The sequence below is a fragment of the Filicampus tigris genome, chromosome 12 (genome assembly GCF_054856515.1).
Source record: "Filicampus tigris isolate MCC_2025a chromosome 12, RoL_Ftig_1.0, whole genome shotgun sequence".
In the NCBI taxonomy this organism is placed as follows: domain Eukaryota; kingdom Metazoa; phylum Chordata; class Actinopteri; order Syngnathiformes; family Syngnathidae; genus Filicampus; species Filicampus tigris.
The window spans coordinates 12,965,583-13,253,940 of record NC_141228.1 but is presented as its reverse complement, the minus strand read 5'-3'; the positions used below and the strand labels follow the sequence as shown (position 1 = coordinate 13,253,940).

Here is a 288,358-nt window from a genome sequence, read left to right as displayed (position 1 = left end):
AAAGGACGGTCTATTTCCTGGCCGGTCGAACCGTGTGACAAAAATCGCCGATTAACTTTCGTGGTGTGACTTCCGCCATATGTACACCGCTCCCCCCGTCGTCTATTACATTTAGGCGGGTGAAGGCTGATGTTCTAGAAAATGCTGAGTGGCTCAAATGCGCATTACTGTGTGCCAATTCGTACCGGATCAACTTTAACTCATTCAGTACCAGGCATTTTCAGACCCACTTTTCCCCTAACGTTTGAAAAAAAATGGAAAAATTATAAATAAGGGATTGAATGGCTGGACTGTGAAAAGACACATAAATAAATATGTCTTTGGGATTGAATGAGTTAATAGATAAAAAAAAAACGAATATGTAGTAGTAGTATGTTCTTGTTCAATGGTTAATAATGAGTTTGTTTTTGTTTTTTTTGAGCATAATATATAATACAACGTTGCTCACATAGTAGATTTCTGAATATTCTGGAGGAAAACGCAAGCATTGTTTATGTAATTTAATAATCCTTCAGCGCCTGTTTGACAACAACATGGCTATTTCTTTTGATTTGCTCAAATCAAGCTCTCCTGAGCCATGCCGGGTATCTTGTTGACTGTGCCCTTGCTCTTTTCATCACTGTAAACACTGGCGGTGGACACATGATCGGCACTAAATTGAAACTCTTGTTTTCCTCCAATTCTCTGTTTGCCTTGATCATACTCCGTGTCTTTCTCCATGACTGTTTGCACCCATCCACCCAGCCATCCATCCACACCCTTAGGCCAAGATGTCTAGGGAGCCGGCTGTTTATGAGTATCCCCACTGGAAAGCCACTGACAAATGTCACTGTCTGCTGCGGAATTAAACATTTAGTGGTAGTCCTTGAAAAGGGCTTGGAGACACCAGCACATCATTGTGTTGCTTCTTTTTATTTCTGTTTTGTAAATTGGGAGAAAATGAGTGTCCTTACTGCGCTCTTCATGTGGAAATATGTCGATCCTCGCTCGGTCTTGGGTTGCGAAGAATACAAGCCATACTGTCATGGCTGTGTTTCTCGGCTCCGGGCTGCAGATGCATCCCAGCACCCAGAGGAGTCGTTTAATGGCTCAGTCAGCGCCAAGCTTTTATGGGCTCACATCTTTAAAAGAGACAGGTTTTTTTTCCCAGAATTACAGCACATTGAGGTGTGGCGGAGAGGCAGGTTGAGAGCTCTCTGGCGTTTTGGAGGGGGACAGGTGTTTTATGGGCTGATCCGCTGAGGCGCGTGTGTGCGTGTGTGTGGGGGGGTTGCGCGTGTGTGTGTGTGTCCTGTGAAGGCCTGACAGGGGTAATCGCTCAGTGCGACGGCAGGACGAAGCAACTTTAAACGCCAACTCTACGTTCAACTTCACTGCATATCCAAATAACACTTCTTGTGTGTGGAGCCGAAGCTAATAAGCTGTATTCATTCTCTGAGCACTTCACGAGAGAAAATAGCCTTGAACTTTTACTATGTACAGACTTTATTTGCCGCTACCTCTTCCGAGCTGACAAATACTTTTCTTCTTTTTCTGTGCAGTCGAGAGTAGAAAAGCCTCATTTTACTGCCCCCACAATGTCTCCATAGATGGCTATTTGTCAGCCCCACTGATTTAATAATCCCACGGGACTGATGTAATGCCTACTTTATCCCAGGTCTCCTCCCTTTCTAGCCTTAAATCCACAGATTATTACGCGAAATACATTATCTTCTATACTTGTTCTGCCAAATGAGCTCATTTAGTATCATGGCCTTTTGGAGGAATTACAGACTTTCTTTTTTTTTTTTTTACAGATTTCCAGTAAAGCACATGTTGTAGACTTAAAATTTTTAGATCAGTCTATTTCATCCTGGTGATTTTATTCCTGCTCTGAGACACCAAACTCGAAGCTGGAGGTGAAAAACCATCATAAATATTGGTTTTTAACTTGGAATTTTATGGTGAACGTTAATACCAACCTTGAAGCCGATGCATGAAAATGACCTACCAGCTACCACTATCATTTTAAAAAACAGAAGTGACTTTTTTTTTTTTTTTTTCACAAACAGAGATTATATACATTCAGCTGTTTGTTGTTGTTTTATCATTATCAATAAGTAGATATTAATGATATTTTCCACCTTCTACACAATGTGTTTTCCAACTAAAAAGGCATGTCATTGTTCTAATGATTCATCGGTCAGCCAGTCTACCGGTATGTGTTTTGTGTCAGGTTCGCATCAACGTGTTTGTTCAGGCATTTCTCCCCTATCAGTCTGTGAATGCTTTTATCTGCCTTTTTGATGACTTGCATGCAGCAGCAAAAAAAAAAAAAAAAAAAAAAAAAAAAAGCAACGCCTCGTTCCAGGAGGCGAGGTGGATGCATGATGGAGTGCTCTGTTCAGCAACCTGGCACCAATGTGAACATATTGATTTTTGTGACAGATTAAAAAACATCAAATCGACCATAAAAACAAGAGGGAAAGTGCTAAATGGACCATATGTGCTCAAGAACCTTTTATATGTATTCTTTCCCCACCATCCATCTTGTTCATACCTATAGATCAATGGCCACACCCTTCACTTGGTTTTGTAAAGGATCCCCAGCAGCTCACGATAGTCAAATAGTCATGAATATTATTCACTGGAATTAGTCATGTGTGATTCCTTTTAATTCTCTAGTATATGACATATTCTGTAAAACAATCAAATGAAAAAAAAATGATAAGAGTGCCACATTTCCTCCAGCGGTTGGCTTGCACGCGGGAAGGTGCACAAAAAGTTAATTGCGTTCATAACCACAAAGCGTGAACCATCGTACTTTGTGTCGTCACTTGAGCAGAATTTCTGACAACTCGGTTTGAATTGGGAACAGTTAATGAGGGTGTTAGTGAGTTTTTAAAGACCAATGTTTAGTTTGGGCATTTCAAAGTTCAAAGGATATTTTCCACACGTGACAAGCAAATATCATTTCAGTTTCTGACCCTCTGTGCGCTCCTTACAATGTGTGGGATAAACTCAAGCAAAGTAGCTAAAGTCTTAAGTTTGCTGTCCATCCGCTTGGTCTATGACTATGACCTTTTGTCTGAAGATGTAATTAACCAGTAAGTCCTTGATAAGGCACTGAGAGTTTAGTTTGACGAAGGGTTCCCGAGTTCAGTAGATGACAAATGAAAGAATCTGTGTACTTTCAAACCCATTACTTGTAAGTCCCCACTTTATCCATCCGTCAGACTCAAAAACAGCACATGAAAGCACCTTCCGTCCCTCAGTTGGAGATTTATGCGTCGCATTCTCTGATCTTTGCAACCTCTTGTCTGTCGTTGGGTTAAGAAGAAGGAATGCAAATGGAAACAATTTCTTCACGATTGTGTGTCAGTATTTTCTCACAGGATTTAGTGAAGGAACACACTGGACAAACAGCTATCTTGGCTATTTTGCTGTAATTGGACCATCAAACATCAGTACTGCGGCCACAGAGACACACACACACACATAACTGACGAGAGCTTTTGCGCCAAGGCAAACTGGGAGTACAATGTGTGACTTTGTGCCTTGAAGCTTTCGAGGCAATTTGCGAGAAAACTTCTGCTACCGAAGTCGTTGAGTAGTTTTTAACCAGCAGAACTTCAAAATAATGTCTGAGAAGTCCATATTAACAAAGTCTGGGACAGGAGGGCATACAAATGTGTATGTGTGTGCGTATATGTGTGTGTGTTCATGCTACCGAATGTATGCTTTGGTGAACAGATGGCGCTTGAGGATTTTTTTGTCTTTTTTTTTTTTTTTTTTTTTTGGTCTTGTCCAGGGCAGCAGCATCAGGGGTTGTAGTTGAGAGAAAGCTCCGGAGGTGGGGCTGAGAATTCTGACAGTGGATTTCTGGGCATACAGTACTAGAGTTTTGCTATAGGCACACACGCCGTAATTTGGAAATGTTTATTAGGTCAAAGAAGGCTGACTTGCTCATAGATTTGATGTGGGACCTGAATGATAGGTTGGAGTTCGGAATAATCCCCAGGTGAATGACCATCAATGTGCAAGGGATATTTAATATATTTAGCCATTTAAGCTATAATTAACTTGACAACTTCATTGTTTTTCATGTACATTTATAATAACTTTAAAAACAATTTTACAAAATAATATGCCATGTTCACTGAGCATGTTTCAGGCGTAACATTGACAACCTAAATCAGCTCCTATCTCTTTAAAAATACTCAGCACGACGTTGGTTTTTAATGTCACCTGTCTCCCCTCTCAAACTGTAACGACTTCTCTTCGCTGAAATGTTCACTGCGCATGCGCGCCTTTCTGCTTGTCCTAGTCAAGCGCACAGCGTCCCCAGGTCTGACAAAACATGCCCTGTACACTTTTTGTAAAAAATCTGAAATAACATGCCAGTGTGCAAATTTTTGCAAGGCATTATGGCATTGTTTTTCTGAGTCCTCCTCGTTGTCTAATGCGTGTCTATTGCAGTGTTATGCACGCCTTACGCCTGGGTGGACAATTAATGGACCACCTGTGCGTTGAAAATGTTGCCATAAAAGTGAAATATATCAATATAGAGGTGCATTTTGCAGCTGTTTTGCGTTTTTTTTTCCAAGCTAACTAACTACGACCAATCAAGCCACATTTTAAAAGCCAACATTTTAAAAAGGTCTTCCTTTAATGGGGATTCAGCCAAACTTTCTAAATAGCATGTCAGGGACCACGACGATGATTGCAGTAAATTCTGTAAAATTTTGTATCGAGTATACATTTTCATATGATGTAAAATCACAGGCTGTTTTTTACATGAGGGGGCCATGTACACCTAATTTTTCAATCCAGAACAGGAAGTGGATTACATGCCATTCTCCATACATCCTGTAATATGTTGCACAAAGGAGAGAAGCAGCGCTGAACAAATAGGAGGCAAATCACATTCGAAAGCCGATCAACAGTCTGGCCAACGTCTGGGCCTGCAGCCACAGGACCATCTCATGGTTCTCGCAGAAAATGTGCATTTCAAACGCACTGTAGATTTTCATCGTTCTCTCAAGCCAGCAGACTTGCCCGACTCGCTGGGCCGTTCAGCAGCATCGCCGCAGATGTCCTGGAAAGTACCACACAGCTATTGCGCGAAAGCCGAGTGACTTATGGACAAAACCTCTCTACAGCAAAGTGCCAAACCAGAGACAAAGCGGGACACGTTGTGTATTTTAGGCACTGACAGCATGAGAATGTCATCATTTAATCCTTCCCCAGCTCCCATTTTCCCCCTTTATTTCTTTCTCTTCCACTTTTCGGTTTGATCAATCCTCCCATACACGCTTTCCATTCACTTTCAAGAGATGAAGAGAGTCTGGCTTCCCAACAGACACCAAATCTGTGTTTGTTTCTTCAGCTTCTGTGTTTCTCCGCATCTCCCTCCAATTTGCCATCAGCTCTGGGCAAACACAACAAAAGTGTGGCGGGGAGCAAAATATTAGTGACGAGAAAAGCACATTTTGACAGTCGGAAGAGGCCGTTTGTGAAAATGCATAAAAAAAAATAAAATAAAAAAAATTGCGGTCACCTCGGCTGCTAAGTGGTTGTTTTGTACGCAGACACAAAGGGTCCCGCTGTGTCGCTGATCCCGCGGCATCTCTTGCATGGCGCGAGTGCCATTGCAGTGTGCGAGCGCCACACTCTGTCACCCTGCTTCCTTGGCAAGCCGCCTATCAAAATGCAGCAGCCCACGCTTCCCGGTGTGATGGAATCATGCCTGTATCTCCCTTTTTTGTGGTTTATTTTCATATTTCCTCCCCAAAAACAGCAACACCGTGGTCAAGATAAGTTGCGTTGTGTGTTTTTCTGACAGAAGATGCTAACGCTCCTAAACACCTTGGTGGTTATTGGCTCCAGTGGATTAAGAGTCATTAGAACATGTGGGCTTTTGTGTGTTGAGCTCATTTCTGGCTCACACACATCAAAACCTAATAGGATTTGCGGACAAACAAATGCAAATTATAAATTGTTTGTCTGTGAAGTGTTGATTAGCACAAGACGCGTAAATAGAATTTACGAACATGGAATCTGTAACTAGTTTAAATTCAAATTTGCCTTGCATGCATGAGTATGTCAACGAAAGCTGCTCCAAGTTATGAATTTGAAGTCCATTTTCAAAAATATATAATCAGTCTAGTGCAAATTGCTTCCAACCTGTAAAATGTTACGCTGGCGTCAGGCAAAATCCTCTTGTCTCCAAAATCATCTGTTTTCAGGAGACACCAAACACATCACATTTGTTCAACAATTAAAATTACGTCATCAAAGAGAGCACGACACTCTAGATTGGTCAATCGTTTGTAAAAAATAAAATAAAATACATAAATAAATAAATCACACCCACACGTGTACTCACTAATATCTGTGGAAAAAAATTTCAATTTACCAAACGGTGAAAATTTCAGGTTTCGACCCGAGGCCAGCAATATAAGGCAGTACTATGTATTTGAAAGGGATGAGTATTATATTATAATGGCAGCATATACTGTGCATAGGTTCTGGGTTAGAATCTCAGCCCAGGCTCTCCTGTGTGGAGTTTGCATGCCCTCCCCATGCTTGCATGGGTTTCTCCAGGTACCTGGGGTTCTACCCACATTCCAAAAACATTGAAACATGAAGACTCTAAATTGTGTCAATGTGAATGGCAGTTTGATTTTACGTGGTTTATGATTGGCTGGCAACCAGCCCAGGGCGCCCACTGTTTGAAACTTTCTTCTTGTTTCCAAATTTTCAGTGAGAAGAAAAGAGAGGCCAATGTGATGAATTATCATTTTGCTACAGCACTGTTTTGGTACAGCTGGCTAGCTCTCTGTTTACTACTAAAATCAGTCAAATGTGATCGGCCTATAAAACAACCAGGAGCGCGTAGCCTATCTGCCTCAGCTTGCTAGCTCACTCACACACACCCTAGTTAAAACAAATAAACAAACAAAAAACGGCTTAGACCAGCATGTTTATTTGTGTTTTCGTGCTGGTCTTCCTGGTGTCACCAGCTACTAGCGGGAACACCAACAAGACCAGCACGAAAACACAACCACACCATGCTGGTCTATTCTGTTTCTTGTTTTTTTTTTCTTCTTCTTCTTCTTTTTAGTAGGCTAGGCCTCACATTTGTAGCACGTTGAGCTAACAACAAAAAGGTAATTTCATATACAACACAAGTACATTACTTAACTTTGAGCAAACATACCTGAGTGTGGCTTTTAATTTCTGAAAGATTACTGGACACCTCAGTGCATGAAAACATTAAATGAAGTAACCCTACATTTGGCGTACGAATATTCACCAGATCCAAAGGTGACATTCAATTGCATGCAAGGTAAGATGGGCAAAAGCTACCAATAATGTAAAACAGCCCTCCATTTACACTGTGAGGTTTTTTTTTTTTTTGCTTCGTCATGAATCTGAAGCAGAAAACTCAGCTGGAAATATTCATACTACATCCCCACACACATATTCTATCACAAACCGGGATCTTTTATTAGCATATTGATAACCTATATTAAATGTAATCACAAAGTTAGGTAGAACATTGACTTCTACCTTCATATTCATGAATATATTCTCTAATTTGCAGTTTGCTAATTGGTTGTTTCAAAACCGGAAATGTCTGAACCATATTTCAGCAAGTCCGTATACATTCCGTTCACGTATCCCTGTGTGTGTGGGGGGGGAACATTTTGTTTTCAGTACTTTATTACTAGTTAAATGTTTGTTACTTGTTATGACTTGTGTTGATGAACTTTATTTTAACTTTATCTGAAACAAGGATCTAAGGACAGTAGCTGAAATGCAGTGCTGTTCATAGCGTTAAAGCTTTAAAGTAAATTGACTTGAAGTCAGCCATTGTCCAACGTCTAAAGTCTCCTTGAACATGGCCGTTACTCAGGCACTCCAGATAACAGCATCAGCTGCAATGCCTAAAATATAAAAGACAATTTGTCTCTGATGATTCCATTAATTTCTAAGTGCATGGGATTAAATTGAATCACGTTCCTGGACTTCAAGACAGGTGCTGGTTTTACTGTAAATGGACCCTGAAGGCAATAATGCCATTACTGGCTGATTCTGCGGGGACAAAATAGTGTTTGCCTTCCCCCTGCTTCAGCCCACAGGACCTCAAAAAAGGACACGCTCATGTTGCTGTCCTTGACCCATCATATGTTTTATTCCTGGATGCTCCATCAAAGACAATAAACAGGCACATTGAGGACACCCAGGGATCCATTTCCTGTCAGTGCACCAGTGACACTGACTGGAAGACTATCTCTCTTTATAGTGAATCTATAACTTTATTTTCATCTCACTGGTATTTTCGGTTTGTGTGGAATGACTCTAGGATCTAAATGTCAGAACCGTGTATATATATATATATATATATATATATATATATATATATATATATATATATATATATATATATATATATATATATATATATATACACACATATATATATACACATATACACACATATATATATACACATATATATATATATATGTGTGTATATATGTGTATGTATATGTATATATGTATATGTATATATATGTGTGTGTGTGTGTGTATACGTATATATGTGTGTGTGTATATGTATATATATATGTGTGTGTGTATATGTATATATATGTGTGCGTGTGTATATGTATATATATGTGTGTGTGTATATGTATATATATGTGTGTGTGTGTGTATATGTATGTATGTATATGTATTTATATGTATGTATGTATATGTATGTATATGTGTATATATATATATGATTAATAAAACTTTGACACAGCAGGGATTTCCACAATAGAAAAGTTGATAAGTTTCACAAAAAAAATGAATTTGTAAGGTACCGGTAAGTAGGTATGTGAACCACAATATTGCAGGAGAATACTGTATAATCCTAAGGGACGCTGCGTAAGACTCAAGCTCATTTGTGACTGGAAATTAAAGCATGCACAACTAACATTTAAAAAAAAAAATGAATGAGCACATGCATTATATTATAGATGATCATTATGCTTTCCATTTTCCCATTTCCACAACCTTGGACTTTTGTTTATGCTGAAGTGTGTTCCAAGAAAACTGCAATGCTTTTCTTTTCCAATGCATGCTCTTCTATGGCAACACACACCTGAAGGCAGCCCCAGGCACTGCTTGCATAATTAGCTGTTGCCTCAAGGACAGAGCCATCTTACAACTGATAACATTTGGCCTGCTTCTGAAGTGTTCTGCGCCACATGCTGTTTCCAGTTTATATTTGGAAGATAAATTCAAATAGTATATAAAACCAGGGGACTTTTACTTTGTCTGCCTTAAACGGAATACGCATACTGATAAGCAGGCTGAACTTGATTATTTCCCCACCATCAAATTTTGCGTAGTAAGATCAGAAACATGAACACCACTCTCACGTTTATCTATTATTTCCTTCTTTTTTTTTACCAGTAATAAGTAAGTTTCAGTTTCTTTAGAGCCGCACCGAGGATGAATTAACAACAAAAACAAAGACATTTGTGACGCACAGCAGTGAATGAACAAGTGATCGTTCCACATGCATGTTGTGACTGTTCACGAACTGAAGCCATTGTTTGGAAATCTTGAACCGATTTGTTCGTGAACAGAGTCATTCATTAACCGAGGTTCTACTGTTTAGGCGTTGAAGGCCATTTTTTGCCTTCAGTTGTTGATTGTCCCATCCTGCCAGTGGCTTTGACACTTTCTAATCTTCTGTCCTGATGCTCGCGATGTATTGATTTCCAAGGAACCCGGTCTTCCTATTTTCCTATGCTAGACTATTTTCTGGAGGTATATAGCTTGAACAAATCTTCTTCTGGCTTCCTGAGGGATAGCTAACCAGTTAGAAATAGACTGCCTGTTATCCTACCATCTGGCAAGCCAACTTCATACATACTGTAGGTATGAATTTATTTACACACTCGGGCACTGGCAGACATTCCAACACAAACCGAGCCACAAAAATGCCCATAGAGAGTCACACAAACATCGCACTCGCCTTCAGCAGTCACGCCTTTCTGTAGGAATCTCCTCTGGGTTCTGCGTCCAAGGTGAGCGCTGGCTGGCAGCTCCTGAGGAGTTGCTAGGAACAGATAGCTGAGCGAAGCTATTAAAATACGGGCAGGAATTTCCCTTATCTCGCCCACGGAGGCAGCTTGCGCCGCTTTGTGCTATTATGGAGATAAAATGCGCAGGGCTCGGAATAAGTGGGAGGCAGTGGGGAGGGAGAGGTTGGGTAGGGAAGGCGTTAGAACGTCAGATTTATGGAGCTAGGGAAGCTTAAGGTTATTAAAATTGGAAGATTACTGGACTGCGAAATTGTTGAAGTTTTTACGAGAAGTTGGGGGATTTAACCCGTATTAAACAGCATAGCATTAGGAAACCCGTGATATACATTATTCCTAATACAGTTTTACCCCTTCAACTCACTTGAAATACTCTTTATTCCTTTTCTCTCCGACAAAATCAAGCTTCTCCGAGAGCTTCGTTTAGAGTTGCACGGCCACCTCCCACTCATCCCCTCTTACCTGCATCCAAGCTAACAGGCATGCTAATATTCGATGAAGCTACTGCTTATTTTATCCACCATGCTCAGAAGACTAATTCTATTATTTAGGCCCGTTCTGAATCTTAACAAGGATTTAATACAAACACAAAGTAAAATGTAATGCCTTACTTGAGTTCTGCATGGTAATTATCTTGAATATAGCAATGGCCTTTCAAAAGACAACAATACTAAATGGAAAAAAAATTATAAAAATCATGATGGACCTACTTTGGTTTGAGCTAACATTAGTGCATTACTTCAAAAGAAAAAAATCTCAACGTCTGGCAGGTCTTTTAAAAGAAATCTACAATACACTTTTACATAATTCATAAACAGGTATAGTTGCTACACAATTGTTTTGTTCCTACAAATTGATGCACAGATACCCTGAAAATATCAGTGAATTTGACATTTGTATTCCTGAGAGATGCTTCCTTCCCCTTTTCTTATCACCGCGCACATCAAACAAATGAGAATTTGTCTCCCCTCCGCCTGTACACACAAACACACATTACACAGCGCTACCAACGTACACTTTTCATCCCACTGCAAAGGACTTAAAAGGGATGTATCACTTCAGATCCACAACAGCAGTTGTATGTGCACATCTTCAATGTGATCTACTTGAATACTTTATATTTCAGATGTTTACCATTTTCCCCCACTTTCTGCTGCACTAGACAGCACTTTACACACAGTATCTCGTTTTTTTACAGTACATTACATGTGTTGCATAAGTCAAAGTTCTTTACAATGCTGCTTTTGATATTCCCCAACACTGGAGGCTATAACCATCCACTACACTTCTTTTTCCACACTATATCAGCACGTAAGCACGGCATGGTGTGTGTGGATTCTTAAAAAGTCTGCCATTGAACTTTCCAAGACTTCCAGACTTAATCCTTTTGAATCAGCAATTCAAATGTACAGTAGATCTTAAAAATAAAGAAGTTCTTGTATTCCCTTTAGTAATCTTTGTTACGTAATGGGATATATCGTATTTGTTTCACGTTTTATCCTGACGGAGAGTGGAATGAGCAGGTTTTTTGTGTTAAGCTTAATAAGTTAATATATACACAGTTATCTACCATAATGCAATTGCCAAACCTAGCTGAAAAAAAACATAAGGAAAGTCAGCGTTTCATTTTGTTAGATAAGTAAGTAAGACAAAGTTGATTTAAGTCGTTTGAATAGACTAGAATAGCTATTATTAGCTATTGGCCTCTTAATGAGGAGATTCCACTTTCACATCAGCAAAGTGGGGACTAACAGCACACGAGAACAATAATCAAAGAATCAAAAATTTAAATTAAAAAAAAATCTACGTAAGCACCATTAAAACACCATGCACTGGGACTGAGCAGAATCCATGTATATAGCAACTTTACATAAGCAGCAGCAAGAATGGTCAACCAACATTGCATGTAGCAAATATTTGCGCTGTAATTACAAAATGTTGCTTCTTGCACGCTAAATGTTGTATAGCAAAGATGTTGACACCTTTTGTGAAGTGATGCATTCGCCTGACCTGCAGTGTGGGTGAAGCTCCAACTTGGTGACGGTGAGAATGTGAGCGTGAATGCATCCAAGGTAAGGCTCACAGCACTTCCCTTTTCCCACACTTTGCTACAACCTTTTAACAAAATAAAATAAATAAGTAAAAAGAGAATAACAACATGCTACAAAGAGGAATGGGAGAAACTGCCCAAAGATACAGTAGGAGTGCCAACGCTTGGCATCATGTACAAAAAGACTTGACGCTTCAACAAAAGGCGTAAATTATGTACATGTGATGTCGTAGTTTTCTTTCATTTATGATAAACTTAAAAACGAACGTCTTTCATTTTGTCATTATAGCACCCTGTGTGTATAATTTTGGCAAAAACAAAATTAGAAAAACTAAAGGAAAAAAAAATGTACACATTTGGAATAGGGCCATACATAACAAAATGTGGAGAAAGCAAAGCTCTGTGACTACTTTCTGGATGTTTGTGCTCTTTGATTGAATAGTGACCAGTGCAGGGCATCTGCGTTTGCCCGAAGTTGACTCTAAAGAGGATTCCGCAGTAAAGAAAATGGATAGCTGGCTTGAGCTCACATCACCCACTCGTAGTGGATGATAAATTTGATGGATGGGGCTTTTAAAAAGGTCTTTTAAAAAGTCTTCAATCTGGCTTCCTTGAAGCTGTAGATACCTTGCAGAAAGTTGTGGGAATTTATGAATGGCTAACTTCCTTTGCATTCACTAAAGGAAGACACTGTTCATATTTCCTTTAACATTAACCTCTGTTTAGGAACGTTCATAAGCTGGTTTGTGCTTGAACTCTAAATTCTAAAAGATGCTGACTTTAGCTCACACAGGCTTGATTAGCCTTTTCAAGTTTAAACATCAAATAACCATACACCACCCTCTCAAAAAGTGAAATCTGCAGTATAGAAATACCCCATTTAATTACTCTATTTGAATGTTTTCATAACATTTACGGCACCTCATTTTTTACTAAGATATTTAAACACATTTTTAAAATGTTACAAACACGTATAATATATTGAAAGAGCACAAAAGCAATGGATGAACAAAACTATTGGACAAACGGTCCAACAATTAACAGTGTACAGATCCCTCTGTATTTACGGTAAACAAATGCCATTTTCCCAAACTGACAAACTTATCATCTCACGATATAAATGAATCATCATGCCCAAAGATGAGCATTATAAAATGAAACTACAGCCGTCGCTTTCTGTAGGCTTAAAAAACAGGATTACAGTGGATAACATTAAAAACATTTCTGCAAAAACTAGGCTGCGCTGAAATACAGTAGTTGAAGTTTCGTTCTTCTTTTGAAATGACACCGTCCCAAACTAAGTAAGTGTACCGTCATCTAATGGTCTAAAATAGAACACCCAATGAAAAAAAAAAAGTTATTTACTGTACAAAGCAATTCTGCAAAATAGCGGCACCGCGAACCTGGAACCCACAATTTATTCCCGCATTACTTTTGATGTAGATTGTCTTTCCATCTGCAGCAATTTTCAAAGTTCGTGTGCGTCGTGTGTGCGCAAGCCAAGTCAACCCACAGCTGGCCACCCTCTTTGAAAGATCAGGAGACATTGAGCATGTTTCACGCTTACTTTGTACTTGTATTCTGCTCATCCTCTCCTTCTCTTCACCTAATTTGCACAATTTCCCTCCATCCATCGTGGAGTGCGGTGAGAAGCAAAACGCACCCCCAGCTGTGATCTGAGGCTTGTGGAACTTTTTCTCCGCCGGCCAGCAAACTTATTTGTCTGAATATATTTGTATGTTTATGCCTCTTCATTGATGTGCTTTGCACTGGTGAAAATATTTCACAAATGTTAATGACTGAATGTGTGGTTGCATTTTACAGAGTGGCAATAATAAATTGGTTGACTATGGTCATCTACACTATCTCATGTTGCTCATGGAAGCACTTGAATGGAATCCTTTTAGTGGCTGTAATTGCCAAGAGTCAAGAGCTGGTTGACCAGCTAGTTGTATGGATTGGATAATTACCCTGGTCAACAGCAAAAGTTATTTTTGATGCTGGTTTTATAAAAATGTCTTTACTTTTTTCTAGCACATCAGGTTTTTGCGATATTTTCATTCTTTTTTTTTTGATAGTTTGACCTATGAAACCTTGCGCAATACGGATTTTAACATGAATTGCATTTTTCGCTCTGACATTTCAGAAATGAAAGCCACCTGTTGTTGAACCTAGCAATTATTTCATAAATTTACTATTACTAAATATGTTACTATTGCATATTATTGTTATCGTTATTATTATTAGGATTATTAAAACCTAATGTGGTTTCGTAAAAAAAAGGGTAATTTCAGAATCAATGCAAAAAAATATCTGAAAAAGTTTATTTACATCGCTGATTTGAAAAAATCTAGTAAAAATGTGTTGAACTCAATTGAACTTTTTTCACAATAAGCAGCAGTTTGGGTAAACAGAACGTTTCAACAAAAAACTGATTTCAAGCTGTTTAATGCCACTCCTACTCGAAGATTACTGTCAAACTAAACATAAAACTAGGAGAATTACTTGTTTTTAAAACTACCAAACGCTGTTGCCTTAAGTTGTCCAACGGCAAACTTTGGGTGTGCAGAACTTCAGTCCTCCCACTCTTTGAGATCCACTGAGGATGCCCCCTCCTGGGACACTACACCCACTCTGCCTGTGGGGGGGTGAGGTCTGTCGTATTCTCTATATGTGGGAACATATGGAAGCATCCCGAGAGCGGAGTAGAAATGAACTCACGGCGTCTTCATAACAAATTGTTGATGATAATTAACTGAAGCAGAATACAATCATTATGGCTAACTAATGACTTTGGTAGGACACACAGGCAGGGATGGCGCCCAGCGTACGCTCTGTGCTGGGAAGCTGCCTGCATGTCATTTATTTCCTGCAGTATCTGCTTCCAGCACACTCATGCGTAGCAGCCAACGGGCTCCTTCTGTTCCTTTATCATGCGCGCTGATATTCACGCATTGGAGTGCAAAGGGAGTAAACACACACACGCGCACACAGACGCGTGAAGAAGATGAGAGGTAAAAACAAAAACACAACACAAAGAAGAGTGGGCTCAGAAATAAGAGTGTGGAGATTGCAGTTTAACCTCTTGGCTCCTCTGTAGAGCAAGAGTGACTCCCCGGAGCTTCGCTGATATTGCTGAACGATAGCCACCTTCATGTGTCTGCTTGCAGCTTCATTCAACGCAAAACACACATCGGCAAACATCGACCTCACAAACACACTCACCGCTGATAAGGAGGAGATACGGAGCTAACATTGCTACTAGTACAACAACTCATTTACAGTCATTCTGGGGTTTTTTTCTCCAATGCATTTCAGTGGGCGTTAAATCTATGCAAATTCTCACTATTCGCAGGCTGGCCAAGTCCTATCCCCAGAATAGCTGGGATCTACTGTATATATGAAGAATACAGAGTGGTCTGTTCACTAGTGCTGCCATCAGAGAAGGCGCCATCAAATTCAGATTTGTTGAACAGAACCTAAAATCACGTTTCACGAAACAAGGAAATGCTCAAGTGCAAAACTCAAGTTTTCTATAATTCTGGCGGTTAGCTCAATAGCTCCCTCTTGAGGTGGCAGTTTAGCGGCGCCTACCTCCTGTCACAACAGTGTCATCATTCAAGCCCACTTTTACAACATCAATTCTTTGAAATCCTCTCACTCCTGCACCTCTGCCCCCACCCACGGCCCTCTCCAGCCCTCAATCCATCACTGTCCCGCTGATCAATAATCAATCTGCAGGGGCCGAGGCCAGTGGCCCGGTGCCATCCGTCTCCATCGGCGGACACGGGGGCGAGAGGCGGCGAGTGCGGGAGAAAGAGATGGGAGAGGAGGAGACAGAGTTCAATCCATCCCCAATAAGCGGTCAAGTCTGCTCTGCTGGTATGGATCATCATTTGGAGAGGTGTAATTGCTGGTCAAAAGGGTGAGGGGGGAAGTGGATTCTACAGGGGGTACGAGGGGCTGCATCAATAATGTTTCTACAGGCCGCACCGTCCCTTCATCCTAACCCCCACCTAAGCTCTGCCTGACCCACTTTACCTCCTTTGCTTTCTTGTCACCGTATTGGCTTTCCCCCCCATTCAATTTCACCCAGAAAAAAAAGAGCAAAATTGAACGCTCCTCCTGTAAAGTTGGATCTGTGAGTCAATTATGCACCAGAAAAAGGATCACTGCTAAAATAAAATGCGCCTCAAGTCCATTCACCCATTTTCCATTATTGATTGTCCTTAAGACTCAAATTTTGTTTTATTAGCTGGTTCACTTTTTATCTTTGTGACTTACCTTTACCGTCATTTCTCAAGTTTAAGCCTCTTTTTTGGGGGGGCTGAAGCTGAAAATTTCACTGAAAATCAATGGTGCCTACTTGTACATAGGTACAAGGAAGATGGGAAAGAAAAAAAAAAGAAAAATTGTGCAGATGTACATTATACTGGTACAAAGGGGTTGTGAAAAAAGTAATTCCAGTAATGTCGAAGGAATTGTTTGACCTTCCAAAGAAATGGTTCGCTTCCAGGTCGGGGACGAACGGGTTACGTCGAAGCTAAATGCTGTTTTCCAGTTTATCTGAAATATTCCGCCGACATTCCATCACAACACGGTCTCCTCTCCGTTTGGCTCCCTTTAAATATTTTGCTCGGGGAAACTTCCCGCTTGTTGCATCGCTACTCCACCTCACTCCGGAAACCAGCTCCTGCTGCTAGCTCTCCAACAAAACCAGTGGGTGAAATAACAACGCCTAGTGTACGTCAACGTCTAGATTACAATGTGTATAATGCCAGCAATTTTGGGAGGCGTATTATACGTAGGTCCAAGGAAAAACCTGCTACGAAAATGTGATTTTGGGGGTGCCACCTGTCTTCTGAAGCTGAGCCGTAACTGGCTCTTACCTGAACCCTGAGCAACTCTGGTGTCATTTTCCGTCGACAGCAAGTGATAAAATGGCTGCCACCTCAGATGGCTAAAACGGGGTGGATTTTGCCGCTTAATTTGTATTCCACAAACACAATATTCATCCGAATATCACGCTTAGACTAGTGAGGCTGCATAGAACATATTGTAAAGCAAATTTTGGCCTTGACTTCCTCTTTAAGAACACGCATTGAGTGGGTGTTGCAGGTGAAAAGTAATGCTCACGCTAAAGTGTTGGTCCCCTCGGAGCTGAGCAACATTCATCGTTTGACCTGCTGCGGGGTGAACGTTCTCTCCCTCTTCCTGCTCCGTCAAACTGCGCTAACTATGCTGTTAACCTATCCCATGCAGCATCTTCAATTAAAACAGCCCTTGGAAAGGAGGTGCTAATTTTAGACTCTGACTCATTCCGCACCCTGTAAGTGTGTGTGGATGCAACACACACACACACTTACAGTATCTTTCCATCACACTGATAAGTCCAACAACAAACAAAGAAATGATTTTTTTTAATTTTTTTTATCGTCCCACTTTGATCCCTAAAGATGGACCACTACTTGTGCGACACACGACATTGCGCAAGTATACAGAGTTGAAAAGAAACCAATTGTCAGGAGTGGAGTAATTACATACATACATTTCTGGGAATAGTGGGAACGTCTGTAAATCCCCTCAGGGCGAGACTTTCATCACACACAAGACGTTTGCGGAGCTGCTTATTGGAGTTTTCGTGTTTTATGGCGAGTCATCAAACGTCGCCGCCATGATGAAAGCTCACATGTTTCACATTTAATGTCGCCCATCAGCCTTGTATAAATGGTTCAAATTTGGTAGCAATCAGACAAAGGACAGCTGAGAATGGCCAAACTGAACTGATGAACAGTCGTTAATCGTGGAGGATACGTTCCACGCCACCGCACAGTAGGTGATATAGGGAGACTATAGTTTGTTGTTTTGTAGTGGAGCACATACATCCCGATGGAGAATATCCTGTGTCTTTTTGAGCATGGCTTCTTGAGACTTTTTCATGGGTCTGTTCAGGGTAGACGCGCCAAACAATTTTCATGTTGTTTGGTGGTGGCTGAATTTTTAATACAAATGTCACAGAGCCATTTTTTCCCATCAAGCATAAAAACAGCAACATTTGTCGAGCTTGGAAAAGACCTAAAAAATGCAATTAGAATAATAAAGAAGCAATTTCATAAGTGTGTTCAAACTACCAAGACACAGTTAAAGCACAGAGCGCCGCCAAGATGGAAAGATGGTGGTGTGCCTATCAACTCAAACCATTACTGGAAAATATGTTATTTTTATTCACAGTGTTACATGTACTTTATATGCCAAGTCTCATTGGAGCTTGTAATAAATGCATGAAATGCCATAGCAACCGACTAACAGGTGGAAACCACATATCTCGGCTTTTGCACTTAATAGAAGTAAACGCTGTTGATTGTTAAATTGATAGATGAAGCTGTCAATCAAAAGTGAGCTTTATTATATTTGTAGAAATATACTGTACATATTTTCAGTGCACAAATATAGTGCAGGATAGTAATATTGCTAAATTACCCAAGCTTGACATTGTGTGTGATTTGACTAGCAAACTAGTAGCCGCTTGTTGCCACCGACTGCATAAAACATATTGTGCGCGTGTGCGCCTGTGTGTGTGTCTATCATTATTTTTTGCCGCAATGCCAAGTGCAAATAAAAAAAAAAGTTAGCAAACATTTGACCTGTAGGTCACTGTATGGTAATATGCACCTTAATCAACCCCCCCCCCCCACCTTGCAAGTACACTGAATATCCATACGCTGTATATGTAAAATGCAAATGAAGAGGTAGTACGCATTAGAATCATTCTGGCCTCCCCCGAAGCTCCCCGTTGCCAGTGTTCCTCATCAGTGCGTTCTGCTGAAACATACAATTTGCAATATGCAGTTAATGAGTTGTTGAAGGCTGAGAATGAATCCCATTCTAGACATAATTGTGTGAAGCTTTCCTGAGGGAGCGTGTGTGTGTGTGTGTGTGTGCATGTACACGTGCGTATAAGCGTACGTGTGTGTGTGGGTGTGTGTGTGTGTGTGTGTATGAGTGAGTGAAGGCTCTTTAATCTTCATTTGATGACTCTCGAAGAGGAAGAAAGAGGCTAGAAGCGCTGAGAGATGAGGAAAAATGGCAGCAGGAGAAGATGAAGGAAGCGATGGCGGTGGCGTGAAAAGAGTGAGAACAACAGACAACCGTGTGGGAGGGAAGACCGAAGATAGATCCAAGGACGGAGTGGAGGGTGCGAAAAGGCTTGTGACCAGGAACAGTCATGTTGACACCGTGTCACTGTTTAAGAGCACTTTTCCGTTTGGAGTCAACTGTTCCTCGACAAATGAACCAAAATATGCTTTCCTCATGGGCAACACAGAAGAGGAATGGTTAGCATGTCACGGGGTTAGAATAGTTTTGGATTTGTCATTCTAGTTTGTTTTTATTACGTTTTGACTTTGAAACTCTGAGTTTTCTTTTTTCTACTATTATTTTTATTTTATTTTTTTTGTTTTTTGTTACTTTTTATCCATTTTCATTTTGTCAATAATGCTTTATTTAGGTTTCGTTTTTATTAGTTTTAGTATTAGTTTTATATATATATATATATATATATATATATATATATATATATATATATATATATATATATATATATATATATATATATATATATATATAGTCGCTGTCATGTGAAAAACACTTATATCAAACCCAAAAGCTCATATATGAAATGAATTGACGATGAAAGCAAAATTCATTGCAGTTACAAAGTAGTTTTACTTATAGTTAGTGATTGTTCTTATTAAAAGCACTCCTTTTTTATTTTTACTCCATTTCAAAAATGTTTTTTTTACTTCTAGTTTTAATCATACCTTCTATTTTCATGAACCATAATAACCTTGGCAACCTTTTCCAAACAGTGTGGGGGACATGAACCCCCCCAATGCCCCACTGGCTCCACCGCTTCTAGTTGTATTATGCCCACCGGTGGCCGACTTTTTAGTCACTGTCAATACATCATTGTACATGTTGCAAGTAACTGTGAACATTTGTGAACACGACGTGGCTCGACGTGACCTCAGCTGTCGTGTCACCTTGTGTGCGTTTGCGCTGTACTACTTCTCCTCTCTCGCAAGAAATAAACCGGACAACTCTTGGTGTTCCCCATTGCTCGTGACATGAATACAGAAAGCATTGCCACAGTAGTGTGAAGTAAACAGCACGTCATTACTTACATGCAGCAGCATGATTAGGAGCAGAATAAGTAGCACATCGCCTGGCAAGTTAATGTTATTCAATGCTTGTCGGCTTATTTTTAGTTTTTACTTAGTGGAAATAGTTGAATAGAAAGGGAAATAAAATAATTTAGCAACAAAGCATAATCTGGAAGTGCATTTGAGGAGAACGGGAAGTGACTTCTCTCAATGCTTGACTTTGTTCAAGCTTAGTGGTGATCATTGTATTTGTAATGTGTTATTTGGGCATTGTTGTCTTGTTAAAGGCCATCAGTATATTTTGGATGAATGGCATACTTGACAATTCTGCGCTTGTGTTTGGTGCATCGCAAAAGTTTTGCAGAAGTAATGTAACACATTTCGATCGATGGTTATGTTGTCATAAAACTTATTCAAAATGCCTAATAATGAGCAGCAAGGTGAGCCTAGCGGGTCCCATGTCCGCCTCTCAGTTTTGAGGTTCTTGGTTTGAATCTCCACACCTGTGTGGAGTTTACATGTCATCGCTGTCCTGTGAAAAACACGCATATGTCCATTTTTTTTTCAATGTTCTTATTTTTACATGAACGGTGTTTCCGCATTACAGACATCGCATTAACGTGAAAATTAAAGAAATTTCAGAAATTCGAAAGTGTTTTTCACAGGACAGCGACGTTATGTGCATTATTATGTTGTGCTGCTGCAACATCCTGGAAGCAACCAGCAAGTAATTCAGACCCAGATAGTTTTCTGCCAAAACAGGCAGCTGTTATTTGAAGGGTTAGAATAACCATATATATGGTCATTTCTTTTAGCCCATCTATGGCGTTTCACATCATATGTTAGTGTTAAGCTAGCAGGCTTTGTTTAGATGGAATTACTCATGTGTACAATCTTTAGGTTCCTTTTGTTTGGCAGCAAACTTCAAATGGGAGTGACAAGCAGCTTGAAGCATTTGGCGAATGGTCTGTGTGAGAGAATGAGACCAGGCGGAAAGGAATCATTTAAAAAGTGTGTTTAATTGTGTTTAAAGTTTGTGGAAGGGGTAAAACGATACAAAAACATCCATGGCCTCTCACTATCGCAGATTTTCGGTGTGGGTAGGTGTGTACCCCACTTTAGAGCATCAGGTTGTGCTTCCTTTCCTTCATTTCTTTTATTTGAAGCCCCGAATGTTCCTGTTTAATTATAAAACAACTAATGTAATATGATCTTCTTGAATAATGATAAATGTCTTTTTTTTTTTTCCTAAATGCATTAATGTTTTAAAATCAATTCTTCATTTTTAAACAAATAAGTCATCAGTGTAACTTAATTTTCCTAGTCAGTGATCTGGAACATTGTGACTTTGAATTCTCATTCTTGTTTTGTAGTTCCAGTAAGTTGTTTATGCTTCTAAATGCTGCACGCACGTGACTCTATAAATGAACAGAAGTATTCATATTTAAATCTTAATCAATCAATAGATGCCCCTGAATTTTAAGTATTCATTTCATCAAAACAAGTTTGTGTTGTTAAGACAATGAGTTTCTATTATTTACCGCTTACAGTTTTGACATGTTTGGCCGTTAGTGGGGACATTTTAGAGGAGACCCTTTTCTGTACTAGCATGAAAAAGGAAGGTCCATCGAGTTATACTTGGAGGAGTTTGGTGTGGAAGAACCCAGTGGGGAGCTGTCAGGGCTATCAATATACATTAGTAGAAGCACTGACCTAACAACAGGCTATTTTCTTAGTTTTGTAGCTTTTCTCTTGGCGGCACTGTGTTTTCAGTACATGTTTGTAGATGTCCGGGGTCCAGTCAGATTTCACATTCTATATGCTGCACTGACAATTTAATCAGGCCTTCAGAATCAGAAATGCTGGTCGATATCACTTCATCTATAGTCGCAATAGGCCGCTTTCTTTAGCCAAACTAGCTGGCCCAAAATACCATCAGCATTTTTCCATCCTCTGAAGCCATCTGCACACGTTAAAACAGCAATGCCTTGACTTACGTTAATTTGCTATGTGACCAAGCTCATAACTCAAATATTATTATATTATTATTCTCAAATCTACCTTATTTTTAGTCAAACTGAAAAATGGGTCATCCAATTTATTTTAATAACCTTACTTTCATGTTATAAGTATATAACAACAGATGTATTAAACATGGTCGTGGCAAAATTTCGCAAATTATTTTTGTCTTAATTGAGATATTGTTTAAAATGTTACTTATCAATGGGGGTGTACTCGTTTACCCTGAGCACTGTATGTGCAGTGCCAACCGACACTTGAGGAAATGAAGTGTGCTCACGCTGCGTGGGCACAGCGTGACGCGTATTATTCCATAAGACTCATGTGAGGCATCTATTGTCACAGTGTTAACAAAAACAACTGTTAGTTAAATGTGGATGCATGGGAAAAAAAATGGAAGTGCCTTTTTGTTGACCTTGGCCAACTTTGCCTGAACTAAACAGAGCTTGGCAATCACTGTGGCGATGATTCACATTGATGACTAGGAACCGAATTACCGTACGATGACGAGGGGCTGACAGCGAGGGGGCGATGATGGGTGGCGGTTAAAGAGAGGGCTGCTGAGGGGGGGGGGGGGGCCGGGGGAGGAAGCGCTTGGGTGAAGGGCGCTCTTGGACCAGAATGATGAAGGGAGCCTTCGAAGGACAGATGGGAATGAGATTGGTGAATCAATACTATCCAAGGGTGTTTTGTTATTAACGCATACAGCGAGGAGCCCCCATTTAACACTCCTCACCTGACTGCTCACACACACAAGTGCGCGCACACACTGAGTATTAATCAAAGGCACACTAAAGTAACTAATGCACGTGCAGGTGACCTTTACGGTGCGTGTGACTTGTCTACGCCTAACCTTACTCTAACCTTTGCTCTTAACCCTCGAACGTCTTTATTTACCGGAGCCCTTGAGAAGGCCTAACCATCAACTTTGGTGTTTGGGGACTTTAGCAGGGGCTAAAGTATTTTATGTTTAACTTTACAATCCGGAGAAAAAGCGGCCTAATTTTGCTGATTTCTCCAAAAATGACAATGAAACCGGCTCAAAAGAATCGAACACTGCTGAACAAGGAACTTGGACAGAGGGGTCAAATGTGGCGTTCGAAACAAGAGCCCTAGCTGTAGCAACCTTGTCAATGAAAAACTGCATGAATCAATCGCACATTTCAGGGGACGATTCCGTGCAAGTCGGTTGACGGGGCATGAGTGCAGAGTCAATTGTTTTAAAGGGAGTTTTAGATTTTTAAATGATGACAAGGAGGAAGATGATTGGGGGGAACGCCATCGAGGGGTGTCACTCAAGGCACCATTCAAGCTATCATCGCAACTGTCTCCACAAAAAATCCTAAGTCTCCTTCCCCAAACCAGATCTCTGTTGTAGTACCAAGACTGACCTGTGGGAGGCAGCATGGTGCCACAGGGCATCCATACTGGCATGTATATGGAAAGCTCAGGGTTGTCATTAAAAAGACTGAAAACAATTATTTGGAAATGGACTGATGTAGTACTTCCTGTAATTGAGTAAATAAACACCCCCGGTCACTATTTGAGGAAATACAGGATCTATCATGATGAATCGATGTTTTGATTTGTGAAGATTACCATTCATTTATCAGTGTTTGCTCGCAATATGTGTCCTGGAGTGGAATTTATGAAGCAAATGAATTCATCTCCTGGTAATTAGTCCGTTCGAGACTTTCGGGCCCCTGAAGCATTCTTACTTCAACAGGCGCGTTATCACGTGATGACGACGACCTGTTTCATTTCTATTCAGTGCCTGCCTGCCTGCCTGCCTGCCTGCCTGCCTGCCTGCCTGCCTGCCTGCCTGCTTTTCTCTGTGGCTTTAAGTGAGACGCCGGAGCCAAGACTCTAAATTCAGTCATTGTTTTCTTTTGACCTGCTATCTATTTGTTATTCCGACCATAAACCAAACTGCGGCTGTGAAAATGAAAATGGGTTTTATGTATGGAGTCATAATCCAAATGGATTTCTCTCGCTCTGCCTGCACTGCTCTGACAGCCTGTGGCTATTTATCTGTCCCCGCTCTAATTCTTCATCAGCGGACGTGTGCTTGTGCATTCATGCTGCTATATGTGCCAGTTTTCTGTCTTTCGATGCTCTTACTTTCTGCTAAAGTGGCCAATCAGAGGTCAGCGAGTATTGTGACGGTTGCTGCTTGACATTAGGGATAGTTTACCTTTCGGGCTCAATTGGCCAGCAGCGAGCGCTTGCGAGTATACTTTTTCAATTACATTGTAAAAGATACAACTTGTATATTTGAAGGGCTAAAAAAGTCATTTACTGCCATTGACGAATGTACTTGTCTTTTCACAATTAAGCCATTCAATCCTAGGAATTTACTTATATATTTTTTTTTTTTTTCCTTTTCCTTTTTTTGGAAACGCATGCGCAGTTTCCATTAACATTACAGTATGACCGAGAAATTACAGTAAGGGCCACTGAGTATTAGAGTGAGCTAGTGATGGGTCCAGCAACACCGACGCGCCGACGCACGCGCCAAGCTGTCGGAGCAATGTCCGCGTCGGTGCACGTACCGCTTTAAGACATTCGCGTGAACGACACGTGAATTGTGTCGACGCGCCAAACTGCATTTATAAGGAAGCGCGTCGGTCAACGCGATGCACTTGCCAAAACATTCCAGGACATTACAGATTTTTGTGGACAACTGGACAACGTACTTCCAATATGGAGCAGCCCCGCGGGAAAAAGGGGTTTTCTTCTTTATGGGATCATTTTGATCTCATTTCGTAGAATAAGGTACAGTTATCATTTCAATCTCCTTATTTCACGCACTTCCTCTCAGATTTTCGATTTCTCTTGTTCCATTCTAATTCAAATTAATTCCAAGGTAACTCTTATTTCACCATTCACATTTTTTTATGCAGGTGAAATGTCGCATTTGTGACTCCGAGCTGTCATGCGCCAACAAGAGCGCCTCCACAATGCTGAGGCACTATCGGGCCAAGCACGAGATTGAAGTTCCCGATGCACCCAGGATAAGCTCGGGTATACAAGCCATTCTCTTATTTTCTCACAGTTGTTTTGTTGATAATTACTTGGGAATCAGTAATTATGATTGATTTAATCTCCACTTCATGTTTAACACTTAAGCTTCCGGGAAGCAGTTGCTTGATGAAGCACTGTTGAACTTCATTCTCAAGGACTGCCAACCCCTCGACATTGTGGAGAGTGAAGGGTTCAAGGAACTGAATCACTTCCTGGAAACCCTCATACGTGTTGCCAACAAGAAAGGTTTGTGTGCAAGATACACAAAGTAGTAGTTGATATAGGCTATTTATTCAATCTGAGATTACAATGTATTGATGTGCTTTTGGTTTATTTTACAGACCATCAAAACGTTCATTCATTACCCATACCGTTTATCCTCACAAGGGTCGCGGGCATGCTGGAGCCCATCCCAGCTGCCTTCGGGCAGTAGTCGGGGGACACCCTGAATTGGTTGGCAGCCAATCGCAGGGCACACAGAGACAAACAAACATCCACACTCACACTCACACCTAGGGGCAATTTAGAGTGTCCAATCAACTTACCACGCATGTTTTTGGAATGTGGGAGGAAACTGGAGTACCCGGCGAAAAGAACATGCAAACTCCACACAGGGAGGCCGGGGCCGGGATTTCTGAACCTTGAGGCGGACGTGCTCACCAATCGACCACCGTGCCGCCCACCATCAAAACAATGGTTGCTAAACATGATCGCATCCACTCGACACCTCCAAATTCGCCGCTCGATTTGCATTGCACATAGTCTCAATTTATTAGTAAGAAAATCATGTGATCAGGTCCCTGCACTTACAGACATCGGAAATAAAGCTAAGCACATTGTCACGTATTTCCGGTCAAGCACTACAGCCAAGGAGAAGCTTGCTCAGGTGCAGCAACAGATGGGACGGTCTACCCTGAAACTCATCAGTGAGGTGCCAACACGTTGGAACAGCACATATGATTATGCTGTCAAGGCTGCATGATGAGTGGGAACCAGTGTGGGTATCTCTGGCCTCTCTAAAGACTGATTTGACTCCACTGACAGCTGATGAGGTCGCCATCATAAGCGAAGCACTTCTAGTGCTCGGTCCGTTCCATCAAGCTACAGTGGAGTTGTCTGAAGAGAGGCGAGTTTCAGGTTCAAAGGTCATCCCGATGATGAAAATGCTATATTATGCTTTTACCTTGCACACACAGGCAGCCATACAAGAACACGAACACCTGAAGCGCCGAGTCACAGACGCTACTTCCAGTCTGGAGTCTATGAGTGTGTTAACCTTAGCAAGAATTCTAGACCCCAGATTCAAATCACTTGGGTCTGAATGTGTGCGCGCCAACGAGGACCAGCCTGGACAATCATCACAGCCCACTGCAACCACATCTGGCATGTTATTCACCATTATGTGTTTGTTTGTTTTAATGTACTAAAATGCATTTATTTATTTTTCTTTAGATAACCTGTGGCATCACTTGGATGACGAAGCGGGGAGACACTATCTCAGAGGTGCAACGATACATTTCAGAGTGGAATATTGGACGGCATCAGGATCCACTAGAATACTGGCGAAATCAACATACCTCCTACCCCAACCTCTTTTTATTGGCTAAAGAGTTCCTGTGTACACCGGCGTCATCTGTACCATGTGAGCGTGCGTTCTCCACCGCAGGAGAAATAGCATGCAAGAAACGTAACAGACTGAATTTTAAGACATTGGAGAAACTAAGAAATTAAGACATTTTTTTTTTCAATAAAAATTTGTAAGGACACAAAATCCACAAGCATCCTCATTTTCACATTGATACATATTCACATTATTTCAAGATATGGAATAATATAATATGTATGCAAAGCCTTGAATGATATTGTATACACTCGACTCGGTCATCAAATCACTGTCAGTTCAGTCTGTCAACTGGGTTACCTGAAGGGATGATTAAAGTCCAGCAGGTGTCAGTATTAAGTGACACAGTATCAACACAGTTCAACACGGTGTGTCATTGTGTCAACACACTTCAAGATGCCTCATCTACCCATCACTAGAGTGAGCTAACTCCATTTTTAATGTATTCACGTGTATTTCATTTAAATTTAAATGAGTTCATTCAATTTTGAAAATGATGGTTGTCTTGTAACATTGAAATAAAATTGAGGTTTCTCTTTTAATCGCTTAAAAAATGTATTTATTGAGCTATTCAATTCCCAGTGGGTAAACTTGCTAAAACCAAGAAAAGATACGTTTGTGAAGAAAACAGAACTTAAATGAAATACAATATTGGTAGATTCAACGGATTTTTGGAATAAACTAAAAATCTGAATAAAACCATAACTTCTGTTTAAAAGGAAAGTACTGTAATCGAAGTAATCCTTGCCATTTAAATCAAGAGGATAGAAATCCCCCACATTTTATTGCACCCATAAAACCTTTAAGTCACTGTCCTGCAAAATGACCAAAATGGAGTGAGCGCACTTCACTTCTCAATGGCTGATTTAACTGCTTCCTTTTCGTACTTTTGCAGAAAACCTACATTAAGCACAAATTTAACAGTAAATAAGTGTTGATTGGAGGTTGCAGTTCAACACCTCATAAACATGCTGCAGTAGATACAGTATGTAGGTAAATAATTAAAGAATGGGATGAATAACAAAATAGTTGTTGACATTTCCTATTTTGGCTTGTAACAGTATGGACGTTATTTGTTAGACAAGAGTTCCCTCTACTGGTTCTTATGTGCAACTTCTTGAAGATACTCCATGAAATAATTCTATTCACCTTTCGAGTGTAGCGATTGGATGGGACTGGACAGTTCAAGCGTTTTACCATGTTGGGTGGGGAGGGAAAGTAGTTTTGAATACTTAAGTTGATAATAAACACATTTTATTTTTTATGATGTGTTCTATGTGAGTTCTGGGGGTCAGGGCTAGAATTCCGACTCCATTGCAGATTTTGAATTGTCAATAAGTGTGACTGTAAGTGTGAATGGTTGTTTGTCTATATGTGTTTTGCGAATGACTGGTGACCAGACCAGGGTGACCCTCGCCTCAAATTCAGATGGGATTGGCTTCATCACCATTACCTAAAGAGGTCAAGCGCTCATGTAAATGCATGACACAAATCGAAATACGGCTTGTATATCTGTTTTAGATTCCTGGAAGTTGTCACCGAATGCATTTCTCCTAGTGACCAGTAGATGGCCACGGCGTGGCGCCTAAAGACGATATCGTGAGCTGTAAAGCGTTTTTTGGGGGAAAAAAAAGATCTGGTATAAGTAAGGCATTTTTGGGGGAAAAACGACCATGTATAGTGTATTGAATATTGAATAAATTTTTGGGGAACACAGTCTCTGTCTCATTTTTTATCATATGATCTACACCCGACAGTGGAATAAATCTTTGTAATGCCCTGCCTTAAAAGCATCTATTTAAGCGTGCCCTTTTTGAAAAGTGGAATGAAATGCTATTTTCTTTCTTTTATTTTCTCACATGATGTGGAATGTAGCCTCACTTTTCGATTATGACCTGTATCACGCCATTTCTTGTACTACACGCTCCAGCGGGAGACTTTTTAAAGGAATTGAACGGTGTGAGTCCCAAACGGCCAAAAGATGGCGCTATTGTTCTTTGTAAAACTTCTACTTCTGTTAGAAGCGGTGAAAATGAGACAGAGTATCCATCTTCATGCTAGAGAATGACTGCAAATCACATGTATTTTGATATATAGTCATTTTGTTTTATAATATCAGTACAAGTCTTGTTTTTGTTTGTTTGTCACCACAATGCTGTTTTTTCCTCTTACCATACTGCATTAGTTCAGTTTTATTTCATAGTCTGAATTAAATTTCATATTTGTTAAATTAACCGAGTTGCAGAACTAAGAGTTTGACCTTAATATTGCATCTTTTTTAAGCCTCTATGGATTCTTAATTCTGATAAATGATCTTTTAATATTTTTTATTGAAAGTCCATGTGGACGTGCAGAAACCAATTAGCAAGTAACAAAATGTATATCCTATTGGTTAATAATTAAATTAAATAATTAATAGTTACACGTGATTATTATATTAAACGTCCATTGTAAGAAATGCGTTATACACTGTGAAAGTGTATAAATTAAATTCCAAATGAAATATTCTCTGAATAACCCGAAATGCCATTGAAAAATATATAGCATTTTAAAAATTATATTTAAGTGTTATTTTTCTCATTCGTTCGAGTTTTTTCAGATTGTTGCGTGTGTAATTTGTCTATTTTTATTTACGTTGCTATTTATTAGAAATATATTTCTGTTTTTAGTGTTGGCTCTTTATAAATGACTGTCGACTATCAATTATAAGGTGTATTGTGTAATGTGTGTATTGTTTATAGATTGTATTCTTTTTAGTCATAGTTTATTTAATTCTGATCTTGTGTAATGAGTACAATCGAAATCAATTCGTCATCATCATCATCATCATCATCATCATCATCAACATCATCAGTGGACAGCATTCTTTAAAATAACATTTATTCTTTCCAGCATATTCATACAATGTGACAGCACGAATTTTAATAGCAACAGACTTGATTTAGCACTTTACTTTAAAGTCACAAAAGATTAAATGAAAAGTCAAGTGTAGCATCGCATGTCCTCATACTAAATGCAATATATGACACAGGCAGTTGAAAAGAAAGGAGATACAAAAACAAAAGTCAAACAATGATAATTACATATAAGACGGGATGTCGTTTTTTTAATTTTTTTTTTTTTTTTACATGACATCAATTAGTTCAACTTTTATATCAGGAACATCTTAAAAAGGGTTAATATGCGTCAGTTATTGAATAATTTAATGTTGCTGATTTGGAAAAAGGTTTGTTGCTTTACCAACCGCTGTTAAAAACGATTATTTAAATGTATGATTAAAAATTGATTTGCTGTTTTTCTTTTCATTTGATATCCTACGGAATTCTCGTGAAAATTAGGGAATAAAAATAAAATCTATGTGGCCTTTGCCTCTCTTTTTCATGCCCAAACACCCTTTATAATCCAATATAAAGTCAAGATTTTCCATCTTTTGACTACAAGCCAGATTTGTGTATTTACAGTCGCACGCAGCCAAAACACGACACTTTTTTTGCCAACATTCAAACACTTGTGGCCACAAATACAATGGGTTGTGTGTGTTTGGTGTTTGGTGTGTGTGTGTGTGTGTGTGCGTGTGTTTGTGCGTGTGGGGGTGTATGTGTGTGGGTGTATGTGTGTGTGTGTGTGTAGGGGGGGTTGTGTTTGTGTGGATTGGCAAGACGTTTGAGCGTTTATTCGCTATCCTTGACACCTATAGTAACGGTTTTTTTCCACCCATAGTTCCACTTTTAGCCTACTAGTAAGCAATTACGCCTTAGTAGTAAACTACTGTGCTTAGTACTATTATTATAATGTCATCCTTATACAGGAGACATTTCATTCGATGTCCTTGACATGTATAGCGAAAGGTCCATGAAGTATGTTTATGGCACGTTGTCCTCACTTGTAGGAAAACAAGCATACTAGTGAGGACAACTATACATGTGACTGAAGTCAAATTAGTTGACAACCGCATGCAACGTGTACATAAAATTCTACTAATTAACACTTCACTAGTTGTACTAGCAGTGCGTAGATTTCAACTAGTGTTCAGTTTTGCCTCCCAAGTAGTCGTGCAGAAATGTCATAAAGTAGTAGAGGGGAGTAGTGGAAAAATGTTACTTGTAAGACACTGTCGTTCTACTAGTTGGACTGGACTGGCTTACTAGTGGGGTCAACAAGAATACTAATAAACTTTAAACTGTATATCAATGGATAAATAATTTGGTGATTCTTATGTGGTACGAGGGCTCCTTCTAGTGGTACACCAAAAATCACTGAAGTAAATCATCAAACTGTGCATAATGTTAATAGCAGATTAAAAAAAAGGTCAACTACATTTGACAAAACCAGTTCGGTTGTATTTAACTTTTAAGTACATTGTGTTTTCATTTCATCTTTGTTTTTAAACATTGTTTATACTGTAAAAACTCGGCCTAACACAGTAATTTAAGTTGGAAATCTGATATAAATTATTAGTATTTCTGGCAACAATAATAGTTAGCACAATAAAGCAAGCAAGTTGTTTTAATGGTATCTTTAAGTGGGGTTCTACAAAAGGGACAACCGTTTTTCGTTGTGAAGTGCAGGAAAGCCCATTTTCAGACAGCACAAACATTTGGTTGAATTGCGCAACTTAAAGTGTTATCAGTTTGTCGCCTTGACATTTTGAGCTCATCTAACATTTTTTTACAGTGATGGATACAATTTGTGTTTAATTTTTATGTGTAATACAACTGAATTGAGTCATTAAGTAGTTTTAATTCTATATGTATTTAAGTGTACTGTAAAACAAAATAACAAAAAAGTGGGTGAACTCAAAATATCAAGACAACAAACAAAGATAACATTTTAAATTGGACAATTCAACAAAAATATTTTATGTTTTGTTAATGTGAAAATTGGCTTTCCCACATTTTAACAAAGAAATAAGAGTTTACAGAACTAATTGTTCTCTGAATTGCCCCCAAAGATATAGGTAAAACAACTCATCTTTGTTGTGCTATAATCTACTAACATTTTTGCCATAAATTCAATTTATATTCTAAAGTTGTTCCAATTTAAATGACTGTTTTAGCCCCCCTAAAAGCGTCATTGTTTTTTACAGTGGCATGGTGTTTGTGCTTGGTGTAAAATAACATGAGAACTACTGGAATAATCGCTCAAACGACTTTGGCGTGCGTGCGTGCGTGCGTGCGTTCAGTCCGCCTGCGGTCACTGTTTGTCCGGCGTGTTGTTGACCAGAGGCCCGTAGAGGCCTCCGGCGTAGCCCTGCTCCTTGTGCAACATGGTCCTGTCCCGGATGAGGTCGCTGAAGGCATAGTCCATCGGGGGTCTGAAGCCCAGGGTGGGCATGAGGCCGGTGGTGGAGTAGGGCGTCATGAAAGCCAGCCCGCGGCTGTGCGCCGAGTAGGCCAACCGCAGCGGGTTGAGTCCCAGGTGGGTCCCCAGCGGATAGGCGCCTGGCTCGGCTCCGAAGTGGGGGCCGTTGGGCTGCAGGGGCGAGAAGGCCGAGCGGTTGCTGAGCGTCATGGCGCCGGGCAGCAAGGGTCGAGCCGGGGCTGGAGCCGAGGAAGACGACGAGGACGACGAGGAGGTGGAAGTAGGGGGCTGCGAGCTTTGCAGCACCCTCTCGCCGCTCCAAGTCTCGTCGGAGCCGGACTTGTGCTGGGCGCCCTGGGCCGGGTTGTTGAGGATCTGCTCGATGGCCTGCACCACGTCCTTGCCGCAGCCCTGTAGGACCAGCTCCAGCACGCTGCGCTTGTGGCTGGGGAACACCCGGGTGAGGATGTCGAGGGCGTGCATGTGCCTGGAGGGCGCGGAGGACGGGGACGGCGACGGCTCCCGCTCGTCCTTGTCGGTCTCGGAACCGGAGTCCGAGCCCAGGGAGCTGACCGACCTGCAGGGAGTCTCGTCGCCGTCTTTCGGAGGCTTGGCCACCGGCGAGTGGATGAAGGACTCGCTGTCTCCGTTCTCCGAGCCGGAAGCTCCGCCTCCGGCGTGTCGGCCGTCCGGAGACGAAAGGCCCGGGGCGGAGTCGCTCTCCGCGGGCGTCTGCTTGCCGCCGGCATGCTGCGGGGTGGAGGGGCCGGATGCTTGGCCCTTTGGGAACAAGTCAAACTTCTGCACGCTCGAATCTGTTGGCAAAAAACACAAAAAAGGGAAAATGGCGTCGGTGGTCACTTTTTAGGTACACCTGCAATACAAGACCTGTGTGAAAAAAAAAATTATAGATATAACCAAATTTCCTGTAATTAGAGAACAAAAATAATTTCAATTAGTGAAGCCATGCAGGAACATTTCTGGTTGTAATTTTATGCCATTAAAATAAAAAATAAAAATCAAATTAATATATAGGCCTACAGTATATTAACCCAGTATAATCTAAGTTAACTTTTAAAAGGCTGTTTTCAAAGTTCACCTTTAACACTGAGTGATCGTTTTTCATTCAGTCTGTCTGAGAGGCCTTAATTGAACAATTATTGTGCTTTGGAGGTACTGCATCAGAGACAGCTGTGCTTATGGGGACAAAATATTAGAAACAGCAGTATAATATGTAACTGTGTGTTTATTATTGTGCTTGCGGCTTTTTTGCATCACATTGAGAGAATATTTCCTCATAAGGTCTTCAAAATATTAGAAACCGTTTTCAGTATGGTGACAACACACTAAAAAAACTTAAGTAATAATAATGACATTTAAAATCAAAAGTGACCAATGTTATTTCTGTAAAGGCAGATTTATCTTCTTTTTTTTTGCTAGAGAGAGCGGGAGAGATATTGAATTAAAGATTTCATTAATGATTAATAATTTAAAAAATGTTTCCATTGTGATGGAAACATATTTTTATACTTTACATTGCAAATACATAATTTTACACTTGCGTTTCTGAGATTCTCCATTTTCAATTTGCTCAGCGAACTTGAGAGACTCTGTTGAGTGTTTTTTCCCATTTTAATGCATTTTATTTACAGGGAATAATTATGATACAAGTCTCTATAGCTTCGCTTAAGGAAATGAAAACGAGAAGTCACATACATGCACTGCAGTAATTTTGCTCCAGCACTCTATGAAAATAGAACCCAGGCTAATCATTAACAATACAGACAAAATGTTTGAGAAATATGCTACACACGAGGGTACACGGGGAGCCGGTTGGTGGGGGGGTGGGGTAAATGTACAGCATATCGGGAACCTAATATCATAATTGCATAGGTCATTATTAATTTACTGTCTCAATATCAAAAAAGATGAATGTGCTTTTTTTTAATGTTCGCAGTCAGTCAGCCAGCTCACAGTTCAATCGATCCATAAACGTTCAAATATGACATAGGCAGTGTTGGACCAACAACGTTTACATTTATGTATATGGAATAACAATTGGGGTCTATGGGAGTGTATATCTCGGTATGTGGAAATTATGCATAGTGCCTCCTTAAAACTGCTGGGTTGAAAACAAACCACATTGTGTTATTTCTAACCAATATTAGTTGTTTTTTTAACCTCGTGAGTTATATATATTTCACTTCTTGATGGCTCGTTTATCCTATGACGAAGGGTTCGTCCTTCTCCTTTTCGGAGCGGTAGCACATGTTTTTTTTTTCCCCCGGTAGAGGTAAAGTAAAGTTGAATCACCGGGGGGAAACACACACAGCAAAAGTGCATGAAGGAAACAATGAGCGAGTATCGTGAAGCCTCACCGGAGTTGCTGGTCTCGCTGCCCACCGAGGCGAAGACCTCGTAGCCGGGCCTGGGCGGGATGATGCCGTTGGCAGCGGCCAGGGCGAGCCCCTCGGCGGTGCCGTAGAGCAGCTGCAGCTCCCGGGCTTCGTTCTCCTCCTGCGCCTGCTGCCTTCGCAGGGCCACCTGCGCCGCCATGACGCGCTGCCTCTCGGCGATCAGCGTGCACTTGGCGCACATGCAGTCCTTCCAGCGGCAGTAGCGCTTGTGGCCCTTGAGGGCCGACACCACGCCGTGGTTGCGGCACCGCGCGCACTTGGGCGTGCGCGGGTACTTGTCGGCGGCGCGCAGCAGCAGCGGCGGCCCGCGCAGCAGATTGCCCGCCATGGACACCGGGATGGAGGCCACCGCGGCCACCGCTCCCGGGTGCACCTGAGCGGCCGAGGCCGAGGCCGACGAGGAGACGGCGGGCTGCATCTCCGCTCTGAGATCCATGCTGGCTGAACGAATGAACGAGCGCTTCTGCAGACCGCTTCTACCGCATGGACCGAGTGGTAATCGTTCAAATCCCCCCGAAAAGAGGAGCTCCGTGACGAGCGTGTGCGTGCGTGCGTGCGTGCGTGAGGGCGTGCGCGTGTGAGACACTAACTTCCTCCAGAGAGCGTCAGTGGCTACACAGCGCTCTCTCCCCTCACTATTGTTGCGCTCAAGTTTTCATTAGAGCAATTTGACAACAATGTGGCGCCTGTCATTGGCCAAAAGGGGAGGCGGCGTTCTGATTGGCTGCCTTCCTTTTTCAACTGTGTCCACCTGAGTTCTTCTTCTTTTTCCTTTTCTTTTTTTTTTTTTTTATCCCCCCCCATCACCAACTCCAAGATATCAAGTGTTAAGAATGTGATGGGAGTTCCCGCAAAGCTCAAGTTGGATGCAGCGTGTTTCCCAAAAAGACATCGTTATGTAGTCTCATAATATCACTCCAGTGACTTTTATTGATACTTATCACAAGTGCTTATGTTTATAGTTCGCCTAATTAAAGATAATGACGCTTCCGTCATCCGCCAGGAGGTAAGTCACATTTTTTTTGTAACCGTTTTTTTGTAACAGTTAATCGACTAAAATGTGACTTTATTAAATAGTGTCATCAACTTGAAAATATTTCGTCCAATAGGCTATTAAAGATTGGTTCGGATTTAAAAAAACGCCCGTAGAGCGTTCCACAGTTGTGAATAAGACTCCATTAACGCATTCAGTGCAAAAAGTAATTTAAACGATTTCCTTCGAATTAATTGTGCCCGTCTTTTTTTGTCCTTTATTGGGTTTTCTTGTGTATGGATTTTTATTTAAATTGAGTAATTCCTTACAGTATGTTACCTTTATTTTTTGTTACGTTCTTATTTATATTAATTTGAACAGTACACTGGATATTCCGCTTTTATTCCAGTTTGGAAATCACGTCCCATATACTGTTACAGTAATGTATGAATAAAAATGCATTTATGAATATATGAGCAATATGTTATTGTTCATAATTCTTTTTACAATAATCTATATAGTCTATAGGTATTATAGGCATTTCTTCTTAGAATTCATGAGAATTTACTATTGATCATTGATATTGTTCTTATAATAATAATGATTATGATGATTTTTCTTATATTATCATGATTATAGGTTGTTAACGCTGTCTTTTAATTACAATGAATTACACTCATATGAATAAATTAACATTTTAATCGTATATTGAAATGTTTCTTGGAGTGTTCCAGGTCAAATAGAATAAATATTAATCTCAATATATCGGAAAAAATGGGAAATATAATTCCTTGGAGATTTTTTAAAATTTAAATAAAGACATCTACCCATCAATCCAATAAAACAAATTGTAATAAACTTTATATTACAGTGAGTGCAGCAATGAGGTGGGGATGTCGTTGCCTCCTCATCAAGTGTCTAACAAGAACAGTTTATGATCAAGTGTGTGTGGTGACACACACACACACGCGCGCACACAACCACACACACACAAAGCGCTGCAAAAGGGTAGCACACAAACACCTGCTCCCTCACCTGTTCACTCCCTCATGCATGCACGTCGTCATAAGAAGAAGCCTGTGTTGAGGACTACAAGTGAACAACAGCGAGGAGGTGCAGAAGAAAAAGAAAACGGCCTCCTTCCCTTCCTTCCTTCCTTCCTCCCTCCCTCCCTCCATCCATCCCTCCATCCCTGCCTCTCCTCTTTGTTTACTCGGTGAATCACTGTAAGCAAATGCCATCTGTTTCCTCATCTGCACCTTAATTACCCAGCCAACAGGCTAATGGAGACGATATTAAAACGACATCTTTTTGACATTCAAAGTAATTATGTGCCCGGACTGCCGCTGCTTGACGGGAGGGAGACGACTTGATGCGAAATCCTTTGAAAACAAAAACAACCTGCATGCACTTTTTTTTCCTATACTGCAGGCTCCACGGTGCCATTGCAACTCGACGAGTGGAACTGTCTCCATGCGTGGCAATTAGCCTGGCAGCAAGTGTTTGGGTAAATATATTCGCACGCAGGTCACAATATTAGGTACACATGCACATTTTATTTATGGAGCCAGCCAGTGTATCCACTGTCCAATCAACTGCAGTGCAGAAACATTTTTATTCGTCCTTTTGATTTATTCCAGCGTTCAGTCGTTCATTTTACAGCATTTTAGCAGTGTATTTGTTCACCTTATAAGTGCAATTGGATGTCTAGACTTAGGCTACGCCAAGAAGAAGTAAAAATGTCCAAATAGCTTGTGCATGCTTACTATAAACAAACACGTCACATCAGCACAAATGAGAGCCAAATGATACTCATGCAGTTTTGTCATTTTTATAGGATTGGGCCACTGACCAATCGGAGACAATTACGCCTATCATTGGTTTTGGTTGTAATACTTTTGAAGTTTTCTCATCTTAAAAAAAGTAACATTAAAAATCTACACTATAGAACAAGAGAACAGGTCGCGCTGTCGCTAATGACAATTCAGTTTTGAATGACGCTTTCCACCTGCAGCCCATTATTTCGGCTATCCCTGCTTTTGATTCATTTTGGTTCAAAACCTCATAAAGATATATGCACAGTGGCGCAGTTGACGCACGTATATTCACGGTTCGGCATTCGCGGATTCACTTGACAGCTCTTCAACTCATTTCAACATCGTTCCTCAGCATCAAGATGTTGATGAAGCAATATTACTGTTTTGACCTGAGCACAACAACAGCAAACGGGTGAGTTTTCAGACAGTAGCAGAGGAGTGCCCCCCCCCCTAAAAAAAAAAAGAAAATTGATTGATCAGTAATTCTGCAAGTTGGAAATAAGCGGAGGAACATCTCCACTTTTTGTGACATTTTTCAAAACAAATAATACAGGTTATGAAACACGCAATTAAGCTTGAAAACGTTACCTGTGAGTGTATCACTCCACGCGATGGGCGAAACTCATCACTCAGCGGTTTAAGATGTCCAAGCTTTTGATGAGTAGTTTAAAAAAAAAGCATTATGATAGGGATTATGTCGTCCATTCTTCCAGCAGGCCAATTAAAAATGCCCCCCGCGCATTAAAAGTGACCGTGCACCACCAATCGTCTTTGAAGCGCTTCATTAGGCCCATGCAGCCGCCAAAGCGCGCGCGGGCTTTCATTGCATTGAGCAAGGCTCCAGATGAGTAGTTTTTAACACCCTTTTAAGGGGACAACAAAAGGCCCATGCTTGACCCGACATATGTAGCAGCATGTTTCCGCTGCCCCGCACCCCCGATGAGCGGCCGCGGCCTCTCCCGCTGACGCCAGCCCGGCCTGTCTGCACCCCGACCGGGCTGGCGGGCTTCCCCCCGCCACGCTGTTGCGGTAGGCCTGCCGGCAGCACATTAGAGTAACACACGTAGAGGAAAGAAGTTTACTTTTGTTTTGTAAGCGCCAGCGGAAGTGGCAAAAGTATAACATTTCTTATGCGCTCCGTACTGACGTAAACGTTCCGATACTTGTGTATAAAATATAAACAACGACTATAGGCCGATTGAGTCGACTCTTTTTCTAAACTTTGGTTTCATTAAAAAAAAAAGGAAACGTACTTTTGCACTACAGTCAAAATGCATTTTTTTCTGTCAATTATACACAAAACTAATTTTTGTAAATTGGCACAAGGTGATTTTTCAAAGATTTTTTAAGCAGCTCAAGCGCTATAAAACATACTTTGCTCACGTTGTGAAGTCACTAACAAAACATGCTACAATTGCTAACGACAATGCCTGAAAAAAATACACTGTGTGTTTGTGTTTTCAGATTAGACTGATTTTAATGCTATAAACTGGTGTTTTTAGACAAATGAAGCAATTCTCTTAAAGGAGAACTCCAGGGAACAAGTTCTCTCCCTGCCGTGATGTCAAAATGCCTTCGACTCGCATTGCGAAAGTTACGTGACCAAACCCAGAATCTAGAGGTGGGGGTCTGAAGTGCACTCCTCTTTAATTTTTCCTGTCCTGTCATGTGTAGTACCGAGAGTCTCCAATAGGAGCGCTATAAGCATCTCATATGACAGCCTATAACGAAAGTCTCGTAAGTCAAGGTATGTGTATCTCAAAGCGCCACTTGTATCTTTGAATCTCTTCAGTCATCTTGCTAAGGATCCCTGGTTAACGTTCTGGCGTATAAATTCCAAAGAGTTCAATCAGTCGATCCATCAATCAAGATCTCAAGAGCATAGACTTTAATCTCTATTTGCGTCTGTTTAACCACAGGTTGAATAAAGTAACGACTCGAGCCTATTTTGACCAGGACTAGAAAGTACAGATGTGTTCAAGTGTAAGGATTACAAGTAAAAATCCATCAGAAAAACAAATACTCAAGTACAGTACAGACACTGTACAGCACAGTATAGAATAGCGAAAGTAGTGACGAAGTAGTTGTACTTCGTTACAACCCATTGCGGGAAACCTTTCACACTCTGAGATGAACCTGACAGAGTGGAGGTGAGAGGCACATTCTAAATGCTTAACATAGGCGTAAAAAAAGCTTAACTTTGCTTAATGTCAGAAAAACTTCAATCAAAATTATGTGGACATCTGTAGTTATGACTTCTTCATCCTCCAAAATTATTAGAATGATCAGCCCAATATTTAGGATTTTATTGATATTAAGAATTGAAGCCCGTTTCCCACTGAGCAGCGAAGGTTTGCGCACAGCCCGGATTGGTTGGTTTTTCGTTAAGGTTTTAAAAGGTTGCAAAAGGTTGCAAAGACGTCTGCCAGACATTTGCAAATTTTAAACATGTTCAAAATTCGATGGCGACAAGAAAAACTGTTTACAACCATTAAAACAGTTTGCGAATGTCTTTGCAACTTTGAACGAGCCCTGAAGAAAAAACAACACTCGCTACAACACTCGCAAGCCTTCGTCGCTGAGCGACACGGCTTAAAGTTTTCTTCACAAAGTGACACAAAGCGTATAGTAAGCACCCACGGAGAGGAAAACACTTAACGTCATCCAAAATATTGGGACGATCGTTGAATATTATCAGAGGTTGAAGTGGGCATGAGTACAAATGTGCACCTAAAATTTGGTGATGATTGATCACGTTTTTTGGACATTAAGCTTTTTTACTTGAAGCATTTTTTACTGACCTGCATGCGGTCAGACGCACCTGCGACAGCACTGCGGGTTCTCTGCGCCGGGACACTGCAATCAAAAAGACGCTTTTAACTCAAGAAATGCAAGGACATTTTGAGACAATCAGAGGTCCGAAGAAAGTAATTTCTGGAAAAAGGCACAGTAATATGTAAGAAAATGCATAAGAACTTAAATGTAGAGTTAATTCGAGCCCATGTGGCGTATGAACACGTGAAAGCTTTTGAAAGCTCCCCAAAATGCTGGTCTCACACACACGAACACGCACCAACACGCACACAATGACGTTTTTATGGCCTGGAGCTAGGTTGGCAGGGATTATCTTTGTTTAATGAATGGGCTACAAGTATTCATCAACACGGCCAGATTATTGGACTTCAGCTCTGCCTTCAGTGCGGGTACATAACTGCAGTGTGTGTGCGTGTAACCAATTAAAAGGCGAGTGTGCGCACCCACTCTCGCTCTCTCGCTCGCTCTCTCTCTCTCTCTCTCTCTCTCTCTGCGGCTGCTCTGTCCCTCCACATCTGCCTCCTTTTCTGCGGCGGAGCGGTGAATAGACGCTCATTGAGATCACAGATGGAGGATGTCTTTCTTTTTGCGGGAAATTTGAGAAACACCATTGTCCCCAATCCAAACTCAATGTGTCGTCGCACAATGGCGCCGCCTTTGAGCGGTCCCGCTTCAATTGGCCTTGTTTTTGAAACTTCAAGTGTTCCGCACAAAGACTTGGCCTTCCTAAATGTCCACTGCCGCCTCGCACTGCATGCAACGGTCTATCACTTTGTGTGTGTGCGAACTCTAAATTAATATGACGCTATAAATGACTCCCCTCCACGACACTGCACACATTCACAACCCCAAGCGGCCCGTGTATTGCTTTATTAGGATGTGATAAGACTTTTCCGTAAGAGGAACGCTGCGAATTGATGGGCGTCTTTTCAGTCGAGAAGGAATTAATTATGCAAACTGTGCTTAAATAAGCACTCGAGTTCAAAGTCTTTAGAATTTTGGAATTTATTTTAAGTGAAATCTTTTAATTCGTTCACATGGGAATTGCAGTTTAAGAAAATAAAAATGCATTTCGTTAAACGACATAAACCGGTCTACGTCCACTGGCATGGTTTGAATAGCACGTGTTTTAAAAATGGCAGAAATATGGTGCAATACAATTAAAGTTTTGTTTTTTCAAACAAGGGGGGCATTTCTAAGTTTTGAACGGGTCTCTTTGTATTTTGACAGATTGGAAGTTGAGCAATTAGAAAAAGTCCACAAAGAAGAATAACGTAACAGAGAAAATATACTTTATAATAAAAAATAATTTAGTTTTACTGAAGGATTAATAACATGAAATAAAAAGGACAAGTAGATTTTTTTCTAATCTCATTCCTAGCTATTAAAAAAGCATAAACATAAGTGAAAAAGTATTACAGCATTATAAAGTATTTAGATACTCTCTGGGCAATTAAAAAACAAACAAAATCAAAACTAAAATATATTTAACTCCATTTCATCTTACAAGAATAAACATGATTAAATATGTTTCCATAGTCTCTCTAAAATGTAATTAATATACGTATTAAAAAACAACAAAATTTTAAAAGCCAATTCCAACTTTAAAATAAGGAAACAGGAAAAAAAAACATTTAGACCAACATGGTAAACCAGGAATCCAAGAATATGTTATGCAGGCCTACTACTTGAAACAAGGCAATATGATTAATATGAAATATGAAATAAGCAGCAAAATCCACCTGTTTTTAGCCATCTGAGGGGGCGGCCATTTGGTCACTTCTGTCACTGAAAATGACATCACAGACCGTCAGGGCTCAGATAATGACCAATCACGGCTCACCTGTTTTCTTAAGCTGAGCCATGATTGGTCGTTATCTGAGGCCTGAGTAACTGATGTAATTTTCAGTTGACAGAAGTGACAAAATGGCCGCCCCCGGAAAGCTAAAAAGGTGGACTTTGTTGCTTAATTCATATTCCACAAACAATATTAATCCGAATGCTGTGTTTCAACTATAGTGGGCCTGCATAGAAAATATTCATAAAAAAATGTTTGGGTTGACTTCCGCTTTAAGGTCTAGTTAAATTAGAAGGTTGTAAAAGCTCAGTTGTTGAAATCAGATTGATTACACGGCTTCTAGTGCTCTGTGTGTGCGTGTGTGTGTTTGCGTGCATGTGCATTGTGTCATTAACAAACAGACACAGACAGAGAGGGCTGACCCTCCTTTTGTGCCCCGTTCCCAACAGTTTAAGCCTCACAGATTCAGTTTCTTTGGCCTGGGCCCGCCATCTCTGAGAAAGTAAACTGAGGGGCTGACCCTCCAGGTTTAGGCCGGTCTGAGATCCAAAGCGGAGATGCTACGATTCTGACATCCCCACGCTTCCCACTTCAAAAGGAGGGAGGGGACGTGGCCTGTGTCAGGAATGTTGTTCCCTCGCCAGCCAGCGACATTCTTGACCTCGGCGGGGGCTGGTTAAACATCAGCATGGCTTTTCCTCCTTTGTGGTCCCCGCGCAGCATCCTGATGTGGCCTGAAAGCTCATTAGAGGGCGCGGACCCGCTCGCTCCAAATGGGCGCCCGTTTGAAGAGGACGACCACGCTGATGAAGACATCCAACTCAGATTTGACTCCTGTGTCAAAGAGCGACTCTTGTCACTCGCCCACATTAATTTAAACACCATTAATTTGACTTATAACCTCTACAACTCAAAAAGAAAATCATCAAGAGAAAAGTTAAAAAAAAACAGAGTTAATGTGGTTGCGCAAATGTGTGCGTAACTGGGTGTTTGGCTGTGTTCACATTAACTAATCACATTCAAACTCAAGTTTAATCGGCCACAACACCTGCCACCATTTAACTCATTCACTGCCATCGACGTATTTATTTGTCTTTTCACAGTCCAGCCATTCAATCCCAGGAACGTATTTATATATATATTATTTAAATTTTAAACGTTAGTGTAAAAGAGGGTCTGAAAATGTCTGGCAGTGAATGAGTTAAAAGTCCAGATTCCTGCCTAATAAATTCTAATGTTCTAGGAGGCTTTTCCTGACATTTTTGTAGTCACACCTTCCAGCACAAGCCCTGGTCCACAGAAAGTTTCCAGAGCATCAGAGGGACCTCATTGTTCAAATGTATCAGTCATGAGAAGGGTAGCAAATAATTCCCAAGACATTAAAAGGTTGGAAGACAGTGAAGACGGTCATCTACATATGGAAAAATTATGGCAAAAAAGTGTCCCTCCAAAATTGATGAAAAGATGAGAAATGATTTTACCCCAAAGGTGTCTGATTACTACAAAAACGTAACCCCGTATCACGATACATTTGACTTTTTATGTGCATGGGTGAAGTATGTCTGCAAAGTTGGGTGCCTCGCCCTGAAATTGCCTTCAGATCCAGAAATTAACTAAAATTTTATGAAAAAGAAAAGTAAAAAAAGAAAACATCTGTTGGCACTTGCCTGGGTTAAAATAGAGTCCTTACAACCTCATTTCTTCAGGAGGCAATAACCAACGTGGAAAGGACATTTTCAAGCGGATTCAATGGATCGTAAAGGCAAGTCGATGACCTTTTTGAACCCGAGGGATACAAACGGCTAACGGCAAAGATTGACAGGAAATATCATTATGTTTCTGAGGCATTTCCGAGTCTGTCAGCAGAGGAACATGCCCGAGCACATTGAACGCATCACGCTGCGTGATAGCAACAGTAATCTTACACTTCACAGGAGATGCACTATGCACGCGTCGTCCCCCCGAGGAAGACTGACAGCACATGCACCTGTCTGACGATTGCGTAAACAAACTACACCTTCGCCCTGAGCACCCACATGTCCCACAAACACACGCACACACTCAACAAGTGCTTTCAGTCATGAAATATCAATTTGCCCTGAGAAAGGAATTCCTCCAGAGCAAGAAAAAAAAAAAATTAACAACTCTTGCTGGACTCAAGACTATTCAGTGACTTTGAATGTCAAATTTGAATGGATGCTCAGACTCTCACATTAGATGTCAAGTGAAGTTTAAATGAAACATCCTGGTCACACCATTTTTGTTTGTGGAAGACAAATTTGGTCAGGGACAAAAAAAGCTGAGACTCAAGTGATATGGCTACACAAGTAAACTGGACTTGACATACAAACGTGGAACGTGGAATGCAAGCCTGTACACTGACTTGAGAAAGTATTTCCCCACCCTTCAACTTTTTAATCTTTTACCACATTTCAGAATTATAGCTGCAAGTCCTCTTGGGTATGTCTCTTATTAGTGTTGCACATCTAGAGAATGAAATGTTTGCCCATTCTGCCTTGCAAAACAGCTCGAGCTCAATTAGATTAGCTGGAGAGGGTTTGTGAACAGCAGCTTTCGGATTTTTCCACAGATTTTCAATTGGATTCAGGTCTGGACTTTGACTTGGTCATTCTAAAGCCCGTATCTACTGAGGGGCGAATGCTTGCGAGGGTTTGAAGAAGGCAGCGAATTTTGATTTCTCGTCAGGCAAAGTTCAAGGTCGCAAATGTTCAAATGTTTGCCAGCAGTTTTAATGTTTTTTCTATGTTCAAAATGTCCTTGCGACAAGAAAAACTGGCCAATTGTTCGTTCAGCACAATGACGAAAAAGTCAATACCGCTACTCTCGCAAACGTCTTAACATCTGGATTTGTTTCGTTTTAAACCATTCCATTGTAGATTTTGCTTAATGTTTAGGCTAATTGTCTTGTTGGACGGTAAACCTCTGTCCCAGTCTCTGGTATTTTGCAGACTCCAACAGGTTTTCGTCCAAAATGCCCCTGAATTTGGCTCCATGGCGATATTGCCATCAACTCCAATATCGCACGCCCCACTTTTCAGGTTTTTATTTCTAAAAATAAGTTTAAAATATTGTTTGAAATTCATTCCACTTTCCATGATTCCCAGCAGCAGAAAAAAAAATGAATGCAAAAAAAATGATTTCCACAGTCGTGCATTACGCAAAATCCTACAATATTCTCACGGAAGCATGCTGTAAAGTGTTATTCATATCTAACAAACGCATCATTCATCAGTATTGTATCGCTCCTTCGTCACGCATGCTTACTCAGAAATAATGATTCAATCAAGCGTCGCATGCGTGCCAGTACGCAGACAGAAAGTCGGGATTTGCCCCGTGGCTCTTCCTCCAGCCTCGCCCTGCCTTCAGCCATACATCTTGTTTGGCCCAAGCAAAGGAAGTGAGGCCGGCTGAGCACGTTAGCGCCACTCATTCCTCGCGTGAGAGAGCAGACAAGTGCGGATACGAGCCGACAAAACGTGCACGCGGCACCAAGGAAAACACAGCCGTGTGAGGCCCGTGACTGCGAATGACTACATGGATGGAAGGATTGACCTTCTAAACATTCTGAGACACAACAGGATGTGATGACAGCACTCAGGCAGATTTATCAGATAATTGTCTATTTCACCCGCTAGGATTAAGTTGAAGCCGCTAGAAATCATGTTTGAGACGCAACTAATTCTAAACAGCTTCCAGAAAAAATGACTGGTTGCAAAAATCATCTCCATTAATCTGTAGTATTTTTTGCATTTGATCGTAATGTTATCTCCTGACACCCTGCTGATTTAAGGGATAACGGTTATTTTGGATTACACTGAAGGGTTTTTAGCAGTGATGCAAATTATTCAGACATTTTCCCATAAAGTAATATTTGCATTCAAATTTCAAGATGCATGGACACTCAATGGATAAAACTGCAGTGCAGGTCTTAATGCCCAATTCCAATTTAGTGCCTGTATAATATTTTTCATGTAGTGACCAATATCACTCCGCTTATTCTTCCTGAAAAAAGAGACAGAAACCGTACGAGCACACGCCCAAAACGCTTATCAATGACTACAAGCTGGTACAAGAAAGGTCACCATTAACTGAGATGTAAAAAGCCAATAACCATGAACCAGGCTATAATGTGGTTCAGCTTTCTCACTACCGCTATATGGCAGATTTTTAAGCAATCAGATTTTAATAGGATCAAAATTTACCGCAGTGCGCTGCAACATGCCGGGCAGTACTGACCTTTACTATAGAGAAGGTTCCATCCAAAGGTGCTTCTTGCGTTGATCCCACATGGCAGAGAGAATAATGTACATGCCACATTGTTGTATGAGATGTTTGTATGTGTTGCTTCTCCGTGTGAATTAAAGTAGCAGGTGTTGTAATTTGTGCAAAATCTATGCTCATTTGCGTTAAAACCTTCTATGGCATTTCATATCATATGTTAGCGCTAACCTAGTGGACTTTCGTGAGACAAAATTACATGGTTTGTTTCAACATTTTTGTTTTCTCTTCTGTCTTACGTGCCCAATTTTAGAGTAGATGTTGACTGGGGGTGGTATAAAGCTTTAAGACAGCACACTGGACCTCTTATTTGGAGAAATATGTGAATGACAGCACAAACCGTCTCTATGGAAAACAAGTGTGTTTTCAATAATTTTGTGTGTTTTTAAATGTGTTTAAAGCATGTGGGGAAAGGTAAAACCACGTAAAAATGTCGAAGTAGTCTTTACCATGATAAATGGGTGGTTAACTGTATATCACAAGTTAAACAACAGATGTTCTTGTTATGTACACAGCTAACAGCTAACTACCAGATCAACAGCACCTCTGCTGGCTGCAACCGAGTTGTGCACTCCCGGTTTGCCTCAAATGCTTCCGAACACGATTAATTAGCAATCATTTTCACACAATAAATCCATACAAAACATCCACACATTGAGTATTATGCTAATTCTCTGTATATTGCATATTCACAATGCCAGTGTATATGCATATTTGACCAGGCCTTAAAAGGGAAGTCAACGCAAACATATCATTTTCAAGAATATGTTCTATGCAAGCCCACTAGTTGAAACAGGGCATTCTGATAAATATTGCGTTTGTGGATCAAGTGTTAATCCACTCATTATTAGCCATCTCTGGGGGCAGCCATTTTGTCTTCTGTCGACTGAAAATGACATCACAACTGCTCACAACGACCAATCATGGCTCAGATTCAGAAAACAGGTCAGCCCCCAGAGATGGCTAAAAACGAGTGCGTTTTTATGCTCAATTTATATTCCACAAACGCAAAATTAATCAGAATGCCGTGTTTCAATTAGTGGGCCTGCTGGGAACATATTCTTGAAAAAAATATGTTTGGGTTGTCTTCCGCTTTAAATCAGTTTTGGGGAGCTAAAGTTTCATGTATTTGGTTTCTTGTGTCTATTGTGACCCATTTTTTTTAGCAGGTGGGAAAATAGGTCACTTGGGCTCTGCGGCGTAAATGTTGCCTAGGCCCCGGAATCAATTAGGCTAGGTGTAATAGGTCAATCGTCAAAATCAAAAATAAGGGTAATCTTGAATGTAACAGATTTGTGAGTCAAAGTTTCCAGATTCCTGCAGGAGACAAAATGATGTTCAAATTCATATTTTATAAGATGGAAATCTAATTAAAACTAATACAGCATCAAACTTAAAAATACTCAAGAGGGAAAAACACAATGTGTTGGCTTATGGAGGAGTGGGTGTTAAAAGCAGATTTGTGGGCGGAGCGTTGGCAAAAGGGTATGACGAGTGGGTTGTGGGAAATAGGGGGAATACAGGCGAACATGAGACATCTTGTCTCTTCTCGCTGGCTTTTATTGAATCTTTCAAACGCAAAAACCATGTGGTAACAAAGGAAAGAACAAGTGTTTTTCCTGTGACAAAGGTCTGTCTAGTCGGGATCTCCATGCCGTCACTGTGTTGTGTGTTTGAGGCAAGTGATGACACACACGAGATGTGAAGTGTCTGGGAGACTTGGGGAGGAAGAGCAAAAGACAGATTTAGGTTTGGGGGAGCTGTAGTTTTTTTGGGCAGGTGGGGTTGGCTGTGTGCTTGTGATATTGTCTTTGCTCCTCTGTGCAACACCTGTACACCAGGCGGTGGTGTACCATGACCAGGCCGAGAAGCTTACTTGCACTTGAGTGTCACTGCATGTGCATGCCAGTGTGTCCGTGTGTGTATGTGTGTGCGTGTGTGTGGGTGTATCCATGTGTGTGTGTGTGTGTACTGTGGAGACCCAGATGGTTTTGGGCCCATGCTCATGTATTCGGCCAGTTCAATCAGTCACTTTCTACTCTTTGGCCTCCAAGAAGAGAGTCTCCTGTGGAAACAACTTGGCCTCCAGAAGAGTTGATCCCGGATCCAACTGGGTGATCTGTGGAGAGATGGAAGAATGAGACAGGTCATAGAAGTTATCACCGAGTTTATGTAAATATATATATATATTTTTTAAAGTGCCTTTCCATGACACAGGGTTGATTCCCTCTTTAAGGGTACAATAGCAATGGCAGTCAACAATGTGAAGCTCTACCCTTCCGTTAATTGTACCATACCGTACCAACGAAGTTGCGATCTCTTCTACAAAACGTCAACAGGAAACACCAAAATGAACTGAACGGTTCTACACGGCAGACATTTTGGAGGCATCGTCCAAAGAAGTAGTGACCAGGGATTTCAAGTTCTTCACGCCAATCACATTCAATGCTTTCTACACCACAAGTTACAGAAAAGGATTCCTGAAGTAGCCATCAGGCTCCGTTGCTTTAGCTCCTGTTTCATTTGAATACATGCTCGCTAGGAAGCATGCATAGGGAATGGATTCCTAACATTGTGTTTTGGAAATCTGAGGAGCTAAGACAGCCGTGTAAAAGCCATGTTAAACGTCTGAATGAGCCAGACTGTAGCGGACGATAAGGACGGACCTTTGTGTTCTTTGCAGGCCCTACAATGTTGAATTTCAACTATGAAAGGGAGAGAGAGAAACATGTTTTCTGTTCGCACAAGCTATTGGTCCCGGGCAGAGGAATAATGCAGCGCCACCCACCGTGGAGCTGATTGAGTTAGCCGACATGAAGGGGGTCTGACCTATGTTTTTTAAAACAATCCGACTCTCCCTGACACCCCGTGGGCCTCTTCGCTTATGTGAGCTAATCACTGGAGGGGTTGTGTTACATCGGGCCAATCTAACACCTGGGCTGAATGGGCTGTGAGGCGGGGAGGTGCTGTGACAATGAGATGTGTCCAGGGCTTATCTGATGACTGCTGCATCAGCCCCTCTGATTAGGAACCCTATTCTAACCACATAGTAGGATAATTAAGCGATTCCCTGTACCAGCTCTCATGGGTTAAAGGATAAGCCTAGCGTAGTAAAGGTTGACCGTACAACAAAAAGAGTGACAGGTCGAGACAGACTATTATAGGCAATGAAACGTGAAATCTGGCCATGAACGAGTCACACCTTCAGACACAGTCCGTCATCGCCATCCGCGCAGTGAAGTTCGAACCTTGAAGTTGCACAATTCCAATACGGCTGAAGTTCTCGAGAATGCCATGCACAAAACTTCACTTTTGGAAAGCCATTACCGGGGTACTTTTAGCGAGTGTAATACCGTAGCAACGGTATTTTTTTACCAATACGATATGTATCAATATAAAGACTGACAATTTGACACAAAGCGATATCACTTCTTTTGAACGATACAATTCGATATGATAAAGACGATTTCAATATGATATCTTGATACAGTAACAATGGCTTTTCTGTAATAAACCTATTCTAACCTCAAATAATACATGTTTTATTTGGATTTCATTTTAAAACCAACTCAGCTTTACTGATTACTACTCTACATTATGTTTTGTTCTCGGTCATTTGTACTGCTGGCAGTGACTTCTATAGTAAATTCCCAATATATACTGTGCTTGCTGTAAAGCTACATAATGACGTTTAATACGGCCATTGGCTGTGCGAATGCCTGTACTTCACACTACAGTCTAGAGTAGAGATGTCCCGATCCAATCACTTCATTTTAAATCGGGACTGATCACGTGATTTTCAGATTATCTGACATCGGAGGTAAAAGATCGGTTTTATTCATTTTCTGAACATTTAAAGCTACAAAACAAAGCTAGAAAATAATGCACATGGTCAAATCTTGCAAATGGAACAGTAATGGCTTAGTTTATGATGTGACACGTTACGTTGCTGTTCTGTTCTTCTTCCCTGCTGCGCACAGAGCGGTGGTTTTGTCTTCAAGAGGGAGAGGCAAGCCAAAAGATACGCCTATTTAAGTCTGCCTCGCCTGATATAGAGAAGCCTGATCACTAAATAGCATCGTCAAAGAGTTGCGAAGGTGACAGAAAGGTTAGCAATTGTGACGCGTCAAACGACTCAACTTCAAACTTAACAAGTGTAAATTATTTGGTGACAAGCAAGCTTGTTCCCCACTGGTTGCATTTAACAAGCTTATAAATCAATAGTGTTGTTTCTAGAAGAGATATGTCACGCACGTACTGAACAACATGTCCATGCATTTACTTTGATGGCCAAAAGCTAGAAAGTTGCTCCTCAAATGAAGTCATTGATCCGCAACACAAGATCCCCCACAAGATTTATTTATTTTTCCTAGTCTTGATATATATTTGAGTGTGTGGCAGAGGGTAGGAAAAATGAAGTCAAATAAATTAGGTGACGGTTAGGAGGACATAACATCAGGCAAACCTTCACATTCCCAAGGGTGTTTGGAAATGTCACACCAACGTGCACAGCAACGGCCTTTAACTCCCCCGTCTTTCATCTCTCTGCCCTCATTTCAACGTGCCATTTAGACACTTGACTTCTCAGCGGGGGGTGCCAGGAAGCCTGGTGCGAGCAGAGATGGGCTGCCGTATCACCTCAAGCTCCTCACCTCGTCAACTACCTCACAGCACCGCGGGAAGCAAATAACGTGATGGGTGTGTGTGTGTGTGCGCACTTGCCGCCATCATATAGCATCCAATCGGTGAGCTGAAAAAACACCAACTGGGCTGCTACGTTTCTTTTTCCCCACCTCGGGAGTGGGGCGTCGCAAATGGCTGACATGCTAATAAGACCGGCAGGCTGTTGTGACAACAGAGCATCAGGTAGGAGTAAATTAGGCTTTGGGGTGGGGCAAGTGCGCGTTCGAGTGCATCTGTCTTTGAACTTCACACAACCGTGTGTGTGTGTGTGTTCGCAGCAAAATTTGGATGAGAGTTTTGCGCCAGGGAGCGATGACGAAGGGAAGCGCAGCATCTGACTCTGAAAAGGAAAGTAGGGAAACAAGATGCCACACTGACACAGGAGACGGGCGCCATCGGTGATTGTTTACATTGTTATCCAATTAACAGACCATAAGCATGGAGGCATCTGTCAACAAACAAAGCTGTTGTTTTCCGCCGCTCTGCCTAAGCCAAACTCTCTCCTCCTGTGCCGCCGCAGCCTCACACGCCAGTGTGCATGAATACGAGACGTGGACAAGCTCTGACTTGCGGTTTGTTTCTCAACCGTGTGTCAATAAAGTCTGCAGTATTTCCCAACTGAAGTCATGACCTGAATCAGGCGATCATCTGAATCGAGTCAAAGATGAAATTCAAAGAAACACAGACAAGCTATGTTTCTCTACATATTTGCAAATATTTCAAGAGAATTTAAAAGAGCTGTAACAAATGTTCTGAAGGAATACAGTTCAGGGGCAGCAAGCTCCGTCTCAGAGTGCAGACTAACGGTAAACGGTACAGAAAATGGATGGATGGAATACGGTTCAGTTTTGACTCATATTGTGATATGTATTAATTATGGATGTAACGTTACGCTAAATCACATTTCGGTTCGGTTTCTTGGAAACTTCGGTTCGGTATATTTTCGGTACAAAAAACAAGATTTTTTTTTTAAATGTTTTTTTTTTTAAAAAGATGACAAGTAAACGGTGCATTTTTTTTTTTAGAAAAAATACATAAAAGCGAACCATTTGGTGATATTCAAAGAAATTACACTGGAATAAAAAATACACTAACAATAAAGGTCTCTTCATTTTGTAAGCTATTAAGACACTGAAATCTTTAAACACTCAGCAGCAATAGCCTATGACATATCTAAGTATTCAAGTTAAAGACAAGTTGTCATTACAGTAGATGTATACACTTTTTGTGATGAAAATATACATACAATAACAGTTACAATTATTGCTAACTATATTAAAGTTATTTCTATAATGAACAAAATACAATAACTTTAAAAAGTCTATGAAATTATATACACTTTTTAGGCATTGAAATCTTTGAATGTTCAACAGCATATTGCAACAAATTGGGTTATCTGTGTTGTGGTCGGATTTGTGTTTTGCTGAGTTGTGATAGGTTCCCGAGGTTCATGAATGCATCGTACGGCTAACGGGTTTGGTTTTGTCAGGTATGATACAAGTGCAATTACACACCACAGCAAACAATCACAATAGCAAAGATTTTTCCAAAACAAAACCTCTTTGACATTTGCTTACAACATTATTTTTGTAAAGGCTGTTTTTTTGTTTTTGTTTATACAGATTCTGTATTGGATAACATTCATTTTTGAACATGGTCATAATGTTCAGTCCGGTCACTGTGAAAGGAAGTCATAAAATTGCCCCTTTTCAATTTGTAATTCAACTGATTTCTATCACTGTTAAAAGTCAAACTTAATGTGAATAATTAATAAATAATTGATAATTTGTTTACTTGTAATGTAAAACACTGAGGTGGCATTCAGCAATGCTCAGCTTGACAGAAAAGAAACGCAAAATAAACACGGGCCCGCGAGATGTCCGATCCCAACATAATTAAACATGCAGCTGAAATAACGCATTCTAAGAGTCCATTACAGGCCCTCATACGTTAATTAAAACCAAATAGCTTGTCCGTTTTTCAACCAGCATTGTGTAGTGTTTATTTGGCCAATTACAAAAGCTGTGGGAGATCATTATCGGCTGCCAGGAGCATTGACAGCACGTAGCGCCGGGGTGGGAACACAAAACAACAGGCGAGTACAGAGAACTTCAAAAGGAAGAGAACATCGCAAAGACTGAAACGGGAAAAGGGGAACAGAGTGGGAAAAGTGAAAATGTGAAAAAAATATACTGACTACAGTTATGGTTTTTAAAACTGCTGTGATTTAATAAGCTGAATATAATAAATAAAAGGGAAGTAAGGGATTGTGTGTCACAGAGGGGGAAGAGAAGGAGAGAGGAGGGAAGCTGAGACAAAGAGAGGGAAAGCTGCGGGGATTGGGAGGTGAGCAGGCGGTCGCGGGTAAAATGCGAAGACTGCAGCTTTTAACAAGAAATGATCAGTGCGATACTGGCCACAGACATTTATAGTTTTTGAGAGGTAATGGAGCTCTGTTGTCATACATTTTGTTTACACAGAATGCAGCAGAGGAAGCCACTTTGGATGAATTAAACTACTGTGAAAATAAACGTCTGTAGACGTTTTACTGGAATGTTCAGATAAAAAAAACAAAAAACAAAAAAAAACACATCCATACAACAGATGTCAGATCTATTCCAGCGCAGAACACGGCTTCTTGCGTGCTCCTGTTTATTGTTTCAGAATCTCAGGTTTTGTCTGAGAATCATGCTGGAAGATTGCTTAGTAGAGCGGGGAAGAGAGTACAGTATCGAGAATGAAGAAAATAATATGCGAGTTTGACAGTGTTCGGCTGTCGGAGGACAACTCGACGGCTCAAGTAACAGTCTAAACATGTTCACTTCATAATGAGGGAAGATGACCTCGGGCCTCTCAGCAGAGGCTCGCTGGGCATAAGAAAAAGCGGGAAAATTGTTGAATGGCGAGAAGTGAAACATTAAATCCACCCCCCTCTTCTTCAAACTTGCAGACAGTCGTAGAAAGGGTTAGTTTCCTGAGCACGGCTAAGCCCCGTACAAATGATGCCAGTGTAAGGCCTGCTGTAGTGCTGAGGAGATAAGCCACTGGGACCAAATCCTGACGAGGAGTCCAAAAACTGGAGATGGATGGGCACTGATTGGCGCTGTTTTCGAGAGGCAGCTTAAGCAAGAAATTCCAGACATTTGATTTGCCTGGTGTATTCTAATGTATTTCACACACACATTACAATTATATTAAGTTAAAAAAAAAAAACATGTAAACCACTACAATTTCTACTTTTGAACAAGCACTCCAAAGACACTAGGGCTGGATTAATTTTCATTTTGAAAAAAAAAAAAAAAAAAAAGAGAGAAGTGTCATCACAAAAATAAATATATAAATAAAAGGCAATTATGTATTTCACATTTGAAACAAGCCTCAATCATACGTGGAAAAAGTCAGATATACAGTAAATCACATATCTGCCAAATTGATGCCAGTGTAGACCGATCAAATATACCCTTTCAAAATATCATCAAAATACACAGGTCGATAACATACTACTGCCTAGTGTACTTGTGGAGAAGACACATTGAGCAGATATCGAAAAGATGATGATTGAGACAAGTGATAGATTTTAGAAGGAAAGCAGATGAGTGGAAGTGCCAGTGTGAGGCTGTGAACACAGGCCCTGGTCTAATCCCGCAGCTCTGAGTTGTAATTAAATGAGGCAGAGCATAGAAAGCCTCCACCCCGTCCAGACGCTCTCACTGTTGCTCTGCCAGGATCAGAGGATAGAGCACTATTGCTTTTGTAATGCCACACAACTGTTGACATCTTCTCCCTTCTCTCTACTTCGAGAGCTTTATCGATCGAGTGTAATGCTTTTATTTGCTTTCACCCTACCTACTATTTTTTGGATATGACCCATAGCACTTTTTACAGTTGAACCATACCCAAAATAAATGTAAACAACTGCAGTAGAAAGTAGTATGTCTTCGACCTGTGTATTTTGTTGTGTTTTGAAAGGGTACATTTGATCGGTAAACACTGACATCTAATTTGGTACTGTATATCTGACTTTTTCCACATATGATTGAGGCTTTTCTTCGCTGATGAATTCTTTTCTTTGTTTGAAGCTTTTGTTGTCTCTTCTCTCCTGTTTTTGCTGGAATTTTCATCTGTGATGCAGACATCTTTATCACGGTCTATAACGCGTTTGCTCGAGATTATGAAGAGAAAACTGTGAATCCTTCAAGTGGCAAAGTTGCGAGCGGTGCATGTATTTGCTTGAAAACGTCTATAATTGTGAAGCGTGTGATTGTGACAAAACGAAGTGCAAGCTGCGCGTTAATGGGGATGCTGACTTGTGGTGTTTGTGCCATACTGGTCTCTAAAGACTCTTGGTGAACACTGCCTGGACAAGCCTACACACAAAGACACACACCTCAATGCTGCCACCCCAACCACTCATGATTAATGGAAATCTCCATTTTGTTTCCAGCAGCATGGCTAATTAAACCAGCAGTTAAAACAGTGCTCATTAACTCGTTACCATAGAGCGTAGCGACCAAGCACTGTTAATGATTTGGTTTCAAGAGGCTGATGCCTGCCGTCAGCAGAAGAACCACAGAGACTACAACTATTGGTGCTGACAACTGTATCCTCACATCGTGTACTGTATTCACGATCGGCACACTAATTGATATGCAACCAAGTAGTGGGTGGACATATTGGCAGTCAGCTTTGATATCACTGGTACGTATGAACAAAAGGCAGTGATGCAACATGAAGAACTAAAACTCAAGAAAAACAGCAACAGAGTGTGCGTGAACAGCCCACCACAGATGAGAACAAACTAGCCGTTGCTTTAGAATTAAAGCTCAACTATATGGTACAGTTATGCTTTTGGTATTGCTCAAGGTAAGATCTTGCATACCATGTTTTGCCATGTGGAGATTGCAATTACACAAAAAATGTTTGAAAAAAAAAAATCTATGCGTCAGACTGACAACGACTATGAATCCAATCTGAACCCACTCGGGTTGAAATCAGCCTTCGCCCCCTCCAAATCTAGAGTAGAGGGGATTTTCGATTGAAAAAATGTTTAAGCCTGGGTGGAAATTATGATCAAGTATTACATTTTTGTGGAAATATGTGGAATGGGGCGCTTTTTGGTGGTACATTTTTCTACTGCATCTCACTTGACCCTGCAGAGAGAAAAAAAAATCTTACGCTACAGAAACTTCAGCATGGGATCCGTGCACTATTGGGCAGAACGACCTATGGTAAAGTTAGGTAAAGTCGCACTAGCTTTGATAAAAAAAAAAGTCCACTTTAAACGTCAAATAGCGCTCTTAATAACCCTTCCATCCATTATCCAAACCCCTCATCGTCACAAGGGTGGTCTTAATAACTTATTTCTAAATTCTCTCTAGAACGCAAACTACACCACTCACATTTCGACGAGGGAAGGTGGTGAGGAGCTTGAAGTCATCGAAGGGGTATCCCTTGGAGGCCACAAAGTCGAAGAGGACCTGGAGCTTACAGCTGCCCAAGAAGCGTCTTTCCAGAAACTCGCCGCTTGGGGTGCGGATTCGCAACTTGCTGATCTGCTCCACCGACTCCTCACCAGGCTCTGGCGGTAGGGTCTGCTCCAGTGACAAGCGTATGGCCTGACAGAAAACAAAAAAATGTGGTCAGTACAGCACACTTGTTAGCTGGGAGATTATCAGATTGTGGTACAGTTGAAAAGTTCTTTTAATTATAATAAAACGTTGCAAAGCAGAGACCTCGTCTAACATTTTGTGCCTGAACACACAATAGATTTGAATTATTTGTCTTCTTTAACAGCTGCATGTAAACCTCAAATGTCACCTTAAAAATTCTGGGCACATTTTCCTATACTGTATATGTACATGAGTATAAGTGCATGTTGACTGAAGGCGGGGGGGAGGGGCCTTTACATACAGGTGTTGATGAAATGAGGCTGGTGCGCATGTCAGCCCCAAAGCCCATCAAGCACTACAGGTTACCATGTGATGGTTTGTTTGGTAACCGCCTATAATCAGCGAAGAAAATAGTCTTCCAAAATGAATGTAACTGATGATATCTTGGCCATCGAGATTTTCTCCTTTGTATGTTGTGACATTTTATGCACCACCGCATTATATTCAAGCAGTAATAATGATGAGTAATTTTACTTAATTATTAGTCCAGACATTTTATTTACCACCTAGTGACCACCTACTGCTCCAGCTTGCACTTGACATCTCGCTAAAGGACACTGAGAAATGTGCCGGCTATTCAGAGTGCATTAAAAACAAGTGTCAAGAGTGCCGGTGCGCGCTCCTAATGGGGACACGGTGCGCCAGTGCAGTCCACATGAAAACAGTTCAAACACAAGCTCCTGATTGGTTGAAAACATTGGGCTGTGTTTGAAAATTAATGAAGGGAAGCTTGCTCTGCCGCTCCGAACACAGACTCTCACACTGCACCTGCGCCAGAGTCCATTTCTGAACGCGACCCTAATGATCATGGTCTCGGTTTTAAAACAAATCATGTTTTAACTCTCGCCCAAAATAAATAATTAAATACAAACAACATTTCTTGACTAGTCCAACTTAGAAGAAAAATGGCCAGGTAAAACTGCTATCGCTGAAGTTATGGTCACAAATGAAAATCCGCGAGTGTGAAAGTGAATCCATAAATGAACTGCGAAGTAGCGAGGGAACACCGTATACATCACGAATCCCATGGACAGATTACGTGGCGACATGTTTATTCTATGGATTCGACCTTTACTTTGTACATTGCAGCTCAAATGTGGCTTTGTTGGAACAAAAGCAGCCATCACCTGTCTGATTTTGCAGCAGAGCTCATCAACTCTGGTGTTTGGGAGACAGCGTTTCAGCTGCTCCCAAGAGCCTCCCACTTCGTTCTGCTTCTGCCCCTCAACTACCACCCCCCCCCAGCTTGTTGTTCCTGTTTGGCCAGCCGGGGAGCATATGCTGTGACAACACGCCCCGGCTTTATTTACACACCATAATGCAATTATATTTCATAAGAGTGTACAACAGTAGCTCATTAGCAGCTTCTGGTGTTGGGTGGGCAGGGTAGCGCTCGTGTCGCGCCATCAGCAGCTCCCTCATGTACAAGAGATGCTGCTGACTGAGTTAAAGGGCCCCCCAGGGACAAACTAACACACACACAAATAACAGATTGAGGGTGTGTATGATGGTGGCGGTACAAATGGAGAGCGACTATGAACCCCAGACACAAGCATAAACACCCACACATGTGAGCGGTAGCGTCCCCGAAGAAACCACAGAACACGCGTCTGGTCGGGTACGGAGCTTGGGCTGCTCTATACAAATAACCTGAAGCATCTATCTATTCATTCATCTGGCCAACCACAAAAAGCAAACAAATGAGGAGCGGCGGTGCAACTGACAGCCACACAACTACATAAGAAGACCCCACCAAAAGTCATATGCTTGTTAATCATGAGAGCCTCCCGCATTCATCTTTTGTGTTTTTGTCTTCAATGTATACCATACATTTGTCTCAAGCTTCAAAAAGTCGGAAACATATACACTCACAGGTTTTAAGGCAGAAACAAGGCTGCCAACCTCTAAGCTTAAGGATGTGTTCATGCTTACAGGTTCGTTGGTCCGGACTAAAGCAGAAAAATGATTTGTGATTGGTCCAGGTTCACAAAATGATAATTGAGCATTGCCATCTTGAAAAATGCATCTGAAGTTGCCGGGTAAAAGTCAGAACCTGAATGGACTGCATTGTACACAGAAACTCAATCTTATAAAACTAAAATGCTGTCTCCTGGGATACAACTGCTCATTGGATAAGCTTTTATCACAGTAATTGTTTACACAGATGCCAATTACAAGTTCTCAACCATATAAAGTAGCCACAAAGTTCCAGGAATTCCTCCAATGCAAACACACACAGGTGACAGAGAGACAAAAGGGGGTGGCAATTCCGACAACTGTAAGAAACCTTAGACCAGGGGTCTCAAACTCAATTTACGTGGGGGGGCCGCTAAGAGTCTGGGTGTGTCAGGTTTTCCACAAAAAGGGGTTCAAATATTGAAAAAAAGGACAAATAATCCCATCCTCTCAATCTTTATCAAAACAATTCAGATTCAGAATATTAACGGCTCTTCATGACGTGAACCAGATTGGCGACCCGGTCCCTTCTCTCATCCCCCTACTACTTTGCATCCTCCTCAGCAAGACTAGTTGAGTAATGACACCACCCCCGTCTTTCTCTGTTCATTCAAGACATGTCGGTGTGCCCCTGTGCGATAAAAAACCCAACAACAACATTTTGTCTCCAGTTTTTCTTGAAATTGGCTGTTCTCATGGCTAACCTTTCTTTTCATGGCAGGATTTGACAAAGACAAGACTGGGACTGGGTGACAGGATATCTTTTCCTTCCCACTTGGTGTCACTTCAGAATCACGTTTTGCTGAAAGCTGTCATGAACCTGAGCTATGGCAGCACAGTAAAAGTGCAGGGCAACGACATGGCAAAAAAACCTGGTGGACACACTAACATTAAACTTTGATGTCACGTAAGGGGCCGCAAAATATCAGACTGTGGGCCGCAAATAGCCCCCAGGCCTTGAGTTTGAGACCCCTGACTTTTGACTCTGGTTTTATACTTAGGTGGCCAAAATAACATGTAACTATTGCCGCTGTTATTTTAACAAGAGTGATGCCTTTGGTCCATGCAGTGTTCATATTTGGAGTTGAACATTTTTTTCAAGAATATGTTCTATGCACGCCCACTAGTTGAAACAAGGCATTCTGGTAAAATATTGCGTTTGTGGAATAAGAGTTAATCCACCCGTTTTTAGCCATCTCTGGGGGCGGCCATTTTGTCACTTCTGTTAACTGAAAATGACATCACAGTTGCTCAGGGCTCAAGTAAACCAATCACGGCTCACCTGTTTTCTGAAGCTGAACCATGATCGGTCATTAGCTGAGCCCTGACCATCTGTGATGTCCTTTTCAGTTAACAGAAGTGACAAAATGGCCACCCCCTGAGATGGCTAATAACAGGTGTTCTTTGCTGCTTAACTCATATTCCACAAACGCAATATTAATCAGAATTCTGTGTTTCAACTAGTGGGCCTGCATAGAACATATTCTTGGAAAAAATATGTTTGGGTTGACTTTCCTCTTTAAGTAAAATGCATCCATTTGTTTTCAAGTGAGCCAACACCCACCTCTTCTCTTGTGCTCACCAAGCCTGAGATAATAGCCTTTAGACCCGACTAAAGAAAGAGCACTATCAGAGAATTCATAACAGGATCCAATTTAACCAAACAAACAACATGAAATTAATCCCTACAGTCAAACGGGTTTCAGAATCTCAATTAAAAAGAATAATATAACAACAAGTTTTGGAATTTTCATCTTCATTTCAACATTTATTTTCTCGGCTAATTGCAAGGGACAGTCGTCATTTTTAAGATGGAATAGTATTGGTATTTTTCCAAATGCTCAGCAGTCAGGAGAGTGGCAAAACTGTGGCAAAAATAATTCTAGTTCAAGAGTTGTCATCTACAAAAATAAAAGACTGATCGTGATTAAGCGCAACACCACTTCACCTGTGGACGAGACAATGGGCGCTGCGAAGCGTGGGCATGGAAATGCGATATACTGTAAATTAGTGTTCATTGTTGTAAAAAAACACACTAGTGCGCGCACACACAGTGATATAATCAAGGTGGCCGGCCAGAGACTCTTTTGTTGTTTTCTGTTTAACTTAAGTGACAAATCACCTGAGCGAGCTGGGTCACCCAATACCACTCGCTGCCCTGAGGCGTCGTGCTGCTGAGCAAACAGCAATCAGCCGGCACTACACTATATTACTACAAAGTGCCTAACGGCATTGGTGCCGTCCTCGCGGAATTATTGTTTTCCCCCCATATGCGTGACAGTGTCTGCCTGCGTATGTGTGTCTTAGCCCCCCACTTGGCATACAATTATTGCTTTCAAGTGAATGTATGTGTTTGCGCACACGCCTGCGAGTCTTTTGTTAGTTTTGCCTTCAATATGGGATGTGCGCTGTACCAATGCAAAGCAGCTAAACAGAACAATAACTGTGTGTAAAGTTGGGTGATATCTGCAGGGAGAGGCCTCACTGTAATTAAACGACGGTGTTCTTTTCAAAGGGCTGAGTGCCTGATCATCTCTACTCACTGGCAGGCAACAAAACCACAATTTAATTGAGTCATTGTTGAGAACTGAGAAACAGACAACAAATCATAAAAATAGTTTTTAAAAAAAACACCAGCATGGTAAAACAGCTTACATCTGTGAAGAGAACATGTGACCCAAACTGCTAATTATGTTGTATGAGCATGATGAAAATAACCTCCTTCTCTTCCTCCTGCTCCTTTCTCATCTGTTCCAAGCGAACTTGCTCAGCCTCTTCTCGCTCTTGAGCTTCCCTCTGAAAAGGAAACAAATCATTTCATTACGTGGAAATCGGAAAGGGAACCAAAACATGGCAGTGGCAGAAAATGGTAACTTTATAAACGTAGTAGTGTTTATAATTTTATCATTCAATCATTTGCAATGATTTACTGATAATAAAACTCAAGCTTTCGGTGCATTGGGATTACTAAAGGACTTTGTTACATATATGTTTTGGGTTTGCCTGTCATTAAATCTGGATTTAGTAAGGAAGCAATCATTCAATTGGGTGTCTGCCTGCACAACCTAAATAAATCTAAAATAGCAACTCTATAAAACACCACACTAGAGTTTAATGGCATGTTGTCATAGGGGTACAGTGCTCAACGTTGAGGACACCCCCCACATATATTTCTGATTGCAAACAAGATTTGGGAATGAGCACACACAAACTTTATTTTTCGAACAAATTCAGATTCAGAACATTTTATTTATCCCCGTGGAACAATTAAGTTCATTTAATGCTGCAATGTTGAGAAAAAATGGGTGCAGTGGACACCCGCATACCTGCGGTTTGGCTTGCGATTCACCAATTTGTGGATTTAAAAAAAAAAAAGAGATTTTGAAGACACCTTTAAAATTTTATAATTTATTGGATCTCATTAGACTGTCCAAGTGGGTGCATATTTATTGTTCCTAACAGGCCAGTGTCAGTGGCTCTATTGTTATTATTTTCCAACCTTCTTTCGGTCAGCCTCCAAAGAGAGACGGTAGGCCTCGTCTTGTTCTCTCTTCACCATCTCTCTTGCTTCGCGCTCATCCTATGTGGAGAGGGCACACACAGACAACAAACAACCATCTGAGTCTGGGTAGTGGGTGTGGAACCAGAAAGAAGCAAGGCAAAAAGAAAGCATAGCAAGTCAAGTGTGGTTACATACAAACACCAGGTATGAAAGAGTAGCAACAGAGGGGAATTCTTTGTGACCACACTGTCATTTATCAGACTCTGAACCGCTTTTATGATTCCTCATCTCGGTTTCACCGTCTCTTTCTCTTCTATTCCCTCGGCTTCTCTCTTCCTGTTTGTACAGAGGGAAGGGGACAGGCGGCCTTTTCTCTGTGTACCTGCTGCGGCTGCAGAGTGCTTTAGAAAGACTGGGACTAACTACAAGAGCCTATTGTGTTAAGAGCGCACAGCCATTACTTTTCTCTTTTCTGAGGGCCCATGCTGTGTGCCTGCCCGGATATGGCAAAGGAAGCTTATTGTGATGATCGGAGGGGGCCACTGTGAAGCTAAGCAGTGGGCAATCAAAAGGACAGTTGTGTATTGTTGCTTTGAGTCAGCACATGCAAAAGATACATTTGTGCTCTTGGCTCACATAATGGACAAACAGTGAAAGGAAACTGTAAAAGAGTGGTCGAAGGGCAAGCATCAAAAGACGATACCGCCAATGCACTGGATAGGGCTCGTGCAAACAAACGGCACAGCTATTCATGGCGTGGATTTGTTTCATGTAGATATTCATGCAAGCTACGCATTTGAAACACCGAACCAGACATGTCTGTCTGCTCAAACAGGCGATTTCAGACTGCCTTGGAGTCCACTAATTAGTCCTATGGGTACATTAGTGCACATTGTACCCTTGAGGAACACAAATGAGCTTCTATAGTACCCCGTTTTTTAGCAGCCTCGTAGTTTACAGCATCTGTTTTCATGTAAGGTACCCTACCTCCATCATTACTGCTAATTACATTTTTTACATTATCACAGCTGACAGAAATACCTATTGTCTGTCTGTAAGGAAGCAATCATTCAATTGCGTTGACGAAGACGTCCATGACACCTTGCCAACTCTCCGTTCTGTTCAATATTTCTTCCATAGAGCATCAGTTTCTAACCTTTGTTAAGCCAAAGCACCAAGTCTTACAAAACATCACCTCTCACCACACAATGTCACAAAAAGTATGAATACTAAAATAATGATTATCTTGTCTCAATTTACTCACAAAAAGCCATTACTTATTCGGTTGACTGAACAACAACAGGCGGCTACACAGGTTTATTGTATCTTCTGCCAACTACAGCATTTAATTGTTCTGCCTGTCACATATAGTGCTGGCATAGATAGAGGAACAAAAATACAGTATATCCGTAATCAAGCAATTTTCTGATAAATTAAATGACAATGGATAATTTCATACATCACCACAAATGAGCTCTGTGCCAAAGCATATATGTTGGGAAGCATTGACTTATAGGGAGTTTTTCCCTTGCTTCTTTGGCCAAGTGCTTGCCCAAGTGTGGTTCAGTTGGTTTTCTTTGATGTGTGAGTATAGTCTGAGTTAGGGTAGATTGGCGCTATGTAAATTGAATGGACTTGAGGTGCTTTCAAAGCAGCTTTATGAAACGTATTTTCAAATCAGGTAACTTCGGAAAGCCAAGGTGGCACACCTTGAAAGTGAAATGATAAAAACGAAACATTATGCCGGATGAAAAAATATATTTATGGCATAGTTTTTGAATGGAAAAAAAAAAGTTTGACTGTTTTGCGTCGGTTACTTTTAAACTAAGATCAAAACATTCTTTCACTCGTGTTTTTGCTCTTTTGCAATGTGTCGGCATAACTAATCCATCCTGACCTGACCTCAGCACCATCAAACACCTTTGGCATGAACTCGAACAGAGACTGAGGATCCAGGAGCCCTCTCAGGGTCAACATCGGTGACCTTTTAACTCACAATTGCTCTTCTGGATGAACGGACAAAAATTCAACACAAATCTGGTTGATACTTTTCCCAGAAGAGTGGATGAATGGACAACGACCGGTGATGCAGGCAAATGGAGGCCACAAGACCTACAGTGAGTAGTCAGTTGATGAGTAGAGATACTGAGATAAAAATTCAGACAACCACTGGAATGACTTTCGAGACAGTCAGAACTGCTTAAGACACAAAGTGGCTATCCAGCTGCTCTGCTGTTAGACAATATCAACATGGGATGTCTGAGCTGAGTGGACGTCTGTGTTTGTGGTGTGTCGGGTGTACGCGTAGTGGGAAAATATTGGAGAAAAAAACCTGACACTGCGGTAAACCATAAAAAAACTGACCAATACTTGGAACAAGATGACGTGAGGATTGGAATTAGAGCAATGTCAAGGCTGACTTCACCCATTGGGCCCTGGAGATGGCAATAGGTCCTGTCAGGAAGAGGATTGACTCAATTCCTGAGGTTATTGGGCCTAATTGACAAACACACAGCTGCATTAGGCTTTCAAAAGCATTCAAAATCGAAGCTGTCTTCATGTGACATTCTACACGCTATTTCCTTCAGGCGGCCTGCACCTGGGTTATTTTCCACCGTAAATACCTCCTAAGCACAACTTTACTGTACTTATCTGCTTGCTTCTTAACTGTCCGAAGGAGCTAACGCCCATTGATGCATTCGTTATGACAACTCCTTGGTCAAACTGTTGTTTTGCGCAGTGCAATAAAAAAAAAAAAAATGGAGAGACGTGAAGTACATTATTAAAATAAATAATAATTTGGATGTATTTAGCTAGCATGGCAATAATGTAATAGGGTGAAATATTACTGGATAATATGTGGCTAATATAAGATTATTAGTGCCAATAAGGGACAAATAAACTATTCAATAAGCGATTTGATCATATATTGACCCAAAAAAGCGGGATTTACATTTTCTCTTCTTGATTTGTTCGTATTGAGAGGTTTGACTGCTGACGCTTTTAATGCACCTGCGTGATAAAATGTCATTCAAACACATACATGCTCACAAAGTTTCACTTGTCCGTTTTAAGTTGTGTTGTGTTTATAGTATGGAACTTTTCAAATACATAAGTACAGGTCTCAGAAGAAGAGGGCTTAAGAAAAACCACAAATAGAAATCTATACAGACACACTTACTTTAATTAGTTATTGTCACCTTGTATTTATTAACTGAGGTGCGACTAAAGTGAGTAACCCAAAAATGGTGCCAAAGCGTTGTTGCAATTAAAATGACACAAAAAGTAGCTGTCAATAAGTCATCACTTATGTACGACCAAAGTCACTCATTATCTGTGGTTCGCATAACTGACATGCAATGGTGTTGACATTATCATTGCTGCTCACTGACTAATTCTTGAACTCCTAATACAGAGTGACATCTGTCATTTATAGATACAGTAGACAAAATAGAAGCAAAGTGGCAAGTGTGGGAACCTGTCCCAGACCTGGATCTGTATATTGACACATATTGAAACAGAAAGCGGCCTTCTCCAATCTCTTCTCACAAAGTTAGAAGCTTAGAATTACCCCAAAATATACATTGATAATGCTAAATTAGATCCCAATTGACAACCTTCCCATGCCATCCCGTTGTGTGATGTGGCAGTAAAACTATGACATTAGAGCACAACTTTTACCAGCATAAAGTCATCATATGTTTCCAGCACATGTGCCCTTACCTCATCTTTTATGTCCTCTTGTTGCTGTGCAGTGAAGATTTCCATTGCTCCCATTAACCTCATCATTAGCTCGTCCACTGTCGTATTACCTGAGAGTTAAAGTACAGCCACAATCGTACATGGGATGAATCTCTTAAACAATGTCAAGCAATAGAAAGAGTCGTTCTTGCAAGAAAAAAAAAACACAGAAATAGAGAAGAATGCATTATGCCATGCTATTAGAATAAAAATTGAGCATTTACTGAATTTATACAAAATTGCTACATTTACCTTGAATAACATTTAGAACTTCGTTGGAGGTGCGTTTTCCCATGACTATAAGGAGTAAAGGGAACTGGTCTGTCTTGTATGTGCGTATAGTCTGTGTCACCACACTGCCGAAATGTCTCGTGCACATGGTGAGTAGCCTGAAAGGCAAAGACACACAAGAGTCAATGCATAATTTCCACATTATTTGAAAACATTTGCTCACAATGACAATCAACACAATTACATATACAGTATGTTGAGTAAAAATATAAACAAAAGTTAATAGTATAAACAGCCACATAAAAACATGCATATGCTCAGTTCAGCATTCTGACCTCACATAATAGAGAAATGCACACACCTGGTGGCATTAAGGACTTTAAAACCAATTCTGCTTTTTCTTATTCCATCAGAGTGACACGCTACCTCAATTGGGAGAATTAGTATGCCTCGCCTGACTTCCAGAATTGATAGGGTAAGAGAGGATTTCTTATTCCATTACAAAGAGGGAAGTTTTTAAATTAACATTTCAAGCAGGGAAAAGGGTAGCAGGCAGCCCGAGCCCGCCAAGCTCCCTCTAAATGTCATAATATTAATGAATTGCTATAGACTGAATGCAAATATAGATTACTTTTTTCCTCCTGCCTTTTAATAAGATCTACTTTAATAACTGGCTGGTAAAATAGAGGGAAGTAATGGAATGGAAGGAGAGACAATGGGTCAGATGAGGGTGATGAAGTTGACGGATGCCATCTGGGAGGGGCTGAAGCTCTTGAAAACAGAAAGGCAAACCAGAGAGTTACTTGCACGGTTGTCAAAGAGTGCTACACCGCAAGCTCGCAGTAGTATAAATTGCACCCATGCATTGTGTAAATATGGAAAGAGGCAATTGGATTGGTAAAAAAGGGGAAACGCTGGACTAAAGGAAGACCTTTTAAAATAAATAAATAAATAAATAAATAGGGGGTGGGATATAATTGCTGAACTCTGAGTGACCTGCATTAGGCAATGAAGAAGTTCAGTACCCTAAATCCTACTGATCATTTTGCCCTGACACTTATCCCCGTTTTAGACCACAGCCCAGGTAGATCATAACAATAGCCTGTTGAGAAACTCTAACCTGTAATGAAAGACCAGTGAACAATAGACACTAACTTGAAGGGTAACTTAATCTAAAATCTCCCATCAAACACAAGCAAAGCTGCTTTTAGTCAGCCATCTCAAAGTCAAGATATTGAAAAATCATCAAGAAAACGCAGTAAGACGAAAATTTCTGGAAATAACATACATGTAAGAGTACACCCAAGGGTGTACAGTTTGTCCCCTCTTTTGCAGCTATAATTTCTGCACAGTTTCAGAGTGTGGTATTTTTTGTTGTATTTTAGATGTGGTTGAGGTCACTGATCTCAAGTTCTTCCACACCAAGCACACCCAACCGATCTGTTATGCACTGAGGCGGTCATGTTGAAGCAGAAAAGGGACTTCGCCAGATTGAAAAACTGACTTGTACAAAATGTCTGGGTTAAAAACTCCTGATTCATTAATATATGGATTAAGAGGTGTCTCATACTGTCCATGTACTGTCCAATGCAATACCATGATTTCCAAATACAGGTATTTGGGGAAAAAAATACAGTGAAGGCGTTCCAACTCCATGATGATCCGTCAGATGGGGCTGGCATGCAGCGTCAAGTCGACAACACCAGATAAGGTTAATAAACATAATATTTCATCGCCAGATTATGATGTCCAAAAATGTGCAGATCCTAATGCTAATAAATCACTAGGCTGCCATCCTCCACTGTAGTGGTTGGGATAACAAACGTTAAATATTCAATGAGATTTTATACTCCCCAATGGCTATAATAAACTAATGTTTTGGTGCCCTTAGACTTTTATACAGTCCCAGATCTATATAAAATCATTAGTAGTGTTATGTTAAAAGTTTTTTTTTTGTTCTATAGGTCAAAATGTTCACAATTTTTATTTTACCAAAAGTATTCTAATTAGTATCCTTAAAGTAAGTGCTTGAATTAACACAAATGAAACAAATTTGAAGCGGTTTAGCTGTCAGCTATTATTTCACTGCTTTTTACTGATGTTGTAAGTTTTTACTGTGGTATCGTTTCAGTACCAGTATCGAAGTTTTTTATGCAGGTATAGTATCAAAGCCCAAATCTTTGTATTGTGACAGGAAGTCACGCTATATGAAAGCTGAGGTGAAAAGTAGCTGAGCTTCACTGAGCCACAATGGCACGGTGAAGAATGCACCAGACCCGTGGGCTTTTAAAAGCTTCAGGGCAGGAGACACCTGCGCTAAACTAATGGGAGTTGTAGTCTTTGCTCTATTGATAAATATGATTGGCAGCTTCCAATTTGTCACACATCTCCGCCTCTCGCTGAACATCCAGACAACTAAAATAGTTAATGTTTCCCTGCAATGTCAACTTGCATTTCTTGCCATCAACTTGATGACTGATGATTTGACTAGACCGGCCATGTGCTTCATTGAGCAGTTGATGACTCGGGTAAGTACAGTAGTTGGTAGACCTGCAGGGAATATTTCTGACAGCCACTTGTACTGGAATTGGTATGTGAACTGGATGCTCTGACAGCTCACCATGTCATAAGCACAGTGTTTCTGAAAGCAAACGGACACGTTTTGATTGGAAAGACAGCTTATCTCCGTCTAGACAAGTTACCGGTATGCTTTCAGGTGGAAGGACGTCAAGAGGAGAAGTCAAGCAAAAGGAAGATGGGTTGTGTTTATGAAGCTCTCGAAAGAACAAGGCAATAAACTGCCAAACAAATCTTGGGCGTGACTCGCTGTAATGACCCCCGGAAGGAGCCAAGCCCAAAGTCAAAACAACAACGACAGTTAAACCATTAATTCATATAGCAGTGAAGGTTCAAGTTGTCATTTTAGGGACACAAGATTGGTTTAACGTTTCCATTTTTCCTGTTAGAGGGAGCGGAAGAAAAATACTGCAAAGAAACGACAGCAAGGACGTAATATAATTGAGCAGCACTGCAAACCCCAATAAAAAAAATAATAATAATGATAATAATAATAATAATAATAATATGTTGATCCACTGTAAATGATCATTATTTGCCAGGTGCCAGGATGCTACAGCACAAAATATCAGACTCATTTCCCATGGCCGACAATTCAACTGGCATCCAATCGGAGAAACTGCACTCATGTGTAATTAATCTTATAACTGGGCAGACAGAGAATAGAGAGTGAAGCAAGACGCATTCCAGTATCAGCAGGTTTGTCACACGCGCGCACACACATACATACACAGCATAACTGTGTGATTGACGCCAAACAGCAGACACTTTGGATCAAACCGGGAGCGTGAGAATGCCGAGACGCCGTGTTTGTGAGAGTGAGCGAGCGTGCATTTGTGCATGCATGCGTTAGCAGCGAAGCTGTGACTAGCTGTGTGCGATGAAAAGCTCCAGATGTTGCCTGCCTTTAATGTGCAATAAAAAGGCTCAGCTGGGGCAAAAAGCAAAGGAGGCCAATGGAAGAGAAAGGAGAGCGGAATGAAGGAAGGAGGGCATTTCCTTAAAAGAAATAATGGAGGAATGAGGTCAGGGTGCGAGTCTTTCTTAAACGGTTCCTACCAGAGGGCAGGCTTAACTCAGGGGGTTCTCGGGAGTGGGAAAACACTTGGGTAGTGGGATATTCATAACGAAAATTAGAAAAGAGGGAAACATGAGGAATGAGAAAATAACGCAGGTCCACCTGCATCGCCTTCTGGACCACCAAAGGAAATAATGTGAATTATGCATTTCAGCTTTAAACTGGCAGTGTAATAACACATGTCTAAACTGTTGAGCTCTTTGTAAGTGATGTTTTAACACTGTCATCTAAATGGTAAAAAATGTGAGTATGAAATAATGGATTAATTAATATTACTCTATATTATTCAAATGTATAGCTCATTTGAAACTGCTGACATCTTACACCAGCCGGACCTGATAACTGCTCAAAGTCCTGTTCCCGAAAATTTTGTTTGGACTCCAATTGTACCACTTTGGGGGCGTTTGACTTTGAAAGGTCCCCTGTATAGCAGTGAAAAATATTATTAATATTCTGTATAAAGACTAATACAAAGAATGAAGGTGGCAGCTGTTTTGAGTGGGGGGCCCAGTGCGCTTCTGGATATGATACTCAAGGCAGAAAACTATTAACTACACTTCAGTATTAATTCAAGCAGTGGACTCCATTAGGCTGTCAGCACATTGCATATTGATTAAACGTAAAAAATGTGACACATTATACAGTTTCAAAAAAACATTTGAACAAATCAAAGCCATATTGATGAACATCACCAGCGGTAAAAGGCCGGCAAAGATGAGAAAACAGTCGCGCAGCCGTCGTGGTGACTTTGCTACCTGGCTTTGTTGGCTTCTTTAGTAACATCCCAGGCCCATGTGATGAAGTTCTGGCTCAGGTAGGAGACAATGGAGTCGGCACACATCATTTGGGAACAGAAGACATTGCTGAGGACGCTGTCGTCGTTGTGGAGGTAGATGGCCAGCAGCTTTCTCTGCAAGGACGACAATTTGTTAAAGAATTCCTTGTCATATGAATTGATCGCTAGTCAAATCTGAGTGGCATAACCATAGATTGGCCAGCAGGTGAAGAGACTGCATGGCTTCTGTAGGGAAAGGCAAGGCCAGCGCTGGCAAATACTACACGCAATCAAGTGGAGAGTGGTGTAAATAAAATCTCTCAGAGACATCAAAGATATGGAGAAAACAAAACAGACAGATCACTCTATTTATTTTACACGAAATGCCAACAGCCTACTCAGGTTAGTAGCGGCAGGGGCAGACAATATTGACGAAGCTCCAAATCCAAAGATATTGACACCATGGTATGAGCCCAGCATTCTCCCTGCTGACTATCTACCCGGTAATTAAAAAATAAACACACCCACAAGTATAATAAGGTTCTAAAGGACAATGTTGGAAATAATGCTCTCTAAATTACATGTCACTTCTCTTGCAATGAAAAGAACAAATAGAAAAAGTCTTAGTTCATTTTTTTTTTTTTTTTCTTAACAGGGAGCGTCAGAAGGTCCCTTTCTCAGGAGTAGTAATTTAGGCTACATACAACAAAAAGCAAAAAAAAAAAAAATCTACACAGGGTGTTAAATGTGAGGGAGAGTGAAAGACCAAGTTGTGCTATACTGTGGCCTCTGTAGAATAGGAATGGGAGCGCACTGCTGTGTTTGCTCAACGATTAGAGCTTTAGAATAATCTCCAGGGCTCCTAGAGAGAAGGAGCCGGGGACTCATTCATCGGGCCGATTCAACGGCCTGAAAAGATTAAACACTCATGCTGAGAAGACAAGCAAATTCAGTCTTGAGTGAGGAATGAGTGAGAGGGGAGGGTGGACTTTTACAACATGAAGAAGAAGAAAAAAAAAAAAAAAAAAAAAAAAAAAAAAAACACAACAACCCGATACATGCTCAAACGCTGTCATCCCAACACATGCACAAAACCAAACTGTGTCGCACCCACCGACCGGCGAAGTACTCACATTTGCACACATGCATGCTCAATTAGCGCAAGTGCAAAGACTAATCAAAGTGGTCATTTGGGCCAACTGAACTCCTTCATCTTGGTTAAACTGTCCGTACCCCTCTGTTCTCCTGCCGCTTTCAAGTTGGATCTTTTGTATTGCCTGTCTTAGCAGGGAGGAGCAAATCCCTGTTCAGCTAAATTACTAGGTCCAACCTGAGTTAGACAGTGACCCCATAGCCTTTCTTCACACCTGCTCACCTAAATCTGAGCTTGCTTTGTGTGTGTGTGTGTGTGTTTGCGCGCGTTATCCACAGGTTGGTTTAACCTAGGGATTTGATGTTCCACTTTCTCTAGATATTGATAGTAACTGAGCTGTTGACATTTGGTACAAAGTCCATCATTTGTTTTCAAGAAAATAGTGACATGTGAATCAATCTATCGATCCATCTATTCATCCATCTATGCATCCATCCTAATTCATGTACAACATATTAAAGGATACACAAATCCGTTATATTTAATCCTATTCCAATATTCTTTTTCCGACAATGAGTTGGTATCTTCTATATAAAAGTGGAAATAACGGTCGGTACAGCCAAATTTCAAAGGAAGCGACTGCTGAATGCTGCAAACGTCATCAGGTCAACTACGAACAAGAATGACTGACTGAACCAAATAAAAAAAAAATAAAAAAACCTAATGTGAAAACAACACGTATAGAAAGCATGATTTTAGTCTGTATACGTCACACCAGATGCTGGCAGTGACATTGTCACGCATGTGTAAAAGTGCGCATAGTTGCAGCAATGATGGTTTCTGCATAAAAGAAAAAGGTGGCCAAATACTGCACTTTCTTTTGAGACATTGACATGGGAATTTTGCGGGTTCTCTGCGAGAAAGCCATCTATTGTAAGACTCTTCCCATGTTGAATATTAAGTACACACAAGCGTGTGTGCGCGCGTTTCAATAGCTGTCTTAAAAGTTAACCTGTAAACTGCATTAAAAAATGCTGTGCCTTGTGATCTTCTGACCACTAAAGTGGAAATTACATCAATATTACAACTGCTGGACAAGCGATGACATGGCCGACAATTACTGAAAAATAACATGGGGTAGTGATAACAGGTGGGTGGCCATTACATATCTAACAGCACAGGCTGGATTGGATTATCCTGCTAATACCACTGACACTTGCCAGACACAAAAAAATATATAGGGATAAATCATACTCTACCATGTGGCAAGGACAGCGGCTTTTTAAAAATGTGGAGGGTGTATAAATGGCAACAGATAAGAATCAGGTGTTTGGCATGTTTTTAGGGGTATTTTAATAACTTTTTAACCAACTGCCAGCACTTGATTGACGCTGTATTTTTAAAGAACACTAAGGGACATGGGGAGTAAAACGGAGAACCATGCAGGGACGCAGTGGGAATGACAGCAAAGACCAGATAGCGATTGTAATACAGATGGGCAGCTCAGTCTGGAAAAGCAAACACTTCAAAATGAAAAGCTCAAATGACCGATCTAATGACCTTGCAGACGCTGTGGGAAAACACATTGAGATCAATGACTCGCCACACAGGAGGCTCGCTGAAAACATCTTACGTCGTACAAACGGAAACATCGTCAACTTTTAATCTCTAAATCTCTGCGACTTTACTGATCTTGCTGGTTTGGATTTCATGCTTGGAATTGAGATGGCTTCTTTGAAACGTCTGTGGCTGATAAATAACAGGTAGTGTCATACCTACTTATTATTCAGTGTTTCAGACTCTTTCAAGTTCACTTATTGAAGCAAGACAGAGTAGCTTGTGATTCAGACCTCTACATCTTATGTATGTATGCACTCATCAAGATGCCAGCTGCCATCTTGGTTGTGCTCTTTCCTCTTGACTCTGAAAGGCTATTGCCGGTTTCTAAAGCGGATACTTGGCAGAGATAAATCCCTGAACTCCCCACTCCAGCGAGCTATGAATTTTGATGTGTCTTTGTGTGTGGCAGACAGCGGAGGAGTGGCGAGCAGAGGAGAGAGGGGTTAGAGTGATTAACCGCTGCGTTGATGTGGATTTAGCAAGGATCGTGGTTAGTGATGGGTGGCCTATCTCTCTCTGTTCGCTCTGACTAACCGCTGATCCCCAAGAGGGCTCAGCTCAGCTCAGGTCCGCGGCCCAAAGCATTTTCATTAAGGATGGATTGAGTGCATCTCAACAGCCATGCGCCGCCATCAAACACACGTCTTCAGAAACACTTCATCAAATGTAGTGTTTTGCTTAGTGATTAGCCTCTCCCAGGCTTCGAGAGAGTGCCACTGATTCCTCTGTTTATAAACCCATTGTGTATTTCTAGTTCACTTCAATACGCCCTTAATGAAGGAGGTTCTTTCTGCGACCAGGTCAGAAAAACAAGGTGGCTGTTCAACTGGAAGCAGAGACCTGGGACGGTCGGACGGATGGCAAAAGTGGCGATACGATCTTGCACATATGGAAGCAAACTGCCAAACAAGAGTTTTGCGGCCTGGCGTCTCGGATGGTTGCGACAAAACAGGACAAACAAAGAGCAGCTCAAAAAGCTTCTGTTTTCTTCCAAAATTCTTTGCACACATCCATCTTCTCCAAAGCCACTCTAACCACAGCACAGTTGGCAGGCTAAATCAAGCTTCCCCCGGACTAAAACAAAAAAAACTGTGAAAATGGTTTTGCCCCCGTGTGGTTGTGAGTGGAGTAGAGAGAGGGTGAACACCAGGGAGAAGGCGGCCATATTGCACTGGCTTAGGAGAAGGGATCAGATGAGAAGCAGATGAAATGCTGAGATTCTCCTCAGTGTTTTTTTTTTTTTTTCATCTCAATCCTCCACTGTCACCATATTTACTTCTGTCCTCTCTGACTTGATCGCTCCATCTCCAAGCTTCTCTTTCTGCCCATCTCATTGTTGTGCTTTTCCACCATCCCTCGTTCTCTCGCTGTGAACCGGGTGATCTGAACTCCCCTAACATCTTGCTGTGTCCTCACAGTCTAATGAGAGTGTAATCCACACAAGCTGTCAGTTGATACGTGCTTCCTTAAAAGGACAAAAGCCGAAAAACACAAGGGGGGAAAGTGGACATCTATAAATAAACCTCTGCAGCCAGGGTGAACATTTCACGGCTTTTGGTGAAATTATAATCAGCGTGGCTACAGACTCACAACACCATACAGGGTGCAAATAAGAGTAAATACTGTATTGTGAAACTTCGAATTAAATTAATCCCATCGTCTTTGTTGGTAACTTTGCTGCTTAACTCATATTTTGCATTAATCATATCGCCTTGTTTCAACAAGTGGGCATGCATAGAACATATTCTTGAAAAGAAATATGCCTGGGTTGACTTCCCTTTAATGCTGGGCTATTGAATGTGAATGTGCAACTGCATGAGCAGAATAAATGACACCACACAGTTGAACTGACACTGGGGCTTCAAACAACAACAATTTGCAACACACAACCTGGACACACTTTCCTGGAGAAACACACTGAAATACTTAAGAACCTGTCTCACCGTTCTCTAAAACAATAATAAACCATTCTGTAGTCTACGGTATGTCAAGGAGAGTACACCCAACATATAGAAACAACTTGTCATATTGACTGTTATGTTTCAAACTTCCCACCAGTTTCGCTGAGAGGGAGAAAAATGTAGTATGTCCCCTGACAGATACAAATAATATCTTGCTCAGTGTCTGATACTCCTCTATGTTGTCTTAGGCCAAAAAGCAGCTCAAGACATGTGATGTTGAAATTAAGATGACATGAAATGAAAATGCGAGTAGATTTTGGGTCAGCAAGTGCTGTATATGGATAAAATATGTAAATATGCTTTGGAAATCAAAATATAGTGGTTCATCAAAATGTAACTAGGTTATTAGGAATTTGACCAAAATTGGGAGGAAAAAAAAAAAAAGAAACCTTGGGAAGTCAAGGTATCATCATGTCATGATATCAGCAAATCAGCATGCCTCACTGGAGATCTATTTAGCCAGCATTAACTCAAAGCAGTTGAGACTCCAGCTTTGGGGGTGAAAAGCACACCTAAAGCCCGTAACTCACTGAGGGTTTGCAAAAGTTTGCACATGTGGCAATTGCAAACAATTTTATGTGCAAACGTTTTTGCCAATAAAAGACTATTGTTTCAAGATCTCATCCATACATCAATTTTCTATGGCAATTGTCCTCATTAGGGTCGTGTGTTAGCAGGCACGGTACACAATTATATTAACTTAATTGTTAACATTATTACTGTCATGTATAGCGATTGCAAAGGTCAAAATACTACTGAAAAGTTCTGACTCACTTCTCTGGCTTTGCCATAGAAGGACTCTTGTGACGCTGCCTCCAAAGACCCAATGAAGAACATTGGATGGTTTTCTCCATACCTGCAGAAAACACACGCATAGTACATAAACATATTACATGCTAACAGTCTATGGCATTCTACTATATTGGGTTTATGTGACGAACATACATTACTGAACTCACCTTGAAGAAAATTCAGCAGTAAAGTGCAGTAAGGCATCAGCTTCATTCTCACTATTCTCTGGCACTGCACGGGCAAAATTAATTGCCTGGTCAGCCTTGTGATGTGCTAGCAAAGCTTCAGCACAATAGCTCAAAATGCCATTAGGGACAACAGAATTTTGCCGAAACAGTACAACAATGGTCCTGTACATACTCATAGGCGTTTTCCGACAGCTGGAGGAGCCCGTTCCGAACATCTCTGAGTCATCCACTCCAAACTCTGACGCGTCCTCAAAATCATCCCCCTCGCTGTCGCTCACCATGTGGACATCTGCGCACTGTGAATGTAAAATGCTCATTTTAACAAATGTCAATAACAGACGCATCTCTTAACCATGTTTTTTCAGTTTGTAAATACACACAGGACATGGTTGCATTTGTGTGTGTGTAAATCTAAATACCTCTTCTGTGGGCTCCTGGGCATTGGCTGGTGAGGTCCTTCGACAAACAGTGAGGTGATGGCAGGGATAGTTGATGCCAGAGGCAGCTAGCGTTATCTACGACGGGAAATAAAGAGCCATTCATTGACACCTTAGAATTTGCAAAGTTAGGCCCACATCCCGCTGACGTCAAAATAAAGGGCAGTATTTGTGGTACTGTATTTTGAAAGCAGTACTTTAATTTTGATGCTGAGTCTACATTAATGAGAAATAAAATGAACTTTTTTGATTTTCGGCAAATTGCTGCAATGACACAATGAAAAAAATTCAAGGAGTCTGAGTACTTTCCGTACCCACTGTATGAATACATAAAAATGGATATGGAACACAATTGAAGTTAACATGTTGATTGGCCTTTGACAACCATTACAGTTTCTCACACAGCCCATTTGGAAAATTAAATGCCCAATTCTGACTTAGAGTATATGTAATTATTGATGTAGTAATTCATCGTAACTAAAGACGAGACGGTAGCTCATTCATAAGAACTCGGTGATGATCAGTTAGGTAGTTTTTGTTCAAACTTGCCAGACGGATCAAAAGTAGAACTAGAAAAACAACCTCTCTAGATGAGTTACAAAAGATAAGAAAAACCAAGAGCATTTTTAATGAAATGACTGTCATTTAAAACTATATACTAATGATCTGCCAAATCCAAAGTCAGGACTGAAAATGTCAGAATGCAGTAGGGACTAATTACAAAAGGTATCTGCAGGCTTAAGCCCAAGGGACATCAACAATATGAGCTGTACAAAGCAGAGTGAAACCAAAGACACCTGCTTTTAAACAGCGACCGGAGATTAATTGCCATCATATGACAATATGGGGACACAACAACTGAAAAAAATCAGAGTCAATATTTCCTCAACAAGATAACATCTTAATTGCCGTCAACAAAACCCATTAAAGGCATGACTGGCAGTACTATCTTGCCATCTCCTGCAACCTGAATGATACCATTGTCCTAACGATACAACACTATATTCACTGACATGTGCTAATTGTGAGAGAGAAAGTGAATACAGAAAGCCCAGATGCAGACTCTTTTTCTGGGAGAGTGAACTTCTAAAAAACAGGACTGAGTCAGGGCACGCAGGCTGGGCTGGGGCGGGGGTGGTGGGGTAGAAAAGAGGCAGAGGAGTTGCTCGTCCCCTGCAGAGGTGCTGTGATCTGTTCGGACACACAAAGGGCAGCTGGACGTGGTTGAATCAGGACACGATTACATGCAACGCCAATTGAGTCTGAAAAGGCCTGCACAGACCGCATGGAGTGTGTGTGTCTCTCTCTCTTAAAAAAAGAGAGTGGCTCTTCATGCAGGTCTACACTTCTATGGCAAAATAGAACACAATGACCACTCGACCGTGTCAGCTACATTAAAATTTTGGTCTGTTTTGCGGTGTAAGCGACAAGATACAATTCCAATGTACACTACACCATCTTCAGACACCCCTCAAACAAGAGTTTGTATTCGCCCAAAAATGGTAGGGAAAGTAGGCTGAAAACAGTAGAGAGCTCTTAAGTTAAAACGATTGGCGCGTTAAAACTATATAATCCAGACATTTGGTTGTAGCTAAATAAACTTAACATTTAGATTCCAAGTCAAAACTGCATGACAGCCTATCGTCACTAAGGGCTGTTTACTGCTGATCATATTTATCAATTCCACTTTTTATTCACAAGAGCATGTTGTGAGAGTGAAAATGCCAACTTTGAAAACAAACCCATCTATATTATAATTCTATTTTAAACTCTCAGCATTGCCGGATGTGTTTGCCACTAAAAATTGTTTTTACTGTGATCAGTGTATAAAAACACACTTTTGGGGAAAGGCCAGCAGGGCATGAAGTTGGTTCGCATATGAGCGGTCCAAAACTTTTCAACAACAAAAAAAAAAACTCAATTGACTTAACTTGACTATCGTGTAGTGTGTCAGGTGTAAAAAGAAGCTGATAAAAGACAAATCAGATTGTGTTTCTTGTGTATTACCAATTTGTAGTGAGTGTACTTGAGTGTAAGCGTCACAGCCCAGGAACACCAACGACGAACACTTAACTGGATTGGCTCATATTTGCTCATGTAACTTAACTCCACCTTGGTTAGCACTCTGGGCCTAGGCATTAAATAAACATGCAATTCATATTTCTCAAAGCCTAAAGTGATGGAAAAGGATTTGCCATTATCAGACTATGAAGAGTTTAATGAAAAAAAAAAAAAAAAAAAAAAGGACAAAATGAACAGGGCCGCGAGTCTGATTTGAGAGGTGAACGGGAAGTGGGGGCAAGAGATGTTGTAGGTGTCGAGATGGACAAACACGAAAAGGATCGGAGTCTTAAGCATGAGAGGAGAAGGGCCCGACTATTCTGCCAAGTTCCCCCCATCGAGTGGCACTCAAACGTGAGAATCTTAACAGCGGCCGTCGTGAGGATCTCCATAAACCCTTTACTCACACTGCTCACAATGAGGGGCTTTGGTCTGAGTGCCTCATAAGTGTATAAATAAAGTTGATCACTTCCCCTGTCAAAAACAGCCTGCGGGCTTTGGGGGCTGACATGGATGCAAGGAGGGGAGGGGAAAAATTGGGAGTGGGAGAGCCTCTCAATCCTCTTCCTCGCTTTGACCCCATGGCTTCTTCCAATGTTGAGGTACACAAGTGCAGCTTGAAGGCTCAGTGGTGAAATGTGGAAACAAGGCTGAAGCGCCGCAGGGCATGAGAGGATGGGGTGACGAGGTTAACCCCCCCAGAGCCACCCCGCAAATTGGCCTCTCCCACATCTCCTCACAAAAGGACCTGGCTTCTCTTTTTTGGATTCTTTTAATTAACACTTGCATTGAGGGTCCAAGCATTCAGTGGCCGATACAGGAAAAGAATGTCTGCTCCACACCACCCCCGCCCCCACTTCCACTCCTCTGTTACCTCTCTCCCCTTACACTCTTTTCCCCTTCTCTACCTTTCCTTTCCTCCCTTCATTCTTTCTGTGTTTCATTTTTTTCTTGTGTACACAGTGTTTGGATTAGGGAGTCTGGCAGTTGTGAGATAATGACTGCTGACAGCCGTGCTGATGGTACGCCAGTTCCACCTTCCTCTGCTATTTCTTCGATGGGACGAGTGAAGAAGAGAGGGCACATGACAAAATGTCTTTGCGGATGGAACTGATATGTGGCTCACAAGTTCCCTTCTACGGTGTGCCTTTAAAACCACTACCAACACAATGAAAGTTATTTTTGAGTACATGACAAAAATACATGAGGGCTTTTTAATGAGGAGGGGAAAAAATGGAAACTGCAACAGACGGAACTTGAAGCTGAATGTCACCTGAAGGCAGACAATCAAAAGAGGGAGCGGTCTCCTGAGTTTACAGCTCAGCTGTGTTGTTATGGAAACCAAAGCCCCCTCTCCACCTCCAAACAATAAAACTATGATTTCATAGGCCACTGTCAGGTAGAGGAGGATTCCATTAATGCCAGCTGGGAAATGGAGAGAGGGGCTGGCCTACAAGGCGAGGCATCTCTCGGGCTCTGCAGCATTAATACATTAGCAAACACCATGAAACACTACATAAATGTCAGCAATTACAGGACTGGAGGAAGGATGTGTTGTAGAGGGGGTTGAGGGCTTGAGAGGATGAGGGGATGTAATAAAAGGATCCTGCCAATCACTCCTACTGGTCTAGAGGAAGCACTGCCAATCATAAAGAATCATGAGGCCCGCATGGAAAGTCTCCACAAGGTAACTGGAGCAGAAAAGCACATGGAATAACACAGCAAACTGAATAAACTCTTGTCCAGTGATATATGAGCATTATCCATCCTGATCTAATTTCAAGGTTCCTTAGAACCTGGAATAACTTGGAGAACAATAAACAATGAAACACATTGAGTAGACAGTACCAAGGTGACGCAACACTTAAAGCTGGTTCCTCCAAAATGTGAGAATTTCCCTCTGACAAACTACTTGCCTGCACTTAAACAACACATGACACAATTACATGCACAATGGCATGACTCCAAAGCCTCTTTCATTCCTCAAAAGAAGAACAAAGCGAGAAAAAGGAGTTAACATCCCAATGAATTAAGCAGGAGCAGTGAAATGACTGATTTCACACAGGTAACTTCACTGCTGTTTGCTGTGGCGAAAAATCTTACAGTGGAAACGCTAAATTATAAATGTGGTACACTTTCAACCAAAATTGTACCACAACAATCCGTCACCAAGCTCGTAACTCAATATAGCCTACTCATATCAAATGAATTTCCCAAAGTTTATTATGTCTATTTAACGAAAACAATTAGCCCAGCACTGCTAAATATATACAAACATAAAACAACAAAGAAGAATGTAAAGCAATAAACTGGTTTCATAAATGTAATGAAGCTAAGTCACACGCACTGAAGTACATTCATGTGTTTATGCGTGCCTTTAAGAAGCATGGCCTTGTGAGTGACATCAGAAGCTGCACCCTATCAGGAAGGCCATTGACCAAGCGGTTATTTCAGTGTTAGCGTCTGCTCCGTGCTCCTTGCGAGTGTTTTCATTTGTGTTTGACCTATTGCCTCATTCAACAAACGGCTGAAAGTGCATCTGCGACTAGGGCTCCCCCCAATCACTCGTGACCACCTATGTGAATTTTGCTTCGGCTTGTCGTCAAAGTTTGGGGACTCGTAAATCAACGTATGGCAGTCAGGGTTGTTACTGAAAATTTTACCTGTACAATTAAAGGTTGAATGTGTGCGTACGTTATTTCCTAAGCATTTATTTTGAGTCAACCAGCATCAAGGAGAGCACGTGTAAAACTATGGAGTATCCACTGTACTTGTCAGTTGATGTTACAGACACGGATCTGTTGTACGGATGAATTGGAGTTCGATATTCAACCCTAGACACAGTGTGTAATACGAATAATTGCAAAAACAAATACACACCAATGTAAATTCAAGCAGATAAACACAGTAATATAACACAATTAAAGAGAGGAAGTAGACTTAAGCGGCAATCGATGCCAATGAAGGCAAACTGGTGTGTGGAGCGAAACGTAATCTCGGGCCTCTGGGCTGCCATGTTTATTGGCCCAAACCCCGGGAGATGAACTGGGCTAATGAGTTAGACACTAACACTGGCTCCCTACCCACCTGCTTGGCCAGCCAAGTCAGAGGCTTTCTCTGTTAATACCGTCAGACGTTTCAATAAGGGGCCTAAGGCTGAAGCAGAGACCATTATTACACTTCTGTCTCTCTGCTTTTTAATATCGCCTCATCCAGGTGGTGAACAGGCCTGGGATGCCTCGATAGGTTGCAATGGCCATCATATCCAAATCTACCAGCGGGGAGGCCACTGATGGACACTAAATAGGATAACACCCCCCAAAAAAACAAACTGTAGAATATAAGATGTTGGCTCATGATAAAAGACAACAAAATGTCCTTACTGATTTAACAATACGTTAATTATTGTGTGTATCAAGAGCTGGTTCAAACATTTTAATGACTTTTAACTCATTCACTGCCATTGACAAATTTACTTCACAGTCCAGCCATTCAACCCCAGGAACTTATTTATATTTTTTTTCTGTTTTTTTCAAACGTTAGGGTAAAAGAGGGTCTGAAAATGTCTGGCAGTGAATGAGTTAATTAGTTATAGGACTAGAAACCACTGAGTCTGCTCAATAGCACAAACTCCAACAATAATAAACATTGTTAAATTCATACCTCTGTGATGAACTTTAAAAAAAAAAAGGAAGAAAAAAATGATGATTGCATTGGACATTATTAATACGATGTATGTGGTGGTAGCATGTTTTATGATTGCCTAGTCTTTGATGAAAACAATAAATAATGAACATTCACCATTTAGATAACTTTTACTCATTCACTGCCAGAGGAGTGAGTTCCTGGAATTGAATGGCTGGACTGTGAAGAGACAAATAAGTATGTCATTGGCAGTGAATGAGTTAAAGGTCTAAGAAATTAGTTGTTAGTATTTATAGTGAGATAAAAAAAATATATATATATATAGATAAGCACTTTAAAGGTAAAGGCTATAAGGGCATCTCCAAGCAGATTAATGTTCCTGTGACTACAGTTGCACATATTATTCAGAAACTGGAGCCACCTTCTTTGGACGTGGCCGCAGTAAAATTGATGATAAATTGAAGAGACAGATAGTATTAATATAAGAACCTGCAAAGAAATGAAACGTGAACTCCAAGGTCAAGGTACATCAAACAACCAAGGAGGACACCGCTGTTGAAAATTAATGATAAAAAATCGAGACTGGGAATTGCCAAACTGCATGAAGACAAGCCGCATAGCTTCTGGAGAATGTCCTGGTGACACAGCAGACAAAACTGGAAATTTTTGGTATGAGGCACAGCAGCGCTATGTTCACAAATGCTAAAATGAAGTATACCAAGAAAAGAACACTGTCCCTACTGTAAAACATGGAGGAGGCTGTTTTGTTCTTGGGCTGCTTTGCTACATCTGGCACAGACAGGCTGTCTTGAATCTGTGCAGGGTACAATGAAAACTCAAGACTATCGATGTGTTCTAGAGAAACACTCAAGAATGGCTAAGAGGAAAACAGACTATAGTAAACACCTGCATACACGCAGTTTAGCAGCTGTAAATTTGCATCTTCAACGATTTTTTTATTTTTTTTTTATTTTTGTATATTTTTTGTTTAGGTTTTTTTGTCACCCCCTTACCCCAGTTTTTGGGGGGTAAAACTGCATATTGAAAGTTTATCTGTGTTTTTTGAAGATTTTCCTACGTTTATATTCCCCCACAATGCATTTCAATTGGCGTCAATTATATGTAAATTTTCGCCATTCATGGGCTGGTCCTGTCCCGAGCCCCCTATTGCGGGGGTCCACTGTATTCTTAAGAGGCCTTCTATGAGCCCTAATCAAAATCTTATTGGACATCTGTGGAAGGAGCTGAAACATGCCGTCTGGAGAAGGCAATGTTCAAACCATTGAGAACTGGAGGAGTTTGCTCATGAAGAGTGGGCCAAAACACCTGACGACAGGTGCGGCAGTCTCACTAAAAGCTACAAAAATAATTTGATTGCAGTGATTGCCTCAAAAGGTTGCACAACAAAATATTAAGTTAAAGGTTTTTTGTCCGGGCCTGTTTCATAATTTTTCTTTTTAAAAATAATGCTGTTGAACTGTAAGTGTAAAGGAATGCCTAAATTTCATTTATTCATTTTATTTTCTTTAAAATGTATTATTACTTTTGGGAGATTAAAAAATAAGGGGTCATTAGAATAATAAAGCCAGCAACCTTGCCTAAAATCTTTGCACAGTACAGTATAGCTACATAAATTTTAAAGAACAACTTAAATCAAAACTGAAACCGTAGATAAGTTGCCCTTGTAAATGCAGCTCCAAGTAAAAAAAAAAAAAAAAAAAAAATGGAAGAAGCCAATACCGATTCTTCAAACTAAACAACAATCACATAGCTCTAAAAGGAAAACGTTAGCTCAGGGTGTACCTAAGAATATATGCACAACGGCTCCACAGTGTAGCATGATAAACCATCCCTTACAATTAGCATGGGAACACATACGCTGTCAAAGACCGTGTGAGACAAAAGAGGTCAGAGGTTCCTCGAAGTTCTACTTCTGATCAGCTTGACTGTGTGGAGGAAGAATAGCCGGGATGGACGACCTCGGGATGAGTGAGGTCAGTGGGACTCAATGATGTGAGCTATAATGTCCACAGAAAAAGGGCACATGATGGGAGCGGTCTGTGACATCTTAATTAGCTTCTGACAGATGGCTTTGGCATGGCACAGTTACGATGAATTTTGCAAGTATTAGGATGCCATTGCGGTAAACCATGGATTGTAATCTTAATAGGATTTAAGACCACAGTCTTGGATTCAAGCACGAGAGAGCATGCCCTACAGGCAAATACTGTGTATGTTAAAATGAGGGAATCGTTAAGGATTAAATGTTTATAATAGAATGTCTACGCATAAATGACCCTTCACATATAAAATCTCTGACCACATGAAGCCATTCGCAGTTAAAAGCAAATCAAAGCAATAGGTGGCTCTACCCCAAGATGTAAGAAGCGCACAATCCAACCACTACACGAAAGAGACAAATAACGCAATGTGTTGTCCAAAAAGTCAATTTCAGTGGCTTCTTACAGAGTCATCAGATGCTGATGCTGGCCATCCTTCCCACTGTTGATGCCGTACTGGGATGTTGGTTAAGTCTGACACGTTCCTCTTCACCTGCGAACACAAACAATAGCTATCACTGTATATTAGGAGCCCACATACAGCGTAGCTAATGACAACTGCATTGACACAAATGGTTAGTAATAGTAAAATCTGCAACATTAAATGTTTTAAGAGTAATTAAATAGTGAATACTAAGAAGGCCTGCATCAATGAATCCTGTAGTTAGGGTGCAGGAAAAGAAGAAAAAAGGCAGAGAATGAAGGAAAACAGCCAAAGGATGAAGCCACACCAACAAGGAAAAAAAAAAGAAAAAAGGGGGGGTAGTGTTTTTAGCATTCCTCAGATGCCATAGCTAATGCCCAGTATCAACAGCCCCACGTTCTGAAATGAACAGTATTTCTCTCCCCCCATTCACGCGCGGATGCTGTATCTGCATCAATTAATAACATGCCATGCTTTTAAACAGTTAGCAGCCAGCAGCGCCTGGCCCAAGGGGTGCCGCGCTGTACCGTCCAGCGCATTGTTGGTTTAAAGGCCTAACGCCAGCCTGATGTGCGCCAGCCGAAAGGTGATCAAAGCCCACCGGCGTCTGAGCACTGGCGGCCGTGGATTCTACAACATTTGCTTAAGCGAGATCCACAGTTTTCAGGCCCGCGGGGCTGGACACTGATGCTGAGAAAACTGCCCATTGTAGGGCAGAGCCCATGGGTCAAATCCCGTCTTTGTAAAAAGTACTGAGGAGAGATGGATCCCCGAGCACATGAAGGGCTGCTGGTCATGGAAGTGGAAACTTAAAGAATGCTACAAACACAACGTCAATGTCAATGTCGAGCACAAGGCTGAAACACTGGGTTGTGAAGACTACAGGGGCAACGTTTGTCCTAGGCTAGGAGACACACATCAGATAGCAACAATATTAAGACCACTTGCGCAGTCTAATGAAATCCAACCCAATATCTCCATTTTTTTGAAATCATTACAAAGAGAGAAAATTATTTATTTTCAATTATTTTTCACTGTACTTTGCAGTGTTGTACAACTACACTGCTTCAATGCTGAGAGCTAAAAGTTACACAATAATAAATCTGAGAGCGTCAGTCAAAAATTAGCATTAACAAAAGGCAGCTTTTTTTCATAATGCCTATGTTGTGACTGGCGTATTTTTTCATTGGGCCTGGCACCGTAGAGAATTACAGCAGGCCTTAAAAATAAAACAAAAATAATAAATGAGTGGCAAAATCCACCCTTTGTCTATCAATTGTAAAGCCCTCTCACCATACTGCTCAGAGCCGACCCTCATGAAGAGAAGTCATAGGCAGGATGGAGGGCTCGGGGTCAGAGCGGGTGGCCAGTGTTATTACAGAGTGTAATATCTATGTTTGACCAGCCGCACTACAGGGATTTGCCTGACCGCCGAGCCACTCGATGAGAAGAGGGGTAAAGGGAGGAAAGGAGAGGCATAAACACTAGTAATGAAGAGGCTGCTGTCAGAGGTTAAAGCAGCCTGAGAGAAACAACAAATGCCCACCACAGACAGAGTGAAGGTGAGAGGTGGGGACAGAGGAGAGTGGAGACAGAAATTGAAAGTAGAGGACAAGCTGCTCCCTTTGTGGAAGGAGAACGCGGCAACGCAATGGACCGTCCCACCTGCATAAACTCACCTGCAATACACTCAAAGTCACAACGTTATGGAACGTAAGACTACACAGCATGCTGCACTCCACTTGTCACATCTCCAAGTATTTAACATATGTAGCAGTACCTCACTGAGCTTTAACACAGCATTTAGCCAGCGTCTAGCACTGCCCAAAACAATACAGCAGCAATACTGTCTAATACTGCCCCCTGTCTTCCATAACGGTAATCTAACCGGTGAAGATTTAAGAAAATGATTTTTTTTCCCCCTTGGTGACATAACGGTCAAAATAGAATTATTACTTTTGACATTTGTCCCCAAGAAAAAAAACAAAAAAAAAACAATCCTTGACATTGTGAGCAAGGCATGATGCCAAATATTGAAGGACAGTTGAAGCTCATGATTCTAAATAATAACAACGATGGAGTTGAAAATACAGGAGCTAAAGGTGCAAATGTATTTAAGGGAAACACCATTTCAAATTGTGGCGTTCCGATAGGGGTGTTTGGGAAAGTCATTAAGAACACTGGCCTGCCTGGCTTTGGTGCTGAGCGACAAGGCAATGCTTCTCACAGCAAAATTAATGATCCGATCATTGTAAATGCCAATTGCCTGTAATCCCCGCCTGGAAGCGAATCAAAGAGTTTCCATTAAACAGTCACAAGCTTTCTCCCTCGCGCTCCCTTTCTTCACCTCCCCAAGGCACCAGATGTCTTTCATTCCTTTATTTTAGCCACCCTTCCTTTTCTCAGCTCAGTAGACTTGTCATCTTTTGGTTCCTATATGACTCCCAGCTGCGAAACACGGATGGGCCCCAGGCCCAACCCCGGGGGGCAGCAGAGGAGGGAAATCCCCAGGACAACGGGTCTGGTCACGGACAACTCGGAGCCCGGCAGCCATCTCTATTCTACCCGCTACTTCCCTGGCAAACATTTGCTCTACAGCTTAGCTCACATGCTAGCCAGCTACTTACCCCCACACTCTTGTCTAGTAATGCCAATCAGAGTGTACCCAGCCCTGTGCTCTGGACACAGAGAAGAAAGAAGTTAGAGACGGGACACTGGGAGACACATGGGGAATGAAGGCACAGAAAAGGAGGGGCAAGGGCAGATCCCTCAGAGCCACAAGGCAAAGCCACAGCCTTGTGCAAAGACAAACAAGAAGACAGGACTGTCCCTATTGATATGCACAAGCAGGACCATCAGCTAGTTTTCAGTGGGACAAAAGAGTGAGCAGCAAGAGAAGGGTGCTCTGTAGTGGAGTCCATATGTCTGTGACTAGACACAGTATGAACAGAAAGGGGAGCCAGACTGGTTGAATATGGTGTTACTTCTTTGTTGCACTCTCAAGCCCTAGTAGTAGCACAAATACACTCCACACCCTGGACGGCCGAGTCACTGATGGTGTGGTGGTTCACTCGCCTGACTTCTGTGCAGGCAGAGTGGGTTCCGTTCCCACTCAGTAATGATTGTGAACGTGATTGTGAATGGTTGTTCGTTTTTACATGTCTCCGGTGACTGACTAGCGACCAGTAGCGGTAGAAAGGTAGTCCAACCTTTGCTCAAAGTCGGCTGGGACAAGCTCCAGTTGGCAACCCTCAACTCATTCACTGCCATTGACGAATTTACTTGTCTTTTCACAGTCCAGTCATTCAATCCCAGAAATGGATTTAATATTTTTTTTTCACATTTTTTCCAAACGTTAGTATAAAAGAGGGTCTGAAAATGTCTGGTAGTGAATGAGTTTACAGCATAAGCGTAAGAGAAAATTGATTGATGGATCCTGGATGGCCATTTGATCACATTGCTTGAATTATTTATTTATTTTTTACAAAAAAATGAGTGGACTAATCTTTTTTTTTTTTTTTTTTTATGATGTGGTGAGAGAAAAAATCTTTCTGAATGTTCTGGAATCCTTTTACAATGCCAAAGTCGTTTTGACCATCATAGATTATTGCATGACATCCCACAGCTATCTTATGTTTCTCTTTAGAGAGTTAACTAAATGAGACTGAATCAACTGCACCTGCTAGTTACAGTATAGTAGTGAATTCCATTTTGCCTCAGCTAGTTAAGACGCAATGGATCAACAATCAGTTCAACAATGACTGTATTTGATTATTTTGCCAGTCTTTAATTCTTATGTTAGCATTTTCATTTAACAACCCAAATAAGCGTCTTCTCCAAGCATTTCAAATTTAATTCACACATGTAGTACCGTATTTTTGGGACCATAAGGCGCACTTAAATTCCTTTAATCCTTTTCTCGCAAATCACCTTGCAATGCAGTGCACCCTATGAATGGATGAATGTTGGCTTTTCAGTTCGTCGTAAGGTGTGAGGTAAACAACAAAGCAGGCTTCCAATAACTGCCGGGACTGAGCAAAAAAGGTTGGATGATGATGAGTGCATTGACTTGTTTACAGCTGTTGAACTGTCAACCAAGTTAGCATTTAGCATTAGCCAAGGTAATAACACAACGATTAGTCACCGGATTGACTAGCAATGTTCAATTCTTTTTTTTTTTTTTCGTCTGTCAGAGGAGCCCATCCTCTTCTCGAAGAAACCCCCGCGTAGTTTCACGGCAAATAAAAGCAAGCGAGACACTTGTGCATCTATCCACAAAAGTCGATTCGATATGTGGGGTACGAAACGATTCTAGGAGAGTTCGATTTTGAAAGTGAAACGATTTGATTCGGTTCAACTCAGTGGGATTACAATACAATGTCGTATGGCTCCGTTTGAGAGAGTATGATGTAATGACTTTTTTGTTGTCATTTTACATTGGAATGAACTTGTCAGTAATGTGAATGTGCCATTTATTTCTATATCTATTTATAAGATATATCTCTCCAATAAAAGGCAATTCGATATGCATTTCAACATATTTCAAAGTGAAACAATTCCATTCGAGTAGGTACACTTGCATCTTTCAAATTAAAAAAAGATTTTCCAGTTCAAAACATTTTGTGTTCCACCCCGAGAGACACGTGGGGCTAACCAGTCTGAACCTAGCATAATAGCACTGAATCGATCAAATAAACATACGGGACAATTAAAATAAACTGTTTAAACATACAATGCTTCACAAAAACAATGCACCTTTTAACCCGGTGCGTCTTACGTATGATTCCTTTTTTTTGTTTTTAATAAATTCGTTCATTAATATTGCGTCTATTAATACGGTGCGCCTAATAACTTGCGAATGGACCTCGTCAGTCAGTCCCTACATAGTGAGATAACATCATTCAATTAATCATTATGGTAACACAAAAAAAAAAAATCCTGAGCTAAAAAGTAAATCTATAAAAGCCACGGTCAACATGGGGTGAGCAGAATCCAGATTTATTCAGGTTAAAGTTCTGGGCCTCATTTTCTCTCCAGGGGTCCCCGAGATGCTTAAAGACAAGCATGCGTAAGGAAAAGACCACAACATGGAGGCCCGTTAAAGCCCACATTGTCCCTGCACGGTTCCCTACGGCTTCTTACAGCACCCCCACCATGCCGACGGTCCTTAGCCTACTTTCTGGGACCATGGTTTTCCCCCTCCCACTCCACGGGGAACCCTCCCCAGTGATTGTAATCCCAGTAGAAACACTTAAGGTTCACAGTGGGTGCTCATCAAAACCATCTGGCTGAGAAGAAGAGAAGAAGATGACAGAGAAGGAGGAATAGGACAGTGCAAACAAGGAGAGAGCCAGGAAACCAGGGAGGCAAGCTGCCTCCTTCCAGCTCAGATGCTGGTTATACTAATCTGATCAATTAGCACCATTACAAACCCTGCTCGCAGCCTGATTATTATCAGTATGATCTTCACACTTACAGAGGCGCAAGGCCCTGAAGTGGCAGCAGTGAGCAAGCAGTAACTTCACATTGCGGCCGGAGAGTGAATAATTAGTTGAAAAAGAACTTATCAAATGGGAAGAGAGAGAGCTAAATACGTTAATCCAGTATTACACTGTTCTCACCTGTTAGGCTGGGCGATATTCTTGCCAACCAGATCTCTCGATAGTAATATGATAACGATATTACAAAGTATTCAGTGAAAAATAAGCTTTTTTTAACAAAAAGCAAAGTATCATTCCAAAGGAGGTGTAAAGTGTTTTTCTTTTTTTAAATTACACTAATTGGCCATCATGAACAAGAACAAAGTCAGGAATAAATAAAAAATAACTTCACATTCTACTGCAACTGTGTTTTAACAATAAATCATTTTATGCTACGACAGAAGTGCTTGTTGTGCTTGTGTGCCTGCGTGCGTGCGTTAGCTGGAATGTCCAAATCAAACAACCTTCAATCCTCCTCGAGTGCTAAGACTTTTGAGAGTAAAAGTCACTTTACTGGGAGGGTGGGGGAGAACGAGGGGTTGTACCAGGCCCCAGCTGCGAGAGTAATTATGTGCTTAGAAATGTGATCATTTGTGATGAATAATGAATCGATGGTTGAGATAGACTAGCAATGTTCAGCAAATGGACCGAAGGCTGCGTGATGGGAAACCAGAGCACCAGAATATTACATATGCAAGAGTCCATGCATGCAATGGTGCATATTTATAGGACCTACTGATCCCACTGCGTGTAGGCGTGGATGTGCCTGTGTGTGTGTGTGTGTGTGTGTGTGTGTGTGTGTGTGTGTGTGTGTGTGTGTGTGTGTGTGCCTTGTTTCCACTTACCTCTTGTATGGTTCTAGAGCCTGGAAAATTGAGGCTGTAGTCCCTCTGGGCCTCTTGGTGACTGATGACCAGCAGGAAGTTCTGGTTTAGCGAGTCTGGGAGAGAACTTGACAAAGAGCGAGACCAGAGAGACAAATGGTGACAGGAACACTTTGGGATTGAATAGAGGAAATTAAATGCACATAGAAGAGTGATGCAGAAAAAAGTAATCAAGCAATCATACAATCAGTAATCAAGCGGGATACTGACAATTGTGTGTGCTGTATGCGCTTTCAAAGACCATTGCAGCATCCCTCAATTAGATGATTAATTATGTATCTGTTTCTCTATCTAATTATCTATCTATCTATCTATCTATCTATCTATCTATATATATATATATATATATATATATATATATATATATATATTAGGGGTGTAACAGTACACGTGGGTGTATTAATACGTTTTGGTATGGCATGTTCGGTTCGGTCCACTTATTAACGCGAGCTTACGCACAGACGCTAGTATTGACTGTTGCTCGCGGGATAGGAGAGTGGCGCCACAAAGAGAGCCAGAAAAGAGCCAGAGCTCGAAGTTCCCCGCGTACACTGCGGAACATCATTCTGGCTTTCCTGTTCCCCATCGCCGATGGGGAAAGGTGCATGGATAAGTCTGAAAGTTGTGTGCCGACATTGCTACATGAAATCGGTGGCTATGTTGCGGCTAGCACGTCTAACATGCACGGCATCATCCGACTGTGAATGTTTCTTAGACGAGGAAGCAATTTTGTATGTATGTATGTATGTAATAATACACACACACACACACACACACACACACGTATTCATCTATATACAGGGGTGCACATAACTGGCACGCAGGTAGGCATGCGCAACAAGCGTCATGATTTGCGTACCTGTAAACACGAGTTGAGCAGTGTAACGAAATGCACATCGCCACCTAATAGATGGGTATTATCTAGGGGGATTACAATTAATTAGCTATGAACACAGTGAGCTTGCTTATTTCCGCATGGAAACAAAAGTACTTCTTTTATCAAATAATATAACAACAGCTGATTTCAACAAAACCGGGACAATAAACGAGTGTTGAGTGTACAATAATTCATACTAAGGGTTGGCGATAAATATTGCCAACTATATCATGAAAGGTTCTTTATCGATGTGCAATTTAACTTTATCTAGTATTAGTAGTCTCAAAAAGAGAAGTGGAATAAAATAAAATAAATCAAGATATATTTATTCGCTCATATTGTCTACTCCTGCTTTCACACCCCATCTGCCCACAGGTTTTTCCTTAGTCTGTGTCTCATCCGTTGATTTTGTGGAAGTTGGTTGTAAGATTGTGCATAACGCCATGAAGTAGATAAAAGGAGGTGGTCAAAGATTAACAAACAAGCAGAGTGCAACAAGTAAAAGGCAAGCTAAAACATGTTCAGAAGTGATATACTGCTGCTCCAGAGGGAGATGGGCGCCTCCTCTCGGGGCTCGTCTCCCACTTCACAGGTTATGTCTAAACAAGCCTGGCCAGAGCTTCACTCAGCACAGCAGGCTACTGCACCTACACAGTAACAGCATGGGGTCCTTCAATCAGCTGATTTGATAACCATGCAACTCTAATGAAATGAACCAACGACAGCAGTCATCACACCCTCAATCACAAGGCCAAAAGTTGACTTGAAATATTTTACCAAAATGCACAGGGGCGCCAATTGAGCGCGGCTGCATATGAGTTCATTTTGTTCCTTGACCATGCTCGTGCCTTAAAACACAATTTCAAATCATCTTTCACCATTGAATGAATGGAACTGCAGATAATCCGTTCCAGATTCACAAAGCAACACCAAAAAATTCTAATAGGTTTTAAATAATAAGAGTAAGATTGTAAATACTGTACATGCAGCATTATCTAGGGAAGGATGTTTTAATTCAGGTCGAGTTCCAAATTTCAATTTTCTTGTTATCGAGAGATTTTGTCCAACAATTACACAGGTTTCCCAGAAAAGAAAAAAAAAAAAAATGCATGGATTTTCGGACCATATTCATGTCTATGTAGGAAGTGAGTATTTTCCACATGAAGGAGTCCAATTTATTCAGTTCGGCCTAGGTGTAGAACGTTGTCAGTGATTTAGGTGATCCAGGGCCTGGAGCAGTAGCCACAACGCAAAAAGCAGACACTTTGTATGCCTCACGTGAAGGAGGAGGCGGAAGGGAATCAACTTTTGGAAGCTTCATTTACAATAAGCTGTGAGGTTAAGTAGCGTTTTGAGCAAACGCTGGGTCTGTGCGACTGAATATCAATGGGAGGCTTAAGGGCCGAAGCAGGCACTTAATCAGGGCTCAGAACCCAAGGAGAGAGGAAGACTTGGGAGAAAGAGAAGGATGGGGAATTAATATGTAGCATGCACATTAATTATGCAATCACACTCTTAATCTGAGCAGATCTGGACGAGCTTATGCTAACAGAAACTCAAATTTACAGTAATGACAGCATATTTACATTGACTAAAACTACGGAATCAATATGTAAATGTAATGTTTGTTGTAGCTAACCAGGGAAGATTGGAAATGTGTGGAGTGGGAAGGATGGATGCATATGTAATTGGGTTGCGCAGAAGGGCGAGAGAGAGTTGTGTGCCTAACAGCACGGGGGGGAGCAAGCATAACTGGTAGGGGTAGGGACATAAATAAGGACCGAGCTAATATCATGATTATGTTTGGACACAATCCTGAGATACTGCTGGCAGGCAACTCGACTTCTAAACAGACAGCGATCGAGGGTAAACTGACTGGAAGTGTTACTCTGTCCTTCCAGCAAAGAGGGAACATCTTATCAAGCAACGATGGCAGACTGACGAGCCATTTGGTGTTTGCCCGGGTGGAGTTCTGTTCAAGATTTAGCTTGCTCATTGTATTCTATGGTACAAATATAGTCATGTAAAATATCAAACACATGAATGGAAAGAACACCAATCGCAGTGCCTCGTTTTCATGTCATTTACCATCTCCCTGCTTCTCACTCATAGCAGGTGTGAACTTATTTATAGAAACATTTGAATTTTTTTCATTTTTTCAGAAATTGACGATCGTGTTGATTTGATTTGTATCCATGACTTTATATTGCCTAGTTGCTGGGTCTTCAAGCAATGGACGTATTTACTACTCTGCAGCAACAAGCAGAAGGCACACCAGTTTTCTGGGGCTGAGCCGTGATTGGTCATTACCTGAGCCCTGAGCATTTGTGATGTCATTTTCAGTTGAGAGAAGTGACAAAATGGCCGCCCCCCTGAGATGGCTAAAAAGGGGTGGATTTTGCTACTCAACTCATATTCCACAATCGCGATATTAATTAGAATGCCGTGTTTCAAGTAGCGGGCCTGAAAAAAATATGTTTGGGTTGATTTCCGCTTTAATTTGGGTCCAGTTAGTTCAATGCCCAAACATGCTGTCATGTAAGTTGTTACTTTGCTTTGTTCAAGATGCCTTGTGGAGTCCAAGCTTCAGGCACTTGTTGGAATATCATTTATTCTTGAATACAACATTTAATTGAGGGGAAAGCCCTGCAAACTTATGACCTTTAAAATAAAATGTACACAATTACCCATTTCTTCAAATGCCCATTCCTAGTCCCTGTTGCTTTAACCGCAAGGGCTATAATGTGGACGCCTAAGTGTTTGCTTCTGCCTTTAGAGGTCTCCTTCTTACTGAACACATACACTCCATGACATTCTCAGTTGACTGGCGGCATCTGAAGGTACTTGACATGGCATAAGGGTGCCGGAGGAAAATGTCATTCAACTTTATAGACAGAGAAAATTGAGCAGTTTGCGGGGGAGAAGAGCGGGCTAAACAGATTGGTTTCATTCTGAGGTAAGCCCATCTCTTAAAGTTGGGAGTCCCCATGGCGCAGAGCAGACTCTAGACCTTATTAAACTTGCGCTGCCAAACACATGCACGCACACAATGTGGCATGTGCATATAAAGTACAAATACCCGTACACACAATGTGGCAAATGCATCCTTCCCAACCTCCCATCCACTGGCACATGCAACAAAGCACACCAAACTCAAATGCGATCAGTTGTTTCCAACGGCAACAGAGGAGGTCAGACAGATTACACCAGGTCACCTTACCGCCTCCAATTTTTGCATCCACAACAAAGCAGGAGGGTGCGAACCCATTCAGGCTCTGTTGTGTTTTGCTCGGCCATCGTGTCCCGAAACAGCATGCTCACTGTTAAATACGTTCTTTCGCAGGCTTTTACCCGGCCTGCTAGCTGTCCCTCGAAAGCGTCTGTGCATCAGCTGCTGATCACGCAAACCACAGATGAGAGAGAACAAGGCGCAATAAAACCCCACAACTCCTAATGAATCACTTTTGCAATTTAAAATTTCTTTGCCAGGTCAAATGAAAATAACCATTCTTTGGCAAACAGCCTCCAGGTGAGTTTGAGCTCAGAATAAACAGAGACGAAAGCAAAGAGGCGCACTTGAAATATTTATTAGGCCTTCATCATTTATGCAAGAGATGAGCTCCTCCTCGACACCCGCTCTTATTCACCGACATAGACATAGAGAGCATGCTTCAACTGTGCGATGCCAACAGCTTATCACATCGCTAACTAAATAACTAGCGGGGATGAATATGTGCTCACAGAATCTGCAAAAAGCCTTCAGATGTATTTCTAATCAAACAAAGAAAACTAAGAGGCATTTACTCAGCAGAGTCGTAATGACACTGCAGCACTGTTTAATGAGCGCGTTCGGTTTGGACGTTTGTGTGTGTGTGGCGCATGAGCCAAAGTCATTGCGTTGAGACAATTAAATGTTTAGTCAGCAAAAGAAAAAAAAAAACAAAGCTACAATTTGGTGGGTAAATTATGAGCTTGATTTAGTACATTGAGTATTTAACCTGATGAAATTGGTTACGATTTGAGAAAACAGCAACCTTTCATCTTGTTATAGACATCAATATATTAATAACGAGTGTACATTCTTTATGCCATCTACCTGCATCCTATTGTGTCCACAGCGTGTGTGTGTCTACTTTGAAAAAGTGGAATGTCTTAATGCGGTTCATGTATTTGTACAAAGTGTGCAATTGAAGTACAAAATGCCACCAAGTTGCTATTGAAGTGATGAGGTGTCCTTGCAAACTTTAGGTTACCCACAGTGTGCTTGGTATAAAATGCGTGAGAGGTTTATTTTTGTTCGATTCAACAGCTTGTCTGGTCCCGTGGCAGGGTACAACCCCGCCCCTTCACTGTGATCAGTCACCTACTCTCCCGCTGTATGACAGAAGGGTCATTATACGAGCACAAATTTATACACAAACACACGTGTGCGTGTGTGTGTGTGTGTGTGTGTGTGTGTGCTCAGGGGGGGGTGCACCCTCTTCAATTCATCTCCAACTGTCCTGCACCAAAATAGCTGACAGAATAATGAGCTCCCGACACCTAAAATGATATCGATGACACTTGGAGAAAAGGCAAGGGTGCTGCTAAAAAGACACAGCGGTTAGCAAAGGAGTGAGATGATGACAAGAGGCAGACACACGCGAGGGTGAGGGACCACTGTTGTGATGACGGCCGTTGACTGCCAGCGCAACATGACGCCCACTTAGCTTTAACTAGCAGTTAATGCGCAAACTGTGAAATGACGCGCCAGTAGCTGTCAACACAAAGTTAATGTAGAGGTTTAAGAGAACTTTCTTTGGTTCTATATTTAGCATGTATGGTCAGTTTTAAAATTCTTCATATATGTTTTTACAGTTTACATTCGTGTTACACGACATCCTAAAGATACAGGTATGAGCCTGACAAAAACAATACCTCCAGGTTTGCGTATTATCTTTCTACAAAACACAAAGAAGATGACGCTTTTCGGATGAAGATAAATAAATGCACATCTCATTGCAAAACAACAATATATGGTAAGAAGCCAAACAGTTCCAAGAGAAGAAAAAGACAGTAAAGCAACTAGCAGTATAATCCACAAAAGATTACGCAGATATAGGAGCAGTACAGTGGAAGCTCCAAAGTCAAACAACCCAAAAATTGAACAATTTGGAGTTCAACCAAAATGATCTGGAAAATGTCTCAAGAGTTAAACAACTTCAAGTCAAATCATTGGTGGCATCTTATTCACTGGCTTTTTTGTGGTGCATCCACAGAAGGGTACCAGTTGGCAAAGTAAAAAATGACCATAGAACTGGACATTACTGCAACATAAGGAAAGGTCGAGCCGATTGGTTCAATGTGAGCAACACAAATCATCCATCCAAGGTGCTCCATCATCCGGATATTAGATAGTTTAAATACACATATTTCAATAAGCATATGCTAACATATATACAGAGTAATCGTGCACTGCACAACAAACTAATTCCAGCAATACCTATGAAAATTTCCTTTTGACAGATTGTTATCCGTACTAAATTGTTTTAATCCCACTCAGTGACAGCACTGCTGTTTTTCAAAGTGTGAGTGGTTTTACTTTTTTGACACGATGGTTACCTTCTCTATAGATCTGTATGATATGAGTGTTCAAGTTCGAGCTTAGAACACATAAATGAACTTTGCACGATTTTCCTATGGGAAAATCTTCAGTGAAATTATGACAACTTCAACTATGGAGGTTCCACTGTTTTAGCAATATTAAAATATTTTTGGGAAGTAGAGGAGGCTCAAGAATAAACAACAATATCTACTCTACTGCTGTAACAGCACGAATAATAAGTAATTTAGGATTGAAGAAAATGTTTTAGTTATTTCTAAGCATTCCTAAATTTAGCTATCCAACAATCGTCTTGGATTTTTTTTTCCAATTAAGTTATTTTTCATCCTTTAATTATTGTGAACTAAAGGGTAGATATTGTGCATTGGATGATGTTTACGTGACACTGATGAAAGGACAATCGTGCACTCAGCTGCCAACAGTGATTGTATTACTGCTGTGGCTTTACAGCAAGGTGCGTTGACATTTCAAGGGAAAGGTTGTTAGTGCTGCCGGGCGTTCAGTGAGATGAACAGGCCAGTGCTAGATTAATGCAGCAATCCTACAAAATCTCAAGGACCACAAGAGCTTACAAAATCTCAAGGATAAAGGAGGTTAAAAAATGGACGAAACTAGTTATAAAAAAATGGTGAGTAGATAATATAAAATATGAACAACATATACACACACACACATACATATATACACACACATACATATATATACATGTACATACATATACACATATATATATATACATACATATACACATATATATATATACATACATATACACATATACATACACATATATACACATATACATACATATACATACACATATATACACACATATATACATACACATATATACACATATACATACATATGCATGTATATATATATATATATATATATATATATATACACACACACACACACACACACACATATATACACATATATATACATATACATACATATGCATGTATATATATATACATGTATATATATATATATATATATATATATATATATACATGTGTATATATATATATATATATATATATATATACATGTGTATATATATATATATATATATACATGTGTATATATATATATATATATATATATATATATATATACATGTGTATATATATATATATATATATATATATATATATATATACATGTGTATATATATATATATATATATATATATATATATATATATATATATATACACACACATGTATATATATATATATCTACATATACACACACATTTATATACACTGTCTGAAAAGAGAGCAGGCAACTATGTCAGGTGGGAATACACAAAGAAGGGAAATAAAACTATTATTTACACATGATATTGCAGCACCAAACGTTCCTCTGGAAATGTCACAAGGAATGAGAGGATACGAAAGGAACCACCTGTCAAACGTCTCTTAATCGACTAGTGATGTTTAGACTTGCTGGCTGGAACCCTCCACTAGTAGTCATAGACTGCCACCCAGTGCACTTTCCCAGCTACTACACTGAAAAAAATGCTGTGCATTGTATTCAATTTTATAATCAATTAAAATAATAATCATCTGAATCCACTTTTTTTTTTTTTTTAAGCAGGACTATACATCTACTTAAAAAATGGATCTAGATCCAGATTATTTCATTTTGGGTAACCACCTGATGAAATATAATTGAGTAAATTCAACTATCATTTTTTTTTCCAGTGTACACTGCTCTGTGTCATACCGGGTGATTGGAGGAGGATTTTGGAGAAATCAACTGACCTGTTTTTGCTGGTGCTGGCGGTAGGGGCAATGTCGGGGGTCAGGACATACAGGCTGACATTTCTTGGCAGGTGTAAAGTTCGTAACACCGTCTGAAGCAAAGAAAGAACAATGTGTACTGTGCAGAACAGTTTTGAGCTTGCTACAATACCAAATGTGGTCTGATTTGTTATAATGGAAAATGCAGAGTCTGGTTGGAATGGCCACTTCACTCTTAGTACAACGCACCAAGAATTCTGAAAATCGGACACTGGGTTCTGCAAAAAGTGTGTTTTTGTGTGTTGGGGGAAAAAAATTGCCATTCTGGGAATATTTTTTGTGTTACATCGTCTACAGAAAATGGCCCCCCCCAAAAAAAAACAGGTTTAAACTTACACTATCGGACACATCGCCACTCTTCCATCCTTTCAGCTGCATTTTGGATACAGGAACTCCAAGCTCTGTCTCAAGGATTTGTTTGATTTCACCTGTGGTTCAGGACAAAAAAAATGTCCATGAGCAATAGGTCTTGCTACAGACATAAGCGTGCGGTACGAATGCTGCTGCTCACCGACTGTGCTGCCTTCCTCCAGCACCAGCTCGACAGTGCGTTGCCGGTACTCCACCCGAAAGTTGAGCATCCGAGGCAGGCGCTCTATGATGTGTCGGGAGGAATGTGCGCTGGGGCAAAACGTTGAAGCCAAGGAAGACAACGGAGAAGGGGACGAAGACAAAGAGGACTGCGACGGAACTGCGCCGTCGGCTACAGCATCGGCTGCTTCTGATTGGCTGTGAGGTCCGTACATGCTGGCCTGGCTCGCCTCACTGGAAAAGTTACTGTCAAAGGGTGACATTTTTAGCTAACAAGGGTCCTTGAATGTCATGAGAAACGGGGAGTGGGTGGGTAGACAGAAAAAAAAATGTTTTGCAATAAGACGTCTATGTGCTCCCACTAGTCTTAACTTGGTAGTTTGCTTAATATTGTGTCGGTGGAATAAGAATTAAGGCGATTAATCCCCCAGTTTTCAGCCATCCAAGGAGGCTAACATTTTATACAGTACCGCCCCGCTGCTGTCGACTGAAATTGACGTCAAAGTGCCTTGGCGCTCGCATTGTGAACGTCACGGCGCACCTGTTTTTGGGTTTAGTCACGTGAGGTTTGCTATTAGGCCAGCTTTCAGGATGCCTCAGCTACATTTCTAAGGTAGGCATTAAAGAACATGCGGAATGAAAGAGATGACTATTTAACTCACGCGCCCCTCATGTACAGATTTTAGTGTACTTGTGGCGTTCCTGTCTGAGCATATGCACGGTTGCACTTTCCCCCAAAATACCCAAATAGCACTGTTTTGTGGATTTCAGGCGAATGAGAATCAACACATGATGTGAGCGTGTCTCCCAACAAGGTCTTGCACGAGCTGTCGGCTTTTTCCCAACCATTTTACAGAAGAGGATACATGGGAAAGGAAGTGAATTGTGAAACAGGAGTGCTTGTGTAGCCACCAACTGGCTCCACTTCAAGTTCCTTGAGAGTTTGTGAACTGGCCAATGGTTGCCGCTCTTTTTCCAGTGCCAGCCACTTAAGTAAATGTGCTAGTTGCTGGTCACACTGCCAGTCAGCATCCATTCACGGCAGTGAGTCCCTTTTGAAAGAGCAACAATAATCTCATGGCCCAAGGGCCTGAACCACGCTGCAGCACATGCATACACGCTAGGGCTGTGAATACAAAACAATGCAATACAACAAGAGTGGGTTCAGATGGGCTTTGTGCATTCATGAGTGTCAGCTAACCGTAGAAGCAGTTGTGAAGGGTACAAAAGAATCTTTTCTGTTCAGAAACTGTGTGCAATGCCAAGCTTAGATGAAAGTCTCCTTGAAAAGCAAATTGTGCAGTACACAGCCAGTTTGTTAAATTATTGTGACAGGTAAAAGAAAAGAGATGAAGGAAACACATTCTTATTCTCAATCTGCATGGTAGGTTAATTAATCCAAGGTTGTCCTAACAAGTCAAACTACTTCGTTTGTATAAAACATCTACGATCGTTTTTCGTTTTGTATAATATATTTTAGTCATTGTGTTCATAAATTTCCTATGGGATAATTATTTCAAAATTTAAACAAGACGTTAGTGTTCCCAAACAGTGATTTCAGGTTTCCTTCTGCGCTGCGATGTGCATTTGGAGTATCATCTCGCCGTGGACACACACAAAAATGACATAAATCCATATCCCACACTGTGATTAGTAAAAAATGTAAACAAATTTTACCGCTGAAGCAATGCGCCACGTTTCATCCAAATGTTTTTGAGAGTTCTATGCAGACATTTACATTTCAGTGCCTCAAGCGCCACGCCCTGAGCAACTCTTCAATTCAATGACTGTGTGGACTCGTGCTTCTTACCTTTGCAAGATGCCATTCTCCTGTGGAATCACCCCATTGATGGCCGCCTATAATGATAAAACAAAGAAAAACGACATTTGGTTGGGCTAATTCAATAGTATCAAAGGACAGTATTTTGTGCAATGTAATAAGAGAGATCTAAATAATATCATAGATTACGCTTGCTTAGATGATCCTTTGTTTGAGGAACAACTGAATAGATTGGTCACGAACGCTCGCTGTACTCCACTGTAACAAAAGGCAAACTAACACAAGTTCAATGCTTGTTGGTAATGCATAACAAATATCGAGGGACAAGTCTCAACATGTGAATGCCCCGACCCCAAAAAATTAGGCTCCTGGTTCAAGTCACCAATTTGTAGAAAAATAACAACCGACAAACAAACTAAAAAAAGAAAGCCATCAGCCTTGTGTGGACAGTGTTAAAGAGAAACGGACAATTCATCCCTAATATCTCCCTGACCCACGGCTGTTTAGACATCGATACCTTGAACTGCTCCCAAAACTGCCAAGTGTCTTTTTTTTTCTTTTAATAACGTTGAGATATTGCACGATTTTTGGTTGCCTTACCCTTTTTCAAAATTGTGTAACAACATTTGAACAAGTGCCGTGCGATATTAAAACCCGGTTAGCCCATTAACATTCGATCCAACTGATACACAAATCTAACCGTGGAATTAAGCGTGGGTTAAGTGATCATGCCTGGAGTGGAGCGAAAGGATGGAGGACTTAAGACTGTTATGTTACGCTGGTGTTAATATCTGGTGAGATTCGGAAAAGTCTCGAGTCAATGATTCCGGTCAAAACTTTTGAGGTTTTGTGCAGTTTTAGAGGCAATTTGGTCACTTCCTGAGTCGTAGAATCTTGTGGTTCAACTTGAGGTTCCACTGCAGTGTGACATGACTGAAGAGGAACTTGGAATTGAACCTGTAATCTTTCCAATTTTGAGACGAGCCAACACAGATGTTTGTCACAAAGCTATAAAATAATCCAAATGTGCAAATATATTGCCAAATAGAACAGTAGTAGCTTAGTTTTACATTACACACACAATGTTACTTTGTTTTTTTCCTTGCGATGTAGTTAGTATGACATGCACACACCCAGACACATCCCCGCCGCTGCGCAAAGCTCTCCTGCAGGCAGCTTGTTTGGAGGGACATGTAAGCTCCTAAATATGTCTGCCTTGCCTGATATAAAGAAGCCTCCTCGCAAAACAGCATCGTCAAAGAGTTGAGACAGCTGAGAGCTCGAGGGACAGGTTTTCAACTGTGACACGTGCAAACGACCTAACTTCAAATATAAGTTTAACGGGTGTAAATTATTTGGTGACAAGCAAGAGGTCATAAATCAATAGTATCGTTTCTAGATGAGAGAAGTCACGCACATACCCAACATATGGAGCTGTGTGGGTTCTTGATTTTAGCCTGTACATGACTTTAAATAAAGATGAAAATGTATTGTTTACCATTAAATCAAATGTGTTACACAGAGAAATACCTCATTCTATGATAATGCTTATATGGGCCATTCAACCAAATTGGTGCCGTTTTGCATCCCAAGGTGATTTCATGAAAATACATTTTTATAAGGCATCCTGCACACTGATATGTATTGTGTTTAAAGTTAATTCAATTAGCGTAAATGTCATGGTTATAGAGTCTGTATATATTAATTTTACGCTAAAATCCCACTAAGAGTTTCATTACAATAAACTGACACGATAACTTCTGAAATGAACCAGTACACATTCAGTTGTTCAATATGTGTGTCATCAAATTTTGTGCTTAAAAAAAGGAGGAAGAATGATAGAACTTGAGTTTATTTTGAGAGTACTACAAAAAGCAATAGGCGCTGATTGGGTGGAATGGGCCACATAATATATATATATATATATATATATATATATATATATATATATATATACACACATACACATACATACACACACATTGATATATGTATATTTCTATATTAATTTTGCGAAAAACCACATGCACACTTTTTTTTTCTAAATGGATTGCCGAGGTATTGGTTTGGGACTCGGTATCGGCAGATATTTAAAACCAAAGACTTGGGCTCGGGTGCCAAAAAACCGTGATCATTCCTAGTTGATAGGGAAAACTCAAGGTGTGGTTTGGAAACTAATGGTCTATTTTTGCTATGTTGTCTTGTGTTTACGGAGGAGCAGACATCAAGGTCTGCTTCACTTAGAAACTTCCTTGTGAATACATAAACAACAAAATACATCAAGCCTCTCCCCCCACTAAAACTCACAAGAGCACATTTGTTTTGTCAAGCGTTTAAAAAAAAAAGTGCAAGTCATCACATTCACAGGTGCAAGCGCGCATGCAAGCTGGACTGCATGCTGAATGGAATGCATGCTGTCATACTGCTGCCCAGTTTCAACTCCTGCCAGTATTGGGAGAAATATACATGGCGAGCTTCTAAACGTTTTCCCCACTAAGTCTGCTTTTTATTTGTTCCACAAAGGAGGTCATGTTTTAGGTCGTGTGTATTCACAGGCTTCTCCATCCTCTTCTAAGAGATGACAGTGCTATTCTTCTTTTAGGCCACAAAATAGTCATGGCGGACCCGACAGAGCCTGTGCTGATGCATCAATAATCATAATAAACGTGTGTAACATCAGCAAATGCAGAAGTGTAAAAGAATAACATCGCAAGTGTCTTTTGCTTTTTCTTTGCCATGTGACAGATTTGTAACCAGGTTCGACAGTTTGCTAATACCACTTTGTGGCATTTATGTTCAGCTTCGGCATATCTTTACACTCCAAGTGCCAATGTAGCTCATACTGAGTTTTCCAAAACCTGGACAAGCAGATGATTTCAAAAGAGCTTACGTGGTTGGATGCTTTTTAACTAAAATAATCACAATAAACATATGATCAAATATCATTGTATCAAATGTTGTTCTGTAGTAGACTTTTTGAGTGGTGAGTGAGACCTGTGGGTCAAACAGCCAAGCCTACGGATAATGAACTTACCACTAAATCCCAGTTATTAAGCTCTAACAGGGTGATTGCCTCTGCAATGTTGTCGATTCCGGTGCAAGCCTATGCGTAGGGGGGAAAAAAAACAGGAGAATGCGTTAAGATATAGCCTATGTATTAGATGTTATTCAAAGAATTGAGTAAAATGCTGTATCTGTGTCACCCTAGAAACGATGAAAAGGAAAAGGCTTTCCTATCAGTATGTGTATTTATGTATATTACGCAATTTGAAAGCATCATATCAATACTTCCAGAGCAGACAGGTGGTTTGAATACAAATGTTGAGCATATGAGGCTTTGAACATTCTTACTGCGCTATATTGTATTTGACTCGTTGTGACACATGTGACAACCCCAGTCTCCCTTCAAAGTGCATCACGAGCTAGTAAGGACATATTCATCGTGATGTAGGGTGTGTGACGGCGGGTAAACATGTCAACAGTTCACAGCTATTTGGGGAGCAATGTAACTACACTTTCTGCCAAAAGACATTTATTGCCCAGGCGTACAGGCAAAAAGCCACCTTAAAGTCACTTGGTCCGAGTGTTTAGGCGAGTACATTTCGCTCCAGTGTTGTTGACGAGAGAACGAGAGCTCCATGCTAATAACAGCCTTCAGTTAGCAAGCTGTCAGTTGGTTAGCTCGGTGCGTTAGCCGCAGAAAGCAAAGACCCCCGGCCCGGGAGCGCCGTCTAAGAAGCCGCTCGGGTGTACGGCACCGCACGCTGACACAAACACACTTCGACACGCGTCCTTTGGGTCGACAGACCTGAAAGTCAGCCAGAATCATCTCCCTGTCCAGGTTGCTGTCGCCGCTGTCGGAGGCCATGGCGATGACTGGCTAAAAGCAAGGCTTCTTCCACGGGCTCTCGTCGCTTCCCCGCAGCGCAGGAGGAAACTGAATGTGAATAAAATACTCGACTTGGACGTGATCACCCTTTCGGAGGCGTGCGAAAGGAAAAGGATGAGCTTAACTGGGATGGAACTGCTTCAGGCAGTCATTCTACAAAGTAGCGTTAGAGTTCGACGCTTTACGGCAGCTGACGTAAATGAGTGACAAATGCTGCAACGTAGCCGAGGACGTGTTACACTGTGTAGAGCTAAGGACACTTAAGTTAAGGTTCGATTCTGACTCGCGGTTTGACACACGATACATTTTTTTAATATTTAGTCATTCATATAATAAATATGTTTTAATAACACAAGTAATATTCTATTTATTATAATAAATTTCTCATTATTACACTCTTATTTTATCATTCATATCAGTGGCTCTCAAACCTTTCACACCAAACACCACCTAAAAACTATTTACCTCTTAAATACCGCCATGATAACCAATATGAAAATACAGTATCGTACTAGACTCAAGGTAAATCCTTCTGTTTTGGAAATGTGTCTATGAGCAAGGTGTTCTAGACTTTGCTCCACTTCAATGTAACAGTGGGGCTGCTATTATCTATCCCTACGCTGAGATTGTCCATCATTAGCTGGTCTGACTGGAGTTCCAGAGAGAAAGAGACACTTTCAAGATGTGTTAAAGCACTATCATGTCAAAGCCAAAACGTTAGCAGAGCTGCAATGTCAGCACAGATTAGCTTTATCAAACATTGTTACCAGCGTACTGGAGTTAGGGTAAATTAGCCAGTGGAAGCTTCACACAAGGTAAGGAGAGCTGCATTGAGTTTTTGTTGGATGCACAGATTTGCCTTGTCTGATATGCAGGTAGGAGATATCTATGTTTGTGTTCATACACACATATGAACGAGTGCCTCCACAAGTCGAAATGCTCCATTTACGTTTTGCAGAACCACTCACTCTAGGTTCTGCATCTGAAAAACGTGCAGCCATTGTGCATACCTGCTGCTGAGGACACCACCTTTGGTGGAGATTTTTAAATAGTAATTCAAATCAAATTTGTTTAGCAGGCATTCTAGTAAGACTAAATTGTTTAGATTTTTTTTTAACGTTTTTTTATTGTGTTTGTTTGATTTGAGTTTCTGTATTAATTGTAAAATGTTGTGTTTGTATTTTCTTTATGTATGACTGTGTTTTCTAACTGTGAAGCTCTTTGTGATTCCTCTCTATGAAAAGAGCAACAGTATATGCAGGGGTGGACAGGCAAACACAGGCAAACTACCTGGGCCCCGAGATTTACAGGGGCCCCAAACCTCTCAAAAAAGGATTGTAAAAGTTTTATTTGATTTTCAACAATTCTGTTGTCTTAGTCTTCATTAATATTCTGAAAAACACAAAAAAATGCTTAATCCATCATGATCCTTTTTTGCACTTCCCCTCCCTTCTCATGCAATGGGCTACTCCCCCCCCCCCAACATTTTTTCGATGTTGATTTTTTGGGTTGATTAATGTTTTAACCAATTACAAGTAAAAGCATTTGACATGATTCACTATAGTTACATAATAATTCCCAAGAAGGATTCTAAGGACTTAATCGAACTCCAGAAATAAGGGAGTTTTCTAAAATTCACAGTTTTTAGTTAATTATATTAAAAACCTCTGCAGAACGTGAATGTGTAGGGCCTGATGACTGTGTTTGCCTTGGACTCCAAAATGACTAAATATGCCCCTGGTAACTGAAAACCACTACTACCAGTTTGCAACATCAGTAAACTACCAATGATTCATGGTCAGATCTACATTGGCACTTAACATGTTTGGGAGATTTTTTTTATGGTCTAAAGAAACCACGGTTGAACATTTTGGCCATAATTCCAAAATGTGTATTTGGTACAAACGCAACACTGCTAATCACCGTACCTACAGTGAAGCATGCTGGTGGTAGCATCATGCTTTGAGGCTGTTTTTTTTTTTTATCTGAAACTGGGGCCTTTGAAAGGTGGAAGAAATTCTGAACAGTTCCAAATATTAGTCAATGTAACAGGAAACCAGAACAGCTTGAATTATTTGGGGTTAATCAGAGAGCCATGGTGGCCACTGGCCAGCGTGTGCTCAGGGACTCTCATTGAACATAACTTTGAACGTGATTGGTTCTATAAACAGCCACATCCCAGTTAGAAAATTTGTGTAGACGTTTTCTCTGGACTGAGTCAGTCCCGGCCAAAGCCAGTAGAGGGAGGCAGACTCCAAGGAAAACCAAGCAACAGCACCACACTTCTCACTTGCAGGGAGAAATGATTAACCCTTGTATGGTGTTCGTATTTTTGTTACTCAGCCAGTGTTGATGGGTCTGGTGGACGCGCGAGAGTTTGGGGTTTTCAAAACAACACGATCAAATAATTTTGTGTTGAAATACTCGACCCGAATTGTAAGTCATGTGAAGTCATGTGAAGAGCAAACATTGTTAATATTTGCCCTTTACCTTTTTTAGATCACATTTATAAATTAATGTGCTACTCCTTTAAAAAAATGTAATTAAAAAATAAAATAAAAAAAAGAAAGAAAATATTTTTCCTTTTATGTTTTTATGATATGCCTTGGGTCATTTGTTTTAAACTGAACGCGGGGTCCACAAACCCGCGAAAACCATACTGGGGTTAAACACAAAGGTTGGGGGCGGGGGGGGGGTCTTCTTAATCGATTGTGTGTGCGTGTACGTGTGTGTATGTGTGTGTGTTTGTGTGTGGATACTGTTTTCTTGTCAAGTATTAAACCGAACAAACGGGAAGTGTCCTCTCTTTTTCGCCCGAGAGCAAGTACTGCGCTTTGTCTCTTTTAGAGGAAGCTACCCGCCTCCTTTGTCCTTACAGATCGCATCCAATCATGACTTGTCTTTTTTTGAGAGGTAAAGGGTTGTGCGTGTGTGTGTGTGTGAGAGAGGGAACCATGCATAACCGCTGGACACACATCCTCCATTGTATTACCGTAAAATTAACCGTTCTCTCTGCCATACAAGTTCTTGTACGAGTGGTTTATTCGGGAGTTCGCCATCGAATCGAGCATGGTTTATGTGCTCCTTATCCGACGCAGCATATTTGAAAATGAGCGGGAAATGACCGTGAGTTGGCGTCACTTTTTTTTTTGCTTCCGTTCAGACCTTCGCTGCAGTCGTTTGTTCATCAACTGATTAGGCTTCCCTTTTCACGTTTATTTGCACATATTGTCCTTATTATGTTTTTGTCTTTTCTTTTTCCGTTGTTATACCGGGGCCTGCCTCACAGAGGCGTTATTGTTGTTTATTATTTTTTTTATTATAAATGACGTTGTTAATAATAATGACCATAACAAATGCCACTTACTTTATGTATTTATTTGATTTTTTTGGTTCATTTTCGCTATTGACGCTCTTTATCCCAAATTGGAATTTTTTATTTATTTATTTATTTATTAGAAATAATCGTCCTATTATCATTATATAAATGCTATTTTTTTAAATATATTATTCATAATTGTTATATTTGTGTGTTTATCTTTAACCTTAATACAAGATACAGTAGATATAACATGTATTGATATATTATAGTTTTTCAGTAACGTCAGTAAGTGTATTTATATAAAGTCAGTCTATACGCAAAAATAGACCGCTTGTTGCATACTATTGTCATATCAATTAAAACATCGCAATGACTTGCTGCTATTTAATATAGACTGCTCTTCACGTAAACACAACTCTCTAAATGAATGTTTAATATAGCTGAGATGTACAGTGGTTAACTTAGTATGTAACAAAATACATAAATACACATATTAAATGATTTTTATTTCATATTATATAATGATCGTGATGTATACATTCATTAATGCTCCGAACTGCTTATATCCTCAGTAGGGACGCGGGCGTGATGTCTTTGGCAAGAGGCAGAGTGCACCCTAATCTGGTCGCCAGACAATCGCAGTGATGTTGTATTTATTTATTTTTATATAAATGATCTTAAATATAGTTTATTTAAAATGAAGTGACAAATATTTTCAAATATTATGGTTGTGCTGATTCTATTCTGTTCATTTGACGTGAAATGAGCTGTAACCTCAGCATTATAACAAAACATTTGACACGATGTTATGCATCCCTAATAAGGATTCACTTCAGGTTGGACATCCAGTTTCTATGAATCTGAGGCCAATACAAGCAATAGAAGCATAAAATGTCAGATGCGACAGGGGAGGAGTCTCTCTTTCTCTCTCTCTCTCTCTCTCTCTCTCTCTCTCCCTCTATCATTTCACAGAACATACGCCTCAGATCAGGCAGCTCCATTTTGGCCTTCTGTAATCTGCCTCCCCCCAAGAATGGCTGACATATTACCACTAGCCGATCGCCTGTGCAGTGCCTCTGCTAACGGAAATTTACCAGACGTTTTATTGTTGCTGCAAAATGGAGCTGCTGTCAATGGAAGGAATACTTTCAAAAGGACTGCACTACAGGTTGGTTTGTTCATTCCCCCCCCCCCATCTCCAAATAACTATGCATATTTTACTTATAAACCTGTATTATTGGACCTTTGTAACTTTGTTGTAAAGGCACATACACATTTTGATCATTTTTCATCAGGAAATAATCCAAAAAGGAGAAGTAATGGGTGAAAAAACACCACAAAGGAGGTCAAATGCTCCACAATGGATCAGGCTAATGTTACATAACTAGATTCATATTGCTAAGTATAAAGTAATCATTTCAAATTGTTTTAAGCAAGTCATCCATCCATCCTAACTGCTTTTCATTAAACTTATAAACATGTTTCTGTGTTTTTATAGACCAATCCCTATAAACATTCACTCTTTAACTTGACCTATAAAGTTGCTTTCAACAAAGACATTAATTTGAGCATTATTTTCCATAAACTTTGAGTGGAACACAAGGTTGATGGTCAAGTGTATGAATAAAAAGAAGGGGGGATCAAAATGGAGGGCTTGCTATTAAAATGTAGTTGACAGTTTTGCAGAATAAAGCCCTTTTATGCATGCCTGCTTGGATTTTTATTTTATATATATATATATATATATATATATATATATATATATATATATATATATATATATATATATATATATATATATATATATATATATATATATATATATATATATATATATAATTCATTTGCATTCATATTTAGCGCCACTAAGTGTCCTAAATGACACTTCACAAAGTTTTATGGGTGTGCATTCATCAAACGTTATACTTTGGTAGATGGTGCTTTTTTTAACTGTATAAACGGAAAACAGCATGCCTTATTGTCCTCTTTAATTATTGAAGTAACATATATTTAGCTTTTTTGATCCCACTCCATCCCATCCCCCATTCATGCTTTTTTTTTGTTGCACATATTGATTTTAATGATAAACGACTATATCAGAATTAAAAGGTTTTCTATTACAATGCCAACGACTATAGTCTTACGTGTCCACAGGTCGTCAAATTGTGCAGCACCGCGGTCGTCGAGGCCCTCCTTGAGGCCGAGGCTGACCCGAACCTCCGCGACCCGGTACTCGGCCTCACGGTCACCCACGACGCCGCCCGCGAAGGTTTCGCGGACACCGTACGGGCGCTGCTGGCTCACGGAGCGGACGTGAATCTCGCGGACGAGCGTGGGAACCTCCCGCTGCATTTGGCCGCCAAGTGGGGCCGCATTGAGGTTGTCCGGGTTCTAGTGGGAGCCACCGCGGATCCACTGAAGGTGAACAATGACGGGCACACCGCGGAGCAGTTGGCGCTTCTTCACGGGTGGAATGACACGGCCGCCTGGATCCACAGCTACCTGAGCTAAGGTGAGCACATTTAAATCTAATCGACACGTGTTCAAAAATATAGTCACAATGAAACGTTCATTAGAAATGTAATTTAATGAAACAAAAACAACAGTAAGAAAAAGTATAATTCCAGTCAATTTTACCAAGCTCATTTGAAATGTTGATATTATTCATATCAAGACATTACCTGCTCGCTTGCATGCATGCAGCTACAGCCGTTATGAGACACGAGAACATTTTATTCTTGCAAAGTGATTTAATTAAACCAAAAACACAAAATTCATACTTCCCCTCAATTTGATGTGTGCTATAACCTCGACATGGTTTTCTACCTACGATACCATTACATTGAGAAATTAACTTTACTTAACTTGTAAGAGCGATTTCATTAAATTAGATAATATACTTGGAGTGAATTTATGAAGCAAACTTAGTATTAGCCGTCTAGACAATTTCGATCATGTCAACGGCATACGATACTGTTACCACTATAGTTTTAGCTGTATTTAAACGCGATGAAAATGTAGTTCTTACGAGAACTAAATAACATAAATAATAAACAAATAATAAATCATTTTATGGAGTCAAAAACATAAAAAACATACTTGAAGTCAATTTTATCAAGCTAATTTTTGTATTAGTCATAGTTTTAATATTTGCTAATGTCGACGACATAGTCTGCTAATTACATTATTTTTATCTGTTTCATTACCTGTAGATACTTGTCTAAAATATAGATACACGGAACATTTACTTCTGTGAAGTAATTTCATTAAAGAAAAAAACACGAAAGCCAACTTTGCAGTCAGTTTTACCAAGCTAATTTTTAGTTAATTTTCAATTAGTCGTGGTTTTAATATTCGCTATGTCAACGACATAATCTGCTGGTTACTGTTATCATTAGCTATAGCAACACCATTGCCTGCAGTTCATTTCTTAGGCAATAAAAGCAAATGTTGACACTTGTTCAAAATGTAACATTTTATTCTGTCAGAAGTCATTTTTTTTAAAACAAATAACCACAAGAAGCATACTTCGATTTTCAATTTTATGCAATTTGGTATTAGCCATAGTTTTAATATTCGCTAATAGGCAGCAACTGCTAGAATTAGCTTTAGTTACATAATTAACTGTAGATACTTATCCACAATATTGGCATGAAGAACATTTTATTCTCGAATAAGTAATTTCATTAAACAAAAAAAACACAAAGAAATATTATTTACAGTCAGTTTACAAAGGTGCACTGAAAAAAATGCTGAAATTTTATTTTGTCAAGTGGTTGCATGAAATGAAATCAACTGAATCCAGAAAGATTTCTAAGCAGACTATACATCTATTTTAAAATGTATCTGGATATAGATATGATTTTATTTCGTGCAACCACTTGATGAAATATAATTGAGTAAATTCAGCCATAATTTTTTTTTTTTAATTTTAGTTTTTTAAGTCAACCCAAACATATTTTTTTCTAGAATATATTATATGCAAGCCCACTAGTTGAAATAAGGCATTCCGTATGTGCAATAAGAGTTAATCCACCCGTTTTTAGCCATCTCTGGGGGCGGCCATTTTGTCACTTCTGTCGACTGAAAATGACATCACAACTGCTCAGGGTAACGACCAATCACGACTCAGCTTCAGAAAACAGGTCAGCTGTGATTGGTTGTTACCTGAGCCCTGAGCAGTTGTGATATCATTTTCAGTGGACAGAATTGACAAAATGGCCACCCCCTGAGATGGCTAAAAAGGGTGGATTTTGCTACTTAACTCATATTCCACAAACGAAATACTAACCAGAATGCCGTGTTTCAACTAGTGGGCCTGCTGGGAACATATTTGTGAAAAAAAATGTGTTTGGGATGATTTCCCCTTTACAATCAACCCACACATATTTTTTTCAAGAAAAAAATCATTCATGAACATGACAAAAAGCTACCATGGTACCATATAGAACTGAATCGTAATCCCTCTGAATCGATTCGTTACATTGAGTGTTGTGTTCTAATTTGGAGTCTAGACTTACTGAAGGCTATTTACTCTAATTGTTAGGGGTGAGCATCGCTCCTCAAAAGAGCATTAGTTAAGTTTCTCCATTCAAGGATATAACAAATTATTAAGAGTGGCCTTACAGTATATATATTATAAATTAGACATTAGTTATGTTTACAATGCAAGCAGCATGATAATACTATAATTGCTGTTGAAAACTATACATAGAGTACAGTACATTAAATGATAATACATTGCTGTGGGCTTAGCGCAGGGGTCACCAAGTCCGGTCCTCAAGGGCACCTATCCTGCATGTTTCCAATCTCTCCCCGCTGCAACACACATTGCCATGGGAATTGGTCTTGTCCTTGAACTCAATAATTGCCATGCAACTGGGTGGTCTAGTTTTTTTTTTTTTTTTTTTTTTTAACTTCTGTGTTGAGATGGGCCAGAACAACATCAATTCATGTTTTTGTACACTCTTATTTGAAGCCGAGGACATCAGTCAGAGCAATTACAGTTCTGATGTAGTCTAAATCAGCACCTGAGGCAGAAAGTGACAAGAAACCAAGAAAGGTTCACTATACAATTAGTCCAAAATCAATAAAGCCAAGACTAGAGATGAGAGACATACTTACAGGGGAAGGACATTAAAGGATGCGAGCTTCAAAGAGAAACCAAAGTCCACTGGTGGAATGTCTAGGACCGCACAAGCACACGCCTAGATTCCTCTGCGAGACATCCAGCAGGTCAGACACAAGGAGATTATCTGGGCATTGTGCCATGGGAGAGAGGCCTGGGGGTGGTTGGTGCTCACCTGCGACGCGGGCATAGTGTGGGATTCCGGCACACGCGCACGAGTATAGCAAGCTCAGGCAGGAATAGCAAAAAAGGTTGAGTCAGAAAATAGGGGAAAAACCCAGTGTAGGCAGGAATAAGCAGAGCATTCACTGAGCGCTATGAAGGCATGGCATCGCAGCAGGACGGGGTTTAAACAAAGAAAACACAACAGGGACTAATCTAAAAATGACTACACAAAGAAGCAGTCGTCGTATGCCCCCCTCCATTAAGTGGTCCGCAATTCAAGTCACTACAGGTATAAAGTTGAAATAAATACATCACAGGTTTGACAAACCACAGAAAAGAGTGTTGGCAAAAAAGTACATAAAACGAAGCTTCAAAATCGTGAAAAATTATACAATCGTCTCCGCTCTCAAATGTGTTGAAACCAAGCCCTGCTCGACTGTCAATCACTTGCCACCCGGAAAATGAAAATAATGCTATTTCATCTAGTGTCTTTCTTATGCCTATACTTCGCGATTTGCTACTTGTTTGAGCCACGAAAACGCATCCCCTTAAGGCCTCCTGGAATGTCATAAAAAAAAGCCACTAGCCGCCAGATAGTTTGTGAGCTAACAGGCTTAGGCCTAGCTCACAATTGCCCCAGATAATCGCTGAAATGAACGGAGGCACTCAAGTTCTTCCGTCGTGGGGGAAGGGCAACTCACGCCACACGCCCCGAGTTCTAAATCTCTACATGTAGAGTATAATGTATTGAGAAAAAAAATTATGAATTCACTTTACAGTGTGATAAAAATGTAAACAGGCCCAGTTCAGGAAGATGACTTAAAGTAGAGGTCTGCAACAATGTAATGTGTAACATGTATTATAGCTCACTGTCAAATAAATAAAAAGGGTTCATAACAACAGCAGTGCAACAATATTTTTCCAAACCAAACTGCATCCATCTTTTTTTTCTTTTTAATACAGTTTATCTTGCTTAGGGTTGCGGGTGTGCCGCTGGACCCTATCCTAGTTGAATTTGGGCAAGAAGTGGCGTACCGAACTGCAAGGACTAATAAATCATGTCTTAACCTCTATTGCAATTCAAACCAGACTGTTCTGTGTGGAATTGGTGTCTAAGTACACAGTTTGTTGTCAGGACTGACAACAGGGAAATGGTCTCCTCGTTTAGGGCAGTAGTCAGCCATGTTTGTTCAACTGGAACATTTTGCAGTCTGACCTGTGCAATGCAATTTTCCCGGATCAAGTGGCAGATGGGCGGAGCATGAGGAAAGGAGAAGAGCTGATTGGCTTAGGCAAAAGCTGATGAAACCTGGTGAAAGCTGTGACACAGCACAAGATGACTAAAATAGAAGGAACCAAGCATGAAAGCAAACACTGAACATTTCACGTGCATCATTAACCGTCACAAATGCAGATGGACAAAGAACGTATTTTTTAAAAAATGTTTGTGTCAGTTATCGCGAGACAGTAACCACAATGAAACTGAAAGTGGACTATTTCTTTTCAACTCTCATATCCTCTGGTGTGCTTGTGCAATTCATTTTCCTCAAGCCCAGTCACTTTCATGAAGTTCCTTCATTTTCCCTCACAGGGTTAATTACGCGGTATATATCTATCATTTGTGTACAGTGTATATTAACAGTCTTCACACATTTATTGTGCATTTTTTAAATCTAAAAAAAATATACTCAGATGAATAATTTCAGAATTCTTTCCCAATTTGGTGTCACACAATAAACCGACAAATGAACTGAAAAACTGAAATCTGTTGCAGAGTTAAATAAACGATAAAGTGGCTGCGTAGATCATTATAAACCCTGAATTTGTACGACACTGCCCATTCACATTCGTGCAAAGATAACCGAAAGTTGAACGTGAAGAATTTCATCCCTCGCTAAAACAACCAACTAAAGCAGGGATATCAAACTCATTTTTGATTACTGATTCGCTCAAATGGCTGCCTGTCAACCCCTATGAATGTTTAATGACTTGGCCATATAATATTCCATGTACACAACAAATTGATGGATAACTACTGTGGAAATCAGCATATATAGTGTAGTTTCTAAAACTGAGCAATAATTTGTTAAATAATTGTTCAATTTGTTTTAAAAGGGAGTTATATAACAAAAAAAAATGCTTGTAATCTCTCAATGTTACCATTTGAAATTTTGGTACAGATTTGAGCAATAAACAAAGTGGATGCACATGATTTGCTTTTGGGTGGGCCACATGAAATGGTGTGGCGGGCTCGATTTGGCCCCATGGACTGGAGTTTGACAGCTAAACCCTAAACCAAACATCCAAATCAAGAAAAGATTTTGCAATGGCCACGTCAGTGCCTACACCTAAATCTAATTGAACATCTCTGGATTGATCTGAAAGGATCAACATATTTGCACATTAAAGGTTAGAATTCACATCATTGCATGGAAATAGTTTCAATATGATTTATCATGGTGTCACCATTATATTTCACCACATACATACCAGATTTGGGGCTAAAATGCATTTTTATGATTTGCGAAAACGACGCAAAAATGAGGCATACCAAGAAAAGAACACTGTCCCGAGAAACGTGGAGGCTCGGTAATGTTCTGGGGCTGCTTTGCTACAACTGGCATTGGGTGTCTTGAATCAGTACAGTGTACAATGAAATCTCAAGAGTATCACGGTATTTTCGAGAGAAACGTGCTACCCAGTGTCAGAAAGCTTGGTCTCAGTCGCAGGCCATGTTTGATTGCAGTGGCTACGTTTACATGGACACATTTTTCTTTTTAATCCAATCAGAGTCCGGATGAAAATTATGATCGGATGTACAGTTTTCATGGACATTAAATATAATGATCAGATTAGGACTTCGGGTTCACAAATTACACTTTCGATCTGAACAATTTATTTTGACATGCGCAGATTGACCAAATACAGTATACCGGAAAAAGTAGTAGAAGAAGAAACTGAAGCGAGTGACTTGTCGCAAAACAGAGTGGAGTGTGTACCGGAAGCATTTTTATTTCGATCAGGCTTTTAATCCGAATAAATGTGTCCATGGAAACGTAGCCAGTGATTGATCGCTTCAAAAGGTTGTACAACAAAATATTAAGGATGCCATCATTTAAAAAAAAATCTATTTATTTCTGTTGAACCACAATTCAAAAGCAGTGTCTGATTTTCAATGTTAAATTACATTTTATTTATTATTATTTTTTTGTCAGATAAAAGTTATTTCTGTGACCACTGACCACTGTGGGTGTTTCTTTCATTAACAGAGCAGTACCAACAATTTTGTCCATGTGGATTATTCTATGTGAGTCCTGGAACTTTGCTGACACACCTCGTTTCTTTTTAATGAATTCATTTTACACAATGTCTTACTGTCTGCAGACACCAAATCAAGATAAAATAGCACAAAAGTCGATTTAACGCAAAATTTGGCATTGGAATAAAAAGTTAGTAATTTTAAGTGTGTTTTGAGGCCTTCTTTAGTAGCATGGACGGAGATACGTTGTGATGGCATACAACAGAGTTAATTAATCAGAAGTTGAGCGTGATTTTTAAAGAAATACACTTAGCAGTTGACCATCTAAGCGAATTTTGCGCTGTCAAAAGCTTAAAATCATCCACCTGGTGGCGCCCCAGATATGCGCGTCGACGGCCTTGTTGATAGCGGAATGTGGAGTGTTTTTGACTGATGAGTGAAAAACCGATGGTGATTCCACACTTTTCGCACTCTTTGTGTCACGTTAATATGAATTCATTAAAAATAGTTCCTAGAAATTTGGTAAACCGCTCTAACGTTTCATTTAGGAAGTGCATGCGCAGGCCGCTCCGTGCACGTCTGCAGAGGTTTACATATACGCAGATTACAATGGTGAGCACAATCTTGGATATAGTGGAGTATATGTAATTTTGTAGCGTAGTTTGTAAAGGCAGAACTGATGTATTATTAAAAAACAAACAAACAAACAAAAAAACATTATTTGTGCAAGTGTACCACGAGTATAATAGAATAGAATAGAACAGGAATAGAAGAGAATAGAATGGGCAAAACAAACGTGTATTTGCATGATGTGACTATTCAAATAATATATTCATGAGAACACTGCTATAACGGAACCTATCGCATCCATGCAGTCGGGCCTGCTGTGCCTTTCCCCAATATTTATTTATTTTCCAAAGCGCGTTTGCAAAGGCGCGTTAGATGTGCGCCAGGCGCGTTACATGTGCGCCAGAATACAGATTTTATATACATATCTAACATTGTCGTTTATTGACTTACTTTGAAACTGGGGGGAATGTTTACAATTCAATTACTACGCGCTCCTTTCATTTTGAAATGCAACCCTGAAATAAATCGGTTTTGTTGAATATTTGTACAAGTGTGGTCCTCAACAAATACGGTGCATCTTGATAATTTCCTTGGGAACATTTATCCATACGCGTGTTGTGCGCGTATTGTCATCGCACTGCACCTTTTCGTTTATTGGAAATATAGCAACACAATGTTGACTTATTGAATCAGATGTCATGACAGTCCATGTACCATGTTCGCTTTTGACATTTAAGACTAGTGTAACGCTTTGACTGTTTTTTTTCCACCAAGACGTTTGACTTTGACTCGTCAATTGAAGACGTTTGAGTTGCTTTAAATGCTTAAAACACTGACAAAAACGACTGCAGGATGTTTTTTTTCGGTGTAGGAAAGTGAAAAGGTACAAGTGTCAACTTTAGTTATGTGTGGCCTCATTGGACTCAGGGGAGTGGATTATACGCAGCTCAAGGCTCGGGACAGAGTGTATGCAGTGAGGCCTAAAAGCCGGGCGGAGGGCATGGGGCGTGGTTGTGACGTATACTTCTCACGTTTGGATTGGCTTAAAGATATGACGTGACAAACGGGAACGAGGCCAGCAGGTGGATCACGTTGCTCTTTGCTTTGTTTGCTCGCGGAAATCTCCACAATACACGTACAGTTATTTTGGGCACTTATATTGTCAATTTATTTGCGCAAATGTTTAATTCCCATGAACTCACCCAGCTTTTCTTCCTCTTTCACACAGCCTAGAAGATTTGATGATCTGGATTCGCACGCCACTTCTGCTTTTTGCTAAACTGATAACATTTCCAATGTTATAAAGCCCATCAAGTTGTTTTAATAATGGAAAAGAAAAATGACAATATTAACAATTGCATTGTTTTGTTTTATTTGGATTGTGCCGTTACAAATACAGAGGAACGTCCAAAGTTGGTTGACTTCCAAGTTGTTCGAACTTCTGTTTTTCACTCAGATGTCAGGATCAGGAATTGATCAGGAATTTTAGAGGTGCTGACATTTGACAACCTGATTAAGGCTAAAACTTATCATTACAACAACACAAAAGAAGTTTTACTCACCTCTAGTGTTTTGCTTCTTGACGCATCACATGGAACATTTTCAAAGTTCTGCCACCGGCACCGCCCACTCTTCAATTAACCAACAGAATCAGACGGGTCGGATGACAACACAGCGCACCACAGTAAAGGATCCGAACGGAAACTGTGGCAACGATTTGGTTCCGTCATGCGTGAAAAAGGTCTGCACTCAAGAAAGTGCTTGTTATGTCCACTCCAAGGTTGTCCCATAAATTTGTCCTGTACTTTGACAAACATCATGACCATCATTTTGCATCACAATAATAAACTACACGCATGGACAAAATTGTTGGTTCCCCTCTGTGAATGAAAGAAAAACACAGCGGCCACAGAAATAACTTATCAGACAAAAGTTATGATGATGACATGTTATGAAAATTAACCAATGAAAGGCATTCCTTTTCAGTTGTGGTTCAACAGAATTATTAAAAAGCAAAATTATGAAACTGGCCTGGACAAAAATGATGGCACCCTTAACTTAATATTTTGCCGCAACACCTTTGGAGGCAATCGCTACAATCAAATGATCAGACTTCTATTTTGGCAAACTCTTCATGAGCAAACCGCTCCAAATTGTCTCAGGTTCGAAAGGTTAGATCAGGACTCAAAGAAGGCCAATTAAGAATAGTCCAAAGTTTTGCTCTTTGCCATTTTAGGGTGTTTTTAGCTGTGTTTTTTTGTTTGTTAATCCTGTTGTAAGACCCATGGCCAGCAACTGAGACTAAGCTTCCTGATACTGGGCAGCACATTTTTCTCAAATACAGTGATAGTCTTGAGATTTCATTGTACCCTGCACAGATTCAAGACATCCAGTGCCAGATGAAGCGAAGCAGCCCCAGGACATAACTGAGCAATGTCTAATTTTCATTGATTATTTTTCATTAAACTTTTATTTGTTATTACTTCTGTCAGATTCATCTTATTTCTGTGACCACTGTGGTTTAACAACAATTTTTTTTTTAATTAATACATCATGGACAGTGTTAATTAAACCTGGCAATGTTCCTTTTGGATCCTAAGGGCTGGGCAAGCTTTTGTGCTCAAGGGGCACATTTGATTTTTAATAAGGACAGATGGGTAAGTTAATGATAATAGGTTATCTTAATAACAAAATAATGACAACTTATTTTAGTTGTATGACCATATTTACAATCAATTTAATTAGACTTAATTTGTCATTATTGTCCAGCCCCTCCTCCTAACACATCAGGTTTTCATAATAACAACAACAATAGTGTATATTGTAGTTTAGTGATATATGAATTAATGTTTTTATTGCTATAAATTACAATGCATGGTCAAATCCGGATTGCACAGGTTTTTATTGGTCAAATTTAACATTAAAATGTGCTGTTGACCAGTATTATTGACCTTGTTTTTTTGCCTCCCATTTTTGGATCCTCCTGCCTACTCCTGTACCGAACCCAGCCAGAAACCTTTTGCCTCTGGGTCTTATCTTATATAAATGAATGCAACAAATACTGTAGTGTTTCGTGGGCCGGATTATAGAGGAAAGCCAGCCAGCCATATTATTAGAGTACATACTGTGCCCAAATGCATTGAGCATCCCGAATCAAACCTTCACTAACATAACTTGTCTGTGCTATCACAAGCGGTGATAGTAATATGACAACATTGGTTCCCCTAAGCAGTCATACAGTTCACCAATATCCAGTCACGATGACTCACAATCAGATTCCATACTCAAAATGATTACCACCTTTTTGCTTGGTCTTTCTCATTACATGAAAATACTATTCACCTCTTTGCTTCAACACAGCACAATTGGAAAACAATATTTTTTAGCTTCAGGCATTGGTGAAGTAAAAGTGAAAATAAGTAGCTCGTGTTCAGTTGCAGTGTATTTATTTGTCGCCTGTAGCACTCTGCATATTCATGTATACGCTCACAAACAAGGAAATATCTAACAAGGATCTTTACACAAACATAAAACACACATTACCCATTCACATGAGCAAACAGATGGACAGTTTGGTTCTTACAAAAATCCACCCATAATCAACACGTTGTGCCAGTAAGCTCTGCCTTTTTAAATAAATAATGGAGAATGCCTGGCCGCCCTCAAATGAGGCAGCTTCATGTACAGCTGTTGCATTGTCAGTGTCAACATCCGGCCACCACAGTGTGCGCCTATGAGTCATTTTGTGGAAATAAGAGCAGCTCAGCTCATATACAGTAAAGTTAGTCTTTAATTAAAAGAGCTCCAAGTGTTCAAATTGTTTCTAGAGTTTATTGGCTATGGATTGCAATTTGAGTGCAACATGGCAGATTATTCATACAGTACTGTGCAAAAAAGCTGTTTGTGGGTTTTTTTTTTGCAATCCCTTCATGACTGCATACAGTATAACATTTTGGAGACTCATTTTTGTGTATTGTTGGTCATCTTTTCCACTGCACGGCATCTGCTCGCCTACGCGCGACTCTACTTACTATTTCTATTGGCAAAAACAGATACTAACTGGAGTACAGCTAACCCCAGTTAGCTAACCCCCCCCCCCCATTCGCGGCTGGACTGGATTGTATGTCTAAATAAAACTCCTTAACTCACTTCAACATACTTCCTTGACATCAACACGCCAGCAGATAGCACCAAAGCAACACTTATTGCTTTGATCTGAGCACAAAAACAGCATATAGGTGAGTTTTTCAGCAAATATTGGCGGATGGGTTAAAACAAATCCATCGGTGAGCAGGCAAATTAATGAATGCCAAACTGCGAATATAAAGGCATTCACTGTACCCGATTAGAACATATGGGTAAACTTCTACTGGTCGGAGCTAAAAAAAAAAAAAAATGTCCCACATAAATATACAGTGTACTAAAAACAACTGCTGATGTCCCTTAGTTTTGAAAGCCGCTCCACAGTTTGCAGCAGTGGCAATTTTCTCGCTGCCCTCAGTCTCCTAGTCAATAAAATGTATCTCTTTGCTTAGAGGGAAGGTAAGTAAGACCCATGTTCTCCTCCAGTGTTTTTTTTTTTTTTTTTTTTAAAGCTTTTCTCATTGCGACTAGTGTGTGTTCAATGCGGTGTGGTTTTCTGTTTCCTGCTGCATTATTCAGAATTGGAAAACTGACTTCCCCAAACTGAAGCAAGCTAAGCCGGTGTGCAGTGCAGTGCAGTAGAAAAGTGACAAGTCACTTAAGGAGTGACCAAAAATTCCTGCAATGAGTTTGGCCAGTACGGTAACTGCACCGAACCTTTACAACTTTTCATGGTAATCAAACTGAGACCTGAACATCACATACAGTGCCCTCCATAATTATTGCCACCCCTGGTTAAGATGTGTTAAAAGCCTTATTTATTTACATTTATATATTTTTATTGCAGAAGCATACTCTTATACTGAAAAATGTAGACATGGCTCACCACACACAGAATCAAGCTCCTTCCATGGCCATCAGTCCCCAGACCTCAACCCCATTGAAAACCTGTTGAGGTGGCTAAAGAGGAGAGTGCAGAGGAGAAGAGCCTGGTTGCTGGATGATTTCGAGAGATTGTGCAAAGAGGAATGGTCGAAGATTCCTTTTTCTGTGTTCTCCCATCTTGGGAAACATTATCGGAGATTAGGTGCGGTTTTGTTTTGATAATAATTTGAAAATAATTATTTCTTAATGTGGGATTTTTTTTCCACCCACTGAATAAATCTTCTTGAATTAAAGGTTGGATTTTCCTCTTTTTTTAATTTATTTTGGTCATATATATTTTTTAAAAGAAGACTTAATTTATTAGAAGCTAGAGAACACGTCATGACCAGGTGTGCCAATAATTATGGAGGGCAGCGTACATATCAAAGAAACCGAAATCCAACCCAAATGTTGCACTACATTATACTAAGTCTTTTTTTTTTTTTTGACAATTTGACCCAATGTGGCCTCTCCTGGCATTTGAACAACCTTAAGGCCATGATGCTCCACCCCATAGTGATCGAGAACAATGTCCAACATGAAGTCTGTGCAAAAACCCGAGGGGAGGACTTTTCGAATGTCAATCAGGATCGGGACATATTGTTAAGGAATGTTAGCAAAGGAGAAGTGAAACATTTGTGCTTTTGGAAGCCTCTTTCATGCAGAGATTCCGTTAAAATTGGCGAACCCTAGAAGTAGATCCGGCATGAATCCATCTGCCTGTTTCTTTCACACACAACCAGGCACGAACTTGTTTGAGCATTCATTCACTTCACATATTTGATATCCTTGTACCAGAATGCTCTTTGTCCTCACTAGTAAGAGAATTCAGCGCACTCATAGAACTGTCTTACTAATGAGGACAAAGAGCGTACTAGTACATAAACCTTGAGTTGTATATCAGTTATATTGAATAAATGCTCAAATGGCTTCTCATTATAAACGTGTATACTGTACTAATCCTGCGATCAGATAAAAGTATGCGCAACAGAGTCAGCGCAGCGTCTGCTGTGACAATTGCTTTCAACACAACAGGCACGTCCCATCTGATACAGACGTCTGAAACTCAATTTTCCGGGTGGCCTTTGTCTTCCCAATTTTTGGGTTGATGGCTTTCACGAGCCAGAAAGCAACACAGGAAAAAGCTTTGACAGGCAAAGTGTAAAGTGAAGCCCCTAATTCAGGGGTGTCATTTTTGTCGGGGGCCACGATGATATTTCTGGTTTCACTCGGAGGGCCGTAACGACTGTATGTAAATGTATGATCGTCTTATATCATCAAATATACACACAAAAATTGATGGAAAACTACTTTTGAAATCAGAAGCCAGTAAATAGTTTCCTCAACTATTTTTCAATGTATTTTAAAGGAGGGATTGGAAACAAATGCTTGCAAAATATCGCTGGCGTCGGGCCAAAACCTTGTACCTCCAATTTAGTCATTTTTCAGGACCCCCAAAATGGCAAGTTTGTTCAACCATTTGCATTGCACCGTGAAAGAGAGCAAGTCATTGTCAACATTTTAGATGAATCAATACTGTGTAAAAATAACACCCACGCGTGTGGACTGACCAATAGTATACTTTTTTTTTTAAATATGACATTCACCAAAATATGACTTAAGAGGTTTTGTCCCGACGCCAACGACACTTGAAAAAATACAACTTTCTTCTCATAGCATCATAACCCCCCCCCTGTAAAACATTTATATTTTTTTCATTGTACCACTGCAATTTTTCCCAACGTCCTTTGTGTTGAAAACCCTGTCGCTAACATCAAATTTTTGATGCCAGTTTTGTCTGAAAGATACAGGCGGATGAACGCCGGCTCTACCTTTTCGCCTCCGATGAGGCAACCTGCCAAAAAGACGGCATGAACACGCCGTTACGGAAATGGAGGCCTCAGCTTGACTGACACATCACATTTCCTTTTGCCATGTGGGAAAAACAAACAAAGCCCTTTACAAAAACACAATCAAGTTGACATTTCTCACCAGAGATCAAGACTGAGAGCGTCTGTTGTAATGTATTCACATATCTGCGCGGCTGGCAAGCACGGAGCCGGCGGCCGTTTTGGAGGCTGCGAATCTCCAAGACTGCTACTTCTTCTACCTCCTCTTGGCAAGGATCCGAGGCAATCTGAGGAAAAAACAGCACGGTGGGCGGACGGGCCATCTTGTGTACCGTCACAGTCCACGTCAAAGATACACTACTCCCAAAAAGGTTGGGATACTGGGTTTGAACATTTCATGAGGAACCTAAAATGCACTAAAACCTTTAAAGGTGAACCTTATTTGACCTTCAACTTTTTGTGAGTAGTATACGACAGTAAGGGTGTCTTTGTGACCTTTTCTTCTTTTTCAGATGTCCGCCGTTTCCTGTTCCGCAGCTTCAATTCTTTCACTTTCCCCAGACACAGTCCTGACCAGCAGGCCCACTCGCGAACACTTGCGTCCATCTTTACTAATCTTGGATAAGTCCACGAGTGTGCAGTCTATGTATGCGTGTTTGTGTCAAGCGTGGTCCATAAGAGTGTGTGCGCGTGTGTGTGTGTGTGTGTTTATGTGTGGGTGTGCGCGCAAATGCAAGTGTGTGTCAGTTGGTCTCGTAGGAGGAAAGCAACGCGGCGTCCACCGGCTCCATGCAGGACGGGCAGGTGAAGGACCTCATAAGCCAGTCGTCGATACAGTCCATGTGGTAGATGTGCATGCACGGCAGGAACCTGATGGGGTCCCCGTACACAAAGTCCATCATGCAGATCACGCACCTGCAGAGCCACACGCGCACATTTGACTATATATCGGACCCACCCGCTAAAGTTGAAAATACACAACATAGACTATTGACAAAAAAACACGATTAAACAAAGTTTTAGCCATATCACATGCTTTAGACGCATTTAAATGTATTAAAAGGGATGTCAAGTCAAACATTTTCTACACAATAATATGTTCAATGCGGCCCCACTAGTCTAAACATGGCATTCTGATTATTACTGTGTTTGTGAAATATGAGTTAAGGAGACAAAACCACCCGTTTGAATCCATCTCAGGGTTAGTCGTTTTGCCACTTGCTGTCGACTGAAATTGGCATCACAGTGCCTAAAGGCTCAGGTAACGACCGTCAGGCCTCACCTGTTTTCTGGGTTTGGTCATGTGGCGTTCGGAACCTGAGCTTAGGCACTGTGATGTCATTTTCAGTCGCCTGGAAGGGGTAAAAAGGCTGCCTCCAGGGATGGATATAAACAGGTAGATTTTTCTGCTTAATTCATATTCCACAAATGTAATACTAAGGAGACACTTTATTCGGCTTAACATTGAAACCTATATAACAGGTCTGTATGTAAAAATGATGTCAGGACGACAAGTTTTCGCTCAAGTTGCAACACCCGCAAATTGGGAGGAGACTACTTGATCTACATATCAGACGGTGACCAATCGCCACCAAAATTCATATGCACATTCCTACTGTTGTCCACTTCAATACTGAAAATACAGGAGCGGTCGGCAAAATATTTGGGATTTATTGACGTTAAATGTGAAATATCGTGTACGATCATTTTTAGATTTTTACAGGTTGAAGTGGAGAGTGGGATTGTGCATATGAATTTTGGTGGAATTTTGTCGGGTTCCTTCCCTGACTTCCACCAAGACATGGGAAGAGGGATCGGGGCGTGGCTATATTGCTGACTAGAAAGCAGCGTTTTGAGAGTAGTTAGTCATTTACTGATTTCTACAAAACAAATCGATAAAATTGAAAATGCAAGCTATCACTTTCATGAAAAGAAAAAAAACATATATTGAGCTTATTGGTGAAAAATGGACCATCACAGTCAGATGAGCCCTTTAATCAGAATATCGTGTTAAGACTAGTATTGGAGAATAAGAAGATATTATTTCCAAGAACATTTTTTACTTTAAAAACACACAGTTTAACCCTTTATAAAAGTATTTGAATACACAAACGACTTACTCTCTGATCTTTTTCTCAGATCCATCCCGCCCGGGGTCGAAAACGCCCCTCGGAAGGTGCTGGATCAGTCCGATACGCTGGGCGATGCGCACCTGCTCCTCTTCCGTCAGCTGGGTGGCAAGTCGAGCCTGGCTAGGTGTCGGGTGGTAGATGGGAACATGAATCTGTTCCTGCACACAGACAAAGAGAGGGAGATTTCAGTCAACTGCAGAAAAAAAACCCACACAATCAACAACCCCCCTCTAATGTTTATTTCAACGGTCGTCCCTTGGTACGTGACACAATAGAAGTACTTAGGGGACGTTTGCACAGTCATATTGGTCATCTACAAATCTAAGAATGAACAATTGTGAGCTGGGACTTTGGACTTTGGAATGCAGCATGTTCCCTGGCAGTAGATGGAGAATGTTTCCTAGCAACAGCTAGGGCAGCAGGACCCAACTCATGTGGACAAAATGGGTTGGCACCCCTTTGTTAATGAAACAAAATACAACACTGGTTACAGAATGAACTTGAATCAGACAAAGGTAAATATACGTCAAAAAAAAAAAATTAACCAATGAAAATGAGACATTGCTTGTGAATTGTGGTTCAACAGAATTATTGTAAAAAAACAAACTTACATGAAACAGGCCTGGACAAAAATGACCCTTAAACGTAATATTTTGTTGCACAAGCTTTCGAGTCCCAGGGGTGTTTTCAGCTGTATGTTTTGTGTCACTATTCTGTTGTGGTTATAGTCTTGAGATGTCAATGTACCATGCAGATTCAAGACACTTTGTGCCTGATGCAGCAAAGCAGCCCCAGAACATAACAGAACTTCCTCATGAGATTTCATGAGATTCGGGTTTGAGTCACTGTTGGAACATCTCTGGATTGGTCGCATTCACTCCCCTTGCTTACGTGGGTCTTCTTCGAATACTTCGCCTTCCTCCCACATTCCAAAAACAGGCATGTTAGGTTCGCTGAAATCTAAATAACAGATGTTAAGAAATTACCGTGAATGCATGCACCGTAATGTCTGTGGCATTTTACGGACTTCAAAAATAAGGAAGAAGCGGCATTTTTAAAGAATCAGATATTTTTTAATGACTTCTTAAGGCACCCACCCCCGTCCTTACAGTAAATTACTACTTTGTTGTGACATGAGTTTCAGTACGGACCTGTATGAGTCAAAGCATCAAAAAGGCACAACTTGAAAGAGCGATGACTCCTTAATGCGGTAACTGCAGACGTTAAAAATTTTTTTTTTTTTAAATACTCTATAAAAATGACTTTAATTTACTTGGAAATTCATTTTCTTTGCAGATTGAATGATGCATATGGGTGAGGCAGTAACACAATCAAGCACTAAGAGTGGCCATGAGTCAGCATAACTGGCTGGCAGGCAAGGCAAAACAGCTCCTCCTTTCACTTGTGCCAAACAGGGATAAAAGCGACATGCACAAATCCTGGGAGGGGGTAGCTGCCATACTGTGTGTGTGTGTGTGTCAGCTGTGCCAATGGTCAGCAGTCCAATTGTTATCATAGGCTTCTCTCCCAAATATGGTGCGTCAGCTGGGCCACAACAACTGTCCGTTACGTAACTTTGGCTCGACAGGGAGGACATGTTAGGCGCGGGGGACGGATGAGCGAGTTTAGTGAATTGCCGGCGCAAAAGGGGCAGAGGAGGCGAGTCGCGGCGAGTTGAGCTAACACGGAGACCATGGGTCTTTGGCAAGGTTCGGCTGCGGAACGAAGCGCAACGCTGGAGGTGTCAGCCTGCCAGGAATCGGCTTTGAACTGAAAGTGGAGAAAATTAGGTTAGTCCAAGTGAAAAGCAATTTTTAGGAGGCAGTGAACCCCACCACCCTGTTCATCGTGGGTGAAAAATTACAGATTCACCCGCTATAAGTGGAAAAAAAAAAACGTGATATACGGTGACAATATCGTCACTGCTGGGCGGTGACCTCACATGGACCAAATACATTTGGTCAAATTCAAATTCATCCATTTTCTTCCACTTATCTGGGGTCGGGTCATGGGGCCAGTAGCTTTAGTAGGGAAGCCCAAACTTATATGACTTGGGCAATATACATTTTTTTTTTTATATGGTTTTACCCGTCCACACGCTTTTAAGCTTTTATTGAAACACACTGTAAATGTATAGCAAGCATTATTGCTATTAATTATGTTTGTAATAGTTTCCATTGATGTGCAGCACAGTGTGGCAGTGGTTAGCAAGTCTACCTTACAGTCGAGAGCTTCTGGGTTTGACTCTTGGCTCCGGCCCTTCTGTTTTGAGTTTAAATGTTCTGTACAATGATGATAATACTGTGTACAGATGGACTCTATCAAAATGTATATTAAATTAACAGTATATACATTTCTAACAAACAGTTCATTATTGTGGGTGTAGTTTACAGGGTTTTCAATTGCACTGATTCATCCATTTTTATCCGTCTCAGGGGGCAGCCATTTTGTCACTTCTGTCGACTGAAAATGACATCACAATTGCTCCTGGCTCAGGAAACGACCAATCACGGCTCAAACTCAGAAAACAGGTAAGCTGTGATTGGTCGTGACCTGAGCAACTGTGATGTTATTTTCAGTCGACAGGAAGTGGCTGATGAAATCCAGTGGTGAGCCTCAAAACCAGGAAGGCTAGATTAGAGTTTGCCAAACAACATAAAAAATAAAAAAAAAAGCCTTTATGGTTCTGGAACAACATCCTATGGCCAGATGAGACGAAGACCAACCTGAGTGATCGTAAGAGAACAAGGAAAGCAGCAGCTAATTTTTACGCTTCACATCCAGGCGAGGGGACATTCTGATGGTGTTTAGAACCAAACAGAGGAGAAATGTGTCAATGTCCCGTCCCAATATTTATGAGCCTGACTGTATCACTGAAGCATCTCAAACATTTCAGGGATGACTGGCAAACTGGACTCCAGACAGGAAGATAAATAAAAACTAACAGTGCAATTCCTCAGGGGAAATGCAATCACACGACCAGCACGCGAACACTAAAATCAAGAATATTTCCACTGTGACAATTTTGCCTGAGATGGTTTAAATAGACAAAACAGGCCAGCTGGCGCGTATGACGTCATCTTACGTGAAGCCAAAGCTTCTGTGACACAGGAAACATCAAGAGGCTCTTCAATCTTGGGCTGCTGTCTCTGGGCCCCCGAATAACAAAATCTCTGAATAACACCTGTACATGCGAGAAACGTCTCACATCAACACACCACCAAACAACAATGGAAAGATAAGGGCACGCTTCCATCCCAGGATGTGTTTGCCGATAACAGCAGAGACTGATGACTCATGCTTTGTGTGTATACACATTAAGTTATCAACTTGGTGAAGCTGGAAAAGGATGACCTAATGAATATAGTCAGCCGCGCACCGAGCGACACGGCTGAACTGCACTGAACTGCACAATCGTAAACAAACACAGATGGCGACTGACCCTTGGATGCTTCAACCACAAACATGGTGCAATTGTCAAGAAAAAAACCCCCAGTATTTACCTGCTTCAACTTCCTTAGAAATAATCAAAATAATTTAGGGATGTCTCGAGCGCATTTTATTGCACTCGAGTCCGAGTCACTTAATGTTGAGTATTTGTCGATACGGAATCCCGATCCGATACATTACTCACACACGATTTTCAGCATGCCAGTAAATCACTAAATTGGAAACACTGACTACACTTTTGTGAACTAGCTCCTCTACGTTCACAGCCAAGTTTGTTCGTGTAAACAGTGCCCGGCAGGGGGTACACACTTTGAATAATGGAAGATACATAAAAAAAAACAATTACAATTTGTCTCTATTTTAAAAACAAAATCATCCTGACTCAAAAAAATTGATTAATGGTCCAAGCCTTACTGACCCAATCACGGATCAGATTCAGGAAACATATCAGCCGTGATTGGCCGTTGTGAGCAGTTGTGATGTCATTTACAGTCGACAGAAGACAAAATGGCCTCCCCCAGAGATGGCTAAAAACAAGTGCATTTTGCTGCTTAACTTATATTCCACTAACGCAAAATTAATCAGAATGCTGTATTACAACTAGTGGGCCTGCTGGGAACATATTCTTGAAAAAAAAAATGTTTGGGTTGACTTCCGCTTTAAAACTGGATTTTCCTTCAAATCTGGTTCAACCCACATTTCATGAGCATTTAAGTGATCCACTTTAGTATGTTTGTATAGTGGGTTCAACACAGTCTGCTACAAGTTTCTTTTTTTTTTTTAAGTGCTAGCTGACAGAAGCAAGCATGCCTTACATCCACACTCATTCCTGGAGCGTTATTGCAGGTCAATGTTGTCTGCTCTCACAGAAATGAGTCTGCATTTTTCTCAACAGCTGCTTTCCAAAATCACCAGAACTGACAGTCAGTCAGTCAGTCAGTCAGTTACTGTCAATACTAAAGCCCCCATAAGAGGTGCAGCTATTCTCTGACATGAACCACACTCCCAACTGCGCACTTGATGTCATTATTGAGCGGACCCAAAATATTCCACTTGCCTAAGTGGTCTGGTCAGCTGAGAGGGCCCATCCTGTCCACTTAGCCTGGCTGGTTCCCACAAGGGAGGAAGCTGCTCCTTATTCGGAATCATTGGCAAATTCCAAAGAACCTTCCTTTGTTCACTCAGGAAACAAGTGAGAAAAAAACACACCATGTGCCTTTGGCTCAAATGCCCGCCTTCTGATTCATTGCTGACTGCGAGCATTCTTGTGAAACGTCTGACGGGTGTTATCGTGGCAGAGAACCACAACAAAGAGCAGATGTTAAAAAGTGTTCGTTTACAAAGTATCAGCCTCCTACGATCTGGTATGGGTTTCCGTTTTACTATTGCTACCCGTGGGAGAAAGGGACCAAGCCATAACCCGAACAGCAGAAAAACGCGAGATTTACCCAAACATGTTTTTTAGAATTGCCTATATTAATAGATCAAATCATAAATACACCACAAACTATGATTCTAAGACACTTTAACATAGTTTCAAACTCATTTTAAAACATTACTCTTAAAAACAACTTGCTCAATTTGGATGATTTGATTTGATTTTTTTTTTAATGGAATGGGCCATCGTGCTAATTTCAAACGGGAAGGCCGGACCCGAGATTGGAATTGGCAGATCAGGTAACCACAAAATGATACTTCATGTTTTTAATCAATTTTCAGGTTATAATTATTTTTTTTTTAATGTACTTTGACGCGCACTGTTCACTTCCCGTGATTAAAACTCTTCAAGTCATTCTTTTCAGTGGCTGACTAAATCTCCAATTGTCTCCCGAGGGAATAAGCCAACACTGCAACTTGAAGCCAAGAATATTTCTGGCACAAAGATGAGTCAATTCCAGCTAAGATGGAGAAGAATCAACTGACTCACAGCCCACTACCTCTAAAAATTTAAGAAATCTGTGTGTCCCACTGTGGTTTTGGCCAGGGTCTAGATGGAATCACAAAAATGTTAAATATCACTCATTCTGACATACTTAAATAACAAATGCAAAAAATGCTGTTAATATACACACTACAGCCATTAAATATTATTAGGATTGAGTATTCTACTAATTATCCATAGATTGATTGAGTAATCAGAAAAATGGACTATTTTTTCTTTGTCATGTTTGGACTCTCTCAAATTTTCAAACTCGGTTAAAATGGGTACTTGGGGCCCCGCTTCACAGTGCTGGCGGCATGGAGGAAAGCGCTTTGAAGAAGGAGCTGCATTCAAATGTGAAACAACATAGGCGAGGACTTGGGCCCTTCTAAAAAAGTGCGTTATGCTGAACTGTGCAAGCACGCCAAAAATGTGTGCCGTGTTCCCAGCTTGGCCATGGTTGTGCTTAGTGTGGTGTACTGAGGGGCACTGAGTGGAGTTGGATCAGGCTGCTATGAAAGAGTTCTTTATAAATGTAGCGTTTGACTAGTTAGTTAAGCCTCTTGTGAAATTCTTTCTGTGTAAACAAAGTGCACCGACACCACTGGCCTGAAAAGTTTGGTCAGACCCTTTCCAAGGGAGCTAAAGGACCATATTTATACACACCCACTAGCCACTTCATTAGGTACACCTGTCCCTGCATCTCTGAAAAAGTTGGCCTTATAAAAATTGTAATGCTCATTGACAAGAGAGGTTTGCAAAAATTTTTTTGTGATGGTGTCTAGCTGCACAACATAACGAGAGATGATTCTAATTTGTTCTACTTTCAAAACACATTTCAGTATGAAGTGATGCACTACGGGCGGCATGGTGCTGCAGTGCTTAGCACATCCACCTCACGGTTCTGAGGTTGGAGGTTCAAATCCAGGCTCCGGAACTTCTTGTGTGGAGTTTGCGTGTTCTTGCTGAACTTGACTTTTCTCTGTGCGCTCCAGCTTTCTCCCACATTTGAAAAAGAAATAATATTACCGGTGGTTTCATTGAATGCGTTTACATGCAGCCAATATTCAGGTTAAAGCTTAACATTGGCACTCATATAAAAGGTTTGCATGTAAAAATGACATCAGTAACAAAATGCTCCCCTCAAAAGACTCTGTAGTGATGTACGGGCTTTTTTTGTGATTAGATTTACGACAAATTGCCCCGCCCCTTTTTGGGTATGGGCTTGTTATTTTTTCGGTCTCAGCGGTCTACGTCACGGGAGGGAGGCGAGTGTGGCAATATTGCTCGCTTTGTCAGTTCTGTTACCTAAGACGGCGACCGATCGCCACCAAAACGCAAATGCACATTACTAATCTTGTCCACTTCAACCTGTGAAAGTATAAAAGTGTTCTGCACAATAGTTTGGATTTATTGACATAAAACGTGATGTCATCATGATCACCTCCGCAAAATCAAAAACACCGTGGTGATCGCTTCTCCACTTACACAGGCTGAAGCGGACAAGAGCATGAATGCGCACACGAACCCCGACTGCTTATATTTCGGAAATTTAGCGAATTTAGCAACGCTAAACTCGTGTCAACTCTCAGGAGGCAGACGGCAACTGGCAGCGGGCAAGCAATCAGGCAAGCATGGATCTTTATTTCCCCCCCTTCCCTCCCGGCTAACAGTAGAATAACGGCACAGCTAATAGCAACAACTAGCTTCAGGCCGTTAAAACAAAAGGCGTTAGCACAATAACATTAGCTCCTTACTGTCCGCGCAGCGTGTCGAGGTGATTATGAGCCTGCGTCTTCCTGTCGCGAGGTTGCCTCCCAAGCAGTCGCGTGCGTTGTGCGACACCGCTTGCAGCCGCGAGAGTGAAGCTGCGTCAGAGTGAGGAAAGACCTCATCGAACACCGGGAGTGTCTTCAACGTGCGCATCCGACTCCACAAGCGAGTGTGGCCGCATTAGAACGCACCATTTCGGCTGTTACGTTCCAAATTGGACGGCGTGTTGTCTTTTGAAAAACTGTGGCCATTCCCCATCCAAATAAATGTGCACGTCCACTCATTCCCACTTCAGTCTCTGTAGTGAAGTGTACTTACTGAGTCACTTATAGTAGCAGTAGAATTAGGGCGGGAACAAAAATTAGTCCAAAAATCGATTTTGATTTAAATGATGTAAGTGCATCAGTACATAGACTAATAATTTGGTCTCAATACAGCTTGAAGCAGTAAAAAAAAAAAAGATTAAAAAAAAAAAGTCAGTGTAAATGTTGATGTTGCTGATGATGTTTCTTTGAACTGAAATAGTTTGGCTTTGGCAAGCTTTTACCTGTCACTTCTTTGTCTTTGATGAATCTCTGTAAAGGAATTGCCACATACACAGTACTGAGCGGTTGATTTATATTGTAAAATGACTGTCTACTTCAACAATAAACTGATTGTATCACACTCGCGAACTGACCCATATCATATCGATGTCGTTGAATCGTATCTCACACCCCATGTATCAAGACACATATCAAATCGTCTTTTACTGGAGATTTGCAGACATCTAAGTACCGTATTTTCTGGACTATAAACCGCTACTTTTTTTCTAGATTTTGAACCATGTGGCTTTCCCAAAATTGATTGGAGCTACGGACCGGACCTACTTCCTCCTTTGTGTGCGCCGGATATTTTCGAGTACCTTGTGTGTAGTGTGAGTGCCTGCACTTCGGAGCACTTTAAACATTATAAATCTTTAGCCTCTCATGCAATTTACAAATGGGTAGGTGCAGGACCTGCAGATGAAGGCGGCGAACAATAACAACAACATCATTCGGACTAAAGTTTGTCAATTCTCAATTCATTGAGGCCAAAGCTAGCAGCTTGAGTGACATCTGCTTTTGTATTAGGGCTGAACAATTATTTGTTTGTCTTTATTTTTGTCTAAACCTAACCTAGATGACCAAATCATGAATGTATAATAAATCTGACTTCGTCTATTGTAATACATATTTATTTTTTGCTTGTGTAAATCAAAAATACACGGGAAGATCTTGAAAAAAATTGCGACTAGGATGACTGGATTCATAAATGACAGAGACAGGACGTTGAGATATTACAAAGCGGATTAGCAACAATGGGACGATTTCGACCCTGTCAACAGATGATCTCGAGCCAGACCCTTTTTACTACCGCGGTTTGTCTGGTCAGAAAGTTACCTGGTAAGGAGGCGGCGGCTCCAGGTCGGGGTCGGCGCCGTCTCCGTAGCTGGCCCGGTCCGACTGGGATTCGTGGAGCAACGACATGTCGTCCGAAGTTGGCGACTTGAGGCAGTTGCCCATCTTCGTCCGAACTCCTTCCCTCGGTCTATTTCGCTTTCTCTCGACGTCGCTTCTCTTACGTAACAAAGCGAAGATCTCACAGGCAACCTTTTCCACTGTTTATATTTTTGTATGAGCGACGGCGGCGTGGTTCCAACACGAACTGATGACGTTTGTCCTCCTCTCCCAGACGACGGGAGGGCTGCCTTGGGCTCAACAACACAACATCCCTCGAGCTAGCCACTAGCCACACAAAGAGCTAGCTCGCGCTGACTAGCTAGCTGGAACACTCGCTTCTAAGGATAAAATATACGCCAAGCAGGCTCTTGCAATCCAAGAAGAGAAGTCAGGCGAAGAAAGGCCCGACAGCCCTCATTTCAACTAGTAGTATTTCCTCCCGGAAACGTTCGCTTTACTGTCAGGGACTTTCCAGTTTTCAGTCGCTCTCGCCAACGACAAAAAGACGGGCGCTGTAGCAACAACAAGCACCGCCCACCGTAATATCTGCCAATCGGCGTCCTAGTACGTCCACGCAGTATTTGTTCGCAGCCAATCGTATCGATTACATTATAATTTTCTGTAAACATAAACAAGGGGTAGGAAGAATCGTTAAATTTACTGTAGGGTGCAATTTGGGAGCATTTTGAGCATGTGGGAGCAAGTGTTTTAGTCTTTAGTGAGTTTTTTTTACGTGCTTTCATTAGACAGTCAACACGACTTGATTCATCTTAAAAAAAAAAAAACTTGCAAAAATACCACACAACAAATAGCATAAAACAGTGGTTCGAAAAATGCCCCCAAGCGTTAGCCAAATAATTTGCAATTAATTATGTCGTATCAAAAAAAGGGTATTCCTACGTTTAAGGCCTGGCGCACCAATAAACAAACCAATTACTTCTCTCTACCTTGGCTAAAGCCTTTAGGCCACTGAGATTCTCTGATATTATTGTGTGAATCAACCTTTTTTTAACAAAAGGAAAAAAATGAACAAAATACAATAAAACACAACACATATATGGCATAAAAAAGTGGTTCTCAAACCAAGGCCACAGGACCCCTGTACTTGGGGATTTGCCAAATAATTTGCAAACAATTATGTCGTAACATTCATCCATCCATCCATCCATCCATTACCTGAACCGCTTATCCTCACTTTCGTTCTTTAAACGTTGACTTTAATATGGTCATTATAATAATATAACTGCCTAACTCATCTTTTGTCTTTGAGATGCATTTTTGCATCTGCATTGGACTATGGAGTCATAGAAAAACACGCCTTTATTTTCATAAGGTTAATTATGAGATTACTTTTTACTTCAACAAAATACATCCTTGTTCTTATATATTACAAGTTTTTGGGCTTGAAAAAGTATTACTTTATTCTCATAAAATTGCAACTTTCTCCTCACAAAACATGACTATCGTAAAATACGACTGCAAATACTACTATACCAACTTTTTCCCCCTGTAAAATAGGAACCTTTTTAATTCATTTGTAGGTAGTTACAGTGTTAATTGGCTTTTGGATAATGAAAGGGTACTTGCTAAAATTTGTCTCCTAAGGGGTCCCCCGACCCAAAAAGTTTGAGAACCCCTGGCATAAAAGACAACACAATCAGATTTTCTCTTTAAACAGGATTCTTCTCTTAATTCCATTTTAAATTACAATAAAAACATTCAGTATATACAGGAATGTCATTACGATCAGTGGTAGCCTTGCCCATTTTCATTTGCTAAATGCAAATATCACAATGCCACAAAGTTTCATGTTAAAATGTCCAGGTGGAAACTGAAGGGGAAATGCAACATAATACAGTACGCATATTCAAAAGTAAAACACAAGTTGTTTTTGGAATATTAAGACACATGGGAAACAAAGTGACTCCTGATCACCCCCCTCTTAACATGAATAGAATGAGCAGTTCTAACGTGAAACACCAGCTTGAGTTCTCAGTGTTCAACCATCTGTTGCTGGGTCCCGGCCCATCAAGTCATTCAATCATATAAACGTGGTGTCTCTCCTTACACTAAGATGTAATGTATTTGTTCAGATACATAATTTCAGTTTGACACTCGTGCTAAATACGATTCAAGCCCCTCTACAGGAGGTTGTCAGCAAGCATGGCTGATAGAGGAGGCAGCAGGTTGAGGTTCACACTGTAGCGCTTGTCGTTTCTTTGCTAAAGATGCAACGGGCGGACAAACACGCGGTCCCCTCGCTGCTCCGAGTGAATGGTTTGTTTGTTCGAGCTCAAGTGCTGCTGGAGTCTGTCCCCCAGAAAAGAAGGAGGCTGCCTTTCTAAAAGACACACGGTCATCTGTCCTTTTACAACAGGACAATTGGGGTAAAAGGTGCCATTTACAGTATATAAAGTCTACTCTGGATTCAGGAGAAACTATGGATGACAGAAATGATCATCCAACATGTATTGTGAGGGAAAGGTCGGCTAAATGCTAACTTAGAAGCTGTCAGCACATAACGCATGCATTGTCTTAATAAGGCCAAGAGTTTTATGGATGACCCCTTAACTAAATATAATTGATGTTGTAGTGGTAGCTTTAGTTCTACAATACAGGTGCATCTAAAAAAGACAGTAATATTGTAGAAAAGTTCATCTTAGCAGCTCAATTCAAAAGTGTAACTAATTATACAGATTCATTAAACACATAGTAAAATGTTTTTCTTCTTTCCTCGCTTGATTTGCAGTGGTGAACCCTCAATAAAGTAAGAGGTTACCTTTAAAAATCATAAAATATTTCACTTAGTGTAGTGAATCTATATATAAGCATCACTTTTTTTTTTTTACCACAACTACAGATTTGTTTCATTGAGATGCACCTGTTTACATATATTTGTCTTCCATTAAGACCACCACCTCAACCCTGCATAGACCAACAGTTTTTTTTGTAGTAGTAGTAGCGGTCGTCTTTAAACAATCCCCCAGAAAAAAAAAAAAAAAAGCTTTGCTACTTTAGTGCTTCGTTATTTGAGGCGCATGCCCGGACTTGCCTCGGCTTCCACTTGATTGAGGAAGTGAAGGTCAGCCAGTGCACATATCACACGCTTGATGATCGCCATCAGTGCCACATGAGCACGCCATATCAGCGGCAGTTGACAGTAAAGTAGACAAACACGCAAAGGAAAATTAAAAAAAAGTATCACCCATTGCTTTTCCCCCCAAACCCTCCTGAAAGGAAAGACTGTTCCAACCCTGTGACGGGGCTGGCTAAAGCCGAGTGGTGCACTGAGGGAGAATGCAGACGCCGAATCTCAGCTCTTGTGTGCCATCCTCACTCTTATGGGCTCGAGGGCACGTAGACTCCATTTTCTCTCGCACCCTTGGCTTTTTGCAGGGCAGCTTGAATACGGAATTGAGTCCGAGATTCCATGGAGTAGTTTTTGTAATTTTGCCTGTACAAAAACAATGTTTAGTTAGCAAATGACAATGAGGAAAATGTATGCCCAATTGACGCCACTCAAAAGGCTTTGTAATTGCCTATCGATGCCCCATACAAAGCACTCTTCACTATAAGACAAGGCTATGGCCTTACTAAATATAGATGAAAATGCAAATATATGATAGGGTAGGAGTAAATAGGAGTAAATAAGTTTTACTTATTCCTAAGCCTTTTCAAATATGTACGATTTAATTTGATTTTTTATTTTGTTTTGGTTTAATGTTGTCTGCTTTGTTGTTGTTTTTTCTACATGTTCAAAATAAAGAATTCAATCAATCAATTAAAGGAAGAACCTATCCTCAATCCAACGGTTCAAAATTTGTACCGGTGTGTTAAATATCACCTTGACCTGAGCACGGAAAAGAAGAAGTAAGAAGGCCTTTATTGATCCCACAGTGGGGAAATTTTCATTGTTACAGCAGCAAAGATATAGGTCACACAGACGGCGGCATAATGTAGCCGTTAATGTATAACATTAACAGCAAACATTCAGAATCAAAAACAACCCAAAAATGTTTTTGATTTTCTGAATAACAAAGTTAACAAAAAAGAAACATACAACAGCAAATAGGAGACTTTTTCAGCAAATAATGGAGTATAGGTTCTCAAAAAAATAGCTGAAATATCCAAATACAGGAATAAATATGCCTGGATTCTATATCCACTTTTGACATCTTTTAAAAGTGTTTATTGGTGGTTCCCCTTCCAAATCAAGGAAGTTAATCACAGCTCTTTGCTTCTCACTGACATCAACGAAGATGTCATCTCCAAAATGTCTGACAGGAAGTGGACACGTTCCAAAAATATTTTTTAACAGTTTATATTTAAATGAGTATTTTAACTACACAGTTGAAATTTATGGAAAAAATATGAACTGTAAATTGGGTAACTTGAAAAGGGGGCTCAATACTTTTTGACTGCCCCAAATGTTGCATGTCGGGACAGTCATAAATCAAGGACCCCCTGTATTACCCGTTTCTGCTCTGACTTACTGAAATGCATTTGAGTTCACCGTCACTTACTTTGCTGCTTCCAGTAGCTTGACAGCTTCATCATTCCGGCCTTGTTCCATACATAACAAGCTGTGCTCTAGCAACGCATTGGGAACTAGGTAGTGGTCATACTTGATCTGGGTCTCACTGCAGAAGTGATGGGTATGAAGAAGAGATGGGCGTGAATCATATTTAATCAATAACTCAGAGAGAGAGAGCATCTTTATATATTGACACGTGTCCATGTCTGCGTGGTGCTTACTTGCAGAGGACCAGAGTAAAGTAGTGTTCGGCCTCATCGTGATGTCCCAGGTGCTTGAGACACAGTCCCTTCAGCAAGCTCAGCAGACACTGGTCGTCAAATGAGAACTCGGACCCTGACAGACCAAATTGATTGCAAAACTGAAAAGGAACATCCTAATCCATTCCAACAGAATCCCAAACAAATAAAAGTGCTAATTCATTTTCTTATAATCTGGTTGATGATTCTTCGTACTTTCCATGCTTTCAAGTTTCGCCTGCGCCTCGTCCAGTGTCTTCAGCATATTTTCAGTCAGCTCTTTGTGCTTGCCGATGATCGTATAGCCGTTCCAAACGTACATCATCTCCTGGACAAGAAGTGTAGCGAATCAGCTCAATTTTCATCACCACTCTCAATGCTGCAAGTGTTTAACATGCATGTTAAGAAATCACACGTGGACAGTACCGCCTGAGTGCCGACAGCACAGGTAACATAATGTACTTGTGCATGTTCAGGATCATAAATTACATTTCACTTCAATACATGTACAGTGAATCTAAAAAGTCTACACACCCCTGGACACAAATACAGTTCAGATGTTCCAATAGGCCTACGTTGGACATGTAATTATTTAAAAAGGTGACATATGTGTGTTTAGCTTGTTTTGACTTCTCGAAATGTGGGACATGACTTAAAGACTGTGGGAAATTGTCCCACACTAAACTCATCTGGCACGGCTTTACGGACCATACTTGGTGCACTGAAGCATGACGGAACAGGAAAGGTCTTTCCTCAAACTGTTCTCGCAAAGTTGAAAACATGCAATTGTGTGTCTAGATATGTTTGCTCATTTGTGAAATGAAGTCTACTTGCATGTTACATGCGTGGAAGCAGCACTGACCAGTGGGGGGACAGGAAGAGGAATGGGGTTTTCTGTGAGGTAGCGACGAGCTTTCCTGATGGCCAACTTCTCCGTGGGTAAAGACTTGCCAGCAATTTTCTGCTTCAGCCCTTGCACCTGCCTGCAATAACCATAAAAAATGAATTAGCATGAAAGACAGTGTATTTATCAACTTCAATTAGAGTTGTTACTGTAACTTACTAAATAAACACTTTGACTTGGTCATTTAAGCATTCAGCCCGACAACCCCACAAAATTCTACCAAACAAGTGTAGTGTAAATATAAGTCAGTAAGTCATGTCATGTCATGTCATCTTCCACGCCGCTTATCCTGTACAGGGTCGCGGGGAGTTGCTGGAGCCTATCCCAGCCGTCAATGGGCGAAGGCAGACTACACCCCGAACTGGTCGCCAGCCAGTCGCAGGGCACACATAGACACTGTCACTGAGCGGGAATCGATCCCACGCTGCCCGCACACAACTCAGGCGTGTGTACCACTACACTATCAGTGGACGTCAGTAAGTCAAACCAGATTAAAACAATAATGCAAATACATCCGTGGCTTTATCACTTCAACTTTTCATGTTACATAAAAAATTGTGTAAACATGGACAGACCAAAATGAAGCATTTTTTTTCTCCCACTGATTTAAAAATGCACTCTTCTACATTGCAATGTCAGTTTGAAATCAATTAATTGTTCAACCCGACAACATTTAAAATAATTACAATTTTACATTTTTAAGTTGAGCTCATATGTGTTTTAGTAGCGGTTCCCCCTTTCCAAAGCACAGGTGTTACCTTGATGAAGACATTATGATGGCACTGTTTTATAGCGACCATAGTTAATGATCCCCTTTTCATTTCGTATGAGACGCATGTAAAAACACTTTAACGACCTGAACAGAGTGAGTGCGGTCTCCCCGAAGGTAATACAATCATCCTCCGTCAGCATGCTGAGGTAGGCTGCTTTCATATATGCATAGGTTGCCTGAGGGAGGAAAAGAATGGTTATTGCTGCAATCTCACCTTATACAGAATGAGAAAGCAAGCAAAAAATAAGAATACACTCGTGCAGAAGCTTGCTTTCTCAGTCATGGTGGCATTCTAGTTTGTTGTGTTTTATGCTTTGTTATGGTTGCCTGTTAATTTTGTGGAGACTGCGTCGTGACTGAACATGCAGACAGCCCACCTTGGACCAGGAGTTCTCCTTGCTGAGCAGGTCGGCGTAGAAGTAGGCCATCTTCCAGTGCCGTTGATATGTGAAGCACCACATCAGCTCCCAGTAGCACATGTGATGGAACTGCTTCCACTGCTGCTGAGCCTCGCAGCACTCCTCAAACCGCTTAATAGCCTGAGAGAGATCCACACATGAACGTCACTGTGTTTTGTTTGTCCACACCGATCTAAAGGACAAATTCCATGTGGGTGTTTTGCTTTTAATTTTGCTTTTGGGCACCAGTTATGACATAGGAATGCGTGATCATAACCACGGAACGTATTGTGACGTAAAAGAGTCGGACTGCTCAGTGCAATTTGAACAATATAATGATCTTAGTCACACCTCGGTCAATTCTTAATTATTTTCAGGCCACTTACAGCATCCAGATTGCCTTTGATCTCCTCAATTCGACCAGCGAAGAACAAGAAGATCGATCCCTATGAGATATACAACCCACATCTTTTAGCCATGTGACACACGAGACAACGCAACAAGACTGAAGAAGCACAAACAGCTCGCACACCTTAGGGTATTTCTTCAGATACGGCTGCAGCAGTTTTTCTGCGTCTTCTACGTCTCCTTCTCCAGTGCCTGCAGGCCACACGACATGTGCAATGCCCAAAAATGAAAAAAAAAATATATATTTTGTGCCAGGTGCATCCACGTGTGTGTGTGTGTGTGTGTGTTAACTTGCCTAGTATAAAGCTCATGAAGGTGTGATAACAGAGCAGCAGCATGTTACATAAGAATGACCGGAATGTGCTTTCTGCACAGCCGTCCTGAAGCTGCTGGAGACCAAACTCCTGCACACACATAATGAGAAGCACAATTTTATATATATATATATATATATATATATATATATATATATATATATATACACTCCTGCACACACATAATGAGAAGCACAATTACTAATATATCTATATATATATCTATATATATATATAATTTTTTTTTCCAAGAATATGTTCGCAGCAGGCCCACTTGTTGAAACACGGCATTCTGATTAATTTTGCGTTCGTGAATATAAGTTATGCACTTGTTTTTAGCCATCTCTGGGGGCGGTCATTTTGTCTTCTGTCGACTGAAAATGACATCACAACTGCTCACAACGACCAATCACGGCTGACCTGTTTTCTGAATCTGAGCCGTGATTGGTCGTTGTGAGCAGTTGTGATGTCATTTTCAGTCGACAGAAGTGACAAAATGGCCGCCCCCAGAGATGGCTAAAAACGAATGGATTAACACTCATTAACAATGGATTCCACAATCGCAATACTTATCAGAATGCCCCATAGAACATATTCTTGAAAAAAAAAGGTTTGCGTTGACTTACCTTTAACAATATTTACCTTCGTCAAAAAGATTCTGGTAAACCTCTAATGTAATTTTGACTTTAATCAACGACAAAGTTCGAGCATTGCATATAGGCATGTCTTGGAAATAATGATTAAGAATACTTTTGGACAAGGAACTTTTAGTCAAAACTAAGAAGAGAGATAAAAATATCAAATATTACCAACTCTTAACACAACTGCTTTGGCTCCTTTCCTGTGTCATTTCATGCTAGTTTGGGTTCAACTTTGTATCCGTCCAACCATTTGTGTATCTTGCAATCTTTTGCCGCATGTGGAGGGAACTCACCTTGTTACCCGAGAAGCCCACAAACTCCAGCAGCTTCAGCATACGTGTGGGCAACATGGAGATCATCTGCAGGAGGAAGAGAAGCAAAGGAATCGAAGAGCTCGGATTGTTGCTGTGTCAGCAGGTTTATACGGACAATTTTCGCATCGAAATGTGCATGAGTACTCAGTGTTTGAAATTTGCCACAGTGTTTGTCCAATTTGGTTGCATTTGAACCATTTTTAACCCACTTACCAGATTAAAGGCTCCAACTCCCAATTTGACCCCGCCCTCAAAGTGACCATGATTGTTGCCGTGACTGTACGCAGTAGACTCGAGCACTCTGTGGAGCTCTCTGTGGTTAAGATGAGACAGGGAAGGAAATTAGCGAAGAATGTGCCATTTGGGCAGAGTGTCGAGGAAGATTCAGACACTCACTTGTACGTCTGATAGCTATTCCTCACTTTGATTCCTCCTTTGATGAAGCTGATCATATTTTCGTCCTGAGGAAAGGTAGTTGAAGGATAGCACAATAAAATCACCATCAGCGATTCCAAAGGAGGCCCCTTTACTGACCTGAAGGAAGGTGAGCGCTGCCCTCTGCAGGAGGCATTCAGCATAGCAGACTTCAGCATGAATCTCATCTGTGGTGAAAATGTGATTTTTGCTATGGTCAGTACACCCACACTCTCTCTTTCCCTCTTCTCTTCTCTTCCCTCCCTCACACACACACACACACACACACACACACACACACACACACACACACACACACACACACACACACACACACACACACACACACACACACACCTTCGGTAAAGCCTTTGGAGAAGCTTGACTTCTTGCGGTGCCTGATAAGGAAAGCAAACATACAGTTATCAGTTTGCTGTTTTCTGACTGCCCCGACTGCCAGTCACTGGTTTTTGCAGCGATACGATATTTGAATCGCAGGTGAACAGCGTCACAATGCAGAGGTAACAATAAATCAAAATGTCATGTTGGCCGCCGGTGGCTTCACCTCTTGCTACAGCGAGTAAGCGGCATTGTTAGTCCATTCGTATACTGTATGACCGTAGGTATACTGTTGTCCACATGTACAAGTATTTGCGATTGTGAATATTGAACAGGTTTAACATTCAAGATTGGCAGTCATCACTCTAGATATATTTGGAGAATCACACCTTTGCTGACTTGGATCGCAAAGAGACTGGAAATGTTCAAATTTGGCCTGTATGTGAGTCCTTTGCTTAAGGGCAGTTAGTTTCCAAAAATCTCCAATGATGCCACTAGAAGGCACTTGATTTTTTTTTTCTCAAACAAATTCAGTTAAGACACCTGGAAATTGTTTTAAATTGTAAAACCTACCTAAGTCTTCTTAGGTGTCACATTCTATCCAGTGACAAGATAACCAAAATATTTTACTTTTGACTATAGCCATAGCTATTGTGGTAAAACAGATCATGTAGTTATCCACTGTATGTACAGTAAAGGCCAAAATCAACTGTTGGGCAACTGGCCGTCATCATGTAAAGGTAACGTCTCACCGCTGGCAAATAGCCTGGGCCTCCTTCATGGTGTTTCCTGCCTCCTGGATGTGTTGGGGTTCAAAGGTCATCATGGCCTGCATTTCTAGGAAGGTGGCGTAGGTCAGGGCATGATACATGCTGTCTTTGATTCTGTGAAAGTAAATTAAAAGTCAATGACCAGGCAGGGGCAAGTGTTGTGTATGATTGATAACATACCCATTATGAATGTTTACAGTTCAAGATGGAAGCAGATTAAGTGAATATTAAAGCCTTTAGCCTGATGTGTGGGCATGTGTTCGATTGGTTAACACCACACCCCCAACACAAACACAAAAAAAAACATTGCCCGTCCATTTATACCTGTGGCTGCTGGCCTGTCATGTCACACCCAAGAAATAAAAACTTTGCCCGCACAAGCTGAAGATTGCTTGACGTCATCGCAGTTCTACTTGTTGTTCCAGTTGTAAACCATTACCAAATGATGATTATGGAGAAAAGAATTTAATTAAAAAAAAAAAGGCACAAAAGCATCCGAAGGACAATGTTAAGCTATGTACACACAAAATGGTCTGCAGACAAAACACCTATTGAGCAACAGATTTGTGCATTGTTATTTATCACCACCCACAAAAAAATATATACTTGCATGGACATGTTTTTCACAGAATCAGGCATCCTCAATTCAAAAGATTGTGTTGAAGAAAATATCTTCACGCCTAGGACTATAGTTCAGTCTCATTTTTTGTTCACACCAACAGACTGTTAAAGTAATATATATATACTTTTATACAGTACTTGAGTACTGCAGCAATATCCATTGTTGATTTTCACACTAAACCGGAAAGTCTAACGAAACATTTCTTAATATTTTAAACCTTTTTTTATTTCAAACTAAAGTCTGCATTAAAAAATGCTTTTGACCAATGGAAAAATAGCATCATCTTCTAAAAATAATAGCTTAACTCCTTTTTTATTTTACAGAAAACACCAAAAAACGGAACCAAACACTGATTATATTTATTAATACCGGTAACTTCATTTCAGATGTAGAAATTTAAGGATATAACCAATTTTAGCAGAGGTGGCCAGCATCACGGGGAAATGTTTATGGCAAAAAAAATATTCTGGGTCAAAATATGACTTAAGCCATTATTTTAAGAGGGTGATGATATTCAAACATTTCCAATGAACTCTGGTGCAGCCTCATATCTGCGGTCTTAAAGCCGCTACTTGCAAAGCTGCTCTGCCAGAAAGCTGTACAGGTAAAATAAAACTGCTATAAATAAAGAAGGTTTTGGTGATGGCGGAAAAAGGTGAACCCAAGTGCAGGAATCAGGGGGGTAAAGCAGGATAAAGCTTAAAAAAAAAAAAAGGCAATTTATTCACAAAAAGAGAAGTAAAACAAGACACCAACCAGGAAGAATCAAAATACTAAATTACCGAAGTCCAAAAACATGGTTCAAATGAACAAAGAAACCGGGATTAAACTCACAAGAAAGGGAAACATAACATGAGGGGAACAAGATGACTCATTGCAGCCATAACAACAACAACAGTGAACAGACACACACTGACAGAAAGCAGGGAACTAATGACAAGATAGCTGAAGAGAAAACAAGGAACACCTCGGGTCCGTTTCACAAAGCAGGTTCAGCAAAAGTCTGAGTTGATCTACTCTGAGATCGGAAACTCTGAGTTTCCGCCTCCACAACAACTGATTTGAATCAGTTTACTCAACTCGGAGTATCCCCACCCGGAGTTAGACGCGTGCATCACAACTAAGAAAACACACCATGAATGGAGCCCCGACTTGACGAGTCACCATGGCAACGAGGGAGGGGCGTGGGAGAAAATTGCTGCTCGGGTCAATATATGCGGAAGTTTCAAGTCCTTTGCAATCACAATAATATAACAGAGGAAAACTGCTTGCTTCCGCCTATTAATTTATTTAAATTATTTAATCATTTAAAATTAAATTATTTCATTTAATAATATTAATTAATCATTTATATTTCTGATGAAATATAAATCCATTGTTCAAACAGTTAAAACCTCGGCATAATATCATGGGGGTACACTGAAAAACATGATGGTTGTATTTACTCAATTATATTTGGTCAGGTGGTTGCACAAAATAAAATCATCTGGAGCCAGATACATTTTTAAGGAGATGTATAGTCTACTTAAAAAATGTATCTGGCTCCAGATGATTTTATTTTGTGCAACCACTTGAAGAACCAAAATTGAGTAAATTCAACATTCCATTTTTTTCAGTGTAGGCTACGCCAATCGCGCCTGCGAACAGAAGGAATAAGGAAATGAGTGGCTCTGAAAGAGGGCAGAGAGAAAGTGAAGGTTCATTGAGTTAAACGTGGTCTTGACCACCTTAGGCTCAGAGTCTCTTACTGCAGTAACTGACCGAGAGCTTAAGTTACCTCTTTGTCCGTTTGTCCGTCCGTGTTACCCCTCTTTGTCCGGTTTGAGTTACCTCCATTCTTGAAACAGAACTGTCAGAGTTTGCCTCATTTCAGGGTTAGCAGATTCAGAGTTTTCACTAAACCTGCTTTGCGAAACAAAACACGAGCGGCTGAGGGGACCTGCTCTGTTGACAAAAAGAAACGTGCTGACAATGACAAGTGGAAACAAAAATCTAACGAATGAGACGACAGCAAAATGAACATAGGGAAAAACTGACAAACAAAACTTCAAAATAATACAAATAATAATCAAAACCAAAACACAGATCATGACACCCAAGAATTGCGCTGCTTAAATTGAAAGCATTATTTTGAGGAATTCTGAGATAGAGGTGACTGAGCTGTACCTTCTTATTTAAAGTGTTGCCTGGCCAGGAAGCACTAATTTGACACTCACAGAAGGCAGAGGAATTAAGAAAGCTTTTAGGAGGGAACTGTGAGCCGAGTTGCTTTGCTAGTGAGAAAGAGGGAGAATTCCAAACATTTCACAGCAGTGCTTGATAGGTTTTCAAGGCTGAGTGACGCTTTACACGAGATACTGCGATTGTGTCTGCCTCATAATAGTAACCACAGCTGCATAGAACAAGTTGTACAGCTCTGGCTGTCTTGGGAACAATATAGGCGTTGCAACCACTTGCAGCTGAACTTCAAAAATACAATTAAACGGTAAATAAAAGGGCTAAACCAGTGACTTAAAGAGGAAGTCAAACCAAACATATTTTTTTCAAGAATGTGTTCAATGCAGGCCCACTAGTTGAAACAAGGCATTCTGAGAAATACTGCATTTGTGGAATAAGAGTTAATCCACCTGTTTTTAGCCATCTCTGGGGGCGGCCATTTTGTCACTTCTGTCGACTGAAAATGACACCACAGTTGCTCAGGGCTCAGGTAATGACCAATCGCAGCTCACCTGTTTTCTGAATCTGAGCCGTGATTGGTCGTTTCCTGAGCCATGAGCAATTGTGATGTCATTTTCAGTCGACAGAAGTGACAAAATGGCCACCCCCCCAAGATGGCTAAAAAAGGGGTGGTTTTGTTGCTTAACTCATGCACCACCAAAGAAATATTAATCTGAGTGCTGTGTTTCAAGTCATGGGCCTGCATAGAACATAACATAGAAATATGTTTGGGTTGATTTTCTCTTTAAAGGACAATGTTGTGACAACAACAAGCCAATCACGACATGACACAAAGTAGCACACACAAATTCTGTATACATATCTACTGTATGCTTCATTCATTGTGGCAATTAAAGATGTATAGCTGCTTTTTCCCCTCATCTGAGTCCTTTCATGACTGTGATGCGTGACAATGCAAAAAATGATGATGTCATCAGTAAATAACAATGCTCAGATTCCTTCCAGAGTATTCCAACTGTACAATGCATCTTTACTGCTGCCATGGTGTATTTAGAGGACAGGATAATTCATTCAATCCTGACTTTGCCTTGAAAGAGGTACAAGATGGGACCATGTAATCGAATCTGGGCTGAGGATTTAGGTTCATTACATCACTCAGAACATTCCAACCCATTTCACACCAGCAACCGTCAAGATGTCAGTCCAGTCATGACAGGAAGGAGTGCTTGAGTGAAACCAGCGCTAAGAAGTAGCAAATGCGCGGATGGGAGCAACTGGGGTGGATAAAGGTAAGAGTGTCGTGAAGGTTCTGATGAGCGAGGAGAGAAGCAGTCAACAATGTAGTAACTTGATGACATGGTGTTGGTTACCAGATCTGGACGCAACAGGTGTTAGTGAATACAGCTCCAAGCGGCATGCCAAACATGTCATATCTATGTCAATGTACGCCTACATTACCTCGTGGAGGTCAAAATCATTAGGGCAATCAGAATTGCAGTACAGATGATCTAAAATATAGATCTATACGTAGATCAATACAATAACAATAATGTAACAAAAATAGCATTTAACTCATTCACCGCCATTGCCGAATTTACTTGACTTTTCACAGTCCAGCCATTCAGTCCCAGGAACCTGTTTATATTTATTTCACATTGTTTCAAACGTTAGAGTAAAAGAGGCTCTGAAAATGTCTGGCAGTGAATGGGTTATAAGAAAGTGAACATTCACATTTCCTGCAAGAGCATTAAAGTGGACATCAACCCAAACATATTTTTTTCAAGAATATGTTCTATGCAGGCCCACTAGTTGAAACATGGCATCCTGATTAATTTTGCATTTGTGGAATATAAATGAAGCAGCAAAATGCACTCGTTTTTAGCCATCTCTGGGGGCGGCCATTTTGTCTTCTGTCGACTGAAAATGACATCACAACTGCTCACAACGGCCAATCACGGCTGATATGTTTTCTGAATCTGAGCTGTGATTGGTCGTTGTAAGCAGTTGTGATGTCACTTTCAGTCGACAGAAGTGACAAAATGGCCGCCTCCAGAGATGGCTAAAAACGGGTGGATTTACTCTTAGTCCACAAACGCAATATTTATCAGAATGCTTTGTTTCAACTAATGGGCTTGCATAGAACATATTCTTGAAAAAATATATTTGGGTTGACTTCCCTTTAAGCATTGTCAAGGTTAAACTCCACTTAAGCATTGTCAAGGTTAAATTCCACAAGTGTTTAGTTTTCACTTTTTTGTACTGCGACAACAAAAGTGATTACCAGGAAAAGTATAATGATAGCCATAGAAGTAGGATAAAGCTGTGTGACTCTGACATTTACTTTACACTGTATATTACAGAGAGAGAGAGCGAGAGAGAGCGAGAGAGAGCGAGAGAGAGGGAGAGAGAGAGAGAGAGAGAGAGAGAGAGAGAGAGAGAGAGAGAGCATGTTCCAAAAAAAATCCTTTAATAGTTCTTAAAATGAAAGTTATTCTAATGATGGGGATATGTTTTCATTTCTAATTTTAAATCCTACAACATTCTAAAACGGTATAATTCCATAAAATGCAATAAAAACGTATTTTGCTCAATCATGAAGTATTCCACGAGTGGGACAAATTTGTTATGACGAATGGTTCATGAATCGCCTATGCAGTTAATAAAACTTTTATGATGGTCACGGTTTGACCCTGGAACAGATTAATTTGGATTATTTTCCTTTGGAGGGAGATAATCTAAAAAAAAAAAAATAATAATTTGGAACAAATGGGAATTCACAAAGTATCCAGTGTTTTACGCTAAAGATTCCATTGTATTCACAGTAGTAGTTTGGTGAATAATTTTTGAGGACCTGAATGGTGCCCTTGGGCAAAGCATAGAACCCCAACCTCCACAGGGCGCTAGTTTATTTGTTATTGTGACATCTGCGCCAAGAGGAGCCCTGTTTGTCCATTCATTTCTGACAACTGTGTGTGTAGCATGGACAATTAATTGAATTTCCCCAGGGACAAATAAAGGATGTCTTCTTCCACAGTGAAGAACACGTGCTATAAAGCGTGTGGCTTGTCACGTGTGCTGAAAAGCTGCTGTTGCAGTCAAATTGTGCTGCAGTGCGTGCTCCTACCTGGGTCTCAGGCGGGCCTGCGCCTCCTCAAAGTCATTTTGGAGGAACAGATCCAGGGCGGCCATGCATTCCTCCAAAGCCAGCGACAGGTCCGAGGTCGAGCACCTAGATGAACAAAAGTAAACACAGGATGTGGTGATTCACCAAGCTGTCCCTGTCGTTACTAAAATAAATATTCATCCTTACTTTTCCCAACCAAGGGAGTTTAGTCCGGTGTTCGCCCTCAACACAAATGAGTCTGAACAATGACAGAGCAAGAGAGGATCTCGGGCTCAACATTAGAAGGCTTGCCAACACCAACGACAATCTAAGGCACAAATTCAAGGCCTCTGAGCCAGATCACTTTGACTTGTGTTCCAACTTGTGTTCATAAAAATGCAAACAATCAAAAAAAAGGGGTAATTAATATGATGGTGTAATGACATGGGCTCCAACACATGACTTCCAGTATTAGCAAAGGGAAAAGAAGTGTAACTTAAGTGCCTCACTCTCTAGCCACACACCTGTGGTCAGTAAACAAACATAGTGCCGCTCAGCTCCTGGCAAGCAGACGTCATAGCTAGATTTGAATCAATAGCAGCCAAGTGACCTTGAAGGAATTCTATTGCATTGAAGCGTTCGTGTGAAAAGTCAATGTCAGCATTATCTATGTCTGTGGAATTGTCAAACTCTTCCCCAATCTGGAAGACAAGGTCTCACCATCTTACGTGAGTATTGAGAAGAAAAAAAAAACTCTCGGGTTTTCTCATTTGGCCGTGTAGGCTTACAGGAAATGGAATCAAGTATGTGAAGTTAATTAAATACTCCACTTACCAGACCAGGTCTAGTTTTGCCGATAAGGCATTTCTTTTTACCACAAATGTTATTACTATGGGTTTTGGTGATTACCTGAATGCATTTAGAATTGAGGACGATTTGTTTTGATTTTTGACATGAAAATGATGAAAGAAATTACATTGTGCCCTGCTGCTGTCTGAAAAGGATTTAAGTGTTTTGTTTTGTTTAAAGTAGTGAGGCATGGAGTATTCTTCCCCACACTGCGTAGTGTTGGCATAAACACTCACAACAGTGTCATTATTGTACTGTCAAAATAGCATTTTGTTGCTATAACACCCTATTGGGTGTTGAAAATGTAACACTTTAGTGAACGTTACTTTAACACCTGGTAGTGTGGATGCAAAGAGACACTTTGCCGGTGTTAGAATTAACACCCGATAGTGTTGAATTAACGCCAGCAGAATTTCACAGCAAGATGAGATGGATTTGACTAACGACACACCTGAATCTGCTGCTCCACTTGGGGCAGAATTTGTCGAGATTTATTATTGTTTTTTTTTTTTTTTGCTATTAGATTTGTGTTTGCTGTATAACAGGTATATGCGGCTTTTGTCAAATTTGAGAAAAGTGGCTATGTTACAGACTTGACAGCCTGTGTTGTAAATAAAGAAAAACAATTCCTGCGATAAACACAGGTTCGCTGTTATTATCATTATTAGGTTATTCATGAGCTTCCTTTCGTAATACGCATATCAGTAATCATATTTTTGAAAGCAAAGAAACTCTCCTAATTATCATGTCAGCGCATGCACATGACCCTCACGTGAGGAGCGTATGGCAAGAGCCACTTCATGCTCCCTTCCTCCATTCTGCCGCCTCCGCTGGGTTCAATCACAAGGCTCATGATTAACTTTAAATGGGACTTTTATTTCTCCATTTCCGTATGCAGCGTGAAAGGATCATCAACATTAAGCATTGCGGGCAACGGCACACTAAAGCGTGCTTATCTGTTGTCATGAAGATGATTTATTCTGTGGACTTGTTGCTTTCTTAAACTCATTGCACAATGACTTCTCCACATTCAGTTGTTTATCATCCAGCTACATGTTTGCCAGAAATTAGGATGTTGTGCTCTGGAGCCACAAACTACAGCTTTGCATGTTTTTTTTTTTCAAACCATCGTACCGATCACATGAGCTTGGAAAATTGTCTTCAATTTAAGGAAACTAGAAAACACTCAGTCAGGGTCAGCTCAAGAGTTGACATATCGGACCACTGGAGAAGAATGGAAGAGCACAGACAGCACAAACTACTATTCTGTGTAATAGCGATGACTAATATACAACATTCACGTTACGTTCTTGCCTATTAAGAGACACAGGGAAACTCTCACAAGCACACACACACACACACACACGCAGGAGGACATGCACTGGGCAGCACTGGCTAATGACATGCGGGTGACTACTGTGCTCACCATATGACCAGCAGCAGGTTGGACTGGCTAAATTAAACAAACAAAATAAATACAATAAATAGGCTCTTTTCCACAGATGACAATAGTACGAGGGGTCTCCTAATGATTTGGTAAGTATGATAATTATAGGGGTCATGCGCTCGCTTAAACACATTACAGACAAAAACGTTGGACAATGCTTGCAAGCCAAGGACTATATTGAAAATATAACAGTAAAACACATTTCCAAGAATAAAGTTATACATTTAAGAAGGAAAAAATCTGTAATTTACAATAAGTGGTAAAACAGGAAAATGCTGTAATGTTAGGAGAAAAAGTTGCAATATTAGGGGAATAAAGTACAATTTTTTGAGGAAAAAGTCGCAATGCTACTACAATATGTTGAGTAAATGTCAAAATGATAACTAAACATTCTGCACCTTACTAATATCAACTTGTCCTAAGGTCCTCAGGAATAAATACAAGCAGGTTTATGAAAATGTATTCTTGTAACATTAACAGGGTTTTTTGTCCTGAAAAGTTTCCATAATGTAATTAGGAATAATTGTACTTTATTTTCGTATTTACCAATGTATTCTCGTGACTCTATGCCTTTATTCTTGTCAAATTTGTATTTTCTTTTTAGTGTGGCCCAAATCATATTTTGTACTTGTCACTGCCATCGTCAAAATGGGGGAACACACTTTTGAGGAAAGATTATACTTGAGGACAACAATCTCACTAAAATCCTTTTGCCTCTCTTATTCGTCGCACAAGCTGCTGTCAGATCATCCACAATACATATTTACTTTGAGCCAAGGAGGCAAACTCTCATCCTATATGTTCTGCTAAGCGGATGCACAAGATAATATCAGAGATTTGATTTATCATTCAAAAAAACAATACTTCCTTCTCATCCCGCAAAAGTAAAGCTGAAATCACTCTCCCGGATCAAAAAATGTATTATATTACAGGACTAGCAATCTAATACATGCATGTCTGACTTAACCACAGACTTGCCTGCTGTTTTGAAATCAAACATTGTCAGGAAATAAAAAAAATTTTTAATGCTACATAAGTTAATGTCATTTGAATTTAAAGTCTGTATCGTCGCATGCTCCCCAAAACAGCACCATGCAAGTTTTACTAAATGACTAAACCTGAACTGGGGTCCGAAGTCAACTGCTTATGAAGTCATGCAATTTCAAACCCCAAATTTTCTGTAAATGTCCATCTCAAAAGTCGAACAGAAGTTGGAGCTCAAAACATCACCACTGGTGACGACGTCATGTAAGAAAATCCTTCGAGGCAACGGCTCAGTGAGCTTCGAGAGGTCAAGTGTGTTTTGCTTTTTCTTTGGCTTGTGATTTCACTACAGTACAGTAATGACAAAGGAAAGGGCCTAATTTTACCAAAAAGATCCATCTATCCATCCATTATCGATACCGCTTATCCTCACAAGGGTCGCGGGGCGTGCTGGAGCCTATCCCAGCTGTCTTCGGGCAGTAGGCGGGGGACACCCTGAATCGGTTGCCAGCCAATCGCAGGGCACACAAAGACAAACATCCGCACTCACAATCACACCTAGGGGCAATTTCGAGAGTCCAATCAACTTACCATGCATGTTTTTGGAATGTGGGAGGAAACCGGAGTACCCGGAGAAAACCCACGCAGGCACGGGGAGAACATGCAAACCCCACACAGGGAGGCCGGAGCCGGGATCGAACCCACGACCTCTGAACTGTGAGGCGGACGTGCTAGCCAGTCGACCACCGCGCCGCCTACCAAGAAGATATTAAAGTAAAAAGATTTTAGAGTAATTGTCTTTGGTTGTATGATCTGGTTGTATGTGTTGCTGCTCCATGTTTGGAACGGCAACAATTCAATATATGGTCTCATTATATCACGTATTTTCACGTGATTGGGTCTGGAAGGTGTACCCCACAATAAACAAGGGTTTACTTATTTCCTCTGGGAAAAAATGTTTGGGAATTAGGGCCATTTGGAAGTCAACTAATGATAAAAAAGTTGTTTTCAACTGAGAGCTTTCACTGTATTTGCTATTTGAAATGAAGCATTAGTGTCATTTCTCGCGACCTTAAAAATAATTGAATCCTGAAGTTGACCCAGTGGTGTTTGATTATCTGTCATAAAGACAATACAGGTAAGAGTTCAACAATTTCTTTCAAGATGTTTCCAAGTCAACTGCTACTAACAAGTGAAAATCAAACCGGCCAACATCGATATCTGGAAGAAAACATCATCCTCTTACTGCATTATGAGAAAGTACAACAAGGGCAATGAACACAGAAGGCATAAGGCTGATTCATTGTCATTTTCAAGTCAACACGCTTGATATTGTGGCTATATTTCCTGATTATCAATGAAGCAAGCGCACTCAAACACGTCAAACCACTTAAGGAGCACAGCAACGATTCACATTCACACCTCTGCGCAACGTCTCCACGCTCGGCGGCTTAATCGCATCCCGTTATCGACCCTGCCTCACCGCTGTCACTGCTGTCCCTACTAACGTGTTAGGCTTTCTGTGCTGCGACACAAGGCTGCTCGGAAAAACAATCCCAGCAAGTTTGTCCACATGCCTGAGCTCCGGCACACGTATTAGCCGTGTAATAGTGGGAAAGGATGAAAGCAAACTAACAGACAGGCCACCCCGGCAAGCCGCGCAAGTGATGTCTCTTACCCGTTCGACAGTGGCCGTTCTCTTGACATTTTCATGTGTGTGAGGAAACTAATGCGGGTGAGCTCCGATGAGTAAAAGGATGGTGTGTCTTTCGCCAAGAGAAGCAGCAGCAGGGCAGCTGGCGAGAGAAGGGAGCAGGAGGAAGAGGAGGAGGAGGAGGAGGAAGGGGATGAGAGATGGGAGGAGGAGGAGGAAGCACTCAGTAGCCCCAGCAAGCCTATAATAAGATTGGGATGACTATCACACATCACACAAGGGCACACAAATGCTATCTGTGCTATCTGCAGTCAAACACACCCACGCACACAACTCAATTTGTGGGAACATTTGTGAAATTATACACGCACTATACTGTAGAGGGCCATAACAAAACAATAAAATCAACCCTTAGCCTTAGTTCTTTCAATTCAAGTAATGCTACACACTGCAGTCTTGCTCCGATTGGTTGAGGCCAAATTGGGGTTCCAGGCCTCATTCGTAACAATTTGGTAGTCAAGTGTCATCAGTCCTTTTTATACACCTTCAAAGGGCATTTATAGTTAATACTTGTTGGTTATGGAGTATGTAACAAAGAACAACTTTAAAGTCCCAACATTCAGTGCGCAATCAGCACTCTTCAACTTCCTGCTTGTAGAAAAAAGTGTAACACCGTCCATCCATTATCAATAGCGCATGTCCTCATTACGGCTGCACGTGAGTTGGAGCTTATCCCAGCCAGGCTGGTTGCCAGCCAATCGCAGGACAGATAGAAAAGCAAGTATTCACACTCCCATTCACACCTAGAGGGTTGGAGCTTTCGAACCCCAAACCACAGAACTTTGAGGCAGATGTGACAATTTCACACTTGAGCTGCCTAGTTACTTTCTACAATACGGTAGAGACATAAAAGGTCAAACACAATATATTCCAGTTCCACCGTATATGGGAGTACAGGAATATACCGTAATCATCAGATGTACTAACTACTGGACATAATCATGTTGTTTTTGGTGCCAATCTGTTTCCCCAAACTATTCGTGCATGTAAATGGGGGAAAGAGAGGCAGTGTGCACTTTGTAGGTTGTCGCTTTATGAAATTCAGTTGACGAGCATTAGTTTATGGGCACCCTGCCACATCAAATATGGCGGACACCACGCTGACGTGCACGAATGCAGCTTAAAGTGGAATCATATGTACTGTATACATTTCTATGTATACATTTCTATGCTTAAACCAAATTCGCTTTTTTAATGGTAGCCTTTCAGGATAAATTTCTCCGTAATGTCTAATCCATCACTTTATTGTCCTCTCACTGAAATGCAGAACTGACACGACGTTTACCAGTAGTTTATATTTGATCAGCTATTGGTAAGCTAAATTGTCAAGCTAACCTAGCTAGCTTAGCTTCACAGTTGACAAAGCTAATTTACCTGCGTCTGACAGATGAAGGTAAACATAAATGCTGTGTTTCTTATCCTTGACTGTTGTCGTTTTCAAAGATAATCCTTGGATCCAAATGTTTTCATCTTTGGAGCGTCCTGCGTGACACTTGCTTAGTGAGGCAGCATCAGCCCTCGGTTCATAGAGTGTCATAATGGTGGCTGGGTTACGGCGCGCACGATATCCACAATAAAAACTGACTTCTTTGCCCAAAGTCAACTGGGATAGACTCCAGCTCACCCATGACTTTAATGCGTTATAGAAAATGCAAGGATGAATGAATGGGTTACTCTAGTTTGATTTTACGTCACATTTTACCTATTTGTATCTTTTTTTTTTTTTTTTATCTTATGCGTTTAATTTATTTTGGTAACTATTGTCTTATCTTATTAAACGACAGGTGTTTCTTTGTTCATACTGTAATTTGAGTTTGCATTGTACAAAGTATGATAGCTGTCAGAAATTAAAAAGGAGGAGATACTGCAAAAGTAAAAAAAAAAAAAAAGGTCATCTTTTGAAAGGTTTAGAACACTCCACTGGTTTCACAGTTTAGCAAACAAAACCATTACCGCGTCATACCTTACATTATTGACACAGCAGGGAGGAGTTACAGCAGTACCTGCAATGACCTTCTGCTGACATCAATGTGTCACAGGTCACCGTAATTCAGTCACGTTGTTGTGACTGTGTCGTTATGGCGACGCAGTAAAGTCCACTGTCTGGTCTTACCCGTTGGAAGGATTTTCTTGTTCCGGGACATCTTTGTTGTTGTGTAACCGCAACCTAAAAGAATGAACAACAGCAGAGGAAGAAGATCATCTCGTGGGATGAAATCCATCTGAGCAGACAACAATTGCTCAGGGAATACGATCGTGGGACACGTTTAGCAAGGTGGAATCTTCCATTTCTGATGACACAAATGTATGTGAGCTTTGGGAAACCGTTGATGAATAAAGTCACAGTAGGGAACAACTGGATGATAATTAGGTATGAGCCTCTGTGGCAAGAAAAAAATGCCAGTGTTGTAAATGTATATAAGTGACAAAAGATGGCCAAAACTCTACTCTAGATTGTTGCAATGTTAGCGATGATGCTAACTGTAGCACAGTATAAAGTGACATGGCTGGTCCACTAATATTCAAAACCACTATCATCCACAGTTGTCATGGCAATGGCAGATTGCACATATCAGTGCATCATCATAACTAATATAAAGCTATTCGTTCTGAGGTACAGTACACGTGCCAGCATACCACCATAATCCTTTTCAATCTAGTAGTTTTAGTTAAAAATACAATCATACATGGATGCTGTAACTTACACTACTGAAAGGGGGCATTTCTTCATTAAAAAGTGTTTGATGCGTTAATGTAGAAGAATTAGCTTAATATCATTAAATTCACTCACCTGAAGTCACTGATGACAGGATCCAACGCTGGGGTGTTTACGACTGAAAGCCTATTGCAATACACAGAAGAATGACCATGTGTTGTTTTTTTTTTTCTCCAACAAAAATGTCAAGCCCCGGAGCCATTGGTTGGACGGTACCTGCTAGGGGAGTCCGGGCTGTCAGGGACGTTTTGTGCCTTTGTGACATTCCTGTGAAGAGGTTAAAGTTCAACTTTATCTGATGGTTCTTGTGACTGCGAGAAGAAGATGACAGCAGAACGAATGTGACGGTGGGCCAGACTGACACATAAAAGCCATTTCAAGCATCGAAACAAATCGATGTGTTGGTCAAATTAATGGCAAGGCAAGTCAACAGGAAGTGGTGGTTTTTACTGACTGCCTATTTTAAGAAGCAGTTTGAACACTTACCACATTCAGGTCTTATTCAAATAAACTGTTAATTTTCCACATTTCCTAGAGTGTCAAATCTGAGTGTTACAGTTAGTGCACAGTAGGGATGAAACAATTTGACTAAATAATAATGCAGTTAGTCATATTTGTTGTGCCTGGTGCACTGCTCGGCCCTTTTAAGAAAGTGACGTCTATGTGATTGATGCTTTATTTAACGAGTTATTTAAACTGGGCTTAACGCCATCAATTTTTTTTTTCAGGAATCAGAGGGTTTGAAAAAAACGATACTTGATCACAGATTGATCAGAAAATAGAGCAATATATCTATTCAAACAACTGGTTTACGCTACAGTCGACCCCTGCCAGTGCGAAAATGCATTGGAAAAAATAATCATTCAAACCCAAAATGTTTTTCGAAAAACACTTAAAGTTACTCTGATTAATCCAACATAAAGATCAGTTCTTTTAGTCGGCTTTTCCTCAACCTGACATATTACTTTTTGTAGTCACATCTTACGGTACAAGTCATGTTTTGGAGAGAGGGCACAAAAGTATTTCCAAGTCATTAAATATACCATGGAACACAGTGAAGACAGCCATCATCAAGTGGAGATAATATGACACAACAGTGACGTTACCAAGAACATGACATCCCACTGAAAATGATGAAAGGACAAGTGGTCAAGCAGGCTGCTAAGAGGCCGACAGCAACAATGAAGGAGCTGCAGAAACGTCTGGCAAATTGGATGTTTAATACAACAGACAACCATCTCCAGTCTTCTTCATGCCTTTATGCTACATAGAGGTGATGCATGTATTAAAATGAGTTGGCTTCCCGCAGAAATTGTTTACAATCTGTTTGTTTTATAAATCTAATCCATTCCTCTTTTGCGGTAGCTCGACATTTAATAATCGTTATCAGACTTGACAGTTTAGTCACAGATTTTCGCGAAAAGTCTTTTGCTTCTCTTTCATAAATGTGAGGATTATATTTTATTAAATGTACACAAGAGTGACATTTATCCAGCCTGGCCGGGACCCCATCACCTCTAAAGTGTTTTTTTTTTCATTGTATCAAATTACCAAAACAAAAAAATTATTGACAGTACAAATGCATTTAAGACTCTGTTTTCCTATTAAAGTACAGGAGTTAAATTAGTCATTCTACTTTCACAAGTGTTTTTTAGACGCGTCTGTACGAAGTGTGAGTACTTTTGCCACCTCTAGGAGGATCTCATTAGACTGGTGTGCCTAATGTTTTCACTGCTGAGTATAGTGTGAGATGAATTTGTTCTTGAGTGACACGTTTACTTCCTGAACGCAGGCTTAAATAAAGAGCTACTAAAACACATTATATCAACGTGGGAGTGTCAGCAGAAAAAAAACTTAAATATGAGACATATTGCGATGTTAATGTATGATTTGAGTTAAATAATACTGTATATGACAGTGTAGCTAACAAGCCTGCTTGACCACATCAGGCGATGCAATGTCGTCCAACAGGCTGTCGACATCGGCAACACACGAAACGAGTTTACGGGAGTCCTTAAACACACACACACGCCACCATAAAATAACGTATAGACATTTAGGTGCAATTAATACACGTTGAAAGAACGTGGCAAACATTTTCAAGAGCGACATTGGCGACACGTCCCCGACTCCCGTCGACTCACTTGCTGCTGTCATTTCCCTTTGCACTCCGTCTCCACTTGAGAAAACTCATTCCACAGCGGGCAGGGGCGGCTTCTTGACGCCAGGTGACACTCGGGAAGCTCCCACGGACGTGAGGTGGAGAGGGACGAAAGGGTACCGGTGGCCAGGACAGGAGGGAGGGAGTGAGGGAGGTACAATTGCCTGGCTCGCTGCCTTCTCCTCCCGCGTGACGTGGAAGAAGTGCGTTTGCTGTCATGTCAAATAGTCAAACAGAGGTGGGAGGATCGATCCAAAGATCGGCGATATTGATAACAACGTAAAAATCGATATTGCTTCGTACCCGTGTAATGAGATTGGTAATCTCAGTTTGCTTCTTGTATGGACTGCTGTGATTTCCTCGTAAAACATAAATATATATTTAAATTTAATGTCTTTCAGTATGCCCTTTGGCATTAAGCTAGCCCCCCCTAGAGCTGGATTCGCGAACTGGGTAAAGCGACAAAGTGACTGACAGAAAGTTCAACAAGTGGAAGAATAATATGAAACTATAAACCCGTATGTCACAGAAGTGCTAACGTTTGCGAGTGTTTGAGAAAGTACGAAATTTTGAACATTTCCTTGCGACCAGTGGCGCAAAAAGGGGGTATGACTATATGCACCATATGCACTATATAGGGGCGCTGGTCTAAAAGGTAGCCATGGAAGGAAAATGCTTTCGAGTAGGTATTTTATGTATTTAACAGCTGTTTGTTCACGTGTAATGATGCGATCAAAAAGAGATGCACGTAACTGATTAGGCGCTCCTCTGCACCGTGACTGTCACCGACACACAGAGAAACGCTCTAGTGCGCGCCCCCGACCTTTTGAGCGCGCGCTGGAGCGCGAGTGGTTCCATTCCAGGAAAACGCCCTACCGCTGATGGCAGTGGAATTACGGTAATTACTGTCGATGGCTTCTACTGACGGTAGAAAACAAAGTCGACGCGGAACCGTTAATTGCAACTGGCGTGCTATAAAGTCAGTGGTTGTGTTCGTGCTTCGAGTCTAATAAGAGCCGGCGCATTTGAAAGAGACAAAAATACCCTGATACCTGATTATGTGTGAGATTGCGTACAATTATAAGGACAAACTAAAACCCCTTTCCCACCACTGTATCGAATAAATCTGATCAGATGATATGTCCAATTAGCAACTCATTCATAAAATAATTAAAATAAAGATTGATTAATATCAAATAAATATACAATTTAAAGTTGGGTTTTTTTTGTATGTGGTTTGTTGCATTTTTGAAACCTGACCACTACATGCTTCTGTAACATGTTAATTTTGTGTTTTTGATTACGCTGACCACCTGCTGTAATATGCAACTTCACACAAGAGTTTGTAATAAGTCTTACATTCGCTGAAAATAAAATATATACATATAAACATTTTAAAAAAAAGGAAAGAAAATATGTCGGCCTCCGAATTATGCCCCCTTATGCAGTCGAGTGTGAACCAGTCATGTTATATATTTTTTTTCTTGCGTCATCACAACCTTGTTTCTCCTGGGTTGTTGATGGATTATTGAAGGGGTTTTGTGGTCTATGCACCTGTGCACTTTACATCAAAGAGTGTTGATGCTCCAAATATAATTTCGTTGTTCCTGACAATGACAATAAATCTTGAAATCTGAAAATCTGAATGCAGTACTGTAAAATGACCACTACTGCTTTTTAAACGGCGTATTACATTATACGGCTCCGTACATGTTGATGAAATTGATTTAAATACAATAAAACTACACATAAGCAACTTTTTTTTTATTCCACTTCCATTTAGTATGTTACATATTTGACAGAAAATATAATTTATGAGCATGCCTGCAAACTTTAGTGGTTGTCGGTCTGTACAAATGCGGGAAGGACGGCCCGGCCTGTGAGTTGCGCTATTTACAAAAATTACAAGTGAGCTGCGGTGCGGCGTCACCGCATATAAAGAGGAAATGACAAGTGTCATATCAGGCTACAAATAGTGAGAGGGGAACGGCAGAAGAGGAAGATATTGTATAAGTAGAGATTTCATTCTGCTCTTCTCGTACTGAAAATCATCCTCTAATCACACGTGAGTACATACTTTGTAATTCAAATGGTAATATCTATAACAACTGCGGGGGACATATTCCTATAGAGGGCTATTCATTTAACATGTTTAGAAATAATAGTTAAGAGGGGCTGAATTCAAAGTGTATTAGCTACAATGGCTTCAGGCTGGCCGTTTTATTTGAGAGGAGGCTTTCAATTTGGAAGGAAAAAAAAAAAAAGTTCACCTTTCATGTTAATGCTCACCATGACATTAGACCATTACAACCCAGCCTTTAGAGCAGTGGTGGGGAACCTTTTACTTTTTAGTCCTCAAAGGGCTATGAAAAGCTGTGATGCAAGGGTTGAACAACTGTTTTATCATTATGAGCAGTATGAATTTCAGGGCTCACGTGGCACATATCGTTGACTGGTTGTTGGTTTGCCACCCTTGATTTAGAAGTGATGCCTTGAGATACGAGTAACCTAGTTTAAAAAAAAAAATGTAGATGCGAGCCATCGTTCTGCTCTATTATATAACTGTTAGCTCGCTTAATGCTAACAAACAATGCAAAACGCAATAGATGGGCTAACAAATAGCATTGGTATCACAGTTAGTTATCACCCTTTAGGCAACATATATTGAAACACAAACAAAGCAACGGGGGTAATACAATACTCGCAGGCATATATTCTTTATCCTCTGTGATAAAAGCCTTAGTATTACTGTTGCTTACTGAGGTGTGACTGCCTCCATTTATATCCGTACATCTGTATTATACTGCCCCCAGTTGGGCAAAGTGCATATAACAGGAACATCACAATGTCCATCGAATTAAGGCAAAAACTGTTGTCATGACTACACCTTTCTTTTTTTATAAAGAGCAATAATATAGAATACATTTTTCTTATTGAAAAACACATTACATTATTTTTTTAGGACTGGAATTAACTAGAGATGTCGCGACATCCAAATGTCACGATACGATATCACGATATGAACCTCTCGATGCGATAATTATCACGATATTGTGGGGAAGTTGGCGATATATACAAAGCTCACGATATTGTAAAAAAAAAAGGAAAAAAAAAAAAAGAAAAAAGCTCATATTAAAAAAACAGCAATATTCTGTTTTAGTGCATAATAGCATTCACAAAGAAATTGGCTTGGCCAATCATGTGCTCCTATTGGCGATTAGCGTGGATCTTAAACAGGTGGCCTCAAATTAAACTGCACTAATAAATTAACCACCAGACGGTGCTGGAACTGCACAAATGCAAAACAACTTGGGCTTTTAAACAGATTTGCTGCTATTAATATCGTGACATGACGACGACGATATACCGTGGCAATTTTAATATCGCGATATCACGATATTGCCGATATTGTGACATCTCTAGAATTGACTGATGGTAATTTCCACCCATTTAAATCAGGCGAGATGGTTGGAATACAAGTGTTTTGAATTAGAATTAAACTCACATCTGGGTGTTTGCAGTGGATCTATCAGACACTGAGCCACTAATGAGTGAATGGATAACTTGTAACAGTTGTGTACATTTAATGTTCTATTCATTTATTTGTTCCATTTTGCTGTACAAAGTTAGGAAAGCAGTGTTCAAGTGGAGTCTGCAGTCGCTGTTGAGCAAACACAGACACAGAGGGGCTTCGAGAGCATGACCCAACTGTCACCACACCGAACCCCAAAGGTGCACCCATAGCTGACGTATCTAAAAAATAATAAATCAAAATTCAAGTTATTACAGCATTTAAAAAGATACCGAAAAAAAGGATATAGTTTCTCAAATGTTACATTTAGTTTACATCTGGAAATATAAAGAGACTCATGTTGAATCTTAATGCTCATTTCATAATGCAATCATTATGTGGATGCAGTTTGTTTCATGCTTTTCTCAGATAAACCATGCTGGGCTTACAGGCCGGACGTGGTTTAATAATTCCTTTTTTTTTTTCTTTTAATCTTTTTTTTTTATAAGAATCTGGCATGCACTTCACATCTGCTTGTTGTCGTCTGGTTTGGGAGGGTGGGATAAAATCACATTCAGTCATGATGGCTACTACATTCCAGTTGGATGACTTTTAAACACATTTTGACTGCTAATATTCTTCACAAAACGAGCGAGAGCTGGTCTGAAATGGACTGTAGTGGGTTAGGTTAGTGGATAAAGTTCTAGAGGTGTGAGTGCAGGTTTAGAATAAGTTACATTCTGGAGCAAGTCAAAGGGACATGACTCTTGAAATCACCGTTTTCCCTGTTCATCCTCACAACAGGATGGAAACGACAGTCTAGAGGACAACATTGCTTTAGTCCAAGAACGCACTGAATTAGTCCTACAGGGTCCCCACGACACTTTGGTTCTTTAACAGGCCACGTGTGGCTGTGCTGGGCTGAGGGGCTAAAGTGGAGGCGGAGGTTTTGGGTGGGGTGCGATGGACGAGGGGGAAGAAGCCCCTCAGGAGAGTTCAGACTTGCTGAGAGCGATGGCCAACTCCAGGTCTTCTTGTTCCTGCTGGGTGAGCCTGGCAAGACGCTCTTTCTCCTCGCGCTCGCTCTCGCGCTTTGCCCACTCGATCATGTCTTCTTCCGTTGGGTACTGACACAAAAAGACACAAAGTACAGAGTATGGGATTATGACCAGTGACTGAAACGACGACACAAAAACGGTGCCGCCATGTTCTTCATTGGTACATTGACTTACAGGTTTAATTGATTCCATGATCATGTGAATGGAAATGCTATTAGTCTGTTCCAGCTTCCCCCCCAGAAAACAAGTAACATTCTAAAAATGTGTTTATCAATAAGCAAAATCACTCTCTTTAATATTGCACTTATTAGCTAATAAAGGAAATACATAAATACAGCGTAGAAAAGTAGGGTTAGTTCTGTGTTAGCAGCTTTTATTTTGTATTTGTATGTTTGACTGTCCTGTTCAAGAATGGCTGAAAGTGCATTGCAAAGGTTGCTCACAGTGACTCCATGTTAGAGGCAAGATCGGGTCTAAAAAATACAAGCCCGACCCAGGCCCGCGGGTATTAAAGCCCGACTCAGCCCGAGCCCGACCAATTAACTTGAGTCGCAGGCCCGAGCCCGAAGCAAACCCGCAATTTCATATTTTATTTGTGAGGACTCGGGAGGAGGAGGGGTGATTTATGATAGCAAATTAAAGCATGTCTTTTGTAACGAAATCTAAGTTGAACAAGACTGTATAAACATTTACAGCTTTTATATTTCTGTCTGCAGAGGTTACATTAACCGACAATTTTCCATCATTGACAGATTTTTTTTTTTTAAGAGTTGACGGGAAAAATTTTAAAACCGTCCGTCATTTTGACGGGATGAAAATTGGGCCATAAACCACAGCAGCAGTACGTCCTTACGAATCTAGCGCGGCACTTTAAGAGAGAGCGAGAGGCAGAGAGACAAAGGAAAACAATGACGGGTGGATAGTAGACAGAGACAGGAAGGAGTTCTTTGAATTGTCATTGCAAGAGTTTAGTACAGTGCGTGTTGTGATGAGGCGACTTCTGTTTTTTTGCGGACCTTAGTTTCCTTTGTTTAGTATCCACACATGGTTTTAGTATACATTTTTATTAACATATATATTTTTTTGAAAAAGTCAGCGAGAGAGAAGCCCGCCCCAACCCGACCCGAATGATTGACATTTTTGGCCCAAAATTCGGGTCGGGCTCGGGCTTAAGATCTTACCTCTACTCCATGTTACTGAACTGATACCATAGTGCTATAAAGTGTGTGAAATTCTTGTGGCCTACTGGTTTAACACGGCTGCCTCAAATTTCTGAGGTTCTGGGTTCGAATCTCGGCCTAAGCGCTTGGAGTTTGTAGATTGTCACTGGACTCCTCCCACATTCAAAGTGTCCGAAAAGATTGTTCTGACGTCATCACCTGTGTTGCTAACAGCACCCATGTTTGCATGTCGATCCTAGAACTGACAGAGAACACGTGACAGATTTGCATGGCAGCTGGGGACCGCTATGATATGCTGTTTTTTTTTTTTGCTCGGCATTTCCACACACACGTGGAAACTTCTCTCTCTTATTTATTATATTCGCCAGTATGCATCAGTGCTACTCGGGGATGCACATAGGACCGCACACTTAGTAACCAAGTGTGTGACAAAAATGCTATTTTAAATATGGCCAAAATCCGTGCATACATGCAAAATTTGTGACCCTAATCTTTCCTTTTTGATAATACATTTTTTCATCGCAGGTCCACTATCCTAACCCAACAACTAAAGGTTTGAAGCAAACAACGAAATAATGACATACTGTAAAAATAAGAAAAATAATAATTCCAGTGCAAAAGGGGTCTCTTGAATAAATACCATTCAAGGATGGCACAAAACTGCTGAACAAGAAACCAACATTAAGTGCAAGAACTCATTTTGTACATTTTTCCACAAAAATCAACACAGATTTAATGTTACTGAGGTACTACGTTTGTTCCATAGATCATTCCGAATTGACAACAATAAAAAAATATTAGGCCTACTCATTTTGTAGTATAGGACAGTTTAAAACCCAGTTTAAGTGCAACAAAGACATGTCTGCCATCTAGTGGTGATTGGGGATATTATATCTTGAAACTACAGTCGACACCTTGCATTTTCACAGTTCAGCCCCTTTGGAGTCGCATATTTTTTTTGTTTTAAATATTTTTTTCAGATTTTGGATGTTTCCCGTTTTCCGGGATCCCGCCCCACTTTTCCCGGTTTTTGTGGAAAGCGTAATACCATAGAGACCGTTGATTTGAAGTAAAATGTGTATATATTGCAGTTGGCCGCAATTTGTACAAATTACTTTCAGGTGGAGAAACAATAGTGTCTGTAAATGTCGGAAGGTCCAATTAACCAATATATCCACCTGTTGCTGTACATACGGCGGTAAACACACCCAGATTTCACAAAGACTACATGTAGATGTATGTATTTAATTTGACCTTCTCTAAACTTTTGAATGGAAATATACAACTATGTCAGTACTTGCACAACTGGCCATTCTGTAGCAAGGAAAGGAATATTCACAGGTGTTTTTGATCCATGAAAACTTCCAAGGACGTTCACTTCTATGCCTTTCTGTGATTCTTCCAGTCTCTCTGTTGCAACCTGCTGATGATACTCTTAGCCGAGTGGCCTCTTCCCCTGCTTGAAGCCTCGCTATGGCAAGATGTTTATCAGCTGTTGCGTGTCATCTTTGGGTCTCATGGTGTCAAAATGTGACCAACATGAGGAAAAAGGACTTTTAATACCAATTCCAATTAAACCTGTAAATATATTGGTCAATTCATGGATCTAACAACTGTTGCAAATGTTGTAATTCAGCTACTTGTTGGAACAGCAAGTTGTGCAAAAAGTCCTGAAATCCAGAACAGTTGGATATGGAGGTCAAATTAGGCACACCTGAAAAGGTCACAGTGCATTTTAGGTTCATTTTGATATTTTACTATAAAGCTCAAAAGATTGCAGTTTCAAAAACTGACAAGGGATTTCAAGATATTTGAGTTGTTTGGGGGGAAAAAAAAAAATTCTACATACAGTCCTGCTGCTATGTCACAATATTTGTATTGATATTTGCCTGCCTACATGCGCCACTCGGTGGAAACGTGGCTGGGTCATAAAAGGTAAGTGCAGCTACTTGACCTAGAAATGGCATCTGTCTGTCACCCTTAAGAATTTGTGATGGCGTCAAAACTAATTAATTCACTTTTCCTTTATTTACAATGAAAGGAAAGGAAAAAGATCATTTGGCTCACAGCCAAATAGCAAAAGCTCATGCATATGACTATATGCAGATGGAAGTACAGAAATCAAAAAGAGCGCCCTTGATTTAACTGTTTATTTCAAGTCTTTGATAACAAAGATGTAATGACAGACACACACAGAAAAAGCACAAACGACACAAAGAAGAGCGTGCATGGGTCATGCGGGTATGATCATGTGATCTGAGAAGGGGTGGCAGTAATGACGTCATGCATCTCACATTGCACGGTTACAAGAGAACCTTTTTTTTTTTTTTTTTTCAAACGTATTAATTTGAAACACTGTCACCATAACTTTGTAAAATACATCTAACAGCACTGATGGAAATATGACGAGTACTGTACCTGAGACAAGAGGAATTAAAAGTTGCATTAAATGTCTCAGTTGGGTGAAAGCGGTTAATTAAAATGAACTTTGGATTAGACTTGGGATGGCGAATGAGAGCCAGACAAGCAACCTCCTCCTCTTCCTCCTCCATCATCCCTCCATTCACTACCAAGCATTTGCATGGCTTTAGTATGACTTGTATAACAAATACTGAATATTTCATCCCAAAAGAGTTTTTTCTTTACAATAATATGTTCGATGCAGCCTCACTAGAATAAACTTGATATTTTGATTAATATTGTGTTTGTGCTTATTTTCAGCTTCAGAAAACAGGTGAGTCGTGATTGGTTGTTACCTGAGCAACTGTGATGTCATTTTTAGCCAACAGCAAGTGACAAAATGGCCGCTCCCCGAGATGGACAAAAAATTTTACCGCTTACCTCAAATTTAACAAAAGCAATATTAATCTGAATGCTGTGTTTAGACTAGTGGTGCTGCACAAAATATATTATTGGAAAGACAATACTGGGGTTGACTTCCTCTTTAAGGTTGACCTATAAAATCTTGCGCAATACAGATTTTACCATGTAGCTACGACGTTTAAAAAAAAAAAAAATCCACCTGTTGCTGAACCTAACCCTTAATTCATAAATATTACTAATATTACATGATATTGTTATTATTATGAAAACACGATGTGCTCGAGAAAAAATCGGGCAGGTTTGGAATCAGCACATAAAAAAAATCCATAATAGTTTATTTACATCTCGGTTTAAAAAAAGCAAAAAATTGTGTTGTTCACACTCTGAATTGCTCCTATTGATGTATGTGGCACAGGTGTGTGCTGTTATACTCCGTTTTGGAGTAGTATTGATAGTTTCTATTAGTTGTGATGTGTTAGTCTAAAAAGGTAGATCAAGTCGGGCAAATAGCCACTGAAGGCCGGAAACCAAAAGCATGTCATGCTACTGGTCACACATGAAGAAAAATGACACGCATGAATCCCCCCACGTCCCCCCCAAAAAAAAAAAATCATATTGATGATGAAGGAACGCGAATGTAAATGTAATGAATGTGTCCACATAGTTCACATAAAGTGTTGATTAGCTTCTTGCAGCAGTGGATGGAGAGATTGAGAGAGTGGCATTGCTTGCCTGAGTGAGCAGGAAGTAAGACGAGAGCAGAGGAGAGTGTGTGTATGTGTGTCTACTGAGAGTCAGGTGGAGGTGAGGGAGAGGGCGACGGGGTGGTGCTCACTTTGTCAAAGCTGGCAAATCGGTCAGCTTCCTGTACGTGTTGACGAGGAGGGGAAGAGGGGGCGAAGGGGTCGGCTGCGGGATCCTTGGCAGGCAGGGAGGAGGAGGAGGAAGAGGAGGAGAACTCTCCCGAGGTTTGCGTAGCGAAGTGGCCACGTCGGTGGAAGGAGTCAGCGGACTCGGTTCTGGAGAGGGAGGATCTCTTACCTGCGATGACGAAGCCGGTGCGTGTTTCAGACAGTCACACAATCACGCTAAAGCTGCTTTTCCACTAGGACTGAACGATTTTGACAAATTGCATTTTTTTTTCTCTTGAATATTGCGATTTAATATGCAATGATTTTTTTTCAAGGTCCTCTTCCCATGTATTTTTTTTATAACAAACAAGCTATAAATGTATCTGAAATACAACAGATTTACTACACATAAATGGTTTGGTCTTATAGTTTAGGCTTACACTAAAATAAAGGAAAAAGGAACCATGAATTAATAAGAAAGACAGTTTAATTATCAAGGGAGAGTTAACTTACTAAACACTTTGACTTGCAGTCTAAAGCGTTCACTATGACAGCATCACAAAGTTCTACCAAACAAGTGTGGCGTATACTTAAATCAGTAAACCATAAATCAGATCACAACAACCAAAATCAAGTTTTGTTTTATTTTTCTAAATTGCAGCCTTTGCTATTGGAAAATTGCATTTTCCTACATCGCTATGTGGATTTAAATGTGAATAATTGTTCAGCCCTAGTTTCCACGACACAGCTTTACTCACTTCTGATTGGGCTGCTTCAAAATTGCATCCGAAACGACTCTGTACTGACCTGGAGGTGGAGGTGGCGGTCTAGTGGGCGTACCCGTTTTGGGAGGCAGGGCCGGGGGAACGTCCGTGTTGGCAGGCTGGCTGTCCTCCTGGAACAAGTTCTTATTGTTGATGCCGAACTGATCGGCGCCATTGGACTGCAACATTCAAGAAAAGGCATACAGAGAGCAACGTTGGGAGTGTATAAATGATTCATTTTCTGTAATAGTAACACTCACTGTTCTCACTTTCACTATGTTTCTGTTCCAATTCTATGGCAGAAATAAACCAACTCAGATATAACAGTCTCCACTTCCACTGACTCATTTCCCTACGCTGAGAGGGCAAGTTACTTTCATACTGTGTATAGTAGGTTTATTATTAGTGGTGTGGAGACATGTAAAACTGCACTGCACAATACTGTTGGAATATTCGGGCTACTTCTTTTAGCTACAGTGCAGGGGCAAACTACCCCTAAAAAACATGACAAATTATAAAAATACCTAACTGGGTTTCATTAGATGTTTACCTAATGTTGTGACCACTGAATACTAATGAAAACAGTCCATTTTCATTTCATGAAACCCCAGTTGGAGTTTATTGTAAAACTAAACAGACAACAGAAAGAATTACACACATTGAATATTTACAATGCTATGTCATCGACAACAACAGTGTATCCATTCCACTGGACATCAACTACTACAAATTTTCTCAAAAATGTCACGGTACAATCACTATGCTGAAAATGAATATTACCTTTGTCAGGGCACTGAAGTCAGCAAAGCCCCCTCCAAACGATTCATTCCCAAACACAGCAGAAAATGGATCTATAATCACAAAGGGCACAATAAAATTCGAAACATATTAGGTGTTGGGTAACCCCACGGGATATCAACATATGAAAAGTCTTACCTGGGTCTGAGTTGGCGCTCACTGTGGTACCACCTGGAGCGAAAGGGTCATTGGCTGCTGCAGTGTCCTTCTAAGAACAATAAATGTTAAATTAACCAAACATGAGTTTGACTCTTTCAATGTCTCAGAGCGGACTCACCACTGCCAAAGCAGCGCTGGGTGGAGAGGTGCTAAATGGGTCTGTCCCTGTGTACTGACAACCAAATAGATCTGCATCACCAGTGGTGTTCATCGTGTGAGGGAACGGATCCGATTCAGCCGTGTCTTTGGTTGTAGAGGTGAAGGGATCTGCGGCTGGTGCGGCTGGATTCGTGGACTGGGAGGTGAAAGGGTCCGGTTCTGCCGCCGCCGCCGCCGCCGCCGCTGGGGCAGGATCGTTGCGTTTGGCCGCGAACAGGTCCGGCTCCGGCACGTCAGCCGTGTTACCAAACGGGTCGGCGGAGCCGGAGAAAGGGTCGGCGGAGGAAAAATGGCTGCTGGCGGTTTGCGTGAAGAAATTGTCTGTAGCGAAAGGGTCTGACCCTTTGAAAGGATCGCCCCCAAATGGATCTGAAAAAAATCAAACATTTTTTTTCCTATAATTTCTGTGGACTATGATGCAAGTTAATGCTGGAAAAAGTTTTACAATACAATTATTCATTTTAGGAGAAATAAAGCAAATCCCAGAAGTGGGAAAAATCCAAAAAGCAAAAGTGGCTGGAGTCTACAAATTATACAGTGGTTAACTCATCTTTATGCTAATACGACAGCTAAGAATGGTAAACTGCTACTTGAGAGACTGCCTGTACAGTTTAGGAAGGTTTTACGTTGGACACAGAAATAAAAGAATTCTCTTCTCATTATTTCCTACAGGACCAGCGTCATGGTAAAGACTGTGTTACACTTTAGAGGTTCCCATGCATTCGGTCGGTGTTTGATTTCTCAAACTTACCAGCAGTGTCCACTTTTCCGAACAGGTCATCTTTAAACGGATCATCTAGAAAACAAATTCACATTTTCAAACCTGCGACATCAAAAGACAACAAATGACACATGCCGTGGATCTGATGGAGCTCACGCTCTGTAAATGGGTCTGCGTGGAAGAAGTCCATCTCGGGCTCCCTCGGCTGGCTGCTAGGGGCCGGCGCGGCGGGAGGAGGAAGCGCTTGTGCTGGTAATGAGGACGGGATGACTTCTGAGGAGGCCGCAGCTTCCTGTTTGACCTCTGGCTCTGGTGATGACTCCTGTTGAAAAGTATTGGCTTTGGCTCACTTGGACTGACAAACAAATTCACGAATCATAACTTCAAAATTTTGATCACCAAAGTGGTCCAGCATCAAACTTTGTTGTCTTCCTGTTAGGTTATCTTTTATTTCAGATAACCAAACTTGAATGAATCAAGGGCGCCCTCTGTAGGTTAATGCCGAGATGGGCGGGAAGCTACACTACAACGGCTGCAAGACATTATAGCGGACCGGGGGGCAAAATCATATTTAAAAATACTGAAAAAAAATGTGTGCATATGTGAACTTACGGGTGCCAAACCGGAAGCGGGGGTCCACTATTTTATTGACTCACAGGTTAGTGTGATCAAATTCTACAGTTATCATCATCATCAGTACTGCATGAGAAGTCTTTACCTTAGGTGGGCTTGTTTTAGGGGAGGCCGCTGCATCATCTTGGGCTTCTGAGGACACGTCAGGTGAAGGGTTATTGTGTTCCTGGAGATATCACAGAAGAAGGTCTGTTATGTAAACATTCAGACTGAAGTGAGACCGTTCAATTATCCTCGTTGTTTCATACATTTACAGTTTTCTCCTGCGGCTTGGCATGTGTGGGCAAATTTGTATACATGTCAGAGGAAGCTAAGCTAGTATAGAGGTCATCCAAAGCATCAGGCTTCAGTTTTTCTTCTTCTTCGGGAGTCTTGGGGCGCTCTTCCCCCTTCTCTTCCTTCACTCCTTTCTCTGTTTGTTCTGAGAGTTCTTTTTGAGGGTATGAGGCAGTAGCTGGTTCTTCTTCCGCTTGCTCTTTAGGTTGGTCCTCCTGGAAGAGGTCCTGCCGGAAGGGGTCCCTGTTTTGGAGCTCTGGCGTGGGCCCCGACGATCCGTTGACCATGACAGGAGAGTCGTCTTCCAAAGCTCTCTTCCAGCTCAGCTGGGCTGCCATCGAGCGCTCCTCCACCTGAAGGTCATTCAGTCTGTGTTGAACCTGAACAGCAGAGCGGACAGAACATTAAAAGCGAGGCACAATACGGCGAGAGCGGGAAAACACTTGTGTCACCGGTTGCGATGTTTCAATCTGACCTGAGCAACTTGTGTGAAGGAGTCGCGCACAGATTCCTGCAGAGGTGTGAGTTGCTCCTGTGCCGCTTGGACCTTCTCCTGCAGTTTCCTGCTCTCCTCCTGCAGAGCCAGAAGCTCCTCTCGAGCCTGGACCAGTTCTTCCTCGTACTGACATATCCTCTGCTCCTGCTCCTCGTGCTCCGATTGCAGCGATGTAATCTGTCGGACGGTAAATCCGGGTAAATGTTTTGCTTAAATACAAAAGATAATCAGTCTGATTTCATGAAAGAGAGAGAGATTACTGTTGAGAGGCTGAAATCAGAGGATTTGGCCAATTCAATAATGGCTTTCCGCGATTACCCAATTATTAAAATAGTTGTTGATTAATTTGATTTTGATTGTCAATTATCTGTTGATTAAGCAATTAATTTTGATACCTCTTACTCTGGTAATAATGTTTAATATTATTTGAAAAATGTGCATACAAATAAAAGCCCCCACCTTGACTTCATAGAAATACTGATACTGTGGGCTAATAAATTAATGGAAATATCTATTCTGAATATTTTATTATTGTCACAGATAAAATACATTTGCAGCATTGTGTTTGTGTTTTGTTGCTGGATTAACATACCGCTATTTTTAATACAACATACAGGCACATCTCAATAAATTACAATACCGTATAATTATTTATTAATTTCAGTAATTGACTAGAAACGTAGAACTTATACAGATTTATCAAACACATTTTTCAAAAAGCCAATTATTCGATCACTTCGATAATAAAATTGAGATTATGTAAGATTAAAATTTCTTAAAATGGTGAATTTTGAGTTTTCATTACCTGCAAACTATAATCATAAAGTGTGTTTTAAAAAAAAAAAAAGTCATGAAATATTCACTGTGTGTGTCGTGAATCTATACAGTCCATGACCGTACAACGAATTTAACATTTTGAATGAGCCACTGAAATATAGTGAGTTTTTTTAGATAGTCTAATTTCTTGTGATGCCCTTTAATGATGACAAATGAAAGAAAAACTGACAATCAAAAAAGTGCACATTTACCTGTGATCACAATAATTAAAATATGCTCAGAAACATGTATATGCCAACGACAAGTGCTAGGCTTGTAATAATGTTTTGTAACCTGGTTGTTTTCAGGGAGGTGACAAAAGCCTTCTGCCAAACCCACCAGTTGGCTCTCTTGGCTGGTCTGCTGGCGAATGTGGGCCAGCTGCTCCTCCAGTGAGCCCTTCTGTTGGTCGAGCTCCTCCAAAGCCTCCTGGACCTTCTGACGCTGAGTCTGAAGCTGCTGAAGTGCCTCGCTTTCTCTTGCCACCTCACTCTGCAGATCCTGGGGGAAAACATGGCGTTGTCATTTTGTTACTAAATAGGCAACTCAAATGAATATTACGCAAAAGTTATTATTATAATTTTTTTAAACTCTTTAAGTTAACATGAAGGTATTTGCTACATTTAACTAGAAAATGCTACTGATTTTGCATCCCTCTACTGTGCTACTAGCACAATATCACGTCATTCAAAATGCAAATAGCGCATATATTTTCAGTTAAACTTCAGTTGACACTTGATGTGACTCATCTGCAGAGCGGAAGTGGCAACGGGGACTTTGACACAAACTTTCCCAAATTGTCATATTACAACTCAAACTGTTAAGCCTTATACTGCAGCTAAACCTGTGTGTGTGTGTGTGTGTGTGTGTGTGTGTGTGTGTTTTTTTTTTAACAGGAAGTCTGAAATAGGCAGTTTTACAGATTAGATAACTCCACAGGTCTGAAATAAATTCTAAACTAAATCAGTTTTATGTCCTTTAATGAGCATAAAACAAGAGCTTCAAGAGCAAGAGCTTCTCATTAACAAATCATCTTTACAAAAATTATTTATTAGTATTTTCAGTTGACATTGAAAACAATAAAGGTATGCAACTGGATTTTCACACCCAGCGACCCCAACAGTTTACAGCATTTCAGTATTTGTAAATACCATTTGAAGGAGATGTTTACCAATGTCTGAGGCGCCATCTGCTGAGCTAATGTGAATTTCAATTTTGCAGTATTTTTATTTTAGGCACGGCCTTGGCCTGAGCACAAAAACGGTAAATAGGTGAGTTTTTTTTTCGAAAACAACAGAGGATAGGTTCCCCAAAATCTGCGCATGGCGAACAGTTGAATATGTGGGGGTTCACGGTACAGTATGTCTGAATTCACTGGTATGTTTCCAGAAATGAGAATTTCAGTTAGCACCCAAATGTAGCTTCATCAGAAAGAAACGATCTGAAAACGAGCTATATCATCGACAACAACAGTGTATGTGCTGAAAGTGAGCTGAAAGTTATGTAAGTGTATGTGCAGGTTTCAGGTCATTAATGACTGTGTGGAAATAGAAACAGGGCAGTGAAAAAGCCAAACAAGCAATATAAGATCTACATCAATACAAGAGACCTTGAGAAGGCTGACACATCTTTGACTGAAATAACCGACTGGCCCTTTAAGCCACTATCGCCCAAAATAATGCTCACTTCTGAGGCGTGAAACATTCCGACACACCCACACAAGGACAGCAGAGTCTTGGACTCTGTTTGTTCACAAAACATCTCTGGTAGTTCGTGCTAGTTCAGTATTTTTTATTTCAACAAAATCTGCACTGTCCTGTGTAGAATGTTACCCTAAAATGCCACACGGCAGGAACAAGTACTGCATGCTCCAACAATTGGAATGTCAAAATCAACATTTAACTCATTCGCTGCCATTGACGAATTTACTTGTCTTTTCACAGGCCAGCCATTAAATCCCAGGAACTTATTTATATATTTTTTCTATTCTTTTTAAACATTGGGGTAAAAGAGGGTCTGAAAATGTCTGGCAGTGAATTAATTAAAACCAAACAGTTGCTCAATGAATCGGTCTTACCTGGACCTCGTTGCTGCGCTCGCTGATGGCCGCTTCCTTCTCCTTGATCTCCTCTTCCACCGTGGTTTTCTCCCTGCGGTTCCAGCACAACAGATACGAACATTTAGCCACTGAGGACAAAGAAGGTATACTTCCAAGACCACAAGGCCATAGCCAGCCCTCCGCTGACCCCCCGTCAGCTCGATCCTCAGCCGCAACCCCCCGCTCGCCCTGGACGCCCATGACCCTCGATTGAAATTAAAATGCGAATCGAATAAGGACGAGATTCAGACGCCGCTATGAAGCGGAGAAAGCGAGCTTGTGCTTGATCTGTCAAGTATGTGGGAGATGAGAGGTGAGAAGCAGATGGCTGACATGAGGGAGGAGTAGAGGAAGGACCGACCTACATCCTTCTCTTGCTGCCTCAATGCCTCTAACAGTGCTTCATTAATGTAACTAAGTGCATTTTCTTTTAATAACTTATGGAAAAGTGCACATTAGACATTATACACCGCACAATTTCATGAGATCCAATACAAGAGCTACTTTGAGAATTCACTGAGAGGTATTCGTTGAATAATATGTTGTAGTTTGTTGTTTCTGTAGACTACTTTTTCAATAATGTCACCACAAATGTGTTGTATGAGGGCGGAGTGTCGTATTTTCTGAGCAAGGGCCGCTTTATATTATCTGCAAATCCATTAAACTTGCTTCCAAGCACGTTTGTTCATGAAACGCTGCCTATAAATATCTTCGTCATCTGATTCATAAAAACATGTCTGAGATACTTGACCTTACGTAAAGTGAGATTAGTATTTCCCAATGTAAAATTAGGAGAGTGTAGACATTTATCTTCATACTCTGTTTCTGTTATTTTGGTACTCTAATTAATACAGCTTTGAAAAATTCAATTAGCTGAGTATTAATATCTTGGTAAGGTAAAACACATCTCTAGATTTTTTTGGTATTTGATCCCATTCAACTTTCATTTCTATCATCAGCATCTCTCACGTGAGAACAGTTTCCACCTGCAGACCTACAGATCCATCCTATTCATCGCACTGCTACAAGAAATTGCTTAAGTGCATCCTATTCTCGAGTGGAAGTGAGGGAAGGCTGCTTCCGGACGCAACATTGAGTAATTTATGGAAATTGATCACATGGAATTGACTAAGAAAAGCAGACACCTTTTGCTATAATATAGTTGGTCTTGTGCGTATGACCAAAAGTTTATTAAAGCGGTGGGGATCAATGTGGTATTTTTGCCAAGCCTCTGCTTACTCATAAGTACAATGCCACAGCCCCCAAGCCTCTGCTTACTCATAAGTACAAGTCATTGTCAGTTAAAATTGTGTGGGTCAATTCATGGAAAACACTGCACCCTGGTGGCCATAGCAGATCACGCAGTCAGTGATACACTACGTAATCTATTTAAAAATAAACAGTTCAATGTGATGATTACTGAACAACTTAGCAAATGAAACGTCTCAAAAACATAACCTGCATGAGTTTTACCACCACCATAAAAATTGTACCTTTGTAGTTCGACAATTTCATTACTAAGAGAGTCCAGCTCCTTGATGGCAGAGAAGTCAGCTGCCAGGTTGGCCATATTGTTCTGGAGGAAAGGAAGCACAGAGATGAGTTAAAACGAGGCAAGGAGCCAAAAGATGAGAACACGGATCCTAATATTACATAGCAATGAGAAAGTTACATAACTGCACAAAGAAATAAAACAAACAACAGCTACATTGATGAGCTCACTGATGAAGAAAAGTTGCACAAGACAAACACATGAATGTCTGCTGTAATGGGCATCTAACCAGATGTGGGCTAAAAAAAAAAAAAAAAAAAAAAATAGAATATAAACTGAAACATCCGCACTTGTACTAAATTTATATTGATTTTTTGGAACAAGCATGTAAAAAGTGGAAAAAAAGTAAGTGAGGTGGCTCATACAGAGGAATGAAATGGACAGCGCAAACTCACTCAGGCGGGCCGTTCCATCCGAATGAGAAGGGGGAAGAGTAAAAATGTGAAGTGCAGAAGAGAAGGATAAAAAAACTGTTGCAATGACAGCAAAGGAAAAACAAGCCAAAAATAAGTACAAGCCAAGCTGGAGAAATATAGACGAATATACGGTTATAGCAAAAGCACCCAAATGGGTACAAGCTGTATCAATGAGCAGCACACAGCCACTCAGTTCTGACTCTCAAATGTTAAATGTTAATTAAACCTGTCAGCAAGTGCATGTCTGCTATTTTGTGTTGAACAACTGAAATCTGAACTTGTTTGTTGACAGGTGATCACCAATTTACACCATTTTCTGGCCCAAAATGGATGGGAGGACTTGTAATTTATTGATCATGAAATATCAAGACTCTAAGTACATATTCTTTAACCATTTAGCAAACTGCACAGAAATGGATGACGAAATGCCTGTTGGAGACCCATGTTCCAAGAGTAGTATTGTAGTCGCGCCTGTGTTTTTGCATATCCACATATTTTTTTTCCCCCAATTTTTTTTTAATATGGGGGGGGGTCATCAATTTTGCATGGATGTTAGACATTCACGGGCTGGCCGTGTCGCTATCCCTCGCAAATAGCAGGGCTAAACTGTACTCTATTGAATGAATGGAAAGCAAAGAACAGTTGAGTGCAATGGGCAATTCTCACCTGTTTGATGTTTAGTCTGTCAGATGGAGGGATCATGTCCGGAGAAAGGCTCTGTGGAGGGTCCAGACCCCTTATCAACTTCTGATTGATCAGATGTAGCGCCAGGGCGAACTGCTCTCGGGTCAGTTTTCCAATGTCGCCAATGTCACAAAGCTCCCTGAGGGAAGGACGGCGCTCAGGTTACACAACAGACTAACGATCAACGCCTAAGGCCACGGAAGATCACAACTGTGTTCGCCGATTATGACAGGAGCCAACAGAGCAGACAGACGCAGCAGGACAGAAGCTAATTAGTGAAAATCTATAAAGCCTGTATGTTTCCGGATCTCAACACACAACAGTGTTACTTTTCCACCCATAGATATTTTGTTTTTAAAATTAAAAAAAAAAATGTTAAGACGAAGGGGTATGGCCTACTCAGCCCTGTTAATATACGGTGCATTAATCTAGCGCTAATAAAAATGTATTTCATTGCATTTATTTTTTTATTCATTAATCTCAATAGTTAATATGTAACTCAAAAATCTAATGGGTTTATAGTACTGGGGAGGATTTTGCACAGTGTAAGGCTTTTAACCGTATCTATTGAATGAGGTAAAATTCCAGTAGTGGTCCTCATTGAGGCGCTCCACCTTCCCTTGTGCATAAATGTTTGCCCACATGTGGTCTACAGTCTACACTAACATTTTTTCTACGTTACCCCGCTCTTCTTTAGAGTGGTTGCGACTATACAATTTTGAGGGGTAATAACAACAGGTGAAGACCCAAGTTCAAAGCGAAACAAGTTGTTAGCCTCGTACCAGATGCGCGCGAGCGTGGCAGAAGGCAGCCCCGTTTTGAGAAAGATATCTCTGACTTCAGGTCCAGACACCAGGCCATCCATGTCTCCGTCTGTCTTGCTGAAGAGTTCGTCATATTTGGCTTTGTCCGCTGGCGACACCACCCACTAAGCAGATGCCAAAAAGTACATTTCGGAAAACAGCAACTCAAATGATAGAAGTCAGACTCAAACTATCTAATACATACTCAAACGATAACATCATTTACCTTCACATTCCCTTTGGTCTTGTTCTTTTGAAAAACACACTGCGCTATCCAGTTTGAAATCATTTTAAAGTGCTTGACACAAAATTAAGCTGTTATGGCCAGGATGGACCGGTTGCGTACTCACAGGGGCGGCTGCTGGCGTCGGGGCAGGAGCTGGGGCGGGTTTAGGGGGGAGGGGCATGGTCTTAGTGCCAGCATGGGAGGCGCGACTTTCTTTGACGGAGGGAGGCGAGGGTAACAAGGGCATCACGGGAGGCACCGAGGGTTTTTTTCTCTTGGACGGTGGAACCAGGGGAGGCGGGAGAGACATGGGAACAGTTTCTCCTTCCAGGGCTCTGTACACCAGATACATGGCCTGGCAGGGCAATTGGACAATACATAAAAGATGGCAAGAATGATTGTTTTATCATACACGCAGTACAAAAGTCCACAGAAGTGGATTTTCACAACCTATAAGAAGTTCAAAGAAAAAAAAAAAGCTCACATTCCTACTCTCATTGGACTGGCCACAACATTAGATGCCCAAGAGCTGTATAAAAACTCTGCTTTTACAAAGATGATATATATATATATATTTATTCACCAAAATGTTTACTAATTTTTATTTGAGCATTCTCATACTGAGAGGTGTTTGTAAAATGTTGGTTAGTTTAAGTAGAAGAGGGGCAACATATTGTATTCGAAACTCTTCTCAGTGTGAGATAATTGGACACTACAGCAAACAACAAGCACATTAATAAACATACTGTAGTAACATCAATAGCCCTCTGAGTGCACATCAAAAACACAGCATTATCTTTAATATTTTTGAAACTGTATTGGATGTCTGATTGCATATTGACCAGATCCACAGTATTGTTCACTAAGCCTCACTTCTTACCACAGAGAATTCATCTTTGTCCAACGTGCCGTCTCTGTCGATGTCACTGAGTTCCCACACCTTCAACACAAAAAGAATGATCCCTCTTAAAAATCATATCCATCATTACAAACTTGTGTCTGTAAACTCTGATTCATATCCATTTTTTACTTCCTCAAAAACGTCGTGGCACACCAAACTTAAACATCCTTTTTACTTGCCTCAGTGTATTGGTTCATTTGCTGATGTTTTTGTGCTGATGACACATCAAAATTACAAAATTGGAAAAGTTGCTCAATTTCCAAAACATATTTCCTACGTGGAGTTACATGGTTTAAAACAGTGTGGCAGGCAGCTCATACCCGGCCCAAAATGTCGACAGGCAGTTTGGAGTTAAGCAGGACAGGCTTGACTTTGTCTCCAGTAAGCATCCCCCCGACTGGACCAAGGCTGTCAAAGATGGAGTCAAACTTCAGCTTCTCTTCAGGCTGAGAGAACAGCAAAAGAGAAATAAAAAAGATGACATAAAAATTGTATGTTGTGTACAGTATACGCGGGTTGTACTGGTTATATATTGCAGTCGTGTTGGTATGGAACGAGAGCTATCGGAAAAGCACAGGACACTCATGCACGAATGAAATTAACTACAAGCGCTGTATCAAATATATATATTTATTTATTTATTTTTGCAGCTGTAGGCTGTGGAGTGATACAGAAATGTACATCATGTTGAGAACTTTTTCTAATATTTTGTCCATCTCTTGTGGACAAATAGCATAACCAAAAGCCAGATATTTTAATAGCTCTTAGATGGGATTTCATGAGACTGCACTGCATTTTGTGGCTAACACCACACTGATTTATCATCTGCCAATGACAACGGCAGGATCAATTCAGTGTGAATTTATCGTTCATAAAAAACAACATATAGAGGCTTCACCTTGACGACCCAGGGAAGATCAGTGGTTAAGCCCCCTGACAGTGGGCTGCTTGTATCCTGCTGGGAAGAAATACAACTAGCTTCATTCTTTCATGTATGAAGAATAATAATGACTTCAAATTGAATGTAGTGGCACGTACGGGAATCATATGGACATTCATTTGTGACTGATGCAAAGCAGCTGACTTACAAATTTGGGGGGCGGAACAGCCACATTAAGGCTCTTGAGTGCCACCTCCAGGCCATTCTGAGCACAAGCCACCAAGCGCAGTGCAATGAAAAATTGCTGCGGAAGTAACGTCGTCAACACACTGTCAATTATTTTGGAGAAAAACACATGTTATAATGCCCCTCCCACTGGACTTGTATACCTGTTTGTTGAGAGAACCCTTTCGTTCAGAGTCAGACAGATCCCAAATCTGTGGAGGACATTTATCATCGACCAACATCGCAGATACTCGGGCATACCGTAAATTTAACATGTTGGTTTCAGGCTTGACTTACCTTTCCCAGAACCAGGTCAGCCAAGCCCGACCGCTTCAGGAACAGAGCTGCGTCAGCTGCTGCCACTCTCCCGCTGCCTCTGGGATCCACCTGCAGGCAGGAAAACAAAGCCAAAGATATAATTCATTATAAATAAATCATCATGGTCGTAACATATTCGGCATGTGCCTTACTTTTTAGCAAACCGGCTTGGTCCACAACAGTCATAAGAAAGCAATATTGAATATTTACTGCAGTTGTGAAAAACAAAACAAACTGATGAAACTTTTGAGAATACTAGAGCCTAAGGCATTTTAAATCAAAACTGACAATATCACCAAAGCTACATTCTCAGTAGTACAACAGCAGCAGTTAGCAGCCTTTCATGATGGTCACAGTCGGCCCACTACGACAAATTGCGCAGAGTGCTGCATTATTAATTCATAGTCTGACTTCCTGTACGGGAAGCAATAACTGGACAGGTCACATGATCATAGCGTATGAAGCTAGTGTACCTCTGCGACACGCTCCCACCAGCCACAACATTAGGTACACGTGCACAATCGAATGAGCTCAACACCAGAGCTGAGCAAAAATAATTGAAAGAGGTATTCGTTTATTGTGGTTGTACTAGTGAAACCACTCTGATGCATACCGATAGTTGCTTCCAAGTGTGATGTTTTGAGCAACTACAATAACATAAATGTTGTACAATTGATATCTCAATGAATCCAAATTTAGCATTATATCTTTGTAAAGACGGACTTTTTTTGTGCCGTTTCGTATTGGACCATAAGATTGTAAAGGTATACCTGATGAAGTCTTGGTTGAGTGTATAACATCTGATAATCACAATTCAATTCGATTTTTTTTTTTCGTGTTCTTCATAAAACAGGACTTTTACACTGGCAATGTATGCTCATACCTGTCGGTAGTATTTATCGTAAATCGGATTTCCACTGGAGAGCTGTTGAGGAAGAACAAGACAATATTTACTAAGGATCACATTGATTCACGCCCACTTTAAAACCACCTACATAAGTACAAATAACCTGACTTTAAATGTCCCTGTAAAACAACCAAATATATTGCAGGGTAAAAACAAAAAAAGGCGGAATGCCACTCTCTGTTATTTACCACAATTACTTCATGAATACATTCGTAGCTAAGTGTCTTCGTGTCTAAGCATTTTTACTGCCGGAAACAATATCAGCAAAACCAGAAATTAAAGCCTACGTTCACCATGAATGTAAAATGAAAGGAAAATGGGAGATGTTACTTTATTAAAAGTGACCTCAACATGACTCAGGAAAGCGCAAGGTTTGCCTTTTCGCAACGCTAATTTAAAAAAATAAGAAAAATGGACTCATTTTGAAAGCCATTCACATCATTAGTTTTTGAAGAGCGCGTTATTGTGTTCATGTTTTACCTCTTTCTACACTTGTGTGACAACTGCGAATGTTGAAAAAAAAAAAATGATGTGTGGGCCACAGTATGCCTTTACAATGAGTTAAGTTCATACAGGTTGACTTTGTTTTTGCACTTAAAATGTTACTGAAAACATTGCCTGGACACACCACAGTTCAGCTCTCAAACTGATTATTTTTTACTTCAATTATTCTTCATGCCTTAACACAGTAAGGAATTTGAGCCCATTTATCAGTAATATAGTAAAAAAAAAAAGAAGTGGAATATGAATATTTACGATTTAGACTGTGCATTCCTAAACTTTCCAGTATTTACCGGTTGACAAGAAAGGGCCTAATCTTTCACCGCCCATCAGAACATTTTACAAAATACAATATAATCCTGTTCCATTTTAACATATCCTTTTTACCGAACAACACCATAATGCATCAATGATTTGCAAAAATACAACATGACAAATTGGAGGATATAGGGAGAGAACTCCATTTTGCATTTTACAGATGTCATATCCTCCCTAAACTAGCCACTTTCCTCTTTTGGTCTAGCTGACCGTCCACAGCTGGGCCGAAGAGGAAGAGAGTCAGCACTTCCTTCTTCGTATAGCTGATGTGTCGACGTTCTCTCAAAAGGAGCAGGTGCAGCGAGGAACAACATAACAGCTTGCGTAATGAGCGCCTTACACAACTTGCCAAAATCACTCCAGTAAGGCAAAGATCTTCTCAATGGCGTTTGTTTGACCACTTAACATTTAACGTTAGCAACTGTCAATTGACCGTCGGATGACTGGGCACACACACTTATCTCTCTATGACCGGGCCTGGTTTTTCACACAATAGTGTGCCTGGAACTAATTGTGGCTGTAAACAGAGTTTTCATTGTATTAGTGCGTCCACTTGATCTTGACTGAGCTGTCAATGATGTCCACACCTCCAGAATACTTCACGGCACGTTGTCATAGAGCTGAACGATTTTGAAAAATAATCTAATTGCAATTTGTATCCCGCAATACTGCGATTGCCATTTAATATGGTGCTTTTCTCATGTGTGTTTTAACTTTAATTTCATTTCACTTGAAACATGAAGCATAAAGTAGACATTTATGGTGGCAGTAGTATTTCAGCCACTCAGACGGTTCATTTAATACATGGAGCAGTGATGTGACGTCAACTTTAGTCTACATGAAATAAGGAGATCGAAAAGTCTCGCCTCATTCGCCCAAAATATTTCTACCACATCCCACATCACTCCTCTGTCGATATTAGATGGTAAAAAGATGAGCCCTTACACACTGGACCATATTTACTTCCGGAAACACAACACCATGTTGTGAGTGACATCTTCTCTTCTTTGGCGCTTGTGGGTCACTTTGAGGGGACATTTGGTTCACACCCCAGACAGACTGAGGTCGCAATTAATATGTAACGTGAACGATAACACCCCCCCCCAAAAAAATGATTTCACCCAAAAATCCGGATCGCGCTGCAGTCGCAACATAGCTTTTGACATGCAGTCTTTCAAGCATTCTTAACCACAACTCAACAAATTCTACATAAGTGCGCTGTAAACATAGGTCAGTAAGTCATAAACGAGATTACAAGGATAATGCAAACAAATCCGTGGCTTTATCACTTCAGCCTGTCATGTTTGATGAAACAAAGATATGTAAAAGTGGATTGCTCTTCTTAAGCACTGAAATTATCTAGACACGGTATAAAAAAAAAAATATATACATATGACTACATACAGTAGATACACACATGGCATTGCAGTCTGCAGGTCAACATTTGCATTTTGTGCCTCATGAAAACAAAAACTGAATATCAAAACTGAGAATCAAAGATTTTAAAGATTTTTCTATCCCGGAGACAGTCTCAAACAGCTTCAAAGGGCTGGAAGCACGCGCATTACCTACACTGGGGATTAGAAGCTGGAAGCAAATTTGTCAGACCACCAAGACACTATCGATGCTGGCTGGATTGAGCCAGAAGAAATTTCAGAAATAAAAATGATGCAATCAACACAATCTTGTTTATTAAAAGTAAATAACACCATTAACGGTGCATAGACAAACAGTCACCCATCCTTGCCGCTTTCCACTGTTTGCGTACTATGGATGCATCACACCAGCAAGCTAGCAACAAGCTTCAGCAATCTTGCTCGGACGGCTGTATATATGTTACCGAATTTTTCCGAAGTCAGTAACCATCACCTCCATGTCATCAAATAAGATGCACTTCTGACAAGTATTGTTTTCATGAAGGGACAATGAGACATAAAGTAAACACCGGAATTAACTTGCGCCTCGGGAAACAAATACAGTCCAGCTCAGCCTTCTGCTAATGGATGCCAAAGCTAGCAATATACTTTTGACGGTATGTCAAACTGAGCTGAAACTGAGGAGCCTTGTATCGAGCCTTGATACAAAAAATAAATCCTACCAACCAAAATGAAGCAGAGGTTTTTAGTTTCTCAAATTGCTGCCTTCGAAATCTGAAAAATGCATATTACTACACTGCAATTTTGATTTGAATTTGATTAATTGTTCAGCCCTAGTTTCTAACATTACTTGGTGTAAGGATGATTCTGTTCATTGTTGTCGTTAGTAATATTTCTTGGGGAAATAATGAAGATGCACATTATTTTATAAATGACCAGTTAGGCTACCGAGTATTTGAGTAATGAGTACTTTTCCTCATGTCATTATTTAGAGGATTACTGGATGAGTCTGGTCTGTAACGATGATTCAGATCATTATTGTAGTTAATAATATTTCTTGGGAAAAAACTGAAGATGCGCATTACTTTGTATTTTTTTAAATCATAAATTACTCACCAGTTACTGAGTAATTGTCTAGTGAGTACTTTTCCTCTCGTCATTATTTGGAGGATTACTTTTACTTTACTACTGCATATTATTCCAAAGCATCAATGTTGTTTGGGGGGAAAGATGAAAGTGATTGCACACTGTCAGATTGTTTGCTGGCTACCCAGACGACAACATTGTTATAGCTTGTCGCAGCAGTGAACCCACTAAAGCGGTCACGCACTAAGCTCGCGTGTGTTGTTAGAGGCAACAGCGGCTCTAACACCTCGTGGTGACACCTGCAACAAGACTTTTTGACAGCTCAGGTGCTTTGTGGTCAAAACCCACTCAAACGTCAGAAGGCGCCAAGTCGAGGACGATGTTTACTCCTCCTAATCGTAACAATAAACGACGGTGTGCTGAGAGAGGCTCAAAATTGGAGCTCCAGCAATTACAGACCGACGTCGTCGTCTTTGTACTTCCATAACGTAAGCAGAGACGTTGATTGTCCAGAAAATGACAGCACATTATAGCCCCAAGCACTGCCACACATGTCAGGTTCAAACGACTTCAAGCAAAACCAAGAAATATGCAGTGAAATCAAGGCCCTGGTCTATCACAACGGGAATTTTCCAACACAACTAAAAGGGAAGCTTCTCAAAGGTTACGCCGCTTATCGTAAATGTCATAAAAGCGGATCTAAAACACTGCATACAAACTAGCTGTGAGCTAGCAGGCTAGCTAGCTAGCCTCGCCCTTACGCAGTCCCCAAAGAGATTAGCCACAAACTTTTCCCAGTCACAAGCAAAGGACTGTAAACTCCCCCCGGAAAAAAGAGCAAAAGAATCGAAGTGAGATCGCGATTTCATGCGCCCGAGCGCTCCACAGTGACCGAAGGAGTTCCGAGCGGAGAAGACGGCGGACACGAAGCGCTGGCTGTAGTCACAAGAAGAGTTTGGACGATAGTGTTACCTGGGTCAGAGTCAGAGAGGCGGCCATAGTCTTTCTGCTTCCCACTGCTGCCTTCACGCCGCGCTGCTGCCCTCACAGGCTCGCTCACACTTACGGGCCGTCTGAAAACCTGGAAGTGGACTTCAACTCTGACTGGAATCGTAGCACACAGTCAAACCGAGTCTCAGAAAAGATACGGTACTAGTCTAAGCAAAAACAATAAAAAGTACAATTTCAAACAACAAACAAAAGAACATTTTTATGCCTCTAAATAAATTCAATTGCACCTCATGTATAGAGATATGTTTCGAACTGTTTATTATTATTGGAGAGATACACACACCTAACATATTATACAATATCAGGGCGGTCAAGAGGTTAAAAAATTGAGAGATTAATGAATTATGATCAATAATTTATTGATCTAATTAATCTATTTGTAATCTCACTTAAATAATTGCTGAGAAAAGCCCCAAAGCCCCCCACTGTCCGTATGAGTTGAAGTTCCACTCACCATCAATAAAGTGCAGTCACCGCCAAATAACCGTGGTTGCGAGTTGAGGTCCAGTGATCTGCGGTTATAGCAAATTTGTCCGAATCGCTCACCAAAACATCAAGCTTGCTTTTCTTTTCGCCGTCATACATCTTTCTGATTTTAGTCATCACTGCAGTCAAAAATAAATACAAGTGAAAATAGAACCAAATATAAAAATATATAATTGATATAAATAAAATAAAATATAGATATTCAACTGTAATTACATATTTATTTTTGTACTTATTTCCACATTTATTTTGCCATTTCTTTTTTATTTTTGTATTATCACTTTTAGTTTGTATTGTAGATTTTTTGTTGTTCTTATTTCCAAATATATTTTTTTAGATTGTATTTTTTATTTTCACTTTAATTTAAAATCTCAAGTCTTTCATTTTAACATTCCTTTTAAATAAAAGATTACCATAAAAGATTGTTTTCCAGCTGTTACATTAATGGTGGAAAAGGTTTTGAAATTATGTCTCTTGGTTAAATTGGGGTTTGTAGACTGTTTGCACGCACTGTAGATGTGACCTGCTGTTGACTGACCACCATTCCAATCAGCTATTAAATGTTCTTCGGGTCTTATTTCCATTTTTTTCAGAAACTTTGCATGGGTGTAAATGAATTTCAATAAATATAGAGGCTTTGTGGTCATTTTATGTGGTTGTTTTTATTGGACAGAACATTTTTTCTTTTGCACTCAAATGACAAATCCCCTCACTTAAATTACCAGCAGTATTAGTACAAAATGTCTACAAAAAGGATCTGCGCTCAGCTTCAGTGTGCATCCGGGATGAGGACAGTTGACTGCATACACGCCAAACGATGAGCAAACCTAACATGAACAGAAGCTTTCCTGCTGCTGGAGTGCTTCAGACAACTATTCAGAAACTAGAGTTGTATGTGCACAAATGTTGGAAATGTGGTAATAACTGTACAGTGCAAACATATGCAAGGGATTTCCTCACAAGTTTAACATCCCAACTGGAACAACAATTCAGACTTTTGAGGCTGTATCTCCCCTTGTTTGATGCCCTGCACCTTGGAGCAGGTGCTTGAAATTTGGGATTGACAAAAATAATTAAAACGAAGACAGCATTACAAGACAAACAAAGAATATGAGGTAACACAAATATTTTTTTTTTTTTTTTTTTTTACAAAAAACTACAATTGTTGTGTCAACAATATTTCTTAACCCAGATTTTGGCAAATCAAACCATACCTTTACGTACACAATTGTTTCATATTAACTGCAAATAAAAACAAAAAATAAAATGTGGTTTTGTAGTCTGGACATTCACTGCGACCTCTTCCTTTCTGATCACATTTCTATTATAATCATCACAGTTATTTATTATCATCATGTTATTATGGTATTGTATAGCATTTTGATAATGATATTTTTAACCCTCTCGTTCTTTGTAAACAAAACTCCTCCCACTGGGTGAGTCTTCTGTGGTTTGACAGTCTGCTCTTTAAACTGCTCCTTGCCTTTCAACTGTTTATAATTCATCCTTCATTGGGGATTCAGTGTTGTCTTCCTCTTCCTCCTCGTCCTCTTCATTCTCATCCTCGCCATCTTCCTCCTCCTCGTCATCCTTTTCTTCCTCCTCCTCGTCTTCATCGTCCTTTGCCTCGTCTCTCCTCTGCTTGTCCTCTTCCTCACGCAGCTTTCGCTCCTCCTCATCTTGGCTTTCTTTCATCTTCTTCTCGGCATCCTGGTTGGGAATAAAATAAAAAAGTTTTAAAAAAGAATATTTAGGGTGGAAAAGGGGTAGGGGGGGAAGGGCTATATAGGGCAAAGACTTGTTTACATACCTTGGTTTTGCCCCATGTTTCGTCACCGACCTCCTCGGCCAGTTTTGGGTCATTGGTGATCAGGAAATTGTCAAAGATAGTGCCAGACTTGACCTACAACAAATCAAAAGATTGCAATGTTACCGGTAATTATTAATACCATTATTCAAAACCATCATCACTGAAGAAAAATAATCAAAGTTAAAGACAGTGATTTGTCACTTGAGCGACAGTAAATCTTTACAAGTTGAGTGTTTGTTGAGTGCTCCGTTTCCAAATCTTCATATTAGACGTGGTGAACTGTAAATATTACAATTATTAAAAAAAAAAAAAAAATTGGCGCATGCTTTTCAGCTGACATGGGTTTGTTTTCATTTTTTTTTTCAAATTGCATATTAAAATGAATCCATCCATTATCTATACCGCTTATCCTCACAAGGGTCGCGGGGAGTGCTCGAGCCTACCCCAGCAGTCTTCGGGCAGTAGGCGGGGGACCTCCTGAATAGGTTGCCAGCCAATCGCAGGGCACACAGAGACAAACATCCACACTCACAATCACACCTAGGGGCAATTTAGAGAGTCCACTTAACCTACCAAGCATGTTTTTGGAATGTGGGAGGAAACTGGAGTACCCGGAGAAAACCCGCGCAGGCACGGGGAGAACATGCACACTCCACACAGGGAGGCCGGGGCCGAGATTGAACCCACGACCTCTGAGGCGGACGTGCTAACCAGTTGATCAGGTGTGCTGCCTGCATATTAAAATTATTTTATATAAATTCCTGGGGCTGCATTTTCTATTATATTTATTGTTGAGGTAATTGGTTGTTGAGGGAACCAACCAGACAAAATGTTGCAGACACCTAAAAGTACACTAAAATATTGCACATTTTTAAAGAAAAATGGCATGTGTCATCGTCCACACCACTTATCCTGCACTGGGTCGCAGGATAATGCATTGATTGTACATACTTTGCATTTCTTTCGCCTAATAGCATTCTTACCCAAGTCATTTGTAACTCTGTCACAATATCAAAAAATACTGACCTGATTGCTAATTTTTTTTTTTTTTTTTTTAGCCTGTGTTGATTCTCAGTCATCCAGGTCCGTAAACATTGAATCGAGGCAACAAGACTTCTTTTGTGTTTTTCTGGTTTTATGAAAACATTCAAAAATAACTTAGGCTATTACACTGGATCCGCAACATATTCACAGCGTTTCAATTTTTCCACACTTTATGTGACTTGATTTTTCCGACTTCTTTGCCACAACCTAAACTTTGCCTTTCTTAGCACCGGTAAGTGCTTATTTGGTTTTTGTTGTCATTTACATGAGTGGAGAGTCACAGTCATAGTCAGTCATGCGTTTTGCGTTACCTGCCACAAGTCCAGTCCAATCACGCCAATGCTGTCATATTTGTAGATCTCAGAATCGGCCGTGTACTCCGGGTTGTCGATCTCGGGATGGATCCACTTCCCCTTGTAGGCGGGGTTGCTGATCTCTTTGGGCTTCCACTCGCCCTGTTCAATGCAGCACACACCGTTAAATTCACCACATGAAAACATATTTCCAATCTTCTCTTGCTCCATTGACACCTGAAGGCCTGCAACCTATCCAAGATTTTTACAATTGTTATTCTACCGATTATCCTAAAGATGGATTTTGCATGATCAACCAAAATGTGCATGTAAGGTGAAAAGTATTATTGTTGTCCACTTGGGGTTGCCATTCTCACGCTCCTGAGTGTAACATTGTGACTTTTAGTGTTTGTGGCTTTAAGAACCAAGGCCTGGGCTGCTGAATGACATGGGAGTCAGTGATTGAGAGTGTAGTTATTCAATTGAATGTTTCAGCCCTAATTACTGCTATAATTCATGTACCTTGTATTCAGGGTTAGCGATCATAGGAGGCTCCCACTCTCCGTCCATCTCATCGTCCCAGTCGTCTGGCTTCTTGGCATCGGGGTCGGGAATGTTCTCTGCTTTGTCCCAGTCCTGTCATACAGACCCTGAAGTTAGTCAAATTCGTTCTGGTGCCCGTCGAAATGGAAGGTCCTCACTCGCCTCTGGTTTGGTATCGTCGGGGTCAGGAATCTTCTCCCGGTCGTCCCAGTCCTCTGGTTTTTTGGCTTCGGGGTCCTTAATCTTCTTTGGGGGCAGCAAGTCCCAGTCGTCCTCCAGGCTGCCAGACTCCACCTTCTTGTTGTCGATCTTCACCTCGTACGTGTTGTCGGGGTTGACGATCAGTGTGTACAAGTGAGTAAATTCATCATCCTGACGGGCAGAAAAACATCAATGTTTGTCAGGACTAACCTTTAGATGTATGTCCTGCAAACCTTCCGCAGTTAAATACATTATTCATTAAATATATTTTGACATCAATCATGAGATTTCTGCACAAGGTTATTGTTGTTATACTAAAATTGAAAAAAATATACAAATTAAAATAAAATGAGTTAGTTAAATAGGTGCCATTAAAACAAATCACGAGCATTTTCTCTGTCTGTCTCAAATAAAAAGTGCCTTGTAAGTGGAGTGGAATATTTCAAGAGAAGCAAATCTCAAAGTCCGCTTGAGAAGTTTGCATTTTGGCAGCGACGGAAGGAACGCATGCAAATAAAGACTTGCATTTGTTTACAATGATGGACAGAAGTCTCTGCAAGATAAACAAAAAAAAACATTTAACGTCCATACTACAGCATGTGTGTCATGAATGGCTCTACTGTAATTATTCATTGAAATGCATCAAATCTTATGCAGTATTATGCGCTGCACTTGTAGCACTTCAAGGGAACTGTAAGTGGAAAAAAACTTGTTTTAAAAACGGTATTTATTACACAATATTTTTGACTTGTTTTAATCTCACACTCAAATACCCCGCATCACATAGAAAAACTCAAATGAATACATTACACATCACAAATCTTTAGAAATTATATATTAATAAGTAAGTGCCTACATCCCACTGAGACAACTTCCTATTTCCTCTCTTATGGTCTTTAAAATGTGAGCAATTTGCATTTTATCTTTATTTTGTAGTTATTCACTGAGTTTTACAATTGTGTGACAGTTAAACAGTTTCAAATGTTATTGATTGTAAAGTTAAAGGTTTCATGTGGAATAGACCTTTTTGTCCATTAGTTCCTATGGTAAAAATGATTTCCAGTGTCCTGGAACAGATTTGATTCAGCCTTCGAACTACTACAGTATATAATGTAGATCTAGTTAGTTCTAGACATTTTAATGCAATCGGAATAGCTTTACAATTGAAATGCGTTGAGGATATTTTTAGTTGCTAGTTCCTTTGGAATTAGAAAAAAGACCAGCTTGTTACACAACCACTCAATGACTCACCTTGCATCTGATGTCTTTGTTAACCAAATGGTTCTTGCCCTTGTAGTTGAAGATGACGTGCACTTTCTTTGTGCCGGGGCCGCAAATATCAGGACCTGCGCACAGAAGTCTGAAATTCAACGCACACATCTGCGAGGCACCCAAACCTGAGGAAGAACCTGTCGAGCACACCGTACCAAACATGATGTTGTAGACAGAGTCCCCGTGCATGTCCTCCTGCTTGAGGTCTGAGGGGAACACTTTGACATAGCCGCCGCCGCAGTCGATGCTCTGCTCGTGCTTGACGGTGAACTGGACGACGAGGGGCTGGCCTTTGTTGCTGAAGTCGTCGAAGCGGGACGACAGCGCATAGAAGCGGGCGTCTTGGCTCGTCTGCAAACCTGTTTTAATCGTATCGTGTCACACGGCCTTGCTCATTGTGCACTTCACCCCCCCAAGTTGATATCTTTAGCCTAATGCAATTAATTATCAAAAGTCATTCAAATTACACAAGAGTGGATGACAGTGAATCTACATAAAGCATTAACCAGTTCTAGCAAGCACATTGATATTTTTTATTTATATTGTGACATTGTTCAGCTTCGTTGTTTTGTACTCATACTGGTATGGGTCTGACTAAAAGGGGTATTAACATCTCGAATAAAATCCATTCATCACCTAGCCATAAATTGATATGAGCCATCCACTCACCTTTGTCTGTCCCTGCATCACCGTAGAACTTGCCTGCAGTCAGGACAAACTTGCCATAGTCGGTCTTGTGCTTGGATTCCTCCCAGCGACTCTTCCAAGCGTCTACACACACAAAATAAGTTCACATTTCCTGAGATGGGACACACAACCTCAAGGCCTACAGTTGGTGAAATTTAACTTTTAAGAACAATTGAATTTAATATTTTACAATTATTTTTTAATCGTTTATTAAGTTACAGTGCAATTTTATGCCACTTTTATGTAAAATATATTTTAATTGATTTTTTTTTTTTCATTTTCAGATATTCATGGACAGTTTAACTGTTTTAACTAAGCATACTGTACCAGTGTCTTAGAACAATTCTAATATACTGAACACTTAATACAGCGTTATTTAAGGTTTGTCATGATGGAGCGTTTTTTTTTTATGTTGGGGGGGTTACAGTCAATGACCAGGGGAGGGACGTACAGAAGGGGGAGGGGAGACGTACTCGGGTTTGACCATACATGGGGGAGGGGGTGTCAAATACATTTGGGGCTGATACATACAAGATGTACGCAAAATTACGCAAAACGGGACAATTCTTGAACAATTTGAGGCAAAAATCATCTGAAAACTATACTAAACTAAGCTAAGCTAGTGAGTGCATAGTAGGCTAATGGTCCCATATGTCCATGCACCGACACAAGCCTATCAACACAATACAGTCAAGTTACATACAACGTTAGAAGACTAAAACATAAATAAATCAATATAATTAAAATGATCGGAAAATTAGCTCACCCCCATCTTCGAATTGCTCTCGGAAATAGACAGTGGACTCGGCCAGGACACAGGCGGCCGACATGGCCAAAAACAACAGCGACAAGGCGGTCATTGTGAGGAGAAACACTCCGTCAAACTATCTCTAAAACGAATACAATTAATATGAAATTTCTGCTGTGGTTCGACGCCGTTCAGCAGTGACCAACAGTCCGTTAGTGCCGTTTCACTGTAATCATGCAGGCTCTCGCCTCTCGGCTGGGAACAGATGTCTCAATCTGATTGGCTGTTGGGGCCGGAGCTCGGCCAGGAAGTCAAAGTCCTCTCGGCCAATCAAATAAGTGAATGCGCTGACGAGCTGGAGTTTAGCCAATGGACGAAGACCACGCGTTCGCTTGATACACACCCAAAGGAAGAGTGATGCGTCTGTGGTATCTTAATGGAGAAGAGTGATGCCTTTGATGCACATCATTAAGTCACAATCCGAATGACAACTTAAAAGGACGAATCGTCATTATTTTACTGTAAATAAAAGTGTTTCCACTATGTGCAGTTACTGAATAATAATCTGCCCCCACATTCAGTACAGCTGGTGCCAAAAATGAATGTCAAGGGAAAGGTCATTTTATTTCCGTAATTTGTTTAAAAAAGTGGCCTTCTGATACGTGTAATATTAAATATGCCCTCAATACTACATTTTGGGCCTCCCGTTTGCATTCAATACAGCATCAAATTGGTGTGGCATGGAGGTGAACAGCCTTTGACACAGTTCAGGTGTTAGCGTAGCCCAAGTTGCTTTGATACTGGCCTTAGATCATCTGCCTTTTGTGGTTTGTTCCTTCACCTTCCTCTTGACAATGTCCCATACATTTTCAATTGGGTCAAAGTCAAGCAAGTTTGCTGGCCAATCAATCACTGTTATTCCATGGCTATTAGGCAGCAGTGCATAAATTGCTCTAAAATTTCCTGATAGACCGTCAATGATGGTTTTCTGCACAACCGTCGGTGGTCTTCTCCATGATTCTGAAGCCTATTAACCCAAACAGACCATTTAAAGATGAGAACAATCGTTGAAGGTGTTTTGCGGTATGTGTCGCTTTCTGCAATAATCATCAAAATTGAAACAAATAAAGTCTTGAAATATTTACAATTTAACACACTTCCCGGGATCTCAAAATCTCAAGCATGTAGTGACCACAGTACTGAGCATTGATTATTTATTCATTTGTTTTTGGCGCATAACAGAAACAATGGGATTTTTTCCCCATATTCACACTGATATGTTAAATTTGAAAATTCCAAGAGCAAAATCACATGACAATAAAACCTATGACACATTCAGCACTTATAAATACATACAAACAACGACAGGTAGCATTTCTCCTAATTTACAGAGTAAAAAGTACTTTTAAATAATCATTAAAACAAATTTGATAAAATGTATTACGGTACATTAATTGCATTTCAATATTATGCCCCTCATATTCCCCTGTAACATTACCAACCACATTATACATGACGCAAAATAAGTAGTCAAAGAAAGTCGAACGTAAGTAACACTTTAATCCTGACCACATTTCAAAATAATAAATAGTGCAACATAAAGATCTGTGGAGGGTGGTTAGACATTGTACAGTGCAAAAGTGTTGTGCAGTACTAGTGACTCAAATGGTGAACATAAATCAGAACACATCTTGACTCCCACCAAACTGTGAAACTGGTTTAGAATACTTTTGTGTTGGTAATTATACTGTTAAATTGACGTAAGTGAAAAGGAGGATACAACAAAACAAATGTTGTCCCAATACTTTTGCAGTCCGTACAGTAGGGGGAATAATTATTCGATCCCTTCTGAATGTGTAAGTTTGCTCCCTTACAAAGAAAATAATCTCCAGATTTATGGTTATGTAATGGTGATAGTATATGACACATTGTCAGTCAAATACAGAATATTTAATCTTGGAGCCTTCAAGCTACCCCTGCTCAAGAACGACTGTTTTAAGAAAGAGAAAGTGCTTTGTGTTTAGCATCAACTTTGTTCATTGTGCCAAGTTAATTTAAACGGGTCTTATTTAATTAGTTAAAAAAAAAAATAGAAATCTGTTTTTTTCTTAACTTTTGCTTCACTACAGTTGAGTTGAATGATTTATTTTTATTTTTTTTTAAACTTTTACCAGTATTTTCTTTACACAAGTCTCACGCTGCTCCAATGTAAATTCAAGCTTGGAAACAACTTTAATGACGCACAACGACCAGTAGATGGTAGCGATGCCATCGTAGATTTGAGATCAGCCAAGTTGGAGTCCACTGTGAGAAATTTGTTAAACCAACCTTTGTTCTACTGTTGTTTATAAAAGAAAAAAAACGGACTAAAAACTTTTTTCACGGTGAAAGGAGTCTATTCTTTCATTTGGTAGATTGAGTGTATATAGAATAATTGTACACAATATCCTGTGGGTCTTAAAAAAGTCAAAATGCTCTAAAATGGTTGGGACTAATGAGTTAAGATGGTTTGCCAACCTCCAATAGACACCACAGAAGAACAAAGGAAAAACATTAGGTCGTCGTGTTTTATGTAGTCACTTTGCACGTTTGCAGGAGATGTGGAGAGCAAATGTATTTCAAAGTGCAATTTCTGCTATGAAGAAAACAAATGTTTGTGACCGATTAGTTGCCTTTCCATTTAGTTTTAATAGGAAAAGGTTTGCCACCTCAATGTGGATCATTTTTCCTTAAGCGAGCAAACCTACGATAATAATTTCCCCCACTGCAGTCGACCAGGTGATGTTCTTCATCTCAAAAGGAGCATCTTCAACAATGAGGCACGTCCTCCTTCGCCGTGCGATGGCATTTTGTTCATCCCGCTCACACAGGAAGTGCTCTTGTTGTCCTTGCACGAGTAACCTGGATAAACGCGTTTCCCACCTGCACCGGCGCGCACCGCATACCATCCTTCCAGGCGTCTCTCTTCGTTTCTTCTAAGGAAGAAAGAAGTTGATCCGCTGGGGGATGGACTTGCACCCCTGGGCCGAGAACAGTCTCTCCTCCTTGGGGATGTACAGCATGGCCTTGGCCACCTCGTCCAGCGTGGCCTCATCCGACTCCAGGCCTCGCGCGGTGAAGGCGTCCCTCGCGCACAGCTTGACGTGACGGTACTCCAGAGGTAGGAAGGGCACGAAGAAGTCGATCAGGTGGCCGGACATCAGCTCGCTCTTCGAAAAACCGCCTGGAAGCAGAGCGTGAGGTCCATAATATTCATTCAACGACGGCAACAAATTTAACCTGCGAGCATGGCGGATTCTCAAAATGATCATCAAACTTTTGACGCCTTGGGAAATTATCCGATTCCCCTTTGTGATCCAAAATTTGTACCTTGGCTCAGCAAAGTTAGGAAACACTGCCAATGGAGGCTAATTTCGGCAATAAGGGATTACAAGACGACCTTCATAAAGTTATAAATTGCTATCTCTCAGCAGGAGGGCTTCTCAATACCTTGAGCTTCCATTGTTTCGGCTCGTAGTCGGTGTTCCAGATCCTCCATCCCGATGTCTTCTCGGTTCTGACCAGAGTGCCAGAAGTCCAATGCGACGTCATTGATCGTCGCTCCTCCAATATTACTGCACAAGACATGGGCAAAAAATTTAGGGTTAGCAATGTAGATTCATGTCCGTCCTAATATAAGAAACATTTTTAAAAAACAATTTAGCAAACACATCTGTATTATTCTTATTAATAATGTGACAGGAAGTTAAAAACTATTTAAAAATGACTTAATTGCAATTATGGTATTGGCTACCAAGACGCTACTTAATAGATTGCCAGTTAATGAAGGTTTTAGGAACAGATTATCTCCTTTCATTTCTTCCTATGAGGAAAAATTGCCTTTCATTGGATGCCATATCCACCAAGGAGGTCATGTTGGTTGGTTGGTTAGCAGTGTTAATAAGATGAAGAAAGCAAACAATATTTTCATAAAACCACATAATTTTGTGTAGATATGGAATACATTTCAATGAACAAAAAATTGTCCAAATTAATGCAACATTACAGAACTCTCGCGATAACGTAAACACAATACGGCAAACTTTATCCACTCCTGCTCGACTGAATGTCATTCTAGAAACGTGAAACGCTGAGGACGTAAGGCAATCCAACCTGAGGAAGAGGAAGATGGCCTTTCGGTAGTTGACCCCGTCCACGTTGTCGTAGTGGGCCATGTACGGCTTGATGGCGTCGATGAGGCCCGGGTGCAACTTCTCGGCTTCGTCGAAGATGAACAGCGTCTGGGAACATCGCAGGACCGTGTCCCGGATTGCCTCTCTCAGCTGACCCTGAAAAGTACGGGTTGAATGACTTCAAAATTTTGGGAGTCGAATCGACTTTGATGAACCGATGATGTCACTGATATTTTTTTTTTCCCACTGTTCCACCGTAGTGTTGATGTCACTCAACATTTCATTTGAAATACAAGTTACAGAATCACGACCTTTATGAGTGAGAGTTCAATACTAATGCTCATCCGAATTTAGACTTTCCACTTCACCTGTGTAGTAATGGTGACCCAGTATCATTCTGAAATGCAACACAGCGATTGTGTAACATTTGTGCACACTGGACGCCGATCACGGCAGTTGTGGTCCAGCTGGGCTGATGCCAGCTTCCAGAAAAAAAAAAAACCTTTTGTGTTTGATTTTGATGATTCCCATCCATAGCGTTATTGCTCAACTTAGATTAAAGTTCGAACTGGGCAAGGACTTGGCCGACATGTTCTTGGCGGCGAGCCCTCACCTCTTGCATCTCACCTTGTACGTGTCCACCATCCTGGCGTGGTGAAAGTGGAACGGGGCGATGAACAGGCGGACGCACTCGCTCTTCACTCCGTCGCGATAAAGGTTATCAGCGACTATCCGGGCCATAAAGTTCTTCCCGGTGCCCGACCAGCCATGGAAGGAGAGCGTCAAGGGCTTGTTGGACTCCGGGTTGTTGATGAAACCCTGGATTGCTTTCAGAACTACGGACTGGGCCAGGTGCTGCCCGTGCAGCTTGCTCTGAAGATCGTTAGCCAAACCTACAAAAAGGGACATGAATATTAATTTGAACTAATTCGTCTGGTTGCTGAATGTTCACTGAACTCCTGAACATAGCCATGTGCATCACCTGACTTATAGTTCTCCATTTCAATAACCTATTGAAAATTTGAAAAATGCTTAATGCATTAAAAATGGTAAATGCTTAATCAGATTATCAAATATTCCTATATAAATTGAAAATATATATTCATAAATATCTAAAGTTAATGCACATTCATAAGTATGTAAAGAAAAAAAGAAAAAAGAAATACACATTTAAAGAAAAACTTTTAGTGCACGTTTCTCTGCAACCGACTTATTCAAGTTCACGGAGTCACTTTAAAGTAGTTGTGAAAGTCTTTGTTCGTGTCTTCAAGACTGTTGTAACTAATGATTATTTTAACCAATTGTGTCAATTTTTTTGTTGATTAATGAATTGGATGCATAACATGTTTCAATTTTCCAATTCAAAAGTTAACAAGGTATCCAAACGATTAATCAACTATAAAAACAATTAGTGATTTATTTGATAATTTGATAATTGTCGAATCGTTGCACCACTAGACTGCTTGTACTGCGCCCTTGTGGCCAAGTCACAAACACCAAAATGACTCGAAATCGTATAATCATGATAGTGTTTGATTCTTTACATTCTATTTAATAATGTTAAATAATGTTGTGTGGTTGTTTCATAAAGTAAAGCGTAGCGTGGCATTTCCCTTATCCCATTTGTCAGATTTTAGGGGAGGCTGAAACATATTAATGGCATTACCATTCATTTAAACAGGGAAAGATGATTTCAGAGAGGATTTGAAGCTACACATGACGGCGGTAACTGAGCGGCCCATTTTGTCACTTGACGTTATTACGCCACTTCAGCCCATGTCGTAAACCGAGGACCCCAGCATCATGAATGCAGTTTGAACTAAAAAGCATTGCATCTGACCAGTAAACAATGGCACACCAACTTCAACATAAAACAGCTTGGTAAACTGTTGAATTATACTACCAGTGATGTTGTTGATCACCCTGCAATCTCCGGACTCGCAGCACTGACCCAAGCTGCAGTACCAGTGGTACAGCAGGTTCGTGTAGTCCTGGGGGAAACCAGCCCACAAGTCCCTGGTAGGAACTGTCCACGTCAAGTGTCAAGTAATTATAGAACACAACCTTTACGGTTCTTCGTCGCTTAATTTCTTACCTTGCTGCGTCGCATCGTCCTGGTGGGGCTGACACTCGCCTTCCCAAATGTTGCAGTAAATGTAGTTAAAATAGTACGATGACGCGTTGGACAGCGTGTCCAACTGGAAGAAGTGAGCGTGCGCTGGTACGACCAGCACGAGAAGCGGCAAAAGGGGCAACACGAAGCGGGCAAACATGAGGAAAGGAGGTGGGTAAAGCTCCGTTAGAGGTACTGATGAGAATGGGAATCAGTTAGCTCGCTGCTACGCTACTTCTACTGAAGAGTGCTCCATTTACACACCGGAAGTCGCCGCGACGACTAAGCCCCGCCTGCCTATAACTGACTTGGCGGTTTTTACATTACAAACTGTACTTTCCAATAAAGTACATCACAACTGACGTCATGTTGCAACACAAGATTGACACTTTCTTACCGGGGGACAATTGCGGACCCCTCCCCTCAATCTGTTTGTGACGTCAAATCCCGCTGACCCGACATATATATTTTTTTTTAACGTCAAGCACACCGTACAAACTCCATTTATATTTTGCGTTCAATATTAATCAGACAAGTCAAAATCCAACGTAAACTTCTTTTAATATGTGGATTTCCTGGAAACCAACATCTGGTGCTTCCACACATGACACATTTGAGAGGTCAACATGCCACAATTCAAGCATTCAAGATTACAACTTCATTTCAAGAATCAAACAAAACGTAAAAAGTTAAACTATCAAACTGGACTACAGGAGCAGCCTTTATGTGCTAGTGAGGGTGAGGACAATCGCCCCCGACACCACCCCCCCCAAAAAAAATTCTAGTCAATTTACTGGCTATTGCAAAGGTGCCCATGAGAAAGGCATTTTGAATGAGTCAACCCTTATCACAGTTGGGGATATTTGGCTTTCACATTAAATTCATGGGAAGTTTAAAAAAAATTTTTTTTTTTTTTTTTTAAATCATGCTACAATGCTGCATCATGAAAGTAGGTCCTTTAACTAGAATGACGCACTGAAGATTTTCTCATCTCAAATGGAGTAATTCATTGAAACAAGTTGTGGGTACACTACATTTAATAAAAAAAAGGTCAGTATTGCTGGACATCTCATGCTGTTTACAAGTTGACTTATTGTTTGCTGAGGCATGGTATCAGACTCTTGAAGATCAGCCCTCGGGTCACCGAAGTTCTGGGGTGCAGGGTTTCACATCAAGTTCACCTGTTAAAGTTAATGCATCGTCCTGAGATTTCACCCAAAATCCCTAACTTTTTGTGAGTAGTTTGTCTCTTGTCCAATCCATTCAATGAGGGCACACTTCCTCTTTAATACCTAGCGTAGTATAGAAAAAACACGAATCATTGCCATGCATGAATATTCACAAAAACAGAGCAATTTGTTGGCCACGAGATCAGAGAAGATGGAACGGTATCTGTTATAATCAGAGCTCATTTGGCAGAATCTCTTCATCATGTGTAGTGGCATGTTTTGATAAATGGGGACCAGGATCAAAAACTTACCAAGCTCTGCCAGTACACTTCCAGTTAAGCTGTAGGCACGGGTGGAGAAAAGAAAGTCTTATTACATGCGAGCAATAGTTTTGCTCAGAGCATAAAAGCAGGGTTACTCAGCAACAGATGTTATCCACATTTTAATTCAGGTCAGACATTTGTTGGGACATCACTGAACCCTTTACACTGTACTTTTATAAACTTACAGGTTACTTTCTCACCTTCAACTTAACTGTTTGGTGACAGCATCTACACGAGGGGTAGGTTCACCTCCTGAGGAAGAAAATGGCATTGAGTCAAAACACACCCAAGTATTCCCAAAGGATATTAACAAGATGACCTTTCAGCTAGAGCTAATGACTCCATGATCTTAAGTGTCAGCAGCATTTTTATCATCACAGGTCAGTTAAGGAGAAATACTAGTCCAAACTAACTCACCTGAAGCTATGTCTTTTGCATTCTGCAGTTAACAAGTTCACTTTTCGCTGCAACCTGCATCAGAAGACTGAATTAGAACATTTTCTTCAACCGAAGATTTATTATTAAAAAAAAACTTTCAATCAGGGTCAGAAATGTGATCATCTCCTCAACTGGATCAGCGACCTGATTCACATTCATCATGCCTGACAGATCAACCCTATTCAAAACCAGCAATGCACTTCGATAACCAAAACCTTGTTTTCACTTCTACATGGATTAAAATGGCAGCAATGTCAGTCACGACCAAGTGAATTCATCTGATGCATGATCATTTCAACATTTTTAAAGTGGGTTAAAAATGTGAAAATTTAAGTGACTTGATTACCCAAGATTTGTGCAATCTGGTTTGAATAGGGCCTTTATGTGCACTTCTCTTAACATACCATATCAGTGATTGTTCCATTCTTGCAGAATAGCTTCATCAAGTCTGGATGAGAGAAAGAGAACAATTTAACACCACACTAACACTCATCAGGTAGGAGCGAAGCAATAATCAGATTATGTGATTAACAAGTCATTATGTCAAATGGAGTAGTTATGTGAATATGCAAGTCAACGTACCACGCCGTCGTTTTTATTTTTTACCTGAAAGAAAAAAAGAAAAAATACATTGAAATCCACTTTTGGTTGTTTGTGCCCGAGAGGCTGTGTGGGCCAACATGTCAGATAGGAGCGAAAGAATATTCATCACAGATTATCTGTTGAACTATGAAGTCATCATAATGTCAAATGTAGAAGTTGGGTAAATATGCAAGTTAACGTACCATGATGCCGATTTTTCTATTACCTAAAAACAACAACAAAAAAAGTTAAAATCCACTTTCGGTAGTTTGTGCCTGAGAGGTTGTGTGTGCCAACATCAGATAGGAGCGAAAGAATTATTCTTCACAGAGTATCAGCTGAACTATGGAATCATCATTTTAGTCAGCCACTTTAAAAACTCATTTAAAGAATGCTAAAATCTTACCTGCATATAAGACAGGAAAATACCTGGAATCAAATGACAAGACTAAGCACTGGGAAGTAGATGGCAGGAAAGTAGCCAAGTAAAGCACTGCATCAGATAAAATTTGATCTTTCACCCTTTGTCAGAGAGATTCCCAATTTTTTTTAGTAAGTCATCATCAACAGCTTACTTTACCAAAATAAAAACATTCTAATCAAGTTTTACCTCTTCCGTCAGTCAAGTAGTTGACTCAAGCATAAAGTGAAACTGCAAAAAAAAAAAAAAAAAGTTTAATACACAATTCTTGTTCATATTCTCTTTAAAGCAATTGCTTGGAAATGCCTCAGATGTCAACTTGGTGGGTTGGTTTTATCGTCATCCAACTAGTCAAGAGTAGCAAATAAATGTCATCATGGCAGCCCGAGACAATCACTTTTCTGCGGTGTTGCTTACGCGCATTGGAATCAGGGGTGGGCAAAGTTAGGGCGGGGGCACACATATGGCTTTGTACTGATTAATCTCACCCACTGGTACTTTACAAGAAGTCAAAATGTCCTCTACATTTATGGGTTTCACCTAAAAAGTAGTTTCAAAAATTTACGCTGCCCTTAAATTGTTGAATTCATTCCAAGTAAATGAATTGTAAAAAATGCTTCCCACCCTCTTTACATGCAATAACTACCCACACTAGGTTAAATACATAAGAAAATATTTTTTTTAAAAATGAATCATGAATATATAGGGCCACCACAATTTGACAGTTTAAAAACACAATGGCAGCCCTTGAGTTAAAATGTTTGCCCACCCCTAAAAGTACAGGGGACCCCCACTATTCGCAGGAAATGGGGACAAGGTCAACTCGCGAATAGTCAAGATCCACAAAAAAATGTGCAAATCCTGTAGTGTGGAGGGGTCCACTGTAATTTGAGTCACAGCCCACCTCAGAGAAGCTTAAAACCAGTAAAATGCAGTACTGACCATCTTTATTGGCTCCAGTCTTTGACGCAGCCTCCAAAAATCTGCAAGTAAACCGAACTTTAGCAAAGCAAATAACACTTGATTGTTTTTCCTCTTCTTTTCCCTTTAGTCTCAGAGCACAAATTATCAGAAATCACTTCTGTCCACTACTCTTATATTTAGAAGTCATCACTGACTAAAAAGAGGTCGAACGCAAGTATACAGGTGGGAGAAAAAAAACACTTACGCTTCAATTCAGTTTTCCGCATCTTGGGAGTCGTCAAACTGGAAAAAAGAACAACCTTGTCAGAGAGGAAAGTGACTTAGCTTTAACAAATAGGCTAACACGAAGCTCAATGTAGCTTAGCACGCGCATGTGTGCCCACGCTTTCAGGATAGTTGGCGTTTCCTCACATCGATTCAGATGTCCCTACCAACACTTTGTCATCATATAGCGATGGGACTAAGTAACACGAAATTGTATTCATGCAGAGTTGATGTAAAAAGTTACAGGAGGTTGCGGTAACATTTGCTTTAAAAGCACGTGGTGCAGGCCTTGGAAAGTATACCACTTCAAGCCAACATTAGATGCCCATTATGGATTCAATAGTTGAAATTAGACCAACAGAAAGACTATTATCGATTAACAATGACAAAAACGCGACTAAACCGAATGCATTAAAGCTATTTAAAAAGTGAACGAAGTCCGACGACATTACTCACCCAGCTAAAGCGGAGGAATGAGACAGTACTGCGGGTGGAGGGCAAATTTATAGTCAAGACACATTTTCCCATCAGCCCGTGCGGCAGAACGCGGGCTGATGGGAAAATGCCCGCCATGAGGTTTGGCATCTTGACTACTTTAGCAACATGAATTTCACCAAAAGATCCAAGCAATACATTTATCTATTTTAATGCCGCACGGACTGATGGGAAAATGGCAGGGGTGAGAAACATTGGATGCCAACCAAGAAATTTTGTAGCGAGATTTGGCAATTTCTCAGACTACTATCGACTTTTAGTTTATCTATTATTTTTAAAACACACACAAAACCAACAAATATGTGGTGGATTATGTATGGCGCCAAAACGTCCGTCATCCCTTTCAAAGACGAATACAGTATTTATCTTGTTTATGACGTCATGGTTGAAAATTTAAAAGCACGTTGTCGGCAGGATTCGAACCTGCGCGGGGAGACCCCAATGGATTTCTAGTCCATCGCCTTAACCACTCGGCCACGACAACTGTTAGGGATGGCCAAATGATACTGAAACTCACAAAACAGATCGGTACGAAGGTGACCATTGCATGATCATCAAGTAACTGTTTTAAAATGTTCTGCTTTCAACAAAACGAACTGCGCGTTTGAGATCTGAATGTGTATCTAATCTAGAGCAATACAGGGCTACCAGCCTACCACCACAACCTTTGTGGAAAATCCTTCACTCTTTGCTTTGTCTTTAATAGACTGCTCACAAGTTTTTTTTTTTTCAATCGCATGTTGAGATGATGGATGTTTCATGAATTAAAGGTTACCAACTTCAAAGTGGCCTTTGGATCCTTTGATTTCTTTTCTGGCTTTAAAGGTCTTAGCAATTCAAATGCAGGGCTGTATCACAGGCGTGCAGAGCTGGGCATTTTCCTAAAGTTTGCTGGTCCGTCATCTGTCAGCAGCCTGGCCACCCATGAGTCATCCGTCAGGAAGTCATTTATTCAAGCCGAACCAAACTAGTTGTCAGTTGGTCAGTCTGTCATGTTATAACATTTCTTAACCACACTTCCGTCAGTAAATGTCACCAGTTCGTCAATTCATTGAAAAAAATAAAATAAATAAAAATAAAGGTCCAAGGTCCAGATGAAAACTAAATTTATCAATTATCTGAACCGATATTTTTGCAATGGTAAATGGAGTGCACATCACACGGTGTCGGTTCATGCTCTAACAGCTTTATACACACCTACACTCACATACATTTCACATAACCTACACTTATTTGCCAGTCTATTGAACTGTGAGTGGTAGCCTGTTGCCGCTTTAACTCGTAAAAGTTTTACTTTAAAGTTTTGCTTACCTTAATCAGAATTCCGTGTCACATTGTTGCCAAAGGTACAAGGATGAAAACGATTTCTAGTCCTTGTGCAAACCGAAATAAGGTTGCCATGACAATATTTTTTTTTCTTTCTTTGAAGTCGTCATCGTCTTCTTCAGCATCATCTTCTTTTAGCGGGTGGCAAACGACTTTTGGTGCATTACTGCCACCTTGTGAAATGGAGTGTGGGCCTGCAAGATACAATTTCACAACGTCCTAACTTTACTCTTTCCAAAAATAAAAATAGAAATGTTAAACTTAACTCACAATAATCTATGTATAAAACTATCTCTGCATTAAAGATACTTTATTACCCCTTATCCCGGCCTAACTTATGATTCTGTTTGGTGCGTACTGCCACCTACTGTACATATACAGTCAATGCAATGTACTCAAGTAAGTAACAAACACATCAGGTGCGTAGCGTTTTTTGTCACTCGTCAGTAAAACTGGCGTTCGCCAGTCACTGACTTGCGTCAGTTGATACTTTACCTAGTTTGTGACAATTACACTGACGAAAACCCACTTCCAACCATGCTTAGTCCATTTTTTTTTAAGTTTTCTGTCTGCAAATCCGTCAATGACTGACTGACAGCGTCTGATGGAATTCCCACTTCTACTTGTTACAGAGCTCACTAATATTATTGATCAATTGACTGTCCTTTAAATGTTGGTTCGCCCGTACATTTGTAATCCGCAATAGAAAGCGAGACCACCGTTGATTTCCACTTTAAGACAAACATGACGCATATCTCAAGAAATGCACAGCATCAAAGCTGGAGATGCCGGGGATTGAACCCGGGGCCTCATACATGCTAAGCATGCGCTCTACCACTGAGCTACATCCCCTGTTCAACCCATATGACAGGAGGACAATGACACCCTTAAAAAAATAATTTTAAAACGTTACAAAACTCAACATCCCTGCCTTGTGTGAGTAGTGTGTATGAACGTCATATTCCACCTTTGAGGCTGTAATTGTGAAGTAAATCCTAATAATAAAATAAAAGAACCAGTCTTAGACAAGACTACATTTTATGTTCTTTAGCATTTTCAGGTGGAATTTTATTATTGTATCTCATCCATTGCAGTTTGATCCAGCGTCTATGTCACTGTAACTAAAGGAATGAAGAACATTTTGGGAAAAGAACATTTGAGGTGAAGAGTAAAATATCCCTCAGCGTTGTTAACTTGGGCGGAAAAAAACCCTAAATGAACTGTAGCAGCACTACAATAAAAAAAAAAAAACAGCAGTGATGTTGCCATCTGTTTTCTATGAGTTGTTTACAACCTCCTCCTCCTCCCCTTGAGCAAGGTGATGCTTACAGAACAGAACATCATCATCATGGACAAAGCGGTCCAGAAGAACATAAAGCCACATAATCATTTGTTCATAAATGCCTTCAGGTTACACAGAAACATATTCATAGGATTGTTCTATGTCCTTTGAACTCCGCCAAGCATTGCTGATAACCTTTAGATTGCATAAATATATTTCTATCTGTGTGTTCAGATGCTATGGCTTCTGTGGACCATAACTGTGTCCTGCAATGAAGGACCAAACTAACTTGAAATGAAATGAGAGCAGAACATCAACCATGACCATTTGGATGCTTCCTTAAAAGTTTCATTATGATCAAATATTTTACACTATTGCCAGAAAGAAAAATAAAAAAGAATATATGCATCATATGTATATCTATATTTATATATAAACAACAGTTATAACTAGTTGCAGGCAAGCAGAGAACGTCTTCACCGCCTAGTTAAGGTTCAACCATTCCACCACCATCACCATCACCATCATCATCATCATCATCATCATTATCATTATCCTCATCATAAGGCTGCCAGACTCTTGGAGGGGGCTTTCTTTCTTCGGTCGCCAGATTCCCTGAGATGTCAAGCTCTGTTTTTACATGTGAAAAGGTTATGATTCGATTTCAACACCCTTGATGAAGGGAGTGGCCTGGCTGAGAACTGGGGCCGCACTGTTAAGGAGTCAAGCGTTACAAATCGTCTCAGTACATCTTAGGCGCTTTCCGTTTAATTTCATTCCTTCCCATCGTTTTACAGTCGGGTGCAAAGCTGCGTACACAATGCCGTCGGCGGTCAAGTCAGTCCAAGGCTCGGAGAACAAATGGTCTTTGCTAAAGAGTTCTTATAAAGACTCTGCAGTGTGCGTTCAATCTTAATGCATGTAGTGTTGGGGGAACCGGGAGGGGTGTACGCGCGTCGCTCCTCTCAGGGTCGAGGAGAGGCTAGTCTCTTTAATAGTGGCTCGTCGTACACCCAGCACTCCCCGTCCTCGTGGAATAGCTGCAAACACACAGGGAAGCGATACATTGTTGCGAATGAAGCCGTTGGCAAATTTCTCCATCGCTGAATGAAGCCGTGCTAGGTTAAAATGGCCGCCAGGCTCACCCTGGTCTCCCACTGTTGCTCGTTCTCCTTCCTCTCCCTGGCTTCCACTCTCTGCTTCTCCTCCAGTCGATGTTTGGCTTCCGTTGCGGCGTCGATGTCTTTGAGCTTCAAATTGAGGGTCACGTCTCTCCAAAGTCTGTCGGGGAGGAGGGGAAGGAAAATCATCTTTCATTTTTTGCACTGCAATGTACAAGGCTGCCAAAAGGGTGAAACGTCTCACCTTCGAGACTCGTACGTTAGCTGGTCTTCCAACTTCCTCACTTTCTTCTTAATGATGCCCATCCTCTTGGTGTCAATGAACGATGTGTTCTCCTGCAACACATTTAATATTCAGGGATTCTATTTTTGCTTGTCATTCAAATAGGAAATATACAGTCACAATCAAATTGGGCATCGTCTCAAATTGTGTGCGAGCACTGATACAATGAATTCCCGTTAAACACGTGGGATACGTTCCGGAACCACCCGCAAGTAGCTGAAAATCTGCTTGAGAGAGCACCCAGATCAAAAAATGTTTAAATAACTGAGCCCCTCCCATACAATTTAAACACATTGAAACACTGATACAGTGGATAATGGTTTCGTGTTGATCAAGTCAGAAATCACAGCTACAAAATTGATTTGAAAATATAACAAAAATGTAGAACCAGAAAACAACAGGCCACCGTCAGATGACCTCCCTGTATGTATTTTTTGTGAGGCTGAGTTTCATAGGAAGTTTTCAAAGTTAAAAATTGCAATGCTGCGATATAACTTCGGTAAATGTAACTAATGTCAAAAGTGTTACTAACTAAAAGATTATGGTGCAGTTCAGTTCACTTTTATGACCATTACTATAACGATAACATTTTCAACCTTTAATTCAGTATTTTCTTGTTTTTGCATGTTTTTTTTAAAATGAAATTTAATAATAAAGTCTTAATTTCTAATGTAAAGATATATCCTCTTGCAACGGATATTTTGTAGCTTCAAGTCCACTGAATGATTCACAAACATTAGCATAAGTGTGAAAACCTGTCTCAGCAGTAGCAAAAGAATTTTCTTTTGATACAAGTGTCTTGTGAAAGCCTGAGTGAGAACTCACTCCTGTGGCCAGCTTGGCAAACATCACTCCGTTCCATTCGCCTTCAATAGAGCAGAAAGACTTCTTGTCATTCGGTGCACTGCAAAAGATGATCAACAAGTAAGACATGATATCAAAAAATGCCAAGGGGCTTTGAAAGTCTGGAAATGAAGCAGCATTTTTTCTTCTTACAAAATCTCTGCCGTGATTCTGTGCTTCTTGCCTCCGTAGAAGGGTTTGGTGTGGAACACGATGTTAGCGCTGTAGCCCGATTTGGAGCAGGAGATGTTGCACTCCCCGCCCAGCTCCACCCAGGGCACGGTCAAAATGGACCTGCACAAACGGCTCAGGTCAGTCAAACGCGCGTGGACAAAACGGCCGCAGGGAGACGGCGAAGCGCGCACCTGCCATATCCGTTGGGGAAGTTGAGGATATAATGTTCATCGTGCTCTAAACATGACACGCAGCCTGTATGGAGAATGTCATCAATTCAGTTCACAATGTGACAACGTGAACGTTGTGTGTGTAGGATGAAGTGTATGAAAAGTCTAGCGTACCTTGTCCAATATTATAAACGCCTATAGACATGCCGAGGAACTTAGACTTTGTCCAGATGTGAGCATTGAACTGGATCTTCTTACTTAAACATTCTGCGTAGAATGCAGAAACTGCAAAAAGAGGAGACAAAGAAATTTAACAACATTTTGGATGGGGGAAAAAAAAAAAAAAAAAAAAAGTTGTGTAAGGTTCAGAAGTGAACTAGTGGAACACCTAAAGTGTAATTGCAATTGATAAAAAATACTTCAGTTAGCTCAGCAAGGTTTAATGCCACACTTTTTCTTTGGTTTCGCAACGGATTCAAGAGGAGGAATATACAGATTATTAATGTTATATAAATCAGCAAACTCATGGTCAAAGCAGTAAGACAAATGGGTCAACATATGAATTATTTATTATTCGAAGTTAAGTTAGCATGCTCAGCTTTTAATTTCTTAATCCTAATAATATCAAACAATCATATGTGCTCCTAAATACCATAGGTATTAAAAATATTGACGCTTTGAGAAAGGTCTTGTTATAATAAATTCATACTTCTTTGAGGAAAAAAATGTAATGTTGAGAATAATTTGTTTTCAAAAAAAGTTGCAGTATTTATAAGAACAAAAACATTTTGTCACCAAGTCGTAATCTTAGGAGAAAAATTTTTTTTGGGGGGTTCTTATTATTTCTATTTATCTATTTTTAACAAATTATTAACCAATCTAAGTTGACGATGCAACGTTAATGGTTGAACAAACATGCCGTTTTTGGTCTCTTGAAACGTGCTGATTTGGGAAATATGAGGATTTCGTGGAACGCCAGTGATTAAAATTATACAACACATTTATTATCAATTATTTTGTGGACTCCCAAACTAAAGCTAGCCGGCCCCCAGTTGGTGAATCACTGGCTTAGTGCTTAGCAAAAATTGGTAACTTCTTTTTACTCTAAAGAAAAAGTACAAAGTTAGATGAGATGCTCAATCTACAGCGCTCACGCTTTTGCCTTTCAAGTGTGTTACTGTTATGTCATTTTATGAATGAATTGATTCAGTTACTTTTAAACTTGCATGACGGTTACGTATGATCAAATGCTGCTTAAAACCTTCCCATTCTATCATTTCCCCCTCAAATTTAGATGATGTTCCACTGTATTTGCCTATTGAAGATTATCACTCACTGGGTGGATGATGAGAGACCTGCTCTGCCACAAAAGACACATTGTTGGGTGAAGACCATGGAACCGGACCATCCGATAGCGTGTCCTGCACAGAAGCAGGAGAAGATGACTGAAAACAGACGATAGCACATGTTACAGAGCGCATAGGAGCTTCGGACAGAGAGGTAGGGGGCTGAGCTCACCATGTGGGGGGAGGGCTCCTCAGTCTTGCAAGGCAGATCCCAGTGACAGAAGAAGACCTCTCCCAAGATGGGGTTGTAAGGCTTCTTGGCCACCGAGCCTTTCCTGCCCGCGTGGAAGGCGGACAGGTACCATTTGACCACTTGAACCATGCGCTCGCGGGCATCCGGCTGCTCTGCGATACTGCAGGAAATCAAAGGATTGCGTTACATTGCATGCCAAGAAAAATCACTGACAACAAGAGTTAACAGTTGAGTTAAATTCAGCTCAGTTGGCACAAATGATGTCGTTGTGAGTCCACTCCTGCTATTGCACAGAAGTGTTAGGTGGGTTTGAAATGACACGTGTCTTGCTCCACCTTTTTAGCACTGCACTAATGCAGCTGGCACCCCAATGGCCATAAAAAGTTGAATGCTGTATATCGCTGGCTTTGGGCCAAAACCTCTTCAGTCACAGTTTGGCGAATTTCATATTTTTTTCCAAAATCTATACTACTGGTCATTCTATACACACAGGTGTTATTTTTACACATTATTGACAAATTTAAAGTGTTGAAAATGGCTCTCTTTCACGATGTAATGCTAATGGTTGAACAAACTAGCCATTTTGGGGGTCTCCTGAAAAGTGACTATTTTGGAGGTACAAGGTTTTGGTCCGATGCCAGCGATATGTAAATGAACAGAATGCAATGATTAAAAAACAAACTCACTCCTAAACCAATATTGCATTCAGAATGGAACATTATTTTAACCTTACAAAAAAAAAGTTGGGACAGGGCCACGATTGCCACTGTGTAGCATTGCCTGATAATGTTCAACATTTTTTTTTCAATTGTCATCCATTCTACAATTGTTGGGTTTTGTTTCTCTAAAAATGTATATCTTGGTTGAAATTTTACTGAGTGCTAATGTTTGTGGAATTGGTGTTTTACAGGGTGTCCCAAAAAAGTGACATCAACTGGAATCAAAATATCTGGGTTATGTCCTCGACAAACAAAATTAAATAGGCTTTGTGTTGAATAGGATTTATTTATGAAAATTCCAACAATATTTCCAAAAGGATTTTAGCAAGAAAGGAAAAAAGGTGTATCAAATTTGATACAATTCTGGATCCTTGGGGTATTTTAATAAAACATGTCACAGAAATGTTACTATGATGCATATGTCTATTTTACATATCTCTTTTAAAATTTCAGAAATTATGTCAAATGTTTTAGGGCACCCTCTAAGCACTGAACTGATTAGAGGAATCAGTATTTGTGGAGCACAACAGCTTTGGGAGAGTTAAAGGGCAGTTACCTTACAAATAAGTCTGGATGTGCAAAGAAGTCGGCATACATTTCTAACAAAGATCTCCTTTCTAGGATGAAGGTAGGCAGGACCACCTGGGGATTAGGATGGAAACAAACTGCGGCTCAGAACCAAACCCAAACAGCCCACTGATGTTAGTGGTGAGTTAAAAAGCTCACAGCACGGATTGATTGCCAAGGAGAGAAACCGGCGCTGTTACCTTGGTGAGATCCATGCCCAGACGGACTTGCGAGAGCAGGTGCATGATGACGCTTTTATGCTCCTCCACAGACTCGCCCTCGCCATCGTCGTCGCGGTCGTCGTGGCTGTCAAACATATCTGAGCGCAACAGTCTCTCTGTAAAGTAACTGTCTAAATCTAATAAAATCAAAACTGAATGCTTGCTTTGTTGACAATTGTTTTTTTATTTTTTACCTGGTTCTGTGGTGCCATTTGACATGGTCGAGTTGAGGGATTCTGTTGTGTCTGGTCTCTTCAACGCCGTTTCTTCATTATTGAGGGGCGACGCAGCTGGGGGTCCTGAGGGACTGAGAGCATCGGGACGGTAACGTTGGGAGAAATGAGGCAGAGGATAAGTAGACCGTTCACTCAAGTGTGGGACGTTGGCGTGACCTGAATCAGTTGCAATGACTCACTTTATGCAGTGTTTGGGGGAAGTGGTGCTCTGGTAGAACTCGTCGGCGTCGTAGAACTCATCCTCGCTGGAGGAGTACGAGAAGTCCGGCACAGAGTGCGATGGGAGGGGGATGAGAGACGGGGATGTGACGCCGCTGTTGGGGCCTGACGGGCCGCTCCCTGACACAAGGGCGAGGTAAGTGTTAGCGTGCATGTAACACACAACAATGCAATTTCATCACACATTGATTAACTGCCGAGCCCTAAAAGCTGCCCCCGCCCTATACCCCATCCCACCCAATAACTCTAATAAAATGAGCACAGAAGGTTTGGCACATTACATAAGATAATTTCCCTCAGGCAAAAAAAAAAAAAAAAGCAGTAATGTTTTACCTGTGCTATTGGGAGTTGGGGTCTGCAAACTGCCCATCACTGTGACAACAGGACCAACAGGTAAGGTTGAAGGTCGCTGGTCAGATTTACACACCTGAGAAGTATCTTCTGTGCCAAAACAAAAATGGAGAGGAAGAGGAAAGAACACATTGGTGCTTCCAAGAGGCTCTGATATGTCGAATGAATGGGTCATATACAAAGGCATTGCAGTCTATTAGGTAACTGAACTTAGAATGGCCTACTTTGAGGTTGACAGAATCACAGCATTTTTAAGTCTGGTCACACTCATCTGATCAAAATAGATCATATTTAGATCTCAGCGGTGGAGTCCAGCCAAATGCAAAAAAATAACTTATCAGCTAACAATACTGTGTACCATTTACACTATTGTATATGTCATATTGTACAGTCTGTTTTGTTCTAGCTCAAACTCAAAATAATGCATAACACAATGTTTAGCTAAAAGAAGGAGTCTGCTACAAACATTCATTTTAAAGGCAATAACGCTGAGAATGTTCATCCATCAATTCTCTGAACTGCTTATCAATACAGGAAAATGTCAACACCTGTTGAGACGCTGCTTCCCATATTGGCCTTGCTTCAGGTGTCATACCACCATTCTCATCACTCAATAGTGAATGACCATGCAATATAATATTTTATATTCCACTTAGGCAAGACTCGGCTGTTTCCAACCATAACATCGACATCATCAGTGTTGTGGAAAAAAGACAGCTGGTCGAACACAGGGGGGCGTCGTTGTCTCATTGCAGAATATACAAACTCCTTTAGCGTTGGAGTTTGTTTGCACACAGATTTCAGAGAACCGTACTACTTTTTTTTGGTAAGAGCTCATTTAACATGTTTGTGTGATTTATATATTATTTTAAGGAAGCGGGTATTAAAGTTTCGCCGGATGACGCCAGACAAACTGCGTAAATGTAGCGGTACTTTCACTTCACAACGCCCCAGAAATGACGAAGGGAATAACAAAGTGCAATAAAAAGCGGTTGAGCGCACATTGTGTGACATGTTATGGGTGAATTGAGGGCAGCAACGTCACGGACGTGAACAAACCTGACGAACTGACACCAACCGGCCCGTCGTAGCGCCATACAATTTTTAACACGTTATAATTAAGACCTATGCTTCGGTTGTTTTACTTTAATAACAACTAACAAACGCAACTTCCAGACACCTGTTTTCTATCGCGCGACGCGTCGCCGACGAGCTACAAACTATTCCTGAAGACTGAGCGAGAAGCGAGTTACCGGAGCCAAGAACCGAACCTCAGACCTGCAAGACACACAAGCTTGAAGCTAACCACTAGCCTACCACGCAGCCGAACAATTGCAACGTATACTCAAATTATTACTCATAACCAGTGATGGAAAGTAACCAGGTACCAGAGTTGACCATAATTGGAAAAAAAAAAACAGTACTCAATTAAGAGTACTACTTAGATATTATCAAAAAATATCACCTTAAATAATTCAATAAATAAAATAAATATAAAATAAAGAGGCAAAAAACAGCCTCTAGTATCTAGTTTACACAAAGCTAACTAAATATGTTATTTGGTGTCTCTGTTGCATAAAATAATCAGACAATGACTCCTTCCGAAGTATCCCATCTTTTTTTCTCCACCGGCTGTCCTTCAAAATGCAATAAAAAAATTCTCGAATCACACGGTGGGGAGACATTGATGCATTGCCTACGACATATCAAAGCCTCAGTTTGGTTGTTGTAATGCAGAATTCCACTCTATGGGGCGACAGTAGCTACGCAGTATGCACTGCAGCTTTAAAGCAAATCTGAAATGTCATAATTAACTTTAGCAAAATAGGCGCACCATCAATCCGAGATTACTTTGAAAGACAGAAACAAGGTAGCTCAGATGACATAGATGTTGATTTTCGGAGAGTAGGGTAAGTTACTACATTGAAAGTGAGTCCGTGGGTGTTATGCCTCTTCTGACAGTCGCACGTCGACAGTGGGATGTTATTTCATTTTTAATAAATCCTCGCGTCCACTGCGGGCTATCGCAGCAGAGGCACTTGACCAGGTGCGAGAGAAAGTAACCACCCTCCCCCCATTCTCAGTTCAAGCACTATGTGAGCTAATATAAGAGGGAAACCACTTCGTGTGCAGTTTTTTTTCTTTTTCATTACGCCAATGTATCAAAACGCCTATTGTACACTGATATTAAACAATTCTTAGTTTTGTGCAAGTATATTTCAGAGTCTGTACTTGTTTACTTTACCTTAAGTAAAGGAGTTAAACCTGTAATTCTACTTTTACAACAGTATTTTTTCACAAAGGTATCTGGGCAGGTTGTGAGCATCTTTGCCACCTCTGAGTCATATTGGTGGAGTCATATCATATAATTCATCCCCACCAGTGCTACTGTGCATGAAAAATGTATCATTATTACTATAAGCCTCATTTTAAGTGAATGCAATAAATACTGTACTAGGTTTTCTCAAATAGGCAACTTCTCATTTTACACAGGGTAAACCTATTGGTTGTGAATGCTTGTTCAAAAGCAGGTCATGGACAATAAAAGCAATGGCAGGAGACCAAAGCACAGCACATCTCACCATACTCTTGATGTCACACTCATATTTCTATTGTACTGTATTTTGGCACAGAAAAAGCATTTCTAAGCATTGTGATGTCTCCCTGAATAACATTAAAAGCTCTTCTGCTGATTAATGTTTTACTTCTGCAAAATGATTGGAGAGAATGATTATGATTTTTTTTTTTTTTTTAAAGAAACGTTTAGTATATTTCTTTTGTCTGGCATAAATAGAAGTTTTTCATCTTTAATCTTTCAAAGACAAATCAGAGAGTCAGCATGAAACCTCGAAGCTCATGAATCAGCATGTGCATAGGAAGAAGTTGAGTATGCAAACACGTCCGGCAGCTACCTGAGGGGAGAGTGGTCTGTGTTGGCATCGTGGTGTTGGCTACAGGAGTGTCCAGAGGCGGCTGGTAGATCCCATCCACAGGGTTGATGGTGCTCTAAGGGAAAATAGGCTGGCCATCAAGGTCTAGTATGGACATATGCCTGACATCAGCAACATTCACTAAAATGGTATCGCTGTTACTCAAAACGTTCATGAACATACAGCTCGCTTTATATAGATAATCGATACACCACACATCCTGGTGTACTCGTGACTGGTCTATAGCCACACATGCCTACATGCAAATATCACTGAAATAAATCTTTCACCATTGACTGGGTACCACCTTTGTTCTATTGACTAGAAGTCTGCCTCATGGTAGATCCCAGTTGCAACAAAAAAAAAGTGGGAAATAAAATATGAACCCCCATCGCAAGGGCGGATCAATTTCCTTTCGCTCCACTTCCCGGAATGACAGACATGAACAGATTTCATGAATCAATGTGCAAACAGCAGCAGCAGTAGCTTTAGAACAATAATTGATAGTACCTTTTGAACTCTGAACAACCTCCCGTATTAAAACAGTTAATTGACTAATGCCTAACATCGGTTACATGTTGACATGCCTGCGGTGAGAACCAGCTGGGACATTGTCTCGTGCTGTACCGCCATCAGCAGGGATGCCGCACGGAAGAAGCACTGAAAACGTGTACATATACACTGAGTGCAGCACAAAAAGATTAAAAAAAAAAAAAAAAAAAACTAAAAACTTTACAAGAATACGAGCAATGACATAATTCACAAAAAAAAAATCAGAGTGAATGCTTCGAGCCAAACATTCAACTACTGTGTATTGAAAATATTTGTGAGAAGGCTGTGAGTACCATTCACACTAATGTTACTGTGTGTCAAACTATGTGACCTATGACGGCTGAGAACCGAGCATTCACCATAATGTTACTGTATGGCCACAAAATATATCGCAAGACTGTTGATAATAAAGTATTTATTTGAAACTATGTCAAAAATCTTCAGCGGTCAAGGTAAGTTTCCAAAGTATTGTAGGAATGCTCTGTGTGAAGCATGCACACTGTTACCATGTCAAAATATTTATTATAGAAAAGCTCAAAGAATCACGCATTAACAATGCTAGTGGGTCAAAAATATTTACTGCGTGAATGAGTCATTGATATTTTTTTTTCAACGCTGGACAGTGGCCCCCAACCTTTCTTGGGCCACAGACTGTTTTCAAGTAAATGCATGCATACATCGACAGACCGGAAGAGAAACAAATGAAAATGAATGATTAATGATATAAATAAAACTCATTATTATGCTGAGTGTAGTAGTAATTATCGGGAGCCCTGCACATGTTTTTCTCTTCAATGATCCATCTGGCCTCTTTCTAAACCTATAATAGTGGTAGTTGAGTAACATTTGAAATCCAATTTTTAGGTTATGGCTGATTATTGTCATTGTTTTATGTGATGTGTTCGGTTGTATCATTGTGTGGCTCATTTGGGTGAGGATAAGATTTAGTAGATTTTTTTCCCAATAATTTTTGAATACTTTAAAATATATTCTTTTATTTTCCGTTTTGGTTCCTTTTTTTTGGGCAACCCCCCGTATTCACAGGCCGGACAGTAATTTGTCAGGGACGTCAAGACATTGTTGGAATATAGCACTTGCCAAAACGGCAATCGAAAAAAGGATGTTACATATAAAGCCCAGACTATGAGGAGTCAATAAAAGCTGTGATGGCAAGGTCGAAATGATTTTGTCTGCTCCCATCACCTTGTTGTGTAATGCCGCCATAAAAGTGAGGCCATGACAACTAATAATAGCCAATTACAGAGAAATGGTCTGCCATGTTGCCACCACAAAGCAGGACTTGGGAAACATGAGCAAAGTGGCTGGCCGGGGAGAGCAGAGCCTGGATTATAGCATTGAAAAGGAAAGTAATATCAATGCAGAAGGTAGTTAGCTCGACAAATAATAGCACGTGTATATATAACATACATAAATAGACTATGACAAAACGCTTCCACTGAACAAGATCAATAAAACACTGCTGGCATTTCCAGTATTTTAAACATCAGGTGCAAGAAATGCAATTGACCATATGTGCCCATTAGAGGCGTGCAGGCAGATTTCACAGATGTTGAAATGTTTTTTTTAAAGCCATGAAGGTATATTTAGCGCACAGCTTATGGGAGAAAAAAAAAAAAAAAAAAAGAAACATGCTCATCATTTATAGAGAAAACACACTGTGCTATTTATCCGTAATACTGTACCGTACGCAATGTCTTGGAGATTAAGTGCAGCTGGAAGAGCAACACGGGCCTGTGGACTGTCGGCCCTTCTGGGACTCCAGCCGTCAAGATACACACAGATTGATTGTGCAAGACACCAAGTACACAGACTGATTTTTAAGTGTGCGTTACAATTGTTGGGAGCCGCGAATGCTTGGTAAAACGTTTTTGGGTTGTGTTCCAGGAGGATTCCACATCCATAAGCTTTATTTGACATGCATGGGGGTGGAAATAAGTCGTTTGACTGCTTCTTAAATTAACATTAAAGTTATACCTTCCTGATAATGTGTACTATAGAAAATGATAATTACACAATACACCAAGTGTAGATGACACCTGCATAGGCACTAAAGTGCTCCAAAGATGGCTGCCTAGCTATTAGCGCCGGATGGGTCAATAAGCAGGCAGTGTGTGCAGGATAAATCAATGGTGCAGTGCAGCATTCTCATACTGGGTCCCGCAAACAATGCATGCAAACACATCATGAACATACAATGCACATTTTTTCCCCCTAACACAAATAAAACACACAATAGAGAATAGTTCCCAACCAGTGGTAATAAGGACTAAATCACAGATGAAATCAGGAAATTACTTAAAAAGATCAAGAGGAAATAGTGGCAGATGTGAGGTAAGAGACTGAGATAGAAACAAATCTCCAAAATAATAGCATGCACTCAGAGATTCCATTGTATTCTCTTTCCGACAGTGGTGAATTAAGTGGGAAAAGAAAGTTAGCAGTTGGTTTGATTTCAATCCTTGTCATGGACAGAGAACGTCAAAACTTACGATAAGTCCGTTTGCGTGTTGCTGTTCGTTACTTTGGTCCTTAAAATTTTAAGAAGACAATGTTAGACTACTGATGTAGATTTCATGTCATTTAGCAACTTGCCACATGTAGGAATCCTTTCGTCACATCACAAAATTCATAGCGTTCGTAATAAGATCAGAGTAGACGGAAACGGAATCATTTTAGTTTGTCTTGATGTATTTTTCCCCCACTTTAAAAAGTTGATGTGATGAAATGATTACTGAGTTACATCCTCATTGACCGCTGACCCAAGCAGCAAACTAAGCTGGGAACTACCCCAGAAATACAAACAGATGTGGTCACAGGATGATTACAGAGAACTGTCACACCCAAGCAGCAACACATACCACCCCCCCCCAAAAAAAATGCAAACAAATATGTCGCGCTTACCTTGGCAATTTGCAGAAGAACAATACAGTGCTTGATGGACTCTACCATACTCTGAAAAAAGCCAACATAGCAAGGAAATAAGCAGGAAGTGAAATGCAGGAAGGAAAGTGTCTTAAATTTGGACTTACACAAGTAGTCTCCTTCAAATTTTCAATTTTCTGAAAGACAAAAAGTGGATTGCTATAAAATCCTACATGAAGAAAGTACAGTTAAAAAATATATTTGCTGACAGTAGAAATGGATATTATCTCATGTGACCTTGGGAGTCACGGGGGAGGATGTTGACTGTCGATGTGTTAACGCCGACAGCTTGTGAAACGTGCTTCACTTTCGCATAGCTAGCAATTCAAGTGATAACAGGCTTTAATGATTCAAACAAAAAGTATTTGCTTTAGCATTAGATTGTATCAAAGTGGACAAACTCGACTGCGGGAGAGCAGCTCTTTGTTCCTTTGGCCTTTTTAAATGAATATTTTTGAAATGGATAAAACAGCTCCCTTTCGTGTATATTGACGGTCAGACTTTCTGTGATTTTCGCCAGGCCTCTGATGGCGGCCAGAAAAGAAAGGGAGCCTGCATTGCTGGTACTCACCCGGCGAGATTCATCCTCTTTGCAGTCCTTGATCTTCTCATCAAAAAGCTGCGAGGATGACAGAAATCACAATGAATTGACGGGCTGCATTTTGTGGTACTTAAACATTGCGTGCTGCCTCAAAGACTCTGCTAACACTGCTTCAGATACAGCAATACATTTTCATTTTAAATGACTATACTATTCCAGACTTCGAAACCTGTAAAATGTGAACAACCTTATCTTAATTGAGATTGTTATGCAGAACTGTCACAAATAAAATCAGGACTTTGTGTGAGACTTCAGATCAGCGAGCAGCAATGCATTAACACCTGACGTGTTTTATATTGAATAGAATATAGACTATTTTCAGAATCAGTTATTCTATCGGTTAATAGAATAATCAGATTACATTTTACTTTGCATTTAAGTGGATTACAAAAACATTTTTCCACAAGTACAGTTTATTGCTCAATTGTTGTTTATTTAGTATTTAGAAGTGATTGAAAAGAACAACTAATTTTAACAATATCACACGAGACGAGACGGCTTGATGTACTCACCAACCTTTTTGAAACTTATTTAGTTACCGGACAGGTATTGTTTTCCAAAGTAAACGCAGATGTTTGCAAATGTCTTATGTTCATTGATTAAACAAAACATAATCAGTCTGCTTTCATCAAGGACTACAGAAATCAGAAAAAAAAATACTGTTGAGAGGCTTTTGATAATTACTTACTCAATTATTAAAATAGTTGTTGATTAATTGATAATCAATATCGTTGATTAAATCGATCCATTTTGACACCTCTAATCCTGTTTATAGATGTATGAAATGTACGGAAACACACGATGCTGTGAGCAAAATTTCAACCAAAGCATCTAAACACGGTCAAATAGAACATCGGTTTTTGTATGCGTTTGTTTTTGACACCTTTTTCAGTTTTCATACTCCCCTGCAAAAAACAACAACAAAAACCTCAACCCTGCCATTTATTTCCTGGAATCAATGCTCTATGCCATGTGCTTGTGACTCATTCTGCCTTTGTTTCTCATTGAGTGAGTATCGTCATCCAGGTTCATCTATAGCATTTCGTAAATTGCGTCAAAAGGGTTCAACCGATGGCTAGGCAAGATGGGCACAATGCAAGCTTTCACACGGGTAACAGTGTGACATTTCCTGTCAAATGTCAGAGCTTCTAAATGGTGTCAGAGCAAGGGCCATAGAAAGTGTGGTGAAACTGCATTACTAGTGTGCTTTCATTTTCAAGGCCTGAATTTTGACAGGATGTGTTGGACAGTTGCTGTCTCAAATTGCCTCTATGTTGTAGGGCAGACTGGGAGAGTTGTTGTTGCCTTGATAGCATTGTAGAATGCTTTTGTTGGACCACATTTTTAATAACAGAAAGTTCGGAGCGCCAGCCATTTTAGAAGGAAGGAACATAACAAAAAGATTAAACATAAAATTCAAGGAAGAACTTAGCAGTAGCGAAATATAAAAATGGCCCCTCCCTCCCGCCTCCTTGTTGTCATAGATAAAGGTAAATGTGATGTTAAATGTTCTTTTATCCACTTCATTAGTCATTTCTATTTTCTGGAGCGGATGAATTGGATTTACATGATTTCGTATGGGAAATATTTCTTTTGGTTTTCAGACGATTCGGTTTTAGTCTGGAATGGATTAATGACGAAAAACAAAGTTCCACTATACGGACAAAATGTATGGTAGCTCAAATGTATGGTAACTCAACATAGCTCGTATAAACAGCCAAGAGTGATATACTGCATGTAAGTGGGGTCAGCTCTGTGTGTTCCAAGAGGTTATCTGCTGTTCTACCTTTAACTGGTCAATCAAAATCTGTAGATAGGCATCAGCTTCTGCAAGTTTTCTGTCGAAGTCTTGGACACTCGGTACAAATCCTGTCTCTGCCTCCTGTGATCGGAAAAAGGAAGTTTAAAAAAAAAAGACCAGCAGATTATTTGTACAAGCCAACCGAAAGTCTCCTATGTTTTATTTGTACCTGGCAGATATTTGCATAGTAAAATTAACAAACAGTAAGAATAACGTACACAATGTCTCATGTCCTGACCATGTATGCTTTGTAAATACACACCATAGCATACAGAAACATCAGTTCGGGAGAATCTTCCAGCAATACACTGCACTGGTCTTAATACAAGCACTGCTGTTGACAGCCTTGCCTATACAGGACAGCGGGTCTGTCTGATATCAGTGCATTCAGGCTTTCAGAAACCCAATGAATGCAACAAAGACAGGAAAGCTGAAAGTGTGTGTGCAAATCGACCGTGCTGCACATAATTGTTGGTTGATTAAAAACAGACTTAATCCAGGCACGGAGCAATCCAGTTGGGGAAAATTTAATTACACAATGCCCATTACAAGGTCGTTACTAGACTAATGGCAGAGGGGATGTACTGGGGCATCTGTCTGGCCTTCCTCCAAGAACAGTGGCACTTCGAAAGTCCAGTGCCAAAGTGGCAGGAAATTGGAGAGCAAGCAAAATGTTCTGGGGAAATATGCCCCCCCCCAAAAAAATCAAAAGGACATTACCAATCATCATGCAAGGATACTAGCAGATCGCGAGGGGCTTCAGCAATCACCAGAAGGGAATTGGTGAGGAAAAGTGTGATTCAACCATCGAACCAGAAAAGACAACTTACTAAGTGCCTGGCTGCTCAGTATTCGGAATACCGTATTTTCCGGACTATAAGGCGCTACTTTTTTCCTAGGTTTTGAACCATGCGGCTTGTATACATTTTTTCTTCCACTGCTAGGGGCGCTCAAACCGGAAATACAATACAATACAATACAACAACTTACTTAGCACTAGTTAAGCACAAGGCGCTGCATTGGGTGGTATACGGAAGTAGAGCAATAAAGGGACGTTAACTGACAACCTGGGGTGGCAGCGGGCAGTGATATTAAGATAACTAAACAGCACTGGTTATTTTCTCTTGGTTCTGTTCAGTTTTAATCAGCAAAGTTGATGCCGTGTTAAAATGCACTGTTAGGAAAGAATCTGTTCAGGTACATACATGTACATTTACACTTCAAAATTGTTCTGTAAATGCAGTAAATATCTAATTTTTTAGAATCTTTTTTTTATTTTTTAAATAGAGTGTCTTATATAAAGGTGCGGCTTATAGTCCGGAAAATACTTAAACGTCATTATCATGCAGAAATTCATTTTACTAAGCAGATGTCAACATAAACGGCATGTAGCTGAAAGCATAATGCCTAGCATGAAAATAACCACGTGTACCAACAAAAACAACTTTGTCATCATTATTATTATTATTATAATTATTTTTAAATAAGTCAAACAGCATCAGAAAACAGCTTGTGCTAGCCTTTGGAAGTTGTTTCACTGGAACCAGAAAAACTCAGCTGACACAAAAGCAGGAAAAAGTGCAGATTAATGTGCACTGACAAGACTTCCCTAAAAAAACAAAACAAAAAAAAACAACTCAGACAACAGAGAAAATGCATGAAGGCCCAGGCAGACCGTTCCGCAGGAAGAATAACAGCAGATGTTGAGTCTGCTGAGCAGCCAGCCGCACATTGCACAGCAGCACTCACATGGAATCCAATCATGTAATCAAACCTTTGCGTCCCATACGCGCGCTCTGATTTGGCTCCGTCGCTCAGTGCTGGCGTGTGGGGGACCTGCAGGGCTTTTTCCTCCTGCTAAAGTGCATCTCATGGGGACGTGAAGAAAAGCCATGAGCAGCCAAACGCCGCCCTGTAATCTATTTCAAAATAAAAAGTGCACTCTCTTTATAGGGAACAAAGTCCGCGTTAGCTCAGCTTCCATCAAGCCTGCGGCTAACTGGCCAAACTTCCTCAAAGGGGCAAAGGTGCTTTCACTGTCAACATGACGGGAGAATGTAGGTGGCTGCGTGGGAGCCTGACCAAAAATAAATGCAAATAAACGCTATTGGGGTAAATTTAGGTGATTAAATCAGTCACGCCTAAAGACTCTAAATTCACCATAGGTCAGTGCTTACTTTATTTTCTGTTCTTTTTGGGAAGAATCGTTATGTTGTCAAGTTTGTTGCTACCATCTAGCCCTTGGTAATTCAGATTCTTGGTTTGCAACTCAAGAACCCCTTCAACTCAAAGGACAAAAAAAATTGGCCAAGCAACAGCTCTGTATCGAGAAAAGCTCCTAAATCGGGTCACCAGTAAGTCACGGTGCCACTTTATACATTTACAAAGCTGCTGTTTTAGACTGTATACAAGACTTTGCAGACATATCACATGTTCACATCGTTACTTTCTTAATATAACATGCCCCAGTGTGCCCTTGCACTCCCACTTATTCCCACAGGAGATGCCGTCACATCTCTGAGTGCTGGTGCCACATACACAGCGGGAATATTTTAAAAGGAGCTTAGACAGCGTCACAGACAAACAGCCAAACTCTCACAACGGCAGACTTGACAAACAGCACTGCTCTCACACCCTCCCCCTTTTGTATTTGTCTTTCCACACTGTTTGCCCCAAAACCATACTGCAGCCTTTGAAGTTGTTGCTGTGATGCTGCGCTCTTTTTTTTTGTGTCTTACTTACAGGGTTGCGCCCTCCGATAGACATGCTGAACTAAACAACGCGCATCGTGTCCATCGGGCCAGTTAAACCTGACACGGGTTCTTTCCTCTGCCTCTTGTTGTGCGCCGTCATTTCCTTCTTCCGCCAGCAAACAAGGCGCTCAGCTCCGGTCCAAGTTAGCGTTCTCCCTCACTCTCGCCTCCTCCTTCTATTTCTTAAAGAACAACAAACACTACTCTTGCGCTCCACCGCAATATGACAATATTCACCGCAGCAACCTTCAGAGCGAGTTAGCCGTTCAGCCACATTTGATCCCGTCTTATCTTCTATCAGCAGGGCGTTTAGTATGAGACAGACAGCCGAGTTAATCCAGGACCCTCCCCTGGCAGGAAAGGCAGACTTCCTTTCACGTCGGCAGCGGGGAAAACACACGAAAGCAAGCAGCAAACACTGACAGGAGCAAGCATCACAAATGGCCGCTCCCATTGGCTGAGGCAGCCGGGGCAGATGTTTGGTTGAGGCAGCAAGCAGCTCTGAGATTGGAAAGGCTAGGTCACATGATGCTATGACAGCAGCGTGTTAGGTCTGCGTGTGTGTGTGTGTGAGTGTGCGTGTCTGTATACTGAGCAATGCACTTAGCTCATCAGAAGGATTTGTCTCAAAGGGTGGTGGTGGTGGTGTGCAAATCAAGTTAAAGAAACAAAATGGAGACCTTAACACTGAAACACTTAATGATATGATGGAATAAAAAAGAAAATTTGTTTTAGGAAGGAGAAAGTAATTTAAAAAAAAAATTGTAACAGAGAGACCATTAAAAAAAAAAAAAAGCTCTCACACGCTTTAAACAAATTAAAACTTAAGCCACACTTAAAGTGGAATTCAACCCAAACATATTTTTTGGAAGAATATGTTCCCAGCAGGCCCATTAGTTGAAACACGGTATTCTGATTAATTTTGCGTTTGTGTTGTTAAGCAGCAAAATGAACTCGTTTTTAGCCATCTCTGGGAGCGGCCATTTTGTCTTCTGTCGACTGAAAATGACATCACAACTGCTCACAACGACCAATCACGGCTGACCTGTTTTCTGAATTTGAGCCGCGAGTATTGCTATAAAGTATTGCTTAGCACCTGACCTCACTCACTCACACAAAGTTCCAAATAAGAGGCTAAAAGTGCTTGTTTCAAGCTTCTCAAGTTACTCCCAGTTGATGTTTACTGTAAAACTGACACACAGAACAAAAGAGAACTAAACATTGAAAAATCAAACACCCCAAAACTTAGCCAAATCATATAATTTCTTTTCACGAAATTCTGCTCTGTTTTTTTTTTTTAAACACAGTATACAGGCAAGTCTGACAGAGTTGTGTGCCTTCAGTGAAGTACCATGTTGTGCCACAACATGCCAGGCAGGACTGAGGCCTACTAACTGTATAAACGGCACCGCTGACGTTGAGCCAAAACCTCTTATGTCCAAATTTGTTTCACAAATCGATACTACTGGTTAGGTCTGAACGATGAATTGCATTTGCAATATAATTGTGATTTGATAGAACATGATTTGCTAATCTCAAAGGCTGCGATTTGACTGGCCGTTGGGAGCGGAGTGGAGGCATTCAGAGCGGGCATGGATGGCAACATTGTAACTAATGCCTGTCGCACTAGATGTGAATATTTTTGGGTGAGTTGACTTCATACATCGCACTTGAACATTCTGAAATGTCATAAAAGTGTGGAAAAAAATAGGTCAACTGCTCTACAATCAAACGTTACCACTGATGACGTATAACGGACAAACGGAAATGCAGAAGACTACTGCTTGTACTTTGGAGGGTACTTCTCATTCACACTAAACACGACTTTGCCGGTGTAGATTCTGTTCTACTTTTATTGTTGACTGACTGACTTATTCTCTGTTCACTCATAAATCCAATTTCCTGCTCTATCACCACACTGTTCCTCTTTCCCACCGGTACCCTTCTAATCCTTTAAATGCTCATCAAGCTAAAGTCTAGCATGTGAAGTTGCACGTGATGACTGTTCATCCTCTATGTTTTTTTTTTTTTTTTAGGCTTGGCCCTCAACAATATCAATAAAAATCCAGCATTTTTGATGATGTGACTTGTTAATAAGAATGAAATGAGAGAATCAACGCTGTCTAGACATCCAACATCCAAAGTGACTTAAAAAAAGTATCGATCTTATAAAGGGCAGCTTGGACTTCACGTTTTTGTCGGCGTAGGCATCCTTCATACTATCGGTCAATGCCTACACATTTTGGGGCCTCGTGGACATGTTGCACCATGCGGAAAAAACACAAAAAAAATTCTGCCACTCCAGACTTTCTGTGTCATGGTCATGAGGCGTCCCAAACAACAGATTGTCCTTGATTATGTCACACTACATGAGGTAACTACATTACGTTTCACAACGCATAACTCAAAAGAATCAGCCACGACAGTAAACGTCTGTTGGGTCCAAATGGGGCTTCAATCGAGTCGCTTAAACTCGGCATAAGACTGAGATCCTCCCACAACCTCTTAAAGTGTCAAATGCTAGGAAAGCACATCCATGAAGTAGAAAATACCACTTTCCAGGATATGTAAATCAACCCATCTTTTCCAGCGAAAAAGTGGGAAAAATAAGCCACTTGCATTTGCAGGCATTAAAACATAAGCCCCAGAGCTAAATGGGTCTTATTTTCAAAGAATTAAAAGGATTAAAAACACTAACAGACAAACGTTTTACAAACACAAGCACGGTTTCCTACCCGGAGTTGGAGGGTGTGCCGCAGGATCGTTCCCTCTAAGGCGTGGATCCACTTCTCTCGCTCGTCTGCATCTCGGGCTGAGGGCACAAGCATACAGACACGCCCAGTGAGCCATATTTCATACATAGAGTAGATCTATGAGCAGACGTTACACACTTGGACATTGAACACTGCATTTAGTGATAAGACAATCTAAAAAATATATTTAGAATTTTAGCATCGCGTTTAAATTCTGCACAAGACAATCAGGACTATGGTGTCACATGCTAGATAAGTTTACATTTGGGTGAAATAGAGCAAAACAAAGCTGCACCCTCATTGCACATACACACATACACACACCACCCTCAAACAGGCTGACATTGAACATTGACCCAAAACAGATAACATGTGCATGACTTGTGGTACAAGAGGCACATCAGTGCTGAACACATTGTGCGGAATTCATTAGATGAGCGGATTTAAAGGGACCATCAAACATTGTCAAGTGCTTTAATGTGGACTACTTCTATTTTAAGTGCGTTTGCAGTAGAGCTAGGCAATTCATCGAAATTTAATCGGGAATTAAATTTTGGCTTCTCATGAGTTCAACTCATTCACTGCCAGACATTTTCAGAACCTCTTTTACCCTAACGTTTGAAAAAAATGGAATAAAATATAAATAAGTTCATGGCATTGAATGGCTGGACTGCGAAAAGACAATTTCGTCAATGGCAGTGAATTAGTTAAAAACATAACAGAAGAAAAACAATTAATGCGCAGAGTAGTGTGGTGTTTATGCAAGTTCCCGACATTGTGAAAGTACCCTGAACGCACCATGTTGCTTGTGTCTTAATAACACCCTAAAAAAAAAAAAATGGAGATTCACATATCATACACACAAATCATACACACAAGCAACATAATATCAAAAAGCATATATTCTCCTCAATTTGTGAAAAACGAGTTACATTAATAGAGCTCAATTATTATTTTTAGTCATTACTAATGCTGGTAATTTAGGGTTGCTGCGGCATGTACCCGACATCGGGTGATGGTCTAATGAATTTTACATAAACAGCCAGAACATCAAGACAGCAGCGGCAGCAGATGGATTGATGAGTTAAGACAGGCTGAGCAGTGCAGAGAATCTTTTGAACAAACGAAACAGACAGCCTAGGCTCAGGCCAACCCACTCAGACAGCCCCTTGCTTCGCCCTCAGCCTAATAAGATTCTCCAGAGGAAAAGGTGACTGAGGGTAATGTTATTTAGCTCCATTCTTGATGGACGTAGCACTGGGGCCTTGACATAGATTTTGTCACAGAACAATACAAGCTTTGACAAACACGTTTATGGATTTATTTTCCCCTGACGGGAGGAATAGTGGAATCATTCTACTAATGTGCTCGGGTACATCAAGTATTCAAAACCAGTCAAATGGTTAAAAGGTTTACCTTTTTGATGCAGAGAAAAGAAACAATAATTACGTGGAATAAAGCCAAGAGCAATCAAACCAGTGTAGCAATACTACTTTTTAAAATATATATTCTATCAAATTTGAAATTAGACTCAAAAGTTCTGAACTAGCTTTGAATCAATCATTTGTGTGGCTTTAGTATGTTAGCAGGAACAATTGATTATATTTAACAGGATAAATGTATTAATTCTTGAACAAGACAGGCCAAGCATGGCTTTTCTGTGTGATGTTCTCACTGTGCACGCTTCATGGCGGGAACTAACTTCTAAAAAACCTATTTTGGTAATACCTCATGAATTTAAGAGGAGAAACACTTCAAAAATCCTCATTAGCAAAATACACCCGAATCCGACTGTATGGGAGGGATTTCTATGCAAAGAGGTCAGGGTATTGAGCTGCCACATTTCCGTTTAAAATGCTTAGCGTCTGCTGTCCCGTCTGTCCAAAACGCATCTGAATTATTCATCCCGCCCTTTTCTTTCCTCACCCCTCCATCTTTCCACCAGCTGATGTTTTGTGTGCATGCTCCAGGGGGACGGCGAACCTATCAACATTGCCAAGACCCACAGTGTGCTGCAATGACAATGCAGCATTTTAGGGTGAATATAAACGTTGGTCAAATGTGTTCATTTGATCTAAATGGCATAATGGGTACTAGCAGAAAAAATGCTGGAAAAAAAAAAAAAGTGATTGTAAATGAAGCTCATGTGGGTCATATCAAGGCAAGGAACAGAACAGTCAGGAGGGATTTTCTCGTGCTGCTGACAAAAGTGGACGGCGAAGACAGGAAGGATGGCGACGGTAGATAAGAGGAGGTGAGTGAGAGTGGAGGATAAAGGGGATACTAAAAGCCTCTCAGGTAACTCAGACACCACCAGTAGAGAGAGGCTGATTAATAATGGATGCTCCTCTAAATAAAAGCACAGTAGAGACGGAGACACAATCGAAGCTGGCACAGCAGCTGAATAACAACTACACTTCTGCTTATAAACTGGACCGTCCCGCAGGAGGCATCGTGTATTAATCCCAGAAAAACCTAGTTAGCGAAACACAACACTGTGATAGAGGTCTGTGAACGATCACATGTATGGGTAACACTTAAATGTGAGGAAAACCCCATATAGCCATATATAGTACTGTGGCTCAAGAGAGAATGACACCCCAGCATCCTCAGACCAGGATTTACTTTACTGCGACAGAGGAATCTCCTCGGCACAACATCCTGTGTATCGCATCCCCAAGCTAAAAGCCTTTCTAATGTTCGGCACATATCTCGTGCGAATCTTTATATTGCAGTATCTGAGTATTCTGGGCTCGTTTTGTACTGTGCAGAATCATACTGCTTGCAGGAGTTGTGCCACAGTGGAAGCCCGGCTGGACATTGGCTTGACTTCAAGTTCTTTGAAAAACTAGTTGGAGAGAGTCTGAATTTACAGAATCTCTGCTGGTTTCAGCCAAGAAGTGCTCGCCACCACAATTACTTCAAGAAGCTATCAACAGTTTCACATGATCAAGAGAGGTTTTCAAAGTCAAGCCATCGATTGTTACGCCTATCCCTGACAAAGACAATTAATTATCCCGAGTCCATGGGGGGAGAAATGGTCATCTAATGGTGTTCAACTATTCCAACAGCTGAACAGTGTTTGCATTGCTTGTTTATCTCATATTCTGTCAAAGACTGTTACACTGTTTCAAAAATATGTCCTATGCAAGCCCACTAGTTGAAACAATAACTAAAACTGATAAATATTGCGTTTTTAGAATAAGAGTTAATCCAACCGTTTTTAGCCATCTCTGGGGGCAGCCATTTTGTTACTTGTGTCGACTGAAAATGACGTCACAACTGCTCAGGGCTCTGGTAACGACCAATCACGGCTGACCTGTTTTCTGAATCTGAGCCGTGAATGGTCAATGTGAGCAGTTGTGATGTCATTTTCAGTCGACAGAAGACAAAATGGCCGCCCCCAGAGATGGCTAAAAACGAGTGCATTTTGCTGCTTAACTCATATTCCACAAACGCAGTATTAATCAGAATGCCGTGTTTCAACTAATGTGCCTGCTGGGAACATATACTTGAAAAAAATATGTTTGGGTTGAATTCCCCCCCTTTAAGAAGAAAGAAAGAAAAAAAAACCGCAAACTACTGTAGCAAATGTTTTTGTGTTAGATGTATGCCTTTAAGGGGCGTGGCCTAGTGGTAGACATGTGGTCTCATTTTGTGTTTCTCCTGTTCACTAAACTGCTGACAGTGTCTCCTTGCCCACATGCGAGGGCATTACGGCATTTTAATGGTTCCATTTATTCACCCACAAGCATATCTATCTGAATCTTGCTCGTAACTCCAATTTTGGCCTGGAACACAGCACTAAAAAGGCTCGTGAGTTGGGGCACGTTTAAGTCAAGGTACCAATGTGAATAACAAGAACTGAACACGCCTTAAAGCCGTTTTCTGGGTTTGGGCACGTGACAGTCGTTATCTGAGCCCTGAGCAACTGTCATGTCAATTTCAGTCGACAGCAGCAGTGGCAAAATGAAAACCCCCTTAGGTGGATTTTGCGGCTTTATTCCTCAATATTAATCAGGACACTGCGTTTACACATTGACCTGACTTAGCCTTTAATGCATGGAGAAGTCCAGATCACGTGAAGATTCTGACAGGAGTTATAATTCCCTGACTTTAAACATAGTTGTGCACAATTATTTGAGTCCTAAAAATGTCTCAACCGAATAAAACAAAACCGATAGCAGTCATACTTTCACAATGAGCCGACAAAGTGTTGACGTGCAAGACTGCACATAGGCCTTTCTCTATCACACCTGACTAAACAATCTACCTTGCATAGCTCAAAAATACCCTTGAACTACAGCAACAAAACCAAAACGCCCAAGCGACACAGGACACGTCGCTCCGGCTAAACTGTAAATCCCAGACGACAAGTAATCAACACCCTTTCCTCTCCGTCTTTTCGCCTTGAGTTGTTGACATGCATGTGGACCGAGCCAGGGGAGGTTTTCTCCTTACCCTTCCGTTTGTAGAACCACAGCATACAGCTTCGGAACACAGACATGGGAGAGGGCATGGAGGAGGTGAGAGGGGCGGGGGGCCCATGGACTGTGGCGGGTGACTGCTGGTGATGAAATGGGAGGTGTGGTGGTAGGCAGTGAGAGGGGAAAAATGCACACTGGTGGAGGGATGGAAGAACAGATGCAAAGGAAACGGGACTGCTGCTAGCTTAAAACCTGGTGGGGTGATGTAAGAAAAAGTGCCTGCGGTGTGCCGGCTCGATAAGAGGGAAAGGTTGGCACGGCTAGGATGTGGTGGCGGAGGGGTGATGCCGTTGCTGGGAGCCAATCCCGTCCCTATGGTGGGACGGACTGGTTGTTAAGGTGCCAGCAGCGGCAGGCTTCTATAGTGAAGGGCGAGTAGAGGCGGCAGCCAGTAGAGACCTGAGCTCAGCTTCCAGCTCAGCAGTATTCCATTATTATTCCCAGAGGTGCAGCTGCAACACACACAAGCGGCAATCTTTGCGCTCAGTCGCAGTCAGGAGTGCTGAGGAAAACAGATTCCTTCCTTGTTTGCTGTTCCCGGAATCTATGCAGCGGGCAGCGGAACAAATCTTGTTCATCCAACTTCGTGAGGCTAGGCCATGTTCCGCCGGACGGGAGAAAAGCTTCAAATTGCTCACAGCACACTTTGACTGTGCACGTTTCCAGGCATAAGACAAGACTGACCCAAGTCTTTAAAAAGACGGGGAGGGAAGGAGAGCGAGAGTGAGAGAGGGCGAGGGAGACTGATGGGGCAAGCGAGCAAATGAACAGCAGCAATGGAGGGGGGGGGGGGGGTGTGTGAAGCGACCGCAGAGAAAGAGAGCCAGCGATGGAAAAAGACGGCCAAATGAAAAGAGGGTGGGCTCACCTTGGAAATGGAAAGTCTTCTGGTCCACTGTGATGGTGAATGTGCTGTCGTCCTCGTCATCGATGCCGATCACAGCGCCCTGGGCAAGAGGAAAGAGAGCGTGAGCGTGAGAGAGGGAGAGGGGGAGAGAGATAGAGAGAGAGAGACACACACACGTCACACTTCACTTTCCCTTCCTCTCCATTAGAAATTACCTTTCCTCCAATCTCAACTCCATTAAAAAAAGCTCAACTCCTGCCATATATTTCTCCTTCACGCACAACAAATCTCTGTGTCCTTTGGAGTGACGGAGGGAGGGAAAAAGTATGAAGAGGAGGAGGTGGGATTTTGGAAAGCAGAGGAGGAGAAAGGCAGGGAGGGGAGGAGAAGAGCAGACACACAAGGGACAGGCAGCCAACAGATTAAAAGGACTGCAGAGGAATAGGACTGCTGGCAACCTAACTGGGTGTGTGACTCACAGCTGCTTACTGCACAAACCATGGAAGAGACCGTAAATCGACAATCGATGGACATGAACTAAGCAGCTGAAGGTTTTATACTTATGTTAGAATGTTTCCTACCAAGTGACAAAGACGACAGATTTCCACAAAACTTGATAGGAGGCGTGGCATGGCCTTAAGAAGAAACAGTTACATTCTGGTACGGCTCCAGGAATCTTTTATGTAACACTGTCAAGTGTTTTCCTTTAGTTGCTTTGCAGTTGATCTATCTATATGGCAAAATTGGCAGATTTTATTAGAAGAGACAATTTATCTCTCTGTAGTAAACTAATAACAGGACAAAGTATTATAAATCAGTAGGGATGTCACGGTATCCAAATGTTACAATACGATAATATCACGAATTGAAACTCACGATACTATAATCATCACAATATTGTGGAGAGTTTGGCGATATATAAAAAGCTCACGATATTGTAAAAATAAAAAAACAACAAAACATCGAGCTCATATTAAAAAAACAAAGAAATAGCCTTGGTCGGTCATGCATCAAATTAAACTGCACTAATAAACTAACAACCAGAGGGTGCTGTAAATGCACAAATGGAAAATAACTTGGGCTTTAAAACAGATCTGCTGCTATTAATATCATGACACAACGACGACGATATATGGTGGTAATTTTAATATCACGACATTGCCGATATTGTGACATCCCTATAAATCAGTCAAATGTTCTTCCTGTAATCCATTAAGGGAACTAAAAAGAAGTTATTATATTTTATTCATAATTTTTTTTTTTTTTTTTTTTTTTTAAAGGAATCGGTCAATTCATCAGCTACTGGAAATTTGCTCTTCCAAATATTGGTATTGGCATTGGCCTGAAGAAAACTATACAAAGTCTCATTTGAAGTTTACCACAAGCCATCTGGGAGACACAACAGACATGTGGAAGAAGGTCTTCTCATCAGATTAGACCAAAATTGAACTTTTCCGGCTAAATGCAAAACTTTATACTAAAGTAACACTGCACATCATCCTGGAAACACCATCCCCACTGTCAAACATGGTGATGGAAGCAACATGGTCTGGGGCTACTTTTGTAAGTAGGGACAGGGAAGGTAGAGTTGATGGCAAGATGGATGGAGCCAAATTCAGGGTCATTTTGAAAGAAAACCAGTTAGAGTCTGCAAAAGACCTGAGAATGGGACGGGGGTTCCAATAAGACAATGATCCGAAACATAAAGCAAAATTACAATGGAATGGTTCAAAACTAAACACATCCAGGTGTTACAATGGCAAAGTCAAATTACAGACCTGAATCCAATTGAGAATCTGTGGATGGATCTGAAACCTGCTGTTCTCCATCTCCAATCTCCATCTAATCTACCTGAGCTTTGCATGAATAAATACCCGAAAAGTAGCTCTTAGTTGAAAAAAACCCCCAAAAAACCCAAAGGTGAGCTGTAGTTAGCAATGACTAAAATTCGTACACGTTAATAAAAGACAGCTTTATCACATATTAACCTGGGCATAATTTAAATACGCTTGAAAAATCGCATTTATAATGGGTGTTAAAAAAAATGTTACAAAAGATGAAAAAGATTGAACACCAGAATTGAAGCAAAACAATTACGGAATATTTGTAAGAATATGTAGTCTTTCGTGTTACTCATGCAATGGAATGCAATAATATTTACTTACACTGTACATTACGGTTGACCCAGTACAAACAATCGGCACATAAGGAATGTTCCAAACCATAAAGGACCAAACCATAAATTTTGATCAATAAATGACTGCAGGGCACAAACTGTTTGACTTGGCTAATCATTTATTGAAGGACAATAATGTAGTACTCTGAACTGCGACCTCTTTCACATTGATGGTTTGTTTATGTTGTTGTTGTTGTTGTTGTTGTTTGCGCGTGTGTGTGTGTGACTTGTGTGAGAGTAAGGCAGAGAAAAATAGCACATCAAACACTTCACGGCTGGGCATTTACACAAGTCCAGGGTGGTGATGAAAGACAACTCTGTTTAAAGCTGAGACTGTCTTCTCCAAATTGACATAAAAAATGTGCAGAGCAGCGTAAATTGGTTTAACAAAGAATTATTTCTTATATTCTTGTCAAGGATATGTGGCAGGATAAAATTATTACTCACTTTTGTCAAGCAAGACGAGGGTGTTGTTTTGCAATGAGCCAACTGTGGTGAATTTGTGTAAACTATGCGCTTATCAAGTCGCATATCTCCACATGCTGGAATGCATGTTGAATCACTCCCTCAATGAACTGAATTTAAGACTGATCCTTTTTATTTTAAGATTTCAAAATGAGTCCACTGATAGTGTAGTGGTACACACGCCTGAGTTGTGTGCGGGCAGCGTGGGATCGATTCCCGCTCAGTGACAGTGTCTATGTGTGCCCTGCGACTGGCTGGCGACCAGTTCGGGGTGTAGTCTGCCTTCGCCCATTGACGGCTGGGATAGGCTCCAGCAACTCCCCGCGACCCTGTATAGGATAAGCGGTTTGGAAGATGACATGATGACATGACATGATTTCAAAACGAGGGTTGGCAACCTTTAACTTACTGCCATCTAGTGGCTAAACATCAACGGGCACAACAACATCTTGAGGCTGTCAAATTGGAAGTTGTCCCATACCCAGGGGCATGTTTAGTCATTTGGGGGCCTAAGGGAAACCCTGTCAAGGGATCCGGTCCTATATACCAGTGTACTATAAATATTTTGAATATTAATGTTTATCATCAACTGAAAAGAGTGAATTTGAGAAAATTGTCCGAAATGATGACAAGACTAAGCATTTTGAAATGTTTTTAAGAACATAAATTAAATATACCGGAAGACAAAAAATGCTTTAAATCAAGCCAATGAGGGAGAAACATTTTTGTAGGGCCACAATTAATTCTGCACAAGTGATTTAATGTCTGAACTGTAACTAGAACTTTCATTGAACACTTTACCTTGTGAAATGTGCCTGAAATGGTTGAAAAACAAAACGTTTATCAAGGTTTTATTATTGAGATGTCTTCATTTCAAAGTTCTTTTTTAAGAAAAACAAACTATGATTTTGTCAGTAACACGCAGATTTTTGCTATTCATGGCCCAGCCCAGTCCCCATCTCCCGCAAATAGCGGGGTTCATTTTACACTGTAAATTTGTTTTGTAACCCTCCATAATTATTGGCACCCCTGATGTATTCTTTAACTTCTAATAAACTCATTTTTTCCCTTAATAATGTAGGACCGACATTTAAAAAAGAAGGAAATCCAATCTTTAATTCAAGTGTATTTTATTCAGTGCGAGAAAAAAAAATCCCCCATGAAGAAATTATTATTTTACATCAAATCATGTGTGCCACAATTAACAGTACCTCTGATATTAATACTTTGTGCAACCCCCTTTTGTAAACAAAATAGCACCTAATCTTCTATGTTTCACAAGATGGAAGACTACGGAAAAAGGGATCTTCGACCATTACTCTTTGCACAATCTCTCTAAATCATCCAGCGACCTGGGTCCTCTCTTCTGCACGCTCCTCTTTAGCTAATGCCACAGGTGTTCAATAGGGTTGAGGTCTGGGGACTGAGATGGCCATGGGAGGAACTTGACTATGTGTCTAGTGAACCATTTCTACAATTTTCAGTATGAGAGTATGCTTCTGCATTAAAAATTGAATTCATTTAGGCTTTTAACACATCTTAACAAGGGTTGCTAATAATTATGGAGGGGAAATGTATTTTACGCATTTTTATAATGTGACTTTTCTCCCTGAACATAATGACATTTTTTCTAATAATGACTATTCTCATACCATTACAATTTTATTCACGAACAATGTTGTTTTTCTCTATTGGTTGACCCGATTAGTTGATGAGTCAACTTCACTATGCCACATCATCGACGCTTGAAGCTCACTAATCACGTGTTTTTGGCATCTTGTTAACCCAATCGGTCAATTTACTCACGGCTTGCTCGGCCGATGACGTCACCTAACTATAATGCAACGAAATGTTCGCCCAACAAGGTGACACAGTCTTCATCCATGTGCACGGGCCCAAGAGTATGAAAGCAATCCTATTAACAATATCATGGAGTGTTTGTGTGGACATCCCGTGCCTGTAGTCTTTTTCCAGCTCTTGTAACACTGACTTCATTTTCTCAGAACACTACGACACTTTAACCATACAGATTTTGGATAATAATTCTTTGGGGTACATATGAAGTTCATACTAATGCAATTTGTGAAATTGATGCCATTCACTTACCCGAAGTCGCACACAGCCTCTTCTGGACCCTCGCATCATCTTGTCCTTTGACTGAAAACAAACAGAACAACCCCGTATTTATAAATCATGGTAACCATAATCCATGCATAACCATTCCCTGAGGTTGAATTCCAAGCTAAACTGGATTTAAACTGGATGCGTGCAGAAGGGCAACCGCAAACAAACATCGGACTACTCTGTGAACAATTTGAGGTCTTCATGACTTCCTCGTGATTCCTGGCATGACACAGCTCGTAGGAGGTAAGATTTCTGTCAAGGAACCACAAGAAAAAGTTCAGTATTTCCTAATGATTAGCTGCATCATGCTCCACTGCATACACAGATACCAAGATTAGGTTGCACTCAGGTTAAATTTCACAATGTAAGAGTTTACACAGAATGTCAGCTTGTCCAACAAGCATGCTTCAGTGTGATTAATCGTTTAAAATAACATTTACATACCACACATAGGCACCACTGAAACTTTTTAAGATGTGGCAGCTAGGACTGTTTGCCAATGTGCGGGTTCGTCATTGTCATGCTATTTATACAAAACTAACAAGCAGCGTTAGCTTACCGACTCCTACCACTGTGTCTCTCATCTAGAGTCAAACAACTAGTAATCTTAACAATGTCACACACCAACACATACTGTTGACAGTGAACACAATTCTGTCTCACTGCCAATCAAAACATCGAAAATCCGCTGCTACGCCGCGTAGGTGTTAAAGATGTTTCCGATTTGAGCTTCTGCTAACAATATAGCTAAGCGGAAATATAGAGGAAATGCTGCCGCCGGATTGGTCAGTTGGATTTCACAGAGCAACGTGATTGGTCCGTGTGACGATTCGTCACCGAGCAGACTCGCCTGTTGGTGGCCGAGACTCCCCAACTCCTGACAAACACCAAAGGCCCCCATTACAACCAGCGACAACTTCTATCACATAGCCACCCACGCCCAGCGGAACGCTCCAGAGTCACAAACCTGAGAGAACCGACATACCGTGTAGTAAGACAGCAGTCCGGCATTATAGTCCAACACAAACCAGCGGTACTGCCAACCTTTCATGACGTTAGTCCACTTGCTCAGCGGACCTTCCATGATAGACGCCATCTTTACAATACCGACCACTGGGAGGAGTCGGATATGCTATACAGTGACGTCACGAATGATCGCTGTTCCCATCAATAAAGTTAAATGAAACCAGGTTTTGCTCTTGGGTTAATGTATTTTTATTTTTATTGAAACGTGAGATAGAGTATTTTTATACGTTTTAGGTGTGTTTTAATACAAAAATATCAAAATTATTTAAAATATTTTGCCACCTAATCACTTTCAAATGTCAAACTGACTGGCTGCTAAAATCAGTAATCAGTAATGAGCAACGGATGAATAAAGACCAATAAAATAAACAAAGTGATACAATATTCATCAATATCTTTATTATTTACAAGAGACTTAACACTGATAAGCAAAACTTCACAGTAATATATGTGAGCTTTAAAAAAAAAAAAAACCAAATATATAATTTGTACATTAAAAATTGTGTTAGCATTTATCTTTTTTTTTTTTTTTTTATCCGTTCCTATTCCATTATGGCGTGTCTGACTGTGAGCATTGGCTTTCATTGCACTTGAAACACTTTGGTATAATGATGAGCTGCAGAGCACTTTCCAAAACAGGGAGCAGAATTGTGGAAAAAGAAAAACATAATGAAGGCAAGCGCGGGAAAAATATGTGCAGATGGAGCATAGTGAGCACACTTTGGGTTCAATTCACCAACGTTTCAGCTATGAGATGAAGAAAAACTTAAATTCAAATTATTCATAGACCCTGTTACTCCATTGTATTTCAAGGGTGGTGACAATTTTATTCCGATCTTTGTTGAGACTTGTCAGAGAGGTGCAGTAAAGAGACAGGAAAATAGATCCTCAACAGAGATAAATGACAGACAACAAATTAAGCAGCTTGGGATACAGTAAGTCTTAGATGTGTAAAACAACAGAAATATGGCAATGTTTTTATGAGGCTGTGGATTCTTGAAAAAAATTTGCTCACATAAAAGGCACCAAGAATCACAGAAAAACAACATTTCGCTTAATATTTGAGACTCACAGTATGTGTAAATGTATGTGTAATGGACCTGCAGTGTTTCATATGCAAATGTTAGACTTTTACATACATGTGCCAACGATTTTCTGTATGAGGCCTTATCCAGTGTACATTAAGATGTGAGCCCAAATGAACATTACCTCTGTGTACGTGTGCATAAATGTACAATTCTTGCAGCTTGTGCTCAATAAAACAGAGCAGCTTGGACTACAAATGCGGGTCAGTGATTAATTGTGAAAAAATAAATAAACGTAACAGCACCTTAAGCGATGACATATTCATGCTGATGAACATCTGAACTTCAGAACTGAAGAATACATTCAGAAAGCAGATGGATAGGCCTCAGTCTAAAACAGGGGTAGGGAACCTTTGTCCCGTCGGGGGCCATTTCAGTTTTTTGTTTTTTTTAAATAAAGAACTCCGAGGGTCAATAGTTTCTCTGAAGTTTTGTTTTTAGAACTGCTAAGCGGGCCAAATCAAATGTTCTCATGAGCCATAGGTTCCCCACCCTTGCTGTAAAACAACTTCTGTGACTAAAACATAAATAGTTTTCCGGATATGAAATAAAACCAACATTAACTCCCCCCTCCCCGAAAATATCTCTGTGCTTAAAAAAAAGGAAAAAAAAAAAAAAAGAATAATTTAAAATTCAAGTTCATACATAGACATTCTAGAAATCATTTTCTTTTAATTAAATGTACAAATCGCTCATGTGCTGAAGACAGACTGCAGGTTAGTCTATAAAGAGTTAGTAACGTGTGATTAGTGTGATGAACACTCAGTGTGTTTGAAATGTGTTTCATAAATTGCAGACATATGAGGCACTGAGACCACAAAGGCTACAAGGAGTCCTGCACTGTCCATAACACACAAGGACACTTTGAAAGAAAGCTATTCCAATTGGCCTACTGCGCTACCCTGTGCTCTTCTCGAGGACAAAACGTGGTGCGAAAGGACATCCAGAGATCAATATTGAAATGCTTTTGACGATGTGGCAGGGGTTAAATTCATTCATGCCATAGGCAGAAAAAAACCCAACAAAACATTCATTTTCTTTTCAATACTGTGGGGAAATAAGGTCAAATCTTTTACTCCAGAATACTTTTTGTGTTTTACATCTTTTTGTTTTGGGCTTTCTCACTTAAAAAAAACCAACAAAAAAACAACAAAACATAATTCATCACTAAAAGGCGGTGGTGTTTTCCACCACCATGTATGCAAACAACAAAACAAAACAACGTGGTCTCTCTATCTGGTGGTCAAGTGGAAATTACAGTAATTAAATTGATTTGTACTTTAAGTACTAAAAGAGATATTTATTTTCTGAAATCCCAAGTTCTGTGCTGTTTTAAATAGGGATAGGCACAATCATCGATTAACCGTAAAAGTCCTTGTAAATGGAAAACGTCTTCACACCACAGATAAGAGTGATGGAAACAACGCTGCCAAATTTGAATGATTAAAAAAAAAAAATAAAAAAAAATCAAAGTATTAAAATGTGGCTTCAAAATGATAAAAAAATCAAGCCGTTGTCTCTGTACTCTGATGACTCTGCTTTGATAACTGCTGGCAGTGCATGAGTTAATTGATCTCAGTCAATCAAGGAAAATTTAGTCAAACGCACATCCCTATTATAAAACACAGTGACCATGTTTAACAAAACAAAATGTTGACACAGTTTCCTGTCTGTTGTAAAATGGCTTTCAAAAAATAGCTATGGTCCCTCAGTTGCTATACATGGTGCAAAATGCTCCAAGAAACAGTGCACCCGACTCATGAGTCACACATTCATGAAACATTGAGCTGGACAGGGGCAAACGGCTGTCTTCCAGTCAGTAAGGCTGAGCACAATCGACAGACTAACGCAACAAGCAGGATGAGCTTGGACTCGAGCGACACACGCTTGACATTCATTTCATGATTATGGCCGGCGCGAGGCAAACATTTCACGTTTTGGAATTGAACCACGTTCAATTTGGCATACGTGGTGGTCAGTATTTGTACAGGTCAGACGGAGCCGAAAGAAGTGTCCACACTGGCATTTTATGAAACAACTGTTTGTAAACAATAAAAAGATTACATTTTGTAGTGATTTCTCTGAGGTACTTTACACATTGTTCTCATGTCGCAAACGGTGAAAGGAATATGACCGAGAATTTTGCTGTGGTGTGACAGTTAGCGTCGGCTACCTCTGGACTACGTCGCTAATCTCTTTAATGCAACTGTGCAGGTTGTCGAGTACGCTGTTGGGGCCCACGCAGCCCAGCCCTCCGCCACCTGAGGACGAGGCCCTCAGCTCCTGCAGGCTGAGCTCCAGCTTCCCCACCGCCTCGCGGAAGGCAAACTTGTTCCTCATCTGGGGGATGCAGTCCACGTAACCTGAGCAGTAGTCCAACAGCTGATGGCCGGCGTCCAGCACTTGGCTGCTGGAGGGACTTTCCGAGCTGAGGTGGAGGACGCTGCTCAGGCACTCGGCGCACTCCAGCAGGGCCTCGCGGCTGACCCGTTCGGGCGGGACCCTCTCCGACGGCTGTCTGGTTCGCCGCAGTGCCACTTTGGAGTGTGAGGAGGCGGCGGTGCTGGGTGCCCCGTTGGCCATTTTAGCGGACGTTGCGGTGGAAGCAGGAGGCACTTGTGGCGGTGGCACTGACGGTCTGCTCGTGGTCACTCCTCCTGACAACCGCCCCGACCTGTGGCCTTTTAATGTATCTCCGTTAACTTCGACTGGTGAGGCTCCTACCTGCTCCTCCCCCTCGCCGCTGTAGGAGTGCTGCACGCCACGTAAGGTAGGCGGGGGAGGTGGCGCGCACTTGGGTTTGACGAGCCGCGGCCTGTCCCGGTCGGCCTGGTGCTCGGACAGCAGTTTGAAGCGGTTCCCCTGAGAGTCCAGCCCGACGAGGTGCACGTCGCCCGGGCTGTTCTTCAACGTTGGGGAGATGAGAACTGGAACTTTGTGGTTGTGTGTTTGTGCACCGGCTGCGCACGATGACGCCGCTGAACTAGTAGACGTCTTAGAGGGGGACGACCAACTTTGCTGCCTTTCCAGTCCTGCCCCGCCGTCCTCTCTAGCCTCCCTCACCCGGGACGCACTGTCCGATTCGCCCACTTCCCCCCCGACCCCGGGCGCCCTCCCTCCTGTGGCAGTGCTCCGGGGTAGCAGCTTGGCTTTGGGCCTTTCCCTGATCTGTGCAGTTCCCTCATCCATCCTCCTGAGCACAGTTTCGGGGGGACGTGAAGCCCCGTTCTCTGGCTGGGAGGTGGTTGAAGCAGTCCTCTCCAGAGGAGTTTTAGCACTGCGATTCCTAGGTAAAGTCAAAGCAATACGCTCCAGGTCCGGCAACCCAGCTGACATTGAGGAGGTAGAATTGGACCTAGGCAAGGGTTTCGGCCCCCCAACCATGTTTCCACCATCGGCTGAGCAGACTGCTTTTCCTGTCCGCAGCCCGAGGGTCTTTTTGATAAGCCTGGGGGTAAAAAATCCGGCGAGTCCTCCCCAGCTGCTGCCGCTTGTTACCTGTGAAGCAACTCCCCCGCCAGAAGGCTTCTGTCCAAATGTGGCCCCACAGCAGCGCGACTGAGTCTGGGCGGGCTCACCATGGGAATGAGAGGGGGAAGCGGAGAAGCCCCCCAAACTGTCCGACTGCGGTAGCGGAGGCGGGGGGCTGAAGTCAGCAGTGGGCTCATATTTCTTGTGCGGCTGCGTTTCCATCTCCCGAAAGGAACTGCTCCTTTTGGGAGGCGTCGGGAGGTTCTGTTGATGCTGGGAGGACGGAGAAGAGGAGGAAGATGACGACGATGACTTCTTCTTGATGAAGGAGCTGAAGAAGCCAGCTTTGCGATCTCGCGTGAACGTGCCCGTGTCCAGCGCGTCCTCTAAAAGGCTCCCGGGAGATTTATCACGCGGCTGCTGTTTTCTGGGCAGCGCTGGGGAATTGCCTGTACGTCCATCGCTTCCTAATAAAGAAGTCCAGCCTAAAGAGGGGAAAAAAAGAAAGATCTGTTAAATTAATCAACATAAAAAAAAAAAAAAAAACTATTTTCTATACCACAGTCCAGGGTTTTCCCAAAACGTTTCAGTTTGAGACCCAAATTAAAATTGATTCTTCCCAGGACTGATCCGTTTTCTATGGCACTTGTCCTCATTAGGGCTTTTGGGCAAAAAGTGGTTTACACGCTGTAGAGACCAAAGAACACTTGCACGCACGAAGAATTCAGTCTTTAATTAACCCAACGTCTGTTTTCAGTATGGGGAGAACATGCAAACTCAATATAGGAAGGCTGGAGCAGACGCGCTTACCACTAGGCAAGGAAATTCTGATGAGCCATAAAAAAGCTGACTCCAAAATTGACCCTCAGCTCAATTTTGCTTGCTTAAATGCTTAAGATTTTACCCCTTGTTATTTTTCCAACTTGACCCTAAAGAACTTGAATCTGGCATGGAAAGTTGAATCCACGCAGGTCATGCGCATGCACATTCGAACCATTTAACTAGATTTGAACTGAAGTTACACGTGTGCAAGGTGGGGTGATTAATAAGATAATCAACTCACATGCTAAAACTGCCTTACAAGGCTTTACACTACAAGTACAGAGCAGGTCAAAAATTTGGAGGCACCTCTACGGCATGGGACGGACGTGTGTTGAAAACGTCTGATTGGTACTATAGAAATACACACAAACCTTTCCTAGAAATAAATGTCAAATGTATTATGTAGCATGAAATGTTAATCCAGGACAGTTTTGTCTTGTGATTTTGTAAACTGCACTTTATGCTCACAGAATTACAGGGCAAGAGGAGCTTGTTTTTTGTTTATAGTATGATTAATGCTTCGTGCTTTGATGAACTTGTGAGGGGGTCAAAGACGTACTTAGGGATAAGGACAGAAAGACAACCACACACTTGTTTGCGTCACAGACAAGCACACGGGACCAACATTTTATTATCAGCAGAAAAAAAAAAAAAAAAAAGAAACACTTAATTGAAAAGAGAAGGAACATTTCTGAGATTTGTGCTCAGTAACATGACCGAACTTGATTTGGAAATAGCAGAAATACGACAACAAGATATAAAATAATCACGCTGTATCAAAGAATAATAATGAGGGGGTGAAAATGAAAATAAAGTGAGAATTTGGAGATAAATGGTCGCATAAAAGCTGATTTAATTTGAAATATGTGTTGGGGAGTTCGCTAATTGAGCATTAGCGCTAAAATGGTTTGTGGTATGTTTGGAAGAGTATGAGTCAGTAGAAGTAAATTGGATTGGGTCAGTGTAATTATTCACAGGAGATGCTTAACTATCCAGAAGGCGGTATATGGTATCAGTTCTTGGGAAATATTGACTTTTATGGCAAGCAGGTGCATTTCCTGGCATTTCTCTTTCATGTTAAACCCTAGTGCCACATGAGATGTAATAAAGTGTTTCCCTTCAAGAAGTTTTGTGAATGCTTAGCACGTAAGTCTCACAGTTGAGAGGTTATGGGTTTGAATCTGTGCTCAGACCTTTGTGAGTAGATGTTGCATGTTCTGTTCTCTCGATGCTTGCATGGGTACAATGAAGACTTATTTGCCCGCAGTCGTGACTGTGAGCGCATATGGTTGTCTATTCGTGCCCTGTGACTGCTGGATGACCGGTCCAGCGTGTACCCAGCCTCTCGCTCGCCCAAAATCAGCTGGGATAGGTAGGTTGCAGCTCACTCGTCACTCGCATGAGGACAAGCGCAATATAAAGTGGATGGGTGGATGTTTTGTTTGTGACACATTTGCAAGAGTTACATTTTGTTTCTTAGACATGATTTCATTCATGTGACTATAGTAGTTTTCAAGCGAGCACCAGCATCTCATAACTAAAAAGGCTATTTACTCTTTTATTTGCACTACGCAACGTGACCTGCCGAAAATGCGCAGATTTGGGAATGGACAGAGAGTTGCGCAGGTGGTCAATCGGTGAGAAAAATGATCGCCCTTCTCCTCAGGCGGCGGGCTTGGCGACGCTGCAGTTGGCTCTTGGTATCAAGGTGGCCTGGGACACCTGCGGGCTTGTAATGCGAAGCGCCCGATCGCTTGGCAGCGAGGCAAGCGTGTCTAGCTGTACCTGAGGGACCGTGCGTGCCGTGGTCTGGCCTCCCGTCGAGCCCACCCTCGATGTTTTCCTTGTTTTCCGTGTGCTTGAGGATTGTGCGGGATTTGGAGGGCAACAGTGGCGTGTCGAAAGAGTGCAGGAGACCACCGTGACCGGAGGATGCCGTCTTACAGAGCTCCTCCGCTACCTCTGCAGAAAAAAAAAAAGGAAAAAAATGGTTAAATACATCGCTGACATACCAAACAACCTCTGAAGTCAAAGACCCCAGAAATAGGACGACAGAATTTCCAGTAAAGAAAAAAAGTCTTAAAAGAAATTAATACAATCTCACAAACCTCAAACGTTGAACCAAGGCCACGCATTATGAATCACAAGACTTTAGCTCAATAACCATCATAAGCAAAGCTGTCAAATTAAATTCCCAGAGGGCCAGATCCTGCTCTTCACATTATTTTGTATGGCCCACAAAAGCATGCCTCAATTTCCCCTACTAGTGATCAACAAGTCCTAAAAATGATAATAGCCAGCAGTTTGTCATGCATTTTGCTCCCCAACTATAGCTTATGTGAACTGAACCATCACCTTAACCCAGAGGTGTTAACCATACTATGATTTTTAACGTACATCACAAACCCAATATAGGCGTGGTTTCACCTTTGTAATCGGCCTCTTCAGGAGGGACCATTACCAAAATGATGCAATAAGATAAACACAATAAAAAAAAAAAGAGAGAAATAAAATAAGCCAAACTGAATGTACTCCAGGAAGGTGTTTTCATTATTTTTCAAGGGAATGTCCCTAAATTCTCTCAACGAGGCTTGCCCACCGAATTTTAACTTTTTATTTTCTACAAGGGATGGCAAAAGAGGAGGCGGGACTGCATCAATTTTTATTAATACTCTTTTATCAAAGGAGATCATTTTTAGCAGCTATTTATCGTTTGAACACCATGCCTTTGTTTTTAGCAGTCCCCCTATTCTCTGCATTACCGTCTATAGACCTCCCCATCATTCCACTTCTTTTATTACAGAATTTTCAGAATTCTTATCCATTTTATATTCCAGTTATAACAGAATATTAATAACTGGCGATTTTAATATACACATGGACAACATCTCGGACCCACTATCCAGAGATTTTTCAAACCTTTTAAACTGCTTGGATTTTAAACAGCACGTCTTGCAGCCAACTCACAACAGAGGACACACCCTGGATTTGGTTATAACCTATGGCTTGTCTGCTGGTGTGTCCTCTGTTGTTGACTTGGCAGTGTCAGACCACTACTGTGTCTATTTTAACATCGCCAGTTTTAACCATCTAGCAGTCCCGGTCAGAACAGTGAAGAAACGCTACCTATCTTCTGAGGTGGCAGCAAATTTTATCGAGATCTTAAAAAACACTCCTGCTGACATTTTACCTGCACCCTGTGATCTTATTGTTGACAATTTTAACCTACATCTTAAATCATCATTAGATTCAGTAGCTCCACTTTTAATTAAAACAACAAAAACAAAGACTGTACCCCCGTGGAGAAACAATGCTATCAAAATATCAAAGAGAAAATGCAGGAGTGCAGAGAGGAGGTGGAGAAAAAGTAAACTTACAGTACACTATGAAATTTTATGCGAACAACTGAAATCTTACAATAAAACAGTAAAACTGGCAAGATCTTCCTATTTCTCAAACCTCATTACAGTCAATAAAAACAACCCCAGGGTTCTCTTCTCCACCTTTGAACTTTTAACTAGTTCTGATTTTAATAAGTCCCCACAGAGACCAACAGATGCTCTCTGTGAGGACTTTGCAGACCACTTCAGAAGTAAAATCGATGACATAAGATCCAGTCTTTTAGCCCGTCAAAACACAAGTTTTAATAAACCCGGACAATCATATTTACATGAGGAAACACTGGAAAGTTTTGCCCTGGTTGATGCAAGGACACTTGTTCGAGTTTTCTCCCAGGTAAACCCAACAACCTGCCTTTTGGATCCAATTCCCACATTTCTTTTTAAGACATTTTATGGATTTTTTGAAGAACAAATTTTAAATATAGTCAATTGCTCTCTTCAGACAGGCGTCTTCCCAGCTGCCTTTAAAACGGCGGTGGTGAAGCCCCTTCTGAAGAAGAGCGGTTCTGACCCGAGCGTTTTTAATAACTACAGACCCGTATCCAACTTACCGTTTTTAAGTAAGATTTTAGAAAAACTGGTTTTCATCCAGTTGAATCATTTTTTAAATACAAATAATATTTTGGAGAAATATCAATCTGGTTTTAGGATGAACCACAGTACGGAGACTGCTCTTTTAAGGATCTTAAATGATATTAGGTGCACTGCAGACGTGAGAAAACTCACAGTCTTGGTGCTACTGGATCTAAGCGCTGCTTTTGATACAGTAGATCACCAAATTTTATTAAATAGACTTAAAAATCTAGTGGGCATCTCTGGTACTGTTTTTGACTGGTTTTATTCCTATCTCACAGACCGATATTTCTTTGTAAGTATGGATACTTGTTCCTCTAAAACTCATGAAATTAAATGTGGGGTTCCTCAAGGTTCGATTTTAGGCCCCTTACTTTTTAATCTTTATATGCTTCCCCTCGGGGATGTCATCAGGGGACACGGCATCAGCTTTCACAGCTATGCTGATGACACGCAGCTGTATATTGCCGTGTCTCCTGATGACACAGGACCCATTGATACCCTTTTAAATTGCATTTTAGATATCAAGTCATGGATGGCAGATAATTTCCTACAGCTCAATGAGGACAAGACTGAGGTCTTAGTTATCGGTCCCGAAGGTCAGAGAGAGAAGCTTTTACCAAAACTACACATTTTTAATCCCTCACACTGTGTGAAGAACCTTGGCGTCATTTTTGACTCTGAGCTCAGTTTTATTCCTCATATTAAAAATGTAACCAAGATTGGTTTTTATCACCTTAAGAATATCGCCAGAGTCCGCCCGTTTCTCTCTCAGGCTAACACGGAAGTGCTGATGCATGCCTTTATTTCCTGTCGTTTAGATTACTGTAATGCCCTGCTCTCTGGCCTCCCGAAAAAGAGCATTTCACCACTGCAACTACTGCAGAATTCAGCCGCTCGGGTGCTGACGAGAACCAGAGGGCGGGAGCACATTACGCCAGTTTTGAAATTGCTGCATTGGCTCCCTGTGTGTTTCAGGATCGATTTTAAAGTACTTTTATTAGTTTATAAATGTGTTAATGGTCTTGGGCCATCTTATTTATCTGATTTGCTTTTATCATACCAGCCCTCGCGGATCCTGAGGTCCTCTGGCGCCGGCCTTTTATTTATTCCAAGGGTGAGGACCAAAATGCATGGCGAGGCTGCATTCAGCCATTTTGGTCCTCACCTTTGGAATAGCCTGCCAGAGGATGTCAGGTCTGCAGAGACTGTTGATATTTTTAAGAGGAAGCTCAAGACACACCTTTTTAGTTTGGCTTTCAACAACTTTTAAATAATTTATCTTTTCTTTTGATTGAAGATAATTCTATGTTTTGCTTTGAATGTTTTAAAGCACTTTGAGTTGCATTTTTATGTATGAAAAGTGCTATATAAATAAAATGTGATTGATTGATTGATTGATTGATTGAAATTGGAAAACATTTGAAATTTAATGTATACTTCGCTAGCCTACAAAATGTCTTTTTAAATGTTTCTTGCTAGGCTACCTTCTGAGATGCTGGAGTCATGGAACATTGTTTCAAAGGCTTGGTGGATCTCCGCAAACGATGGCCGGTCAAATGGGCTCCACTGCCAGCCTGGCAGAAACAAAACTCATGAAAATGAGTTCAAGTTCACGTTCAAGTAGGAATCACAATGACTACCGCCATCGGAAGGACTTTAACTTTAAAGGAATCTACTTACATGCCCTCATGAGTTCATAGACCTTTGGCGGGCATCCCTCAGGCTGTTCCATGCGATACCCCTTCTCGAGAAGATCATACACCTGAGACAGATCGATGCCTGGGTACGGAGACATGCCATAGGTGGCAATTTCCCACAGCAGGACCCCAAACGCTGTAGGACAAACACAATGTGGATCATCAGCCAAGTGAGCAGGAGCGCAGTGGGAATACAGAAATGAATGAGTGCACGTTACTCACCCCATACATCAGACTTGATGGAGAAGGTGTTGTATGCAAGGCTCTCTGGCGCAGTCCACTTGATGGGGAACTTGGCACCAGCGTGTGCAGTGTAGGTGTCACCAGTCATCAACCTGCTCAGACCGAAGTCTGCCACCTTCACCACATGATTCTCGCCCACCAGGCAGTTCCTCGCCGCGAGATCCCTGATGGAAGACACTTGTGAAACTTGCTAATATTCCATTTGAATTGAAAGAGGATGGCACCTGGTGTTTTCTTCTCACCTGTGGATGAAGTTCTTTTTCTCCAAGTATTCCATCGCCGAAGAGATCTGTGTGGCCATGTAGAGCAGAACCACAGCATTCACTTCCTCCTTGTTGCAGTCTCTCAAGTAGTCCAGAAGGTTGCCGTGGGGCATGTACTCTGTCACAATGTAAAACGGAGGCTCCAACGTACACACGCCTGTGGGAGAGGCAGCTTTATATATATCTGTAAGGTAGGGGAAATTGAAATGGGAAAAATAGACAAGATACTGACCAAGAAGCTGAACCAGGTTTGGATGTTTAACCTCCTTCATGACTGCAGCCTCTTTCAAAAATTCCTCAACTTCCATGGTGTCCTCCTGCCATTAAAGAAGCGGGACAGAAATGTTAATGTAATTATAAGCGGAGTGAATATCTTAAAATGTCAAGTGTAAATGACTATCATAAGAACGGAATAAGCAGCGAGGCAATTTACGTGTATTACCACAGTCTACCTGCAGGTGGTGATCTACAACCATAATTCTGCTCATGTCTCTTCATTGGCTGATTAACGAAATTGAAATTAAGGTTCAGTATCTTGTAAGGGTAGATCACACCTTGAGTGTTTTGACGGCGACGGTGAGGTTGTACTTTTTCCACACGCCCACGTACACCTCGCCGTACTGGCCACCTCCCAGCTTGTGCTTCATGGTGATGTCGGTGCGCTCCATCTCCCACTTGTCGTGGATGGGCGACACGCCGTACACGGTGGGCTTGTTGCACTTGGGTGCTGGGTAGTGCAGTGTGGTGACCAGTCCGTCGGCTACAGTGGAGTGGTGGTGGACCAGCTCAGCCAGGGTAGCGAAGCGGCTCTCGGATGTCACATACACCTTGAGGAGGAGAAGGAGGGGGCGGGGGGAGTGAGCGAGTTGTGAGCAATTCAAACTACAGTACATTTCAGGAGAAGTGGAACAGTTACCATCAATGGAAAATTAAAATACAAAATCAAAACCACATAAAATATTAACCGCCAGCTGTCTAATGCTACCTTTCCATCCGAGGAAGTGTTGATCCGGTAGTGGTAGACTCTCCCCTCGTAGCGGAGGGAAATGGACAGCTGTCCAGGACTGCTCTCGCTTTCTCGGACAAGGAAGCTGCCGTTGATGAGGGATGAAAGCAGGTACTCGGCGGCACTTCGCGACACGGGCCCGTGGTACCAGCTGTGCTTCTCCAGGCTGTTGACAGGCGTGATGTAGTTGGAAGGAACCCAACCCTGGCCGTTCTTGGAGCGAACCTCGCTCCACTCTCCATTTTGGTTGTAGCCTAGCACGCGCAGCTTCTCCCCTAGACACACAGAGGAGGAAACGCTCAAACAGTTGTCGCTTGCCATGTCAATGAGTGACCAGCTTCAAGCAAGTCATTAAGCATAGTTGAAACACAGTTTTTGCTTGTTTCTAAAATGAGCATTCAATAATATTTCTTCGTGTGATTCCTGTTAGTGGCACAAAAACGTTGGGGACTGCAGATCTAGATCATGCTACAAGTTACCACAAATCTTTAGAATGGTGCACAATGTTGTTTGTTCAAAATGTTCAGGCTTTTCCGAATAATTTACAAAATTGTGACTTTTCCCACATCACAAACTCTTATTGGCTTGGCATTAAAAAAAAATGAATTTCCAGCAAACGTACAACCATTCAAAAACAACAATCACAAATACAAAATTTTGCCATGAATTATTTTGGGCTTTACTCTAGAAGCAACGTGAGACGCGAGGAGGACAAATAAATAAACGCAGACATAATGAAAACATAATCTTTGAGTAAAGTAATAATGGTGGGAAACATGGGTCAAAATGACTTAGCCTAATCCTATATTTGCCCTTAAGATAATCATGAGGAATCTGGATTAGAAAGCCATTAGATGAAATCTAATTACCTACACAAAAAAAAAGAAAAATCGAAAAGGAGGGTCTCAGAAACATAGAGTCTTGTCACCAGGTAAGAATGTTGGTGAGGATGCTTTGGTGACAAAACAAACAAACAGGGAGGTATGGACACATTGTGAATCTTACTGAACTACATCAAAAGCTGTGCAACAATAATAAGAGCGAAGCTGCCATGCAAGCTCCGGGCAAAAGCAGACATGTAGTGACTTGGTATCTCGTCTCCGTCTGTCTCTTGACGTCAGAGCGGGAGACGCGAGGGAGCGGAAAGGCGCATGATTTTCTTGAAACCAAAGGAGGGAGTGATTCAATAATGTAACATAGTTAGTGTTACCTCTTCATTGGACATTATTTTACAATCAAATTGTGTTCGGTTGCATTTATTTAGTTAGCAGAAAAATAAACAACATATAAGTGTAACGCTAAAAAAAACCCCAAATCTATTAATTTCCTGGGTGTAGTTGTCTAATATATAATGTCATGTCTTAATTAGGACTTGGCACTCCAACAGTTCTCAAATATTGAGACTTTTTTTCAGAATGTTTTGGTGTAATACCAAATTTCACCACTTTAGGATTTGGGGCATTTGAATTTTACAGTAGTGCACAAGTTACATGTTTGCAAAGCAAAATAAGAGAAACACCTCCCAACAGTATAATGCAGTGCAAGCTCATCAACACGGCAAGGATGTCAGTTAATTTCATTACCATTACTTTTCAAAGAGGTCCATCCCCTAAGAGAGTTCCTCCAATTATTAAAGCTTGACGGCCGGGCCGGGCCGGCCGGGCCCACCGTGCAGTGAGTCACAGTGAAAATGACGCATCATTTACACAGTAAAGCGAGGCGTCCAAAAAATGGTGGCCGCAGTCAATAAACAATTAAGATTGTGATGGTCACTGAAAAAAATGCTAAACAGACTTGCCGGGAATCAGTTCTTGTTCAGGTTACTGGGCCTGTACAGGCACAGGCAAGTAAACAATCTAAGGATTTGTACTTGTAAAATACAGCTAAGACCGCTGTCACTATACACACTAAACTATTTTGAACAGATTGCTATCCAGTCTGCCATTCTCTATTTTCCTCTGCAGGATTGGAAATACTGACTGCCTCGCTGCGTTTGGACTGGCTAAGAGGAGATAATGACTCTGAGCAGCTAATTCCTGCTTGTGGTCAACTACTGCCCGCTCAAAGTAACCCACCTGTTGATGTAAAATTCCCTATCGTCACAGCATTAGAGGCATGATGTGGTCTTTTCTCCAGGAAAGAATTCTAGATCGTTGCTTGAAACCAAAATCCCACCAAAATCGTTTCAAAAGTCTTCCCACAAGAGTGGCTCTGTTATAGCTGTAAAGTGGGAACCAACTCCATATTTTCTTACATTTTCCCTTCCTATAGGTGTGTGTCATGGCCAGGTGTCCCAACAATTCTTATCACCTATAGCTTTATGGACACACAACATTCCAATGGTATAACTGTAAAGCTGTGCATGAAACGGTTTCTTCCCCATCAGGGTTTGACGACTTGCCAATCAGTGGCGTGCCCTGAAGTGTTTTCTACTTATTTAGTTCCACGTAAGGAAATCACTTCCGCACTTGTGTTGCAACACACGTGCGTATGTGGAAGGTGTGGGAGGTATGTGTTGATATAACATCACGTCACATAGCAACAATCCTTTTGTGAAGCATGTAATGGGCGATTAAAAATATAATACTCCGAGATTTGTCATCGGGGTATTCATTCAACAATGTTTTTTTATGGTGGCTGCAGTTTGCGGTGGTGTAGAACTCGACTGCATCGGACTCAAGTTTGTGATGCAAACTACAACAAAAATAATAAATACATTACAGATACATAATTTCAAAGTCTAATAAGATATAAAAATCTTACTCTAAGGATCAATAACTGTATTAAAAAATGGTTATAAAATATATATCCCTCTGAATATTCAGCCATTGATTTTCTAGACCACTTATCCTCAGTGGGGTGGGGTGAGCTGGAGCCTATACCAGGTGACTGAGCCAGAGGCAGGTTACACCCTGGACTGGTTGCCATCTAATCACCTGGTACATTAAAACAAACAATTCACACTCATATTCACACCTTAGGACAACTTTGAGTCTACAATTAAGCTAAGACGCATGGTTTTTGGATTGAGGAAGGGAGCCTGAGTACACATAGAAAACTGATGAAAGCACAGTGAGAACATGCAAACTCCAAGAGCCTGATTTGAACCCCCAACCTCAAAACTATGAAGTGGATGTGCTAACAACTTGTCATTATGCTGCCCCGTTTGAATATGTTGTTGCAATTTTGATAAATGTTATTTTCCAACATGAAGGATATTCAACTTGGTTGCCTATAGGACATGAACTGTGGTTATTAGTATTTCAAATCTTTTGTGATAAAAATGTACCTCTTTGAAAATGTCAATGCGAACTGAGTACTGTAATCTTTGTAAACTTACATGAAAGTGTAGCTGTTTCTAATCAAATATGTATTATAACTAACTTATCTCCAACCGTGCAAATCGCATTTTCATTAGATTAATACAAATGACATTTAATTGAAATACCGTCAACTTCATTCAAAAAGTGTGTTTACCTTTAGTGATGCTGAGCGTGTTGTCTCCACTGGCCACAAAATCATAAAGTGCAACAAACAGGTTGGGGTCGCTCTCAGCCGCCCCCAAAAGGTTCTCCTTGGAGCTCCAGCGTACCGCTTCTGTCAGGGCCGCAGAATCCAGCCCAAATGGCCTGTGGAGAGCTTCTGGAGAAAACCAAAAACCAGAGAGAAAGAGAGACAAAAAGAAGGGAAATAATGAATCAAGGGAAATCAAACATCAAGCATGAGGGCTGGCTGCTGAAGTTGCAAAAATATCATGGCTCTAAAGCTTCCTGCTCAAGCTGCCCTTGTGGCCTACCTGGTTGTCCAGGCTCCGGACTCTGCCTAAAGCCAGTGTGGAGTTTCTGGCCGCTAAGGGCCACCCATTCTTCGTCAAAACTGTTTGCCTGCAGGCACCTCAAAACCATTACTTTAGCAAAACGACTCTTGTAGTGTACAACTTTAAGGTCTGGTATGATCTGAGGTAGCGCCGTGTGCGTATTTGAAGAGTGCAAAGAGGGAGGGGCTCCAGAGTCAGGATGAGAGTGACGCTACCTGACCAGGACGCAGTGATAACATGTAGCACACACCTACAGAAACTGACTTGCGATTGATGAAGCAGAACATGAGTAGCAGATGAAGAACGCTCAGCAGCTGCGTGTCTGGACAGCTGCTGCAGGAGTGGGAGAGGAGGGTGATGAAATTGGGCGACTGATGACAGAGCACCTATGTACTGGATCTTATGACTATGAATTTCGGTCGTTGGATTTGGAGATTGTTTTTGTCCGTTTTAGCAGGAATCTGCTATTGACAGCGACACATCAATAACCAAACTAGCCGGGAAATAGTTTTTGCCTTACAAGCAGTGTTATGGGATGGTCAAACATACACGTGATTTCATTGTTCATCCAAAATTGTTAGTGTACACACAGTGTGGAGGGCACATGCCACATGCTGCATGAATAGTGGCTGGACAAAGGACCCGAAAATGAACAGAATATTTCTCTCGCCTACACATCGCAATGAATCATCTTGTATGTCGACTGTGCCAAAACACACAATATGCCCACCTTTGTTCTGGACCAGAATGCACTGTAGCGTGGCACTTGCTGTGGCCTGGCTCAGCCACAGTTCCCAGTACATCTTCTGCCGCGGAATGATTCTCTACCAGCCGTGCACACTGTGGGCTTCTTGATCTGGCTCAAAGTAACTGATCCAAGCATTGTAAGGAGAAATGCTACGGCGTTGGAAAAAGCTAGCTCGCCGTGACAAAGAGACAGCCTCATGTAGTTTATCCACCAAAACTTTCGAAGCAAGAATCCCAAACACATTTTGATACATGGGGAGCAGAAAGAGCCATGACTGATTCCCCTTGTGATGTACCACGCTGCGAGGGATGGCACAAATGGCACGCGGGAGGGTGGGAGGATCCTCGACATATGCTTAAGTGGAGGTCTGGGGACTTGGGCAGAGTGTATTGTGAAGTAGGAAAGCTGAGAGCCGGGGTATGTGTGTGCAAAAGTGTGTGTGTGGAGCGCAGTGTGTATGAGGCCCGGACTACAGCTGCAGTCAACAGCAGATGGCTGGTCTTGTCCTCCTGGGAACGAGAGAGTGAAGGAGAGTGTGTGTATGTGCAACTGCAAGAAACGTTGGGCCAACTGTCATAGCTGCTCTTCTTACATAGCTGAATATCACACTCTCTTTGAGGAAGGTTTTTTCTTTTTCTTTTTATGAGACTAATGCTGCACATATTAGCAGCGATTGTCCTAATATTTCGATTTCCAGTACTCAATTCAAGCATGGGGAAAAAAGAACACTTACTGATGAGTCCCAATGCGCAAACGACACTACAATATTACGTGAAATCTTTTAGAGTCATTTCAATGCTTCATGTGACAGATATGCAATACAGCAGGTTTGCTTTTCCACATGGCCTAAACTCAAGCCCCAAACACTCTGACAGCTAATTGAATGAGCAGTTGGTCGTCACGTTGTATGTCGCGCGCCCTCACAGGGCCTTGACTGTGTGTGTGCATGTTGTTAACGTAGCACATGTGCACTCTGAAGAAACGCTTTGTGTCGAGCTTAGCAAACGCGGTCTTTGGAAGTCGTACGGGGCACGCCAAGCCTGCACAACCCCGACCGAGACAGCCGGGACAGAGGTGACCCGGATCCCGTGGCACACACTCGTGCCACTAATATGACACATTTTGTGACACCATCTACTTGGCTTCGACACAGCAGCTGCTTGTATGACCGATTCAAGATTTGTGATTCTTTAAATGATCGTCTTTTACTTGGCCAACATATTTTCTTGAGGCAGAAAATAAAAAACAAACAAGAAATGAATGGTTGTCGATTACTACGCTGTGCATCACTGGGCATCTGTAAAGCGTATTTTTCCTTAAAATGATATGGAATTAGTGGCAACCTTCTGGGATCTCATCTGCATATATTTATAAAATACACATTCTATATACACCACACAATAAAAGGAAAAATGATTCATAAAACTAAAACAAAACAAATAGCCAGTGGCCAAATAAATACCACTGAAAATATCTGGTGGTGTAACTGCTTTTCAAGGAATGCAGTAAAGTGCAAAGAATCAAAATAAATACAACACAGCGCTCTAAGTAATATCCAAGCATGCCTACCATTTATCCAGTAAAGGCGCTAATAAATGCGCTGTTTCGGAGGTTGCACTTTAGGAACACAAGATTGCCAGCTTGTTCTGAAGGCCTAATTGGGATGTTTCAGTCTGAACATAAGGGGCACCATGTAAAAGGAGTACATAGATAAGAGAGCAAGAGTAGTTCAAAGGCAAAGAAGATGCGTGGATGGATATTGTTGACAAGTAGATAAATGGATGTCAGGTTAGCTCTGTGTGCTGACCTGTAAATGAAGTGAATGAAAAAAAAAAAAAACTGTGCAGGCCTATTGCTTAACGGAGGAAAAAACACAACAGCATTTTCTCAGTGGCATAGCAACTCTCATACATCTCTTCACGTCTTGATATTGATTACTGTACTGCTAAATCTCACAACTCTCTTGTATAGTATGTATCATAAAAACAACAACAACAAAATTCTCTTCAGCTAAAATGGCAGTCGCATGTTAACCGCTACTAATTTGTGGCAGGACAAACAACAACATGACACCAGGTAAGACTGTCATCCACGCTGACCGCCATTATGACACAATTCCTATGGGCAACATTATTATTCTCAATATGACTCTCGCGCGGAAAGAGAAGAACATACGATTTGGACAGATTTTTCCCATCCCTCAATTGCAACACTGATGGAAAGTGAATATATACGGACTTCCCCCAAGCTAGCCAACCTAGCACGCAGGCCTGTCACCATACACAGCAGTTTTTTCCCCCTCAGTACAACTCGATCTGCTGCATCTAGTAAGTCACTGCCCAACTTGACGGCAATAAATGTCATGCAGAGAAACAAGTCCTAGAACCATGCTTTTATCCGAATCTGTATCAAATTTTAATGTGTTCTGACTTTGCCCATGGAAATCAGTAAATAATAAATTCCTGAAGAGTAACTAACTAATCAGCACACAGTCATCGCAACACAGAGAGAGTACCTCTTGCCTCACACTTTTTGAAGGGAATAACATTCACAACCTCAAACGAAAAATGGTGATAGAATGTATCCGAAGCCCATGGCTATGTAGGTAAGTGATTATTTTTAGCTGCAAGTGAATAAAACACAGCAGCATAACACCGGGGACACCTTGGCAATGCACATCGCGATAATGGCGTAGACAAAAGATGGCTGATAGATTTGGCTCAATGCGATGCTGCGGCAGACAAAGACAGGAGAAGAAAGGAGTCGGATTGTTACAAGCAGATACAAGCGAGATTGTGGTGATTCAAGTCATAATAAAACCCTTCTACTTTTAGACATGAAGGTCACAGACACTTTGCTAATCTCAAAATACAGAACAACCTCAAAATTTGAACGCTCGGAACGTGGAGGATTACAACAGTGTGGAAGTCAGCCACCGTCATGGAACAGAGCGAATACCATAAGTGTGTGTGTGTAACCTTATATTATATTAATGTTATATGCTTCTTTGCTGACTGTGCACAGTAGGGCTGAACGATAAAATACACTTCTTAATAAGCATCGTTGTCACCAAAGGCAAACGAGGAATAGCCTAGTCACGTGACACCGAACACAAGACAACAGAAGAAGCCAATGCTAATCACTAAGCTAATGTTGTGTTGCCAAACACTAAAAAAAAGTGCTTTGGTGCACAGTGTACTTTTCACAGAAGTCTGCCTTGGAACCGCGTGAAGCGGAGAGCAGGCAGCGATGAATAGCAAATTAGCGGGGAAATTAATAAGTGTCTAGAGCAGGGGTCACCAACATGGTGGCAGCGAGCACCAGGTAGCCCCAAAGGACCACACAAGTAGCCTGTGGGCCATTTCTAAAAAATAGCTCACCAGTGATGGGACATTGGGATTTCTTCGGAATGTTGTACAAGTGATCATTTGAACATGTAAACCAATGCAGAGATTTATAGAAATAAAGAGTTGCATATTTATATCAACTAATTCCAACTTTGTTAACTCATCGCTGATAATCGCTGTGATAAACATCACAATTGTGGATCAAATCAAAATCGCAATATCTTTCAGCAAAATCGAAATTCAATCTTTTCCTGAAATCGTTCAGCCCGAGTGCACAGTTAAATCAGTTCACCAACAGTGGAACTTAAGCATAAGGTTTTACAAGTTCCCATGTATGCACTTGCCTTATGTCCACAGTTGAGTCATTCCGCACGTCTCCCTCAACCAGACTTCCATCTTTCACTCATCCTGGTGTCGAAACAGATTTGAGCAATTGGTCTTGGCTGGAAACACCTGTGAGTGTTATCTGTTCAGATTTCTATTCAGCAGCCATGGGTGTGGACAAACCCAAGTGCTATGGGCCAAAGGGTCCTAAAAGAATTAAACTCGAATCCGCAGAGCTTCATTTGATGACAAAATAATTACTTGAAAACCCCCATTGAAATTGTGACAGACACATTTGCGACACTATAGTTTAAAAAAAAAAAAAAAGTATATACCGGTACAAAACAAACAAACAAACGAAAAAAAAACACTTTGAGTGTCAAAAGAGCTTTGTGGTTCCTGGTGGGTGTTTTTGTTTTTCTTCTTTGGTAGACGGTCAAAATGACTCTTGTAGTATTTAAGTTTGCCGAGTTATTTAATCCAATTGTTACATTAGTCTAAAAGTTGTTTTAAGTGTGAATCGATAAGTCATGCCTGGAGAGTGGGATGGGGAATGATGTGCCAAAGAGTTACTTTTATGCTGGTCACTTGGGAGTCTGTGCAGTGTGCGTGTCTAACTAATGCCAGCTCACGCTGTGCATAAGTAAGTTATTGCATGAAAAATGAATCAGTGTTAAACTAACTGCAGCAATGCTACAACATTGGCAAATACGACGGGGATGTAAGCAAAACTGTACATTACACTACATGATAATGTACTAGTGTTGTCACGATACCAAAATTTTGACTTTTATACTATACCTGAAAACAATACTGTACTTCGATACAGGCACTAAAACGAAACCAAGGCAACATTTAAAACATCAGTAAAAAAAACAGTGAAATAATAGCTGACAGCGAAACAACTTCAAATTCGTTTCATTGATAATTCTGAACATTTTTAAACACATCACACATCATTTCAGGCTAACTATGTTTCAAGCTAACTATTATGTTGTAACTATGTATCTAAATCAGGATATAAAATGATGTCCATATTGCACAGCACATTGAGAATCGATCAGGAATTGGCTCAATGAGCAGTCTCTATAATGGCATTCGAATCACTCGATTTTTATCAATTTCCATCGCTACTGACGGCTTTGCCAACTCTATCCAGTAAGGGTCATGCTACTAGCTCCTTTTAACACAGTAGTCAGAGAGGTGCACAACAGAAACTACACAGGGACAGTAAGCTGCAACAGAATATCATGCTATCATTAGCAGCTAAAGGGGGTAGTTGCAGTGTAAAGGGGACAGTCGGCAGAAAAGTGCACATTAACGAAAACAAACGAGACCTTGCCATACCTCATTTGTGGTATGCTGGATTGGTATGTGAATTTATGTGAATGTAAGATTTGTGTGGCAAATCGTTGGATTGACATTTAAAAGGGTGTTTCACAAACCACAGAGGAATTAGTTAAAGGGAAAATCAACCCAAACACATTTTTTTCAAGAATATGTTCCACATACACAATATTTGTCAGAATGCCTTGTTCCAACTAGTGGACTTCATAGAACATATTCTTGAAAAAAAATATTGGGTTGACATCCCCTTTAAAAACATCTTTCCAGTGACATTGACTCAACATGAATTTTACTGGTTGTCAAAATGGGGACAGCAGAGCACAGTGTCCTTTCAACGGGCCCACTAATACATAGTCAGTGCAGAGACATTACGAAAAAGTCAGACCACTTGTCTATCCGTCACTGGATAATCATGTGACAAGATATCTTAAGTGTGCCACGGGGCAACAATGAAAAAGGGCCCGACATCAATACTAACACAGAGGTCTTGCGAGGTACACTGCAGTTTAAAAGTTTTGTGACATATTTTTCCCAAAATGTGACAGAATTCAGAATTGTATGGCTTCTAAAATGTTCCGCACTAGAAAGTCCATGGCGGCAATACTTATAGACAAAATATACAGCAGTCCTCAATTTTCCATACTAATGCAACTGAACTCCAGAGAGCACATTGCAAGGCAAGAGGTTTGCTGGAAACTCTCCAGAAACCCGCAACTCCAATATCTGGTATGAAAAACGGAGTGTCTCAGTACGAATGTGGATATGGATGAGCACACGTGTTCCCAGTAAGTGTGTACATGTAAATTGTAAGCCAACTCTACAGCCTGCAACCCAAAAGATAAGCGGCCACGATAATGCCAGCAACAGAGGACTGATCCTGGAAGCCAATCAATGTTTAACAGGCTTGGCAGCGGGACTTGCCCTCTTCCAACACTATCTATTTTTTTCCCCCACGCAGCACCATCACAGCTAAGCCTCGTAGTGAAACTGCTACTTAACCACGAACCACTACAGCAATTTGGCTGGACCTCTCCCCAAAGTTAAAACCGTTTTGTGTTCTTAGGATGACAGATGCATGGAATGGTTTCCCCATCTGTACAGCCAACCACGCGCTGTTCTAATTAATCCCCTCTCTTTAATGATATAAACTGTGAGAGAGTCGAGGCCAAGGACTGAAAGACTGTGGTTTTTTGGGGGGAACTAAAGAAGCTTGGCTCCTAGCCGATGCAAAAGCTCAAGGCAGCAATGCAGTAAAGCAGCATGCAGTGACAAGAACATTCCATAAAAAAACAAAAAAATCTAACGAAAACACATCTACTTAGAATGACTTTTTAATATCCTGCAAATCATCATTTACATGCAAAAGATTCATTATTTCTGCGAGGAACTGCGATGGTGGCCTATCCTGAGGTGTTTTATACAACATATTGAGCATTTCGCTGGCGTCGGGCCAAAACCTCATAAGTCACACGGTGAATTTCATATTTTTATAAAAATATATGCTATTGGTCAGTCCACACACAAGGGTGTTATTTTTACACACAATTGACCAATTTAAAGTGTTGAAAAAGACTTGCTCTCTTTCACGATGCAATGCTAATGGTTGAACAAACTTCCCATTTCTGGGGTCTCCTGAAAAGTGACCTTTTTGGAGGTACAAGGTTTTGGCCCGACGCCAGCGATTTATTAGTTACCAACAAATTGAGGTTCATTGCAATTGTGTTCCAAAAGGCAAATGTCGAGCCAAAAGATCAGCTTTACGTGATCAGTAATTGAAGTGCAGATGACCGATCCAATCACAAGATGGTGCAATATGTCTCAAGGTTCCAGACTGCACCCAATTTGGGCATGCAAGCGCTCAAATTTCACGATGTGGCGACTGAAAAAAATGATAGCTTGTAAAATAAAACAAAACAAAAACAAAAAGAACTAAAGTAGAGGAGACAGCTCAGATTTTGTATGAGCACGCGTTTTGATATCGACAAGAGTGAAGGGAAAATTGGTTGAGATATGGGCAAGTTATGATTTATTTCATTTAATAATTTCAAATCTCAAAACCCACCTGCTCAAACTGTCTTTTCTTCAATTCTATAATGTTGTAGCTAAAAGCCTTCGATCGCTGCAAACAGTTGTAAATTGGGCGGGGGTCACCGCCTGTGCCTGTATCGGTTTGATCTGTGTAGTATTCTCAACGATCAGTCTTGAATTTATTCATAGCTCCGCAGTCAGCACACAATGATGCAGTATATTTAACAGTCGTCTTCGTGGCTTTCTTCTTCTACTGTCTCAGTCATGTACTTCATTACATGGATGCCAGTGATACAACTTTTAACCTCCCACAAACACTCTCACCTCCATTCTTTCTTACATCAGGTAAGAAATGAATTTTCTTCCCACCAGGAGGACGTATGGCCATGGCTCCTCCTGGTGGATAATGGCAGTCACAAGGCCTAACTGACCAACCAGTTTTGGACAAATCTGCTTAATAAAAGCCTCATCATGTTGCTGTAGCTAAATATAGGATATCTCACACATTGTGTTGTGACTGCGGTGTGACTCGCTCTGGTTGTTAAGGCTTTAGCACACAGTCAAAGGAAAAGTGGATTTGTCTGTAATCCAATTTCACCCTTGATGCAAATCAGCTTAAATCCATGGATCGTGGATCCAGGCATTCTCGTCTGGGCAGGACATAAAGCTGCTTCATTATATACATCAGCCTCGAGTTCTATGCTCAAGTTAGCGTGAACAATAGACAAGTCACAACAACAATAAATTATTTCGTGACTTTTCAATTGCTTGTAGACAAATCTCTGGAGAGCGTTCCAACCCCTCAAATGGGAAATTACATAAGTAAATTAAATACAATCCAAAAATGTGTCAGTAACTAAGCAATTCAGATTTTGGCTCAACTGTAATGTCGCAGGTCACATGATTAATATAAACAATGTTTCGAAAACAGAATTTCTCCACCCATGATTTAGTAGGTAGGCTGGACAAAGTTCTGCTATTTTCAAGCGATGGCTGGCTTTGACCAAAACACTATCGCCAGAGAGGTTATTTTCAACAAAATCTGCATATTCCTTTTAAAGAAACCCAATTCTGAAAACCACAATAACCAGTTAGATTTTGGATCAATGCACAAAAAAGTGTTTTTTGGCAGGTTATGGGCATACTTTTAGAAAAGCATAGTGTGTCAGTGATTATCAGTTGTTACATTAGTCCAGAAACAGCATAAAGGTACATTTGCATAAAAAGAAATTAATAAAAAAAAAAAAAAAAAAAAGGTGACACCGCTGTCTAAGTGTTGTCATGGCGGTTGGGTGTTGCCATGTTGTAATGACAAGTTATTCTAAAACAGGGGTCATCAATGTGGTGCGCACTGGCACCAAGTAGGCTGCAAGGAGTCGAGGACCACGAGTAGCTCGTGGGGCTGTTCTAAAAATAGCTCACCAGTGATAGGACATTGTGATTTCCAAACATCGGCACCTTTTACAGGCAGCGTAAATGGGCTTAAGCTCGGGGACACGGAGAGCCTCAGTTCGGGATACAAATGAGGAATCACGTGTTCATGGGTTCATTAACACAAGTCCTAAAAATTTGGCAGGGCTAGACGGGTGGAGGTGTCAATACAGCCACTAATCCACTAATATTGCACTTCCACCAATAGAGCTGAAGGTGACAGGACCTTTGAATCAGCACTTTGGTGTTCTATTCCATTAATTGTCTCTCTCTTTCCATCCGTGGTTCTTTTTCTGCCTGGTGAAGCAGAGGAAGTCTTGTTGGGAAGCAGAGCTGCTGAATTAATAATGTGCTGAGAGGGACTGCTGCACACCTGAGTTAGAGACAGGAAATGACTCACCTTGTCATGAATGGATTAAGAGGGGTAAAAACAACCCAAAGTCACAACCACAGCAACGCAAGAGGCGCTTCATACCAAAGGTTGCTTGTTTCTTATTTGCCCTTTGGACGGTTTTGAAGTGTGAGCACGCAAGATGGCCCACAACAGAAGGGACAGGCAGCAACATACAGGCATGACCTCAACAGACAACCATGCATTCCTCAAAGACTGGCACCATTCAATTATGACCCGGGAAGGTATCATTTGATTCAACGTGGGTTTTCTCTGACAAAACGTACAAAATTATAAGATGGATTTTAAGAAACTGTCAATTAACGGTCGAAATATGTCATTGCACAGGTTCACTAGTATTCATTTTGAACTTCTTTGGTTTCTCTACTTGGGGATATGGTCATGATGAAATTAAAAAGTAATTCGATGTATGCTATAGCCGCCGCAAAAAAAAACTAAAATAAAAAAAGTATTATTATTATGATTATCATCTTCAGTATTATTATTATTGTTATTCTTATTGCCAGAGCTGGACATCGCCTAACCATCACGAAGTTCCCGTCTGCATATTTAGCCGACCCACGTGGTCCCAGTCGGTCCCTCGTCGGCGACAGCCAATCGGCGTCGAGAACTCAATGTACACGTCACACGCACAAGCAGGCAAACCGCTAAATAAAGAAAATATATCAAATAGAAACAACAGATACACACACGCACGCACTGCGTGGTGATTGACGAAATAAAAACAATATGGAGCACGTAATTGCATTTGTGGGACCAAAAGGTAAACAACACAGTTTTATTTTTTATTTATTTGGCTGAGTGTCAGGGGTGAGGCACCTGTGTGTGACATGGTACCGGTTAAGTCTGTTCTCGACGTCGTTTGGCTGACTTGGACCAACTGGGACCGGCTAAATACGCAGACGGGAACTTCGTGACGGTTAGGCGATGCCCTTCTCTGATTATTGCTGTTGAACTTGTTTTTAAATCACATTTATCCAAACAACCACGGGGCAAAAGGAGCCGGTCATTCATGACGGGCGAGCGAACAATAATCTGTTATGAAACAGTGGACTTCTTTTTAGCAAGATCAAATAAAAACCTTTTTTTTTTTTTTCTTAAAAAGGATAACTTTACACAGCAGTGATTTTTGCGCTACTCTTGTTTGTTAAATTGGCTCACCAAGAAACACACCGTTTTTCTATTTATGTAGTAGACACAGATAATAACGTGCTTAGTAACGTTGTCATGATTATACAGAGCCAGTGCCGGTTCTGGCAAGGCCACCACAGCATGGCTCATAGTGGCCCGATGTAGCCACCACCCAAAAAGGCTTAATGTAAGACGCTGTGTATGCATGTGAGGTGCAGGTATTATTTTTGTTCACCTGGCGTTGTCATTTTCACAATCTACACTGGAGTATCTGTGACTTTGAATGTTTGAGTCCCTTTAAAAGGCAGGCCCGGCCTGTTGAGTATTGTGAAAGTCAGGGAATGAGAATGTACATTTGGTTGGCTGTTAACGGGCCAAACATTAGCCCCTCTGGTGTTGAGTGACTGTGTCAGTTGAGGCCATCGTCAGATCGTCTAAGAATGTGCTTGTGGTTACTGTATTTTGTTGACGTTTGTTCAAAAAAGCGATTGAAATTGCACCAGCGGCTATGTCGACCCAACGGAGGGGTTACAATTCATTCCAACTAGCGGTAGAATGCTTGAATTGAATTACATAACGATGTTTACTGCACCGTAGACCTGCAGTTGTGTAACTTAAGCCACTTGTACTTGCAATAAACACATTGCACTTAAAGAAAGGCTTTTTTAATTGTACATGTGTGGCTTGATTGGTAGTAATTAGTTCATCTTGGAAAAATGAGTAAGAGCTGAAAAACACACCTCTATATGGATATATTTCATATTTCGTTCGGCATGTATATCATTGTGCAGTCTAATCCAACGTTTACACACGTGATGAATGAACTATATCATTTTTAAAATTGACGTTTTTATATGTCTTTTCAGAGTCCTGCCATTCAATCCCAGGAATTTATTTACATTTTTTTCCATTTTTTTTTTCAAACGTTAGGGTAAATGAGGGTCTGAAAATGTCAGGCAGTTAATGAGTTAAGTGTAAAATTATTTCAATCTTTGGACATTCTCTGTCTTTTCCACACTCTTTCCTCCCAGCTCGCACTTATTATTACGCGAGTCCACTGTAACAGTCGGTGTGGAAAAAAAACCTGTGATATAGCAAACAATGCGCGTTAAGGATATGACAAAAAGAAAATCTGCAATGCACTGAAGCCGCAGAAAGTAACATAGCAAGGGACGACTGTACTTGGCGACAGCTTTTCTCAGCAATTTCTGAGTTGTTTTGTATCATATTGCTGCAAGCCTGTCAGGCCAGTAACCATAACAACCCTAAACAGCTAAAGAACATGGAGAAATTCCCCGGTCTAAATCTGACAAATCACCAGATGGATCAAATAACAGCTACATAATTTTGTTTAATTTAATCTTCGTAAGCACTGACTGACACTTCAGGCAGTCAAAAGGGCAGTGATAAAAAGGACAAAACAAACCCAGCTTCTGTCACAAAGACTAACAATTCTTCATCACTGTCACCACATTTCGATGAGAAAGAGAGCACTTTGATAGCCAGTGAAAGACTTTCGTCCTCATTCTCTCTTAAGACCCCTTGTTCTATTATAGTGAGCTTTTGAAGACAAAAAAAAACTCTCTGCAGAGTGGCAGGCACTACGACTGCTATAAAAACGACACTCTTGTCTCTCAGCATGAGAAAGGCAGAACACTTGGATGGGAGTAAATAAGTCTGTACTTCTTGGGCTTAGTTTTGCCACAGCCAGAGACGGGAAATCCTATCCATTCCCCAAAGTCCCTATTGTCTGTGTGTCCTTGTCCACTGCAGGATGGTAGCAACTTTGGTGCAGAAATGCGGCATGCCTCGCCTGCTTTGTCATAGTCTTACCAAAAGCTTAAAAATGAGATGACAACGTCTAAACCACCTAGCAGGCATCCTGTCATCTCCATTACATAAGCCTGAGATACTATAGATATGTTTTTCTTTTAGGCTCTATAGGGGATAACAAGCATTAAGCATTGACGTAGTTATTTTGATGTATAAGGATAAATGTAATAGCTGCGCAAAGTACCATCGTCATTACGCAACACATTCCAAGTCAATCAAAGAAGAAACGGTGCGGCCTTGTTCAGGAAGAGATGACACATTGTTATTCAACCCAAAAGTTTATTGGAAAATATGCCTCTAAAGTCATGCTAAACGTCACTGCCATGCATACAGTACAAGACATCGGCATATTGTAAAATCTCAGTTCAGCAATCATCCAACAATTAACTTTGCATCTTTGTTACTTCTTCCTTTGTTTTTTTTAGGACACTTATTCCAAAAGGACCATCGCCAATGGAAGTTGTGTGAGACCTGCCACACAAGAGCTCATTTGGATTTTACACTGCTTACTTGTTATCAAAGTTAAGGCAGTGTGCGGTTTTTTATTCTCAACCTCATTTTACAATTCTCTGAGATTTAAAGTGGGAGTTTGCATCTCCCCAATGACAATAGCCCATGTGTCCAAGGAAGAAGAACCTCACGGAGACGGAGGTTGTGACAATTATTTGCCGTGTCCTTTCAGGCACACTCTGAAAGGACCCGCACACCCAAATATCCACCTCTGAGAAAGAGAAAAAAATCCAAAAATATAAAAAAACACTGCCCTCGCTTGCAAACAATTGGGCAAGCTTGTTGAGTGCCATGTTGTGATGACAAATTAGGCTAGATTTACACTGGATGGGTCAAGTGACAACATTCAGACTTTTTGCTCTCATGTGGCACAATGAGGATATGCGTAATGTCAGCGTAACTACAAAAAAGGCATAAAATTGGATATCTTCAGTTCCGAATCGAGCTTTTTCCAAATGCAATGCAGATCCCCGGAAATGTAAGCTTGATGTCAACTATTAGTAATAAGTTAGTAATTAGTAATACCTATTAGTAACGCATACACACAGTCTTCCCAAACAAAACAAATCGATAGAATGATCAATTCTAAAATGATTTGATAGGGACAGCCCTAAAAACTACAGGTATGCTTCAATTTGTGAACAGTCAAAGCATCCATGCTTAGTTCTGCTTTCTCTCACACAGTCTAAATCTGGTTCACTCCGGGGGTCACGTATTTCACATACAGAAGCACATCGTCCAACCCCCTCTGTATACTAGAGGTGGGACAGTACAGGTAACCCATGGTACAGTCATCACCTTGTTGTTTTGGCCACAGTTTGGTCTATTTTCTGTATGCGTTTGTGGATAAAGAGCACAACTTTTTTTGCTCGCCAAGTCATCTCTATTTTGCTTATCAGCAAAAATGGTATCTTGTAGTTCACATCATAATAACTTAGTTCAATTTAAACATTCAATTTTAAACGTCCACTTATCCCTTGACTACGTACAAAAATGCAAACAAAAAAAACGACTTTCGTCACAGTTGGAGAGTCTGCGGCAATTGGAAATAGTTGGCCCGGATGAGAGTGGATGAAGCGTGGGTCTTATGGTAATGCCTGGACAAATACAACCCACCATTACGGTGAATATTGTTGTAGTAACTAGTGCGAATCCTGCGCACATTTCTCTTCAACAAGTTGGACGGTCTCATCTTGTGTTCCATAGCATAGTGTGTTGTAAGATGCGACTTTATAGGCAGGCTCCCTAAAAAAATTGTGCACTTTTCTGTTTCTAATTCACTTGTGCTTTCATTGTATTTGATGATAGACTTGTGTCATGACACAGTGTCATAAAGCAAAGTGTCGGTATGTTGATTTATGTGTAATGAATGAAGTTATCGTTAGCATGGTTGTTCCTGTCCATTTTTGCAAATGGCATTCTGGAAAAAGATGGCGCTTCACTTCACGCCGCTGCCATTGCTCACCGCCAGTCCCTAGGTTGTGCTGGAATGAATATTTTAAGATTAGCAACGAACAGAGTAGCCAAAGCTAGCAAGGCTAACTGGTATTCTCATCCACAACCATCTTATTTTACCACTTCTTGACCAGTGCGAATGAATGAAAACTGCGTCGCTTTTGATGCTCCACAGAGAGTTCTAGTTCGGCGACGTCCGCTGACAGTAGAGTTGAAAGCGCTCTCTGTAAATTGCCTAATTTGTAGTCGAGATGCCAAAAGCATGTGATTCATGATTAGTCGACTACAAGATTTGGAACGTTGATTTGGAGTAGTGAAGTCGTTTATTCGGTTCAACCCCTAGTGGGTGGGCTAACGCCACGTTATGGTTCACAGTTTCGGAATGAATTAAGTTTGTAATCTGAGATTCCAACTATCACCATGTCAAAATGTAATAAAATGGCTCATTTGAAAGTAGCACGGTCCACTCAAGCCGATTGCCAGTTATTTACAGGAAATCCAGCTTTATAACATTTAGTTTATTTTTAAAAACTCATCTAATTCAGGGAAAGCGGTGATCCCACTAATCTCCTCTCAAAGGAGGGCAGACGTTAAGATATTGCAAAAACAATTACTTGGCATGAGCGTAATCTTGTATCGGCAGAAGGTGACCTAAATTATTCAGAACCGTATCAAACGCTGCAGTCAGATTGCTGAGTGTGCTGTAACAGTAGACGCGAAGAGACAGGATGCAAGTGAGCATGACAAAACCACTCGTTATTGTAGCGCCACCCTCGCGGTGGCTCCTATACGGAGTTAATGGGGTGGAATCGCTCCTAAACCTCCGGAGGCGAGGATGTTTACCAAAGCGACAATCAGATGATGGCATCTAAGAGTGAAATCATAGACAATCGGAGCCGAAGGCTACGTAAATTGGGCTTCCTCAATAACATTGTCCCTCCTTTTGGCATAGTCAGGTCACATGCAGCATAGGCACAAGATATAACTCGGTGTTGTTTTAATCACACATCCATGCGAGGTCATCTCCAGTAATGATAGTATAAAATAGGAGCAAACAATAGGAAGGGAACATGAACGTGTGAAAAGAGTGAAACCTTGCTTAAAATTTCCGCTAACGTCAAACTAGCACGTCTCTGCTTAGCCGATGCTAATAAGCTGCCACAAATATTAAAACAACTCCACACATTGCTTCTAACAAACACACAGGTATTTACCTGAATGCTTGGTGAATATATTGATCGACGGGTCAGGCACGTTGATTGCAGCGGTCCTGCCCGGCGGTGTGCCGGTGTTACTGCCGGGCTCTCGGGGTCTCCTCCCGGCGACGCTCCCCCGGTTCCCCTTCCCTTGGTGTGCTTGGGACGCGTGGGGCTGTGGCGGCTGCAGTCCGGTCGATGTGCCCTCACCGACGCGGCCTACCTGCTGTCCCATCCCGGTAGTTTGTCGTAAGGACGTTCGGGACGAAGCGAGCAAATCCCCAGTGTGCTTCTGGCTCACATTCCCCTGCGCTGGAGGAGCCTGAGTGCCGAATAGCGTTCCTCAATCCCCCTCCTCCTCCTTGCGCTTCTCGCCGCTAACTATCCCGTATTAGCTTGCTTGGCTAAACAGCTAGCTGCTGTTAGCAGCAATCACAGAAAGCCACAACTCCCCGGGTTTTAAACATAAAAACACCCACCCCCGCTGCGTGACAGCGACCGTCTTTGCTTCGGAGAAACAGACGTCGTCCAGGCAGAAGATGAACGAGCGAGTTTTGCTCAAATGTGGAGCTTTTTTCAAAATGCTGTCGCCGTGGTCCGGCTGCTGCGCGCCCCCTCTGACGCCGCCATCTTTACCGCAGAACAGAAGATGTGTTGCACAAGGCGGCGGGGGGTTGGCTCTTCCCCCGGCCGTCGCCGTCCAAGTCCAACACATCTCCGGTACTTGCAGCGTGGCCGGTCAGGTCCAAACAACACCCCCTAGAGCTGTGTTCTGACAGCTGTGGTGTCTTCTCACCCCCAGACCCTAAAACTTTGCCCACGGTGACACAATGTTCAATTACATTTGTCTTTCACTTTTCACTTGAAATATTCAAAGTATGCAATCCAAATAATTCGTGCGTACGAAATACTAATTCGTGCGCACGAGTTAGCCATTTCTGTGGTAAGAGAGATCAATATCTATGTAAAAACCAAATCATATGAAACACATGATATGGGTTTCATTTTAAAGAATTTGGAAACCACCAAAACATAACTACAAATGACATACTATGGAAAATGTGGCTATAAAGCAGTTTTGTTGAAAATCATATAATTTTAAAACCTTCACCATAATTATTTTAACTATTTCACACTTAACTTTTTTGATTCTGTGTACCCCAACCTTTATTGAGCCAATTGCTACCATTTTAGAAAAATCTCACAACATTGGCTATCACCAGAAAAAAGGCTAAAAAATGGGGTGAAAAAATGATATTGCTCAATTTACCTGAAGTATGAAATGTGAAATGTTGACCTGTTTAGTGAACAATGGTGGTGCTAGTGCCATCTAATAGAAAAGTATTTACCGTAATTGTTCTGCATGGCACTACACATCACTGGCATAGACTGATGAACAAACTGTAATTTTATGAGAAGTGAAACTGGATCATTTCCCAAGGCACAGCTGATGATCCCTTACAAAACACTAGTGTGCCATGACACCCTGATTGTGAATCACTGTTTTAAAAACATTGTCCAAAATATTCCCTTTAGTTCCAGTGAAAGAAACTGGATATTTCCTTGCTCCAAATTGCTTTTACTTGTATAGCACTTTTCCACCTACAAGGTACTCAATACTGGCTCCTCATTCATCGACAGATGACACAGCATCAGGAGCAACTGGCGGTTCAGTATCTATCTCAAGGACACTTTGACATGATCACAAGACATGAACCCACAATTTATGAGATGGGAGATACCCACTCTTCCATTGTGCCATATGCCGCCCCACAGCGGGAATAGTTTGAGGATGGCCTCCCTTTTCCAACAAGACTACATTCCACAAAGGAAGCTCCATAAAGACATGGACATGATGAGAGCATGGTGTGGGAGAACTTTACTAGCCTGCACAGAGTTCTGATTCTGATCTCAACCCGATAGTGAGAAGACTCGGCCAGGCCTTCAACTGCAACATCAGTGTCGCCTCATTAATGCACTTCTGCAGGAATGGCCACAAATTCCAATAAACACACTCCTAAACTTTGTGGAAAGCCTTCTATCTAAGGATCAAGAATGTGATGTCACAACCCATATACGAGTCAAGGCAAACACTGCAATTGAATGTATTTTAAAACTATATGAACACTTTTTAAGTCCTCTGCGAAAATGCTACATAAATAAAATGTACTCACTAACAGTTGAGCGTAATCATTTTTTTGCTTTCATTCAGCAAAGTTCGAATAAAGGATACATGTGAAAATGGAGATGTGCAAAACGGTCGCATGTCACGATTATCATAGGCTAGAAAAATAAATGTCATTTCGTGACCAAAAGTAATAATGTGGATGATGTATAAATTGTCAAGGAGTTCAATGTGGACGTCTAAAGTGTTGTTAAATTAAGTAAAATAGTAACAAATGTTCGCTGTCAAACGCAAACACAGTACTATAAACTACTATAACTACATATAGGAGTATTCATGAACAAATAGCTGATACAAACGTAAACTTTTAATACAGTGCCACCTTGTGTTCAAATAGTGCACAGCAAGGCTTGCATCGCTCTTTTTCAAACTTAAATACAGATTATCTCATGATTTACAGTCACATATATCCTTCCCGTGTTGAAATCCATTACAAATAGAAACATTAAACGTGCAATGAGTGTATGACGTTGATTAGAACTCAATGTAAGTAAAAGCACAGAACTTAATTGCCAACATGGAACATCATCATGGCTGAAATCAAAGGACTCATTCTGTAAATTAGCCCTTAGTACTGAGTAACCATCAACAATATTCAAGTGTTTAAACATACTGACAGACTGCAGTTACATAGCTGAAACAAGTGCATATAATTAGACAAATATGTTAAGCATAACATTTCATTTTGGTCCCAAAGAAAAATTCTCAATGATGTTCATTTTCTGGTCAAGCCAGTTCAAGTTATACAGAATACATCGTTGACACAGACTATATTATGTCTGTATTTCTTTTTATAATATACCGTTTGAATGATCCAACAGCCCAAGAACCTCGCAATGCCAAACAAACTAAATTACCTTTATGATAGGGCTGCATTTGCTGGCTTTGTTAAATATTAACTATCACTGTACGTGTGAAAGACTTGTACATAATGACTGGCCACACAGATGATTGGTCCTCTCATATTGGCACAAGGAGTAAACTCACAGTAGATCAAGTCAAGTCGATTGGGAAATGCATGTTTAAAATAGTGTGCACACATTTTCTTCTGAAGACAGAATATATACGTAAGGCATCGGTTTGAGTTGGGAACAAAGACATTTTGGATTATTGAATCTTTTTCATACATTCTTATGGCAATTCAGTTGTGACTGTAGTGCAGTAAACTAAAAAAAAACAAAAAACAGTAGACGTCAAAATTTCGGACAGTAACAGAAAGGCTGGTCAACGTAATCATGTGTCAAGAGTTGCAGTCCGGGCCTGTTAATTGGTCATCACACTTCTCTGACAGGTCCATGACCGAGGCTGCAGTAACTCTAGCAAGGAGGGCTGAGGCAAAAATATAATATTAACAATTATCATTTTTTTTGTAAAAGCAATAAAAAAAAGAAGCATGCAAGGGAAAAAAAAGCACATTACTAGTCAGAAAATACCTCTTTCAGGGGGCAGTAGCGCTGGGCATACCACTCCTGAGAGTACAAACAGATGATTACGCCGTGACCCAAGAAGAGGGAAGTCCACATGATTATATTCCAGATGGGACCTTTCCTTTGGTCGTGGAGGATGAAGTTAAACATCACTGTCAGAAAATGAAGAGAATTGATCACTCTTTAAGTGCTTCTAGAGAATGCAGATGAAAACAGGAAGCTGAAAGGTGTACTGGTGTCTCACTTCCAAAGCACATAAACAGACAGAAGAGGACTGGATAGAAGAAGCCGAAGCAGATTGCAAGGATGTACTCGTGGACGACTGCAGACACTGTAAACACAAACAGCATGGCCGCTGTTCGGAAGCGCTTCTGAGAGATCTGAAATCACAAGTATCAAGTCAGAAACATTAGTGCCAAGCTGGTTTGACTGCATCCATGTGGAATTACAGAAGATATAAAAAGTCTGTCACACCGTTTTTTGTTTTTTTTATTACAATTGTATGAAGTATGTATTGTATGAAGAAAATTGCAGCTTGACCAGCACCAAGAGCAGACTTAAAAGGTTCCACTGTACACATAAAGCAGTTTAATATAAAGATGGTGGAAAAAAAAACCCAAAAAACAAGTGCACCAAAAGCTGACCCACTCACCCAAAGGAAGTCCCTATACACGTAGTGAAACAGCCAGTCATGAACAACTACATTCCAAGTACGGTAGTAGTTGGCAAAAGATGTCGAGTTCCACCAATCCTATGAGGTGGAATTAAAACGAATTAGTCTGACCACATACCAACCACACATGGATTTCAAGTAAGCGGAAGGTGAGGCACCTTATAGAACATCCTATCACCAAAACGAAGCATCTCTGCAAATGCATTCAGCCAACAGTGGAGGAAGGCAAAGAACCCCAAGAAAAGAACCAACACTCCTGCAAAAATCAACAGAAAAAAAAAGTAAGAATTAATAGCAGATAAGGAAACACAATGGCTGCTAAGATGATAATGGATAAGTAGAATGAGTAGCTCGTCTTACCAGGCAGGATGGAGTTAAATACACCCAGGACCATGGCCCTCAGGTCAAAAAACTGAAGACTGATGCTGCGGAACTGAGGGATGCAGAGCCGCACAAACACATAGTACGCATAAAACAGACAGCCTAGCACCTGTGAGGAGAAAATTCGGAATGGTAACATAAATTGGCAGACATGTATTATTTCAGTCTGTCAGTTAGAGTTCAAAGAAGGACTGGTACCTGCAGTAACTTTGTGGCCACATAGCCCCATCTGATCATTGGGCTCCTAGATTAAAAATATAAGACGGTTAATTCAGGTGTTCCATCTTCAGTTTTTCTGATAGTTCAAAGATTGATGCTGTGTTTACCTTGGATATTTATCTCTGTAGATAAGCGTAGGTGCAAACAAAAAGTAGAGATACTGAGAAGCATGAGGTACCACCGGGCTTGGGCCTAGACATGAAAGAACAGATGAATTAAAATAGAAACAAAATAGAAAAAGGTGGTTACAGTATGCTATATGCACTCAACTGCTAATTGAACAATCCAGTCATAATTAAATAGTAAATACACTAATCTAATAAAAAAGTAGTATTTAAAAAAATAAATCAAATAAAGGGGACGAAAAGAAAAATCAACATTACAAGAAAATGCAGATTTTTGAGCAACACAGTCAAAGAGAATTAATTTAACAGCTTGTTTATTTTTGTGATTGAAGTTCGCGCTGTTGTAGAGATTCACTGTGTGAAACAGAGCTGTTTCTAATATTTTGGTTGCCTCGTTCAGCTACATACAAAAGCAAAAAATTTGAAACTCCTGTCAGCATGAGTTCAAGCTCATTGGAGTTAAACTATTTTAGCACTTGCATTACAGTTAAGAATTTGAAAATTTTACTTTCTTAAAACATTCCCTGTACAGTTACTAAAGGTTTTATGAGGTCAGCAGTTTGACCCTGGATTAGAATATTTTTTCTGACTTAAAATGTGTTCAAATCTCAGGAGAAATCAGTGGTTGACAAATCTAGGCACTATTTGAAACACCTCTCAGTGTGAGTTGTACACCCCAATAGACATTTATGTAGATTAATACAGTATACCCCTGATATTGTCATATTTTGCTAAATGAGCATGATTCGAATTTTTGACACAGCTCATGTATTGGCTTCCATGAATATTGTGGGGAGGGGACTTACTGGACTTGTCCTTAGCCCAGGCCAGAACTCTTGGTACATTCTCTCTTATAAAGGAGTGGGCTTTCATCATGAGTCTCACCTGGAATGCGCAAAGATCACAGCAATTTCAGTAATTCTGGTCCAATTAACTTTCCATTTCCAAAAGTAACTGCTTTACAATCGGAACGTTCAAACACACGAAGAATACCTGTTCCAAGATGACGATGAAACACGAGGCCGGGGGCAAACTGTTGACCACAACCACATATGTGGGTAAAAAACCAAGGCCCATAGCTTGGTAGAGAAGGAACATGGAGCCAAAGAGAAAGCTGTAAAGCCTGTGGTGACTGGAAGAGCCACACTGGGTCTGCGTCCACAGCTTGAACAGGGGATAGGGAACCGCTAAAACTGAAAGGAACATAAAGATCCACGTGCCCAGCACCAGTGGGAACTGTCCAAATGCGTAGACCAGCAGGTCAAAATCCAGCACTAGTCTGAAGACATAAAACAGACAGGACAATTTAGTTGAGAAAAAAATAAGCAAAATTCCGGCATTATCTGTTATGTGAATGGTCAAACCAGTCTTGAATATTACCTGCCTTCATCTATGAAATCAACCACCAATGTACTGAGGATGAAAAGAATGAGGAGGGCAATAAACATGTGGTAGATAGTCCGGATGTGGTTCACCTCAAAGAGCTCACTGGGGGGGAATAAATAACAGACTTGTGACTGGAAACCCTTGATAGCGGCGGTGAAGTTTGCTCCGCTTACTCAAGGAGGGACCTGCGACTGACGAACTGTTTGCCCTGGCCATGAGGAGGTCGGAAATGCCTGCAGGAACAACACATGGCAAAGCTAGTAACGCTAATAACAGTAATACTTCTCTAACCAATCAAAAAATGAGCATAAAGGCCTTTGTAATGGACCAACTCTTCCTTTAGATTGTGAGTTAAGTGTGCAGGTGTACCTAATGAAGTGTTCAGTGAGTGGATATGATGTACTCTTTAAACGTACCCGAGTCTGCTTCTCTCCTTGTCTGACAGAGGGGGTGAGAAGACAGCAGGCAGGGGCGCAGACTCCAATATAGTCGACTCCTCAATAAGACTGTCCATGAAGTCATTGACCTGGTTGTCAAACTCTCGCATCAGGTCCTTCTTCAGGCACTGAGGAGAGTCAAAAAGCACAGAACAAGTCACTATAACTGCTAAATAAATAAATAGATAAATAAATAAAGCACTTTACTAAATTCACTGCTTACAACTCTTCCCAAATTAGACATTACAGGGGAAAAAACTTATGAAGCATGCAGAAACAAACAATGCAGATAGATTTTAAAATGAGTGGTCGTCAATTGTAAAAATTGCGTCGAGAGACATGACGCTGCTCAATGAGGACAGAACCAAGATAAACATTGAAGGAAACTTGGCCTCACGTTTTGGTTTCCTGAGCAACTCATTCAAATGAGCATGATGAACAATCCCCTAAAACAAGTGACTTAGCTTCCAACCTCTGCTTTCTTTTTCAGTTGTAGCTTCTTGCTGATCATTTGCTCCATCTCAATTTTCCCTGAAATCATAAAAGACACAGCATTCCCGCATTATGTGAGTATGTAGTTGGGTGGAATGTACACTGGTAATTTGTTAATCTGCAAATTATAGCCCAACAATTTTTTTTTATAATTTAGGTATCCAAGTAATTCATCCAATAAAACCGCATAACTAAGGAGCAAGTGGGTTAAAGAATAGCTCAAACATAAATGGTAAGAAATCAATTTTACTTCATACTACAGTTGTGATAACATACAGTACACAAATACAGATATGCGTTTACCTTACAGAGTCCTTACATAACTTACAATGTCAAAATTGAAGCACTTTTACAATCAATTTTATTCAATTGTATTTTTCCCTGAATGCTAGGGCTGCGTGGTAAACTGCATATTTCCACAAAATACCTCATCATTTTGCATTACCATATCAAGAGATAACACAACCACGGTTATCAAGCCACATCTTGACTACAAATGTTTGACAAAGTGCAATTCCATCCATCCATATTCTATAACAATTGTCCTCATGAGCTGGAGTCTATCCCACCTAACCTTGGGCTGACTTGCTTTTCACCGGTTAACAATCACTGTGTGCAACCCATCTCATTATTTCACTTTCTTTCATAAAGGACTATGTGGATTCACTTCCTAAGAAAAGCTCAGACATTTTAACGAGCTAATAGGAGATAGAGATAAGAGTCCACCCTATTAAGTGTTTGTAATACAGGATATGGAAATTGCTATTCGATCCCCATGCTGTATTTTCAAGCTTGAACACATAAGAGTTACCGTTATATGTGAATGCCTGACCAAACTTCAAATAATTATTACATCCACTGTAAGTAACTCCTACCAATGCTGCTGATGTGACTTTCTCCAATGGACTGATTGTGTTCCCCTCCTCGGCAACACTCGCCATTCACTGGGCTATCCGGGTCAGACAAGGTGGGCATTTGGGCAAAGTTTCGGTGGCGGAACCGGACACCGTTGTCATCCCCATTGTCCATCCTAGAAAGCAAAACATTACATACAAAGTTGGGTTTTTGACTGACATCTCACTACTGACTATAGACAAGAATTCGAAGGATTTTGAGTGACACACAAAACGAGCCCAGTAAGACAAGTGAATCAGTTTCACATGACTCTGTACCGACAGCTAGCAGTTCACAGTTAGCACATGTAAAGCCACAGAGCTGCCAGCTGTCTCACAGATAAGGAAACACAAATTTTCCTAATTTTAGTGTACTGTAAAGTGTTAACGTTATGTCGTGGTCCCACAGGTGAGAGCTAATCAACTTAGCCAAACTATCGTAGTCAGACAACAGGTTCAAACTCGATATTGAGAGGAAAACGAATAAAACGCTCACGTGGGAACCTCTCGGGAAAAATTACACTGCAACAACTCCACGGGGCATCCAGTCCGCAGCACGCGTCGTTATGACTGACAGCAAACTGAGCAATGAGCGACACTGCACACCTTCTCCATTGCGTCAACAGTGAGCAGATGATGACCGGCCAGCTCGACGCCCATTGGCCGAACGTCTCTCCTCCTTATACGTCATCAGGGGCCGCGGCATTTTTTTAAAGCAATGAAGCAACGTATTTTTGTGATTGTACTTTTTTTAGGCTGGTATTTTTTCCGTACAATTGCACATTCTACAAGTAGTAGTTATTACAACCAGCTGTAACAGTGCAATGAATGAACAAAACACAGATCTTCAACAACTAAATAAAAAACAACAACAAAAACAAAACAAAACAAAACAAAGCAAAACAATATGCCAGGGGGAATCAGAGTTTACAAAAAATAATAAAATGTTTACAGATATTCAAGGTTTTGATATCCTTTTGGTTAAGATAAAACTTTATACAATACAATACAATACAATTGTATTTATATAGCGCATTTAATAACAGCTAGAGCTGTTAATTGGGCTTTGCCTTATTTCTTTTAAAGTCATAGACACCAAGCAGAACATCCTTCCAAAACAGCTGAAATTCTTTATCAATATTGTTAGCAATAAAAAAAAAACAGATATCAATCCAAAACCTTTGGACAAAAGGGCATAGTCAAAATAAATGAGTCACCGTTTCAGCATCCACAGAACAGAACGAGCATTTCACATCAATGTCTTCTTTAAACCTTCTAACAATATGATGATTAGAGGGGTAACACCTATGAATGATCTTAAATGAAATTTCTCCTTCCTTCCTTACATTTCACTACAGCACTGCAGCACTGTCACTTAGAGTATTTTTTCCTCTGTACTATGTACAGGCCGAAATGAGTGTTCCTCATATTTTTTATGTAGATGTAGGTTGGTGTGTATACACATGTGTATATACACATGTTACTGCGTATATCTACATAGGTTTGATTCTAAATGTTTGCCGTCAATGTTATACATTAATGGCCACATTATGCCGCCGCCCCTGTGTGACCTATATCTTTGCTACTGTAACAATGAAAATTTCCCCACTGTGGGATCAATAAAGGCATTCTTATCTTCTTATCTTATCTTATCTTATCTAACTTTGTTGTCTTAATTTGAAACAGTGTGCGAAATGCATGCGGCAGATGGGAGTTTTCCCAAGTTGATGCCCCTCAATCCCAACCGGATGCCCCTTCCACACACCTAAATACACAATCGGGGTGTTCCCACTCATGGGTTCCCAAGGCCACCACCCCATTTGCCCCACCATCTGCATGCCCCCAGTGCATCAGTTGTTTCACAATCTATTCATACATACTGTATATTATAGTCTTTGTCTCACTTAGGATCGCAGGAGAGCTGAAGCCTAGATGACTTTTAGGCTGACTTCATTTTACTAGTAAATGGAATTTTAGTACAACTCATCTCATTATTTCCCTTTCCCTTAAATGCTCGTACAACTCCTCTTAACGGCTCGTGATGATTATGCTTCCAAATAGAAGTTGAGACGTTTCGTGTGCATGAGATCCTCTATGGAATTTGCTCACATAAATTCACATCTCCGTGAAGGAGACAGATTATGCATTTCTTAAAAATTTACAACAGTTGGACTACTACCGAGTCAATCATGGCACATGTAAACATTTTTCATTTTATTTTTTTTCAAATCCTGTAAATGTTCAGTGTTTCTTTAAAGGCCGGCTACAAGAGCATATTTCAGTTCCTGTCATAAACTTTGAGACAAATTGGAATGACGTTTGAAAAGAAGCATTGCACTCTCAAGAAAGGTCTCATGATTGAAGCATGTCAAACATGATTAGCTACAATGACAAAAGAGCACTTTTCTGAAAACTATGAGCATCTGTGTTAGCTATTTTCTGTCAAAACTTCTCCAGTGGCTTTTCACTGGCCGGTGATGATCACGATGTTGTTTGCCAAATTACTGTAAAATAATGAGCATATCTCTCCACGGATTTTTACCTCACAGTGGTCAAATATTAACTCCATTGTAAAATCCTGGGACCCCGTGTGAATGAAGGGCTGCACAGCTGCCTGAATACTGTTTTATGCATCGAAAATCATATGAACATGTACTTTTGGGTACTTACTGTATTTCTACTACCCCCCTTTCAGGGAATAAAAAAAAAAAAAAAGAATAAGTATATATACATATATATATATATATATATATATATATATATATATATATATATATATATATATATATGTGTGTGTGTGTGTGTGTGTGTGTTTTATTTATGTTGAAAACTCATCCTCCTCTCAAACATGCTCAATGAGTGATAATGCCTCAGAGTAATTCAGTTCAAATAATATAAATCTGTGACTTGATTTTATTATGGTGTTTCATGAGTCATTTCATTTTGAAATTCCATATAAAAAATACATACACGCAAACGAACTTATGCTGTGAACATTTTGTAAGAGCTCTAATATATCCACTTCTATCAATGTTATTTCAATAAATATACACAAAGTAAGTAAGCAGCGCTAATGTACATAGTCAAGACTCCATACATTCCTACTATAGTTATTTACAGGTGTTTTATTAAACACACACGGTGATTGGTCACAAGAAGCAAAGAGGCCCCAAGTCAGCACTGATCTCAGGGATGAGCGCCCAATGTGATGCCATCTCGATCCCCAGATCTCTGATTGGAAGTAACTCCATATCACCTCGATGTAGCTCTGTGCTACCCCAAACCTTCACAACCAACTCCACCTGCAAGCAGACATGAGAGAGCATGAAACATGAATACAGTTTGTTTTAAGTGTCAAAATTAATCAACAAGTAATTGATGATCAAATTAATTAACAGCTATTTTAACAATCGTATGACATTGTTTAACTTTAAATTGTAAATTCTCTCAACAGTTATTATTCTTTAATATTTGTAGTCCTTTATGAAAGTAGACAAATTATCTTCTTTAACCAAAAGCAGACATTTTCAAACATCTTCTTTTACTTTGGAAAACAATGACCAAACCTCCAACTGAATCTGTTTCAAAAAGTTGGTGAGTGTATCCATTCATCTTGTGTGATATTGCTTAATTGTTTAGTTAAAAAAAATCTGTAAACAACACCAAATTATCAACGATAATTGGTTGATAAACAGTAATCAAGATTTTTTTATCCAATTAATCGATTAATCGATAGAATAACACTGGTCAACAGCAACTTTTATTCAGAGGTGGCTTTATGTGTACCTAAAACATATTTTTGACAGAGATTTCTTTTTAAAAGTTGGAATTTTTTGTTTTAAATTTGACCTATAAAAGCTCGCGCAATATGGATCTTACCATGTGCTGTAATTTATAGCTATGATTTTTTCAGAAAAAAAAAATTCACCTGTTGCTGAACTCAACCCACAATTAATAAATATTACCAAATATATTACTATATTTCATATCATATTATTGATAGTATATTATAACTATTATTATGAAGACCTGAGAGAAAAAATAAGCAGATTCGGAAACAGCGTACAAATTAACCTAGAAAAGTTTATTGCATCTCTGATTAAAAAGTTTAGTCAACATTTTTTGACTAGTGTCATGGACAGAATAATCGATTCCTTAAATATTTCATATATTTGACAGCCCTGAGTGATAACTATCGGGAAGAAATCAATACCTCACGTCCTTGTGTGGACACTGTGGTGTGGGTTGAATGGATGTCTTTGCTGGAGTCACCAAGTAAGTGGACAAAGTTGCTCGTGCCACCCATGGCAGAGTTGTTGGATGTCCATCTGAGTGTCATACGCTGGAAAGATGTGTGGCTGTGTAATCGTAGAAACCTCAGCTGAACGACATCCACGCCAAGGTAATCAAACTATGGAGCATTCAACAGATTCAAATTAACTCTGGGATTGATGCTCAATTTTCTTTTTCAGTCCACAAAGGCCAGCTTTACCTTGTCGCCGCCACGTTGCTGGCTAAACCACTGGATTGGTGATGTTCTTGATTGACGCTTTTCTAAATTCCACCTGAATGTTATCTTAACAGTAAAACATATATTATAGACATTTTTCTATAATGCGGCATTTTTTTTTACATGGTCTAGCCTGAAATGTCAGAAACTTCCATCCTCAGGCAAATAGATTTGGACTGAACTTTTAAGTCAGAGTTCCGACTGGTTGCCAGGTCATACAATATGTAGACAATCACTCTTTGACTCTCATATTTACACCACCACAATTTAGAGTCTTCAATTCGCATAATGTGCATTGTTTTTGGAAAGTAGGGGGAAGAGATTCAAACCCTGAACTTAAAGCTATCCTACCGTGCTATGCCAACTACATGAAGTGAAAATGGAAGAAAATATAGAACTTGTTTCCCCTTTGCAGCTACAACTGGTTCCACTAATCCTTTATGATATATTTAAATGCATCTGGGAATTTTTGCCCAATGACGAAAGAGCCTGACTATCACAATCTTGGTTCTAGTTTATTCCAAAGGTGCTGAGCGGGTTGATCATCCCTTCATGGACCTAGCAGACTGGGCCAGAGCAGAACCACAACCCATAATTGAAGTAATTCTGAGGTATATCCTGGATCCTGAGGGATAAACACCTTCTCCAGGAGTTAGTGCCATAATGAAAATCTTACCTGCGAGTGCAACGGGTCAATGCAGGTGCTTCCTCCTGCTGTGAAGTTACAAAACACTCTCAAAGCGTCATAGGGACAGCCTTGGTTGGGGTCCATGTAAAAGTAACCTGAAAGATAACGGATTTGAAAGTTTGCCCTTCACTTACTAGCAGTCCAACGCGCAGGCATGCAATATGATTAAAAGCCTGCATGCTTGAGCCCTCACCATCATTGAAATGTGGGTGTATGAGACCTAGCTCATAGCAAGAGGTGCCAGGGTCGTCTTTTGTGCCTTGGGGCCATGTGAAAGATTCATCATCTCCCTCATCATCTAGATAGACTTTTGTGTCAGGCTTCACTGGACTCGGCTCCTACATAGGAATCCATTATTTAGTCAAGTCAGATGAGGTTGAAGATGATGATGAACGTGAGGAAGGGCAAGGGGTGGCGTAGCTCCAGGTGTAATATTTGAGTAGCACTACTTGTATATGTAGTCAGGGTCTAACTAAAAAAATCTAATAAATGAGAAAAGCTCCTCCTCAGCGCTTTGCTGCCCTGTTTAAGAGTCCCTGTCTGTCTTGGCCTTAGTCATGTGGTCTATGACCACTGCTGTACTCCACTGCAATCTGGTATTATAGTATCACATAATATGCAAATAAAATATATAGGTGAAAAAAAATTCTTGTACCTACTTTTTGTTGTCCTTCCTGTATCTTCAGGAGTGTTGACTCGTGTCTCGCTTCAGACTTAAATTCTTTGCTGAATTTTGTTAAGGCTTCTACTCTTTCAGATGGTCTACCCTCAGATTTGGAATGAGATCTACTTTTGCCTGGTAAACCTGCTTTTCCCTGTGGAGGAAATCACAGTAAAATCTCTCAAATTTGAAAAATGCCATTCATAGCTCCTCATATATAATTTGCTTTGTCTTAAAGTCTTACTGGGTGCCCTTGCTTGCCCTTAAGTCCCTTAGCTCCACTGGTGCCTTGGATACCTTTCATTCCCTGGAAAGGGCCAAAAGGCAGTTAATCATTATGCAGGGGGCAAAACTAGAGAGAAAATCAAACAAAGTAATACATTTAATCAAATAGAAAATTTTTCCATCGATTATCAATAGCGCTTATCCTCCACACGGGTCGCAGGCGTGCTGGAGCCTATCCCAGCTGTCGTCGGGCAGTAAGCGG

At 40.8% G+C, this 288,358-nt stretch overlaps 12 protein-coding genes, 1 long non-coding RNA gene and 7 other non-coding genes across 44 annotated transcripts in view; 1 reads left to right on the top strand and 19 right to left on the bottom strand.

Moving 5' to 3' along the window:
• Positions 1-29,955: 29,955 nt before the first annotated feature.
• Positions 29,956-35,369, bottom strand: dmrta2 (DMRT-like family A2). Its single transcript, XM_086047101.1, has 2 exons — positions 34,641-35,369; positions 29,956-33,077 (listed from the first exon to the last, which is right to left on the bottom strand). The coding sequence occupies exons 1-2, from the start codon at positions 35,113-35,115 to the stop codon at positions 32,155-32,157; spliced, it is 1,398 nt and encodes a 465-aa protein (XP_085903227.1). The 5' UTR covers positions 35,116-35,369; the 3' UTR covers positions 29,956-32,154.
• Positions 35,370-47,712: 12,343 nt separating this feature from the next.
• On the bottom strand, positions 47,713-105,967 carry faf1 (Fas (TNFRSF6) associated factor 1). Its single transcript, XM_086048060.1, has 19 exons — positions 105,650-105,967; positions 104,876-104,944; positions 101,872-101,918; positions 100,042-100,307; positions 99,867-99,958; positions 99,492-99,583; positions 91,199-91,304; positions 84,856-84,942; positions 76,666-76,761; positions 76,419-76,542; positions 76,226-76,289; positions 76,041-76,122; positions 70,573-70,727; positions 66,184-66,320; positions 65,914-66,002; positions 62,188-62,268; positions 61,407-61,484; positions 56,463-56,678; positions 47,713-48,499 (listed from the first exon to the last, which is right to left on the bottom strand). The coding sequence occupies exons 1-19, from the start codon at positions 105,707-105,709 to the stop codon at positions 48,416-48,418; spliced, it is 2,025 nt and encodes a 674-aa protein (XP_085904186.1). The 5' UTR covers positions 105,710-105,967; the 3' UTR covers positions 47,713-48,415.
• A 2,620-nt stretch (positions 105,968-108,587) lies between these two features.
• cdkn2c (cyclin-dependent kinase inhibitor 2C (p18, inhibits CDK4)) lies at positions 108,588-120,040 on the top strand. The gene is made up of 4 exons (XM_086047236.1): positions 108,588-108,856; positions 109,625-110,220; positions 111,207-111,564; positions 119,403-120,040. Exons 2-3 carry the CDS (start codon positions 109,951-109,953, stop codon positions 111,561-111,563), a joined length of 627 nt encoding a protein of 208 aa, XP_085903362.1. The 5' UTR covers positions 108,588-108,856; positions 109,625-109,950; the 3' UTR covers position 111,564; positions 119,403-120,040.
• Positions 120,041-121,603: 1,563 nt separating this feature from the next.
• rnf11b (ring finger protein 11b) lies at positions 121,604-136,318 on the bottom strand. The gene is made up of 3 exons (XM_086047237.1): positions 135,729-136,318; positions 127,152-127,321; positions 121,604-125,946 (listed from the first exon to the last, which is right to left on the bottom strand). The coding sequence occupies exons 1-3, from the start codon at positions 135,849-135,851 to the stop codon at positions 125,775-125,777; spliced, it is 465 nt and encodes a 154-aa protein (XP_085903363.1). The 5' UTR covers positions 135,852-136,318; the 3' UTR covers positions 121,604-125,774.
• Positions 136,319-137,137: 819 nt separating this feature from the next.
• Positions 137,138-161,785, bottom strand: ttc39a (tetratricopeptide repeat domain 39A). 3 transcript variants are annotated; one of them, XM_086047401.1, is made up of 21 exons: positions 161,593-161,785; positions 159,665-159,715; positions 159,524-159,574; positions 158,846-158,899; positions 151,760-151,864; positions 145,818-145,949; positions 145,050-145,124; positions 144,847-144,937; positions 144,709-144,773; positions 144,526-144,625; positions 144,292-144,357; positions 143,339-143,447; positions 143,168-143,235; positions 143,022-143,081; positions 142,615-142,776; positions 142,322-142,413; positions 141,424-141,544; positions 140,778-140,889; positions 140,544-140,658; positions 140,312-140,428; positions 137,138-139,242 (listed from the first exon to the last, which is right to left on the bottom strand). In XM_086047401.1, exons 1-21 carry the CDS (start codon positions 161,640-161,642, stop codon positions 139,128-139,130), a joined length of 1,911 nt encoding a protein of 636 aa, XP_085903527.1. In that variant the 5' UTR covers positions 161,643-161,785; the 3' UTR covers positions 137,138-139,127. The 3 variants fall into 3 exon arrangements, with proteins under 3 accessions (XP_085903527.1, XP_085903526.1, XP_085903525.1); XM_086047400.1 differs by having other exon boundaries at positions 137,139-139,242; positions 144,847-144,914; positions 145,084-145,124; XM_086047399.1 differs by lacking the exons at positions 158,846-158,899; positions 159,524-159,574; positions 159,665-159,715; positions 161,593-161,785 and adding an exon at positions 156,697-158,739 and having other exon boundaries at positions 137,140-139,242; positions 144,847-144,914; positions 145,084-145,124.
• A 3,406-nt stretch (positions 161,786-165,191) lies between these two features.
• Positions 165,192-189,271, bottom strand: eps15 (epidermal growth factor receptor pathway substrate 15). 6 transcript variants are annotated; one of them, XM_086046976.1, is made up of 25 exons: positions 189,119-189,271; positions 184,842-184,883; positions 183,938-184,027; positions 183,805-183,852; positions 183,624-183,719; positions 183,434-183,493; positions 182,856-182,981; positions 182,515-182,574; positions 181,759-181,989; positions 181,388-181,533; positions 180,588-180,744; positions 179,447-179,529; positions 177,933-178,005; positions 176,150-176,356; positions 175,019-175,216; positions 174,516-174,923; positions 174,353-174,433; positions 173,791-173,956; positions 173,665-173,709; positions 172,873-173,282; positions 172,734-172,803; positions 172,578-172,648; positions 171,841-171,976; positions 171,018-171,223; positions 165,192-166,247 (listed from the first exon to the last, which is right to left on the bottom strand). In XM_086046976.1, the coding sequence occupies exons 1-25, from the start codon at positions 189,143-189,145 to the stop codon at positions 166,107-166,109; spliced, it is 3,378 nt and encodes a 1,125-aa protein (XP_085903102.1). In that variant the 5' UTR covers positions 189,146-189,271; the 3' UTR covers positions 165,192-166,106. The 6 variants fall into 6 exon arrangements, with proteins under 6 accessions (XP_085903102.1, XP_085903107.1, XP_085903105.1 ...); XM_086046981.1 differs by having other exon boundaries at positions 171,018-171,201; XM_086046979.1 differs by having other exon boundaries at positions 172,734-172,800.
• Positions 189,272-190,279: 1,008 nt separating this feature from the next.
• LOC147138437 (calreticulin-like) lies at positions 190,280-196,554 on the bottom strand. Its single transcript, XM_086047698.1, has 9 exons — positions 196,260-196,554; positions 195,476-195,577; positions 194,962-195,165; positions 194,786-194,880; positions 193,496-193,705; positions 193,313-193,426; positions 192,809-192,952; positions 191,454-191,546; positions 190,280-191,353 (listed from the first exon to the last, which is right to left on the bottom strand). Exons 1-9 carry the CDS (start codon positions 196,351-196,353, stop codon positions 191,138-191,140), a joined length of 1,272 nt encoding a protein of 423 aa, XP_085903824.1. The 5' UTR covers positions 196,354-196,554; the 3' UTR covers positions 190,280-191,137.
• An 887-nt stretch (positions 196,555-197,441) lies between these two features.
• On the bottom strand, positions 197,442-202,802 carry tor3a (torsin family 3, member A). Of its 2 annotated transcripts, XM_086048331.1 has the most exons (6): positions 202,509-202,801; positions 202,317-202,439; positions 201,041-201,306; positions 200,394-200,569; positions 199,731-199,855; positions 197,442-199,464 (listed from the first exon to the last, which is right to left on the bottom strand). In XM_086048331.1, the coding sequence occupies exons 1-6, from the start codon at positions 202,684-202,686 to the stop codon at positions 199,217-199,219; spliced, it is 1,116 nt and encodes a 371-aa protein (XP_085904457.1). In that variant the 5' UTR covers positions 202,687-202,801; the 3' UTR covers positions 197,442-199,216. The 2 variants fall into 2 exon arrangements, with proteins under 2 accessions (XP_085904457.1, XP_085904458.1); XM_086048332.1 differs by lacking the exon at positions 202,317-202,439 and having other exon boundaries at positions 202,509-202,802.
• A 266-nt stretch (positions 202,803-203,068) lies between these two features.
• LOC147138429 (uncharacterized) lies at positions 203,069-208,529 on the bottom strand. 2 transcript variants are annotated; one of them, XR_015089098.1, is made up of 12 exons: positions 208,454-208,529; positions 206,628-206,665; positions 206,402-206,442; positions 205,649-205,690; positions 205,445-205,467; positions 205,242-205,264; positions 205,039-205,062; positions 204,861-204,904; positions 204,436-204,489; positions 204,219-204,270; positions 204,007-204,035; positions 203,069-203,818 (listed from the first exon to the last, which is right to left on the bottom strand). It is a non-coding gene; the product is annotated as an uncharacterized LOC147138429 (long non-coding RNA). The 2 variants fall into 2 exon arrangements; XR_015089097.1 differs by lacking the exon at positions 208,454-208,529 and adding an exon at positions 207,104-207,203.
• On the bottom strand, positions 205,132-205,206 carry LOC147138435 (small nucleolar RNA snR60/Z15/Z230/Z193/J17). Its single transcript, XR_015089172.1, has one exon. It is a non-coding gene; the product is annotated as a small nucleolar RNA snR60/Z15/Z230/Z193/J17 (small nucleolar RNA).
• Positions 205,327-205,405, bottom strand: LOC147138434 (small nucleolar RNA snR60/Z15/Z230/Z193/J17). Its single transcript, XR_015089173.1, has one exon. It is a non-coding gene; the product is annotated as a small nucleolar RNA snR60/Z15/Z230/Z193/J17 (small nucleolar RNA).
• LOC147138433 (small nucleolar RNA SNORD79) lies at positions 205,530-205,610 on the bottom strand. Its single transcript, XR_015089132.1, has one exon. It is a non-coding gene; the product is annotated as a small nucleolar RNA SNORD79 (small nucleolar RNA).
• On the bottom strand, positions 206,509-206,578 carry LOC147138432 (small nucleolar RNA SNORD75). The gene has a single exon (XR_015089176.1). It is a non-coding gene; the product is annotated as a small nucleolar RNA SNORD75 (small nucleolar RNA).
• LOC147138431 (small nucleolar RNA SNORD74) lies at positions 206,762-206,842 on the bottom strand. Its single transcript, XR_015089171.1, has one exon. It is a non-coding gene; the product is annotated as a small nucleolar RNA SNORD74 (small nucleolar RNA).
• trnas-aga (transfer RNA serine (anticodon AGA)) lies at positions 207,545-207,626 on the bottom strand. Its single transcript has one exon. It is a non-coding gene; the product is annotated as a tRNA-Ser (tRNA).
• Positions 208,530-209,248: 719 nt separating the features above from the next.
• Positions 209,249-209,320, bottom strand: trnaa-agc (transfer RNA alanine (anticodon AGC)). Its single transcript has one exon. It is a non-coding gene; the product is annotated as a tRNA-Ala (tRNA).
• A 184-nt stretch (positions 209,321-209,504) lies between these two features.
• osbpl9 (oxysterol binding protein-like 9) lies at positions 209,505-241,752 on the bottom strand. 10 transcript variants are annotated; one of them, XM_086046995.1, is made up of 24 exons: positions 241,611-241,752; positions 240,608-240,658; positions 235,882-235,960; positions 230,509-230,585; positions 225,006-225,101; positions 223,190-223,237; positions 222,726-222,755; positions 222,598-222,648; positions 222,186-222,224; positions 219,106-219,199; positions 216,176-216,283; positions 215,803-215,962; positions 215,582-215,694; positions 215,367-215,485; positions 215,156-215,241; positions 213,860-214,040; positions 213,678-213,786; positions 212,516-212,626; positions 212,363-212,426; positions 212,151-212,291; positions 211,980-212,058; positions 211,116-211,207; positions 210,896-211,031; positions 209,505-210,790 (listed from the first exon to the last, which is right to left on the bottom strand). In XM_086046995.1, the coding sequence occupies exons 1-24, from the start codon at positions 241,719-241,721 to the stop codon at positions 210,716-210,718; spliced, it is 2,250 nt and encodes a 749-aa protein (XP_085903121.1). In that variant the 5' UTR covers positions 241,722-241,752; the 3' UTR covers positions 209,505-210,715. The 10 variants fall into 10 exon arrangements, with proteins under 10 accessions (XP_085903121.1, XP_085903122.1, XP_085903126.1 ...); XM_086046996.1 differs by having other exon boundaries at positions 216,176-216,280; XM_086047000.1 differs by having other exon boundaries at positions 240,608-240,877; positions 241,611-241,718.
• A 278-nt stretch (positions 241,753-242,030) lies between these two features.
• Positions 242,031-274,479, bottom strand: abl2 (c-abl oncogene 2, non-receptor tyrosine kinase). 4 transcript variants are annotated; one of them, XM_086047658.1, is made up of 11 exons: positions 273,813-274,479; positions 257,693-257,857; positions 254,195-254,490; positions 253,764-254,036; positions 253,442-253,526; positions 253,189-253,366; positions 252,926-253,110; positions 252,687-252,839; positions 252,491-252,580; positions 248,815-248,991; positions 242,031-246,692 (listed from the first exon to the last, which is right to left on the bottom strand). In XM_086047658.1, exons 1-11 carry the CDS (start codon positions 274,027-274,029, stop codon positions 244,906-244,908), a joined length of 3,606 nt encoding a protein of 1,201 aa, XP_085903784.1. In that variant the 5' UTR covers positions 274,030-274,479; the 3' UTR covers positions 242,031-244,905. The 4 variants fall into 4 exon arrangements, with proteins under 4 accessions (XP_085903784.1, XP_085903785.1, XP_085903786.1 ...); XM_086047659.1 differs by having other exon boundaries at positions 257,693-257,854; XM_086047660.1 differs by lacking the exon at positions 273,813-274,479 and adding an exon at positions 258,012-258,147.
• Positions 274,480-276,977: 2,498 nt separating this feature from the next.
• soat1 (sterol O-acyltransferase 1) lies at positions 276,978-282,658 on the bottom strand. Of its 2 annotated transcripts, none has more exons than XM_086047275.1 (16): positions 282,509-282,658; positions 281,995-282,149; positions 281,100-281,158; positions 280,607-280,755; positions 280,364-280,423; positions 280,185-280,292; positions 279,798-280,083; positions 279,611-279,689; positions 278,787-278,871; positions 278,659-278,704; positions 278,440-278,569; positions 278,238-278,335; positions 278,059-278,157; positions 277,651-277,786; positions 277,413-277,558; positions 276,978-277,308 (listed from the first exon to the last, which is right to left on the bottom strand). In XM_086047275.1, the coding sequence occupies exons 2-16, from the start codon at positions 282,146-282,148 to the stop codon at positions 277,243-277,245; spliced, it is 1,701 nt and encodes a 566-aa protein (XP_085903401.1). In that variant the 5' UTR covers position 282,149; positions 282,509-282,658; the 3' UTR covers positions 276,978-277,242. The 2 variants fall into 2 exon arrangements, with proteins under 2 accessions (XP_085903401.1, XP_085903402.1); XM_086047276.1 differs by having other exon boundaries at positions 278,440-278,512.
• Positions 282,659-284,955: 2,297 nt separating this feature from the next.
• LOC147138424 (uncharacterized) overlaps positions 284,956-288,358 on the bottom strand; it is a 17,795-nt gene continuing 14,392 nt past the window's right edge. For 2 of the 3 annotated variants that reach the window (XM_086048185.1, XM_086048186.1), the window contains 7 exons: positions 288,116-288,178; positions 287,870-288,025; positions 287,404-287,548; positions 287,199-287,305; positions 286,505-286,588; positions 286,226-286,423; positions 284,956-285,314 (listed from right to left, as the gene is read on the bottom strand). In XM_086048185.1, the coding sequence (XP_085904311.1) occupies positions 285,162-285,314; positions 286,226-286,423; positions 286,505-286,588; positions 287,199-287,305; positions 287,404-287,548; positions 287,870-288,025; positions 288,116-288,178 (906 nt within the window). In that variant the 3' untranslated portion in view covers positions 284,956-285,161. Of the gene's footprint in view, positions 285,315-286,225; positions 286,424-286,504; positions 286,589-287,198; positions 287,306-287,403; positions 287,549-287,865; positions 288,026-288,115; positions 288,179-288,358 lie in introns of those variants that run through there. The other variant, XR_015089091.1, reaches the window with a different exon arrangement.

What these genes read in the sequence shown, in the direction of transcription:
- dmrta2 (XM_086047101.1), bottom strand. Translation starts at nt 35,115, where the DNA reads ATGGATCTCAGAGCGGAGATGCAGCCCGCCGTCTCCTCGTCGGCCTCG. An exon ending in CAGCGAGACCAGCAACTCCG is followed by an intron (nt 33,078 to 34,640) that starts GTGAGGCTTCAC and finishes TTTTGCCAACAG; the next exon opens with ATTCGAGCGTGCAGAAGTTT.
- faf1 (XM_086048060.1), bottom strand. Translation starts at nt 105,709, where the DNA reads ATGGCCTCCGACAGCGGCGACAGCAACCTGGACAGGGAGATGATTCTG. An exon ending in TTAATAACTGGGATTTAGTG is followed by an intron (nt 101,919 to 104,875) that starts GTAAGTTCATTA and finishes TTATCATTATAG; the next exon opens with GCGGCCATCAATGGGGTGAT. An exon ending in GCTCTAGAACCATACAAGAG is followed by an intron (nt 84,943 to 91,198) that starts GTAAGTGGAAAC and finishes TTGTGTTCGCAG; the next exon opens with GTGAAGAGGAACGTGTCAGA.
- cdkn2c (XM_086047236.1), top strand. Translation starts at nt 109,951, where the DNA reads ATGCGACAGGGGAGGAGTCTCTCTTTCTCTCTCTCTCTCTCTCTCTCT. An exon ending in TCAAAAGGACTGCACTACAG is followed by an intron (nt 110,221 to 111,206) that starts GTTGGTTTGTTC and finishes ACGTGTCCACAG; the next exon opens with GTCGTCAAATTGTGCAGCAC.
- rnf11b (XM_086047237.1), bottom strand. Translation starts at nt 135,851, where the DNA reads ATGGGCAACTGCCTCAAGTCGCCAACTTCGGACGACATGTCGTTGCTC. An exon ending in AGCCGCCGCCTCCTTACCAG is followed by an intron (nt 127,322 to 135,728) that starts GTAACTTTCTGA and finishes GTCTGTGTGCAG; the next exon opens with GAACAGATTCATGTTCCCAT. An exon ending in TCTGAGAAAAAGATCAGAGA is followed by an intron (nt 125,947 to 127,151) that starts GTAAGTCGTTTG and finishes GTGGCTCTGCAG; the next exon opens with GTGCGTGATCTGCATGATGG.
- ttc39a (XM_086047401.1), bottom strand. Translation starts at nt 161,642, where the DNA reads ATGAGTTTTCTCAAGTGGAGACGGAGTGCAAAGGGAAATGACAGCAGC. An exon ending in AGGAGAACTCCTGGTCCAAG is followed by an intron (nt 142,414 to 142,614) that starts GTGGGCTGTCTG and finishes TTCCTCCCTCAG; the next exon opens with GCAACCTATGCATATATGAA. An exon ending in AAGCTACTGGAAGCAGCAAA is followed by an intron (nt 139,243 to 140,311) that starts GTAAGTGACGGT and finishes GTTTTTGTACAG; the next exon opens with GCAAAATTACAAAAACTACT.
- eps15 (XM_086046976.1), bottom strand. Translation starts at nt 189,145, where the DNA reads ATGGCCGCCTCTCTGACTCTGACCCAG. An exon ending in AGGGTTCTCTCAACAAACAG is followed by an intron (nt 183,720 to 183,804) that starts GTATACAAGTCC and finishes TTACTTCCGCAG; the next exon opens with CAATTTTTCATTGCACTGCG. An exon ending in CGGAAAAGTGGACACTGCTG is followed by an intron (nt 173,283 to 173,664) that starts GTAAGTTTGAGA and finishes GATTTTTTTCAG; the next exon opens with ATCCATTTGGGGGCGATCCT.
- LOC147138437 (XM_086047698.1), bottom strand. Translation starts at nt 196,353, where the DNA reads ATGACCGCCTTGTCGCTGTTGTTTTTGGCCATGTCGGCCGCCTGTGTC. An exon ending in TGATGCAGGGACAGACAAAG is followed by an intron (nt 195,166 to 195,475) that starts GTGAGTGGATGG and finishes CGATTAAAACAG; the next exon opens with GTTTGCAGACGAGCCAAGAC. An exon ending in AAACATGGGGCAAAACCAAG is followed by an intron (nt 191,354 to 191,453) that starts GTATGTAAACAA and finishes ATTCCCAACCAG; the next exon opens with GATGCCGAGAAGAAGATGAA.
- tor3a (XM_086048331.1), bottom strand. Translation starts at nt 202,686, where the DNA reads ATGTTTGCCCGCTTCGTGTTGCCCCTTTTGCCGCTTCTCGTGCTGGTC. An exon ending in GGACGATGCGACGCAGCAAG is followed by an intron (nt 202,440 to 202,508) that starts GTAAGAAATTAA and finishes TGACGTGGACAG; the next exon opens with TTCCTACCAGGGACTTGTGG. An exon ending in GCCATCTTCCTCTTCCTCAG is followed by an intron (nt 199,856 to 200,393) that starts GTTGGATTGCCT and finishes TGTCTTGTGCAG; the next exon opens with TAATATTGGAGGAGCGACGA.
- osbpl9 (XM_086046995.1), bottom strand. Translation starts at nt 241,721, where the DNA reads ATGGCGTCTATCATGGAAGGTCCGCTGAGCAAGTGGACTAACGTCATG. An exon ending in ACAGACCACTCTCCCCTCAG is followed by an intron (nt 216,284 to 219,105) that starts GTAGCTGCCGGA and finishes GTTTTGGCACAG; the next exon opens with AAGATACTTCTCAGGTGTGT. An exon ending in CGTTTATAATATTGGACAAG is followed by an intron (nt 212,427 to 212,515) that starts GTACGCTAGACT and finishes TTCTCCATACAG; the next exon opens with GCTGCGTGTCATGTTTAGAG.
- abl2 (XM_086047658.1), bottom strand. Translation starts at nt 274,029, where the DNA reads ATGGGACAGCAGGTAGGCCGCGTCGGTGAGGGCACATCGACCGGACTG. An exon ending in CTATGAACTCATGAGGGCAT is followed by an intron (nt 252,581 to 252,686) that starts GTAAGTAGATTC and finishes TGTTTCTGCCAG; the next exon opens with GCTGGCAGTGGAGCCCATTT. An exon ending in CGGCACGCACGGTCCCTCAG is followed by an intron (nt 246,693 to 248,814) that starts GTACAGCTAGAC and finishes TCCCCTCTTTAG; the next exon opens with GCTGGACTTCTTTATTAGGA.
- soat1 (XM_086047275.1), bottom strand. Translation starts at nt 282,148, where the DNA reads ATGGACAATGGGGATGACAACGGTGTCCGGTTCCGCCACCGAAACTTT. An exon ending in TGGCCACAAAGTTACTGCAG is followed by an intron (nt 278,570 to 278,658) that starts GTACCAGTCCTT and finishes TTCTCCTCACAG; the next exon opens with GTGCTAGGCTGTCTGTTTTA. An exon ending in GCTACTGCCCCCTGAAAGAG is followed by an intron (nt 277,309 to 277,412) that starts GTATTTTCTGAC and finishes TTTTTGCCTCAG; the next exon opens with CCCTCCTTGCTAGAGTTACT.